The following is a 288,358-nucleotide window of genomic DNA, read 5'->3' as shown; positions in this document are numbered from 1 at the left end:
CTGTTAACTAGTAACACAAGACACACAATTCATATAATTATCACTAGAGATAAACAGCATATAAAAGATGCATATTCAGCATTGAATCACTATTTCTATTTGTCATCTTCCTTAAATTATTTTTCTAAATACTGTATCTTTGAGCGTACACAGTTTAGCATAATGCCGACTATATGATGACAGAGAGCGGTCTTGCAGTTTAGCTACAGTTTTAGTTTCAGCTTCTTAAATCAAATTTGAAAATTAATTGTTCTTGCTAGTTGACACTTTGACCTGAACAGTTGAGTCACTATCAGGCTGCTATAAGTTTGTAAATTTAGAGTTCACCAATCTCCTCATCTTCTTGCGCTCTAAATATGTCACAACCAAGACATCAGGGAGCCTTCGTCTCATCCATCTCCCACACAGGAGACAACCAAACTACAGGGAAGCTTTGTATATTTGTCAGTGTGTGAGCGACAGAAACAGAATTTTTCACTGGAAGAATACATGATGATAAATGATTGTATGAAAGATAAACCATTTTTTTGTGAAATGATCTAAAAGGTTTGTGTGGAGGGGGAAAAAAGACAGTCTGGAAAACTGTCGATCAGCGCTTCAGAGGAAATCATTTGTGCCCATGTGCTTAGTTTAACACTTGTAAGGTTCTCAAATAAAAGATCCAATACACTCAGGCTAGATGGAGTCAACTATGCAGCGGTGAAATGAGGCTTTATGTCAGCAGCCTTTAGTTTATAATACAAAGATACTGAAATGTTAATGGACACAAAAGGCAGCACAAAATTTCAGCAGACATTGTGCAGAACAAACAATGTAACAAAACATTTAAAGTGATAAAACATGTTTGACAGAAAATGACAAATTACAAACTAGATTTCCTATGAAACTGCTTAACTATTATGTTTGTTACAGGGTATATGTTCATATCAAAACTGTTGTATATGTTCGTTTGCAGGTGTTAAGGTGTGTTATGAACATTTGTGTGTCAGTATGTGTGGAAGCAGAAAAGAAAAAATATTTTGAAGTAAATTAAGTAAAGCTTATTTATATTTTATTTTATATTTTTTTTAATATATAATTTATATTATTATATTTTTTATTATTTTATTTAAATCTTGTCCAGGGAACAAATATGCAATAGGTGCCATATGTACAGAGTAAAGAAAAGAAGCATACAAGAATTATGATATGAAGAAGCAGTTAGGAAAATTAAAATTGATTGTGTTTTTTTTTTTTTTTATTATTACATATAAAAGTGTTTGGACTAAAAACATTCCATGCAGAATAGATTTTATGTCTAGTAACAGTGAATCATATGTAGGTTGGATGTTATACAGTTTAGTGACAAGCCGCCCCTATATTTCAAGCCTTATTAACCTTCACACTTAAAAGGTAACACTTGGAAACAAACTCTAAGTTTTAAAATAAGCATATCGTATAGAGTTCAGGGATTACATGAAACACATCTAAAACAACTGTTTGGAGCATATGAACACCTGCTGGCCCTGAATCACCCCCGATTTCCTGTAATTGGTCCCAAGAATGGAAATAAGCCTTCTCTGAAAATGTTTTGCTCTTGAAGCTGCGCTGAGCTTTGTAAGAATACATACGATGGGGCTCTATAAGTTGCTCAATTAAAGTTACATGGTACGTGTGTTGTGGCAGGATATGACTGCTTTTACAGCAAGAAAAGGTAGTTTTGATTGCTCCTTTTTTTTTTTTTTTTTTTTTTGGAACAAACAATAATAAAATATTGAGCATCAGGTGTCTGTTTGTGTTTTATTCATTCTGTTTCACTTTTCATTGAAATGTATTACTGAGTCTTCAACCTTTTTATCTTATTTTAATTTGTGTCTTTTATTAATATCTTCCCCTGTAATCTGAAATGTATCAAGCATTTTCTTTTCTCAATAAGAAAACCTTAGTCACAAAGAGAAAAACACAGTACAAACAGTTTAGAAACAGGATCAGACAAGCTGATCATAGAAAGCTGTTACATCCTTTACTTCATGGTGAAGGCAATCACAAATGGAAGCCCAATCCTGAAACCCCACTTTAATCCTTCGGTGCTACCGTGCTTGGATAATTCAATTCAATTTTATTTATATAGCGCCAAATCATAACATACATTATCTCAAGGCACTTTACAGAGTAAGATCGAGACCTGACAATATTATAGAGACAAGCTTAACAGTTCCCTCTATGAGCAAGCACTTGGCGACAGTGCAGAGGAAAAACTACAGGAAAAAACCTCTGACAGGCCTAGACTCAGGGTGGGCGGCCATCTGCCTCGACCAGTCGGGTAGAGAGGAGAAAAATGGGGGAGAGAGAAGAAAGAAGGGGCGGATGGTAAGAGACAAGAGAGGCACCAGGAACAGCTGTATATTCTCTTGTATTCAAGCACTATCAGGCTGGTTGTCATAATGTTAATAACCATAGTGATGCTTATAGATGTAATAGTGTTACTGATAAAAAATAACAGCAATAATAGCAGCACCAATCATTAATAACAATGATAATGAGTGTTGAGTGGTAATGGTTGGTCTGGATCTTGCAGTTCTGGAGTCAGAGAGACCTGCAGAATCAGCACAGGAAGAGAGAAACAGAGGAGAAGCACAAACTACAGGAGAGAGAAGGGACAAAGTTAGTGACAGGCAGTAGTGTAATATGAATGCATGAAGAGAGAAGAAGTGCTCAATGCATGATGGGAGTTCATGCAGTCTAGGCCTATAGCAGCATAACTAAGGGATGGTTCAGGGCTCACCTGGCCAGCCCTAACTATGAGCTTTTAAAGTAAAGTTTTATGCCTCATCTTAAATGTAGAGAGGGTGTCAGCCTCCCAAAACCAAACTGGGAGCTGGTTCCACAGGAGGGGAGTCTGATAGCTGTTCCCATTCTGTTCTTGGAAACTCTAGGAACCGCAAGTACCATTTTGAGAGTAGAGTGTTCTGTTGGGATAATGGCAATAAAGCTTGGTCATTAAGGACTTTGTATGTAAAAAGAGGGATTTTGAATTCTATTCTGGATTTTACAGGGTGCCAATGCAGAGAAGCAAATAGTGAGAGAGATATGATCTCTTTCTAGTTCTTGTCAGTACCCAAACTGTTTCTGTTTTGGAACAACTGGAAACTTTTCATATTCTTTGGAAATTCTGATAATAAGGAATGACAGTAGCCCAGGCTAGAGGTAACAAATGCATGGGATATTTTTTCAGCATCCTTTTGAGACAGGATGTTATTAATTTTCACAATATTGCACAGTTGGAAGAAGGCTGTCCTAGAGACTTGTTTTATATGTGGGGTAAAGGACATGTCCTGGTAGTTTCATCTGGCTTCACAGATAAATAGAGCAAGGTGTCATCTGCATAAAGGGAGAGAAGCGGGCATATTGCCTCAAGGAAGCACATATAGGGTGAATAGTATTGTTCCTAACACAGAACCCTGTGGAATTCATGACTAACTTTTGTGTACATAGTAGAGTCATTATTAGCATAAACATACTGGAATCTATCCGATAAATAGGCCTATGACTTAAAAAAAAGCGTGGTGCGATTCCTTTAATCTGAATGATCTGTTCCAGTCTGTAAATAAAATCTTGATGGTGTCTAATGCAGTACTAAGATGTAGCAGGACAGTTATGGAGATGAGTCCTTGTCTAAGGCCGTGAGAAGAGCCACAGCCCACATAAAGCCCCTTATGAAATGCCTTTATTTTTCTAACTTGGCAAATTTTAAACTTGGCAAATTGTGTTTGTTATTGCATATGGTGCTGAATCACTGTACACTATAAATGAACTCAACCCTTCTTTACTCTGTTTTATAATCTGCTGCCAATTGACATCTGTCCATTTTTTTGCCTAAAGCCTCCATTAGTTAACAAACACATACACACACACACACACACACACACACACACACACACACACACACACACACACACACACACACACACACTTGTACTTCTATCTTTGTGAGGACTCTCATTGACATAATGGATTCCCTAGTCCCTTACCCTAACCTTAACCATCACAACTGAGTGCCTGACCCTAACCTTAACCTAAACCTAATTCTAACCATAACTCTAAAACCAAGTCTTAACCCTCAAAATGTGATTTGAAGGTGTCTCAAAAAGTGAGGACCGGCCAAAATGTCCTCACTTTCCCAAAATGTCCTCACTCTGTTAGTAAAATACTTTTTTTGGTCCTTACTATGTAGCAAGTACAAGTGTACAAGCCTTGTACACACACACACACACACACACACACACACACACACACATATATATATATATATATATATATATATATATAAAGTCAAACAAGATTGTCTTAGACTTCTCCAAGTGGTTCAACATTTGAATCCATATTCATAAATTACCTTACCTTACTTCTTACCGTAATATTTAGCTAGGTTTAAAGGAAATATGGCAAAATCTTTCTACGGCATTGTGGCATCCAAACAACAGAAGGTGACTAGAAATGAGAATTGGTGCACTATTTGCTAGACTCTCAAAATCTTAATGGTGATTGACAGCCATAAACACCTATATACATAAAGTGGAGTTCAAAGGGGTTCATTTGCATCCACAACAAGATGGTTTTTGACAATTTCCCAGCTGCTCACTGTGGGAAACTTCCTAGAGATAATGATCCTCCCTGACAGATTTGGTGCAATCAAACCTGTTTCTGCAGGATCTTTTCATTGCGCATACTCCACCCGAACAAGGACATTTTCAAAGCAGGGAAGTGAGCAGGTGTGTAACTAGCAGAAAACTTGTGTGTCCAAGGGGTGGGACTGCCATGAGTTTGTCACTGAATAACTCCTGAAAGAGGCAGCACTCTGAAATGTCTGACTTTGTCACAAGTTACCCAGTGGAGGAACTGTATTATGGCAAAGGATTTGAAATGTGTCCCAAGTTTGAAAGACAGAGACAGACTGGCAGATGGAATGAGAGGCACCAGCAATTCATAGTATGTCAAAGAGCCTTGTGATGTTGAAGGAGGGGGTGGGGGAAGAACCTAAACCTCACCCCAAGAACAGTAGCATTGTTGTTCTCTTGATCATTATTCTAACCACATTGGTCTATATGTTGATGCACTATGGTATTAATGTTTGAAATGTGCACCTTACATCTCAATTTGTAACAACAAAGGGTGGCGGCACAAAAGCACGCTGGATAGATATGACTGTCAAGCATATAACTGTGGGGGGGAAAGCAACCATGTTGGCTGAGTGCATGTTGAGGTTATTGTGGCATTGTAATGCACTAAAGACATTCAAAAATACAACACACTGCTTAATTAATACCTGGCAAAAATAAGCACAGTAAAGAAAGAACATCAAGTTCTACAAAAACACAACCAGTTTCGGCTGTCAGCTATTGCATGACAAAAAATAGATACTGAAACAAATGCCATAATGAGGCTTGTGTTATGTTTTATTTTTGTTATTGACAGAAAAACCCAAAAAGCTAACACTGCATTTGTAGCTATGCAGACTAAAAAAAAGTCATTTAAAAAAATTGGAGGAGCTGCACTGGTGTGGGAATGTTGCTTCAATTTCTGGTAAGACAATGAAATACAATCCAGGGAATCCAATTTGAGTAACAGTTTCAAGGCTCACCAGATGCCAAAACATTACACGCTGGTTTATAATGTATGAGACTCAAAATCTTTAAGATGTCTAACAGCCATTTTATTTTCGCAACAATTATTTTATTTTTTTGTTAAATCAATCACATGAAAAAGAAAAAATGTGGCTTTCACTCTTGGTTTAAAGGACAATCAAGTGCCTTGTAAGATGATGTTGCATAGTGTTCTCACAAAAGTTGACAAAGAGGACAACCCTGTGTTTTTCTTTGTGGTTTTTTCCCCTGATTTTCTGGAGCCCTCTGCATTTAATCTCCATCATGTCAACAGAGTGGCTGTGTTTTTTCATGCAAGGCTAGTGCTGACTAGAAAACGGCCTTAGTCTGTCTCTCAGTACTTTTCAACTTTCCTACCTTGTCTGTGGCCATTCACACCTGCTGAAGATGTGAAGGCTGTAAAGGGTTGTTGAATATATATAGTTACATTTTTTGAAAAGGCAAACATTTTTCAAACCAATCCAAAGTAGGAGGAACATTCATTATCACTGACTATTATTTCAAGGCTTGGCTTAGCTTAGCACACCTGCAGAGCGCACCTTTCAACACCATGGACGAATGCGGCATTTCCATTGCCGGGTAAGTTACAAAGGACAGAGTAAGCTTCCTGGAACTATTTAGAAAAGAAAGACAGCTAACTGTTAGCTTACTGACAGGTTCTGTCATATGTTAAAGTCATAACCTATGATGCATGACACATAAGGCTTGCAACCGCCTTGACCATAACACATCAATTGATTGACACACCTAAAGACCAGTCAGTGCTGAGGTGCATCCTTTTTGTTTTTGTATTGGGTTAGGACTAGGGTTAGGTGGGTTAGCACTAAAAATAAATATAATATTATAATTATTTTAATTGTGGTAAAAACTGGGACAATTTGATAGTGAGTGTTGTGAACAGGAAGGTTTTATTGTTTTACATATATTTGTCAGGTCTTGGGACAAACAATTTGAATCCAGGACAATCCTGGACAAACTGGGACGTCTGGTCACCATAATATCATGGTCTAGTTTACATTTGCAGCAGCGGGACTGTTGATGGCACTGACTCAAAATAAACTCCAGTGTCCATATTCATTTTAACGAAGGAACATATCGTCCAGTGCAACAGTGTGGCTCACCGCTGTGTTTTTAATAGATTTTAAACATATTGAAGGTCTATAAGCGATATCAGGCTTTGGCTACACAAACACTACTCATGAGTAGAAGCATTCAATTCATAGTTTAGGTCTTTTCATGGCATTTGTTGACTACAAGAAAAAGATTATCATCTGCCTTACCCTTTAAAAAACATGAAACTACAGTACAGAAAATGCTGATAATGACCAATTATTCCACAGCCCAGTGCTGTGGAATAATTTAATCAGAGAGATAGTATTAGGTGACAAAACACTTCAGAACTTAAACCGATAACACTTCAGATTCCATACAAACTGTAATATTGCTGTGTAATTGCAGAATAAGTATCTTCTCGCTCCAATCCAACTGAGTCTTCAGATTGCAATCCTTTTCCAAGCACAGCCAGGCCAATCGACAGCACAATTGATTTCCTGATTAATGTCCTTGCCCACCTACTAGCATCGAGGCCTAGAGACATAATTTCCTTGTGAGCATGATCAATAGCTGCATCAACATAAATAAATGCTGGAAAAAAAGAAATTTTCTTTAGCTGGGGCACCGAGGCCAAAAACTTAAGTAATAGCTTTTTTACCTGTTTGCAGCCATCTACAGATAAAAATAAGATTAAAATGAGTTTTCTGTTTTAATATTTTCATGGAATTAAGTTGCCAAGTGCATAGTGGGAGAAAAAAACAAAAACAATGAGGAAGACAAAATAGATAACAGAAACAATAACTCATTCAAGGGTTGTCAGTTACGTTAAATGCTCTCCTGCATAGAGCTTTGTGTTAAATTAGCCAAGGTGAAATGATCTGAACAAGTCAATTCTGATAATTAATTGCACTAATGCAACAACACGACTACAACAACAGAAACTAAGAAAAGAAACTAATTCAATACAGGCAGTCAGGTGCAAAGTGAACAGAAGAGGTGCAAGCTTGTCCTGAGTGTAACATTTGCTGGTGACTACAGTGGGACATGGAGGTGGAGACGTTGCCTCAGTGCTGGACTGCTGACCTCTCACTAGCTCGTTTTTACATGATGAGCAGAGATAAAATATGTAGTAGGCAGTCATCTAATTTTAGCTTCTAGCTCCTCTATCATCACTTTCTAAGTTTTGTGCTAAAAAGGAAAAAAATGGTCCCTTGGACTCATCATCATCTCCTGAGAGTATTACAGGGTAACGGCTGCAGTACAAGACAGATAGTCTTTGGCCTGAAAAGGTTACATTTGAGGTCATAAAACATGGTCAAGAACTGTCAAAATAAGATTATAAATTAGGCACGTAGTTGACAAATGTTCAGAGTCCAACTGAAATCATGAAAACCTCAAAGTGCCTGTCAAATAACGACAAGGAAACAAAAACATGATGCATGGAACCAAAAATGAATAATAAGATAAATGCTTCCTTTTTGTATGCTCATTTTTTATCAAGAGAGAGAACATCTAATGACACATACAGAGCAGATATCTATGCTGTAGCAGAAACAAAAATGCAAATGCTGTTTAATTGAATTTGGACTTAAGTATGTTTATCATAATTGAAGTATCTTCAAAGGTTGTTTTCTTCCTAACGCACAGTGATCTTCTAATTCTCACTACATACCTCTAACATAAACTTCCAAGGTGGTAATCGTTTATCGTCACGCTCCCTGGTGTCGTGAACCCACCCTAAACGAAAAAAACTGATTCATTTGTAGTATGCTCGAGACCAGTATTGGTTCCAGCCACTGATGACTTTGAGAGAATAATTAAAGTGTGGGCTAAGTGTTGCTCGGGGATATTTTACATGCAGTAGAAGGGATGGGACAGCGAAGCGGCCAGAGATATTGATTACTGCTGGGATTACAGCACCATGAGCATCGCTCTCAGTCCAACAATGTAATCATCAGCCCTCTACTTGTAATGCGCAGGTCGCCTCAGCCTCACCAGGGGAGGGAAGGAGAGAGGCAGAGGGAGAGGTGCAAGTCGACAGAGAACAGATGGATAATGTTTCATCTGCCATTGTCCTTCAACTTATGATGAATTTAAGGTTGAAATTTGCACACGGGGGAGTTGTTTTTAAAGGAGCTGTGTCACACAGTAATTACTTGGATATCAGTACCTAATGCTTATTTACTGTCAGAAAACACCTTTAAGAAATAATTATTTTGTCTAACACCTGTTCTGCTAAATGAATTACATCCATTTGGGTGGAATGAGGCTGTATTCTTCCCTGGCTTTGAGCCGATTGTTTCTCCCTTGCTCAGTGACTGTCACCATGGCTGCTCTGGCACTAGACTGGATCCAGGGAATGCATTGATGTAAGTTGGCAGATACTTTAAAAAAGGCTCCTCTTCGAGAGTTTAATCATCAAGCTGCATGACAGTGCTGATCCAGCAGTTTCTTTCCCTCCACTTTTAGACAAATATTTTACACTGTTGTCTGACTCTCAAAACTATCAACTTCCTCAATGGGAGTTGCATTACATTCATCTCATATACTGTATATTTATACCCAGATATCTTTCAAACATTGATCTTAAAATGCAGTAAACTACAAAGTGTAACCTCCCGCTTCTCCCTCTTCACCTTCACACCTTCCACTGCATCAGTGGCTTTATTTTTCATTACTGTGGTGCATTTTTTTTTTTTTTTTTTTTTTGTGGAACTTGTGTAGGAAGAGTCAGTGAGATGCTTCGTCACTGCCTGCTTTTTCATCGTGCTGTTGTAAATGTGAGCCAATATGCCTGGAAAATGTGGACATTTGTGCAACATAAGTTTTTACATATTGGTCTAACTACCTCTGTAGGTCAGTTTAATGAGACTTATGTGACTAAGGCAGTGTGCAACCCTTTAAACCTTTTTACAGTTCTTCTTTCAATCATCCTGAACACCTGAGATCTGCTGGAACTGTCAGCAGATTACTATTTGCTGCAGCTGTCTTTTTAATCTTGTGCATTCACCTGTTTTTAATGTATTTTATCACTGCAGCACTTCTTTTAAAATGGTGTCTCCTCCCATTTGTGTAACCTGACTTATTCAAATCAGATATTTATTGTTTTTAAATGCTATTTTATGTCATCTCAATGTCCTATTTTTAATGTAATTTTCCATGCCTCTGTAAAGAATTGCCTTGTGTCTGAATGGTGCAATATAAATAAACTTGTCCTGTCTTTCATATTACATATAGTTATAGAAAAACACTATTAAAAAACTAACTAATTAAGCTTAGTTTTTTGTAACTTTCTTGCTGAATCTGTGATTTCTTTTTTATTTTTTTTTTAAGCATTTACCTCCTGAGATTTTAAGTCAGATTTGTCAATATACAGCCTTAAAATTCATATAGAAAGATTTGACATTACTGTAGACACTGCACAGTCAGCGAAGTAATTGTTCTTTGTTTGAATGCACCTGCACTTTGAAGAGGCAGCGCTCTCGAGACGGTCAAGGGTACTTCTCCGAGTTCTTTGAGGCGCCGTAGCCCTGGGGCGTCCCTTGAAACAATTTCCCATCTGAGGCAGAGAAGCCGGGACATCTGAAGTAAGCGGGCCAGGTGACATCATGGTGTTCCTGTCTTCTCCTTGCGAAGTGTCACACTTGCCAACTGTCTGGCAAACTTTCCTGCAACTTCTTGACATGGATTCTTATATAAATGTTACTCCTGAGGTAAAAGTGAGCTGGGGTGGAAGGCTTAGCTGTAACACTTCTTGGTATGAATTCTTACCTGTGGTTTTGCTCATATTCCTCTACTTTGTTTGTGCATTTATTCTGTATATGACCCACACAGCAATAAATCATTTCTGTGTACACCCACATGTATTATTACAAATGACAACCCTTTGTATTTTTACTGGTAAAATGCAGTAGATGAAAACAGAGCACAGAGGGCACGTCTTGTGTTAAGGTTTGTACGTGTGGCATGCTGGGGCATATTTAGTTACTGAATGGATCTGACAGCAGGTGGCACCTAACAGTTGGTTTATTATTGGCGAGGGGAGACAGCAGTCCATGCTGTCAATACTCAATCGAGTCATGCCTGGTGGTAGTGGTGGTGGTGGTGGTGGCGGGGATCTTGACTTGATCCTGGATAATGACACCATCCAGACTCATATGGGGAGAAGTGGAGCTACTTTCCCTGGGGGAAGTAGGAAGGGAGGTAGATAAGCATCCTCTGTGTGACTCCCATCTGACTGAACTGGATGACCAGGGTAAAGGAAGTTGTGGGTCTTTTGTTCTTAGATACAAATAGAGAAAATCCAATGGGATATGATCCTTTCATTGCAAGTATTCAGGCTTACCTCTTGTGTTTGTAAAATTAACATGGATATAGAGATAGGGCTTGCATAAATCATGTCTTCTCACTCAAACAGACTAATTTTGCACACAAATTCCATAGCAAATAAAGGCTCCTCAAAATCGACCAATAATACAGGCTGAAGTACAGCTGAAATGTAAGCACCAGTAGCTGCATTGGGTCACCCCTTACAGATGCCAGTCAGTGAGATTACACCATTTGTTTAAATACAGCCTGGTCAAAAGGATAAAGTCAAATCAAACGGAACTGAATTGCCACCTCACTTCCCACTTTCCCTTTGTGTGTTTGTGCTGGCAGCAGAAAACAAGGACAACTGGCACAATATTGACAATCATCAAACACAGATGTTCAAACCCATGCAAAGGTATTGCTGCTTATTTGGTTGCGGTCCAGTGTGCAGAATTAGATAAGAAAACTAAAAAATGAGAGCAATGATTGTCGCAACAAAAGTGGAATTTCCAACAGTCTTTCGCCAAATGCAGCAAGTTTCCCACTTGCAAAAGTGTTGAAGGTGTAATCATTTCTGTTCAGTCAGGTTCATTTGCAGATTTGGGATAAAATATCAGTCCCCTTAATAAAACAAAATGAATCTGTTTGTTAAACTGAGAAAAAATATTCGCCTCATGCTTGATCTGCATCGTGGCAGACGGGGGGAAAGCAGGAGAGTGAATTCCTTTGTTTAGGGAAAAGAGTGTCTGCAGGGCTTTCTCTGAGGTGGCACTTGTCATTGAAGGAGTAGAGAGAGATAACCTGGGGGCCTGCAGATAAGTGAATCTAAAGACCTCAATAAAGCCTGAGCCAGGAGAGGAGGAAGAAGCAGGCAGGTATTAGTCCATCCATCATTTCCTTCACCCGATCAGAGACTACAAAAATATACCACTCTCATCTAATCTGCCTAGTTCTCTCTATCTTTGTCATCAGTGGCCTCAGATAACCAGCAGAGGATAATCCCCAGATCATTGATGACTAGAGGTGGTGAGCAGTTTGCTACTGGAGGGTCTTATCCTCTCCAGTGATAAGGGGGGGGGGGGTAAAAAAGACTTTTGTAGTTATGGCCATATAACATAGCCATTCCTGTTATAACATTTCATATAGAAAAACTGGCATAACCAACAGGACAAATAACAGATGATCAACACAGTTTAGCTCTATTACCTACAATATATCAAGTGATGTGTAATGTGAAAGGTGTTGCTGGTAGAGATGAATCTACGGAGGATTATCACCCAAACCTGCAGCTGACCCCGGCCTCACTGATGTTTATAGCGAGTTAAAGCAACTTCACTGTTTGGGTTCACTCTCACTGCTCTTACGGCTTTGTTTTCATCCGCAGAAGGAAGCTGTTTTCAGAGGAAAAGCCACAGTACAATAACTGCTCAGCACCAAGGAACAAAGCACAGTTAGCAACCATAGCTGATGAACAATGGTTGGAGCATTCAGCAGCTAAAGAGCTAAGGGATTGTGTTCTCAGCTTGCTTGCCCCCAAGTGGTCAAAAGAAATTTGTTATTGGGGGTTTAAACCGAGATTTGGCAACATAAGAATTTTCAGCAACATCATGAAAATACAAGCTATTTTAAATTAGCTTTCAGTATGATTTCAGCTTCAGTGTAAATGTGTGCTGTTCAGAGTCTCCTGCCTACTGGGGACTGAAGTGAACAACCTGTGGGTAGGCGAGTTGCCGGCTGTTTGACATGTCTAACAGTGGCTGTTCAGAGATTATCCCTCCATCCTCTCAACACACTGATGGTGGCAGACTAATTGTGTCGAGTCCATCAGAGAATTTCCCTTTTCCTTTCAAAATCACATGACAACACATGAAGCAGAGGTGACGATGTGTAAAATGAATGAATCATTCATTTGATAATGTTGGAGCTAAAAAAAGTGCAACAAGTCTGACTTAACATCAACATGCAGAAGCTTATCATCACTACTTAGTATTCAACTGTTGTGCTTTAAACTGGTGCTGGAAATATTGTAATTACAAATGGAGCACAAACAAATTAGTGAATATGTCTGGCATGCATTGTGATGATAGTGTTTAATAGTGGGTGACTCAGACATTTCTTTGACGTCAAACTTGCAGAGATGACAGGGATGTTTAGGGACTGGCAGAGCTCAGATCCTGTGTAAATACTGAGAAGTAGATCTGACTCATTTTATCATGTTATTTTAAAATAATCATTTGCAAATATACAAAAATATTGAAGTAGGGAGTGGTTGCAGATAATGGCAAGTTGAAGTTCATGGTCATGGGCTCTGTTAACAATTGTGATGTGTCTGCTGATGGAAGAACACTGACATCCTCACCATATGATAGAGGAGAAAATGATTTAAAAATTGATTCACATAATAACTTTATTTTTAACAAATAAAAAAATAATGCATGATACATCATTGTCTCCCTTTTTCTCCACTGGCATCTCTGATATTTATGAATTTATAAACTTATTTTATATTAAAAAAAAATATAAAAGAATTGCTTTGGGGGAAAAAAACCCCACTAGTGTTATTTATTATAAAAAATTATCAAAAACAGAATTATTCTTCAGTCAGATTTATTATTTGTACAAGCATATTGTAATAGCTGAACAACACACACACACTATATTGTGATTTTGATGGGCCATTCAGGGTCCACATGTTTTTACATTCACTCCACCCATAACAGACTACATAAATATTCTATTGCTATTGCTGGGCACACTATTGAAAACTGCCTACATTGCCACCTATCAAAGCATGGAGGGAAATGCTGCTGAGACCTGCTGTGAACAGATCAATAGCAAGCTGACCTTTGTCACAACCTACACGACATTTCGCGTCTTACTTTAAGGTCAATGCATGAGATCCCGGCTGTTCCTGCCCCATTTGATCTTTTATTGTGGGCTTCGATGAGGAGTATTAAAACAGGTCATTTGCTTTATGTTCCTCTCTGCTCCATCAGCAGGCGGACGATGTTGGCTTCACTAAAACTCAAGCCAGAGGTCATCATCAGTGAATTAATTGTGGAGTGCGGGAGACAGATTCCCGGACAACATATTGATCCGGGGATGTTGAATATGCTAAACATTTGTCTGATAGAGGTGCTTTGAGAATCAGTGATACTACCTCCCCAGAATACCGGGAGCGAATCTGTAGGCAGTCACAGCGAGGGGACCGACTCAAATAAAGGATGCAGAGTTGTCGTCGTCATCAAGCATTTAATCATTTTGGTCGTTCGCCTTTGTCGCCAGCAATTACCATGTTAAATAGGTCCATGATTAAAATTCTTAATACCTCTATTATTGATGTTTGCTTTTGTACTGAGCAGATTTCAAAGTTGCGCTTCCAGCTAAGACATGTAATTTCATCATTATGAATATGTGTGTGAACACATTCTCCTGTTCCCGAATGCATGCTTGTGTGTATATACAGACTGATATATGCAAGTTGGTTGCTTTCTCCCCCAAGAACCTAGAAGTCCTTTGGCCTTTAACATGTGTAATCTTGTTTTAAGGTAGAATTAATGAGTCAAGGCTTTTTTTTAAACACAATTTCTTTTCCTTAACTAACTTTTCATCTGCAGTTCCCTTGGTTGAAAGACTTTTGCTTCTGGTGACATCTGCTGGTGCTGAGTTTGGGGGAAACCTGAGAGAGGAAAGAAGGGACTGCGTGGGTAGAGGTAAAGATTATCCTATTTTGTAAAAGTAATGTGTTCTGGTACCTTAGGCAAAAAAAAGCTTTGGCAGGTGAATATTTGTGTTCCTTTTGGTTTTGGACAACCAGCCTTGTATTTCCACTATCTACAAACCCTGCAGGACACCTTGGCTTTATTTGATATTGAACTTGATCCCGTTGATCTGAGCGTCCATCGGTCTGCAGTCTGTCATTTGTCTGAAGTCTGAGTGAAAATGTGTTTCGCGCTCTCGCAGTGTGAAGTGGAATGACTGTAAAACCTATTTAATTACCTCTACCACCATCCCAGGCCTGTCTCAGGACTTTTATTCCGCTGCAGAGTCAGCCGCCCCCACACTGTGTGGCCTTCTGTGGTTGAGAAGACATGCTTTTGATAACTAATAATAGCAATGCTGTGGGAATCAGGAAACGTTGGTTTTCAGATCTTTTGGAATTTTAATTATTAGCTCCCCACTGTTTGCTTCAATGTCAAATATGAGTTCCCGATTAGTGGTTGCACATTGTGATACCAAACTCCAATGCCTGTTTTATGTTTTTTGATTCATGAATAGTATTCCAGCAATTTAGAACCATGATTACTAAAAACTGAATAGTCTAAGTTGCTGAAGCAGAGGTACTTTTACTTTTACGTCCCTCGTTGTCTCAAGCTCCATCAACCAAGAAACTCACACTTCTGACAAATTACGCGTCCCCATGCAGTTTCTAGTGAATGGTTTCTCTCAGACATTTATGCTGGCAAAGCCTAAACCTAAAGATTCTTGGTGATGAGTTATTTGTATTAGACTGTATTGACAAAGTTTCTCCAGGGTAATAGAAGGCATTTTACAGGGGATAAATGTTTTGACAGGTTGTACCTCCTGTGAAAAGTAAATTGACATGTAAAATCAGTGAAATTCCTCTATAGACCCGTTCTCCATACTCTTCTATTAAGAAATGCCCCAAAAGTCTTAACTAGAGTAAATACCATCTCCATGTTAAACACATAATGAAATATGTGCTTAGCCTTAATTGTGTAGTTATCTCTTGGTATAAGCCAAATAAGTGTTTTTGCATCAAAATCTCTCAAATTTGAATATTTTAGTGGCTCATCTTGAACTTGAGGGATGTAGACATAAATGTAATATAATGTGATTTGACGTGGCTGTAACACTGCCCATGAAATAAACCTATACTGACTGTTAGATTATGAGTAGTAGTTGCTAGCTGTAGGGGCTAACCATCCCCACACCACCAACCCCTGCAGTTGACTGCAGTCTTTGTATTTCCACCTGGCACCAACAACAACCAGGTGAATAGACTTCACAAAAGCCAGTATCGAAATTCCCCATCACCCCAGCTGCTTGGAAGTTACAGAATTAACAGAGAACAAATATATACGATGTAAATTCTCTTGCAGAGGATAACAGAATACTGGTGAGCACAGGTCAGATCTAATGAGAGAATAAACCTAGTGACATTCAGCTCATTATGCTTTTCTTACAAACTGGGTCAGAATTTTAAGGTCCAGTGGGGCAAGAGTTCTAACCAGCCAGATCAGAGTGGCCAGAGCACTTTCACTAATAGGCCTTAGAGAAGCCTCATTAGCCACATACATTTGAGCTCAGATCTGCAACACATAGCAAACTTCAAATTTTAAAATGCCCAACTTAGAGTGCACACAAACAAGAAATGGATACGGGCGTGCAAAGGACTGCAATCATGCACATACACTAGGAAGAGATGCACACATACACACACTTATACAAATATTCTCAAGCACACTAAGATATTAATCCTTTGTTTCAAATTATGAAAAGGTAAAAATTCAGGCAATTTTATAACGGAAGAATGCTAATTAACAATGAATCTTTCATTTTCATAGAATATGTGAACAATTTTTTATATAATTTGATTTGCTATATTTAGAATGATAAAAAAAAAATCCTCATTGAATCATGACTGTTAGATTGCAGTGCTTTCATTTATCCTCTCCTCTCCTATTTCATTATGCATTGCGCATTCCAACGACTACACAATACAAACCAACCATTCCTCCAACTAACATCATTGTCATGCAGCAGCTCCAAGTTCAGTCATATTCTCCCCTCACATCTCCGAACCAAAGCCCCCTCACAAAGCCTTATAAAAATCTGTGCCGCAGGAGGGAGCAAACTGCGGAATACCAAAGCATGCCAGGTGCTGCGTTTAAAAAGGCAGGACTCTGCTTAAACAGAGATGCATTATTTAAAAGACAACTGAGAGACATAAATAGAGTGAATGCATGACAAGGCCCTACAATCTGTAGCCCCTAATAGGCCCCTGGTGATCCTGGTGTGGTCCTCTTGTGCAAGATCGGTTGACTTGGTCCCCCTCTGGCTCATGATAACGTGCTGTTTGTCTTAGTTTGACCTTGGGCAGCTATTTCCTAGTCAATCCATGCTAATATAGCCCATATGAAATCATAGGGCTTTTTTGAATGGCAAAAAACATTCATAGTAACTCTATTGTGCACTGGTGGTCTTGTCACAGAGGAACTTTGATCCTTTCCCTTCAAGACGTCAAGGTCAAAACAATTTAAGATGCAATACTGTACTGTGTGTGTGTGTGTTCCTGCATGCGTGCTCGTCTTTACGGGTGGATGTGTGAATTATTCCCTTTGATTAGACAAAGATGATTTACAGATTAGAGTAAACTTCCATCTGAAGTGTTGTGCAGCGCTCCTGGAAGGTCTCTACAGTACCTGAAATCTACCCCACTGGCTCACTCTAACAATCACATCACTGTCATGTGACACAGAAGCTACAAAGTCGCCCATGCCAAGCTGCGAGCACATGGCAGAAATGAGTCGCTGAGAGTCCGCCATGTGGCGGGCAAATGCTCAACGAGCTGCTACAGAGAGAGAGAACACAGGCTGAGTCACAGACACTGTGAGTCACAATCCACTCAGGGCCATATCCAATCTGTACGGCAACCTACAGAGAGCCAAATGACCATCAAACACATGCTAAAAAGAATTAGAGGTAATACCTGATTAGCATTCTGTGTTGCTCATTGTCAACAGAGGGAGGATCCAGTAGTCCTGCAGATCAGGAGTCTTGTCCAAATCAGCCAGGTTAGTGCATTAAATACAGTTGTTGATTAAGTCAGTGCTGCATTTCAGGCACTCTAAGGCTTCTCTGTTGCACTTTACTCAGGTCTTATGCCTCTCTAGGCTCTACTGAGCAATCCTCACAGATCGTTGGAGTGCAGGTGTGCCACAGAGACTCACATCTCATTAAAATGTGCATTACCCCCTTCCTGTCTCCCTATCTCCGCTCCTACCCAACCCTGCTCTAACCATATGGACCCCATACTGACTCTCATTATACGGTATGAAGTGAATTCATTCCCGGGAAGACAAGGAAGGCCCAGAAGTGTTTGGTTGTTCAGGGTGGTATGTTTATAATCAGATCCAAATCTGGGGGTGGAAAAAGACTGTTATGCTGACTCACTATATCATGTCTGATGAGGGGATGGTATTTCTTATAATAAATGTGGAAAGTTGTCTATTACCTGGCAGTAGAGCCACATACAGTAACTACTGTCAGGTTATCCTGGGGTTAATTCGTTTACTGAATCTATTACAATATTCACCAGGTGGAAATTCCAGCAACAATTGTGTTATTGCAGAAAACAACATCATTGTTTAAACTAATGCAGTTCGTCTTACCGTCTTCAGGACACTTGTATAATGATTCTGCAATTTAATGCAGTGTTTATGTGGTGTGTTTGCACATAAAACATTCAGCTGTGGTAGTTTAGATTGATCAAGTTTTCTTTTTTATAGTATTTATAGTATTTTATAGTATAGTAGTTTTATCAGAATTGACAGTTCTGCCAGTTTAGCTGTCATTTCAATATGATGTTCTATTCTTTAAAGACCATCACAGCTAGCTTTGAAAAAGAAAAATAGAAGTAAAAACACATCATTCAAACAAGATTTTTTCCTTTTTTAAAATCTGGAAAAAATAGGATAAGGTAATCAGTGGTCAAAGGTGGGAAAAGTACTTAGATCTTTTATTTAGTGTAATAAAGGTACCACACCACTACACCACAGTGTAAATTTACTCCATTACTATTAGCCTGAATGTGCTGCATTCAAATAAAGTTTGTAATTAACCATGCATTAAAGTGCATGACTTTAATTTAAAGATGGAGGTGGAATTACTTTACATACTGCTCGATGGCTAATCTAATATAACGCTGATTATATTGTGCATTAAACATCAGAATCCAAAGGTTAATTAAGTGAAAGGTACAATATTCCTCCCTGAACTGTAGTGAAGTAGCTAGAGGCATAAAGTAACATTAAATGAAAATGCTCAAGTAAAGTGTAAGTATGTCAACTTTACTTCAGTACAGTAATTGAGAAAATGTAAATGTCACTTTCCACCATTACTACTATTGATTTTGCAAACTGATTAAGACATTGTAGAAGGGAACTGTTGAACAAGTTTGATCAGTAATTTCAGGACATTTGGATCATACTATCCTGTCACCTGTAGATGGTTTCAGTTAAACCAGTGGTTTCCAACCTTTTCTGACTCATGGCCCGCTTGAAAAGAGACCAAATAATGCCTTCTCAGAGCAATTTTTAGGTACTGTATAAAATGTTGTCTGGGCAAAGTAGTCCGGCTGACAACAACAAAAAAAGTTCCTATTATTGGCTTATCCCAGTGATTGGTCTTTAAAAGTTATTATTATACAAAATTGTTCTGTTTTGCAAATGATTCGTTGGCCCACTTGCAATACCTCTGCAGCCCACCAGTGTCCCCCAGCCCACAGGTTGGGAACCCCTCAGTTAAAAGTTCTGTTGCTGGTTGGAACCAGTAGCTTATTTGTACAGCTCCATAGTAACACATCCACCATTTTGACCAAGTCAATATTGCTGAGCATCTTTTATCTCTGCCTAAAATGCCCTTGTTGCATTATCTGTAAGTACTGTTTTTATTAAAGCTGTTTAATGGTTGTTGATTTAGTATGATTTCTGTTTTCTGTTATTATCTTACTGCTAACCAAGCAAGCCACTACAATAGCTAGCTGTTTGCAGCCCTGTCGCTTAGAAATTACATTCATATATTACTTAACTGTTCTTCCAGTTATATTGTGATGACTAACTGCTCTGAAGGAAGGAAGATACAGAAAACATGCATATAAACAGGTTGGCTTTTTAGAGTCGCACATACATGTACCACTCACTCCATGCCTCTTCTTTTAATCCATTACACACTCTGAAGTTACATGTCCTGCGAGGCGGGGGCTGTGCAGAGGCACTCACAGCCCCCAGTCATTAACCCCCTCTCCATCTGCTGACACAACAAAGTGAACAACCGCATAATCAGATGACAAGTGATGGAAAGAAATTAAGCAGGAAGGATGGGGAGGGTGGTGGAGAAGATGTCTTAAGCTTTCCTTAAAGGAGAGCACGCTGCAGGCAGCTCATCAGGAAATTGGGGTGTCAGCTGGCTGTCAGGGTGCATTGACCTAACAGGGCTAGTTTGCTGGGCAGCTGTCGTTGGCGTGTCAATCTTGCTCTCAGCCAATCCGTCTTTGGTGGAAAGGAGAGCAGCTCTCAGAAAGAGAGGCGGAGAATACCTGTCACTTATCCCACATGTATTTTAAATATTCATTTAAAAATGATGTTTTTTTTATTTTTTTATTTTTTATTTGCACTTTTAAAGAACAAAGAATAAAAAAATGAACTTAGGCTCCAGACCATTTAAATTGCCATAATTATCAACATATCTGTATGTCAAAATTGCTTTTGCCATGCCCTTAATCTATCTAATAAAAAGTTGACTCTCTTCATATTCGCCCGGCGGACCCTCTTGTCGTCTCCGAAGGTCAAGCATGCTCAGGGAAAGTGTGTGTTGGCGCAGCGGAGTAGAACTGCTGCATGTGTTCAGGGCCGGCTCTGTTTGGGTGACCATGAAGCTGCCTATCTCTTCAGCTTCCTCCCGCTCCCCTCAGCCTGGGCATGTCAGCTTTCTGGGGCACAGCGGCCTGGCTCCCCAGGGAGAGGAGACAAAGAAGGAGGAGGGGGGATGGTGGGAGATGGGGAGGGCATAAATAAAATAACACTTGTGTTTCACCTTGGAGAGGCCGGTTGCCTGTTGTTGTTCTCACCGATGCAGATTTAAATCCAGAGAAGCTCATGAATATCCTTGGGAAATGTGACATCTTCCCTTGGGTTTACATGTCTTCAGCCCATGGTTTGGTCATTGTTTGGGAGTGATGCATTGTGATTGACAAGTTAACACTACACAACAACAATCGTCGCCTGCTAGAATTTCTGCAGGCTGCTTTGCGCACGTGACTTCAGAATGTGCGTTTTACTTTCCTTTTTGTGCTCCCTGGAAATTAGGCAACTACTGGCACCAACAGCATGTGCTTCTTCCCCGGTTGCCATTTTCAGACACATTGGTGGTCCCTACCTTTTTGCTATGTAGCCAAGATGGCGACTACTAAACCTTTGCACCGACTTTGGACCAAGCACACTATCTGGGTCCTTGTATAGCACTGCATGTTGCCATACCTGTCAGTGTGAACACAAATATCCACTTAAAATAGCAAGTATGAGTGAGAAAGTACACAATTTCAGACATAAGGGTTAACAACCATGCTAGCAGCCGTGCAGCAGCACCTTCAACTAATTCCTAACATCAGCATGCTAGCATACTTACAGTGACAATGCTAACATGCTAATATTTAGCAGATATAATGTTTCCCTTGCTGATCATGTTAGTTTAGCATGTTGACATACGAACATTTGCAAATCAGCACTGAACACAAAGTGCAAATGAGGCTGATGGGATCTCACATCGTTAGATTTGCGGGTATTTAGTCATAGACATTGAACATGAATGCCTGTGTAAAATTTCATGGAAATCCACCATATAGTTTTTGAGATATTTTAGGCTGGACTAAAGCTGTAAAGTACAGTAAAGTTGTGGGATCTGCAAAACAAGATTCTTCTTCTAATGAAAACAGTTACACATCTGATTTTCCACTTTCAATATTTTAAAAACACAGATGATTTATATTCTCTGAATTCTTATTAGCATTCTCGCGGCTCCTTTTAACTGATGGCAATTTTTTTCTTCAAATCATTAAACTTTTATTTTTCTGTGAACATATGCAGTGTATACAGAAGTGGTGGATGTGGGCTGTATACTGGCAGTTGTTGTAAAATGACATTTAATCTAGCTGACTGTTAAATATTGATGTAGAAAATATAAGAATTGATTTAAGAAACAGGCTCATCTTCTCCAAATGAAATGAAATTAAACTGCAAGACTTCATGTTTTTATAAATTAAACTGGGAATACTGTGGCAGAGCACTGGGCTGGCTGGGTCACAAAACAGATTTTGACATACTCTGTCTAAACCAAGCCATACAAGTTTAATGTTATGTGTTGCCCAGGGCTGCCATGTATAATTAAGGTGTTTCTGTGGGCTTTCCCCCCTGCAACGCCTGGTAGATAGATAGGGAATTAGGTGGGAAAAGTGTTTTTGGAACCACTCTCACAGATGAAAATATGCCCTGATGTGAAGGCAAAATGTGTTATAAAAATGTACCCCCATTGAGATATGGAATAAAATCCAATTCCAACAACTACAATTTGTATACAAGCATGGACAGGTAAGCAATTTATAACTTTCATCCCCCACACCAGTGCTACAGACACACAGACAGATAAATTGTGTATAGTATATAGTAGTATTCAAGAAGTCCGCTCCTCTTCAAGTGCCAGTCTTAGAACTACAGTCTAGTAAATGTCAGAGTCGCAGTAATGACCTTGATGATTCTGCCACTCTGCAAAATCCAGTGATGATGGGGCCATTCCAGCACATCAATTATGAGAAGCGTTTGTTGAGGTAATGTGCAGCACGCAAGGCAATGGGCAGGGGTGGACGGGACCTACTGCACTATTCATGTAACCATCTGCTCCCTTTCAGAAAGTCTTGCTCCACAGGCCCGTGGGCTCTGGAACCAGGCCGTGAGCTGCATCCCCGGTCCAATTCCTCCAGCAGTGCTTGGAGCCGCTGCACAAACATGTGATTTAGACCGGCCAGTGCTGCTGCCCTCGCTGTTGTGGTCTCAGCTATACCACCATGTGCAGTGCAAACATCTGGGTACGGCACCTGTGCAATTGAAAATCTGCTGGAATGGGAAGAGAATGTAAGGCAGCAAACACAAGCAGCAGGGGACTTCCACAGCAATAACAGGGATCGATAAAGAGAGCACAAGGGCAACGGCTGAAAGGGGTCATCACGTAAGATCCCAAAGCCAACCCATGAAATATAAATGCTGCTGAAATAGAGAGGATTTCTTTTTGGAACAAATTTTCAAAGCCCAAATGTGCATTGTGTTTCCGGTGCTTTCAACCGGTGTTAAACCCCATGTCTAAGACACTTCTATTGGCAACATGGCTCAGGAGGCTGTTGACCCACTGCCCAATTAGTCTTTGAGTTGATTAAGACCTGGCAATGGCCTAATTGAAAGCCTTAGTTTGCACTTCTGTGAGTGTATGTGTGTGTGTGTGTGTGTAAAGTAAATCCATGCTCTGATTAAATGTAATATCCATAGTGAATATCTATGAGAGGGGGCTATGTAATCTGATGGAGGCATCTTATCAGTATGCAAATTGAACAGCTCACTTTGCTCATTATATTAAATGAGCCGCGACTGAATGAGTTTGTCTCAATTATTTCAAAGTTGTGCTGGGCGCCTGCTTCACACAGTGGTATTTTAGCTTCATATTAGAGTCTGGGTATAAGATTCAGGGCTAAGTAGGGGCTTGTCACACTCTACATTTAGGATGCATCGAATAAAGCCCACACACACACACACACACACACACATACACTCACACACATACACACACACACACACACACACACACACACACACACACTAAACTAAATAACTAAATATTGGCCACCCTGTGGGGTGTCAGCTATAAAAGATGACTTAGCCAGGCAATGATATCATTAAAGACTAAGCAGAGAAATGTATGAGGACACAAAAGGCCAACCTTCACGTCGCTCTGTGTGCTGCTGTATAATCTGTTAGTGGGGGGTATGAATAAGCTCACTGCAAGGACAGCAGAAGTGTTGGAAAAGGGTAACTGTGACACAGACCAATGTACTAATGTATCAATGTTATTCATGCAATTCAAGTTATTTTCTGTTCTCTGTGTTTTGCGTGAAAATGTTTCTATTTCGAGCATTAATTTGGCTAAATGATAACTCGATACTGTTTGCGAGGAGATTGTTATTTCGATATTTTGGTATGGAGATGTGTAGGATATGTATTGTAATAGGAAGATCTGAGAAAACAGCAGTGAGGCTCAGTTCAGTTCAGTGTATCTAACTTGTGTGATACTTCAGTTTCTTTGAGAATATGTTTATTACACACAGTTTGCAGAATCATGTACAGATGTGATTGACCAAAGTGAGACACATATTTCCATACTTTTACCAAATTAAAAGATACATCCTCATTCGTGCCTTTTCACTCTCCTTTATCCAACCCAGTGAAAAACTCACTGGGATTCAGATGTCTTTTTTTAAGAGCCCTACGTTAAAGGGCAGCATAAAGATGTTACAACAATAAATCTAACTCAAACAACATAAACAAGCTAAAACAACAGACTGTCACACACTTCAAAAAGAATATAGCCCCAAATAATATTTGGTTAAGAAACGAAACGGACACGAGTTTCCAAAACTACCTAGAATAAATTTGAAACAATAAATTAAAAGCATCCTCTTTCATTTTCTTCAAAACATAATATCTCAGAGGTGCCTGTTGTAATGGTTAAGATAATTGATAATGGTCAGATTAACAATATCTTACTCATGTCCAGTGTTTTGCCATGTTTTAAAATAAATAAAATGAATCCGGTGGGGAAATAAGGTTGTTGTAGCACCAAATAGTCAAAGGAGGTCAATAAAAATGTAGCCTATAAATATATGTATATGTAACTATTCTTCGTGGATAGTAGATAAAGCAGCAGTTCCTGTAATTTATATACAGATGGAGCCCTAGAAACCACACTTTCATCCAAAATGGCTCAACTAAAGCAGACATGTGAAATCTAAACTCACGTTCTGAATTATCTTTTCAAAGTACTAATACTCAATAGATCTACTATTTGTAGATGCATGAGTTGCCATAGCATGTTGCCATGGTGAAAGTGCCACTACACACAGAGATATGAAGTGACAGCTATAAGGTGACGGAGCTGGGAGCCTGACAGGACTTGCCAGTGACCAGAAAATGGAGGAAGATTCTGTGAAGAGCTTGGGATCAATACCTCTCTGCACTGAGGTCTTCGCCAGAATGATTAGTTGGAACAATCTGAAGTTAATATCATACGTGCACACAAACAATGAGCTGCTTACATTAATGAATACTAATGCAGGGCCTGTATCGGCTGGGAACCTCTTTTGTACTGCCATTAACAATACATATAATTCATGCTCTGCTTTTTGAATTAAATATCAGGCGTGAATTCTTTTAGCATCTCGAGTAATTCTGAATTTAATTTTAAGCAAGTTATGAAATAAATTTCACAGAGAGCAAAGTGTCTCATAGATCTTTCTAATCTTGTTTTGGAAAAGCCAGTGTTTCATAGTTCTTGCTTCAATACTGCCCCCATGTGACAGGAAGCTGAATAATACTCAGGTACTGAACTACAGGAAGGAACCATCACATCTTATGGTCATGAATGCTGCAATAGCCATCAACACAAAATTGTAATTTTGAGAATCAGCACCCACAGTCATCATCATTTTGGTGTAATAAATCTTAAGGCCTTTTCCTCTATTCAAACTGTGTTCAAACCAAAAAAAGTAATCATTTAGACTTGAAAATCAATGTGACATTGTGTAATTTATCATGTTTAAACCAGCAGTGTTAAAGATCCCCATTCCTTGTCTTTATCAGAGTGCAGCTTGAGCCTCGCCTACACTGTCTTATTGACTTTCTCCGAGCAGTGTGAGAGAGAGCTGAATAGATCCAAAACTCTGTTGTTTCATCTTTAAGTTGATGACTGTCTTTCTCCTTGGGTGATGTGACAGGCAGGTCTGGTGCACCATATGAAATATGAAACAGGATGGGGACACCGTTGACAGCCGTGTCACAAAGCATCAGTGAGGATGACAGCACCAAAGACCCCGGTCTGCTACACTGACATCTCTGCAGCTAATCGGAAGGTACAGGCCCTCACAGCTGCCGGACCAAAAGATGGAGAGAGGGTCAATAATTTAGCAGTTGCAATATGTTGAGGCTAGTCCAACGTTAAGGTCTGCTTCTATCTTTCTCCTGCACTCTCTGTCATTTTGACTCTCTCTCTCTCTCACATTTTGTGAACAAAGATTCATCACCTGCCTTGTAGTATTTTAAATTAAACAGCAATTCACAACTTTAGAGGTCTGCAGCACCTATGTGAGGAGAATGCAGGTGATAGTATGGCCTAAACTATGTGTTAACATTGCTTCTGTTATAATCTGCATGATTTTATTGACACTCTAAAGCAGTTTACACGAATGTGTGTGTATCGTAACTCACATTACATTTCATGTGACCTGTCTGTGTGATTAAAACATCCTTACTGAGTAAATAAGTCATTCATTGTTATTTCTTATTCTTTCATTGAGGCATTAAAGAAATACCTAGGTTTTCTACCACTTGTGGGTCACATTGCCATGACAACTGTGATGAGCTGTTCTGGCAGCCATCACCTTTACTATCTCACCTCTGGTAGCTGGCACTCTAGTGTCACCAGTCCAAAGCTGCTGATGGGAGCTCAGTAGGTGGGCGGAGGAAGGTAGAGACAGGGAGAAAGCAGGGGCGATGGGACAGGAAGACGGGCAGAGAGAGGGATGAAAGTAAAGATGGAGATTTGGCTCATTGGCCCTCTGGGCCCCTACGATGCCCTAATGACAGATGCCATCGCTGCACTCAGGTGAAACAGAAGTGTGATGGCATGGAGTCGTCCCAGTGGAGGAGAAGAATACACAATGCAGCAACAAAGGACATTCACAGGCGGCACAGGGCTTTTTCAGGACACTCACTCACCTCTGTAGCTGTCTGAGGAAACAACTTTTGGAAAGCAATTTTAAAAACCCAGAAAAAATTTAAGAATTAAACCATACCTATGATTGTCCAATCATATCTTAGCAACCTTAAATAGGAACAGAAGTCAAACTTTGGCTTTCTCCACCTGTTTCAGTGATGGGTGTGGGTGTCTAATAAAAGCAATAGGAAGGAAGGAAGGAAGGGAATGCTTCAAATGTTAGCATGTCCAGATCAATCACTACCGACAGTACTAATCTGGTTATGTTAGAAAAATATCAGGACGGTTAAGGATTGGAACATCCATCTCATGGGATCTGAGGCACAATTTCATCAGAATTGAGAGCAACAGTTGCAGCTCCGTATTCCAGCCAAAATGCATTAGATACATTTATCAAACTCATCGTATACACTATACAAATGTATAGTGTTAAAAAATAAACAAACATTAAAATATAAATCTAACAACTGCATTGCTAATGCAAGTTGATTTTCTGTGTTATGTTCGAATGAATAACAAGTCTACCCTGCACTGCATGAACAATGCTGCTGTGGGAGCATCAGCTAGTTACTTTTAGGACCTGAAGGTTTATCCCAATGACTGTATTTGTTTAGCTTCAGGTCTTTAGCTTGACAATATATTGTAAGTGGATAAAAAGTGCATATTCGGGACTGTGGTTGGGGTTATCATTTTGAAATGAATCAGCTCAAGCACTAGTCATCAAGTCATAATTGCAGCCTGCAAAATCTGGAAATGGCAAGCTGCTTTTGTTTGCTCCTGTCAGACTGAAGTAACTCAGTGTTCTGATCAGTGTTAGAAATTAATCTGCTGTAACTCTTTTTTTACCCTTTTTGCCCATAGTGTTCAGCGTTTCTGACAGCCTGTTTGCCTTTTACATATTGTGCAACCTCCCACGACGGCAGCAGAACAGTTGTCTCTGCAAATGGTTTTAAAGGATACTGACGTTTGAGACTTTTTGAACAGATGATGGTCAAACAGTATCATCGTGTAGTTCTTCACCCTTGATTTGACCAGATTTTACTGACAGATGGACAAAATTTCTGCATACGGGTGATTCATGTATGTTGCCCTTTAAGTTGGCAGATAGAGAGGGTATCACTTTTCATGTGATACAACCCCTCTCACAGATGACACTTGTTATGAATGGGGAAACAGCTGCGTAAAGATAGTCTTTACTCTTGTGTAAAGGTTTTTGATTTTCTCTTTGTTCTTCTTCTATGTGTATGCATGGATGGCATGTTAAGTGCATACCTTCAATAGAAAACTGAGTTTACCTAAGTTAAAACATTTTTTGTGTCAGAAAAGAAATCGAATTCATCATTGAAGCTGAAAAAAAGATTTATTTAAAGTCGGAGACAGTGTGTTTACAGCTTGGATTCGGCATGAATAGCAACGAAGGGGTCCTCGTCTCTGTTGCTGATCTTGAAGTGAGCACGGCCGTCGCCGCCTACTTGGATCTGCTTCCCAGTGCACCTGTTTTCTTCCTTCTGGCCAGAAATGACATCACAGTAGGTGCCACCGGGCATGCCAGTGTTCAGGGTCACATCCAGGTCCCTGAGGGCGAAGACAAGGTGCATAATGTCACAATTAAACTGGATGCAAACAGGAAGTATAAACCTACAGGATTATTGGTTGGTTGGATGTCGGACACAGGCAGTTTTACTTGAGTGGAAAAACCAAAAGCAAGTGGTCTTTCATAAGTTTTGTGTACACTTGCAAGTTCATGTCTATAATGCAACTTGTTTTCAGTTTTCCAGGAACAAGTGGGGGAAAATGTTGGAGATGGGCATTTTGTAATGTCAGAGGAAATTCAGTTTAATGGTACAGTTTCTTTCAATGGCTGATTAGTCATGAGGGTTGCATATTAGTATATACATACATCTGCTTCGTTTAATCAGAGTCTTACTTAGTGAATTTTGTATTTTCCACAAGGTCAATAGTCCTTACCAGTCATCATTGTTAAAGACGATGAAACCACGATCACCACGTCCAAAGGCAACCTGGTTGCTCTGGTTGTCCCACCAGTTGGAGTGAGGCTGTCCATTGACCACGTTACGGAAGATGACCATGTTCCTAGTGGGGAGACAATGAAAAATATTCCTCATTGAGCTGGATTTTGTGAAGTATAATGAAACTGAATTTTAGAAAAAATACAGATACTATAAAGATCCTGCCTACGTATAAATCTCATATTTATCTTTAAAATATTCTAATGGAAAATTTTTATTTGTCAAGGAAAGATGATGAAAGGACAGTTCTAGGGAAAACTGATGTAGCAAGGTGGATTAGATAACAGCACATTTTAGCTGTTTCAGAAAAAGCCATATTAAAAGACTTTTTGAACAGAAGTGAACAAGATTCTGCTCATGAGGTCATCACTCACTTGATCTGGCGCCATCTGTGCTCACACACCCATCCATCTCCACAAGTCTGGTCAGGGTTGATGGGAACAGGCTTGGTGGAGCCATCACTGTTGCTGGGAGGGCCCATCCAGTCATTCTGATCCTACAATGATTGAGAAATGGTTTTAACAAAAAATGTTCCATACTATACAATGCTGCTACTCAAAAGAGAATGTACCTTTCCATTCACAAAGTGACGGTCCCAGCGGAAGCTAGACATCACCCTGGTTACTCCGTAAGGGTGGGCCAGCATGTAGCCAACAGCCATCTTGTGGAGCCTTGGGTCCCAGAAGGTAACAATAGATGCACCACCAGCACCATGGCCTCTCTGGTTGTCGTGGTTGTCGACGAAGACAACAGCATTACCGTCAGACATGAAACCCCAACCCTCTCCCCAGTTCCTGGAGACAAGTACAAAGTTCCACCTCTAAAACACCCAAGTTGGGAAAAATATTACTCACTTAAGGTTGTTAATTTAGAGACTCTAAAACACAACAGTTCTCACCAGTGATCCTTTAGGAAACATTTTGTACCTTGAAACCTTAGCAAGTAGGAACCTGTTTGCCCAATCAAGAAAATGGGATTGTAGCTATGACATGGTGAAATAACCTCATCTAATATCTCAGATTGACACACCAGCAGAACCACACATACTTGGTGTAACACAGCTTCTCGCCGTTCCATTTTCTGAAGACAGTTCCCAGTTTGGCTCCATATTTGAACTCAGTTACCCTTCCCAGATTGACGTACTCTCGGTATGAGATGGACTCACCTCCCAGATCAATAACCTAGAGGGAAAGCAGCACATTATTCTTATCATCCATGCAATGTGAAATAGGAGTGGTTTGTATTAACTGTGCCATATTAGTGATGTGTTAATTGTCAAAAACTGATGGAGAAAATAAGCTTTTTGGTTCTGTAATAACAAGAACCATGTTCATGCTGTTAAACCCTCATGTCTTTTTACTGACAATAGAGCACACTGTTATTTTTTAATACACAGGCTGTTTTTGCATTTTGCAAACCCTAATTTGCATTTGATATCATAGCATTGCATCATGGGCTATTCAGGTGCATGCTATCACATGTGTTATTCAGCTGCTTGTTAACTAACACAAACACACCGAGTGCTTGTGTTTGTGTTTGCCATCTTGATTTCTTTGCTTATTTTCCCATGGCTCTGCTGACTGCTGCTATGCCTTATCAGACACGAATACAGGGCATGTGGGCGTTTAGTATTTCTCCAATCACATGCTTGCATTCAGATAACAGCTGTGGTTTGGCCAATCATGCACTTGAATGAAAATACATTCTTGTGGTGGCAGATTGTGTTCAGTGACTGCATGTTTTCCTGCAAATCAGGTCATATAAGTTCATCTAGCCTGGTTGGTCAATAAGGTAACACACAACTATCAAATACAGAGCCACAAATGACATATGCACAGTATAGTCAGTACCACTTTACAATAAGCCTACCCTTATAAAGGATTTGTAAATGGTTTGTAATTAGGTTGTTAATTTGGTTGTTAACACTTTATAAGGCATAAATAAACCAAAATAAACAAGTTATAACACAGTTTTCATACATTGATGCAGGCTCACTATTTGGCAAGATCAAGTTAATACTAACTACTCATCAATCTTAGTAATGAGTAAATCTTAGTAATTAGTTGCTAGTATTTATAACTGGTAAAGGGAGCCTTACAGTAACTAATTAATGAATGATAGTACTTAACAAACATCTGATGAAGCAGACGGGTACAAATGTTGGATGATGGAGAAAACAAAGAAAGTTAAGTAACTAATGAGATATGAGGCTTAACAGTAGAGATAAATATAGGCTCACTATTTGGCTAGCAACAGGTCACTGCTGCCCTTTTTATCTAATGTGTTATAAACGATTATTTATATTACATAACTGCTGGCTGATATTTTTCCTTCTGTCTTTTTGAGATATTATATAACTATACCTGTGTAAAAAGATAAAAAATAAAACTAACATCTAAAATAACATTTTAAAAAAACTACTTCCTGGAAGATGAAGGGTCTGGAGCCACCGGGGAACCATTTAGTGTTGAGGTTGTGCAGACGACCGTAGACAGCAGATAGGTCGCCGGGCCACATGTGCTTGCAGGCATCCACTCTGAATCCAGCCACACCCATATCAATCAGCTTGTTCATGAAGTCGGCCACCTTACCCCTAACGTAGTCCTTCTCCAGGGCGAGGTCCAACAGACCAACCAGACGACAGTCACGAACCTGGAGCAGGGAATATTCATTGCATTATGCATCTTTCACTCCTACTAATATAATCTATCAATTTTACCATATCAATGTATGTTTTCACTCAGAACTGTTACTAGCGTTAAGCTAATCGGCCTTTACATATATATGACAATGGTCGGACGTGCACAACTGCTAGCTAAATCAAAATCAGACTCAGTGGGTAAATGTGGGAGCTTCTGACTAAACCATGTTTTATGGATCCTTTAATGTAATGAAAAAGTATGCTGAATTGTAAAATGTGAATCAAGGGAAAATGACATTGTCCAGTTTCTCTCAGTGACATTCATTACCTGATAAGCATCACCATAGTTTTCAATGTCACCACTTCCAGTCTTGCACTTGTTGTCATTAAAGTCCCAGTGGGAATAGGGGACGCTCGGGAAGTCCCTCTTGCCAGCGTTGAACCAGCTTCCACATGAAGAGTGGGTTCCCTCTCCACCCCCGGCTCCACACATGTGGTTGATGACAGCGTCCACATAGATGTTGACCTGTTGGGAATATAGAGTGTGGTAGGTGCAACACAAAATCAATATCTCTCCTCTATCCCTTCTCACTTTCACTCCTTTTCTTTGCACATTAAAGTTCACTGTGAGGTCATAGAAATATGTTAAAGCAGCATTGCTCACTATTGGTTTGCTTTAATGTTGGTGGTCCACACATGTGACTCACAAAGCAGCAGCTAAATGCTTTATGTGAAAATGTGAGCAATAATTCCAGGGGACAGACTCATCAATTAGTTAAATTATTGCTCTTTATTCAAAAATACCCTCTGTTTTAAAATGCCAGGTGCCTGTTGTTATAAAACAGTTTTACAATGATGCAGAAAGCAACAAGTGGTGTGAAATGTATGTGGTAAAAATTTGTTGTCTTGTGCCAAGCTGTAGATTTACAAGCTGCTGTCAAACGCAGAAGAACAATGATCCTAATGCCTGTCACCAAATCACTGTTGCAATGTGGTTTACCCCGACGTTGTTGCATCTGGTGATCATGTCTCTCAGCTCGTCCTCACTGCCAGATCTGGAGCACAGGTTGTAGCTGATTGGCTGGTATCTCTGCCACCAGGGCCGCCAGGGACTGTTCAGCACAATGTGCTCATTTGGAGGGGAAATCTGAGCAACACGGGGAGAAAACATTGCAGCAATAATCAGTTTTAATGCAGGAATTATCTGCAGACAGACGATGGTTGCTTACTAGGGTTATAGAGAGTGTGCTGTACAGTTATTAAAGTGGCACTACATTGATAGAACAAGAAGTAATACTAGGTCTGGGGAAACAGTTGTATAGTGTGGCTAAAGTTCCTGATGAGATTAAGATTTTCATTTTTTACATATATAAATTACATTAAAAAACAAAGACAAAAAACAAACAAACTACAAACTGGATGTGTAGGGTTTTAAAAGATATGGGCATTTAGGAGGCGTGCAGGGTCTAATACAAGACGGTGCATTATAGCAAATGTAGGATCAAGTCTTGCAAGCTTGATTCATCTTTAAAAAATCTGATGATCTCTATTTCTGAGGCTTCAATTTTTAGAATTCTTTATTAAAATCTGTACCCATGAGTTTAAATGAATGGAGAGAAGATCAAAGAGGGATTACTGAACCCATCAAGAGACTTTATTATTCAGATTATGAGGCAAAGTTTGTAATTTATATGCCTATTTTTTGCTTTCCATCAGCCTAAACAGACAAGCATCACTTGCTGATTTCCTTTATTTTTCAAATTAAAATAATTTTTGTTGGAAATCAACCATCCAATTCCAAGCAGCAAACAACCTCTCTATGTACAGAAAAGACGGAATCACCTGACACCTGTTAATATTAACTTCTCCATGGTGGGTAATTACTCTATTGTACACAATACATTATGTATATGTATATATTAAGCTTTAAAGACCATGCGTTTGTAGCAATCAATGTGCAAACTGTCTGGTGCATCATCAACATGCAGCTTGATTACTGTTCATTGATTTACTGTGAAAAAAGAAAAAGAAGGGATTATCCTCCAACACTAGAACTAGAATATGCTACACACATGTGTTCAGCCATATATACCTGAACTCCACCAAAGCCATTGGGACCCAGGAAGCGTTCACACTCTGCAGCGATGTCTGCCCAGCGCCACTCAAACAGGTGGACGATGGCCGTCCTTCCATGCTTGATATTAGGGTTGTGCTGGGCGAGGCCGAGCCCGAACAGAGCCACCAGAATGAACAACTTCATGCTTCCCCTGGATGAACCAGAAAAACACACTTTCCTGCTGTGTCACTGTTGATATTTATACAGATGTTTTTCTCTCACGGACCAATGAGAGGCTGGCAAGTATCAGCATGGATATTAAACAGGTGCTTCTTTATCAAAGTTTCCTACCTTGAAAACAAGTGGAAGAAAAAATAGCTCTGAGGCACAGAGAAACTTAGAAGCGTAAGGTTTGCATAATGCCTTTCCCCAAACATAAAAAATAAGAGCTTTAAAGAGACTACAAATGTGTCAAAGCTCTAAATGCTTTCCCATAAAATGTTACTGACATATCGTTGCACTGAGTCTTATTCTTTGTACAGGTCAAAACGAACAAAGTCCAAAAGAATCAGGCCTTGTCATGTGGCAGTAAGATGAACTTCAGGTATATTCAATTAACAGTAGCCCACAGAAACATTGTTTTCCGCCTTTAGATATCATCTTAATGCCATATTTAGCGATTCATAAAGTTTATCTTCCACTTCATTAAATATTAAGATCTCTCAGAGCACAACAGTTTAGATTTATCCTGCTTCAGTATTTGTTCACTCAGTTCAATAATCAGATGGTGTTGCAACAGGCAGTTTAAACTTACACTCACTTCCAAAACCTTGATTTAGAACTAAAATCTATTTTGGGTTAAGCAAATAAAAAGCTGTCACTCAGCAACTTTACTTTTCCATGTCTGAAATGTATACCTTAAAAATTTTTGAGATTATGTGGCTGTGTTGTGTCCACTAGGAAAATAGTAGGGTTGTCTTTATCTCACAGCCCTTTTTGGATTAATCCAGAATTTATTACCATAGAAATTAGTCTATTATAAGTCTACTTCGGTTTCCTTGTAAAGATATTATAATATTTAATATTATAATATATAAGATATTATTAGGTGGGATTGCTGCAAACGCAATCCCACTATATGTTCTTCTCAGGTACAAAAATGTGTTATTATTCCACCGTCTTTTGATTTTATATTTCCTTCTGGACACTTCAACATAGAATTTCCGGCAGCTAGCTTGATGACTGCACATTGGGCCGTCAAACTAGCCGCCTCCCCTTTTGTGTTTTTTACTGAAACCTCATTTTCCTGGATTGTATTGGGCTCTAAGAGCCCTGTGATGTATGAGTTTTGACGTCAAAAAGGCTTCATCTTTTAAAAATTGAAAATAAGTCTGGTAGAGTAGATGACTGTTGCCAATTCAATTACTGTTTTGCTTGTTTTTGTTACACCACTCATCCACTCCAGACACAAAGGGAATGGTGATGTTGTGTTTATTCTTTTCTGCGCCACCCACAGTGTCTGTGTTCTTCCTGGATCTCGCAGCTGATTTCACAATGGTCCACTCAGGGTGTCCACTTGTTAGCACTTGTCAGCTCGGCATTGCAGGGGTCTGATAACTCCTAGCTTGTGTTCTGGTGGGTGTAGAGAGTCAAAGATTAGGTACTGGTCTATGTGGGTGGATTTCCTGTATACGCCAATGTGGAGGCTCTTACATTCTTCAATGTGTACGGCACAGTCTAAAAAAGGCAAGCTGTAGTTTCTGACATCCTCTGGGGTGGACTTGGTGTTTCTGTCCACAGAGGGGATGTGATGTGTGAAGGCTTGAACTTCCTGGGTTTGAATTTTGACCCGTGTCATCCACATATCTGGACCAGTGGCTGGGAGCTGTTCAGGGCCCTGCTTTCTGCTTCATCCATGTAGAGGTTTACTGATCTCCCAGTAAACTGGCGAGGCCATAACACTGCCATGCTTTTGTCTGTAGAACACCCCCTTCGCACTGGAAATAGGTGGTGTTTAGGCAGAGGTCCAGTAGTTCACATATCTGGTCTGGGTTGAGGTTGGGTCTCTTGTGAAGGGTGTTGCCTTACGGTTTCCACCGCTTCCATAGTTGGCATGTATGTAAACAAGTTTTGTTTGCAGACTGTTTCCTATAAACTCCTAAGTTAAGTGAGCGAGTCGGGATGTGCAGTGCAGGCCATGCACAAGGAAACTGTTTACTTCAGCTGACTTCACAATATGAGTCACATCTAAACTTTTTCTCACTGCTCCCAGTATAATTTGCATTCTTCATCCCTTTTCCCTTTTTCTCCATCTCTTCACAATATTTCAGCTTCTTCTTCATACAAATAAACGTCAGCAACACAGTTTAGCTTCAGCTTTTGTAGAAGCAGCAATCCCACCGCAGCTTCTTCAGAAATTGCAGATTCTAGTTTTCTGTATCAGTCAGATGTGTGGAAATAATATTCTTGGTGACTTGAGGTTTTACATTCTGTTAATCAGAATAAACAGAGTATGTTATGTAGAACTAAACCAACACTGACAAAACACATTAATTTGGCCATTATGTGCTTCAAGTAATGTGGGTAAGGAGTCATGCTGCCAATGTGCCAGTTCAGGAGACATTTCTGGTAGCACTGCATACAGGACATAGTTAAGGTTATTCATCAAATGACTTTAATCAGAGGTGATGGCATAACATCTACATATGACTTTTTTTAGAGAAGGCATTCATCATGATACTTTATTTACTAGGCTGATTCATGTATGTATGCATGTGCCTGTGGTCTGCGGATCCCAGGTCTGCGGGGGCTCGCTTACCCAACCGCACCGCGGGATAATGTGTTCATTAAGCTACAGCAGGGGATTCAGATGAAACAAAACATCCTTGGCTTCACTTTTTTTCTTTACCCACTGTCGAAGAACATACAGCACAGTCAGTGATGAGCTGACAGACCACAGCGCAGAGAGCGGCGAGCTCCAGCTGTGAACACTGGTCTGAGGTCAGTTCATCAGACGACCATGCTGACATGGAACTGACAGAGAGCAGTAAGTGTTGTGCTAATGCTAATACATTTAATACTGTATACACAGTATATCATGCCTCAGACCTACTGCAGCCCCTGCAGTGTAAATGTTGATGTAACAACAGTATTAACTGGCAAACTAGGTAGACTATTTTTCCTTTCCTTTCTTCCTCAGGTAAAAGTGAACACACCTGCATTTACCAGACAGTTCATGATCAAACATCACATCATTATCTCTAAATAGCCTCTGATATCAGACACTTTCATTAAGTTTAGAGATGATTTGGCTATTTGTGTTATCCTATTGTTTGCATACAGTGGGAGAGACCTGCATGTGGTGAGCTTGCACCTGATTTGATCTGTGGGAGTCTGTGGGAAAACGGCTGATTGCACAACAGACCTTTACAATTTTATCAGGGTTTTTTTTTTCCAATTCATTTTTCCATTTAAATGCATCAATGGTAGAATCTGATTTTCTGTATTTCCCATTCAGGGAGGCAGTGCCTGCGATGATATCCACATCTAGTGATGTTAGATTTATACTCTCAAAAAGCACATTACCAAAACTTCTTAGTGCTTTTAATGTTTTCCACATACGTGATACTGCATTCAGTTCAAAGAGTAACATCAGTGCAGTGATATAGAAGTGACATGACTGTTCTATGTGGTTATAGGTGCACTTTTCTAATATGAAATGTGTCTACAGATGCATGGATTTAATTATTAAAAAATTAGATTCATCATTCAAGTTGTAAAATGAAATTTATTCAAAGTTTCAGAGAGTGTGTTTACAGCTTGGATTCGGCATGAATAGCAACGAAGGGATCCTCGTCTCTGTTGCTGATCCTGAAGTGAGCACGTCCGTCACCACCTACATGGATCTGCTTCCCAGTGCACCTGTGTCCGTCCTTCTGGCCAGAAATGACGTCACAGTAGGTGCCACCGGGCATGCCAGTGTTCAGGGTCACATCCAGGTCCCTGGGGGCGAAAACAAGGTTCATATTGTTTTGAAAAACCAATAAAAGAACCTTGCTTTCTTACTTTACTATATTTACTTAAACAGAATACAAACAAGATTTGTTGTATATTTAGCATACAATTAATAGTGCAACTTAATCACCAAATTGTTTGCAGTTGATTTTTTTTTTTAATTCAAACAAGCTGGGCACAAATGGTGAGAAAAGCTATTTTAGAGTGACTTTAAAGGACTTATTTGTAAGTTTTGCTATTGCTATTGCTATATAGCTAACATTAGCATTAACAGCTGTTTTCTTATCAGTCGGGAGGAAACATTGAAAATTCTATCAATGCTTGTCTTTTACTAAAGTTAGCATGCTAACCAGCTAGCTGTGGCCCGTTTGGCCTGTCTTGTCTCTGTCCAATGGTGAGTCTCTGTTGTGTCCAGTCTGCTCTGAAGAAGCAGTGCTGCTCAGAGGATGACTAATAACCTCTCCCCTCAATATGATGCAAGTAAACAGTTGTTAATGCTAACACTGGCTCTGTAGCAACAGCAAAACGTACAAAAGCCTACTTTAAATCCAACAGTGTATTACACAACATAGAAATCAATGAATTGTTGTTATTGATGGCTGATTGGTTGAGCTAGTTAGTCATATTTTAGTATGTGCCCAAACAGTCTGTCCTACACATCTGTTTTATCTGGCTATTACTTGATTGATATGGGTGACATTAATTTTTTGTCAGTACCAGTTAGAGCACTAAGTCCTTACCAGTCATCATTGTTAAAGACGATGAAACCACGATTACCACGTCCAAAGGCAACCTGGTTGCTCCTGTTGTCCCACCAGTTGGAGTGAGGCTGTCCATTGACCACGTTACGGAAGACAACCATGTTCCTAGTGGAGAGATTCGACAAAATAAAATCATAATGTGTAATGTAGATATAATATTTTTTACATATATATGACCAAGCAGAAGTGAACAATATTCTATGCATGTGGTCAGCAGTGCTTTCTGAGGACTCACTTGATCTGACGCCATCTGTGCTCACACACCCATCCATCTCCACAAGTCTGGTCAGGGTTGATGGGAACAGACTTGGTGGAGCCATCGCCATGACTGGGAGGGCCCATCCAGTCATTCTGATCCTACAATGATTGATAAAAGGGTTTAACCAAAAAAAAAATCAAAATACATACTATACATTGCATTTTATCACTGTTACTCAAAAGAGAATGTACCTTTCCATTCACAATGTGACGGTTCCAGCGGAAACTAGACATCACTCTGGTTACTCCGTAAGGGTGGGCCAGCATGTAGCCAACAGCCATCTTGTAGAGCCTGGAGTCCCAGAAGGTAACAATAGATGCACCACCAGCACCATGGCCTCTCTGGTTGTCGTGGTTGTCAACGAAGACAAGAGCATTGCCATTGGGCATGAAACCCCAACCCTCTCCCCAGTTCCTGGACACAAGAATATAATTTTATGTTGGACAAAATATAACCTAATTTATGTAACTCAAAAACTCTAAAATGCACCAGTTCTCATCAATGATCATTTGTGAAACATTTTGTCCCTGGATACATAAGCCAGGAAGAACCTCTTTGTCCAAATAGGATTATAGCTATCACATGGTTAAACAACATCTTCTAATATATCAGATTGATATACAATTTAGGCACACCAGCAGAAACACACATACTTTGTGAAAGACAGCTTCTCGCCGTTCCATTTTCTGAAGATAGTTCCCAGTTTTGCACCATATTTGAACTCAGTTACCCTTCCCAGATGGAAGTACTCTCTGGATGAGATGGGCTCACCTCCCAGATCAATAACCTAGAGGGAAAACAGCACATTATTCTTATCATCCATGCAATGTGAAGTAGGAATGGTTGATATTAACTGTGCCACATTAGTGACTAATGAAGTGATGAAAAAATGATACAACAAATAAGCTTTTTTGATCCAGCACTAACAGGAACCATATCTCTATAGTTAAACCCTCATGTCTTTGGTGAAATCAAAGCATTGCTATATTTCAGATCACAGGCTGTCTTTGTAGCTTACTTTTTAATTTTTTTTTGGAGTTGAGAAACTTTAGTCTTAATCTTTTGTAATATAACATCAGTATCGCCTACATATACAGGTGCTTGTGAACTAATGTGTGTGCATGTATTTGTCATCTAGTGCTGGCCAAATATGAACAATCACATTTTTTCTTTTGAAAATTTGTACTTGTGAGTTTTATGTGTATCGGTCTACACTGGTATAATGTGCCTCCAGGAAGTAATAAAGTGCTTGCATTCAAAAATCGCAAATGACAGGAGCTTTCATCTTCTCTGCTTTCATATGTTGCCAAATGAACTGCCAGCCTAACACGCAAATGGAGGCATAAGCAACCTTAAATACTGTTACAAACTTGCTTGAGCACTGTGTGATAGTAAGCAGCACAGTGGGTGACTGGCTGGATCATGTTCTCCTCTTGGGGCTCCCTTCAGCTCTGTGCGTTCGCTGTTGTGGCTTGTTAGCTTGTTAACCTGTTAGCATGTTATCTTGTGGATAACATTCCTGATTTGTAAAGCCTGTTGAATTACAGATTTGTTGCTCCAGTTTGGCAAAGTGACACAATTTAAGAAGATAATGATGCATATTCTTCTACTTCCACACAACACCTGCATTTCATGTTAGTGTGCCCTGCGTTGTTGGTACACAACACCTAATTCTCCAAAACTTGAAATAGTTGATACATTTCAGACCCTGTATGCCAAGGTAAAATAACACTCAGCACTATTGTGGCACTCTTGTCATCAAGATATTGGTGCTCATTTTCCCACAGCTCGGCTAACTGCTGATTTGCGTTGTCAGTAAAATGTTATTTCTTTACTCACGTGGTTGGTTAGTGCTCATGCAACAGCCATGCTTGCATATACATTACAGTTTATTAGTTTTAAATTGTATTTATGCAAATAAATTCTTGTTAAAGTTTCTCGCAATGATGACATATGCATCTACAGTATATACTCTTAATACTACAGCATAGGTATGTACTGAGAGTTGATGATTGTGTCCTGGTTGATAAATTTTTCCTCCTGTCTTTTTGAGATATTCTACTGTTCCTGTGTGAAAATAAATTAAACTTCTAAAACAACACATAAAAAAAGAAAAACTACCTCCTGGAAGATGAAGGGTCTGGAGCCACCGGGGAACCATTTAGTGTTGAGGTTGTGCAGACGACCGTAGACAGCAGATAGGTCGCCGGGCCACATGTGTTTGCAGGCATCCACTCTGAATCCAGCCACACCCATATCAATCAGCTTGTTCATGAAGTCGGCCACCTTACCCCTAACGTAGTCCTTCTCCAGGGCGAGGTCCAACAGACCAACCAGACGACAGTCACGAACCTGTAAATGGTCACAATTCATATCATTATTTAGGATTTATATCACCTTATACTAATATAATCTATTTAATGAACATATTTGTGTATATGTTTTATTCATAACATGATTAGTGTCATGCTAATTGGCCTTACCTCTTAAAAGCAATGATCAGACTAAAGCTGGCCAATACATCAACTGACTGATTTCATCGGCTGATCTTGCAGATAAATTGGTATTAGCGTTTATAACAGCTGGAGATAGGTGCTTGAGCTGTTTTGTAACAAGTGTCGCTATTGTGTAGTTTGTCCACCAGAGAGCACTTTCACTCCACTGCTGGCAACATGTTAGTTCACCAAACACATCACAGCTCATCTGACTGCTGCAAAGCACAAAGGAGTTTGTGGTGGGTCTTCATGGGGCTTATTTTGTAGGTGTAAGACATTTCTTGAATGATAATAAATCATGCCACCTCATTTCTCTCTTTGTATGACCTACATGTACATAAGCCTGACAGCAGTCATGTCAGCCATGCCTGGTTTTGCTGCAATAAGCCACAACAGTCCTCTGGTAATGGAGACTCTCAACAGTCAGCAGCAGTGGTTGAGGGGTGTAGGCTACAGCCTGCTGAACAGTCCGTTAGATAGTAAATGAACACCGCCTCTGTCAGTTTGTCCCTCATTGGTATTTATGGCAGTCACCATAAAGCAGATGCTTTCAGTTTCTGTTGCTAAATAGTTAGCCATGAAGCTGTCAGTGGAAGATGTATATGTATATATACCTACTCTGCCTAAATGGCATAATGGGAAATAAAGCCCCTATTTGTGTATAAGTATAATTACAGTTGCACTGGAAACATCAGATTTTCAGTGAAGATATTAAACCGTTAGCTTGTTTCAAAAGTTGAAAGGTGAGACACTGCCTTTTCAGAATTACTGCTAACCCCCTTAGCTAATGTCTGACATCATATTTCATAACAACTGGATACAACTGGTAATATTAGAGGGATTATTTGACCTGTGTAAGAAACATTATACATGTGTGCACATTGAGACAAGGGAATGGCAGTGAACAATGATTCAGGCAGTCCCCCTCAATAACTATGTGTTAAGATCCTTATCAAAGTAATTTATATAGATATATTATCAATATATAATAATATTTTTTTTTTAATCTCAAATTCTGAAGTCAGCATTGGCCTTCAAACTCCTGTATTGGTCAGGCTCTAGTTAAGATTTGTGCAACTACCATATATATCAGATATACTCTAGTAATTGTGACCTAAGCTTCAGAGTAAGTCAAACAAGTAAGGGTCATTGCATTGAGTGAAAAAGTATTGTGAGAAGAGAAATGACAATAAGGGGGAATTAACCAGTTCCATCAGTTTTTCTTGTTACCTGATTGGCATCACCATAGTTCTCAATGTTGCCACTTCCAGTCCTACATTTGTGGTCGTTGAAGTCCCACTGGGTAAAGGGGACACTAGGGAAGTCCTTCCTGCCGGCACTGAACCAGCTTCCACATGAAGAGTGGGTTCCCTCCCCACCCCCGGCTCCACACATGTGGTTGACGACAGCATCCACATAGATGTTGACCTGTGAGTGGATCCAGGATTGTACACACAAGACAACCAATCAACACCCCTCTTCTATGCCTCATCATTTTCACTCCTATTCTTCACACATTGAGGTCATTCTCAGGTCGAAGGAATATGTCAGAGTGGCACTACTCAGTGTTGGTTTGCTGCGATGTTGGTGGTCCAGTAACTCAAACATATGGCAAAGAAAAGCAACAGCTACAGTAAATGCCTTAAATAAAAGTCTAAGTGGTGGTTCCTTAAGACAGAGGAATTCATTCATATCAACTGTTGCAATGTGGTTTACCCCGACGTTGTTGCATCTGGTGATCATGTCTCTCAGCTCATTCTCGCTGCCAGATCTGGAGCACAGGTTGTAGCTGATTGGCTGGTATCTCTGCCACCAGGGCCTCCAGGGATTGTTCAGCACAATGTGTTCATTTGGAGGGGAAATCTGAGCAACACAGAGGGGAAGCATTACAATAATTACCACTCTCAAAACAGGAGCTGTCTGTATAGAGAAGACCATTAGTAAATTGTGTTAAGGTGAGTGTACTATACTTTTATTAAAGGGGCACTCCAACACATTTACACACTACGTGGTTAATGATCATGAGGAGCCCTGCTCAGGCCATGGTAATCTAACTGCATTATGGTAAATGCAGGATACAGAAATATCTATTTCTGATGCTTTGATTATTAATATTTAGTTTTTCCTCTGTATACCTTTACGTTTAAATAAAGGGGTAGAGTAGAGAGGTAAGACAGAAATGATCAAACCTTCCTAAAAACATGTGTATTATTCTGATTATAAGATTTTGTTTCCTCATTTTGTGTTTTATATCACCATGTCTCCAAAACTACATCAAATATTGGTTTTCTTTATCTATTTATATGCATTTTCTATCTACCTGAACAGACAAGCATCAAAGTAATTTTTGTTTGAAATGAATCACCTTTTAACCTGATGATAATTTACCTCTCTGCTCCTTTTAATTAAATTTAAGTCATGATGAGTGGACAGGCAATTATAGAAACCTTGTTTTAAATTAGAAAAAGATGCAAATATCCTCCTTCTTCTAAGTCCTTCATACTTAGAAGTTATCCCCTGTGTTCAGCCATACATACCTGAACTCCACCAAAGCCATTGGGACCCAGGAAGCGCTCGCACTCCGCAGCGATGTCGGCCCAGCGCCACTCAAACAGGTGGACGATGGCCGTCCTTCCATGCTTGGTGTGAGGGTTGTGCTGGGCGAGGCCGAGCCCGAACAGAGCAACCAGAATGAACAACTTCATGCTTCCCCTGGATGAATCAGAAAAACACACTCTCCTGCTGCTGCTTTACCATCAATATTTATACACATTTTCTGTCTCTGCTGGACCAATGAGAGGCTGGAAGCTATCACCATGGAGGTTAAACAGGTGCTTCTTTCTCATGACTTCCTACCTTGTTTCAAAACTAGCAGAAGGAAAAATAGCTTCAAGACATATATCTATATATCTATATATATATAGATATATAGATATATATATATATATATATATAGATATATGTGAATAATGTCTTTGCCCCATAATGAAAAATAAGTGTCTTAAGGATAATATGGTGATAAGATAATACCCAAATGCTTTTGTGTGCATTTTCTTCAATATCAGTGACATATCTGTTGTACTGAATTTTATCCTCTGTGGGGGTCAAAAGAAAATGAAACTCTGCTGAACAGAATCACATTTTCTTCACTATGTAGCTTTAAGATGAAATTCAACAATTCAGCAGCAACGCTACCCCTCAAAAACATTACCCCCTGGATTTGGACAGTACAATGAAACCACGTTAATTAGTTGATGAGATTCATCTTGATTCAAATATGAGCACATAAAAATGTATTTTAAAGCTCTTAGCACTCAGAACATGACAAATTGGATTGATCCTGCTTCAGCATGTATTCATTCAGGTCAATAACCCGATGATGCCGCCTCAGGCAGCTCAAACTTGCCCTTCACATTACCTTATGTTTAGTTAGTGATTTTTCTCATAACAAATTTGACAATTAGCTCTAAATTTTGAATAACTTAATAGATAACAGTGACTTTAGCTCTGTACAGGAGGTTAGTAGTAATATTTATCTCAGATTTCAAGTCGATTTGTTTTTTATGTGTTATGTTTATCCTGAATTTTGACTTTTTGTAGCCTACCATGCACTTCTTCCATCTATTATGTTTTATTAGCATTTTTAGAAGATGAATAACTTTGTCCACATATGAGTCACAGTGTGCACACAAAATGTGCACAAAAATAGAGGTTTCATATTTATCATATTATATTATACCCTTTTTATTATATTATATTGTTATAGCAGCGCTCTGCTTTACGTTATTGATTTTTCACAGGCAAAAAATATATATGTACAGATGCTGGAGGTACAGCAGTTACAACACATGCCTTGTATAACTTCCCAGTGTTATTATCCTGCTTTGCATCAAGGAAAACCAATACAGATAAGCTACACTCGAGTGAGAAGGGTGAGAGGTCAAATAGTTATGTAAAACAAGTTAACTAAACCAGCCCTGACAAAACAGAAGGATTTTCCCATGAGGGGCTTCAATCAGACCCTCCACTTATAGGTAGCCTGCTGTATTTGGGTAAAGGTTCATGTCAGCTCAGGAGAGATGTCTGTGGTACTGCATAAGCTTTAATCCTTAAAATGACTTTAATCACCTTCCAGAAGTTGTTCGTGAGTAAACAAACAACTTCGGCAGGAATTCATAAAACAGTCAACAGGCAATCTGCTGCTCAAATTAAGAGGAACAGATTACATAATTTCATGTTCTTACACCAAAGGTTGTTTTATATGAGTTAGATTTTAATATTTTATACATGTACTCACTATGATAATATGATAATATTTTATCAACTTATACAGTTTAACCCAACAGTATACAACTGTTACATGTAAAAGGATTATTAACAATATTAGTGTGACACCTATAACACATTTTGCATACTTACTTCTGATACATTAAGTGCATTTTGCTATTATATATATATATATATATGATCTTTTATTTAATGCAGTATTTTTGAGGGGTATTGATACTACTTGTTTAAAAGATCTCCACACATAGTCCACTACTTTTTTTGTTGTATAACAACTACAGTACTTCAGGAGGATTCACGAAACCCTGGATCTTGCACAACTGAATGCTCACTCACCCTTCATAAGTATTGAGTATTGAGTGCTGGATTATACATTGGGAGTGGGATCAATCGTCTGTGAATGCTGCTGTGTGTAGAGCTCTGATCCATTTCTAAAACTCTTAAAGTGTTGGCATTTCTACACCACAGTCCTTGAAAGACGATATCCTGCCCTGTGTGTTCATAAGTGTTGTTTACTAATCCTAAAGTCGGAAGAAAATTAAAAAATATGAATTTAGCATTTATTATTATTATTATTAGTAACAACTCTTGAATGTGTTGCACAACCCCACAGCAGTGATCCAGTGACTGTCATTCTAATGTCAGTTACAGCCCTGTGCAGCATGTTGTAAGGGTTAGGATGGGATGTGCTTTCATATAACAATAGCTCCTCCAATGGTTCTTGAGAGAAACTGCTTCACTTAAAAAATATACAGCATATATACACATCATTTTGTGTCAACCTCATGTCCTATAACGACATTTTTCCCTGAAGTAAGTATAATAAAATGCATATATGGGCAAGTAGACATAATTATTTTGTCCTTAATATAAAATGAATTAATCCACTATGAATATATCATAGAATTTGGTGTTGAAGTTTTTAAACATTATTATTGATTGTATTATATTGTATCCCACATCATTGCTCAACAAGTAGAATATCTCATCAGCAAAGCCATATGGGCTTAGTACCCAACGCTTGCAACATAAAAATGTATGTACTTGTGACACAAGGGGTGCTTTGCATAAAAAAGGGCAGTGAATGCCACACTGCCTGTAGTTTTGTGTGTGTTGAAGCCTCTGTAAACAAGGCCCGGTGTGACTCATCAAGCCTCATCCCACCTGCTTACTGTCTGACCCGGCTCCTGCCCCTCCCGTCCCCCCCTGCCGAGAATGTGTCAAACGGACAGCTGACCTGCCTCACTGGGTTTCGTTCCGGGTCACTGCTCCCAGTGAGTCTGAGGGTCAGGCACGTTTGTGGTGGAAACACTCGCTAATAACTCATCTCGGTGCAGACTGTGGGAGTTGACACGTAAGGACTAAAGGGATAAAGATCTAATTTTATGGTGCAGGTTCTGTTCTAAGGTTGCGATGCCCTGTCCACAGCAGCAGCACTGTTCTCTGGTGTTGTGTGCAGCCGCTGTAACCATCAAAACAAAAGGGGACCATGAAAGGTATTCTTAACAAATCTTCATCTGAACACTGAAGACAAGGGTTAATTATGAAGTATGATAATGTAATGGAAATGTAAGATGAGGAAATTGAGTCCCATTTTTTTAAACCCTGATGCTGGTATACAAAAGTTTGTTCAATTAAGATTGTAATGAACTTTTTACAGTATTTACTCTGATTCCTCACATGTTATATAGTAAATGCTTTTCCCATTGATTCACTTTGTCATATGCAATGACAAAAGCTATTCATGTCTCTTTTTTTGTGCATGTGTGAATGTGTTTTTTTAGCTCCTTCAAGGCCAAAATAAGAACAATACTTTAAGACTGTATCATTAAGGCTCCTTTTGAGTCACCGGCAGGAGGTTTTTACACTTATGATGCAGTGGGCTCTGTGGGAAGAGTTATCTAAAGGGGCGTAAAGGCCCTCACTTGCTCACATTTTCCCATGGGCCCCAAAAATTCCAGTCAGACCAAAGTCCTTTCCTGTATGGACAACACAGGACATACCTCCGGAGGCGATGAAGGGTTCGGGGGACAAAGCTTTCTTTCACAGCCTGAGCTCAGGGACCAGGTGAAGTGGAGAGAAGCTGGCCATTTGATTCCCGCCCCTGTTTCTGTCATGGGAAAGTGGAAGAGTCATAACGAAAAGGGGGGAGGTGGGAGGGTCACCTGAAGACAGTGAGGATGAAGGAGAGAGAGATAAAAGGGGGGAAAAAAAGGAAGGAATGGGGTCAGCAGGTTAGGAGAGAAAAGGAAGAAGAGAGAAACGAAGGAGAGGTGAGTGAGTGTGTAGTGTTAGCTGAAGACAAATGAGGAAAATAAGGGAAGCGAGCGAGCATGAGATGGTGAAGGGGGGGTGCTGCTGTAGTTCAGGGCAAATCAGGAAAAGCACAGAGGGAGAGAGAGTGGAAAAAGAGAAGGGGGGAGTAAATACCATTAAAAAAAACGAGGAGCTGGGGGAAGGATAAGAAGCTGTATGTGTCTTGTCTTCTTACACCTCAGGCGAACAGATAGCACATGGCACGCTGTATAAAGGCACTGACACAGTGTGCAGACAGGTCTCACTGGTATGAATTATATTGCAGATACAGTACAAAGCAAGAAAAGCTTATCTTCAACACAGCTCAATGGGCAAAGCTGCATCACTCAGTGGTGTTGAAAATATAACAATCTGCACTATATTGAATGAAGAGGTGTCAAATGAAAACTCCGACCACATCCACGGTCTGGTTAGAGCCTGATGTAAAGCATTTGTGGCTTCACTGAGTACTGCAAAAATTTACTGCCCTTAACTTTGCATGGCATTTTAATGATCCCAGTAATGCCATCAAGTGTACTAACAAGTGTTTCTCGCTCTGACAAGAAAGTGTGTCACCACATTTTTCCCTTTATGGTTTTAAAATCTTCAACAAATGAATCTGTCTTTGGGAACTTTTCAGGTTTCCTCAACTGAAAGCAGCCATATACCAGGGAGGAGAAAGTCCTATAAAGTGAAATCCACAGGCTCTTCCAATGGAAAGTTTTGGCTCATTATCCTCCTTTTTTTTTTTTTTTTTTTTTTTTTTTTTTTGCCATGATGATATGTTGTGCAGATGTTGGGAAAAGCTTTCCATCTCACTGCAAAGAATAACAGCAGCAGCGGAAGTCCCCCAGGAGAGGTTCACGCTCTGAAACCTACTAATACACACACACACTCACACACAGTCAGACACATGTGGACACACAAATCAGATGTGAGCGTGCACACATATGCATTTGCAGACATGAACTCAAACACCTTGATATTTTTAGACAAATCATCGAATCAGACGCTCTCTCTCTCTCTCTCTCTCTCTCTCTCTCTCTCTCTGTCTCTCTCTCTCGTTCACACATGCTCCTCATCCACTCTGAGAAGACACTTTTTACAGGTTCTTGTCGAGACAGATGCTCCTCACATTGAGACATTAAAGGAACATGTGTAGACTGTAATCCTGACCATAAACATTATTACAGTGTTTTCAAAAATGATAGTCAGTCAATCACAGTCAATCACAGTCAATCACAGTCAGTCTTTTATTAGGACAACAGTAGTCTGGTATAAAAAGGGTTACTTTATAATTTTAATTATTGGTTAATCCTTTTGTATTTTTATGACTTGTTTAGCTTCTATGAGAGAAAGTAAAGACAGTCGCCTATCTAGAGCCTGAGGTGTTGGCTTCCATTCTCTAACTTTTGTCTAAACAACCAGGAACAAGACTTGGGCAATGTTCAGACTGACTTTAGCCTTGTGTGGAAAAAAAATGCAAAACCCCCCCTCACTCCTTTGAATGAGGCCAGGCCAGCGACACAGCGGGGGTGTCGACACAGTGTCCAGAAAAATAGTTGAATCAGGCTCAACTTTTGAGCACGGCACAAGTGATGCAACAGGACACTACCATATGTTAACATGCTCACAGTGACAATGGTGAAACGATGATGTTCAGCTGTGTAATTTTGTTTAGAGCATCTTCGTTTAGCACTGAAGTGGCGAACTGACTGACCAGCCAATTAATGTTGCCCCCTGTAGAGCCATGCTGCAAGCAGGGCTAACACCAAAAGAGAGTCAGCTTATAATGAATTGAGCAAGAGAAGAGCGACACACTTTGGTGAAAGAGGCTGTAATCAACACATTTGTGTTATTTTTATTAGTTAAATTACTTAAAGAGGCGCTACACTCGCACTGTCACGATGTTGGGGAACTTCTAAGAGGCAGAATAAAGACAAGAATGATCAAAGTATGTGCAACCTTCAGTTTGTAACGCAAACTGTTAGAAATTCTGTTAGAAATTTGTAGCAGCCGAGCCAAAGCAAAGCTAACCCTGATGACATCATAATATTGCTGTTTTAAAATGGTCTTTTAAACAGCAATCCACAAGAAAATAAACAAAATCAAATAAAAATGTATTAAGGCATGCCATGCACTACATGCCTTTGCATGAATTTTAATAGGACTTAATAGAAAGAATGCCGTTGAGCTGCTTGTGACTGGAAAGTTCACCATAAAATTACAGATGGAGTCAATTTTATGATCCTCTTTCACAGTAGTCAGCGGGAAATGAGAGCTTTGCTTTCATGGTCATAAGCAACAGTCTTTCCCGAGCTCCCCTGTACTGACTGCTTCTGAAATGTTTGTAGTTTCTCCTCCTCAGACATTTGTTGCCTTTTATTCTACAATAACAGGGAATTGAAGGGTGGAGGGTTTCAGCTGCAGAGTCTCTGGGAGAGACTTGTATCCACCTTTGCCTCTTTTCCTGTGATTTCCTTCAACTAGCATTTCACAATGTTCCTTAGAAAAAAAAAAAGCAAGAAAAAGTTATAATGAAACTGCATTATTGATTTTATGAACTCTTTATATAACATTTAACAGGGGGAAAGTGCAGAATGAATTCCATATGAATGCAAGCTTAAGTTAAATCAGTTTTGCTAAAAAAAAAAAAAAAATTTAAAAATCTGTGAATTTTGAGAGAGCAGCAGTGATCCCTTTGAGTCTCTCCCACACCTGACTGGCTGTCAGCCTTTTCCATGATATCACTGCTGGCTTTGTGATATAGAGAGATTCCTTTGTTTTGCAGTGCTGTGCTCCTCGAGAGCGAGGAGGGAGGAAGATGAGAGGAGGCTTGGCGAGGGGGAAGAGCAGGCAGGCATCTTTCAAATAACACAATATCAGCCTTGCTTTTATCAAAGACGTGCTGGAGTCCTGCCTCACATTGGCCCAAACAATATGACTTCACTCCTACTCTGCTGGTTATCTTTAGGTTTTTCTTAGATTTCAACAGACACCAGAGTTCACTAAACATAAAGTGAGTGTGAGGCACCACTGCTGTTATAATTTCAAATATTTTTGGCCAGTGGAAATGCACAGCTTTTAATTGGCAACTGTGCAGCCCCTCAAAACGCTCACCAGATGATGAGCATCTCACTGAACTGCAGCAATGTGCAGGACAGATGTCTGTCTGTGGCACAGGAGGTAGTATTACAGTACTGAAATCATCTCTTAAAACACTCCTATCCTCTCCCTCAAGAAAAAATAGCACCAAGTCTTTAAAGGCAAAGACACAGCGCTGTAGGTCTCAGGCTTATACTTAAAGAGGAATAATCACAGGTTGTAAAGTTGGCACAAAGAGGGAAGAGGCTGGCTGTGAACCTCGACCTGAGCTCACACTAATGAGCTTTTGTATAAACACGCAGAGCTCCTACAGACTTTATTTGTTTTAAGTCATAAAACTGTGTAGTCCAAGGTTTGCCAGATCTGTCCAAGTTCCTGTCTTCAGCTGGCTGCTTCTCTGGAATCGCTGCCATAACAGTAGCCACGCACTACCTCTATGCAAGACACTGGCAGAGACATACACACACATATGTGGTGGGTGGGGAGCAGATAGTCCAGTGCATAAAGTTAGTCTTATAAGAGAAGGGACTTTCATGACACAGACATAGAAAAAATTCAGTCTGGAAATATGCAGAAATATATTTTTATGGGGCTTGAAGGTGAAAAAACAAACATTTAAAATTAAAGAAAAAATACTGAATATTTGTATTTGCAGTTCCAGTCAGACTTAGCTAATAAACGTCTGCAATATAATGCTGTTTGATATGTTCTAATTTTACCTCTGACCTCCATTTGTGTGGTGTGGGTCGTCCACTAATTGGAAGGTTGGTGGTTTGATGCCCAGCTGCTCCAGCTCACATTTCAAAGTGTCCTTGGGCAAGATACTGAACCTCAGACTGCCCCTGATGTACCATCGGTGTTTGTATGGTAGAAAAGAGCCACAGTATATGCGTAGGAAGCAACGCTGTGTGTGAATAGGTGAACGTGGCTTCTGTTGTAAAGCACTTTGAGCAGTCAGTAAGACTAGAAAAGCACTATTCAAGTGCAGTCCATTTACCATTTCAGCCCATGTCTCCGTCACAAAACTATTATACAGCTCATATTCTGTTTCACACAAAACACCACAGGAAGGTTTTCAAATCTAAGTACTTGTAACCTCTATGTTTCCTATGTCTTTCATACATTGCACCTCCTTTAGTCCTGTGAGCTCCAAACACATGTCGTATTAATTACGAAACAATGCCCTCTTTCTCAGAGAGACAGAGCCAGAGAGAGGAAGAGGGAGGAACAGGAGGGAGACAAGGAGGTGGAGTAATAAAGCTCCACACTGCTCCATATTCTAATCCATTTAACCCAGCTCTTCATGAGGAAAAATTAGACACTTTTGCCTGAAAGTGATACAGTGATAGTGTGAAAGGAGACATAAATATATAAAAAGCAACCATGCTTGAGAAAATGACAAAAAATGACATGAATCATGTGCTATTACCTTCGCTGTCACCAGCTCAGCTGAACACCTATGGGAGATATCAGAGCGAGTTTCAGAGAATTGTAGAATCTGTGACAAGAACGATTGCTCCAGTGGTTCATGACGGAGAAACATTAAGAAACATCATGTTGTTTTTCCTTTACTCTGATTTATGTTGGTTTTTGTCCTTTAATTTGTCACCTGTCTGTATTTCAGAGAGCGATCTTCTTTATTTTCTGTCTTTGATGTTGTTTTTGGGGAGGGGTCTCTTGAAGTTTTATAGAAGTAATTATAAGACCCGACTCAAATATGTACTTGTAATTACTAGAACTTGTTTGAATTTGCTTATGGAGCAGGTTTCAGATGCTGAGAAGTAATTAAAAAAAATACTTGACATGCCAAATGTCCTGTCACTCAGTGTGACCCCACACGTACAGTGTTCCCTCACTGTCTAATGAAAATGATGCATCTCCAGATCTGGTGAGCGTTTAATCCTTCAGGATCCTTCCTGTTCCTTCATGGACTGAGAAAATTCTCCAGTTTCTCATATTATATAACACGTTTAAAAACCCAGTGGACGATATGAAAAATCACTAAGCTGGAAATACAGTTGTTCTTCCACCTTCCGCTGCTGTTTTCCTTAAAACACCTTCTCTCCCCCTTATTTCCCTCTTTCTATATGGATTTCTGTATTTTTATAATACCTTTACACATCCACACAGCACCACCATAGAGTTATCCAGGGTACCATTTGGGTATGAGAATGGATGTTGACACAGAGGCTCTGTAGAATTTCCAGGAAGTTAATTTTGGAGGACTTCCACGAGGCATTCTGGAAAGATCCACTGCAAGCCAAATCAAATTAGAACGTCCCCAGTTGTGAGAGTTTGCAGCTGAATGAGATTCACCCCACACAACCTGTCCCCGGGTGTCTATTTTCTGTCTATTATCTGCTCATCCCAAAACACACCATCATCACAGAGGACCATCACGCATCATAAACGCCATGCCCTGGGCACTGTGAGTGCACTTGTGTGTTTGCAACACTAGGGGTCTCTCTAAGGATTTGCTGAAGGAGCCACATTACACAGGAAACAAACCAACAATTAGAAAAACCCTTGGTACCAAATTAAGTTCACCTCATTGAGCAGGGGGAGCGCAAATAAGTCATCTTGTGCCGAGTGTCTCCATCAGTGCAGCCTTGAAGTGGGCACTAAGTACAGAGATTTCTCCCTTTTTCTAACTCCCAGTTTCAATTTCAGTTGGTTTCACTGGCATGAAATCTGAACCCTGTTGCCAAAGCATATAGGACACGGAATATAATAAAGTAAAAGAAAAAAGATGGTGATTATAGTGCAACTTCTCCATCTTTCTCCATGTGTGTAATACCTGTCTGCACAACAAATCTTTTGAGTGATGCGTTTTATAACGCCACTTTTTGTCTTCCACACACACATTCCCCAGAGGTGGAAAGTGCCCGAGTACATTTTCCTCAGCTTTGGCTCTGAAGTCCAATTTTGATGTACTTTATTTGAGTATTTCTGCTGTCTTCCACTGTACACCTATAAATATGATGTATGATGTACAAAAAAGTTATTCAACTGCAGGGCTGAAGCCAAGATTTTCTTTATCTCCCAGACACCTCAACCCTACAGAAATGTTTAACTAGCCACCAAAAACATTCATTTTATTCATTCACTTATATTTTCTTTAGATGCCAAGTTAAAGCTGGTCTCACTCTGGTAGACATACAAATCCCTTTATCATATTTATATTTAATTAACATTTGTTGTTTAAAAACACATATCTAAAGATCTTTACTCCAGAATTAGCTTTCAAAACTCTCCATGTGTAGTTTGTGTGTCTGATGACCTCATGACCTCTGTTTCATCCAACTGTAATTAAAGTAATTAAAATGAGCTCCACTTTGACCTGCTGCTCTCATGTTAATGCGTCAGTAACAATGGTCAAATGATACAATCAGAGACATTAAAAGAGAGAGAGACAAACCATTTAAAGAATTCTGCATAGAAAAGTCCTTGATGCCAAAGATGGTGGTTGTATGACACATATCCAACCTCTCCCTCCAATGAGCCAGTCATCTGCTTTATAACAACCACAGTGGCAGAAATATAACCTATTAGGGAAGAAGCATTTTAAACCTTATTTTGGGGGAAAAGATTTGACTGATACATGATTTATTTATTTTTTTTATTTCCTAGTGACCACTCAAAGTGTAATCGTTGCTCTCCACATTCTTTTAGATAGGAGCAAAAGATGCAAAAGAAATAGATGACGCTGGCAGTGTTATTACCTCAACAGTAGCGGGTCAAGCCAAAACACAAAATAACTTTATAAGTCATGTCATTGCAGGGATGCCACGAACAAAACTTCACAGGTTCCCTATCACGAATGAGATTTCAGCTTATAGCTCCTGTGTTGTTCAATAGCAGTGCAATGAAAGTGGTCTGTCAGTCTCTTTCTATTTGTTCTTTATTGAGTGTGATCGAGCTTCAGCCAAACGTCTGGAGCTCAAACCTAAGTCCAGGCCATTATTAAGTGTGCGTGCAGCACATATCTGGGGCTTGTCTGACAAAACCACCCAGTACTGGGACATGTGGGTAACAGCGGCTTCTGTAACATAGCTGCAGCTATAAGGCATTGATGTGACATCATGTCTTCAATTACACTGAGATGATCGCCTGCTGATGGGGCCACTTGTCACATTTGTCAAAAGAGTGAGGGCTTTCTATAAAACCCTGGAATTTTTCTCTCCTGAAAAATAGAAAATTGTTTCTCCAGGAGGAACTATGTCATATATTAAGTATGAAATTTGAAGATTCCTTCACACATATATCACTTCTAACCCTTCTGTTGCGTGTACAAAGGACCTTTTCCTCATTCCCCCCAATCTTTTGGAAAACCTTCAATCTTAAATCTTATTTTAGGCTTTTCTCCTCACTGAACTACTGCAACTTTTCTTAGAGACTGAACAATGTGCCCACATTTCTCACCCACTTACACCTAAACAGGAACTTTGAAAGTATAGCCTTTAACTTTGTGCGTATGTGTGTGTGTGTGAATCTCCATCTGTGAGTGTAGTCTTGCATGGGTGTGCGTGTGCTTCACAGTTTATGCATGTATGTCATTTTCTATGTTATATTTGTTCCAAGGTATCAATTTGGTGAGCTGGGCTTGACTTGGTGGCCAGTAATAAACTTCTATTCCAGTGCTGCCTGTGCAGTGGTCCTCACCACAGGCAACTATGTGGCTGGCCGCCCGTGCCACCACAAGGGGAGCCATACATTTGACTGGTATGAGTCACTGGCCCTTGACTACAGTTCTTACACATGGGGCCGCAAAGAGATGATGGATCAAGCTGTCAGGCTTCAAAGTAGCTTTGAACAGAAATTATTTTTGGGCTTTTAAATTAAGTTAAAAAAAAAAAAAAAGTTACTATGATGTTAATTGCACATGACAGCCCATGACAGGATTCACTGAGGACAAGCTGGCACACACTGTATTGGTGTCCTATAAGCAGATTTAACTATTGTTGAATTTTAGGCAGTAATTTAGATAGTTATTCAAAAACTTTGAATTGTTGAACCAATCGAAACGATAAGTTTAAAAGATCATTTCTGGACGGTCTGCTCCTAAGTCTAAAAAGACGGTTTTGCAGACAAACTCACATGGCTGCTCTTTGGATTTTTCTGCTGTTTACTTTAAGATATATACAGTGTTGTGACTATATACTGATTATGATATCAGCACATTATGAATCACTATAAGTCTAGAGCAAAATGTGTTTAAAAATTTCCTCCCTCTTGATGTAAATATGAACAATTTCGCTTATTGGCTCCAGTGACTCTTACTGAAATGTTCACATCTTAAAGGTCTTAAAGAAGAAGAAGAATTTTGAGTCATCCTCACACACGCCAACCTGCTGCTTTAAATCTTCGGCTGCAGATAGTCCCAAACAAATGTTCTATTCTGTCTGCTGTTACCAGCTGTTTTCAGCAAATATTAAGTCTTTTATTTAAAAAAAAAAAAAAAGATGAAATTATATATTTGTGACCTATTTTTTAAAGATTTACATCTTCATCGGGGACCAGAGGGCTTTGGACTCAGTGTCACGGACAGGCTGGGGAGAGTCTGAGAGAAATTGACTGTCACATTTTTGGTTTGGGTGTTTTCATAGGATTTGTTGACAATAAAAATGTATTGTAACACCAGCCTCATTTTTTCAAGGATCCCTAAAGGATCTGAATTTATCTGTATCTGCCTTGGTGATTCATTGCATTGCTGCTGTTCTGTTTCCTATGTTCCCTGCTCTGTAGGCTCTTCACAGATAGTATCATCAAATATCTAACCACAGCCTACAAATCCATAACATTATTATGTTTATCTTCTTTAGTCTCCAGAAACTGGGCCATTAATCAGAATTCTCAGATCACAACAGTCATAACTTCCTCCTGGATCGCATCCTGGTATTTTTTGTAAAGACCTCTATAACTGAAAGGAAAAATGAAATATATAGGAAAAAATTCTACCTGAATCATGGTGAAAGCAAAGCTGTCTTTGGAAACAATGACACTCCTATTGGGAGGAATGATTCCACATGCGGGAATGTGTTCTCGCTCTGTTTAAATGATTCCAGACTTGCTGCTCTCCCTATCGGCTTTACGCGGGTGCATGGGCAGCAAGCATGCACGTGCATACACACTCCCACCCCCTCCCTCCACCACAATCACACACTGAGTGTTTGGATATTTTAGCAGTAAGGGCTCCACCGGTCTGCAGCACCCATGAGATTTTCTGCTGCAGCATCACTTGTCATTGACTTGTTATGGCATTCGGCATCAAAGACCAAAGAGACAGTTGTACTGCAAATATAAACCCAGCTGCTCTGCCACCTCTGTCTTTGAATCTCACTCAAAGAAGTGAAGCTTAAGTACCACCACTGGAAAAGGCAATGGATCAACGTCACTCAAAAATGTTCATAATGGTCTTTTATGTTATTGCAGTCCACCCAACAGCTTCCTTTCCGTAAAGCCAGGATTTGGCATTCTTTGACAGCCAGATGCTGGGCCTTGAAAAAAGACTCCCGGGTGGTGCCAACCTCTCTTATTAAGAGCAGAATTTAGGAGCTACAACAGCTGAGGTGGGTTGAATTACAGATATACATACATTGCTATGTCAGTGTTTTTGTATTAGCAGTGGATTACGTTACTTCTTGGATGTGAGGGGGGGGGTCATAGTGACAAACCCATGGAGAATTATCACCCAATTCTGGGGCTGAAAAGAGCATTTTCAACGTCTTTAAGCTCGCTGGTGTAGTTCACTCTCTCTCAGCACTGTTAAACCCACTGTACTGAACAGCACACAGACTGATAGCTACCAGCTGAATGAGGAGGAGCATTCCTCAGGGGGGCGCAGGTGAGTTAAAGGGCTGCATGAAGGGGGCCACGAGATGCACAAAGTGAGGTGAGGCACAGGTGGATGCAGGTGTGGTATAAAGCATGGAGGATCAGCTGGAGCGCAGCGCTGGGTGTGACGTGCAGCTCTCAGGGGAATTAAGGTACTTTTATAGCCCTAGTTTGTGATTGGCGCAATTTACGTCAAATTCCTGCTCCATCTGGGAGTAATAACTCAGTCAAATCGGAACATAAACACACGACACACATATTTTTAGATTCAGTATGACTTAAGCTTTCCGAGATCACCGTCATCTAGGAGCAAATATCCATACATGCGCTTCGAAAACAGAAAAAAAAATACGCTCATTAAAACGCCAGAACTTGCCTAAGAATAATCACGTTTTTAGGTTTTCTTCAATATCTTAGTGTTCCAGTAATATTTGTCTGGAGATCTATTGGTACATTGCAATAAGGAAGTGCTAATAGCCAATTCGGCATATGTTTAATGGTTTCAGTTTGACAAAATGTAAACAATAAGGGTAAAAAACAAACATGGCTCAACTCTTAGCCCAAGGCAAAACGCGGCTAAATTATGAGAACTGTAGAGGTGAGCTGGAAATGATTATCCCCCAAATCTGCAAATGATAATAGCAGGAGTTACAAAAATCCGTTAATGTAACCATAAATATTAAATCAGAGAAGGACCTAAGCTGGTGGATGAAGACATCAGTGAAAATAAATGCGAGTGTTGTGCCCGGGTGTATAAATAAGCAAACTGTTGAGTCATTTTAAAGCTGATGATATGTGTTGTATTTGCTGCTTGATTCAGCTGCCCCCAAGAAGCCAGGAAAGTTAGTTAAGTAAGTTATTGCCTCTTAAAGTTAAGCTGACAGGTCATTTATCACTATTGTTAAAGATATTATGAATATAAGATTACAATAGACAATATTATAATATAATATTAATAATGTGTTACTGTCTCTATCAGGAACAGACAAGCTAAATGCTCAGATGACTCAAAAAAGAAACTAAGCTTGTAAAATACTAATGTAAAGCTCATATGGTTTCCCACCACTCTTCCATCCCAGCCCTGTCTTTAAGAATGATGGCTTTTGAGTGGCTTGTTGCAGAAGCTTGCGGGGGGACGCATAGGCACCGCAGCTTACACACAACGTGGAAACAACGCTCCATCCAGCTGCTGGTTACTGTAACCCAAAACCACCATGTTGGACAGCACCCAATCCATACACTGTGGGAGGTGATGAACATGGAAAAGAGCGAGCTACTGTGCTGCTGCTACAGCTTTTACCTTTTCCACTGTGACCGTCAGTCTAAATTCTGTTAACAGCTAGGATGGATGGAGTATGTAGCTCCTGCCCACAAAGATGAAACCTTTCCATGTAGGAAATCTTCCAGAATTACTCATCGGCCAAATTTGTTGGTTCTTTATTCAAGCGTTGCATTGTTGCAGTGCCATTAATGGAAGATATAGTCAGGGCCTGACTGCGAGTGGAACAAAACGGCCCATTCATATTCTCAGTATTGTGGGTGATATGAGTGCAGTATTCTGTAATGTATTTCATCTGTTTTTCCGTATCTCTAGCCACAGTTGTCTCTTTGCACACACAGGCCTAATCAAAGAATTCAGCCAATGTGGTTTGCATTTTAGCCACTTTTTTTTTTTTTTTTTGCTTTGAGGTATGGTGACATTGTCTGTTGGCCCAAATCTCTTCCAGTGCAACACATCAGAATCTTTTGGCCTTGACTGTACCAGATTTTATCATCTCTACCAGTACATTTGATATCCTTTATCAGCCATATCCATGTCGGACACACTACATTCAAACCAATCAACTGATTACAGCAACAGTAAGATGAGGGGAACAGCTATGAGCCAGGACTGTAAAAAGTGCAAGTATTATTTCGGCAATTTGATCCCTGATCTGCAACGTTTTCCCCACACAGTTAGAGTTGGACAGCCCTTCAAGAGGTGACTAAGCAGAAAAACATGTGATCCAGGGTGTGTAATTTGGAAGCAAAGTCACGATTTGAATTCCTGATACTTGAAGGAATTACTTAGATGCCAGCTCAAAGCCTTGGCTTCTGCTGCGCCTCACATTGTTTTCTAATCTGTTTCATTCTTATTCAACATCTTTTCAATGTGTAGTTACTCTACATGAGCGGCGGCACGATTGAAAACCTTAGGAATGACTGAAGTTGCAGTTCATCCTGTGGAAAACATGAATGTCCACATCAGATTTAAAGGTAATCTGTCAACCTCATAGTGACACTAGTTAAAAAAGTGAGGGAATTACCAAAGTTAGTTTAACTCACTGTAGAAGATGTGCCAATCCATGGAGTTGTTGAGACATAACACTGGATAAATGAAAACTTTTACTTGCTGGTGATGCTAGATGAAAAGTCGGGATCACCAAGGACATGAGGAATTATCCTCTTGGCACCAGTGATATCAGTTCAGATTTAATGGCAATCCAAGCAATAACTGTCAAGAAATTTCACTTAAATTTCACTCGAGGAAAAGTCAGTGAGTCACCAAAGCCAGTAGGATTCCTCCTCTGCAGACCATGAATATCTGTATGAAATTGAATGGCAATCCATTTTGTAGTTAAATTATTTAAATCTGGACACAGTTGTGGGCCAACAGACAGACAGCATCCACAGACCCACATCGCTCGCATGCCTAAAAATCTCTGAATGAATGTGGAATGAGGTAATTAGGGTTTTCAGTGCCAGCAGGACCTGTAAATACATGATTGAACACAGAGGTTCTTCTTAATCTTTTCTCAGTTACGAGTCATGTAGTGTCAATTATAGTCTTACTTTTTACCCTGTTAAGTTTCTCCACATTTGGAGCGAAGTAAATCACGTGTTAATTTGCTCTAACAAATCCTCCAGTTTTTCGATAAATGGTCCATGTTGTGCCAATTTAGCTGATGATTTGGATGTTGATTTATTAGGGTTTGGATCATTTGCATCATACTTTCCTCCTATTTTTTCACAATAATAAAAAGCATGGCTACCCATTCATGAGAAAAAACATAACAAGCCAAGGCAGGTTTTCAGGCTGCTTTGAGAAGACACCTGGAGCTCAAATTGTGACTGGTTTCATTCCCAGCACTGAGACCAGTCATGTTTAAGTCGCCTTTAGCGAAAGTATCAGCTTCAAGAGCTGCTAAACAACACAAGCCGAAATTAGCCAAATACCAAAATGCAGCTCAGCGCGCAGCTGGATTCAATAAATATGCCAATATATATTTGGGTGGAACTGTTATCTTAAAAGGGTGATGGCTGGTTGGAAAAGGAGACTCCAGAGTGACTGCTTTTATGACTGGAAACCCCTGCTTGCCTACCCACTCATTAAGATGTCAGAAGGAATATACCTGTTGCAATAAAAAGTTAGCCAACAGACATTTGCTTAGTCACTGAACTGTGAGCAATGGCCCTTAACGCAACCTCGAACAACCTCACAGGACAGTTTCAAATGTTTTACGAGTGTATCTTAAAGCCACCGTGACTATTAGCAGTGCTAAGAGACAGTGTTTTGAAAAGCAAGATCTCATGCTCGCAAAGGCAACGGGGCGATACACTTCTGCTGTTTTCATGTCATCCCGCTGACTGGTGCTAATGCATCAACAACATAGCAACGACAGAGAGGGCAGGAGAGAAGAAGAGGGCTAGCTGCGTGGATGTAAACACAGCATGTGTCAAAAAGCAATGAAAACTGGCTCGCAAATGTTTCATGAGAAAGGAAGTGCATTAACATGTTTGTTAGACCTCAAGGATTCATACGCTGCATTTTAGTGAGGAGCAGGGAATGTAAATGTACGAGAAAACTCCACAGAGGGTTTTTTTTAATGCATTCACATGCTTAAAGAGTTAAAATTAGCTTCCTGGTATTGCTGAGCAGCAGGGGACAGACAGTAACACCGAGAGGGAGGTCTGGGCTATAAGGATTGTCACTTTAGAAAATACCCACTTGATTTGGCTGAAACTGACTCTGCTGAATCCTCATATTAACTTTGGCTGAACTGCAGATTGGATTTTTGCACAGACCGATGCTGGTTACTAGCTAGATTTTCCGGGCCCGTGCAGCAGAGAAAATTGCCTACTCAACCTGGCATGAAACACCTTCCTCATCCAAGTGGAATCATGTTTCTGGCCACAAAGAAATGTACGTCAGATATACTTTCCTTTTGGTTGGTCCGCGTCAACCCCTGAGTCTTTAACTTGCCAGGTGTTGAGCAACTTGACCTGATATTTGTGAACTGTCTCTGGCTAGTCAGCAGTGAGTGCACAGTGGGCTTATTAGAGCTGACTGGCTGAAAATGGCCGACTTCAACTGAACAGAGTTACTGAGAACTGTTAGATGGATCATAAAAACCAAAAACAATAAGATCGAAGAGATTAAAGAGCTCAACAAAACCTTATAGTTGGTCTTTATTTATATCACATGTAGTCATTTAATCGGCTGAAAGGAATATATATCGATAAATCCAATTTTATGGAGCACTGAGCTATATTCACTGAACAGATTTTGTGATTTACTGTTAACCCCCTCAAATTTAACCTAATCCCCAGATCCCATCCCTCTCTCAAGATTGATCTCTGCACACACAAGACTGTGTGTGAGAATTTTCTCGTTCGAAACAACTGCTGTTGTACAAATGTCAGGCTAAAACTGAATTCTCTCAATAAAAGTTTTTATGCAGAGCATCAAAGATGATTTATGCTTGTCCGCAACAAACAAGAGTAATGAAGAACAGTCATGGCCTGTGAAAACAGCAAATCCCAAAGTGCTCTAAATCCAATAGGGTTCATGAGTTCAAGCATCTTCAGTGCACAAGCCATGTGCCTTCATCTGCCAAGATCTGTGCTCTCTCTGTGTGCCTCTTTTGTGTTTTTTTTTTTTTTACAGTAATTTTGCATCTTCTCTCATCTGATGCAGTCTCTACAGTTGCTTTTTGACTTTGTCTCTCTTAATTGTCATTGTCTAAAGCTGAAAACCCAAAGTCAGTAGTTTCTAAGTAAACTATGTTGTTTGACATTTTTAATTTGTTTCCCCAAGTATGATAACAGGACATGACTTAGTGAGTTTTGTCTGTGCCTGGCTGGTTGTCAGCCCCCACAGTCAGTGTCAGCCAGTCCCTTTCTCCTATCAGTTTTTACTGCTGACGGCTGGAAACAGGGCTCAGGGAGACTTTGCTCATGAAATACGAGATGCTTGGGGCATGTTTAGATTATAACAGACCTCTCTACTTAACTGGCCATAACACTGTTCACTGCTGAGAGAGAAGGCATTCATCACAGACTTGACAAGAAACATGAAAATAGGATGGCCTCTCTCCATCTCCGTCACTCCTCTGGTACAGTCGGAGGTTGAGCACTGTGATATCTGATCTCTACCTACCTCTGACCTACCTCTGCCCTGCTCTCCAGAATTTGCACCTTCTATCGTGCCGTTTTGCTTTGGATTATTCTGTAAATGTATTTGTTTACATTCTCTCAACACTACACACTACTGTACCTGTGTGGCTCGAGGGGTGGCAAATGTCAGTCCACCACTTTGTTATTGACTGAAATATGTCAACAGTTACTGCATGGATAGCCCTGACATTTGGCACAGATATCCATGGTTTCAAGAGGGTGAACTCTAATAACTTTGGTGATCCTCTGAGTTTTACCCCACAGTTCCACCATGAGGTTGATGTTTGTGGTTCTGAGTGAAACATCTTCTATCTCCAAAAGTTTGGTTACCTGTAGAACTCATGTCAACCCTCTAACACAGTACACTCGTGCAACGAGGTAAATATTATACCTGCTAAAAATCAACCTGTTAACATTGTTGAATTATGTCTAATGAAACAAACAAACTATGCTCATTAATTTGTTTATTCTTCTATTGATTGACACAGTGGAGTTTACATTAGCCGTCATATGCTGTCTTTTAGCATATATCAGCAGTCAAAGTGTCTGGTGGAAAATATGCCAAACAAATAAATAAATTCATTAATAGCATATAAAATATTATGCGACCAAAAAAATATGTTACAAGACAACTTAAATATAAACTTTTATAATGCAAAAGTTTGGTTTTGCTGCTGTTAAAACAATGAGAGATTCAGTGTTTGGTCATGTGATGAGGTTTGACTCTGTTGACACGTCAAAGCAGACATCCCTCTGACAGTTTGTGAGGAGGTGCAAGGAGCTCAGTCGTTCTGACCACTTTTAATGAAACACATTTGTTACATCATAATATTTGTGTTTTATTGCTGTTTAATTGTAGGCTGTTATATGGCCATTTGAAACACATGTCTGGAATATTAACGACCATGTTGGTCGTCAAAAAAGAAAGTCTTGCATAAACTCTGAGTGGTATGTGCCAGTGCTGCTGAGTCCTCCAGTGTTGTGTCAGCTGCAGCTTTTCTCCGCTTGGCGCTCTGACACTGTGTTGTACAGCAAGGGATTACTTTGCACTGTAAAACAAGGCGACCTTACAAAATTTGAAAGTGAAAGCACACCTTCCCACATCCCAACAATCTCCCACTAGGTGAGGCTGTCTGGGCACCACATGCACCTATAATAAGCATGCCCAGACAAACATACATTCCACTCAGTGGTTATGCGGTCTGCTGTGTCTAGCATGCATCCCTCTCCACCCCCAACCAGCCACACACTGCCTTCTAGCCGGATAATTCATAGTAACGAGGAGCTCTTGAGGTTAGGTCCTACTTGTGATTTAGCAGAGGACGTTTGAGTTCAGAGGAGATGGTTGTAACTTTGTTCTTATTGCGGCTTGTGAGGCTTATTGATGAAGGGAACTGTCATTCAGCCAGAGCACCTGGCTTCAAGGGAACCCTGTCACCCAGGAAAAGTAATGCTGAGCACCCTCTGAATTTCTACCTGCCCACGGGGTTGCTGACTGCTATGTTGAAGAAGCACGTAAAAGAAAAGATGTTTCCACACTCATCAAGAGATATCATTCTGAGAGTCAGGGGGAAATGCTGCTGTACATTTAGTCAGAAGTTTCCTGGACACTATATAGTGTTTCATGCGTATCACAAATCACAATGAATTTACAGACATGCGGAAAATGGTCCCTGATAGAACTTACGGCAGTGCTTCTAATGAAGCCCTGGAACAGCTGTAATACTGAATATCTGTGTAAAAGTAAAACTCCTGAACTCAAATGCCTGTAAATTTGCAGACAAGCGTAGTAGTCTACTGTTTCTGGAAAGCAGCAAGAACAATTTTATTCTGAAACTTGAAAGCACTCAGATTAAAAGCTGCCTCCAATAGAAAAATAAAGCCACAGGGCAACGCTTTCAAGACATTTTTGTTTTTATAGCTGCACTGGGCAGGAGCCTACATAGAGTAGGGACTTATTATAGAATAATTACACAATGTCATCTTGGTAAACATTGGCAGTAAATGCATCAGTTGTAATCATATGCTTCCAACTACAAAGAGGGCAGCTCTGGAGTCAAACCTTCCTGAAAATTGTAGACTATCCCTGAAACAAGAATCTATAAGGAGCTGTTGGACGTCTATCAGTACATTTTGCCAGCTGTCCAAGTCTCTTGTTTGAAAGAAAAACTAAAGACTTAAGCCTTGGTTGTTCAAATTTTCTCTCTTTTGCCAGTGCAGGAAGGCTTGTCAAATTGAACCAAACATTTTGGGCCACAGTCCCAGGAAGCAACATGAACATGAAGAGGTTCTGACAGTTTCTGCCAAACAACTGACGAAAAAAAAAAAAAAAAAAAAGGCAACCAACTACCAGAGACACAATATGCACAGCCAGGCTGCTTTCAACAAATTATTTCTCCCGCTGAGTAAGCACAAAGCCTTCGAATCAGATCAGAGATAAATAACGCAAACAATATAGACAGTCCATTATCACAAAATTAGCCCCAGAGCTCATTCGATTCCACTTAAGAGTTTAAAGAGTGACCCTCTCTGCTCATATTTAGTTTTTAAGCATGATTTTTTTAACATTAGCAGCCAATTTTCAATCCATTATTACTGTATGTTTGTATTGATCACAGTGTTTTAGCCATGCTCTTGCACAGCATTGTCGTTTCTCCTCCTGGGTCCAGACTGGATTCTCTCAAAAATTATTCAATGGATTGAGATTAAATTTCCCCAGAGGATGAACCCCCTACTTTGGTGATTCCCTGACTTCTTGTGTCGTTCCACTAACAGGCTGAATGTGTCATTTATCTGGTGAAATATCTTAACTTCAACCAGATGGCTCTGACTTTTCCCCAGGTGCTACCATGAGGTTTATATTTGTGCTTTTGAGGGAATGTTTTCAACAACTATTGGATGGACCTCCATGTAATAAAGTTGGTGATCTCCTGAATTTCCATCTAACAACATCCTCTGGTCAAATTTTTATTTTTCCAGCTCTTTGGTTTATGACCATGTAAAAATAATGACATTCCCATCAGCCATAGCTGCATTTTAGCATTGTTGCTGAGGAATTAGCAACACTGTGCCTAATTAGCCACTAGCATAACCACTGACACTTAGCCTGGCATCTTGATCAACACTCACAGAGATCCATTAACTACCAAACTGTTAGTTATTGTCATTTCACATTGAGTCAGGTAGAAAAGTCACAGTAACCAACAGAAAACTGTGGTTTTTAAAGCTGCTACCAGATGTGAATGCATTTAAATATACAAATTCTCAGCACATGCGCCAGAGTGAATAAATGTAAAAAAAAAAAAAAAACAAAACTGCATGGCCCTAATAAATCAGACCACTGGGCCTGTTACACCCTGCAGTCTAAAACAACTAATCAAACCCACACTTGCACACACAAACAGCATTTGGCCTTAATTTGAAAGGGAGTCCAGGCATGTAGCCACTGATCTGCATTTTTTTAAAAATGCTTAATCCTTATTACAGTATACATGATCCAAACTGTTATTATTTAATCAGCCGCACCGGTACAGTGCTGAGTCTTCACTCCAGCACACTGAGCATCAGCTAAAGCTCTGCTTCTACTTTCTATGATAAAAAACTGTAAACACTGACAAATGTTCCGAAGTGTAGTTTGGGTTTATGTGACAAGAGCTGCCATCGCACTGTTAGGTCTGCCTTTCATCAGTGCGCATGAAAACCGAATCAAGAGCAGGACTCTATAGCTACCACCTGTCCTTTCAATCATTTGTTCTAGTCATCTTTAACCATTAATTATTTTCAGGCCTCAGGAGCCCTGCTGTCCAGAAGAGAAAAAAAGGACTCCTTGAGGAAACTCCCAGGTCTGGAAAACATTTCCTTTTGGCCACTGAAGCTTTTATATTAGCCATCGGCCCATGTAGAAGCTATTCAGGCTCTCTTTTCTTATTCTTAGGCTTTCAGGAAACTTCTAAAATAACAGCTCCACCCCACCAATTAATTTGCATTTAGTGTGTTGCATTTGGTTTAGCGCCTCTCCTCCTGAATCTCCTGCTTCATGCCCGAGCTTAAAAGCTCTTTCTGGAAAAGTTGAGAAAATAGTGCAGCTTCCTTTATTTATTGTGTTATTTTCCTCTAAATCTTTATTTCTAACTTGATAAAGAGCAGCGTTTCAGAGTGTTTCTAGGATTTTGTAGTATCTGTGTGGGATACTGCACTGTGCCCTGTAATTAGGTTGCCCAGGGATGGAGTGATGCTCCGCTTGATGCTGCTCAGACCTCTGCCAAAGCACAGGGGGCGGGTCCCGAGACAACTTTCCCGGCTTGTGATTTGATGAACGGAGGATTTTCCAGTGTCAGTATCTTGCAGTCGGTTCAGGTTTGTCCAGCCTCCTGACGGTGCGCAACTCCCAGGGAACGGAGTGGTTTGCGCTTTTTTTCATGAAAGCCCTTCACCATCAGTCTGAGAGCTGGGCTTAAGGGGGAGCGGAGCTGAAGGGCCCAGTCTGGCTGTGATTGGCATCTTTATACTTTCACACATGGCGCTGTAGTATAAGCACACTTTTTGTGGATTGTGGAAGGGACCGAATTTTATTAAAAGTCGCCCGTTTTCTGTTCAGCTGCGGGCGCTCACCATGGAGATGCAAAGATGGACCACCAGGTGGAAAACGAAAAGGTGGCTATGGGACTCAACGCTAGCCGCATTGGTTACATTAATTTTAATTCTACAAGCCGCCACTGTCAGAGCAGGTAAGGAGCTGCGTGCTGCGGCACACCTCGGTCACATGTGTAAAGCCTGGGGCATCCCGTCCTGTAGGCTGGAAGACAGCCCGTAGGTGTCAGTAGCCTCAAGTGGTAGCTGCAAACTTTTATCCTAATTAATGCTTGACTACCAAACTCACCTTAACTCAGTCTGTGCACTCTTTCAAATGCTAATTAGACCATATGATGCTAATTAGACCTTATCCACCCTCTCCAACATCCCCTTTCCTTTTTAAATTCGAGGCAGTTTAATGTTGATTAACACTAAATCACGTGACAACACCCGCATCCAACTTTAACTTTTAAAGGAGTCCTCTGTGTCACCACAGTTGTGCATCTACGTTTGTGATGAGAATTTGAAGTTGTTACCTTACAACTCATCTGAAACTTTTGTAATGTGTCCAAATTCAGTATTATTGATTGCGATAGAAATCTTATACCGATAAATAAATAGATTTATTTTTGGCCAGACCGAAGCAGATGCGTCTGCCTCTTAGATTCATCCGAGTGTCTAAGTAGGTGAAATCTGCCTTCCAGGTGTGGTCAGCGTTGATTTCCTCTTGCCACAGACACTCGGGTGATCTGCGTAAAAACTGTGCGTAAAAGTGATGAGTGACCAACGATGGCACTCACTGGTGGTCAAAATGCCTGTGTGGTTTCCACTTAATTCCAGAAGTTAAGATTCACCCAGAAAATCATCCTTTGTATATTTGCGTCCCACTTCATCACTTGGCAGTCCTGCTGGAAATCGTTAAGGTTTTACGCATAACCTTTACGCATGAGGACGAGTGATGTAACCAGAAGCTCACAGATAGCACATTCACTTTTTCCAAAACATCAGTGGAGTAAGAGCCTAATAATACAATCAGATTCACAAAAGGCATAAACTTGGCGCAAAATGTTTTTGATTTTGTCTGGTAAGATATGGGTTGTCTCACTGAAATCACACTCTGACATTTGTCAACAGTGTAGTAACTGAAAAAAAAACCATAGGTTGTGTGCTGAATAGACAACATTGTAGAATTCTGGGAGTGAAATTCATATTGTGGCTTGAAGGATCACCATCTTTCCACATTATCTGGGCTACTACTGAGTCCAAGAAGGGGCGTTGATGGAAAAAAGAAAAAAAAAAATCTTGAGTATTTTCTCAGCTTTAAAACCATATGTGGGTCACATTAACTACTTCTTTCATATCTCCTTTGTCTGTGAAGAGACATCCATACTGTACTGTGGCTTCAGCCAAGATAAAACTGTGTGTGTGTGTGTGTGTGTCAAAGTTGTGTGTCTATTTGGATTCCTGTTACTTTGTAATATTTGTGGTTTTGACATCAGATCAGTTATTATTCAACCCATTGAATACTTGCCTTCTTGTGTCAGAGCCATAATAGTGACAGAAATGAAAATACTTAAAAAGTTAATATTTTTTATGGCCTCACGAAGATTTTAATCAAGAGGCGGTCATTAGTGTAATGAATTACATCCTGTCTAGACATTAACTATCTGAAATCCCTCCCCATTTTGAACTATCATCATCCATTGTTTGAAGTCCTATGATGCATCAAGAAATCATTCAGCAGAGGGCAAATTGCAAAGAGCTCCCCAAATATGAAAAGATCATTAAAGCAAATACCACAGTGGCATGGCTTGCTCATTGCCCATCTTTCTTCACGCTGACTGATATTTAAAGTCACCATAATTGCATGATGTGCTAGCAAACATTTACAGGCTTTCCAGTGTATTTTAATTGCTGCCTGTGCTGCCAGCTCTCAGTAGATGGCAGTGACACGAAAAAGACTGACGAGACATCCCAAGATGCTGCCGCACGACCACAGAGCCACAGAGGCATTAAGTCAGAATGTCACAGATTTAAAAGTTAATCACAAGTCTAAACTTAAACTCTATGGCTCTGATGAGTTATGAGATGGAGGGGGTGCTGGAAATTTAGCCCCTTCAGCTGAAAATGGTATTTTAATGTGTTAGGGTCTGCTGGTGAAGTTGCTTTAATGATTTTAACAGAGGTTTTCCCGTGTCACTACATGCTTCACCGCCTCAGGGGAACTCACTCTCCTTTGTCATGCTAGTAGCTTGTTAACATGGCAGATAGTATATCACAAGTGCCCGACAGCAGTCAGGGAGATGTGTCATTAAAAATCAGAGAGACTGACGAATTACCCCCCAGACAAGACTGTGGAGAGGCTGAGACTGCGTTGGTACCTTTAACACGAGAGAACTGTCTGCTCTCTCTTGTGGTTTTCATCCTTATCATTAGAATAAGTTGTATTTCTTTTTAAGAGTGGAGGGATGGGAGTCTTTTTTCAGGATGTGTTGAGGGTATAGCACGCTGGCTCAAACTCCTGCGAGACTGAAAAGCTCTTATAAAGCTCTGCCTACTCATTTGGGGTCTTTAATGGTTTTGGGATATTGCCTGTTTTTCAGGGCTTCTGTGAAGCGATGGTTGGGGAAGAAGAGGGGCTGCAGAGTCGGGGGGTGTGGGTGGGCGGGTGTGTGTGATGGTGGCGGTGGGGTGGGGGGTGGGTGGGTGGGGGTCGGTCCAGGCCAATTCAGCACATCTGGAATATATGAGGCCTTGAGGTATGCAGTAATGCAGGAAGGCATTCTCAAACTCACAAAGAGACCTTTAGTCCAAGCTTTCTTTTTTTTTTTTTTTTTTCAAAGAACCAGTAGCTCTGTACTTGGGACAATATTCAGAAGAGCCACAGATATTTTCCTTTTTATGAGGCATTTGGTGTGAGGTTTAAAACTTGGCGTACAGTGCTTCACATTTGTATTTTATTCTGTCTTTGAGTGAGTCTGGTAGTCTTCAGGACAAAATGAACTGTGTCTGTTGAAATGCTTATCCCTCAGTGTCAGTCATAGAGCCTTTTTTTTTCTTCATCTCTCGTCAGTTGATAAAAGTTACCGTGGGACTGACTTTAACAGAAATCAAAAGAAAAGACAGTCATCTCTACTTGATCTCCCCGTCTTACAGATTTCTTGATGTTTGTACTCTCAGCAGTTTAAATTCATGAACTGTGGCATCAGATGACTTTGAAAACTGGAGACAAACCCACTGAGCATCTGCTTAAATCAAGCGAGTTTGATCCACCACTCAAGCTGTTGTTTTGCTGGTCAGAGGAGAGGTAGCTACAGGGATGGGGGCCTTCTTAGTTTAGTCTCATGTATGTTTTAGTTAGGGGGGTGTATGGGGAGTGGTGCCAGTGCCATAATGGGTTCAGCATGTGGACTTGAAGCTCCACCCCTCAGACCCCCTCCAGGTCACTAAAAGCGAACAGGAACCGCACAATCAGCACTTCGTGGCTTCACATGCCACATGACTTAGAAGAACGGAAAATCCAGTCGTATATTTTTATAATAAAATTCTTTTAGCTGTCACTTTAGATTGACGCTGAGAAATTTAGAGAAGAGCAACTACAGAAAAACATGGTGAAAGTATAGACTAACACTGTGTAGGGCCTACATTCTGCGTGAATTAAAATAACATATGGTTCTTCCATTGACGTGGTAAAAGTTTCGAAGACTCTGTTCTTTCACATCATATTCCTTTAGATACTGTTCTCACCACCAGTCTAAGCTATGTCGGTTAGTCTGTGTCTCTGGAGCAAGTTTTCCTCCTGGTTCATGCAGTTTAATGGCGTGTTATAAGGCTGATAAAGAGATTTCCTGTGATGTGGGCTTCAAGAAAAGCTTCTGTCTGATCCCTTTGAATAATTTTCCCACAATGTTTTCTTGCCGGTATCAAACACATGAATCCACATTTTTATTTCGAAGGAGATTTTCACATTAAGCCCGTTATCTGCCATTCCTGAGAGGCCTTATCGTCCCAGTGGGAGTTTAAGCTGACCACTCAGACATTGTTTATCATTGCTGGACGCTTTGAAGAGGACACGTCCTGCCTCTTGACCCACTGTAAAGTCAAATGAGTAATTTGATGTCTGGACATGGCCGAGCTGGTTGCTGTGGTTTTTGTAACAGTTAAGCAAGTAGCTTTTACTACTTTGGGTTGCACTGAGTTTGGTTTGGAGTGGAAATATTAACTGTTAGTCATTTTATTTTCTTCACTGAACCTCTGCTCCTCTGTTGGCTTTTAATCTCTTCTCTTTTTACTTGGATAGAATAGTTTCTGGCCAGTTTGTAGATCAAATTCCTCATCGGGTCAATACATACTACTGTAATGGTGTGCAGTTTTAAAGTCTTTGTTCTTACTTCAGTATATTCACACTACAGCAGTACAGTGATGTTATTGCATGTGGTGAATGCAACTAAATCACAAGTCCATATGTGCTACAACAATTATGTTCAGAAAGTGTTTTGTAATTCATTTTCTGAGTAAATGTCATCAATTTTAGCAATTTAAACACCATATTTAATTCAGAGACCCCTCACTAGCATGGCTATGAAGTAATTAATCATAGTTTAAATCATGACTTCTTATTCAAAGCAAGACTGTGTAACCTTGAAATGAGGACATAACATATGAAAACATCACAAATGAAGTTGAATTCATAAGCACTAATAATGTGAACCCTTTTTCATGTCACCACACTCAGGGGTTTTGTTGCCTTCGCCTTACTTGATCTGGTATGACCAGTATGCTATTGAGGCTAATGTTAGCCAATGTTTGAAAACTTTAACTATATATATAGCTGTCTAACTGACATAAATGAGTAATTGCATTTGAGCATTTGCCATTGTTCTGTTACAGCACTTAGTGGCTTGTGTTCAGCAAACTTACATACTTGCTTTTAAGATATGGGTTTGAAATACCTAAAAGCTGCCTGTACACACTACAGCTAGACTGATAAATCAGCCAGGCCAATATATATCTACTGATATGTGTACATGTTGGCCGATAAGTCACAAGAAATTGCAGTACAGAAATGTTATGCTAGGTTTGAGGTATTATAGAAAGAGCATCTCCCTTACATAGTTTACATAATTAAAGGGGCAATTTGTAAGAATTGACCAACCGTTAAATTCAAATAGGGGGAAGAAGGCAGTCCACCCCTTTCCTTAGTGCCATAGTTGGACAGGCCAGTGAGTGTACTGGGAGAAGTCCTGGTGGGCCGGTGTATTGGTGTACCAACAAAAAATCCCTATCATTTCTCAGTGTGTACCTGTCATTCGGGGTGCGCATGAGAGCAAGCTGCATCGATCGTGTTCTGGGACTCACTGGCCATTCACAACCAAATTTTATAATCCTCACATTGAGTCATTGTTAGCTTGACTAACAATTTGTTCAAACCTACACTTTTCTTATGAGCAATTCTCTATGTACTTTTACTATTGTATCCAGCATCCATAATGGCCTTGAATGAATGTCCCACTCTTACTGTATATTTTAAAGCAAATGCAGCCTCAGGCAGACAAGCATTAAATCAAAAATTATGTTACACAGTATGTCAGTGCACTTGTTTATACACTGGCCTTGAATCATACCCTGTCAGGCATCTTAAATTCCCCCTAATCACACTATAACTGATGATGTGCCTCGGGGGAATGGGAGAGATAGGGATTTAAAACCAAAAACAGTTACAGAAGGGGGAGTGGTGAAGGATGGTTAGAGTAAAGAGCCTAAGTCCCAGGAATGAAGGCAGATTTAGACAACTGCAGGGGAGAGATGACCTGAGAAGCAGGGTTTATGACTGTACTGCACAGTAGTTTCACCCCTGAGTTACAGGACCATTGATAGAAAAGAAGTTAGTAGTGTTAAGAAGCTTGTAAAGCTGCCCCCCTCTGTGTTCTCCTTATTCCAAAGAACCAGTGATCAGCAGCAATGAGTTTTATCATCCCATAGATGCTGTAGCTTTTGGCTGTGGGGGTAACCGTGGAGATGAGGAGGGGTCCAATTATGTCTGCTGAATGGTTCCTAACATTTTTACTGCCCCTCTGCCAAGGTAGCTCATAAACGAACAACTGGTTGAACTGACAGATTTGGCCAACAGTCCCTGAACAGGCAAGGGGTGTAATGGGTGTAAATGTTGATTTATCATCAAAATGCCAGGTCCTATTAGGTTTTCTGTTAACTGTTGAAATATGTTTACAGCGTACTGTGAAAGTACATGCAGCTTTTACAACATGTACACTCATAAAATATTGTTCTAAGAAGCATTTTCTTCTATAATCTCATACATCATCTTAACTTTGTTCCATTTATTTATATTTGAATGTTGTATGCATTCATCATTTTTATTTAGTTTAATTTCTATTACATTAGTTTAATTTATATTGTAGCAGCATGTACATGATGACATACATGGTGCATTCATCCTGTGTTTCCAGCAGACTGAGAATTCACTTGTACATTTAAGAGCTGACTGTAGACTCTGATTAGGGAAGTCATTTTTCCAAATTACACAACTGCAGTTGAACGCAACAAAATAGAACAATTTTCAAACGATTTACTGTTATAAAATACAAAAAAAAAAGAAAAAACCAAAAACAAAACTCTTTGAGTGCATCACCCAAATACAGTCTGCAATGCATTCCCCAAATAGCTTATTGCTGTGCAAATGTAATGTTATTTTGCAGTATGATTGGGTAATTTAATCAATTCTTTGTTCTGCCTCCACAGCTGAACCAGTGGATGTACTGAAAGTGCTAGACTTCAAGAGCTCTCCTGAAGGAGTACGGAAAACAACAGGCTTCTGCACAGTCCGGAGAGGATCCAAACCCGACATAGCTTACAGAGTGGGAAAACAGGCTCAGATCAGCGCTCCAACCAAACAGCTCTTCCCAGGTAACTCCTCACCTCCCACAGATTACCAGCATTTACAATAAAGCTGAACAAGGACACTCCATGCATTAAAGAGAGGATCTCACAAAAGATCAAATTTAATCATTGATTTAGGTGTAAATAAACTGCACACAGCATTTACCTAATACATAAAAAGAGGTTAGAGTTGAAATGTTGGGAAATGCAGAATTTTCTTGAGGATCACTTGCTGTGCTCTTTAGGAGATAGTCAGCATTTTTAGTTTATTGCCTCTGTCACTCCTTGGAAGTGGAGAACTTACAATAAACACTTTTATCTGACATCTGAATTCGATTTGAGCAAATATTTGGGAAATTACAGGATCTCAGAGATGGGTATGTCACCAATGTTTGTGAGCAAATGGGTATGTTTGTGTTTAAAACCTTGCTGAAGCAGCTTTTTCTCAGGAACACTGACAATAAAACACACCCTGCCTGCTTTTAAACAATACATCCATGCTAGGAGGCTGTACTGTTAGGCACAGTGATGCTGTAAGCTAAATACTAACGTTGGCATGCTAACATGCTTGCAATGACAATAACATGCACAGGTATTTTACTTGCAATTTTCACCATCATAGCACAAAACCAAACAAAGTGTGGCTGTTGCTGACAGTTGCTGGCAATCCATCCAGTAGTGGTGAACTCACCCACCAAATGAGTGACAGTGCCATCCCTAAAACCATGCCACTTGCATGGTTACAAATTTTATGCCTAATCAAACAAGTAATTGTTTGGATGAAAAGTATTACTCATACATTTGTTAGACTGTCTTGTACCACCTGATGGCAACTAAAAACATCTTAAAGATGTATCTATTTCAAAATGAAATAGGGAACAATGGTGTAATGAATAACTTTAATGAAACCCTTTGCTACGAGCACCTGTCTTTTAAAATGCAGTGCAGACGTTCAGCAGTTGTTTTCTAGAAGACACTCATGTCTCCAGTGTTGTTTCAGTAGGCTCCAAGATCCCATAGGGGATCACTCAGCAATGGTGAATGAAATGTCATGTAAACATATGACTCAAGCAAGAAGAGCAACAGCAGAGCTTTGTTACTTGATATTTTGGGGGAAACCCACAATTTATTTCAGCAAATCAATCAGAGAAATATTTTTTCTAATGTTTTGTGGAATGATCTTATCAATAAAGTTTCTTACCTCAAGTTTGATTGCTGGCAGGCTCAAATGTGGCGTCTTTGGCTGACTTTGAGAAATCCAGCAGTGTTTTCCATACTGAACTCAAAGTCTGATGCATGGCTGTGAGAAATAAAGCCACATTTATTTTATTAGGAAAGAGTCCACCGAGACAAACAAAAAAGCTAGTTGATTGTGTAACCATTTGGTTTGCTACTTTCTTACACTCTTTGCTACTCATCACCCAATCCAACATTATATAATGAACCTCTGTCTTTACTGACGGGTGAAAAAAACCAGTGAACCACAGACAGATGTAAATTCTCTCTTCTTTCCAGTTGTTTTTTTCCAGCTGAGTTATAAAATGTGCTGTATTTAAGCATAAACACAATACATAATGACATATAACAATAATATTCACATCAATTGGAGGCCTGTAAGTTCCTTATTACTGGGACTAAGTGAGGAAAGAGCCCCCAGTTTTATACTTACTCAATACTGACTTGGCAAGAAGGTGTTTAGAAATGTATTAGGAACTAAATAAATTGTCCAAGTCTGCATTATGTGTTAGTCTTTTTGAATTTGGCAGAATTTCAAAGAGCAAAAAGAAGGTTAAAAATTGCTTAAGGAATTACAAAGTAGGTCTCTGTGATTTTTGGCTTAAACTGCAAGCACACCTTACACTTTCAGTAACGGAAATTTGAAGAATCTAATTAAGCTTGAGAGGGGAGGTGTTGGAGGTGCCAAGGAAGCAAAGAGTCAGAATGTCCCCAGAATAATTGGACTTTTATTTGATCAGGATTAGTTATTTTTTCACTGAACCAAGCTATTATGGTGTTTAAAAATATGACATTTGTTTGAGTTGTTGTATTTACAGGCCTTGTAAAATTAATGTGGCTACATCACCACTGTTGAGTCCTTTCAGGGCATGCCAAGGTCTCTCTCAGCTTCCTTAATAAACACTGCTCCAGGTCCAGTTGTCTAGACGTTTGGGTTTAATGTGAGGAGAGAAAGTTAGAGAGCTAATAAACTTGCCATTATTCACTTTAGTCATTAGAATACAATTGCCCTCGTAATGACATCAGTAGAAGACTGATGTGTAAAAGACAAGGACGTAAGGTGAAAAGGAGTCTTCATGAACATAGAGCACCTTACATTAGAATTAGCTGCTACACGTTTCATACAGGTTATCCTCAAAGACCGATAATGAACTCTGTTTTCAAGACAGCGTTGCTTTATAACGTCTCTAAGTTAGCGGTAGAAAGGGGAAGAAATAACAGTGTTTAATGTTTATAGTGAGAGAGTTAGAGTTAGATGAAAAGAGCAATGCCACTCATGCCTGTATGCTAACTATGAAGCTAATACCAGTAGTCAACAAGCTTAGCTTAGCACAAAGACTGGAAAGAAGGGGGAACAGCTAGCATGGCTGTGTCCAAAGGTAACAAAATTAGTCTACCAGCATGCCTAACACTCACTGATCAACACATTACATTTATTCAACCTGTGCAAAACCTAAAGTGTAATAACAACACATTGTGGTTTAATGGGGGCGTTACGTGCTGGACTAAGCTAACCGGCAGCTGGTGGTAGCTTCATATTTACCAAGTGGTATTGATCTTCTCATCTAAGTCTCAGAAAGAATCAGCAAAATGTTAAACTGTTCCTTTAACTTAAAGGAGGAAGATAAGAAATAAACATTCTCTGCAACGTCCTTAGAAATGAAGAAAACACTCCTGACCCAACATCGCCACGTGTAATTTAGCTAAACCTAATTAGGAGTACTGTGGTTATACTTGGATGTTCCCGTGTGTAATTCTAAGAATCTGATACAGAGCAAAGATGTAAAACCTCTGACAAAAATGTGCACTCACCTAAACTTTTTTTAACTGCATAAGTCGTTACCAACATACCAATCTACGTGCCTGCTGCTTGTTCCACCTTCAGGGGGAGTTTTCCCAGAAGATTTCTCCATCCTGTTTACCATCAAGCCCAAGGCTGGCCTGCAGTCCTTCCTGCTGTCCGTGTACAACAAGCAAGGCATCCAGCAGCTCGGCGTGGAGGTGGGCCGTGCCCCCGTCTTCCTGTACGAGGACCAGCATGGCAAGCCTGCCCCAGAGGAGTACCCCTTGTTCCGCTCCATCAACCTTGCTGACGGCAAGTAAGTGACTGACTGGTTCTCAAGAGGGCTTGAACACATTGGAGGTCAGATGTGGCAGATTTGTGTGTGGATACTTGCTTTTCTGTGTAACCAGACAAAGTCAAAGATTTTCAGCGATGAAAGTTGATGTTGAAGTGGAAATGATGTAAGAGGCTTAAAAACTAAGCACTATGTTTTGTGACTCATCTTGTGCACTTTATTAAGATTTATAGGTTATATTTTAGGTAAAACAAAACAAATCTGCTTAATGCATTTTCTTAACCACTCTTCAAGCCTGGTAAACTGACACACAATCCTGATTTATTACCATCACATGTTTGTTCAGTTATTAATACCATATGGAACAAGCCAGACAGTAATGGCAAATAAATTGCTGACAGCAATTTGATGACAGCCTTTTCTTTTCCAGATTATTTACAGCAGTGGTACACTGATAACACAGTAATGGGCAGGATCTTCATAAATCGCTGTCCAATGTTGCTGAGATAAATAATAATTAAAAGCTGCCATAAATCTTTTGCACAAATGCTAACAGAAATGCCTTGAAATGATTCCATATGAGGATGTTTGTCTTTAATGAATTATATCAAGGGGAAAAACTGTGTAAATATGCTGTACATTCAATTGCAGTTTTGCAAAATGTGCAGCTTGCAGTCATGTGTAGTTTATACGTTTTGACACAGTGGAAATATACTTCAAGTTTCCAAAGTTACATTAACAGAGCTGTCTCTATACTTAGGAACAAACCCAACAAAAACCAGGGATCTGTCAAATATCATCATAGTTTTACATACATTGGATTTTCATAGGCTTTCTCTGATTCTGTCTGACATACCGTATTATCTAATCTAAGAAAATGTTCCTACATTATCTAAGGTATGGAATCTGTAGACATCAACCTTACACGCTCTCCTGCCCAGAATTATATGGAAAAATGGGTACCACCCTTATATCTGCTAAATTTAAAGCTTCAGCCAGTGGCCAGTTATCTTAGCCAATCATAAAGACTGAAACCAAGGCTAGTTTGGCTCTTTCTGCAAACACCCTTAGGATCAAAATTAACAAAATTAACATGTTATATCTTATTTGTTTTACCAGTACAAAAAAAGGAATGTAAAAATGTCAGTTGGGGTTTTGCAGGTTTTACTTTCTTGACAAACACTATGCAGAAGACACTGGAAAGTAACTGAAATCTGTTGTTTTTACATGACAGATTTTGTGTTAATTAATCAGCTTTAGAGCTATTGGTTGTCACTTCAGGACGAAGCCAGGCTAGCTGTTTAGCTGGTCTTTAACGGCTGGGCTAAACTAGCTTGCTGTAGCTTTATGCCAAGCTATTCTTTTAACCGTAGCCTGTGACATTTTTCTTGAAAGGATAGCAAGTGTAAGAGCATGGTTATATTTCTGACCTCCTACTCCCGTGCTGCACAGATGGCATCGTGTAGCCATCAGCGTGGAGAAGAAGAGCGTCACCATCATCGTGGACTGTAAGAAGAAGGTGACCAGGCCGCTCGGCAGAAGCGACCGGGCTGTCATCAACACAGAGGGCATTACTGTCTTTGGCACCAGAATCCTGGATGAGGAGGTCTTTGAGGTAAGGCAGCCACACTGAATCCCTGTACTCACCTGGGTTAAGCTAGCTGAATTGTGATGGTTAAATGTGTGACTTGGTTTAAAGGAATGGTTTGACATTTAGGCAAATGCACATATTTGCTGGGTTTTATACAGAGAGTTGGATTTTTAAAAAATGGATACTGCGTCTTGTCTATGCATCAAGTACTGACCTGAAGCAAGAAGGCTTTTAGCTTAGGCTAGCATGAAGACTGGTGTCACTGCATTGGTTTAAAACCTCATAAAACCACAATTAGTTTTTCTTATAATGTCGGCCTGTCTTCAACATTAAACAACTAAGATGCAACATGTCAAAAGAGCTTTACATATTTTGGTTGTGTTTTTGAACTTAAGAGAGAGCCAGTCACGAGCTAATCGCTCCCTGGCTCCAGCTCCGCAGTTAATGAACAGACGTTTTCAACATTTTCATCTAACTCTCAGCAAGACAGCAAATATTTTTCAAAATGTTGCACTATTGCTTTTATATTTCATCAGATTGCATCAGTTCAGAAGACTTCAATACAGTTAACATTATCATGATTATTATCTGAAGTAGTTTTTGTATATGATGTTTTTTTGAAAATGCGATGCAATTCACCCCTGACACTGAAATCTATGGTATAAGAAATAAGTCAAGATGTCTCCATAAATATAATGCAGGCATTCACCACTAGACTAGGCTAGACTAGTGATTATGTTTTGAAGGAGTTTGGACTGCTTACCTAGATGCAGGCGATTTCTCCCTTCTGCTTAAGTATGGATGTAATTGAAAGCATACTGTGTATCTTACTTTCAATGAATCTCATTTACCATTGTGGAAAAGGACAATTTTAGTGTCTAATGATTCAAGTCTATACGCTTTAAGGCCGACATTTTATTTGTCTTTCGTTAACTTGTGCATACAGTAAATGGTGAATTTTATTGGCCAGAACAACAATATTGGCTTTGTGTACTTGGCAAGAGCCATGGGCAGTGTCTGTGGAAAGACTACTTGCACAGTGTGTTGTTCAAAGTGCTTTTTTTCTCTCTCTCAGCACTGGTTGGATTTGATTGAATAATTGTCTTAGTAAAAGAAAGACTGAGTCCCAGTAGGCTTCAGTGTTCATATTGGACAGTGTGCTATTTAAGATGCATGAACTTTATTACTGTTTCTGAGACTATTTTTTCCCTATAAATACTTTAATAACTGTGACTATCAGAACTGAGAATAATAATTCACATTTCAGTGTGTAGTTACCAAGGTGGCACTTACCAGGTTTAGCACAGGTAGCTTTGAGCAGAGTGGAAAATGTGAGCTGAATGCTAGCTCAGAAGACAATAGCCTCTCTTTGATGTCTGCATGTGGAATGCTTGCTAAGTAGAACAGGCTGCAAAATGTTTGCCTCCAGGTCAGAGATGACTTTCAGCAGAGGAGACACTTGGGTGCCGCTCTTCTTCACTGACAGGTTTTTAGTAAGCAGATCACATTGCTAGATATAGAGGTTAAACATATAGATGATAAGCAGAGGTCAATATATTATTTTTATATTTTTGTACATTTGACATTTACAATAGCTAAAGCACAAGGAGAACAATCATAGTGAATTAGTTTTATGGCAGTAACTACAGTTAGGAATGTGAGAGTGAAAGCCACAGATTGAGATTGTAATTAAAAGTTGAGTGAGAGGATAAAAGTAGCCTAGCACATTTATGAAGTCTTTCCTATTTTTAATGCTGATTTGAGACCAGCCATTTGGCTTTTTGTGAGTGTGCTTTGTTTGAACATATATTACACTAAATGGTGTTGAATTACGGAGTAATTTGTTCTGTTCTTTTCTTAAAAACCTGGAGGAGAGAAAATGAGTCCTTCTTGTTCCAAGACTTGAGGCTTTTTCACATTGCAAGGTGGTTTTAATCAGTGTATCACACCATAGCAATGCTGTGGTGACCCAGCTAGAAACGCAACCATATCTTAAGCTGTAATTATTTCCACTTCAAGTTTAATTATCTTAGATTTGGTGTTTGCAAACTGGCTACTTGTTTTTAGCACTGCTGATGGGGAAAAATCTTACTGGCTACAAGGGTGTTGGTTAATTATTGAATCATTCTTATACATAAAAACGGGTTTGCAAAGCAAATGTAAGACATGTGTTTGGTTTAGGGTTTGCTTATATTTCGGCATTCATTGTAGAGCTGTTGAAGGTATACAACAATCAGTATAGCTCAGAGAGGCTATGGAAACTTTTGGGAGACTGCAGGCTGTATTATCCTGATAAATCCTGCAAATCTGAAACATCTCTGCTATCAGGTTTTTGAGACCAGTTCATCCAAAGTCCAATGCCTTGTATTTCTAAAGAATGTATTTGCGTTATAAAACTTTTAATTAATTGTAATCTTAGATTCCCGTTCAGCTTGATTGAGTGCTCTTGGTTCAGGTAGTGGACAGCAAGGCACCTCGACAACTATCTGACAGATTAAAAGAACACTCTGACATTTTGGGAAATATATTTATCTACTTCCTTCCTGAGAGTCAAATGAGAAGAACCGTACCAGTCTCCTGTTTGTGTGTTAAACGTGGCGTTGGAGTCAGGAGCTGATTTTTCTTAGCATAAAGGCTGGAAGCAAGCGGAAACAACTAGCCAGGCCCAGCTGAAACTGTTTGTTAACCAACCACAGTTTAACCACCCAGCACGTCTCTGCAGCAAGACTAGGGGAAGTCACTGCATCCATCTGCCAAGATAAAGTAAATAATCCCCACCCCCCAACAAAACCACAAATTGTTGTATTAACATTTCTGTCCAACCCCCTGATTTAACCCGTAACAGTGTCTCCTGAAATAGCAGCCCTGTGGCAGCAGGCATACCCGACCCTGGGTGTCATGGTTACCATTTAAACACGTGGACTGTTGCATCAGTGATGTACCAACCTTTGTCGCTATGGTTACTATAATATAGGTCATGACTTGGTTGGGTTTAGGAAAATATCGGGATTTGAGTTAAAATAAGTACTCCCTCAACGTTAGACAATCTTTGTTGTCATGGTTACAATATTAACAACGTGGATAACTTTGTTGAACGGTCATGGATAATGCAAACAATGTAAACGGCTACTTCAACATGGGAATCAAACACCACTCTCCTGTGTCACATTCCATCCCAAGCCCATCCTGACGTGGACTTTGCCGCTCTATAAACTACGTCACCGCACTTTTCCCTTTGCTCCTGTCATAATTACTACGGCCACTAGATGTCACCTAGCAACAAAACGTAACTATGGGTCATAATAACCTGCGGCACAAACGTTTTTTACAGGACAGTCTTTTTCTAGTAGTGAGCTCACATGGTGAGCTTTACAGGTGTTACCAGGTGTATTTGTACACTTTGAGAGACACAGGCTAGCTGTTCCCCAGCAAATTTCTTTAGGATTTTTTAGCATGCAAGTTCATAGGAACTCTAAATCATCACAACACTATCTATCTATCTATCTATCTATCTATCTATCTATCTATCTATCTATCTATCATAGTCATCAGAGGATGGATAGCTACGATCTTCACCTAACACCACCAGGTTAAATTTCCCTTCGTCTAATACCTTGGACCAGGATAATGTAGGCTATCTTGTGAGCTGTGAGCTTTCTCACTAAAACAGTTTTGAGCTACGACTACATGGCTACCTTACTGCAGCAGAGTGCATAAGCAGGTGTCAAAGCTGGAAGCACAGGGAAGAGTGAAGGCTAGGGGAAAATATGATCAGTGTGTGCTTAGTCTTGGCTCAAATTTCACAGCTGTTTAAGAGATATGCTCACTGACCGGGGCTCCACATGCATTTTTCCCTCCCCCTTTTTTCCTCCCTTTTCTTCTTTTTAATAAAAACCACAAGATATCCAAGTGAAATCATCTCCCCTTCTCATTTTTATGCAAATCCATTCTGTAGACTTAAAAGGACTGAGTGGGATTCTTTGTTTGTGCCGCATCTCAGCACGAGTGTTGTTATGAACGCGCACGCATGCATAAAAGTGTGTGTGTCTGTGTGTGTATGTGAGCCTGTGAGGAGGACAGAGAGAGAGAATGAGGCGAAGATAGTTTGTTTATGCGCCTGTCATTACTACAGAGTAGATTGTTCCAAAACGCTGTCCCTCAAGCAGGACGAGTCTTTGGCAGAGGAAGCCAGCGAGGCTCTGATGGGCTCTAGGCCTTAAAGTGAATCATTGTTTATGGTTGAGTTGGCAGGAAGAGAAATGCTCTGACTGTTTCTCATCTGCCTCAGTCACTTTTCACCCTCCAGTGGCTGTCACAGAAAGTTTTGGTTAGGGTTATGTAATGGGAATATGATAATGAATATGAATGTGATATATTCAACATGTATTTAAATGGACATATAGAAGAGTATAAAGTGTCTTTTCTCACTGTAACCTTTCCTTCACATGTCAAATTGTACATTTATCTGACCCCCTTACTCCATGTGCTTTGACCCCCACCAACTGGTCTCAGCACAGCCAGGAAGTAATGGACCCAAGGTGCTTCTTAAAAGCGTTTTTGCGATGGAAAAGAGCAGAGTGGGGGGAAAAAAGAGACAGAGAGAGAAGTAAAGAAAGAGCGTGCAGACAAGCAAGCAGATGGTTCAAACAGTTCAACAGCTTTGTGAGCTACTGGCAAGCGAAATGTTTTAATATTCGGAGGGTGCAAGACATTTGTATGCCCCCAGTGCTTGAAAAGAAACTTTATCCCTGCGCTGACCACAAAGGCTGCATTTGATAAAATGCTGGGAGAAATCTGGAGAGTATTATACATTTTTCCCTCCTCTCTGCTTCTTGGTTAATTGTTGTCCTTGTACAGTTTTGAAATTCCATCTGTCTATTTGTTCTTTCAAGATGTGCTCCCCTCCCAGAGTTTGGAAGAGAGAGCTGACACACAATAAGTGTGTCAGCTTTGTGCAGAGGTGGGGTAAGAGATCAAATAAAGAAAATACAGAAGTAAGTTATGGCTACAAAAATTTGGACGATGTACATTTGGACAATATAGATTTTTTCTACAGGAGTAACAGTGTTGATTTGAAGAGCCACAGTCTGTTTGGCCTCTAAGCTGGCCACATCTGGCTCAGTGTCACAGTCAGGACACAGTGACACCATTAAAGATTTCATTGGAACTGTTTCTATGGCAGAAAGTAGTTGCAGTGGAAGCAGTGAGGTCTGTGTATTACTCAGAGTAACCCAGACTTTGTTTCTGGAAAGGAAAGATGTACATATACACATATACACTGTCATCTTATATCTCCTTTCATCCCCTGTTCCCCTGAAAGTTCACTCTTTACACTGGTGTCATGTAAAGATACTTTCTCTAAAATAGAAACAAGTCTGTAAACTGTGAAAATAAATCACACAAACTAATAATTTTATGATTGTGGCGTGTTTTTTTTTTTTTTTTTTTCCTCCAGCCTCTGTCTGTATGCCTTTGTGTTTTACTGGGTCAGTCTGCAGATGCTTTGAGCATATTTCCAAGTGTGTGTTCTGGGTCTATTAATATCCTCCAGCTGCTCCTGCAGGCAAAGTGACCAGCTGCACCTGGCCACAGACAATAAACAACCATCAACCATCTAATTATGTACTTACACGTTGTTCTGTCAATTGTTTGTGTATAATAATAAGGCTGCAAAGTCGGATTATATTCATTATTGATTTATCTGCAAGTTGATTGTTTTGTCTAAAAAATGTCAGAAAATAACAAATAGTCCACGTATAATTTTCCAGAGCCCAATTAGCTGTTTTAAAATATTTTGTTTTGTTTGACAGACAGTTACATACTCAGTTTACAACAATGTAAAACAAAAAAAAGGAACAAATCCTGACATTTAAGAAGCTGAAATTGTTGAGTTTTTCAGCGATCACAATTGGATGGCCACATTTAAGTAGAGCAATTGTAACTGTTCAATCTGATTTTTGTAGTTTTGTAGTTTTTTCATTTCTCTTAAGATTTAAAGGTTGCTTCTTGTTCTAATTTGTGATTTCTCCTGATTCTGACATGTTCACTTCAGGCACGTGCACAGATGTGGAAATATATTCAGCGGAGTGCAGATATGCCCTGAATTTGTACCAAATGCATTTTTAAAACCTCCTAGAAAGCACTTTGTCCAAGGATTTGTACTCTTCAAAACAAGGTCTAGCAGTCAATGAAAGGTATTAGATACTTAAAGGATCACATGTTAGGAGAACAGTGCTTAAAGTAGACGTATGGATGGGGTTTTGACAAGATGAGGCGGGATTTGAGTGCAGCCTTAGAAGAAGCCTGCAAGGCATAAATCAAGACAAAAATGTCTACAGGCTCTTAAAAAACACTGGTATTCTTCCAGAAACTGACACTCTGACGTTGATAAAGTTTCTAAATCAAGCATGGCCTTAATTTTGTAGAGACAAACACAGACTACATCTTTGTTTATGCCCCTAAATTAGTCCAACAAACGCGGGATTGGGAAAAACCCTGTGCCTCCTGTCATCTCTGATCCGACGCCAACAGAAGCTATCTGCATCTAATCAAAGTTTTGTCTTGATTTCTTAAGTCAGTCCTGTGCTTGATGCCTGACGATGAGGTAACGCGTGCTCATAATCAGATGTGAGCTACTCGCCTGATTGCTAGCGCCATAATACCGTCTGAGCAACATCCAGGTGCTGGTATCTGTCATCCTGCTATTAATACAATACCAAGGCCGTATTTCATGGTGAAGACTCATAATAGCACCAACTATTAGGTGATCATCCATCTGCCAGTTATTTTCCTTAAGTGACTGGAATTCCCACATTGTGAGTGTGGGATGTGGGAGAATTAAGTGGTGTCTGACATTTGAGGAAAAAACAGTGTTGTGTTTATTTGCAGGATGCATGTGTTTACTCTGTGTTCTTTAAAAAAAGAGCCCGATGCAGCCCGTTGTGTAGTCCTGAATCGATTTGCCTATGGGTGAAATGTAGATGGAGGGTTGATCCCAGCCTCCTCTCTCTTCATTGATCAGCCAGTCTCATCCTTTTGTTTTTTTTTCAAGGCAAATGCTTGTTGTTACAGCGTGAGATGAAGGTCAACACATGTCGCGCTGCGCTGTATTTACACACACATGCACATTGTACACAGACCCCATTAAAAACAGCCCGGACAGATGATTTATCCCATCGTGTCTGTCTCAGCTCTGAGGAGAGCCAGGGCATCGCTGTAGATCATTGCAGGAATTCTGAGGAACAACCTCAGCAGATGCCAGAGAGATGTGCAGCACAATCCAGACAATAACATCAACAAAAGCACCGAGATGCAGACGAGGAAGACACAGAGGGTAAAAGAAAAGAGGGGGAACAGTGAGGGAGAAGTCAATCGGGGAGAATGGGAGTGATTGAATCACTGCCTGGCTTTATAAATGGGCTAAGTGTGTGTGGTCTCTTGACAATCCCTGTGTGATGTTTTCTCTCTCCGGCATATTTTCTTGTTTACTGAATGCATTGTTGTTTTACACACTTTATTTAATTACTGAATACACACAAAAACTAAGGTAAGAAAAACAAAAAAACAAATGAGCAATGAAGAATGACAATGAAAAGTTAGTGACCATGGACACAGGAAGACTCAGAGAGGAGGAGAGAGGAAGCAGACAGAGGTCTTGCCAAATGTAGTGTGTCTGTATTTTTTACTGTCCTCTCTGTTGGCTTGTCTGGCTTCGGCTTTGGATCCACTTGTGCTAAATTATAAAAAGAACATACAGTATGCCGAGGCTGCGGTGCAGCCATTAACTTGAGACCTTCTGTTTGTCATTGTAGTTTTTGTTCATTGTAGGAGAGGTTCACAAAGTCCAGGGTGAACTCGTGTGAGAAGGATATTTCCCCCTCTCTTCACTGAGTGTAGGCTCAGCGAGCAGAAACGCCCTGCTGCACACTCAGTTACTCACATTCACACCTGGACGCTGCCCAGTGCAACCACAGTCTGATCTTGTTGGCCCTAGCTGGGCATTAAATGCCTTGCTCAAGGGAGAGGAAAGAACTGTTTTCACTTTCCCCACCCAGATTTATTCTGCAGTCTGGGGATCATACTGGCAACTTTTTTGCATGGTACTTCTCTGCTTGCTGTTAAAATTCCCAGCTACTAACATGATACAGACAAGGATTGAAATTGAGTTTGATTATGGGTTTTACTGTTTTAAACATGTGTCATATTCCATTACCTCCTATGAAGGCAGGATTTTTCTTTTTTCAGTAATTCAACCTGAGCTGCATTTTACTCTAAGATCCTGTAAACTGAAAAAAATTTGGTGGATGCTAAAGGAACTTCACACTTATACTGTATGCATAGAAAATGTATTATGTATGTGTTTCCTTGTGAGAAGGAGATCCTGCAAGTCAGTGATAACCAAACTTAACTGACTACAGCGTTAATGCCACAACAGGCAGCAACGGCAGGTGGGATGAAACTTTGCTGACCACCTATGCATTATTCAATATATTAAATGTATTTATAATGCTATTGTTATAGTTGTTATTTGGGTTGTTTAATACCCTGTTGAGATCGAGTGGTCACGTATGATGGGAGCCTGGGGCCATGCATATCAAATGTGCTCCAGAGATCTAAGCTTGTACAGATGTTGCCTCCTGTAATTTCATGCAATCTTCATGTGTATGCTGCGTCTTTAGGGGCCACCCTGACTGCAGCCTCCCTTCACCTTCACACAGCACTTAGGGTTATTTTCCCCATTTATTTGTCCTTAGTTGCTTAGTCCAGGTGGATTTTGGGAAAGGTCAGCCGAGGTGCCCATATGGTTGGTGGGTATAGATAACATTCCCCACATCAGTGGCATAGCAGTTCCAGGTTTAGAAATTCCTTCAGAGACGATCATGGAAAAAGAGCCTTTGGCTGATGGAAGGGTTGGGAGCGGGGATCTAATTTCCTTTTCCAAAAGCTCATGAAAAACAGACGGCCTAAGATAAGTACAGACTCTGGTTATTTATCTGCTGTGTAAGGGGACTTGCCGTCTCTAATGGTTGAGTGAGGGGAACTGTACAATAGTCCTATCCCCTCCCCTAAAGCACATTTATTCTATAAAACTATATGTAATTAACAGTCAAGAGACTCCTGCCTCTGGTGCTCCCCAACATCTGCCTTATTGTTTTATTGTCACATTATATCATCACCACATTGGTGCAGAGCTGGAGCAATCAGGCGAGGAGGGGTCAGTGAATTCATCGTGGACGTTAACATTTGGTTTCTATTTGTAATCATGAAAGGAAAAAAGAAATGGACGGTGTGAGTGGTGTCTGGAGGAAGACTTTTCTGATTGGACGTTAATTAGAGTTATTTTTGGCATCAAGGTGAAGGAAGTAAAAGTCATGTCCATTTTTTTTTACATAGAACATTTTAAGTTATTGACAGCTGGATCACTGCCAAGGCTCAGAGGTGCATAAAACAGCTGCGAGTTGAACTATAAGTAAAGAAGAATAGCAACTGTGTCACAAAATATTTGTGTCTGTGATTGTGCACATGAAAATTTGAGGAGAAAAGTTAACTACACGTCCCATGGTGAATTTACTGTTTAATTACATTCACTGTCTGGTTCTGAATAGATTTTGAAAGAATTTGACAACTACATTGTGGTGTTTTGTTCCCAAATGTGATGGCAAAGTGGTCACTTTTACTCTGATTCATGCCTGTGTCTAGCTTTTCTTCCTTAGCAACGGTGGCTGAGGCTTCTGGGTGTTAGAGCCGTTTGCCAAACCAAAGTGGGAAAACTTGATTTCTCTGAAACTAAGTTGAATTAAATAAAACTGATGGCCATAACATACATGTATAGCACTGTGAATTATCCAGCAGGCTCTCTGATTTTTTGCTGAGTAAAACTGGGGATGAAAGAAAACCCTGGCATGGGAATTAGCAGTGGGGATAAATAATTCCCAGCCCATGACTCTATAGCGTGTGAAATTTGTTGACATGGCTTCTGCTGACATGCTGATTTTCTTTTCCTTCTTCTCTTCTTCCACTCAGGGCGACATCCAGCAGCTGCTGATAGTGGCAGACCCCAGGGCAGCCTTTGACTACTGTGAACACTACAGCCCCGACTGTGAAACCCCCAACCACCATGACACCCCCCAGGCTCAGGAACCTGAGGATGAGGTCAGTATCTGGGGAGGGAATAAGGCATGCTAGGCGGGGTGGATTTGGGAGTAGAGCTCAGGAGAGAGGAGTGGTTGTCCAAAGAGAGGGAGGGAGAGAGAGAGGGAGGGGGGGAGAGAGGGAGGGGGACGTAGGGAGAGTTTTAGAGATAGTTTGGTTCAGAGAGGAAAGGATGGATGACTAGTTGTAGAGAGGAAAAGAGGGAGAGAAGAAGAGAGGAAGAGGTAATGTGAGCTGGAGTGCGAGATTTAAAAATGATGATAACAGGAACTTGGAAAAAGGCCTTTGGACATGGGTGTTGTAGTAAAGTAAGACAATAAAACAGAAAACTTGGAAAGGTGAAAATGAAGTAGATCAAAATGAAAAACAGTGAGACTTTCAGTGTGAGGAAAGGTCAGATATCGTGCTACTTCTTCTTAATTTTCATTTCTCTGTCTTTGGACACGTTTTTGGAAGTGATGTTTGTTTGGACAGTAGGTGTTATATGAGATAGACCAGTGAAACTCATCAAGCTCCGCTGTTTCCTTAGCCTCACTCTGAACCGAAAACACTTCAGTACACAAATACACAATGATCCGTGACAGCTAGTCACATAGTAATAGTGGATAACTCAACCCAAATCCAGTCTCTTTCTCCAGTCTCTTGCATTGCTGGAAACATGCTGACATATCAAAATAGTGCTGAGTTTGAATTCAGTTTGAAATTGAAACTTAATTGCCACACTGTCTCCAAAACATCCCTTGTAGTCTCTTCAGCCAAATCTCTTCATTGAAAAACAGAGCTTTGTGTCAGGGCTTCTTCTTTTTTTTTTTCTTTTTTTCACCCTCATTTTTTGTTATTTTGCTGGTTCAAGCCTTTCTGTCTGTTCTGACATTTTCCTTCAGTATTTCACTAAATAACTGATGAGCTCACTCTGGAAACTTTTCCTTTTTCCCTGCCACGAAGTCTGAGCCCACTTTGGAGTGGCCCCGTGATTTATATCACTAACGAGTTCTGCAGGCTCTGCCCAGACTCCCAGGGAAATTTAAGCTTTTCCTTCCCCAGCTAGACTCCCAGTACCTGGAAAAGTAGACTTTAGATCCCTGGTTAATGAAAAAAAAAAAAATCAAGAGCCCGTACTCTATTTGAAAATATTGGCTGTACAGTTGGTACCATGTCCTGGAAAATATTGTTTCATCATCAAGTTCCTCTTAAGCGCCAAGACAAGGAGCTTGTCAGTTCTAAATAGACAGCAGGGAACAGTTTAGATTCAAGAACATTGTAAATCTGGTCAACTTCTGTACAGTTATAACAGGAATGTTTTTCTTACATTCCAACTCAGTATTTTAAAGAATTCATTTCCTCCTGCGCAACTGAAAAATATGTCTTCCAAAGGAAAAATCACCATTATAGAAAAATCTCAACAAGGTGTTTTGTTAATGAAAGAAAGCGTTTGTGCACTTTGAGGTCTGACCTTCCCTTCCTCCGTTTTTTCTTTAAACCAAACCTCCCCAATTCTTTAAAAGCCCAGAGCACGGCTTTGACCTTAGCCTCTGAAGATGCTCCTTGACCTGAAGCACGCTGGCTCTGCAGTTGTGAGCCACATGTCTGCAACTGGATTAAAAGAGGAAGAAGGAGTGACGCAAGAGAAGGAAGAGGGAGCTTTCTTTTTTATGAGCACACTTCAGTATTTATGCCTTTCATCCAAGCCTGTGGTGAAGACCTTCAGCTTAGCCACGCACTTCAGCACCATAAATCTTTATAAATCCTTCCTTCATTCTCTATCTTTCTCTATATTTCTCTCTGACCCTCTCCTTCTCGCTGTTTCTTCCCTGTCAGTCAGTCTAGTTGGTCTTGCCAGGGCTTCTCTCTTGTATGACCTCTTTCTCTCTCTCCCTCTCTCGTGGCCATTGAATGGAGGCCAGACCAGCATTGCAGTAGGCCGTGGATCTTGTATTATTTTTATGAGCTTAGCAGTTATCCTGGGACTAATATTTTTCCCTGCGCCGATAGAGCATTGCGTTTCAGGGCCTGGTCTGTTAACTTAATCTTCCTCGCCTCTTTTTTGACAGTACGCAGAGGATTAAATGAAAAATGCAATCACTGGAGTTTTTGACAAAGGGCTAAAGTGGTTAATTGGCAAAATTACATAATATTATATGAGTTGTGGGCAGCGGGCCAATAAAAGCCTGTGGGCCTCTTGCCAAGAGTTAGTTGAGAAGATTGATACTGCTCTCATGTCTTAATTGTTGGTATGAATGTGGAGCCATGAAGCAGTTAGCCTGGTTTAGCATAAAAAATGGAGGCACAGGGGAAACAGCTAGCCTCCTTAGCTTGATGTTTTCAACACTAAACAAATGAAATATAACATGTTTAGAAAGTGGTCCTTGTTTTAAGCTTCGCACAGTGCCAGGCTAGCTGTTTCTGTCTGCTTTCAATCTTTAGGCTAAGCTAAGCTAACAGCTTCCTGGCTCCAGATTCATGTTTAACAGACAGACATGAGTGCGGTATAGATTTTTCTGAGCTAAAGAATGATAATGAGCGTATTTACCAAAAGGTTGCATTATCCCCTTAAATTAGAAACTACACAAAAGCCACTTCAGTCCTTCATTGTTAAATGTTAGTTATTATGTTTCCTCTCTGGTGGCTCAGGTTGAAATAATTGCTCCAGAGTAAATAAACAGCGACACAATACACCAAACACAACATATAATAATTTAGTGGACGGCTTTAAAGATCCAAAACAAAATGTTCTTTTTAAAAAAATACCAAGAGACTGAACACATGTTGTCTTTGCAGAGACTGTTTTAATTCCCCAGGATTTTTTAACAGTGGTTTTACCCCCTGCTACTGTATTCTCTCTGCTCCCCATAATTTACCAGCATGCAATGAGTCAGGAGAGCTTGAGCCCATTAAGGAAACCCTGGGGCCATTGTTGGCATAAAGCATTAAGCAGCAGAGGCAGATAAGTTTTCACTGGCATCACAGTAACCCTCTAACATCCTGTCGTAAGCAAACAAGAATCTTAATTTGTTTCATTAGAGGCATGAATCTCTCAGTCCCTCAGAAGCTCAGGGGGGTTTGGATGGAAGGGGATCAGCGACTGCTGCTGTCATCCATATGCTGAAAAAGTTCCGTTTTCTCATATGGATGTGATGTTTTCATGGTTTGACCATGTTATTTCAAAAATAGCATGATGACACTTAATGTGTACACTGTTGTGGGAATGACAGGCTCTACATGCCATGTAAATAATGTACAACATGTCTGTGTGACATTGTGCTGCCTTATTTACATGACGGCACTAATTAACTGATTGGCCCCCGTCCCTTTTTCCTTACAGTACACTAACTATGAATATGGTGAGTTCTATGACTACAGTGAAGGAGAGTTAACCACTGATGCTCCCCCAACTGAAGGAGCCAAGACTGAGGTAACACTTGACTAACACTGTTATCATGGCTCCTGCCATGAATAACACATACACAACCACAGTTTCTTCCTACCAACCTCTTTAGTCCCTCATTATCTCTCTTTCATTGTCCCACTCTTGCCCTTTCTTTCTCTCTTGATATTTACTTTTTAGCAAAATATATGCTCAATAAATCTACTACAATATATACATAACACAAAGTCTCCACAAATGTATAAAGACAAATAACATCACTATTACCTTCTTTTACTGCAGTAAAAAAAGCTCTCAAATTCAACCATAATGGGCTGAATCTACCCACATCAAATGTGTAATGCTTCACTTTGTGCTTTTCCTGCTCTGATTTCAGACAAATGTGGGTGGAGACTACTACACGGGTGAGTATGACTACACCACAGTGGACGGAAGTCAGCCTGAAACCCCCACTGAGACTGGAGGACAAGGACAGGTAACTGGGGAAAAAAAAAAGTAAAATATTTGATTGTTGTTTATGAACCATGTAACCAGTTTAATAACTAAGCTGCAGTAAAATGTTCTTGTTCTCGCAATCAATACAGTTTCTAGTACAAGCATTTGTTTGATTATTTCAGCAACAGTCAGTAGAGGCGCAGGGACATAACAGAGGATTATCTCTTTGGAAATTTTCCACTGGACCTATTTATACAATGCAATCAGCAGATGTTTAGGATATTTGGAAAATTATATGGTAAAAGGCTATGACAAATCCTGGACCATATACCCAGTTTCTAGGATAACATGTTAACAGCTGTGAATAATTGGTAGTTGGTTGACAACCTTATTTGGTATTTTAATGATGAGTTATCTATATTCTTGATTTTTGTGAAATTATAGAGGTTTTCGACCACAATAATTGGTTGAAACTTTCCCCAGTTGGATTCTCTTTTTATTATTGTGGAAAATTCTCTGTGACTTGACTCACCAACTTGACAATTAACAAACAGATTCCTATATTTAAATTCCTGCTTTACTGCTTTAAAATTGGTTTGAAAATTTCAATAAAACTGTAGGGTATCAACAACGACGAAAAATATTTTTATGATCGCCCCTGGAGGCTGAAACCCAACAAGGCGTCACTAACATCAAACAGCTTACTCTGCTCCTTGATTTCCACGAGAAACCGCCTCCATCAAATAGAGTCTGGATAAAGCCCAAAGAAGGAAAACTTTGTCATTTAATGAACCGTAACCAACGGAAAATCAGTACACAGACGCATCCCCGATGTTTCTGCCGTATCCTGAATTTGGCAGATCCTGTCTTAATTTGTGCTAAACCATCACATAAAACACAACGTAATGGGGAACATTTGGGAGTTAAACTGAAACAATATGGCCGTCTGCTCCACCAGCAATATGTTGTTGCCAGTTGTATTGTGATGTACGTTGAGGTGGATAACGCAGCTTCACACAGCTCGAGACATTACAGTCATTTGAAGTGACAGGCAGGAGGGCTAACCTCAGAAACTAAGCCTATTCTGGACCATGTTGGAACACTTGTCTGATGACTGAGGACTGTGATGCACTGGAAAACCTTTTAGACAATGTCATGGGGTCAAATTGCCCCAAGACCAAAGTACAGTTGGTGGATGCTTTTAATAAAAGTTGTTCTAGTATTATATTGTCAGTGGGTAGTTGTTTCTATTACTGCTGTACTCTATAGCTGGGGGGATTTTGTACTGGGTGTCTCTTTTATTGCTGCTAATACAGTAGGTACTGCTTTTTTTGCTGGTAGAATATGTTGCTTAAAATATTTCGGCTATTTAGGTCTTACCTAAATTTAGCCATGGGCTGTGGTTTGTTAGATGCCCAATAAATGTACCACGGAATAAATAAGATTGGAGTAATTGGCCAGCTGGCTAAAATAAAGAGAAAGGGAAAGAGATTAAGCCCTGTGTGTAAATCGTCAAAAAGTTACTTGATTCATTACCTGTTTCGAACATGGAGGCGCTCTTAAAGAATATGCGTAACCTCTCTAATGCAGGTTGGTCCAATAAGATTGCACAGGCTGTGCAACAACTTTTAACTCACAGAAGGATGTCTATAAAAACAATAAATGGATGAGAGGTCGTTTTTTCTACAAGGCAAAGCTCATAAACCAAAGTGCAATCACATTTCCCCAGATTCTAACACAGATTCTTAGATGTATAAACTACGCTACTATTTCATTTTAGTTTGGTTTAACATTTAAACAGTACTGCTTTCTTTTTACTTCATTGGACAATGTTTGTGCATGTGTAACATTGGCATTTAATCTTCTGACTATGATTGACATGTTAAAGATTATGCTGTCTAAATGACCTCATAGTCTTACAGCATGAATATGTGCATATATATTTTACATATTCTTCCATATTTTACAGTTTCAAACATCAGTGTGTCAGTAGTTTGGGATATCTCACATTCCCATTGCTTTGCAAAGAAATTATCAGAATATACATTTTGACAATGGATGTAAATAACAATGCCTGTTGACAAAACATATGTGTATTTTCACATATGTTGAATTTTGGATGCTATCCCAAATTAGACACATGGATGTGGGCACAACTAAGTTGAACATCCCGTTATATATTATACATGTGAATCTTTAAAGTTGTTCACATGGTTTCAAGTCACTAACTAAACCTTCATCTTCCCTCCCATCTTAACAACCCCTGCCGCCTCTTTGCGATGCCTGGATTGACCCCAGAGCTACGATGGTGAAATAGTGGATGATTACATCACCGGTGTGGAACAGGTCGGGGTGGACACCACGGTAGCTGCGGAAACTGTTGCCCCAGTGGACGCCCAAGAGAAGGCGGACCCTGCCACTGACGTGTATGAGTTTAAGGAGTACGACCTCAAAGAATATGACAACAAGCAGTTTGTAGAAAAGCCATACGACTATGGTGATTATGGCGATTACAGCCCCACTGACGCCAAGCCTACATCTGCAACATACGACGATGACTTTGGTGTTGGTGTTCCAGCGGAGACAGCAATCGGAGAGAGCAGTGTAAGTGCTGGTGGGGTCAGGAGGAATGGTATGGGGAGGGGGGAGGATACAGAGGTGGTGAGTAATACGGAGGTGGTGGTCAGGAATGTGAAAAGATGCTGAAGATGCTGGTGGCATTTGTTTGCTGGGGTGTTTGCAGTAACCTTTTTGTTTGTTGTTTCTAATGGTATCGGGTTATAGCTTGGAGCATTCTGCGTACACATTCACCAAACACAAACACACCAGCAAGCACAAACGCACACCTTGTCTATCTAAGTCTCCTGGAGATAAACAGATGTCGACCCAGCTGTCAGCATAGACACGCCCTCCATAACCTCTTGATCCCAGTGACCTCTGCTGTTTGTCAAAGCCTTGCTTCTCCCTGGTTATCACACCAACGATCTGTTTGGATTACCCGATGACAAGCCAAGTCTTAGAAAATGTTTTTTCATCTCATTCAGATCAATATCCAAAAACCAGACAGAAATATCTGCTGAGCCAGCGTCTATCATGGCTTGTTTCCAGTCCCTTTCCTTGCCTCAGGATCCAGATTCTCAGAGGCAGGAAGTGACACAGTCCCCGTCTGGACATTGGCTTGAGATCTGTCTGCTTTGGGTTAATCTGAACTGCTCTATTAGTGCTCTCAACTCTACATTCTCAGGACACCACAGCCCTCAAAAAGAGTTTCATCTTCAGGCTTAACTGTACAATCGAGTGGTTTTTGGACACACTGCTGTAGGTGGTTTTAGAATTCTTCACATGTGAAGTCATTGTATGGATAGTGTCAGGTAACGACCTCTGCATTTGTGCACAGTTGGGGTCTTTTTTTTTGCGCTTCCTGGCTTTTAGGAACCTTAATAAATAGGAGTCAGACCAAAGTCTAAATTATAGCTTCTTGCAAAATTATTCTTGAGGTTTATTTTTCCAGCAGGCAGAAAAAAAACCTGCTTTTTGCCTTGAGAACAACCTAAATCCTTCTAAGCATGCAGAACACCAGTCAGCATTTTGCTGAGCTTTTCTTAGCAGTTTTGTTGTAGTTAAGTAACCTCTTTAAAGAGAAGACATCCCAGGCATCAGGCAGGGCATCTGCTGCTCATTGGTCTCACATTTTCCATTTTTGGCTTTCACACCCTGGGTGCTCCACCTTCATGCATGAATGTCTGGCCTGTTACTGTGTAAAACGCTCACCTGGTCTGTCTTATGTCCATAGGTGACTGGAGGTCAAAGTTACCTGGGAGAAAAAGGAGAGAAGGGTGAACCTGCTGTCATCGAGCCAGTAAGTGAAGTATTAGACCTCATGTGTTTTCATCCTGGAAACAAACCTCACAATTGAAGAGGAAATGTGTTGAACTTTTTCCAGTAACAAAAAACCAAAAAACATTAATGGGTCAACTTCACTACTTTACGACCAGATAATACAGTATTTAGCCTGCCAGTGGACAGCTTTAGGACAGTACTGAGTTGCTAAATAGCTAGCATGCTAACAGACTTCCCTGTTAAATTAATGCAGTTAATTTGATAGCATAAGTCTACCAGAACATTACTACTCCACTTCTACATGATCTATCTATTTATCTATCTATCTTAAATATAGCTATCTAGTTCAGCAGCTATCCCTCTATCTTCGTATCTCTTGCTTGGTTGGTGTGTTATTTTAGCTAACAAATGTTCAGATGCAGAGCATATTAAAGTCAACACTATGAAAGTGGTGGTGCCTGGCTTTCATTGTTGCACACAAAGTTTATAAGTCTATAAAAGCTTGAATCAGATTCTCTGCATATTTTCTGAAGAATATGGTTTCTTTTATCATCAGTTATCTCGAACAGATCTCTTTCATATGTGATTTGCACACACACACACACACACACACACACACACACACACACACATATATATACATATATATATATATATATATATATATATATATATATATATATATATATATATATACACGTTTATTTCACATTTCAATGCAACTCAGCTTTAGGTCTTTTTTACTTGACTGAGGCACTTACAACCAAGATAAGCTACCCTTCTGATGAGATTTAAGTCTCATCTTTGGTCTACAGACAAAACAACTGCTGTCTACACTAAATGCCACAGTACATACGTTTCTTGGAGGGCTATCCTATACAGTTTCCCACTGCAGCCTAAACAAGGACTAAAATAGCAGCTTCATTTAATGTCTCTCCTCCCATACCATCTGTACCACCACAGGCTCCCATCCAAATCTGTTACCACACACACACATTATAGAACAGACTATCAGTTAGCTGAAGCATTGTTAACGTAGCTATAAGTAAACTCTCCAACCTCAAACCCACAGCACCCACTGGCTCTCATTTCTTCCCCTATTCTCCATTGCCTGTGGATTTACAGGCTGCCCTATAATGCTACTGTATCCACTTTTTCCTTTTTCAGGGGATGCTTGTAGAAGGACCCCAAGGAGCCCCCGGCCAAGCAGTGAGTATCACGTTCTCCCACACTCCTGTCTGCCTTCCACAGATGGAGAACAGCTAAAGAGGGAAAAAATGTCTTTATGGAAAGAGCGTCAGTCCTGATCGCCAGTGAAGCTTGAATTTGGAGAGACAGTCAAAATGTGAATTTGTGCATGAATATGTGTATGTCTGTGTCTGTGTGTGTGTGAGTGCAAGGGAGAGAGAGAGAGAGAGAGAGAGAAGGGGGGTTGGGGGCTATTTCATTTTGAGGCTTATTTCTTTTTTAACCCATGTCTTTTCCTCTGTCTTTGTTGGCCTATGCATATGGAGTACTAGATAGACTGAATGTGGTGGGAATGCTGGTTAGCAGCAGTTTGGGATATAATATGCTACGTGTATGTGTGTCTGTGTGTGTGTGTGGTTTCAGGGTATTCCTGGTACCCCAGGATTGCAGGGTCCCCCAGGTACCCCAGGAGATCCTGGTGAGAGGGTGAGTGAAGGCTGGCCTCATTTCATAGCTGATTACAGATGTTTTTGAGAAACTCTGCCGCTCATTCTCTCCTTATCATGAATGTTAAAATTTAACTACAGTTACATTTTGCCTAGAGAAGAAAAAACAATCAATTAAGATCCTACGCAAACATGTTTTCAGGCTATAATTGACCCAAAACTGAAATACTAACTTTAACCTAAGCCATTTATCTTAGTGGTGGAATAATGGGAGTCAGCATGTATATATATATTTAAACGCCCCTGAATTTGTTATCCTGCTGCCTTACTATTTATTGGAAAACTGTGAAGTACTGTTTCAGTGCCAGGGAATGAATAATACCATTAGACACAGCTTGCTACTGCAGCAATTGGGGGAGATTAGTGAGGAGTGGTGCAAGGAAATGAGATGCCTATAAACTGTCAATATCCAAAGAGAAGTTCTGAGAAACAGCTGTATTGGTTTGCTGCAGGACTTGTGAGAGGTTCAAGGAGTTTGTAGAAGTAAAATATGTAGAAGTCTAAACTTTTCTAAATGTCTTGTTTCCCAGGACTGTAGGATTCCACTCATTTATATGATTGATTGGATGACACAGTATAAGTGCCTGTCCCCTCCAGAAGGCTGGATCTCAGCTTGTTTTTCCCAAATGTGGTGATTGCCCCGCACCCCTCTTTCATCAGCCCTTTAGCAGATCTAGTCTGTCTGTAAAGGTTAACCCTTTTTTTGCCAACTACAAAATACCCAGACACGCCTCTTCCAGTATGACCAGCACTCCTCACCAGTATAAAAGGCTTATTGTTCCACAGGGTCAAAGTGATCAAAAAAACATTTTGTTAGTCCAAAAGTCTGCCTCCCTCCCTTCATTTCCTCCCACGAGAAACAGACTTACTGAGGATTGACAGGGGCATTAAAAGTGACTCGTTTCTGTAGTCTTGTGGTTTTCCGTTGCGCAGTATCCGCCTGGACTCAGCGTTTGATTGGCTCATTTCTCTCATGATCACCATCTCTCTCCTTTCCACTGAAATACCACTTTCCCAGCCATGTAGGAATGTCATTAACGCTAGATGCCGCTGTGCTTACTGTAACAGCAATAGATGGAGAGTATTTACCACCTCTGGGAAAAGGCAGATGAGAACACATGGCACCAATTTGGGCCAGCAGTCTGAGATTGTGGCACATGACGAGACTGCTAAATAGTTCCTGGCTTCTCTGGAAACACTGGGTGCTATTTAGGCTTGATCTGAGTTATGATGAGTTTTTGTATTTGGGAAATCAGAATCTAGTCACATTATAATTTAACTGTCTGCTCTTGCTGTTTTTATTCACTATGAGCAACTTTTATGCATTCATTTTGTTTCTAAATAGTTTTTATCCACATGGTTCAGTGTCAGTGAAATATCACAACCACTTTTGAATAAACTGACATGAACAGACATTCATGGTCCGCAGAGGATGAATCCTAACGACTTTGGAAACCCCCTGACTTTTCATCTGGAACCAAACTGTTCAGCTCTTTGAAACCACTGACTAAAGCCTTAGCTATACTTTGAGTTTAATGCTAAAATGACGCGCTAATACCCCAAACTTCCTATGCTTGAAGTTGTTACTATGTTTATATGCTCAGGTAGGAATGTACACATGCAGTGATAAAGTTTGCATGTTAGCGTGCTAATGTTAAGCTCAAAGCACATCTGAATCTAAGCCAAGGCAGACTGAAGTCTCAAAAAGCTTCGAGCTAACGAATTACAGTTAACATTGATGGAAGTTTAGCTAGGTCTGTGTCTGACAACCTGATATTCCTTAAAATAGCCACTGTAAAAAGAAATTATCCTTTTTTTTATGTAACAATGTAATCTTCCCCCTGGTGCCATACAAAGACATTTTTTGCTCCACTTTGTGGTAAGCAGCTAAGAATGGCAAAATCCATCAAACAGTTTTGTTTTTCTGGAATCTAATGAGCATTATAACCTCACAGGGCCATGTCTGTGGATTTTTAGTCTTGTTATAAAGCGCTCCCCTGCAGTATCCCTAGGCCAGCTTAATGAAAATACATGCTTTGTCTTTGCTCGTGATTGAATTCCCACTCTTATTCTTCTCAGTAGGATTAGTCAATTATCTGTTTGGAATAAGCGACAACAGTGCAGACTTTGGCAAAGGACCTTCCCATTGAAATTATTGTGGGAGATAAAGAAGAGGTTTGCTGTGTATAGATTAGTTTTTCCAGTCTCTGCACTGTTACTGTTGCTGCTGTTGTTTGTTTGTGCTGTTATCAGTTTTTTCTTCTTTTCAATTTACAGAGCACCTCCAGGGTGTTGTAGACAAATGGCAAAATAATCATGTTATCTCATGGGAAAATATATGGCTTGCTTATTAACCCCATCTAATTAATTGCTCACATTATGTAAACACTATGTGCTGATATGCAAGTGAACAAAACGCCCACTGATTTGAATCCAATACTTTGAAGATATGGTTGTTAATCAAATACTGTAAAGTCCTTTTGAATAGCATCATTGTAGCTAATAGAGATTTTATATCCTTTGGTGTGGTTGTTGACCTCAGCTCCAGCTGCAGTACACATTCACACTGAGGCATGATATCTTTGTGATTAGAACAGAACCAACTCTTTCTCCCTCCTCTGACTCTCCAGGGTCCTCCAGGGCGTCCTGGTATTCCTGGTTCCGACGGTGTCCCTGGGCCTCCAGGTACCATTCTGATGCTTCCAGTAAGTCCCGCTGCTTGCCACATGCCCACTGGGCTCTGTTGTATTTCCCTCGCATACTGTGCACCCTCCTTCCCAGGCATTAGTCCCTGAACTCACTTCATTTAGTACGTTTACCTCATAGCATCACCAGTGGGCCAAAGGATCACAACCTTATTTTCTTTGGGTTACAAATCACTTTACTTGTAAATGTCAGACGGTGAAATGGAGTGGAACCAGTGACTGAGGCTTTGAAAGGCTTGGTGACACATATTTGTGTGTATATGTGTGAGTGTGTGTGTGTGTGAGCTGCTGCCTTTGCTTGTATGCCAGCGTATGTATGTGTGAAAGTGTGTGTGTGTGTGTGTGTGTGTGTGTGTGTTTGTGTGTGTGTCTGTTTTGCATGGTGACAGCTTTATAGGTTTAACAGAACACAGCAAAGATATGAACACACTCACCGGGGGAGGCCATTAGATGCCTCACTCTGTTAAAACAGACAAGTCTCTTTGGTTTTAACTGTGTTTCTTTTTTTGTTTTGTGGCTGACAGTTCCGTGCAGGCGGAGAGGCACACAAGGGACCTGTGGTTACAGCCCAGGAAGCTCAGGCTCAGGCCATCCTATCTCAGGCCAGGGTGAGTATCAGTGGTAAATGTGAACCCAGTGCATCCTAGTCCATTTAGAGAACACTTCATGACTTTCTGTGTCTTGGGTTATTCTAATTAGCTGCATACTCCAAATTATTTTTTAAAAAGTTTATAAAAAAAGCTTTAAATTACGCAAACAGTGCAGTGAATAATGAAAAGAGGAATCCCTGTTCAAAGCCCCCCTCATCCTATAGATTGTCTCAGTGTATAAAGCCACAGCAGATGTTCACACCCACTCAGGGGTCCTGATAACCACAGTGTTGAAAAACAGCTTGAAATATGCAGCTTTAAGCAAGGTGCGATCTATAGTAGAACACATGGAGATGATTAAGTGTTGCACAAACACTACATATTCACACATTCACAACACTCTATGGAGCTGGAGGACTGCCATAACTGGTGTTTTGTGATGTCTAGAAAGCACTTGTCACCTTTCTATATTTGTCTTTTATGCTGGAGGTTTGGCCCGAGAAAGGAGAAAGGAAAAAAAAAAGGCAGGAATGTACTGAAAGTGATAGGGACAAGTTGTAAGTTTTTTGTTTTTTTTTTGAGGTATTTGCATTCTGCTAATGTTCTGTATTAATTTGTTTGCCACATTGAACATATGCTAATGTGTGATTCGGTCTTAGTGTAACATAGGGCATGAATTGCTCCAGTAATCAGGCCGCAAATACATTCCAGAAGACTTTTTGGCAGCGCCATGCTGTGGTCAACCATGAACAGAAACAAAGACCGTAGTGGTAAACTGTGAACAAGAACAAAGTGAAGTTTGCACACTTTCAGATTCCATGCTGTACAGAGGCTGAATAGGAGGCTTTTTATTAGTCTTTTCTTTATTATTTGCAGACCCCTTTTTGGTATTCAGTCCCGTTAGATGAATGAATGTTGACTCAATTTCAGTATCACAAATTTCTGCTTTATCACAGGGATTAATTGTAGCATTTTAACAACCGTATCAAATTCATTTTTTAATATTGGAATAAGTACGTAAACAAACAAGACTAATGATGGTCTTCTCCTTGAGAATAACAAAAAATGTTTTCATCTATCAGAAGATTCAGGACATAAACAGATGCTTTCACAGTCTTACTGGATGTTAATAACCTGAGTGCAATAACAGGCACACATGGCTGCACTTCTAATGCAAAACGTACATTTTCTGATGTCGCCTGTCCAAGGAAGAAATGTTATTCTTGGATACGTCCATTTGTGTCAACACTGTTTGCTGATCAGAGGTTTATGAGTTGTTTCTGTCTGATCCACAGCTGGCTATGAGAGGGCCCCCAGGGCCAGTGGGCATGACAGGAAGATCTGGTCCTGTGGTGAGTGGCTTTTTACACACACCACTGATCTACTTACCACCCATTCATTGTACAAGTGATGAGAAACACGCTGCGTGATGAGAGCTACCTCCTGTGAGGGCGTTCAGCTTCAAGTACTTATCATTTTCTAACACACATTCCCTGCTTGCTTATGAGGTGATTTTATTTTATTCCCTAACTCCCTTTCTAATAAGAAAACTGACTGAACAAATACAAAAACAGATATTCTTACAGATAGACAGTTAGATATTATTTATGATAGGGCACAATATAATTTCACACACTCAGTCTTGTGGACTGATAATATCTGAGCTCTCTCGGGTGTGTCCTCCACACAACTACTGCCTTCATTAGCAACAAAACATATGGGTGATACACCAGTCCTATAATTCCTAGATACAGGAGGGATTTTGTGCACATGGAGAGATACTCCTGAAGGTTTCTCTGTTGCATAGTCACAACCCAAAAAAGTCACAAAATCTCACATTGTGTGTATTTGGATTTGCATTAAGTTCTAGTCCAGCCTACATTGTGTTGGTTTTGAGACCAATGTTTGGATGACAAAATATTTGGTGTCAGTGAAGATATATTCATTCATTAAAATTTATATGTCTATGTCTGATAGGGAGGTCCTGGTGCTCCTGGACTTAAAGGTGATAGTGGCGACCCTGGACCACAGGTGAGAAGGCAAAATAATACAATTGAAGTCTTTGTTTTCATGAGTAATTATAGATCTTTGTTGTAATTGTTGTTCCATTTACGTTATCTCCAGTAAGCCTCCGTTTTTCCTATACTACAGTACTTTTAAATTTATTTTCTGTAGGGACCCAGAGGTCTTCAAGGTTCAACTGGGCCTCCAGGAAAATCAGGAAAGAGGGTGAGAATACTTTTTATCCTGGCTCAAGCAGGAGGTTTTTAAACTTTATTACATCCATTGATTCATCTCCTCCAGGGCAAAACTTTGTTGCTACAGAAGAAAAAAGTATAAATTCCAAAATTTCTCGTATTTCTGTCCAAGGATCAATGCTACAATGCCCAGAAAGAAGAGCCAGTCTAGTTTCAAACATGGCCGTATTTCAATAAGTCAGCTGCACTCAATAATCATCTTTGCGTGTTGAGTCAATTCATAAAGTCGTGTTTATTTAACTATGAGCTAGTAAGAAAAATGATAGCATCTTCGCTGTGTTTATTCTCCACAACCATTCACGATAATTGAATATTTTCCTCTTTCTAATGTGATTTCCATGTGGCCTGACATGAAATTTGCATGTCCTTCAGGGTCGTAATGGAGCTGATGGTGCTCGAGGAATGCCAGGAGAGGCAGGGCCCAAGGTAAAGTACACACCAGGATATCAAAAAACATTTAGAAAAAGTGACACCTGCTATATTGATTGATAGAGCTAACCTTTTGTTGCTGTGCTTTTTCAGGGTGACCGAGGTTTCGACGGCCTCCCTGGTCTTCCTGGAGAGAAGGGACACAGAGTAAGTACGAATAGAGAGAATTTTGAGTCCTGCAAAAGAACAAGGTCAGAGGACAAACATCATCAGTGGCGTCTATCTGCCTCCAAAAATAAGATCCTGCTGTCTCTTATTTCTAGTCCCAGATGCTCATTGATCACAGTCTTTGCTGCTCTGTACCCTGTCCTTACGGCAGCGTCAGGGCTGACTGGTAGTTCAAACGCCACCTCGCATCCATCTCATTTATACTCCAGTGTTGACAGATATGAATTCTGTAGAAGTGGAACTCATTAGGGCGTATGACCCAGTTATGAGAGGTGGGACCGACTCCAGTACCACTTTGGCTGCCTTTAACCAGGCCAAGAGGCGAATGAGGAGTGCTGAGCTTGGCGTTTGTGGAATTTGGGCTTGTGTAGAGAGTCAAAAGGGAGAGGACAGAGATCATAGAGGGGTATTTCTAGACAGACTTTCATGCCTTATCCTATACTGAGTAATTACAGGGCCACCAGAGGTACACAGTGCTTATAGAGCACTAAAAATAGTGGAAACCATAGAGGTCCATGCCAATTGTGGTAGCCATGCGTACTGTAGATTAAAGGCAGTTTTGATGCCCATTTTTGTCTTTTCGGCATTGTCTCTGTACGTTTTCTGAATTTTTGACCCATATATTTTTTTCAATAACTAAAAATTAGGAGGATTTTTTTCTCTCGTAGCTGCAGGGACCAAGCTCGTGGACTCTCTTGTGACCCTGCCACTCCCACTCGTTGTTGATATTCCTTGTCCTGTGATCTTTTCTCTCCAGGGGGAACATGGTCCTACAGGTCCTCCAGGACCTCCAGGAGAGGATGGCCCAAGAGTGAGTAGTACTTCAGTCACCTTCCAACTTAACCTTGTTATCAGAAGTCTTCAAAAAATTCCTCTGCATTCCTTCATGTTTTCTTTTCTATCAAAAGGGTGAAGATGGCCAGGTTGGACAGAGAGGTGTGGCTGGAGAGAGTGTAAGTACATTTATTATCTGATATTACAGAACTGCAGCTCCTGGTAAAAGACAAGAATATGATGAAAATGTGACGATCATGTTACTCCTCTTCTTTGCTACCACAGGCCTCACCCCCTCATTCCTTCCCCTACAGTAATTTTAGCAATTATTTAAACACATAACCTCGCCCTCCTCTCTTTTTACAGTTGTAATGACATTCCTGTTTGGAAGGACCATTGCGTTTGTAATCCCGACCTTGCCAAGACGGAATAGCTCTGAATAATAGATCAAAAAATAGAATAGGGGAAATGTGTTGTTCTGTCATTACTCGTGAGAAACTGCCAAATGCTGCCTAGTTCAGTCTAAATGGTCCATAGAGGTGCATGAAAAATGGTTTGCTCCGTCATACCCACAACAACATTGTCCTTTTAAAGAAATAGTTGCACACTATTTCATCACAGAGTGCCCATAAGACACAAAAGCGCAGTCAGTGCACTGATTTGAAGTGAACGACTTAAGAATTTGAGATAAGAAACAACTTGATTGCTCATTCCCTGAATTGCAGTTACTAGTCATGGCCTCATGAGGTCAGTATTTTACATACTCGGGCCAATCACTTCAAGGATTTTCAGTGGATCTAATGTTCTGTATATAATATTTCTTACCACTGTTCTTCTAAATACAACACACAGTTTCAGTCATATTAACATGAATGGATTTGTTTATTTATTATTTTACATCATTTTTTTAAAATTTAAGTCATTTTGTTACACAGGGTCCTAGAGGTTTGCTCGGCCCCAGAGGGTCTCCAGGTCCTTCAGGACAGCGTGTAAGTACACCTCCTATATCATTTTATACTCATAATTTGTGTTCTAACGTAATGAGGTGTTAACTTTTCTTGTCAAATTATGATCTCCTCAGGGTCTTCCTGGACTCGATGGGCAAACTGGTCCCAAAGGAAACATGGTGAGCACTATTCATGTTTTGCACATGTGTAATATTTAGTTAGGGAAGGAAGAAAGTCACATTGTCAGAAAGTGACTGTTTTTTGCAAGACCACTTAAGCAATCACTATGTCATTTGGCCTGCCTGAGGCTGATTGCAGGTCAGTGACCTTTAACCGCAAGGTAACATCATAAGAATGGAGGTCAAGGAGCTCATCTGCTGATTAGAGATGGCGAATGGTAATGGTAGTGTGTCATCATACTCCTCAGACCTCTTCCATAAAACAAAGTCAGCTGACTTGTATTGACCATGATGAAGGGGCTTTAGGATTTAGCAGGGGGCAAAACAGAGAAGCCTGTCTGCTCATGGTCCCATCATGCATTCAGCTTCCCAGAGGGCGCAGTGGGATGTTTTAAATTAGGGTAACTGATCACTGGTCAAAACAGCTGGACAAGCCCACACACTGTCTGTGGTCACTGAGTCACTGAGCCAAAGAAACAAACAGCTGGAGAGAGGACACAAAACAATAGACATTTGGTGTGCTTCTCATTAATTTCTCCAGACTTGGTATTGATCGCGGCCTATTCTAAAAATCAAAGCAGAGCACTTCCCAAAGGGTTTATAATCCTCTATTCTACAAGCCTGTAACATATGAATGTTTTTAACGCATCCTTTACAAGTGAAGCACACAAATGTTTTTCACCAACGACATTTAAGCTCAGTTTTGAATTTTGCACTAAAAGTCCTGCTAACAATCACAATCTCAAGCAGCTGAAAATTCCAGCATTTGTATTTGGTGCTTGTTGTAACAGCTGGGGCTCAGTGTTTCACAAGGGTCTTGTCTGTTTTTGTATGTGTTTGGTTTGTAACACACTAAATCTCTGCAGGGATACCGAACAGCCCACCATTTCCAGTTAGTCCTATTAGTGTCAATCCATGCCCAGATGTCTCTGTAGCCTCTCAGCTTGTATTTAGAGAAAGTATTTCATCACCAAACGTCAGTTCCAGCCAGTCACCAGATTTTAGGGAAGGAACAAAACACAACTTTGGATAAAGCCAGAAAACAGACAGCTCTGCTCCATGAGCCAGTGTGTCACATTCCTTCCCTTCCACCTTTTTGTTTCACAATCTTGACAAAGATTGAATAAAGCCAATTCATCCATTCTATCCAAACAAGGTCACCCAATGTTTTCACTTAACCCAGTGCCACAGTGCCGCATCGAAACAATCCTTTAAATCCACTGGACTGGAGCAAAAGACAAGATGTGCCTAATGACTTTGCAAGGTTTACAATTCATTGTCTTTATATGTAGATTAGATTCATTTTCACTGTGTTTGTTTAATTTAATTTTTTTTTTTTTTTTTTTTTAGTAGTTGTGTGAATTTACAGTACTTGTGTAAATACCTTCAAATAAAATGTGGGGAATTGTGTGCAGCAATTAAAAGAATTAATTGCATCCTCTGCTTTTCTTTGTTATGTGCAGGGTCCACAAGGAGAGCCAGGGCCCCCTGGGCAACAGGGTATGCCTGGTCCACATGTAAGTTTAATTTCTTTCCTCCCTTTCTCTGTCTGTCAGTCTCGTCTAACCCAGTCTGATCACTCTGTCTCTCTTGCTGTGTCTGCCTCTCTCTCTTCAATCCCTTCATCTTTTCATCCCTTCCTGCCTCAGATCTGTGCTTTACATACTCCTCTTTGCCATGTCCACTGTGCTGTCAACTCAGGTGATCTCTCCCACTCCTGTTTTCTTACTCAGATGTTTGTAGACGTATTTTTGTTTTGCTCTCCTTCCTCTCTCTTGTGTCTCTCCATCCTTCATTCCTTAAATGGCCGTCATTCTGTGAGGCATTCCACTAAATTCAACCCAATTCAGAGCAAAGATTTTTCACTAACATTGTTTGTCTGTTGCCACGAAAAAGAAAAACATCCTTTCTGTCCTGCTGAGATGAGACATATTGTTCTCATTTGATAGCACTTAACCCTATTACACTGTCCAGTTGGTGGCACAGTGAAAAATATTCCATTTTATAGTCATCTGTAATACAAAACAGCACACCCAATCTTGTAGCCAGGGGTAAATGACCATTGCCAGGTGAGATTTTCAGTCCCGCTGACGCTCGCAGCCTCGATAGGATGCCGTCATTCCCCTGGAAAGTATTAGTACAGGTTGAATAAATAACTTGTTCTTTTTAGTTATACCTGGCCTGAGGCAGATTGATGCCTTCCAGTGAAGGCACTGGACCCTAGAAAAATAATACAGCTCTCTTATTTTAAGTGTTAATACCTTTTTTTTTAATTTTTCATCAGGTGAATTCTTGAAAAGTCTGTTAGATGTGTGACTATAAAATGAATCCTACAAAATAATGAACCTCATTTTGCACAGCTGAATGAGCAGATCTGAACAGGCAGCATGAAGTAGCCAACCAACAATAACAATGGTCGGTGGTGAATACATTACAAAATGAGCAAATTACAAATACAGTACAAAAACAGGCGCTCTTTTCCCCCACTTCATTTTAAATATCATGCAGCGCTGTTATGAGAAATGACTTTCTGTGCTAATAATAGATCTATTTCCGATGTCTTTCAGGGTCTTATTGGTCCTCAAGGTCCAATCGGGCCTCCTGGTGAAAAAGTAAGTAAAGAGGGAACCCAAGTCCTCCCTTAAGTCCTCCCACCACATCTCTGCTGTCCCGATAAGTGAATGTTTCAGTCAAGACCTCTTAAGTGATTCTGCAGATTCACTGCTGTCTGAGCTATAGGCCTTTTCTGGCTCCTCTGCACAGCACTGATGGCTAAAACACACACAAACATGAACACCCACAGACATACGCACACACTTTATACATTTTTGCTGTATGAGTACTCTTGCATAAATACTTATTTTGTGTAACTGAAAGTATTTTTAAGTGGTTTTGTCCCTCTATCCATCCTCTTACTTACCTGTTATTCTGTCTCTGTAGGGACCTCAAGGTAAACAAGGTTTGGCTGGCCTTTCTGGTGCTGATGGCCCTCCTGTAAGTAACACACCCAACGCTTTTTAATTTTTACATCATTAAGACAAAATACCAACTGACAGCATGTTCACCTGTTTGTCTAGGGTCACCCAGGAAAAGAAGGTCCTCCAGGCGAGAAAGGAACAGCTGTAAGTATTATTTGGTGTAGCTTTTAATTTGGATTTTATAGTTCAGTATATAATTACATTTGTTCTCGCTGGCAGTTTTACCAATAATTACATTTAGCGTTTGTTTAACCTTTATAGTGTGTCAGCAGGGCCAGGTTTAATATAACCACACAATTTAGATAACATCAGGTAAGTTGTCTCAGAAATAGAATACACTGAGTTTTTTATGGTCAGAATTTAGTCATATTACTGTAAAATATAGGTTAATGTTGTATAGTCAAATGCCCACGTTTCAGAAATGGTGATCATAATGTTATTCCAACAACATATACATGAGACAATGATTATTGTACCAGACAATCTGGCTGCATAGCATTTCCAGAGAGGAAGCAAGGGCATTGTACTACATTCTCCAGTCGGGCACAGTTAGGGCAGCCTAAAATGCTGTCGGGTCCTAGCTGGGTCCTGTATATGTTTTTTGAAATGGATGGATTCCAGTTTAATCCATGTGTTTGTTTTTTTGTTTGTTTGTTTGTTTGTTTGTTTGTTTGTTTGTTTTATCTTATTGTCCTTGTCATGTCATATCACATGATTAGCAGTGTAAAATTTGATAAGAAATCATTAAATACAAAAAATATCCAATATCAGTCTCACTGAAGTGAAATGCTATGATATTATCAAGCTTGAATGTAACTAATATTTGCTGTTATTTAGATGAGACTTGGTCAGGATTCTTTTGAATATTGTATTTTCTTTGTCCAGTATTTGATACTTCTTGGCATAAGATGCTGCTGTCCTTTTACTTATGCCCACTTAGTTTTGGTTTCTGTCTTTTAAACATGTGCAACTGTGTTGCATCTGTCTTTGAGGGTTCATTATGCGTTAAAATCCTTGGAAATCAGCAGAAAAATCTTCAATCAACATTATCTAATACAACAGAGACAAATCCCAGTAAAGGTTGATCCAAACTCAAGTAATACTCACTTTAACTGATCACATGACCTTTTTTTTCAACCCTTTAGGGTCCCCCTGGTCCTATGGGATCCATCGGCTACCCTGGACCTCGTGGTGTGAAAGTAAGCACTGTCTCAGTCGTGCAGTACCACCCTGCCCCGATACATTTCCATTTTCCCTGAATGTTATCTTGACTCTATTTGTCTCCCTCTCCAGGGTGCTGAGGGCATCAGAGGCCTTAAAGGTGGCAAAGGAGAAAAGGTAAACCCCTCTCCAGTCTCCTCTTTTTCTTCAACATGCTTGACAAATGTCATTCCTCTAACAATGGACCCATCAGAGTTGTAATTCCTTCTCAAATGAGGCTTCCTTTGAATCTAGCAAGTGGAAAATCTCGTGAAAGGCCCATCAGGCTGGCAGTTAAGTCATCATGCCACTGAGCTGTAATGGAGTGTGGAACATTAAACTAGCTGTTTGTGGGGCAGTTTCAGTGGAGATTGATCTGGTGCCATTGTTTTCTTGGATTGCTGTGGTTGAACGTAGCTTGTTGCTACCTCAGAGCCACTGTGTGGATTTTCCACTCAATGGTCAGGAAATTGGAGCTCTTCAGAGATTACCTAAAAACACTGAGTGTGCTGTTAAAAGCTACTTAAACTTTAATACTTCTGTCTTGTGTATCCTCTCCCAAGTATTTTACCAAATCCCAAGATTTCAAGTTAAACACTAATCACATTTTATTGTATTGTGGTTTATTTCACACATAAAATATGTCACAAAATAATAATAATATAATCTAATAATCAATATGTATGTGAATAATATGTAGCGCTTTCATGAAACAATGATTGTTGCACCTTGGAAAAGATTGAAAACCGTATTCTCAACTTGAACCACCAGATGTCAGTAGAATAACACACTGAGGGAGGCATAACTGTATGTGAATGCTTCATTGGAGTGACCACTAGGTGTCAGTATTAATCTGTCCTAAGGAGCCTGTATACCTGTGCCAGCATTACTGCAAAGCTGCCAGGATAAACTTTTTTTTTTTTAAGCTGTTTATTACCATCACTCTTGCTTTGTCACTTAAACAGTGAATTGTGTTTCTATGTTTTTGCTATATAAAGTATGGTAGAGTTGAACTATTTTAGTGAAGTGGCATAGTTTTGTCTGTGTTATACTGGATAAAACACTCACCTCTAAACAATAATACTTTTGTCTCTTTCATCTTCAGGGAGAAGATGGATTTCCTGGCTTCAAAGGAGACATGGGTCTAAAGGGTGACAAGGTGAATCATCATCTCTAAAGATAAAACCGATGCTTGCGGAGGAAATGAAAAAATGACAGGCAAGTAAAGGAGATCACTTTGGTTACGTCTGTTTTCTTTGCATCCAGGGTGAGGTTGGTGTAGTAGGACCCAGAGGAGAGGACGGTCCCGAGGGCCCCAAGGGCAAGTCAGGACCTAGCGGAGAAAGTGGTCCCATTGGACCAGCTGGAGAGAAGGTAAATAGTCAACACCTGCAAAGACTGAACAATAAAACTGCGGATTTTTCTTATTTCCGTAATTAATTAATGTGTTTTTGGAGTTCAAGCTCACTCTCAGGTCTAATGGCGTAGTACAATTGTGTTTTAAAGAGAAATAAAAGGTTAAAACATACACATATGGATAGTAACTCGTTTATAAGTAGATGCAGGAATACAACGGCTGGAAAAACAGACCAGAGTAAAGACTGTTCTTTTCTTACAGTAATTTGGGATGTCTTAAATGAACTGAACTGGAAAGACACAGGTCTGGGGAGAACTGTTCACCGCAGTTTTATAGCTATTTTGATCATTTGAAGTTTTGATTTACTCCACCTCCCTTCAGCTCTACAGAAGTCCCATTTTAATTGGCTTATGCTGACAGCGTTTCTCCACGGAGCTTATCTTGCCACATAGTATCTTTCTTTGTTGTGCTGCAGTATTTATGCTATAATAAATTAGTATTAAAGCTTAAAACAAGACATTTGAGGATAAAACGACATCATAAAAGCAAAGTAATGACTCCAAAACAGGAGTAATTGTGATGTCAGCAATTGTAGATATGAAATGTTGACAAATAATTAGATGTCATGTGAAAAAAAAAAAAGGAAGACTTTTTGAAATCTGCATTTGCCACATAGAGATGAGCTAATCCCACCTGGTGCAAATAGAGACTTTAATTTAACTCCCTTTTCAATGCTACTATTGCTAATATATATCAATAATATTTAAAAATTTATTTATCAATACATTTCAAATCTGCTGGCGTCCTCATCTTGAGTTGTTTAAAATTAGTGCAACAGTAAAGCAGAAGTATGAATTACCAGCACTGGAGTGAGAAGTAATGAAGTCACAGTCGGATCTGTATAAAAATATATGGCTTGACCTTTTTCTGGAAAGCACACAGGACAGTTACATCAGACTCCGTGTGATTCTTAATGACCATGTCCTGTCAAAAATGGCTTTTCACATTTGGGTGAAAAGCAGAAAAGCCTCTGCACGGATGATGTCATGTTCATAAACGTGGTATTAAAAAATTTCTCACACCAGAAGTAAAACTTTATGGTTATAAGTTTATTGCGTTTTACAATGCTTCTGTGAACTTTACTGCAGTCTCTAGTGACACAGTGAGAATTCATTGTCTTTGTGTCCTTTTCCTTTGCTCCTTTTTAGGGAAAACTCGGAGTCCCTGGTTTGCCTGGGTACCCTGGAAGACAAGGCTCCAAGGTAGATGATGAACAGTGTTGTACTGTTCAATGTGGAGAAATTCCTGTTGTGCATGCCCCTCACCCAGTGGGAGGTCAGAGAGCAGGACCAGCTGAATGTAGATTCAGCGTCTCGGTGAAGGGAATTTCAGCAGAGACGCTGTTTGCCGCCTTAGTAATGTGAACTGCTGAAGGGTTATGTGTATTTTTGCTAACTAGACTGCCTTTCAGTGTGAAATTATGCTTATGTATGTCCTTGCATGTGAGGGTGTTCTCTCCTGTGTGCCTGTGTGCGTAATACATACATGTATTGTTTACTGTTTTTCTTTATCAATCCTCTCAGTGACTTTCTAATCTTTTAAAGAGGTTCGGCTGATCAGCATTCACTCATATCTAAATTTGCTCCCACCTGCCTTTTTAAAACTTGCTGATTTGCTGACTAACCCTGATTCACACAAACGCAAACCCAAGCGGACAGCCGTTGTTCTCTCTCCACAACTCTTATAAGAAGCGTAACTTGCACGGTCACCTGCTGGAGTTGTCAGCTGTCCTCCTTCCTTAAACTCTTCCAGGCATTATCTAACAGTTTGGCATTCGCTGACCGTCGAGCCACAGCTCCACTATCAAGATGTGCTGCTGCAGCTTGTTCCTCTCTGCTGCTGTCAGCACTGACAGCTTGGCACTGATATGATGGGTCAGATACACCTACTCTCACAACATCCGGATAGACAAGTCTCCTGCTCTGTGTGGTAATGTCAGCAGGATCTGAGCTGAGCGTGGCGCATGCATTAATGAGAGACTCGGACAAATTGCACAAAGTCGGGGGGGAGGGGCACACAGAAGAATTGAGATGAGACAATTTCCATCCATTTGTCCCAGTGATTTTAAGTCTGATGTTCCACTTTGTTTAATTACTGGATATTTCACAATTGAATTATACTGTTCAGAAGTGATATCGGTGATGAATATGTAGTAAAAGCCTGCAGTAATAGCAAAGATAGTGAAAAACACAAAGGATACTCTTCTGTTTGTCTCCATAAATAATTTTTAACAAAGGCTGCCCACAAAGGTTCCCAGTGGAGCCCAGGATCACATCTTCTTTTTAGACTCTATATGCTTCAAAAAAGTGTTTTTGGAGAGAGAGGGGATAAAAGCATCTTGAGCCTTGTGCCACAAACGTCTTCTTCCTTTCTTCTGGAAAAGGGAATATCCAGCTTTTAAGCGTCTGTAAGTTAAAATAAAGTCTGCGGTAACTTATAATGAGAATGCTTTTATAGACCAAATCCTAATTTTAAAGATACTTTACTGTTTGTTCAACAGAACCTTAAGGGACATTTTTTTTTCCTAAATGGATTCATAGAAATGAAGTGCCTTTGATTCCATTGCAAAGCCCCATGATCCCATCGCACACTATCATAAGTGTTATACATTTACTTTTTTTTGGCAGACACTTTAATCCAAAGTGACTTGCAAGTGAGGGACAATGCTAAAATGTCACACTGTACTCGTGAGCAGGTTCAGGGTCAAAGTCCTGGCTCATTTGCAGCCTTTATCCCTCTCCATCAGCCTGTGCACGAATCCCTCCACTGGCTGTGTTTTTGGCTGCTGCACCCCATCACTCTCTGTTAACAGCTTTCCCACACCGTTAATTCTGGATGCCATTTGCAATGGCTTCAGTGGACTGTCTTATCTCTGTGGCACAAGTCAGGCTTGTCCAGTACCGGCTCTCCCTTCAGTTTACCGTAACTGCACCTCTGTGAAAAACAAATTAAGCAGCATAGATCCCCCATTCCTGCTGTCTCCACAGTGTTAGGCTGTTTACTTCTTGCAATTCTGCCCACGCCTCCCTGTTGAGTTGGCCTTGCTTCGATGGCACAGCATTATGCCGCGTATACATATGCATGTGAGCAGTAATGAGCACTATAGTTGTGCATTGCATCAGAGAATGTTTGAAACACAAAGCATCCAGGCAAAGAAATAGTCAACTAAATACAGCATTTATCCTACCAAATGTTGCATAAAGTGAGGCCGCTTGGTACCCCTTTTATTCACCCAATAGCGATTGCCCTCCTAGTATTTGTTTGACTGGCACCATCATGACTATCAGAGGACACAGACTGCTAAAGCCCAATAACTAAATTGCTGATGGGTATCAAAGGAGAGCCGCTGTTTCCCCTTCCCTTCTCTTTATTTGCTTCCCCTGCCTTTTTCAATGTCCCTCTTTGCCTCCTAACTGTGCTAACAAGCTAACAGCACCTCCGTCTGTCTGTCCGTGTGTCAGAAAGTCTAAATGGCAAGGAGCAGACTTTTTCCCTTTGAGTTCGTTCACAGCTTTTAAAGAGATTGCTCATTTATCTATGGGAATTCACAAACTATAAACTGTAGCACAGTGATAAGAATCTGCTGGCTGGTGTGGCAGTACTTACAGTATGTTGGGACTTTTAATTAGCTTTGGTCAGTAAAGCACAAGAGAAATTCTGCTAAGCCCTCTTCAGCTTTTGTAACATTGTTACTGCAGGGATCTCTTTATTTTATACCCTCCAGCCCTCTAATGTATTCCCCTGTCTGTCGCTCCTTTCTCGCTCACTCACTTTTTCTTTTACTTGTCTTGCAGGGCTCCAACGGCTTCCCTGGATTCCCCGGGGCCAATGGCGAGAAGGGAGCAAGGGTGAGCCACAAAATTCATTATTCTCTCCACTGTTAAAGACATGCACACTCAGCCACTGAGGGATTTCCTATTTAGCAAAGGGAAGTAAGTACAGATAGCGTAGGATACTGAAACACATCATGGTTGGTGAGTCTTGGCAGTCCAAGACATTGCTGGTTCGAGTCCGAACTAGGAACCAGAAGCAAAAATTAATAGGGTTATATAGTGTTCTTTGCACTGTTTTTATAACCCAGTTGAGTATGAACTAAAAAATATGTAAATACCCGAAGTTGTGATTGTTGAATATTCCAAACCCACTGGCAACATTATGCTGCCGTAACAGTCTCCACTCTTTTGGGAAGACTGGCTGCAGGGATTTTCTTCCATTCAGCCTCCAATAGCATTAGTAAGGTCTGGTGAGCAATACGGCCTGTCGTTCCACTTCTTCCCAAAGGCATTGGATGGAGTTGAGGTCAGAGCTCTGTGCAGGCCAGTCAAGTTCTTCTATAACAAGCTGGAAGAACTGTGTATTTATTGACCTCGCTTTGCCATTTAGAGAGAGGAAAGGGCACTGTTGTCCAAAAAGCTATCATTGTATGTTGAAGCAGAAAGAAAATCCTCCAAAAATGTGAGGAAACAGGGGTGTCCACATACTTTTGGTCTTGTGGTGTAATCAGGACATAGCACTTAAGGGAGGACTGACAACTATATTGAGCTCTGTGAATGATACCGTGGACTCTGTCCAGTTGAAAAGGGTTAAAGATGAAGTGGATGAGAGGGAGGGTTGTAGAACGGTGGGAAAGGGTTATTACTGACGAGACGAGCTCTTCTCCGCTCTCAGACAGGCATTGAGAGGCAGACACCCCTGGCCCCATAGTGCTAGAACTGACAGGTAGTTCAAGCTGTCAAGTGCCTGTGGGTAACCACTTACCGCAGCAATTTGATTATTTATTTTTGTCCAAAGATGCTCAAATGGTTCTATTTCATCTCTCACTCAACCCCCTTAGCATTTTGTCTGTCTCATGTTTAAGTGTATTTGTTATTATAGAACTGCTTCAGCCCAAACTTCTTGAAAGAGGCGAAAAAGTATTCGTACTGGCTGATGGTACAAGGAATGATTTTGTCCTAAATCAAAGCTTTTGTTTTTCTTTTTCAGGGAATTGCCGGCAAACCTGGCCCTAGAGGGCAACGTGGCCCAACGGTAGGCAATTCAGCTGTCTGCCAACGCAGACTGAGCCATCCACATAAATGATTTATTGTGTTCAAATGAAAATCTCTTCCTTTGTGTAGTTGTGTATTGGCTGTATTTTCTTTTTCTTCTGAAGGAGATGCGCACTCTGTGATGAATTGTAGAGACAGGCAGAGAGTGCACTAGACACTCATTACCTGCTCTCTATGCTTTAGTTTTTAATTCTTATTGTTCAGTTATATTTTCTAATATAGAAAAACATACAGAAAATTGTATTTGTTTCCCATTACTGTATTGTTTTATATACTGTGTGTTTAGGGTCCACGTGGTGGCCGTGGTGCAAGAGGACCAACAGGAAAGCCAGGTGCAAAGGTGAGAACAATGGTCATGTACTCAATATTTAACAGTGAGGCCGGTGATAATGAATGTGTCTAAATACTTATACAGAGTTAAAGTGAACAGAACATTAACACAGGCAGTAGAAAGAGTTTAACATTTGACATAATTAATCAGTAGTTATGATTGACTTAGTTGAAGTGTTATGACTGTTATGACTTATGACTCTGATTAAAAGTGATCTTATTCATAGGAAATATTCTGCATATTTTAATGGTAGGTAGAGTAATAATGTGTGGTGTTGACCCTCAAGGAAGCAGTTCAGGACCACTTATATTTTCAGTTTTTACTAATGTGCTGTAGCTGCTTAGGTTTTATACAAATAGAGTTTTTTATTATTATTGTTATTATTATTATTATTATTATTATTATTGTTGATGTTGTTATTATTTGCCATTAATGTTGAATTAAACCAAATGATTCCACAACGCACACATGAAAAGGTCTTAAATAAAGAACTGCAGTTCACAAAAGTCTGGGTAACAGTAGACAGTGTTGTATTCAAAACATGAGTGACAAACCATGCACTCTTTACACAACTGTGGAATAGCCAGTTACTGCACAAGTGACAAAGTTATTACAGATTATTGTTTAAATCAAAATGACATTGAACAAGCAAGAAGATTAGATTTGACATAAATGTAAAGAAAAATGAAAAAAAAATGAAAGCAGACATGGAGTAAATCTAATCCTCCTAAAATGAGTGATATAGATGGAGAGAGCCAGCCATCCTGATTTATCTGTGATCAGAGGATGTGAGTTGCTTTATTGATTACCTCAGGTCTCTAAGAGGCAATGCAATTATGTAGAACTATCCAATGTACTATACAGGGTCTCTGTTGTCTTGTCTCTGCCTGTCTTTAGTTTTGTTGAGTTGTATGTTGTGTGTGTGTGTGTCTGTGTGTGTGTGTGTGTGTGGATGCCAGATGTTTGTGTGTTGTGCTTTTCTTCCCTGTTGTTGTTACAGAAGTTAATGAGAAGCTTAATAAACAAACAGAACAAATAAGCATATACCTGCCGTGTAAATAAACAGAATCAGTGGCAGTGAACAGATGAATTTTGCTTACTGGCTGAAGTAATCATCCAAAAACTGAAAATCTCAATCAGTCTGTTGGAAACAGGCAAATACATCACTGCGCATCACATAAAACATAACATATTAATTACATAAAGCATAATTGTTGAGTGCCAAATCTTGTAGAAATATAAAAGTGTAAATACACTTCCTGTATAGTCTCAGTGTCAGTGCTTTCCATAACTCATTCATACTTCATACTCTGACAGTTTTGACAAAGCTGAGAACATGTTTTTGTGCCTCCTCTTGTTCCTCAGGGCACCTCAGGCAATGATGGACCTCCCGGCCCGCCAGGAGAGAGGGTTAGTATCGGATATTCTTTGATCAGTCCCTCATGAAATGTTGAAGTTTTTTTGCACTGACTGACAGCAAAAGTACATCAGGTACATTGCACTTGAATCTTAACTGAAAGTGAATTACAGCTATTTGTCACATCAAAATCCCTGTGCTCCAGCTGCTGACTCCATTGGCTAACTAATTTCATAGCTAATTTGTTTGGCTAAAATCCTAAACATCTATAATGAAAAGGTAATGAAAGGTATTTCTCAAGTGCAATCGCAAGAAAGCTAAATTTGCCAACTAAAATCCAATTAAATTCCAATTCCAAGTTAAAGCCATGTTGTGTTTCTCATCTCTTCTCTCTGCTCACTCCATTAATTTTCTTTTCATTAAAGGGACCTTCAGGACCACAGGGACCTGTCGGTTTCCCTGGACCCAAAGGACCCAATGTAAGTAGCTGCTGTCAAACAGTCTGCGAGTTAGCACCGCCCACAACAAGTCCATGTTGACACTTTTCGCACAAGCTTTTCAAATATTAATAACACACTTACAACCTGATGTCTTGATTTTTATGAACCATCTACTTCTTTCACCCCCTCCAGGGCCCACCAGGAAAAGATGGGCTGCCTGGTCACCCTGGACAGAGGGGAGAGACGGTGAGTGGGTAGTTTCATCTGTGAATGTATTGTGTTGAGCCGTTTGACCCCGAACATCGTGCATTGGCGCCCACTCTCTCCCGACCCAGCCTTTTGCCCTCTCGGATAGGTTACACAAAAAGTAAAGCACGGATGAAGAGAACTGAAATAGCAAACAAAATGTGTTTGTAGGGTGAGAGTGAGGCACGATTAATAGAAAATGGAATATAGGCGCTGCAGCACAGCTGAGCCGATTGGGAATATTGTCACAACAGTTGATGCTCACTGATCACAGCACCACCCATCATCAGGGCCTCACCATACATAGGTTTCTGTATCGATGCTATAACAGTAGATACAGTAATGGACATGTTTTTTTATGCAACATTGTCTTTGATTGTATTTCCAAAACTTGGAACTTCTGAGAACAAATACTTTCTGCATGTACTTTGAATGTAACTGAGTTTCCCTGAGCTCAGTTAAGTAATGCACTGCATTTTTACTGTGCTTCCTGAACAAGATATTTTGACTATTATTTATCCCTACAATGAAATATTAGCCAATAGAATAGAAGATACTATACAGGTCGAATAAACTTTATACTGATAGGTAGTTCGTACTGATTTTCTGTATGGCTCAGACCCTTTACATCATTTACAGTACAAAGTAGACAGTGCATGCTCTACAACCAGCCTCTGTACTGTCAATAATATCTCTGTTTCCCCTTCAGGGCTTCCAAGGAAAGACAGGACCTCCTGGACCTGGTGGGGTGGTTGGACCTCAGGTACATGTACAGCACACTTTACTACTGTGGTTATCAGGAGCTACTTCCTTGCTTATCCTGTGTGGTTGGACAGACACTGAAATTTAAGTATGTATCTGTAACAACTGAATCTTATAAAAACAATACCCACATGCACAGATTGGAATTTGGATGCATCAGAAGCTCTAGATAGAATTTTTGGACACTGTAGGTAATGACGTCTGGGCTGAAAATAAATTATTCCACCACATTAAGACTTTTCTTTTTACTGTGGAAAAAATAAATAAAAGTAAGTAAAGTAAGTAAATAAAACAGTATGACTTGTTTCTTAGACTCTACTATTGTATCAGTATCATATCTTCTTTAGTACACAGGGGAAGACAAATATTTATAGTACACTGACCTTAATACTTCTCTGTTGTCCTTGTCAGGGACCAACTGGAGAGACGGGACCCAGCGGAGAGCGAGGACACCCAGGCTCTCCTGGTCCACCCGGTGAGCAAGGTCTACCTGGAGCTGCTGGAAAAGAGGGTGGAAAGGTAAAAGACCATTTATTTTGTATGTTAAAAAAGCAATGAATGAATATTTACATGTGTTATGTTTTTCTTTATCATGGTTTTTCCTGCCTCGTATGTTCAAGGACCACAGTGGAAATGAGTGTAAAGCTTCTTTGCTTTTGTCCTTGGAAGTTGTTGTAATTGTTCTGGCACTTGAACTACCCATGGCACCTTAATGTATGACTTGTATGACAAGTATAATAAATAGAAGCTACTTTAAGCTGTGGCCAAAGCTGCAATATATAGATATGCTATATTTTATAGGAAAATCAAGCAGCATGGTAACAACTGTCATGTAGGGCTCTTGAGCATAGAACAATTTATTTGTGTTCATTTAAATGTAATGTTTGTCATTGTTATTTTAACAACTCACATCAGAATTAAAAGTGTTTTTAAAAAGACCTGAACAGGAGGTCTTAGTTTACCAGAATCTGGAATAATAATAATTGTGTTTTGGGAAATTGAAGTTCAGTGGTACAAGCATTAAAAAGTAGACTTGGTGTCTTTGTTTAATATCCAGTGTATTCTAATCTATATTGTTCCTTTAGTGGTTGTCTACTATTTTGCCATTACTTCTCATTCACTTGCTGAAATTATACCACATATAATAAGGTATAATCTCAGCTTTTATCAAGATTCAGCTCTTTCACCTAAAGTGTTTCTGTGTTTAATGATGACCTGACAGTATATCACATGTCAGCTAAGTGGGTGTTTTGTCATCTCCTGCTATAGGGTGATCCAGGTCCCCAGGGTCCTGGTGGCAAGGCAGGACCTTCCGGCCTGAGGGGCTTCCAGGGTGCAAGAGGTCTTCCAGGGGCCATGGTAACACAACAGACCACCCACACATTAACACACATAAGCAACCACACTCACATGTGCACATACAAGTGTTTCATCCCCCATCCTGAGCACACACCCTGTTGAATTTAGCTCCAAACTCCAATTACCAGGCTAACAACCTGCTGTTAAATCAAATGTCAGGCTTGGCAGTGGACCTGACTAGAAGGTACAGAACTGGCTGACACAGAAGTAATAGAGAGGAATACTCAGACACAATATTAACACACTTCATCATCATTTATCTCAGCAAGGTTGAAGTAGGTTATAGTGTGTTTTAAATGGGGCTTTGGCAGAGCGCTTCAGCTGGTAAATGTCTCTGCAGTCAGCTGTAATCTGTGCATTTTAGAGGCATTTCACTCAGCATTTAAAGCTGCACTAGTTTCAGATCCTTTCCTAGCAGGATTTCTTGTTTTGTTTCCGATCGAAGAATGAATCAAACCCCTCTGACTCTGATCCAAACCCACAAAATTTGTGAGCAAGCAACACGGCCTGCTGAGTAACCCAAATAAATCCTCAGAAGGAGTGGGTGTGGGTGAGAAGAAGTTCAAGGTGAGAGGGGATGGCTTTTAGAGGCTCACTCAGGATCATCTTAAGGGACTGTAGAGGCTGAAACTCATTTCAAGGCTGACCATTAAGAGAGCGCACGACAGCACTGCTCAGACTTATTACCACCGTTATGTTTGTCCCGTGTGTGCAAAGTGATGGCGTTTTCTTCATAACGGCAGCACACACACACATGCATATGCACACACTGCATGAGCAAACACTCTCCCTTAAAGTGATCCCATCCAGTGACACACACACAAACATACATGAACATGTGCACCTGTTGTATGAGCAAGAGCATAAAAGATAATCTCATTCTGTTTGTTGACAGAGTGCAGTGCAGGTACAAAGAGTTAGTTTTTCTTTTTTGGATTGGCCTAGAGCAGTATGCACACACACACACACACACACACACACACGAACACACACACACACACACACACACACACACACACACACTCTTTATCCCATCTCTCAGTCTTGAGGAAAAGCACAGTAGTGATATACAAGCCAATAAATAACTTTTTGTGTGTCCAGCAAAGAAAGATCCTTGCAGCCCTCTAATGCACCGTGGTAAAATGTGGAAGCCGGGGAGGTGGAGAGTCTGCTTGGCAGCTTCCGCACCCCCTGGCTCTGTTGGAGCCTGTAAATTAGTTATTATAATGAAAGTCTTTACTGCCTCTGGTGAACTGTGTTTTCCATATGCGGCCTCAGCCTCCTGGTGCCGTGATTCAGCAGCACAGGCATTGCCATTCAAAAGGGCGGGGACCTGGAGGAGGTGACAGGGGTCCAGAGAAAGATGGACGATACCCGAACTTGTGGCCCACTGCGGGCTCCGTCCTTTCTCTTTTTCATTTCCATTTAAGCTCATGTAAAGGCACCTTTTGTATTAATAATATAAATACAGCCTACAGATAAGGCTATATCATAACTTATTAAGAAATAGCCATTTTTTTTATCAATGGAGTTGAGCTGCAGCCTGAGGAAATGTTTTTGAAGCTTGCTATTTAATTGATTATTATTTCTGTGCAGTGGCACCAAATCATGATAATTGTTATTTTAGTATTTTATGATTTTAGACAAATACAATAGTTGAATTTCCACCCACTCGTTAACAGAATGCAACCAGGATTGCTTGACTGCTCTAAAGGTCTGGTTCACCCAGTTTTCTCCCAGTGATGATTTCCTCACTCTAGACCTGAACTGATTAGTGAAGTCATCAAGTAGTCAATTGCCAGAAAATTAATCTGTTAAGCTATTTTGATAATTAATTATTTCAGCCTTTTTTCAAGCTAAAATGTCCAAAAAGTCAAACTTTTGCCGGTTCCAACTTCACAAATTTCAATAAATTAAAAAATAGCTTTTCTTTGTTGTACATTAAACTAAACAGAATATCTTTAGGTTCTTGACTGTTCTTCGGACAAAGCAAGATTTTAAGATGTCACCTTAGGTTCTGGGAAACCGTGAAGGGCATTTTTCATTGTTTTTGGACATTTAATAGACAAAACAACTAATTGATTAATTAAAAAAATAATCAGCAGCTTAATTGATAATGAAAATTATCGTTAAGTTGCAGTCCACCTCACCCAGCTCGTGGTGTGTAACTGTGAAGATAGGTTTGGATTTATGTGCTCGGGTTTCAAGATGTCTGTCTCTTCTGGTGAATGGGATTTCATTTGTGGGGTTCACAGCGTTGAAATATTACATTTAAAGAATTCAGCAGCAGCATCTCTTTCCAGAAACAGCGTCTGCTTTTCTCTGGATAATCCATAGACCTCACTGAGAACAATTTCTCTGGTAGAAAGTAGTTCCAATGAAATCTTTGCTGCTGGATATTTTAAATGTAATTTCCCTTCGCCATGAGCTCCACAACCAAAAATCCTCTCAGCTCTATGTGATTTGGGTGATAGAAGAAATCTCCCAGATTGATATCTCAAAACCTGGACACATAAAGCCAAAGAGAAAATATGTTTTTTGTATTTTGGGTGAACTGACCTTCTATTGACCTGCTGCCTCGTTACATCCGGAGCTAATAATGTGTCGATTGTGAAAGCACATCATCATCAGAGGTACATCTTTTATGTCTAGAAGTGTATAGATTTACCTTGTAAGTAGAGTTTAGAAAACTTTACTTGAGAGTCAAAATGAGAACTGACAGATGTTTGATCAACTGTATGTTTTTATAACTAATACATAAATATAAAATTATTTCCTCCATTTTTTTAATAGTGTATAGATCACAATTTGCTCTTTACTTCCTTTATGGATCCTAGCTTTCCATATACAGTACACATGCTGATACACAGGTATACTCAGATCTACACATGCACACACACACACACATACACACACAGGCTCACACGTAGAGACATTTAAGGCCCATTTGACAGCTGTGATTACTGCTTTTTGAATGGCATTGAGCGGCGGCCTGCAGCGAGTGAGATCTAACCCTCTCCTGTCCTCTGCTTTCAGGGTCCAGCTGGCTTAAAGGGAGGAGAAGGGCCTCAGGGTCCCCCTGGCCCCATCGTAAGTAGCCCGTTGCCATGGTTACCTCATCTCTCCTGCCACAGAGATTGCAGTGAAAAGTGACTTGTGCTTTTGGAGAACAGAGTTGCACATGCTGCGCGCAGCTCCATTCTCCGGTGATTCAGCTGCACATAAACTGCAGTTTAGAGGTGGTACAGTAGAGCAGGGCGGTTAGTTACTTAGTTATTTTGGGGGGGGGAAAGCCATATAACGCCTTTATTCATATTTCTTTTCTCATAAAAGGGATAGTTCTCAGTTTGGATCTTATATCTTATGGATATTATAATGTGTGAAGCCTTGTAAGATGCACATCTGGGATCAATACAATTACACATATTTTTCGAACTGAAGATCACCTGTCAATCCAATGTTTATTGTGTTTTTGCTTCATATTGCTCTGCAGAGGACAAACACTAGTTTTAGCAGCTCAGAGGCTTATAAAACCGTGTACCACAGTTTGGTAAAAGCAATATGCTGCCTGAGTTGTGTTTTTACAGCTGCGAAGAGATATTCTTTGGAATGAAATTAAAGAGAGTGCCCAACAACATCACTTTGAAGCATGGCCTAATCACTGCTTAATTGCCTAATTGAACAACAACTAGTTTCATCCCAGTAACTTGATTGGTCTGTGATGTTTTTCCACTCACACTTAGTTGTTACTATGGCAACAGGGACAGATGGCGGAAGGTTGTGTCTTATTGTCAGGCTTTATCATTTCTGTGTGAGCACTACTTTTAAAGAAACTTTACACTCAGTTGATAATATACTTGGGATTTTTCTCTGTGGTTATAGGTACTTATGATGCATCTTCTGCATCACTGATTAACCTCAGTCACAGTAATTGCAGTCCTTTTAGATGCTATAGCTGCATTCATACATTGTACTGTGTCAAATCATCTGACTTGCTTTTAAATAGTTTAGGACCCTGAAAAGGAGCAGGAGTGGCAGGGTAATCCATAAATAAGTGGGGCACTTTTTTCCTGCCTTTGTCTCTGAACCCAGCCTCGGGAGCTCTGGCGGTGAATCTGTACAGAAGGCTGACTGACAGGCAGCTTTGAACTGTCTGACATTTTGTTCAAGCGTTAAACGCAGGCTCCCGATAATTGCCCCTGCTCACCAGCGACAGAGCAACACCAGATTAGATGACAGCGGATATGCAGAGCACGGATGAAAAGATGATGAAAGTGAAAAGAGGGGCTTTCTCTGAAAGAGTGAAACCATTTCCTCTGCGAAATGAGATAGTTTTCTTAAATTGGCTTGAAAGTGAGCCATTGGCTGAAAACATGTGATAGACTGTTTTGGTGGTGTTTGAAAAAAACTCCTTAAAAAAAAAAAAAAAAAAAAAAGGCCAGTGTGCAGTGCCCACGCACACAAGAGATCTGATATTTTCCTCCATCGATTTCCTGCCAGAGATTGAGCTGCTGTTGTGCTGTGGGAAAGTCTGTGAGCACTGGGTGTGTGCTGCAGTTTCATAGTCTTTTCAGGGGGTTGTGTGTATGTGTTCGAAAGAGACAGACCAACAAAGAAACAGAACGGAGAGGATGAATGCGACAAGTTGAGTGACAAAGTTTGGTTGTGTGTCTGCATGTTTTCGTGTTGCAGTTTTGATTTCTAGCCACAGAATCACATGTGTGGGAGGAAAAATGTGGGTAAAATGAGAGGGAGGGAAACAGAAAGAAAAAGTTGTGTGTGTGTGTGTGTGTGTGTGTGTGTGTGTGTGTGTGTGTGTGTGTGTGTGTGTGTGTCCTGGCGAGCAGGTTGGCCGGGGTTGACAGTTTGGAGCTGTGTAAGTGTGTGTGTGTGTGTGTCACCAGTAATGTCTGTCATGAAATGGGCCAGGCGTATGAGTGCCAGGTGGCAGCTCACATCAGCAGCTGAATCAGTGTGTGTGTGTGTGTGTTTGTGTGTGTTTGTGTGTGTGTTGTGTGAATTGGGGTGAATCTTTGGCCTGGTAGGAGGATGCCATAATGACGTGCTGATCAAAAATGTAGTCACAGTTTATGTGATCGGAGCCACTGAGACGGGGATGAGCTCCCACCTGGGCAGAGTGAAGAGCAGGGTAATAAGACACATTAATGTGGGGAAAAATGGCGAGACCTTCCATGAGGCCTTGGCAGAGGAAAGCAGCTGAATCCTATTAGTTAGATAAGAGTTTACTCATCAGCAGTTCCCATCTGAGTGAAGCTTTGAGGCTGTTGTTGTAACAGCTGTTGTTACCAGTTTATTTTATTTCAATTAAATCATAGTTAATATTATTGTTGTTGCAGCTCCTTGCAAATAATGAAATAAAAACACACATATTCTAGTCTACATACTCTAATATGTGATTGTTGCATTTAATCTATACTTGATAAACTGGATATTTTTCTGTGAAAATTGAAAAAAAAACAAACAAAAAAAAACAGTCAGGCTCATTCGTCCAGGTGTATTTAAGGCTGTAGTCTGTGGAAAAGGTATTTCTTTAAAATATCTTAATTAAGGCAGCCTTGCTAATGAATTCAGACTTTTCATGGTTGAGCTTAGACTAAGCACATTTCCTGTGGCTTTCATCTGCTCCACACTGTTCCCTCTGCAGGAAATTGACTTTTCTAGTTAGCTGCCGCATAATGCAGCAGTGAGTGATGGGCCTTTGTTGTTTGGTGACAGGGTTCTCCTGGCGAGAGAGGTGCTGCTGGCCCTGGAGGTCCCATTGGTCTGACAGGACGCAACGGCCCTCAAGGACCACCGGGCCCAGCCGGAGAAAAGGGAGCTCCTGTGAGTTTTTTTTTTTTTTTTTTGTCTAACTCTGAGTCAGTCAAGCGTCAACTCTTTAACTCTGCATGCACTGTGAAGTTTAGAAAGGTGACATTTGAGTGCTAGTAATGTGACACTGCCTTATGATTGTTCTCAATTTGATGTTTTAGGGGGAGAAAGGTCCCATGGGCCCTGCTGGCCGTGATGGAATTCAAGGTCCTGTTGGTCTTCCTGGTCCAGCTGGTCCTCAGGGTCCCCCTGGAGAGGATGGTGACAAGGTGGAACAAAGTTGTATTAATTAGAATACTAGGAATCCTCCATTTAAATGTCCACCTCAGACAATTATATTGGTAATGATTGATATTTTTCAAAACAAAAGCAGATACTAAGGTTGATTAAGGTTAAGAAACAGATGGACATTCCACTTCAACATCTGTAACAGTCAGCTCCTGAGATCAGAACATTGTAGATCAACTGCAAAGTTTTCTGTTAAACAAAAAAAAAACAATCTTGATAACATCAAAGGAGACACGACCTGTCTACAGCTGGCAGTGTCTGATCAGAGCTGTAAGGGTGTCGTATGCATTTCTCTTCATATCTTCTTACTTTGTTTCTTTGGGTTTTTTTATACTTCTGTCTATCATTATAACAACATATGACACAACATAGCTATTTCAGATAGGCTTGTCTTTATATACAGTTCATATATATTTCTGAAAATGCAGCATTTAACACATATACCATACATGAACAAAGCTTGCCATTACAGAAAATATCATCACTTATACAACAGATTGTTGATAAACTTACAGGGGTAAGAAAAAGTATGTGAACCCTTCAGACTGACCTGTTTCTCTGCGTTAATTGATCATGAAATGTGATCTGATCTTCATCTAAGTCACAAGTCCAGACAAACACAATGTGCTTCAGCTAAAGTCACATGGACAATTATAATCTTTTGTGTCTTTACTGAACAAAGCCGTTAAACTTTCCCAGTGCTGGTACAGAAACTAAGTGAACCCCTCGGATTTAATAACTGGCCGAACCAACTTTGGCACCAATATCTTCAAACAAGCCTTTTCAGTAGTTGTGAATCAGACCTGCACAAAGTTCAGGAAGAATTCTTACTTATCGCACTGCCTCAGCTCAGACATTCCACAGCGTCTCTGCTGGGTTGAGGTCTGGTCTGGCATCACCCAGCTTCCATGGAGCCTCAGCAGGTGGACAGCCACCCTGACATCATCTTCACAAACACATATGGATTTTCCCAGTAGCGTTGTCAAGAAAGAGTACGTCATGGTGCTCTTGGGCAAACTTAAGTTTTTAAATTTTATTTTGTAGCGCAGCAGCTTCCTCCATCATGTCCTGCTTTGAAATGCATGCAAACATGCATCATTATTTACGTATATGTTCATAAATGCAGATGCTAACCAGCTCCAATGACTCATTTAAGCCTTTAGTTGTTACTGTGGGCTTCTTTTTTACTTAACCGATCATTCTGCATTGTGCCTTTGGAGTCATCTTAGCTGGACGCCCACTTCTAGAGAAAGGAGACAGAACTAAATCATCTCTATTTATAGACGGCTTGTCTGACTGTGAACGGCTGAATGTCTAAACTCTTTGAGATGACTCTGTAACCCTTTCAGCTTCATGAGTCGTGGTTCACAGCAGCAGATGTTTCTTATGAATGGCAAACTCAAAATGTGTGTTTATCAGTCGGAGTTGCTCCACTTCACACTTCAAAGAGCTTTAGTTGATGTCACAAGCCGAGGGCTCACATACATTTTTCAACTTAAACTGTGAATGTGATGTTTTCAATATGGACGAGAACAATACAATAATTTGTGTTAGTAGTTTGATCAGACCATATATTTGGACAAATTCATACATAAATGCAGGTACAGTGATTCCAAGGGGTCCACTCACTCTTTCTTGTGCCTGTATACAGATAAACAAATACATGTAATCAGAGCCTCAGGCTAGAAAATCCCACATCCACTGCTGATACACTGAACCACAAATCTGCATCTTTGCATTTGTAACCATCACACCTCTCCGATCCCAGTCACATCTTCCAGCACACCATTTCGTCAATCACAGTGCCAATGAGGTTAGAGAGGAAGCCAATCAATTAATTGCAAACACTTGCCCAGGGTCTTTGTGGGCCAATCAAATTAGAATCTCTTGAGAAATATTTACTGCCCAGTCATGGTAAAGGTGACACTTTAAGATATTGGACTTTGACTAAACATGGGAGCCAAGAGCCTTTTAAGATGGAGAGCGGAGATGTGAGCTCTGTTGTTTGTATTGCACCACAGGGAGAAGTTGGAGGACCTGGACAGAAGGGAAGCAAAGGAGACAAGGGTGAACTTGTGAGTCTTGGTTGTCTCTCTTTATTACTTTTTACAAAACTTTTTTGATACAAGGCACCGAGGCGTGAATGATAATCCACGCTAACTGAGTCAAGAACACTAATCTTAGGTGCTGAATTCTCAAGTGAACTGAATAAATTAAAGAAACATAGGTTACTTGGCAATGACTCATCTTAGGTTACCTTGCCCTAAACCGTCTGCAGCATATAAAATATTAACTGAAGTGCTGTTATGTTTTCTTAAATGGTTGCGTAGTTTTTAATGAAATTACCAATGTGCTCTGTACTGATCTTAAATATCTGTACTTTTAACTGACTTCGGTTTTAGTTACAAATTCATTCAATATTAAAATATATTTTCTGTCCTAGAGAAATGGTATTCCCCTGAGGTAGACAGTCTGTGTGAGGATCAACAGCTTTAGTGTGCACATTTTTTCAATAACTTCCAGCATAAATGAAAAAAGCAGCTCTGTCTTGTCTCAGACTGCATATCTCATTGTTCATTGTGTTTTTAGGGTCCACCAGGTCCCAGTGGTCTTCAGGGTGTGGTGGGAGCTCCTGGCCCAGCTGTGAGTATCGCCTCCTCCGGCCATCCGATGTCAACTTCTCCCTCATGAAATATTATCATGCTCTTTTATTAAAGGATGCCTTATTCAGGAATAAAACATGAAATGAAAAGAGAGCCACTACTTGGTAACCCGTGCACACCAATATCCTCTCCAAATGTCAAAGTCAAGCCATTTTCTATCCTTTATTTGGCAGATACTGATTTTTTTTTTTTTTATCTTTTGTTTCCAACATTTCAGATGCCTTAAAAATGTAATTGCCATCAACCCCTGTGGGTTCTGAGTTCATAACAATGAAAGTTTGAAATATTTACTCAGATTCAAGGCCTCATGAAGACAGATGAGGTGATGATTCCATACAGGAAATGGACCAAAAGCCTTTGGGCAGAGATTTTTAACTAGTTGCCTCCAGACCTGCAGTGCTGTAACAAAACGACAGAATCATGTCTATTTCTGTCAGACTACCCCCTGTTATCAAGAAGTTTCCAACTATGTTCTGTTAAGAGCAATGTGTAGTGTCTGCAGGTTTTTATTCTTGCTGATGGTCTGACAATCAGCTAAATGAGCTGTTAGAGAGTTTAGATAGATTGGAAAACTGCACACTTACTGCTCTTAATGGTGCACAGTTGGAGACCCCTGTTACATTAAGGTGGCCTGATTTTAAAAAACAATGTTTTATCCCTCAGATGGTCAGGCATTTAGCGCTGTTCCAGCCAGGTCAGAGATACATTATGCAAGCAGTATTGCTTTTTTATTGTTGCCTCTGCAGTCCAGAATCCTTTGGCTGCGAGCCCTCTTCATTTAAAATCCCCTTCCTTTTATCATAGGAGTGTTACACAAATTTCATCTTAATCACAACTTTTACTTACTAGTATGAGTAAGTTAACGTATTAAAATGAGGGTAGCCTATTCATTACTTTGCAATTACAAATATAGATTTTGTGTTGCCTTGTGATTCTTCCATAGGATTATACTTGTGACCTTCCATTTACAAAACAGTCTCACAAGCCACAATGGTACCACAACTTGCCAATCATTTCCAAGTATTACCTCATATGGTGCCAGACCTAGCTGAAAATACTGCCTTGTATGGCGCAAAACATCCTCTACTCATCCATCTCATTAACACCACGGGATAAGTCCTGCCTCTACAATAGCTGATGGCCTCGGGGCAACTAGCAGCTCATTGCTGTAAATTATCAGGCCTTAACAACCATCCTAGCAAAAATTCAGCATCTGCAGGGCTCTGTGGGGGCTGGAATAGACCTGGTGAGACGGATTGCCGTGAGCAGGTAGCGCACCCAAGCTGAATAGCAAATTATTTAACAGTTGTTTGTCCTGGTGAGTCAGTCTGCTCATGTGTATTCATATCTTCATAACGGAGTCCTGACTCGTGCTGTGTAGTTTCAACATCAGCTGCCCTCGTTTTTATCACTGCATGTCATGATGTTGTTATCGCGTTTGACGATATCTACCTCACCCCTCAGTCCAGGAGAAATGTGGGTGTTTGTAGGGAAAAGGAATGATCCAATTTCCTTTTCAGCAAAGGCTTAACAAGGTTTACAACAGCTCCAGTGGTTTTGTCTTGACGATGCAACTAAGGTGAAGAGTTTGGAGTCAAGGCGTCATCAGAATGTGGTAAACATCCTGATGAAGGTTTTTATTTAGCAGCATCTAATAAAAAAAGACATAGATGTTGTACAAGAATAATTTATGAAATGTCGCTTGGCTGGAGGCAAAAACATTTTTATGATTTAAAAGCTTGTGTGTAACGAAACATGAGGCAAACAAAAATCCTAAAATAACCACTTAGATTTGTTTCAGTGACAATGGAAAGAGATATAGATGTGTGCTTCAAGTGACTCATAAATTACACCTGCCTGAGCACGTGTATGATGCCTCCAGGCCTGAGCATCTCTCATACCCACAGGTGTCATACAAGTGGCTGTGCTGAATCATACCTCATCCAATTAAATCAGCTACTGTACACTTCAGATTTCAGAAAACAAGAAGCCAGTTTTTCAGAATATAAACTTGTTTTATGACTTACAATACATGCACAACTTCACGCATTGTCAGATTAATGCAGAGCAGAAGTCATTAATTCTGAGGTGAATGATGGACAGTAACAGACAGACCTGCTCCACTGGATCACGGATCATTTTGAAAAAATACTCTGGAATTATTTAGCAAAAAGAAAACAAGTTTAACTTGGTTTAGATTTTCAATTGTAATGATGATTATAATGTACCATCCAATCTATTTTTTTAAACACATTCCCACTCATTATCTCGGGGGCTCCGCTTCTCATGATCACATAAATACTTGACATTCTCCATAATTGGACCATTTCACTAATCATGCACAAGCAAACCAAGCTTGATGTTTTGATGATAATGACAGTTCTAGGCTGTCCTCCATGTTGTTTTGGAGATCTCTTTCCAATTCCATCAAGGATGGAAACAGTCTGCCAGGCGCAGGTTGTGCACGGGGCCAGACACATTTCTGATTCCACTCTCCCTGAGGAACTGTTGGGGTAGTCAGATTTGTGGCTTTTTTTTTTTGTTTGTGTAAAGTCTCTCTAAAGTTTAATCCACTCTGTTTCTGACTCTTTAGTTCAAAGGCGTACTCATGCTACCTGTAATCACCTAACATTTCCCTCTTAACTGTTCTGCATTCAGTACCAGCACCTGAGGCTGCCTACATGTCCCAGGGCTCAGCATTTGCTCCTCAAGCTCTTTCAACTGCTGACATGCGTTTGAACTGAAAACTCCCAGTTTGTCAGCACTCCACTCGTTCCCTGTAGTCTCCCCTTTCTATCCTCGGAAGCCCTGTGCACCTCTGACTTCACAGATGAAGTCAGCATCTTTCACATGCACTGTTTTCCATAACCCTGTGGCTGTACTGTACTTCATCCTGGTTTCCCTGATGAGAAGCTTTGGTAGGATGGCTGCTGTTTCCCCAGGTAGCCCAGCAACACAGCGCACCTGTGGCTCGGACAGTTGCCTCATCCTTGTCCTTTTAAATTTCTTCCATGCATTCTGCACTCAAAATATTTACAGGTTGAATCTAAACCTCTAAATGATTTTGCATTAGCTCTGAGATATAAACTATTGACCTGTGCAGAGTTCATGGTGAGAAAAGCACCAGCCGCCTCCTGACACTGAGCAGTAATGTGTGGGTGTAGAAGCTTGATGGATGGATGATATACAATGACCTTCAGAAAAGGCACTAAGGTAACTGTCCATCCACAACCTGTGCTTGAATGTGGGCATCGACCAACACTCTTGGATATGCTCCATAACCTTGAAAAGGATTAAGAGCGCCAAGAAATCCCATAAGAGAAAAACCACACTGATATGAGTGTTTGTGGACATGCATTTGCTAAAGCTCCAGCTAATGGGGATCAGAATAAAGACGTTTGCATTGTGTGAACTTTGACCTCCCACAGGGCAGCGACGGTGAGTCTGGACCGAGAGGACAGCAGGGTATGTTTGGCCAGAAAGGAGACGAAGGACCCAGAGGATTCCCAGGTCTGCCAGGACCCATCGGGCTGCAGGTAAGTCTAAGTATACATCCTCTAGATAAACACGCAGGACAACCAGATCACATTGAACGCAGCTCAGTAGGTACACACCGTGAAAGCCAGCCAGCAGAACAGGCTCCTCCATAGCCCATAAAACGACAACATTTCATTTCTCCTTACATCATTTACATCAAAACAGAGCATAATTTATTAATGCAGCCTTGGCTCCTAATAACACTTTGTATTGCCCCTGGGCAAATAATGCTTTTTCCCCCGCAAGGACTTTCCTTAGCATAGACAGTGCGAAAAATCCATCACCATTGCTAACATTTTGCATTTGGCATTTTGCCGCAGCGTTAATGGTGGAGGGGAGACTGGCGTTGGTTTTTCCTCTCAGTCTGCATCATTATCATGCAGTAAACTGCTCCCCTGCAGTGCTCCCAGGCCCTAATAAGAGACCAGCTGCCATGGCAGCTCGTATTTGATCAGATACTTTAATCAATGTATAGAATAAATTCATTCATCTTTTGCAAATATGTCTCATATAAAACAAATTACAATATACATAGAGTATTTGTTGGCTAGAGGATTTAGAGAAAAGGGGCACCAGCTCTGAAGCAACTAGTCAGTTAGGATGTGGTTCAAATTGGATTTGGATACTAGGATAGACACATTTGCTTACCTGTGGTTTTACAGAGGTCACAGATAAAACAGATAAATGAAATTTTCATTTTATTTCCTACCTCAACACACAGCCAATCTATGGCTATTTATCTTATTCTCAATGGTAGTGGTTTACTGATTCATGGATAAGTGTTTTTCTTGGAGTCCTGCAATATTTAACCATTTTTTGGTACTGAGAGAGGAAATAACACTTTCTTCTTCCTCACACACATAAAGAGCAACAAAATGCAACCTGCCTCACTTCAACACACTCAGGAGTTTTGCAGACACAATCTAACTTAGTGAGGCGTGATGTGACGTTTATGGTGGCTAATGTTAGAAACATGTAGGTGGATATTGCTGTTTTGCTGACATTATGGAGTCGGTTCATTGATGTCTCTTGTGCTACTGCTACAGTATGTTTGAGCATCTCTGTCTCTCTCATTTGTCTCTTGAGGCCACAGTGGTTGGTGTTTAGCAAAATTTACATAGACTCCATTATATTTTCTGTTTGCTTTAACCATACATCAGATGTCCAGAAAATTGTCCCATAAGGATGTGACACTAGAACTAAGGCTAAGCTTTCCCGTACTGCTCCCCCACTACACTGCTCCATTCAACTCTGTTTTCCACAAAATTGTAACAGACTGAAAGGGGAGCAAAAGGCCAGAGCATTAAAACCAATGAGCTTGAGTTATAGAAACTTGCTTTAGTAGCAATGAAAAAAGAAACAGCATACTTGAGAATATCTCAAAGTCAATTATCCAAGGACTCAATGAGGATGAAATTAGAGCGAAACCCCACTGGTCAATAGGGCCAGATAACAGAGTTATTAAGTGCAATTGGCTTTTAATTGGGCATAATGCACTCCATCTCCACTCTTTTAATTATGTTTGGCTAAGCTGCCCTTCAGTAGATGGCAGCAGCCACTGCAAGCTCAGCTCTTCAATGCAATTATCTGAAGCATTAATGATTTTTGACTATGGGGACTGAATGGTTTCGGTTTGAAAGCCCTCCGTCATTTGGGGCTGTGTTTGCTGTGGAATATTGGAGTCCTCGCTGAGAGGATGAATGCTTCAGAGCGAGAGGTTAAGATGTGGACGTACAGATTTGATTACTCCAAGTAGTCCAAGGCTAGTGTGGGAAACGGAGGAAAACGCCAAGTCATGAGTAAGCAGTTATTGATTTGCTCTGATATGTGTAGATTTGAATGAGACCCGTGTGTGTATTTTAATGTGTGTGCATATGGTTTATTTTAATTTTACCCACAATACACTTCTCTTATTTCCAGCCTTCTGATCCATTAATTCATGTATTTTACAAACAAGCCTGACAGTTCCAGCAGTGATCAAGAGTCTGTCACATCCAAACATTATACATGAAAAAAGTTGATGCTTCATTTATTTTTCCATTGTTTCTCCTCCCGTGTTTTATTACCATGACTGAAGTTCCAGTCAGAGTCAGTTATAAATTAGCCCTCTCTGCCATCGCAGGTACAGTAAATCAACGAAATGGACTGAAACTACACGTATGTGATCCCAGTGATCGATATCCATGTCATTTAGGTTTTACAGTAACTTATCATTACGGCCGCTTTCCACCCACCTATTGATTACACATGCTCCATCATCGGAGTTAAACTAACACAGCAAACAATAACTGCAATTATGCAGACAGACAATAAGCCACAATAGCAAGCGAGAGCTCCTTCATTTTCATCGCAGATACACCTTCCCAAGTTGTATTCAAACTGTTTTAGTCAAGCATGATTGAATCCCAGAACTGGATAATATGCACTGCCTGCACTGTCCCCTTTGTTTCCACTTTCCTGTGGACATAGATGGATGGAGCTCCCACCCTGTAATTTACACAGGCTGATTATACCCAAGCCTCCCATACCCTTTAATTACAATAGGTGTCCTGTTTGACTAATTGTGTGTTTACACTCAGGGGCTCTGCTCATATTAATGCATTCTCCATCACATTGCATCCTAAAGCCCACTATTCAACACACATCATCTGAAAGTACCTCTCAATGGGCAGCAGAAATGTATTTACCCCTCATGTGTAGTTTTGTCTCAGGTTCTGCATCACATGTCCTTTTTTTTGGCTCTGACAAATATTTGTCTTCTCCTCAGGGCTTACCCGGCCCCCCTGGTGAGAAGGGAGAGAATGGAGACGTTGGACCAATGGTAAGCGCAACTCTTTCTGTTATTTTTCTATGTAACAGAAATTCACATTGTTTTCACGTACAACCCAGTGAGGTGGGAAATTGTTCTGAAGTTTTGGCTGGTGGCAAAGTCTGGCAACTCCACCAGTCACTTGGCAGATGTTTTAGAAGTCTGTGGAAGATTTTTTACACAAAAAAAAAGAAATTCAACTGGTGAAAAGTTTGCATGCTGTGTTCCAAAGCAGGATGTTTTTTCAGCTATCGTTTATTAATTTTTCAATACAGTTCGACTATAATAAAAGAACTGTCAGTGGAGCACTGAGTTGTCAGTCAGAGAATAATCAGAACAGACAAGTATTATGTACAGATATTGTATGGGGGTTTGATTTTCTGACATACCTTCACACCAGCACTCGAGCGTAACGAGCACAGACACAGAGCAGCCTGTACCTCTGTCTTTCTGCCCATCTGTGTCTGACTGTGTTCACAAAGTCAGATTTCTGGTCTTGTCTTTGCTATGCTGAGCCATAGCTGAGTATTATGTTCTTGTCTCAGGTCTCATGTGTTGATAAGAGACACACAGGTTGTCATTCACAACCCCATTTTCTATAATACAGCAGGTGGGTTTTTTTTGTGGGTACTTCAGATCACTATTGTTGCACTTCCTTGTACAGCTGCTGTAAAAGGAAGATATAATCATATATGAAAAATGACAGCGGTCTGCTCTTTCTGGAGATAGACATACATTTCCCATAGATCAACAGTATTAAAGTGCTGTCCTATCATACCCATTAACAGAGCAGACATTAAACATAGTGTAACTTCTGTTCTTGCCATCAGGGTCCACCTGGTCCTCCTGGCCCCAGAGGTCCTCAAGGTCCCAGTGGAGCCAATGTAAGTTTGATTGTTGTCTTCACTCATACTCATTATTTTCAAAGTTTTGTTGTCAAAAACAGGAAATTTCACATCAGTGATTCTTATTTTCTTTGGATAAATCTAATAAACTAATGCCACTGTTATTGATCCACAGGGTGCACAAGGTCCCCCCGGTGGTATTGGTTCTATGGGAGGTGTTGGTGAGAAGGTAAGAACCTAACATGCTTGGTGTTTTTTCCTGCACTTGGTTAGCACTTCCCAGTTACGAAATCTTTCATCTCCTCTGGTATGTTTTTCTTCAAAATAAGTGAATTCTGCAGAATGTTTCTCCATCTGCTTCCAAATGAGATTTTTACTATCATGTAATACTTCAAAAAAGTTTGTGTGTTTGAAAATGAGGGAGAAGATACAAAAACCAAAAGCAGTGAACTAGTCAGCTGATAGCACCATCTGGATCATTTACTGCAAGTGTGATAATCCACGTTGTCACTGTACGATCACAGGGAGAAACCGGGGAGGCTGGAAACCCAGGATCACCTGGAGAGCCTGGTATCGGGGTAAGTACAGTATCATGCTGAAGTACTCCTCATCTCATCTCTGAGAGTGTTTCTTATTTTCAAAAACAAGGGAACTGATGGTTTATACATGCATAAACCTTACTTAAAATGCACGGCAAGTAGCAATCCAGCACAATCCAGCAGTGTGTCCTTGTGTACAATCCTTCCCATGTGCTATTGTGAATGTTTAAAGAATGTGCCTGTGAATATATGTGAGTGCAGCTAATTACATTTATTATTTGACACTTAAAGCTATGGGGGCTGTTCCACCTCTGAGTATTTTACCTCTGATTACTGTTGGCTGATGTGGAGAAACACTCCCAACCTCAGGGCTGTTCAGCAGATAATTAGCTCAGCCACGTTTGGAAACGTCCACCATCAGTGGCGTCATTAATCTAATGTCCTCTACCAGGCAAAAGAGGCAAAAGTCAATGTGTTCGCAGTAACATTTGGTCATTCAACGTCTCCAAAAATAGTGTTAATGACACGAAGTTCACATTCTGATGTAACAGGCATAACATGCATCAATCCACATAACATGCACTAAATCTGTTTCATGATGCAGCATATTGTGTTTGCCTGCAAGATGCCGCTGCTTTTAACTTTTTCAGTGGCATAAATCAGGATGAAGTATTCACAGTAGGCATCCTGATGTCGAATATCTCTGAGCAGAGCGCCGCCATCAATCCAGGCAAAGCAGGAGAAATCTGCTGTGTTCACCAGAGAGGCTCCTCCTGAGTTATAATAATAATAATAAACTTTATTTATAAAGCACCTTTCATCACATGAAATGTTGCTCAACGTGCTTTACAAGAAGCAGTATTAAATCAAAATGATAGATACTTAAAGACAAGACATATTAAAGCACTAAAAGACAATAAAGCAATAAAATCCTGAAAAAATAAGAGGAGATAAGATCATGGTGAGATTATGGGTGCGGGCCAGTCACGGATCCGTCTGCTGCCACGCATCAGTTTACAGTGACAGATAGAGCCAGTGTTGCACGTTACATCGAGATCAATTTTAAAGGTGTCGAGCTGGCATCGACTGGAGAGGTGCTCGGCTCTAATAGACCAACTAACGATTCAGGGCTTGTAATTATGCTTCAGTTGCTGCTCTGAGTCATGGCCAACACTTAAAGACACTGTATCTGCTATTGCTAAATATTGTATGATAAGGTTTTTATAGTTTAATCATTTAGTGCATCGAACTATGATTTTAAAATGAATCTGTACAACAAATGATGTCAGAGCTTCATTTTAGTCCTTTCTCAGCTCTCGAAACCACACTTTGCAGTAGTTTGGTGGCAGAAGTGACAGATGTGATATCACATGTGTCTTGTGCTTTATTTAGCTTCATATTGTCAAAGAAGCCTGTACAGCTCTCATGTTGTCTTCATGGTGACAAGCCCATGATGCGTTTTCCCTCAGGGCCCCAGAGGAGAGACTGGTGAGAAGGGAGAAACCGGCCCACCAGGAGCTGCTGGACCCCCCGGTGCCCGCGGACCCCCTGGAGATGACGGTCCCAAGGGTAACCCTGTATGTCAACTCCTCTGACACACACACACACACACACACACACACACACACATATACACACACAGCCATGACCGATGCATTATTATAACTGATATTTGACGCAATGTCCAATATCTTAGTCAAGATCAGTCTCCTCAGTGTCTCGATCTGTCTGCAGGGTCCTGTCGGCTTCCCAGGAGACCCTGGTCCCCCTGGTGAGCCTGGTGCTGCTGTAAGTTCTACATTTATACTTACTACTGTCAATCTAATGTTGTTGCATCATATTCAGGGTATTATAGCATTCAGCGAATGAATTATGCTTGTGTATCATTAACTATGAGAAAATACTAGTAACATTAGAAATGAAGTGAAAAGCAATGAATGTCTTTCCGTAACTCTTCCTTTGTTTTATTGTGTTATTGCTTTATTGTTTTATTTTGTGTCAGAGGATTTTGTTATTGTTTGCAGAGCTTTTTATTGTTTTTGTGAGAAAAAAAAAAATTCTTTTGAGTTGAGTTGAATTCAGTTAAATAACTCCATGTTTGGCTCTTTTGTATATTTTCCTTAGGGCCTTGACGGTTTAGCAGGTGACAAAGGAGACGATGGAGAGGCCGGTCAGCCTGTAAGTCTCACATGATCTGAAATTGTAAAAACCTGCTAAGTAAACACATTGAAAATATCAGCCAGTCACATTCTGCTACTGCAAACAAATTCCCATGCACTCAGTGATTCCCTCCTTAATGTTTTCCATAACCTGATGCAGAATAGTTTGAATTAGCAGCATTGTGATAAGCTATTTGTTTCATTCTGGGTTATCTAGAAAGAAATTGCAAGAAGAGAAAATGGAGATTGAACTTCTATCAGTGCTAACACTTTGCAGCTTATTGTACATTTTAAATTCAGGGCCACTGAAATGTGTAATGCGCACAATGAAGCAAACATAGCCACAATATGTCAGTCTGCAGGAGAGCCGGAACAGAGTCTGTTCTGTGACATCTTTTTGTACAAATGAGGAGATATCTCATTATATAACAAAACTCTTCAGTTTTGGTGAAGTGTTCTATCTATTCAACTTTAGGGCCCTCCAGGTCCATCTGGTGAAGCTGGAGTACCAGGACCTCCCGGCAAAAGGGTGAGTACATTTCCAAAATGATGTATGAGATGACACTTGTGTTCAGCTCTTGGGATCTTCTCTATTTTTAGACTCACAATGCTCTTAAAGGCGCCAATCTATTAGCCACTGGAAGGTGATACACATTTCTCACCGTATGTGTAGATATGTTTAAATTAAACCACGTGTTCTTGACAGGAAATGATGTCCATTAGTTAAATGACATCATTCTCCATGAGTATAATGACATACTGTGAGTTTGACTGGCAGTAATGTGAAAGCAGTAGGACTGCTGCTGCTGCTAATGTCTGGAAATTATCTTGTCACTTCAGTTTCTGGCACTCGATGCCCTTTCTGTCACATTGGACTTGAGCTGAGATTATTTCATTTCACTAGTGTAGAATTTTTATGATGCCTTCCGTTTACAGTAATAATGTTTTACAGTTAGCAGTAAAGCATGCCATTAATGTTCTGTACGAAAGGCTGGCACATTATGGTGAGAGAGATTGATATTCAAAGTGAATTCATTCTGTTTTGTGTACTTCAGCAGAGATGTGAAGTCAGTGAAGTCTGACTTATTCTGCAGAGCATCACTATCAACCAGCTTTTCCACATATTAATGCAAACATCATATACAGTACACAGGCAATACAATATACTGTACCTCCTCTATATCACAGAAATATAATAAATGCTGCAGTGGTGGGAAGTATTTACTCAAAGTAATTGCATTTCCATTACTTTGTACTTCCAGCTGCTTCCCTATAAGAGGGAAAGACTGAATTTTTTATTCCACTACATTCCCTTATTTTTTAAGTTGTGGTCAGTACTTACTTTTCTAATTATGATTTTACTTAAATAAAAATATTATATGCTCATGTAAATATATGCTTATAAAACAAATTCATTGAGTGCTAAGGATTACACCAGCAGTTCCAAAACATTTTGGTTTGTTACCCCTAACAAAAAAGCAGTGTCTAGTTGAAGTCCCTCGTCCCCTTTCAGATGTCAAAGAGTTGTTAGCAGTTCCACTTAAGAACAACTTTTTTTTTTTTTTAAATAAATAAATAAAAATGGAAAGACGAAGGAAAATTAAAAGAAAAATGAATACAAATTTGTGTAGAAGAACTTTGTATTTTCTGTTTTTGCACATCATTGGACTGGGCACAACCCCTTGATTTGGAACCACTGAACTAAACTACTAGTATAACAAGTACCTAAACTAAGTGTATATAAAGTAGTTAAAACTAGATCCTCCTTCAATTTTGCAGCACAAATACTGTGACTTTGGATATTTTTCTTACATTTTGCTTATGATACTTCTGCATTTTTGCTTAAGTAGGATTATGAACTTTTGTAATGCAGTGGAGTATTCTTACATTGTTGTGTTGGTAGCTGAGGAACCTCTTCTACCACTGTCAATAAGGAAGAAATCAGTGAAGCCACATAATGATCTTTACAGTTTTCCTCATCATAGATAATTCAAAATATAACTGTAACATCTTATCACAAAAAGCTGTCTGATGATTTATCAGAGATCTAGATGTCTAAAAATATCCACTTGGCTTCACTGCCCAAATGTCCTCTGTCAAGCCTCTGATACTCTTGTTTGCATGGGTTGGATGAAACTCTGTGGCTTCATTTGCAATGCAGGACGGCTGATTGTACATTTTAAAAAATGCTGGCAAGCACATTTTAGCCCCAGAATTTGTATTCCAAGGGGTGGTACCCAGGTGATAGAGGCTACAGAAAATATTAGGCCCCTGTTCCATGTCCATATTAATGGACTTTGCGATATGATTTTTCATCCCTCACCATTAATGCTGGGTTAGTCTCTCTCCCAATATCTCTTCAAAATTGACTCAGGTTTGGTGTTCATTGATGCGTGTGGCCGCTTGACTACATTAGCACACATGCACGCACGGGTGTACACAAGCATACGCACACATTCAACACACATCCACTAATGCACATACAGTTGCCAGGGCTCATAACCTACATTGAAGACCGGTGGCTTTTGTTTGGTCTGTTTGATTATGGTTTCTAATGGCAAATGACAGCCCACTTACAAGGTTTTGACCAGAGGCTGTTTGGTGAAAATGCTGATGTGCTTTTAGCTCAGTATGTTTGGAATGTAGGGCAATTTGCTCGCGCTGATGTTGCGTGGCCCTGAATAACCTTCCCTTTTTAAAAAGGTTCAAGGTGAGAGATGGTTCAGCTAGACAGTTAGCGTGTACATGAAACTACTGCTTGTCGGCAAACGTTGGAGAATTTTCCTTTCAGTGAATAATTGCCTGTTTTGTGTTCTTTGGAATAGGTTGTAAAAGGCATATAGTGAATTAGTGTGTGTGTGTTAATTACAATGATATATTTGTTTATTTCACATATTCATGCACAAAATTCTAATTGCCTTTGCTTGTTGTTCTTTTTAGGGACCTGTTGGACGAGCAGGCCAAGAGGGCAGACAAGGAGAAAAGGGATCCAAGGTCAGTCACCAGTGTTCTGGCTTCAACACTCATTTTGTTTTACAAATTACAATCACCTACTGAAGTGCACATGATTCTTGATGAGATCAGGGTTGGAATATATGGAAGCAAAGAAGCAGCTGTGAGTGTTCAAGTGTTCAAAATTTAAAGAGCTATAATTAAGTTGCTCCGATTGGGAAGGTGAAACTCACAAAATGAAAAATTTACACTTGAACATCTGTGCCACCAGGGATAATCAACTGACCCTTGATAGAGGCGATCAGACTTCTGTCCAATCAGATAACGTTCTATCCATCATGTGATCCAATAAAGGAAAGTTTAGATGAGTGACTGGACACTCACATCTTCCTGTTTAATTTATTATGTTTTTCAAATCATAAAAGTAGAAATCACCATGTGGAAGTTTCAAATAACCCAAAAAATTCAGTTAGCTGGCCTTCAGAGTAAAAGGTGATGCTTTACTTTCATGACTTTTCCTGGTAAGAATGATGCAATTGAGTGCTAATTATAGGCAAAATAGAGAAAGTGCTCAATTGTTATTGCTTGCTAGCGTAACCTTGAGAGATAGAGATAGCTGGACAGGACAAAATGTGAAATTTGCCTGCAGGCAGCATACAATTTTAAACGTTTCAGTGATTAATGAATAAAATCACATGGGTTTAAATTGAGCTTTTTTTTTTTTTCAAGGACATTGTTGTTTTTCCCACTAATCAGTACTGAAATGAATTTATTTCCAAGAAATACTCTAGAAATTTTTTATAAATAAAGTATTGAACAGTTAAATCTTTCATTGCGGTACATTCATTAGTATTTACATTTTAACATTAAGCACTCAGTAGTAGTTAGACTTCACAACTGGGTATTAAGTTGTTTATAAAAATTCTAACTTTCTTTCCTTCTATGAATGGTTGCCAAATAGTCTGCGTGACGGCGTTATAGAAGACACATCAATATACGATTAAACAGAATGAAATGTCTGTGATGGCAGATGTCGAGTTGATAATCTGAAGAACGAAAGAACGCCCATTCAAACCCTTTGCTCTGCTGTCCTCAGGTGTTTATTTATTGGCAAATTAGTCCCACAGAAGCAGCACTTGGGTTTCTTGAGGCGACCAGCGGCTTTGATTGTTTTGTTAAAATCCATAACATGTTAGTGTCTTTGTAAGCCTTAAAGAAATTGTGTCTCCAAATCAGATGGGTGAAAGAAATGCACAGACGGAAAACCTGACAAATCTCTGCCATGGCCTCGCTCTTCCTTTTGTTCTTTGTCATGCTGCATCTCTTTACTTCTCCCCTGCACAAGCAGACACCGTCGGACATACACACACACATATATATGAGGTGTACTTTCTAATCACATTGAGGTAAAGGATTAGAGGTGATTTGATGGAGACAAGACAAAGCCTGCGTGGTGATCCTTGAGTGTCAACTCCAGGCCTAATTGGTTGTCAGAACAATTTAATCCCTCCCTCCTATCATCTTAGTCGATATGACATCTCTGGAACTTCAATACATGAAAACACGCTCTTCCTGCTCAGAGACAATAGACGAGTTCTGGTAACATTTGATCTGTGTAGATCTTACAAATCCTCGAATTCTTCCAATCTGAGCTTTTGAGGAAGGAAAACGTGGCAAAATACTGAAGAATGTGACTTTCAGATGTGACTTTGCTTTAATTAACAAGTTGGATGAAAGTGTGGTTGTCATTATTATCAGAAATATTTCACTTTTATATTAACATATATGGTTCACGGAGTAACAGCGAGTATAAATGTAACTGATTTTCTCTCCAAAAAACTAAAGAATACCTTGAAGTTCCCAGAAGTGTATGAGTTCTATAGCTCATGGAAAGGGAGTGATTCCTAATGTCCTTTTTTTTTAACAGGGAGAAGCTGGAGCAGAGGGACCTGTTGGGAAAACTGGACCTGTGGGACCTCAGGGTCCCCCTGGAAAGTCTGGTCCGGAGGGTCTTCGTGGAATACCTGGCCCTGTTGTGAGTAGACATTGTTGACAGTTTATTTTTATGGCACAGATTCAACTTTAGTGACAAATCTCTGGATTACAAGGGATGAATAGATTTATTTATATGGAGAAAATACATGGCTGAAAAACACTATTCGTTCAGATTTATTTATATTAACATTGTCAACAATGTCAACATTCTCACTTGAAATGTATAGTTCAGTAAAAAAATCAAATCTAGTCTTCCAATAACTCTCATGTTATTAGTCAAATGTTGTAATTATTCATTCCTTTTTCTTAGGGTGAGCAAGGACTCCCTGGTGCTTCTGGTCAAGACGGCCCCCCTGGACCTCTTGTAAGACGTTTCCTTCCACCTTACCATTAAAAATCGAATTAATCTGCAGCATGGACTCATTGCATGGATGTAGTTATTTTTAAAGTAAAAAAAAAAATGATGATGATACAGCAGGACTACCTCCCAATGTCTTATTAAAAACATCTATATGTTGCATGCATCTTAGCCATTTCATGACTGATGTATTGTTCACAGCAGTTGTTGCAGTAGCTCTGCAGGATAGACACAGAGTAGTTACCATGAATGCAGAGTTCTGTGCTGGCTGTCACTGTAAAATATTGTGAATTCATATCACTGTGATTTATGCTTGACAAACTGATTCTGTCACTCCATAGGGACCCCCTGGACTTCCTGGTATGAAAGGTGACTCTGGATCCAAGGGAGAAAAGGCAAGACATTATGATGATGCTAATCTCAAATTGCTTTACTGTGTATTTCTCGTATCTCCTTATGCGCCTTATCTGAAGCTTCCAAAGTAAGCAAACGTCTAGGCCTGTTGCCTCTATCTCGTTGTTCACTCTCTCCCAGTGAGATGATGAAGGGTTCTTGCTCTGTGAAGAGTTTTCACACCGTGATTTAATGCAGTGGATGAATATGTATAAGACCAATAATATCATCTTTGTAATGGTCATTGGTTTAATGCCAGCGTGCAGTAGTCAGAAGCAGATGGTCATAACTCTGCCCAATAGCAGGTGCCGAAACAGACCACCATTGTTAAATATGACGACCACAATAAACACAATAATTATTTATAGGCAGAAATAAGACAGCGCTGAGGTCGCCTGTCCAGGTGTTGTGCATAAAGATGCAGGTGAATTAGCATATTTTTTTCACTTTAAAAAATGGCCTTTATTTTCTGCAGGTGATAAATGAACACAAATAAAATTTTATGAAATGCAAATTACTTTTCGTTAAAGGGACAATAAGTATACATATTGTTTCGGTGCCTGAATTTTCAGTGTTATTTTGGTCTCACTTGTTGTTCTTTATTTCCCTCTCTTCCTACTCCAGGGTCATCCAGGTTTAATCGGTCTGATCGGACCCCCTGGTGAGCCCGGAGAGAAGGGAGACAGAGGTCTGCCTGGACCTCAGGGTGCTTCAGGCGGCAAGGGTGATTCTGTAAGTCAATCTCTGCATCAGGCAGACTGTGATTTGTTGATTTTATATGTAATATTGCATGAATTTACCATATTGTAATGTTCTATATATAAATGTAGAAAAAAAAACACTTATGGCTATGTCCCAACTGTAAAACATTCTGGATAAACGCATCCATCAGATACCATATCTTAAATGAGATTCACTGTATTCCCACTAATGTCATGTGTTATCTTTTTTAAGGGTACTGTTGGTCCCCAAGGTCCCCTCGGCCCTCCTGGTCCACCTGGTATTCCTGTAAGTTCACCTTCTTGTCAGACAAACCAGGATTTTTGCACTGTGTTACATCATGGCTGTTGTTCATCCATCCATATTGCTTTTTCAACAGGGACCTCAGGGACAAAAGGGATCGAAGGGATCATCTGTAAGTCATGTTTCCATCCTTTTCAGTGTTTTGATGCATTTCACCTGGCAACATGTGTTTGCCAAGAATGGGTTCCATCGTAATTATGTCAACAATATTTTGTTTTTGCCAGGGTTCAACTGGTCAGAAGGGAGACACTGGACTGATTGGACCACCTGGACCCCCTGTAAGTTGCCTGTTTATTCTCTTAAAATTTAACAGGCATCTTGGAGAGTTTTGCTTTTCAAGAAAAAACATTTTCTGGTTCCAGCATCTCAAATAAGAGAATTTGCCATTTTTTCTGCTTTATCACTGTAAATTGAAAAACTTTAGATTTTAGACTGTTGATGTTCTGATGGGCATTTTTTCACTGTTGTTGACATTTTGACTAAAGAATTAATTACTTAATTGAGAAAATAATTGGCAGATTAATTGATCATGAAAATAACTGTCAGTTGATGTTGACTTCTGGGACACTGAGGCAGTTGACAACCATAAACACTTACCTGCTTTACCTTTTACCTTTGTCCTTCAGGGTCCACCTGGTGACATCATCCAGCCGCTGCCCATCCAGCAGGCCTCCAGGAAGACCAGGCGGCAGGCTGACATGCAGGGAGATGAGGCACTGGCCGACTACGGCGTTGATGGCGTGGGTATGGAGGGAATGGAGGATGTCTTCGGATCTCTCAACAACCTGAAACAAGACATTGAGCGCATGAAGTTCCCCATGGGCACCCAGGACAATCCTGCCAGGACCTGCAACGACCTGCACCTCAGCCAGCCTGACTTCCCAGATGGTAAGATGGAGACGTCTTATAACAGTGGAGAGAGACTGCCAGCTGTCCTATTGCCAAAATCCAGAGAGAGAGGGGAGCTGATAAAAATGTTCATATACTCACCTTCATCTCTCATGAGCTCACAGTAATTATGCTTTGAAAGCAGCAGCAAGTGATTTTGCAGTACTTCTTTTGCCCAGGGTTTTGCTTCTCAGGCTAGATACAAGCTGCCCGGCCAAAATATTCAATTTAATATAATGTAAACCCGGAAAAGAAGCCAGTTCTTACATTTCAACCCCGTAACCATCATGTTTGATGATTAATTGTATTTCAATCAACGAACGGATTAAACGACTAAGCAGCTCTAAACAGCTGTAAACTAAAGGCAGAGCTTTGGTAGGAATAAATAACTTCCCTGTTGACATCCTGTGAAGCGAGAACCTGAGCAATCTTATCGGGGCCGAACATTAAACAGCAGCAGCAGTCTAAACTCTCTCGAAGGCCAAAGCTTTTCTTTATACCACTGCCTTGTCTGTGTCTCAAACTGTGTTTCCCTCTCAGGTGAATACTGGATTGATCCAAACCAGGGCTGCATAGGAGACTCCATCAAAGTGTTCTGTAATTTCACAGCAAGCGGAGAAACATGCATCCACCCAGATAAGAAATCCACAGGAGTAAGTCTTAGGCACTGTTACCATCTGATTAATACACTACCAGTCTTGAATCAAATGGTATTTTATTGTAATAGCATTTAAAAGAGTCATGAATCTGCCATTTTTTATTTGCCACTTTGATAAAATGGAAATTTATCTCAGCTCTCTGAATTCTCTGAAATGTTTAAAAAGCACTGTACAGTAATTGTCATAGATTCAGTGATTTAATTGTTTATTATAGGTGAGAATATCCAACTGGCCCAAGGAGTCTCCAGGTTCATGGTTCAGTGAATTTAAACGTGGCAAAATCGTGAGTCAACCCCCACAACTTCCTCCTTTTCCATTACCTCCCAGTGGACGTTCACATCTACTTTAGAAGCTTTTCCATTTTGCTGCTTTATCACTTTGTCTCATTTACAGTTACTCTTTCCCAGCAATCTCTCTCCTCTCTACCCCAACTTCCTGTCATACATCTCCTTGCCTCACCCGTTTCATCATTCCTTTACTTAATTTCCTCTTCCCTTCACTCTGACCTTTCTTTCAACCTTACCTCGCCGCATCGTTTTGATTACTTATCCTTTTTTTAACCTCCTGTTCCGCTTTTTCCTCTGCTTTATTTTTCTCTCCATATATCTGTCCCCAGTTGAACTATGTTGACGTGGCAGAAAACACCATCAACCCAGTGCAGATGACCTTCCTGAAGCTGCTGAGCTCTTCAGCACGGCAGAACTTCACCTATATTTGCCATCAGTCCGTGGCCTGGTACGACGCCAAGGCTGACAACTATGACAAGGCGCTGCGCTTCCTGGGCTCCAATGATGAGGAGATGTCTTACGACAATAATCCCTTCATCAAGCCACTGATGGATGGCTGCTCGGTAAACACTTATTTTCTAACTTTAAGTTAGCAATTAAACTTTTTGCTATAACTGATGAAATCCCATTAATCCTCACAAATATGTAGACTGTTGTAGGAAAATATTTATACAGGTACAGACCCAAAGAATCAAGGGATCAAAAGTAGAAACTGATTTTGGATAGGTGTTTTTGCTGTGGCAGGTCCTCTTTGATTTACAGTATTTAACGGTTTGTAATTAGTCTGGAAAGCAGAGCTGAAACGATTAGATGATTAACCGGTTGGTTGATCAACAGAAAATTAATCTGCAACTTTTCCAGCTTCTCTAATGTGAATATTTGCTGAATCGCTTAGTTTTTTATACTGTTAGATTAAATATCTTTCAGCTTTTGACTCTTGGTCTCATCTTACCAGAGGTTTTGGGAAACTGTGATTTATCACATTTATGGTTAAAATGATTAATTGATTAATCAAGAAAATAATTAAATTAAAATAGGAAACTGTGTTAGTTTCAGCCCCAGTGCGACATTAAATTGTGTATAGTTTTTGTTATTTGATATCAGGTGGGACTTTTTTCTTACACCTAAACAACAGATGGAGAAAGAAAGAGACCTTAAATTATTTAAACTGATTAATTGCTTTGTCTGTAAAATGTAGGAAAATAGTGAAAAATGTCCATCACAGTTATCCAGAGGCCAAGTGATCAACTTTCCAAAAAAAAAAATTGATAAGCTGTAAATTTTGAATTTTTGGCATTTTTGTCTGATAAATTATCTTGAAAATTATGAAACCAATAAACTAATTAACTAAATACTTTAGGGCTAATAAGTAACAACAATGTTGCTGAAGCCTAACATAAGAAATGGAGAAAGGGTTGGGCTAGGGTTCCTATCTCAAGATCTACTCATTCATCATCTCCACCTGCTTTTTCAAGGTCATGGGTGGTGCTGGACACATTTTCTACCCTTACGTAAAATATAAAATAAATCCATGCTTTTCTGAATAGTTATCATTCAAGTCCTTATGGAACATGTTCCCTAAAACACTGTACAAACATAGGTGGGCCACTTTACTAAATACCTGTGCTCTCATTTGCCCTTTGTGTTCACAGCTGAAGCAGGGCTACTCAAAGACGGTGATGGAGATCAACACTCCCCGCATCGACCAGTTGCCCATCATTGACGTCATGCTGAATGACTTTGGGGACTCCAACCAGAGGTTTGGCTTCGAGGTCGGCCCCGTCTGTTTCCTCGGCTAGACACGCCCCTACTCCCCGCTGAAGGACAGGGTCAGAGGGTACATATTAACACCCACATGCTGAGATCCGACAACCTTTACCTTCTCTCCCTGCCAAGCAAAAACCTGTGTTTTTTTTGTTGCCGTGAAGATCCACTCAAGCCCGGAGACGAAGACTGCCCCCAGGCCCTGTCATGGAAGCGCTGACCAGGGGAATCTACTCCTCGCCCTTGTAGGGCCAGAATCACATGACTTTAACGAAGTAATGGGAGTGACATCAGGAAAAGGACATTTGATGCCGTGGCGGACAGTGGCGCACTTTCAGCAACAGAGAGAGGATCCACTCACCCCAAGCCCCATCCTCCCTTGTCCTTCCCCTCCCACCACGCCTCCCTCTCTGGATGCTCCAGGTGCTGCTCTGAATACAACCACAGAGGTGCTTTTGTGCAGAATCACAAAACACTCAAGGTGCTACAAAAAGTGCTTTTTGATAAAACTGTAATTATTATTATTATTTTGTACAATATTGTTCCTTTCCGAATCCACTTGCATGTGCCCCAGCTCTTAAAATTTAAGTAAATATTCGGTTAACTATATTAGAAATAAATCCTACAGATATATTTGATGTTTGATAAGAACAAATTTGATGAGAAATCTTATGTCTTCTGAAAACAGTCATGACATAATTTGACAAAAGCTCCAATTTGTAAGTATAAAGTAATCATTTTGTAAATAATATATCTTTTAGTATTTGACTTTTACAAGAACAAAAAAAAACTGGAACACGACACGTTAACTCAAAAAGCATTTTGTCTTTTCTTCATGACATGCCAGTGGTATGCCCATTAGGGAATTAAGCCATAAGATGAGATAGTAATATAAATATTGTAAGAAAGGGCTTATTCTTCTAGACAGACTTTATTCACCCAGATGTTATACCTCAGTTTCTTTAAAAAATGTGGACATATTTGGCTCCTCAACCATGTTTATATCTTGACAACACAATCAAGTCTGAACATTATTTGTGGTGGCTAACAAAGAGGAAAGATTTTTGTGTAGTTCAATTCATCCAGTTGTTTTTTTTTTAATTCACAAAAAGAAAAAAAACTGTTGATTTTCTTCTCTGTAACAAATGAACAAAATGTTTTCATGTGCCTTGAATCAAAATTATTAAAACTGGATTCTGAAAAGTGCTGGGTTGAATGTCTGTATTGTTGGCTATGAGTGCAAAAATGATTATTGCTTTTTTTTTTGTGATTCTGCGCTGCCTTATTCATATAACCGTCCTTCGCCATGATAATTTAAGATTAGGAGGATTAGTGGTTCCAAGTGTTTGGGCTCATGTGATTGAATCTGCCGAGCCCAGGCGCAGTGATCTCCTCCAGTTTCTTTTTCTGACTCAGATTTGACTTTGATCAAGATCTGTTTGCATCTCCACCTCCTTAGCTTACAGCTATGATAGCATAGACTTCAGAGCCGCTTTCAAACCTGTGTAATTACAGTATGTTTACAACCTATGTACAACTGAAATAAATGTTTGGTGCTTTGCCAAATGCACATTGCAATGGTTTGCATTCACTTACAAATTATCCTTTATCCAAAAAGAGAGGGAATGACATCAATAGAACCAAAGTACTAAGCCAAAGGAAGGATAGTCATACAATGCATGTATTCTGAAGTCTCATCTGCCAGCACTGCATGACAGCAACATTCCTTAGGCTTCCTAATTGCACCACCAGCTTCAGTCAAACCACATGTCAGGCAAACAGACTCCACAGTGCTACCCTTTCCTCAAAAATGCCATTTTTTCAGGGCCAATTATCCAACACTGTTGATGTTCTGTTAAGGATTCTGAGTGGCTAAAGTCAAGAAGTCTCTGTGGCACCTGTGAGTGTAAGCAACCCTGTCAACATTTAGTCCCAATTCAAAGCTCAAAAACCACCAAAACTTTTACTTTTCTAAGCACCAGCACCAACCAGTTCGTCCGCGCACACAGTCGAGACGGCGTGTGTACATTTCGTGATGTTTCTTGTGGTTTCTTGATTCCCATTGTTTGAATGACGTGTAATTTACAACATAATCCACATAATAACAGCTCAGAGTGTTTTTGTCTGTGCCACTGAAGAGTCTACAGCAAATGCAAATTGACAGTGATTATCTTTTCTTCCCCATTGAGTTTGTTGTTCTAGCTAAAGGAACGGAAAACATTTATGTTAGGGAAGCATGCAAACCATCAGATTTTACAAAACAGATATGACAGGAAAGTAAATATGACTTTCCATCAAAAACAGTAACGAGAAGCTGTGGTGATGTTACGTTTCTTGTGCATGTTTTCCTGTAGCAATGGTGAAAGCATTAAGAAATGTGAAGGGCTTTATTTTTAAATGCTACATCTACAGTTTAAGGGTTACATCACAATAAAGAGGCAAATACAGAAAAGATCTCATTAAATGTCTCTATGTGGTCGGCAAATTCTCCAAATGAGCCGTAGACTACTTTTTTTTTTTCATTCCTACCAATGATTTTTCAAGCTGCAGAGGATTTTGGCTTTCAGTATTCACTTTTTGACACATCTACGACAACAATGACACAACTCTGACAGCACAAAATCACTCTGTGTCCAAACAATTTCTAAATGTTTCTGACACTCCTCTCTGTCATGCCAAGTGCATAAAACATGTAATGGCAGACTTTATACTCTATAAACTGTGAACACACCGTGCAAAGCAACAATGCACTGTTACCCACCGTTAAATATTTATATACCCTCGCCTAATGGCAAGTTGTCAGACAGTCATAAACATACATAAAGTTAAAACTGTGTTCATGACATTTTATGCAGTGCTACACCACCCTTTTATACGTCTTCAAAAACAAAGGATTCAACTTTACTTAGGTCTGCTGGTTTCGACTCACCAGGTTGGGATTTCACCTTTCAGAGATCTCGGTAGTAGGTGAGACGCACTGTCGCATTACAAAAGCTACAATTTTCACAATGAGTTTTTTGTCTAGTACTTGGAATCTCTGTGTTAAAAAAACATACAAATTTCTATTTGTTTTCAGCAGCAATTATAGTACTCACATTAACAAACCTCGATCTCAGCCTTGTCCTCTGCCAGGTCTCAGCAACACTTTAAACCTACAGAAAAAACATGACTCTTGTGAGGTCTGTTGAGTTTTGGCTTTTGAATTCCAACACTGTTTTCATTCTGCTCTATGAATCATTACATCTGTTAGTAGCAGTCTCTGTGTACTTCTTAAACCTGCATGCTGGCATGCAGTCATCCTGTTCGGTCAGGGAAAGCACATATGGTGATGAGTAATCACAACGTCTGTGTGCCTGACAATTTCTGCTTGGGCTGATGGCCACTTTAGCCAGTAATCATTTTTTCCTCATTTTTAAATTAATACAGGGCCACCTGTTTTTCATCTCTGAAGGCAGAAGAACATGTTTTGCTGTTAGGTGAAAATTGGTTGCAGAATCCAAACAAGCAAAGGAAAATAAGGCTGCAGTCGAATGAGAGGATGTTGCTGGGGTAAGGGGCTGCTTGTTTACTCTGAACGTATCCACTCCAAACCAGTCTGCATAGCTGGTCTGTTATGAGTAGCAGATCAGCTAGTCATGGCCGATCTGCTGGGACGCCCACTTTGGTCAACATGTCAAAGAAGATCTGCCAAGACTCCAGGGCTGCCGTAGGCTACAGTCACATCTGAAGAGAGCTGGTTTCCAAAGAAAAGAGAAAGAAGGGGAAGACGTTTTTCTTTTTTTCTATTCAGTGTTAAATTCTCCCTCCACTATTCGTACCCATTTTCTCTACCCATTTAATCCTTTCCAGGGTCATGAAGGGCTGGACCAAATCACAGCCTGAATTAAGCCAGAGGACAAGAAAAGACCCTGGAAAGTTTCCACTCTGTCTGAGAACTAACATGAAGAGACAGACAATCACATTTAAGGCAACGGACAATTTAAGTCTCGGATATTGGAGGAACTACAATAGATCCCCCTGCCACACAAAAACAAACAAACAAAAGTTAGACTTATTATCGTATGTGTTTATACTTGATTTCCCCTAAAATATATGAAACCCTTCCTGTTCTCCTCTTTAGCACTATAATTTTCATGACACCATTATCTTAACATTCTCACTATCAGATATTAAACCGATATTTTAAAAGAAGCTTCATTGTGGTTTTCTTTAATCAAATATGTTCCCCAAATGGCTAATGTAACCAAGCTAACACATAGCTTAAATGTTCAATTTTACTGTTAGCTTAATTAACTAACTAGCAAATGTTCTGTAGAGTTGATACTGTTCAAAGGCATGTAACCAGATTTTAATTAAATGTAGAGTGGTGACTATATTTTGTACTCTTTGTAACATCCAGAAATTGAGTAAAATAACTAACATGGCGTTTCACTGGCCTTTACCATCAGTGTGGCTAACATAGGGTGCATTTGTAATCAGTTACTGTTAGCTTGTTAATTAGCATAGCACCTAATTATGAAAGTGATCTTTATTCGGTATAACATTACCCTGGGGTTTTTCCAATGTTCTTTTCGTTGGTCCGTTAAAGTTAATTAACAGGAATTAAAATTACAGAAGAAATATGCAATTTAGTAATTTCCATTTTCAGTACTGTGCATAAACGCGCTGAATGAGCGGTGGCGGAAGTGTGAACCAAAAAAAAAACAGTAGAAGAAGAACTGTGTTTTGGTTTTACGACGGCACACAAGGGTTCACGGCACCGGGCATAAGTCAGCACACCTGAACAATTTCAGGAGTTTTATGACGGAAAAAAGCTCAACACCGGCTGAATAAACGGTCACATCAGTGATGAATTTGAAACGACACGTCTGACCAGTCTGCAGATATGTCTACAAATGAATGGTCATCACAAGAAAGCATGAAGAAAGGGTGAGACCACTTATAGCTATATTCCTCCACCTATGTCAAACTCACAGCATATGCACATAAAACACACTCATTGGTTTTTCTTGTGTTTTAAACGTAATCTCTCTCTGTGACTGTACAGAAGTAAACAGTGATTATGTAGTCTGAGAAATGGCAATGACTGCAAAATGATTTTAATAAGTAGTTAGTTAAGTAGTTCTCTTTTTGGCCTGTGAACTAGCCTCCATGGGCTTCATCTGGACAACATAGGGCAGCCTCAGTCCTAAGACCCTTAAACAGTGAAAATCTTACTGTGCGGACAGATGGGAGCAAAATCTGGACAGCTCGCTGACATCAAGCTGCTCTTAACCAAGGCATTTACCCTCCAACCGCTTCAGCAGAACTGCACAGTGATCGAGAGTGGAAAACTGGACTGGTGTACTGGAAAGAAAATGGGTGTAAAAGTTTGTGGTTGAAGCAAAAGAACAAAGAGTGTTCTCTTTCATGGTTACAGGAAGATAAAGATGACTTGTTTAAAATAGCCAATGTACTTTTCAGCTTTTTGAAGAGGAACACTAGAAACAGCTTGTATTGACCGCTTTCTCTTTTGCAGCAAGATAATTGCTTGTTATCTTGGTTTTCTGGAAGGATAGAATTCCTACCGACACAATAAATCTGCTGTGTTTACGTGATTAACATTTTTCAGTAGGCTTTTTTTTTTTCGCTTGCTTCAGTGTATACATTTTAAAAGTATATTTGAACTGCAAAAGATACCCCCAGGCTCATCATATGTCATAACCAATTTGAACTGGAATGAGGTGCAAAGCAAGCAGAAGCCACTGTTATTGCTGGAGAGAAATTCATCAGGAATGCAGGTCATGCTTTACAAAAACCCTTTGTTCAAGTGCGCCAAGAAACTTCTGTCTCCTCCTGTCAAAGACACTCCTTGAGTTCAAGTATTCCCTTTTCAAACAGTATCACTGGGAAACACTCCAATAGTACTGTGCTTCGGTGCCCAACCCATCACTTCATCCTAACCTGCTGCTGACTGCTGATCTAGAGGGGCCATGTGGACACCCCTGGTCCTCGGGTCTCCAGTTTATACTGGCTGCTCTTAACAGCATTTCCCAGAACAAGTTTAAAAGCTGATCACCCCACCCATCTGATCTCTCCGTGCTGCTTCAACACCATCTAAGCAAATGCAAAAAGAACAATCCTTTTAAAAAGTGTTGGGTGATTGGCATACCAAAGTGGATGGCTTCCCACTAGGATGAAGGTGACTCCTACAGTCAAGGACAAGCTCTGGTTCTTGGCTGCGGTCTGTGAACAGCCTCTAGGGGAAAGTCTGAATGGCAAACTGAGTACAGAAGCCATGGCTCAGGCCCAATCAAGTCACGAGCTGTTTAGATTCAGCCATATTAAAGTCAAGATAAATGTTACTATCTATCCAGAGGTTTCCAAACTGTGAGGTTCACCTTCCTGAGTTAGGAGAGGCAGAGGGGAGAGACATTGGGCAAAGATAAAGCATGAGTCAAAAGGGACAGTGTTCTAGTGTAAGTTATTGTATTTCATCTATTGATTTGTCCAGCTTATCAACACGGTCAGCAGTTTAAGCTGCTGAAGGATGTGACACACAGCTCACGGAGACAGTTAAAGATACTAAAAAAACCTTTAGCGCTTGATATCTCCAATTTGCATTGAGCTCTGTAACCTTTATCTGAATCATAACTCTGCGCAGACGTGACACACACATCGTCGGTTCGGTGGGATTTTGTCTGAGGGATTTTATCCAGGATCAATCATGTATTTTGTTAGAAAAAGAGATATCTATTTGAAAAACGCTTTACAGCACGATATCAAAACTAATGAGGAATATTGTTAAGACTCTTAATCCTTGGTTGATGCAATGTTTCTATTAACTGGGTCATCTCATTATTTTGAAATATAAACTGAGTGATGTTTTACTCCTACGTTTTTTTTCCCCAAATGGTTGTGTCACTTGTTTAAATGATGCAGAAAGACTCATGAACAACTGTGGGAGCACTGGTTAAGAGAAACTAAATAAATGACAAACTAGGGTAGCCTGAAGCGCTTTTAAAAAATAATTATATATTTCTAGTCTTAAAAGTGTCTGAAGGTTCATGTTCACACAAAAATGTGCCAGTCATCTCTGAAGCAAAAGAGCTTGAGCACAAAAGCTGAATAAACATCTGTGCGTCTTAATCCTGCACAAAAGGTGAATTCTATTTGTATGCATAACGGGTGCTCCACACAATATTTAATACTTCATCTCAATTATCTGAAGCACTGAAAATGTTTCATATATAAGTATGTGACTAATGGCTTTGCCCCGAGAGGAACATTATAAAAAGCACGGGAAGCTTTGTGTCATTTGTTTCAGTAATATGACAGATTTTTAATTCTCCTGGTCTTGGAAATCAGGAGTCAGTCAGTTCACTCAAAATACAAAATACAAAACAACTTTTTTTTCCTGCTTACAACACATCTAGCCATGCAGTAAGTTTTTGTTTTGTTTGTGAAGGTCATAAGATGTCAGTCTGAGATTTCCGCTGCTATCCAAATACAGTGGAGGTGAATGGGTTTTTGTTTGTAGCGGCCACAGCACTGAAAAATGTCATTTAAACTTTAGCAATTTCCATCTTTCCAGAAACTCTGCCCCACTTATCCACAGACCTTGCTGTGGATAGTTTTCATACAGACTATATCTTTTGTAAACAGTTCCAATCAAAACTGTCAACAGCAAAGTCTTTGAATAGCTAGATATACAAAAACTCATCTCTGCCAGGATTTGAACCAAGTTCATGAAAAAAACAGCTTAAATATTAGAAACAGCAAAATAAAAAGGCTCCTGGTAAGTAGTATGATATGCAGTATATACTACATCAGAATTTTGACTTTTGCTATAACCAATTTTTACACTAACTTATAAAAAAAATAATCATCTGAAATTGCAGCTCAACTTGGCTTTACAGAGCTTTGTAGCAATTTTCACCTCAATATTTAGCTGTCCAGTCTGTTTCCAGCAAAACAGCTCTGAAAAAACCCACTGTGCACGATACCTACTCAGCAGCAAACAGCAGACAGACACAGGTAAAGACGAGCTGGTGAACATGGTGGAGCATTTGGTCCCAAAATATGTCTCTCAGGAGTTGGTAGAGACCAAAAACAGAGCAAAAAGAGAGTGAATATTGGACCTACATTCCCCAGGTGGCTAAAACATGACTCAGAATGAATAAATGTTGCTATGTAAGCGTTATTACAAGTTTAGTTATGATAGTTATGATAAGATAGTGTGATAGTGTCACACACATATTTTTATTTACAATAAATGAATTACTTAATCTAAAATTCTATTATAATTTAATTCATCATTAAATTCATTATTCTATCTTTAAATTATGAGTTTGTAGTTTAAGTTTGAAAATTAATTTAATTTTGAAAAGGTTTAAAAAAAAAACTTTTCCCAGATATTTCTGCCAGTCATGTTCCACTGAACAGTCCCATTTGTTTAGTGCTTTAACATTTACAGTTTACATTGTTTGCTTCGACACCTTAAACACAGATTGAACCCTTGAACTAAGCGAAGGAGGCAGATGAATTCTTGACAGGAAGTGTATGTGTCTCCCCCTGTTTCACACAGATATTAATGGAAAGTGAATTTTAATGTGAATCCACCATTAAAATGAAATCAACAGATAAGAAGCTGGGGCTCTTATTGGCCAGACCAACACATGGCAAATGGCCATTTGGAGCTTTAACTGTTCTTTTTATGTTGGACTAAGTCTAAGTAAGTCTAATAAGTAGTAAACTTGACTTATTATATTCTAGTTTGATTTGGTATTTCAATTCAGATGACAGTTTTTTTTTTTCATGTGTCTAACTTTTCCTCCGTTTTTTGGCACAGATGGGCTTCCATACCTAGTTTTCTAAATTTGGGTGAATTTACCCTTTAAGCTTCACGGTTTGCATTAAACGATAAAAGCAGATCTCTGAAACTAAACGATGCTTTTCTTCTCCAAATCTTGTGCACTGAAAGAAAAACAACAACCCATAATATCCTCTCGCCCTCTCTCTCTCAGCAGCAGCAGCAGCAGCAGCTCGGGTCTGACGCCAGGACCAATCCCAATTCTTATTTTCCAGTGAATACTGCCAGCTGCAACTTTTGTCACCGGCACAGCTGCCGGTGGTTCCTCCTCACACACATTACAAGCTGGATTCATTAAAAGTCAAGAGAGGCAGCTGGATGATGTCACATCCGTGAAGAAGGCTCCCTATGACCTGAACGCAGCTCGGATTTTCGCTGCATGCATGCCCACAAACTTTTTTCCCCCTTTTGCAGTGACGAGAGGTTTCTCCCCGCTGCCCACATGGCATGCGTAACGGGGACGAGTGGATGGATGAGCCCCCCTCCTCCCCAGGAAGCCACGGTTTTTACCAGCGCGTAGGGGGGACGTGGCGGTGCGAGCCGAGGGGGAGAAACTTGCGTGAAAATTCTTGTTCCCGTCGCGGCGGAGGAGGCGGAGGAGGGAAAGCACCGCAGCAACCGGCAGGATGTGGTCGCTGTCCGTGGTTCTGAACCCGCTGCTGTTCCTGCTGCTGTTCGGGTACTGCCCTTCAGTGGTGAGTTCGCTTTAACGCTGCCTTTATGTTTCTCTCGGAAAAAAACGCGCAGACTTAACTTCAACACCGGCTGTCTGCCGTGTAACATGAGTGCTGTAAAGTTCAGGTCATCTGGGGATGTAATTAATTAGGGTGGAGCATTGCACAACGGTTGGTAAATGAACAACATCACAGAATGAGTCATTTCTGTTTCCTGCCATTATTGCTTGTTTGGCTGATTCTGTGCCATTGTCACCAGAGCCAATATGCATCCCAGTGCTAGCATTTACTGACACTTAATATATGTGAAAAAAAAAATCTGAAATTAAAAAAAAAAAAATACTGAATGTAAAGTAGTGATGGGGGGAGAGGCACCCTCACAGCACTCATGTTTATTGCCTACATCAACCACATAGCACTGGTATTGATCCTGGAGTATTGCCAAGCATATAACTCACTTTTAAGAGAGAGTTCAGTCATTGTAAAATTAAATAAATAAATGAATAAACATTGCTGCTGTGGATTATATCCAAATCCTTTTACCCAGACATAAGAAGCAGAACTAAACATATGGAATCTTGATACATGCAAATTCTCCTTCATTCAAAACTGACTTAAATTGAAATGAGTTGTTTATTTCTCTGTGTTTTTAAAATGTGATGTTTTATAAGAAATGTTTCTATCCTGCCAGTTTAAGCTTCTGAAACGGCAATGTATTTGGGAGCATTGTCGCAAATTAGGAGGAATTAGCAGATCACCAAGCCAATTGGACCAGAGCAGTGGTCGATCAGGTTCATGCCTGCCATGCAGAGTGCAATCCCTGTGCCAGTGTCTTGGTTGCAAAGCAGTGTCCTCTCCTACTATCACCTGGAAAGTGGTGTGCAGAATTAATGTTGTTGGTTTGCTCAGAGAAAAAAAGAAGAAGACATTTTTTGCAGGCGAAGTCGGTGCTCAAAACTGCATTCAGATCTGTCAGAAAGTCTCAATGAACGCCCAAAACAAAAGAGGAGCCAGCTGTCTGAATTATTTAATGAGAGAAAAACTCTTTGTGCAGAGTTCCCCACAAAAAAAGAAGCCTGGTTGGAGAGTGCATCTGGCTTGGCTGAGCTACAGATTGATTCATTTTAATATGAGGAAATGTGCAAGCTAGAAGAGGGGAGAGGATGTGCGTCACTCAAGAGACAGAGGAGAAAGACCGTTTTAACAGATTAGTGAAACTGGCTTCTTTTTAAGGAGCCTTTCAAAGCAAAGTAAGGAAAAGAGGGGCTGAGGATGTGTTTTTTTTTTCTCCCTCTTTTATCCCATTCAGCTATGATGCTGAGGGAGGCTGATTTCAGCTACAGTCATGGTGCACCAAGCCTTCGAGTCTCCCTAATAATTTCATAGACTACCACAATGTACCAGACATGACCTCCAGATATTTCAGTTCAGTATCACTTTTTTCCCTCTGCTGCTTTTCTCTGTGCTGAGCAGAGGAGTTCAGAGGAGAAACATACCAAAGATTTAAAAGATGTGAAGGTGAAATTATTATATTTTATCAGATAATCATATTAGGACCAGCTTTGCATCAGGGCATCAGTAGAATATGCTTTAATTCCTAGATTGCAAACTTTACAAGCAACCACTAGGAAGGTGGACAAAGATCGGGGCTGCAGTGCTTTGATAATACTAGAAACAATTTCCTTACAATCTGATAACGATAACATGAGAGAGATGAGCCGGGAAAAAGAATGAACGCTCAGGAGACTGATGGCATAGAAGGTATTTTATTCACTTATGGATTTACTGACGGAAAATGTGGCAGGTTGCAAGTGTTAAAAACCAACATAGTAATAAAGTAAATCAAATTCTGTTGGTATTGCAAAATACCAATGAATGGTTCAGGGAACCATTTCATTTTTAAACCGTGACTCTTTCATAGCAATATAAACTAATAGCTGGTGTTTCACCTGCAGAAAGCAGCCTCTCTGTAGGTGACAACGGCGTGTCAAAGCCTGCTCTTTCTCCGTGGCATGACGTCTTCGCCTGCTCAGAGGGGACATGATCTTTCATGGCTGATTCCAAACGCTTTTCAAACTGCTCGGGCTGACAGGAGGAAGGAATGCCTGCACTATAAACAGGGCACTTTTATAATTTTTCTGTCCACCAGCTGCAAAGGCTTCAAAAAGACGTGTCACACGTTATTCTCCCCACAGATAGAACGTAAAACAAAAATCCTAACGGCAGCTGGTTGTCTGCCAGAGAGGCTGGTAGTGCAGAGGAATTTACCATCCACAGTCAAAGGTTGCCAGTGTTTGGCTGGAGGCTTGTGTTCATTTCCCAGGCTGACATCACACAGTAGTATTGTTTAAATACTTACTCTCCTTGTGTCTGTGATAGGTATCAACTTTTCTAGCACTTCAGGACGCTTTGATCAATATTTGGAGCAACACTGGTTTTTACTGTGTGCACTCTGACAGTGTCGGATGGTGTCGCATTAAAATATGCTGCATTGGCTTATGATGCATAACTTTATGTTCTTTAGGGTTTATGCTCTCAAGCTGCGGAGCATATTGAATGTAATAAAGAGCGGGAAAAGCTCCCACAAATCAGGTTTATCTGCGTCTTCCAGCAGGACTTTCGGTTAAGACACTGGAAGGCCTCGTGGGGAGAAACAGAGGAATTTCAACACTCGGGTTATTCATCAAGGCCAGGAAACACTGTTTATTGTTGAAGAGGAAATTCACTGGAGACCATATACTCTGAGCAGAGGAATATCTTACAGCAAAATCAGTTTGTTCTTTCAAAGCCCAGACTTTTTATAAGTCAGTGGAATTGGTTGGTGTCAGAGCTTTAGGGGCATAAGGCAGAAAAATGGATGACCCATGGGTTAAAAAAAAATAAGAGGACGGCTGTGTGCTGCAATTTCATGATGGCGATATCATCGGAATTAACTTTATTTTATGTGTCTTTCTGTAGATGTGTGTTCTGAGTATTTATGGCTGTGCCTGTGTTTTCTGTATGCAGACCATCAGGCCAAAGGAAGGGTGGCAGGTGTACAGCTCAGCTCAGGATGCAGATGGGCGTTGTATCTGCACAGTGGTGGCACCTGAACAGAATCTGTGCTCCAGAGATGCCAAAGGCAGACAGCTCCGCCAGCTCCTGGAGAAGGTGTGTGCACACAGCCACACACACATTTCTGCTTATGTAATAACGCACACACACACACACACACACACACACACTCTCACTCTCCCTCACACATTTACAGTGAGCACCCAGCACACCTGCATTCATATAGACATATCACATCGATTTCTATCGTTATTCGTGCTTCTTTGTTGCCCTAATCCTCAGAGAGATTGCACCAGCCAGGTCCATAACCCTATTTTCCACTTCTGCATATATTTCATGGGTGACATCAGCTGAATGGCTGCTTGTGAAGATGAGAATAGTCTCCATCTCACCTTAACACAACTGGAGTGCCCATGTTTTTTTTGCAACAAGCCATTCAGGGCTAATGCTAAGGTTTGGAGTATAGTATTATCCGGCTTTATGCATTTGACTGGGAGTGTTATTTCTACCAGGGAGTGGAGTATCTTCAGATTTCAAGAATTTGTATTATTTTTTACCACATTTACCACCATTGATTTTTTTTTTTTTTTTTTTACTCTTTTTAATGAAAGCATGTATTTTGGATTGATCTCATAAATACTATCTCTGAACACGATAGCCAACATTGTGAACTGAAGTAGAAACATCAAATTTAATTCCAAATGTTAGTTGTGTTTTTGTTTTCCCAGCATGACAGTAGGGATTTAATGCTTTATCTACAAACAAACAAACAACACGGCGCTGGAGTCACTTTCCTAAATTAGTATGCCATATAAGGAAACATCGCTGTAGCCTACATTTTAATGTTGTATGCCAAAGGCTGTTCTCTGTCATTCATTGGGGCCTTTGACACTAATGTACTAAGCTGCCGCGGGGCTTCAGTGAGGCCATTTTAGGACCCCTCTACCAGAGCCAGAAAAGTATGCAGAACACAATGTGTGAGTGTTGTGCCACTTTGCTAGTGATGTGCTCCAGTACTGTTGGCTGGTCACAATTCTGGTCATAGAGAGAGGAGAGAAAGGGCCATATTTGTTCTTGTGCAGATGCCCCATAAACCTAGTGAGCTTTTGTCAAACCAGAGTGAGGCCCTGTAAGGTTTCTGTGTCAACAAAATGCTCTAAAATACGTTGTCAAACCCAGCAGATTCAACAGTTTATCCATCACATGAAAAGAATATATAAAAATCAGGCAGTTTGTTGTGAATTATAATTGATAAAGTGAAATATGTGTTTAAATACTGAGAGAAAACAGACCAACAGTCCTATGTCCATGTAAAATTAATTCAAAGCTCTATTCAGCTCACACGTGGACGGTTAAAAGACAATCACATTGGAGGTCAGAATGTTGATTTATTCCTTGGGACATATGGCAGGCTACTGAACGGCTGAACATGGAGGACATTTTAATCCCGCAGTGGACGGAAAAATCAATGCAGCGCTGTTTCATTCTTTTCAAAAGGTGCAGAACATGTCGCAGTCAATCGAGGTGCTGAACCTGCGGACGCAGAGGGACTTTCAGTACATCATGAGAATGGAGAGCCAGATCAAAGGCCTGCGGTCAAAGTTCCGACAGATCGAATCGGACAGGAAGACGCTCGTCAACAAGAACTTTCAGGTATATTTTTTGTTTTAAGTTTAAGCCTGAGAGAAACATCACAGGAGAGCCAGGGAAAGGATGTCTTCTAAAGATGCCTGAGAAGCATCTGAGCTGAGAAACTTTCAGTCCTGATCAGACCAGTGCAGATCTACCACTGCCCGGCCAAGGACGAGCTTTGTCTGAAGAGCCAGACAGGCTGTGGGGGCAGTGTCCAGCATAGAAAACAGTGAGAGTGACAACACACGTCCTGATTGTTGCATAAAGTCTAGCCTATTCATTACCCATCCTTTTAAAGGGGAGGGATACTTTTAACAGCAGTGACCAAGCAGAATAGTTGCATAGGTTGAAAACAGAACTGTAGTGAGAGTAGTGTTCTGTCACATGCGTTCATCTCTTATGTTGATCAACTGACTCACAAAAGTTGATGGTGATGGTTAATTCAAGAAATACTGATTTAGATCTGATACAAAAGTAATTTTCATTGTGAATGTATTTTCACAGTGGCAAGAGGGCTTTCATATTATTTGACATTGTATAATTGTCATTGCCTTTATATAACAATAATAAATAGAGCCATTACAATAATAATTATCACTAATATCATCCATCAGGGAGATGTGTTTATTCTTACCAGAACTTCTCCCTCCCCCTCTCTCTTTTGTGTGCTCTCTCTCATAATAAACTTTGGATATAGACATTTTTTTCTTTGTAAATAATATGATGAGTGTTTTGTTTAGTTTTTTGTGTTAACATGCAAGAAAACAAAATAATGCTGTTTTCCCTCAAGCAGTAGTATTTTTTATAATAATCAATTGGTGAGAAGCAGCCAAAGATTTGGTGGAACACTGTTCTTAAGTTTAATCAGGTATTGACTCACAACTATAAGAAGATGCAGGTACGGCAGTATCTATATATTTGGCATTGATCCACCCATCTCAAGAGTCTCAGAAACTTAATTTTCTTACACAAGTGAAAACAAGCCCCAGAGGTGAGGAGATTGTATGCTTCAGTTTTCCTGAATATTATATTCTGCCTGAGTAAAAGTTGTTGGCCATGTTACCATAAAACATTCCCGAAACTGCTGCATTGAAAACAAACCGACTCAATCTGCCAGATTGCAAGGTTTGTTAAAACGGGTATTTGTGCAGTGGTGTATTCTTGGTTTTTTCTAGGAGCTGAAGGGAAAGATGGAGTCCCTGCAGCCACTCATCCCTGTCCTGGAGCAGTATAAGACAGACGCCAAGCTCATCTCTCAGTTCAAAGAGGAGATCAGAAACCTGTCCGGTGTGTTGATGGGCATCCAGGAGGAGATGGGAGCCTACGACTATGAGGAGCTGCAACAGAGGGTCTTAAACCTGGAAAATCGGCTCCGCAACTGTATGAACAAACTCAGTGAGTTCATTGCAGAAAAATCACATCGGGGCACGGTGACCCCAGATTAGTCTATGGCAAAAGGATCATCCGGCGCATTTCTTGCAGCTACCAGCAGATTGGTATTTTAGATAGAGAGCAAGGGACACAGCAGAACTGCTACTGCAGGCAGAAACATTGGTAGTGATTTTAGAAAACCTGTGTTCACAGAGCCACGTAGCATTTCTCCAAGCTTAAGATAAACAGTGGTAGCATCAAGAAGCTTTGTACTGCTAAGTGAAAATGTGCCACCCAGGCTTATATGAAGTCTCGATCGATAAGATTATTTCATATGTTTGTTTTTTCCTTTTTGATTCCTTCTGGTTCCGTCTTTGCCATTTGAAACTGAAAAGCTGCAGTTTCTCTGCTCCATCCATTCAGGTCGAACACAGCTAATAAGATCAATTCTGCCTCCAGAGCAGCTTTGCCTCTGATAAAGGTTTGCATAACTAAAGCCCCAATTTGCCAACTGTCATGTTATCAACATTGATGGGGCCTGTCAAAGTGTCAACCTAAGTAGCTAATGTGTGAATGCTAATAGGATGTGGCTGGAAATCTGTCTGAGCTGGTGATGATTACTCAAGCATTCGCTGTGCTCCAGCTCTGATTGAGTAAAATAGCAGTTAAACACTTGATAGGGAACTTGCCAGCTTAAGTGCAGGTGATAGCCGACCGTCATTTGGCACAATTAAAGTGTCTGGCAAGATGAATAAAGTGCAGCTCAAACTACTTCAGATATCAAACCATGTGGGATAAATGTTCAGCTTTGACACATGATAAGCTGTTTTATAAGTTGTCGTATTGTGGCATTTTTCTCTTGTTATCCCCAATAACAGCAGAGGAAGCATGTGATGGTGCACAGATGCTGCTCACAGAAGATCCAGAACCAAAACTGTTTTGACTGAAAAATGAGCCACTACCAGATTGAAGCACTCCAGCGCTTTGAGATCTATTCCAGTTTATTCCAACCATAGCACTGGCTGTAGTTTTATCGTGTGGAGCGAGAGACGTTTGTGCTGTGTGTGACCAGATCTGTGTGATGTGTTTCGCAGCGTGTGGCAAGCTGATGAAGATCACTGGGCCGCTGACAGTCAAAACATCAGGGACCAGATTTGGAGCCTGGATGACCGACCCACAGGCATCTCCCAAAAACAACCGGGTGAGCCCAGTTAATGTGCTTTTCTTTATGTTGCAACGCTTTGAAGCAACACGGAGCAGTTTAATAATTTACGTACAGCTGCTTCCCTCCTGTTGTTCAGGGGGGGAAAAGATGTTGCTGAATTACAACATCATACTCCCTAAAAGTTTTTCATACATTTAGATGCTGAGTTCAAACATAAAACCTGACTTTTTTTTCCATGTGTGAAACAGTTGGATGGTTGGATTCTTTCAACTGAAAATAACTCAACAAATTCACTGGAAGAGTCTGCATGCACTTTGTTGTCTACTTGACACAGGGCCTGCAACATAGTGTTCTACAGAACAGGTAAAAGCCAGTAAATACACCATGTCTGGCACTTCGTCAATTAAAAAGTGGAGTTTCCAACATTTTGTTTATAGTACATTCAGGGTTACTCATCAAACTAAACTGTGTCGATCCTTGAGACCTGACAAACTTTTAAATGCATTTCCTTCCTCATAAAAGCATTTGCAAATCTGTTTTTTAATACACTTATGTACTGCAGAGGCCAAGTGGCAGTTTTCCATGCAGTAAATCCACAAACAAGTTGCTCTTGAAGTTAAAAAAAAATCCTATTCACAGAGAAGAAAAAGCCTTTATTTACTCAGGCAAGACATCATAGACATTATGCGTGCCTACATAACATTTCTACTTGCTTTGAACATTCTCTGTTTTGAAATACATTGTTTGAATGTCCTGAAACTGCCTTTGTTTACATGCGTGTGTGCTCTCCAGCAAACTCTTCTCTTTTTATATATTAATGCCATTGTTTTTAACATGTGCCTTCCATGATTCTTCCAAGACCCTGATCTCTGTATGTTTTGTGTTTGTTTTCTGTGTTTTGGTACATTCTTGTGGTGCCATCTGTTCCTTTTTGTACTTTTATTTATTTATTCTTTATTAATTTATTTATGTTTTTTTGCTGCCCATCTTGACCAGGACTCCCTGGCAGAAGAAATATTGAGATATGAGACTGTCCTCCCGTAAAAAAAACGAGCCCATAGGTCATTTGTGCAGCAGGTTATTATGACCCATAGTAACGTTTTGTTGTTAGGCGACATGTAGTGGCCAAACTATAACAGGAGCAAAGGGAAAAGTGTGGTGATGTGATATTCAGAGCGACATTTGTCTGCATTTGGAGAAGGTTGGGGCGGATGGATGGGTATATGATACAGGAGATACCCCAAACTCCATCCCATGTGAAAATAGCAATGTCTTGTTTCTATTATCCATGACCGTTCAATGAAGTTAACCATGTTGTCGTCATTGTAACCATGACAACAAAGATCTTCTTATGTTGGGGAACAGCCTATTTGAACCCAAATCACCATCTTTTCCTAACCAAGTAGTTTTAGAGCCTAAACCTAAACAAACCATGACCGTTATCATAGTAACCATGGCAACGAAGGTAGGCACACTCTCGATACAGTCAATATGTTTATTATTGTAACCATGACAACCAAGGTCCAGTACACCTGCTGCCGTAGAAGGTGCTATTTCAGGAGAGACTCCAATGAGTCGTATCAGAGGGCTGAAGGACCTGTTGTGAGATATTGTATCTCAGCAGGACCTGCTTCAGTAAAGGATAAATAGAATAGAATAGAATTGTTACCACCAACAACTGTCAATCAGTGTTGCACCATGAAGCATGAATTTGTACTGTCTCACCCGCCTGCTGGTACGCAAATATATGCAGAACCACACAGGTACAAATAAACACCGATCAGGCTTCATGTGAAGGTGGAATTAGTTCGTGGTGTCATCAGAACCATGAATGAAGTGATTTATATGACAACCAGAGATCATTTCCAAATATTAAAGTAAGGTTGAGGCTATAAATAAATAAAGGGAAATATTATATATGTCTTTAGCGGAGGAGTATTTGTATTTCTGAATATTTGATGCCCTTTAAAACAAAGTTATAGATAATGTTTCTGCTGCCAAAGCAAAGAGGAGCAGAAAAGTCTGATGAGTTCTGTCTGTCTGAGATGTTACATTTATAATCATGGGAAACATTTAACTGCATGTGAATTACTTCTCTAATAAAAGACAAGAGAGGGCAAAGTTTTTATCTCTAATTATCCTCACAGTGTCTCCTCGTGTTATTGTGAGCTGCAGTGATGGAATACGAATGTGAACACTTTCAGGACTCCTGACAGGGATGGAAGAATCTTGTAATTATAATCCTGATTTTATATTTTGTGGCAAGTTCTCCCTCTGTATAAAAGGAAAAAGCCTAGAACAGCACAATAAGAATATCTACTGCTCCTGGAAGATCTTTTGTCTATGTCAGGATAATGTAGGAATTATTATTCCATGTTTCCTGTGATCTGATTGGTCAGTTGACCTGTGCTTCAGTGCAGGTTAGCTGTGCAGCAGAGGTTACCATAGTGATCTAAGAGTGAGCCAGCCTTGTGGTACCGGCTAAGCCCAAAGATAGCAGGATAACCCACTAATCTCGCTTCATGGTAGAGGCTCCAGGCCTACTTTTCAAAACATTGCTCTGTAGCACCACTAGTGGTCAAACATCTGTTTATAAATATTAAAAACCTTCCAAATAAATGAAAAAAACTCTTTTATGAAATGAAATTAAATATAAATCCTCTCAAATACTGAAATCCTTATTCATCCCACTTGGACCCTATATTCTGAGATTATGAATCCAAAAAGCCTCTGTCTGTTTCCAAGACTAGTTAAAGTTGTTCCAGTTTGAACTATAATAAAACAGAATAAAAGTCCTTCATTCACTGTTTGGTCTCCAAGAGATGTTCAGTCACTGGGTGTTTTTCTTAGATCACATTTTTTGTTTTAGGCTGTGAATAACTAAGTGAAAATATTCCGTATATTTACAGCTACCTTGGACCAACCACATGGAGTTTCTTGTAACTGAAAATCACAGGATTGTTGTGTGTTTGTATTTATTTTTACCAGGTCTGGTACATGGACAGCTACACCAACAACAAAATAGTAAAAGAGTACAAATCCATCCCTGATTTTGTGGCGGGAGTCGAGTCCAGAACATACAACCTGCCTTTCAAATGGGCTGGAACCAACCACGTGGTGTACAACGGCTCTCTGTACTACAACAAGATGCAGAGCAACATCATAGTGAGGTACAGCTTCGAGACGGGCCGCGTGGTCATGCAGAGGGCTCTGGAGTCGGCAGGCTTCCATAATGTGTACCCCTACACCTGGGGGGGCTTTTCAGACATCGACCTGATGGCGGACGAGCTGGGCCTGTGGGCCGTGTACGCAACCAACCAGAACGCCGGGAACATCGTCATCAGCCAGCTGAACCCCGACACGCTCCAAATCCTCAACACGTGGAACACAGAATACTCAAAGAGGAATGCCGGCGAGTCTTTTATGATCTGCGGGACACTCTACATCACTAACTCCCACCTTACCGGCGCCAAGGTGTACTACGCTTACTCCACTAAAACCTCCACCTACGAGTATACAGACATTCCCTTTCATAACCAGTACTTCCACATGTCTATGCTGGACTACAACGCCAGGGACCGCACCCTCTACGGCTGGAACAACGGCCACCAGGTCCTGTTCAACGTTACACTTTTCCACATCATTAAAACTGAGGACACCTCTTAAGCGGCGAAACGTGAAGGAAATGATGAAAAATAAATTGATAAAATTGATGGTTTCACCTGAATGTTCTGATGACTTCTATTTATTTCTTAATTTATTTCATTTCCCTGATTAGTTTTGTGCATTTTTATATAAATTTATTTAATGACATCTCGCTAATTTGCACGCTGATTCATCAAGATATTCTCCACGTGGGAATGTGATGACTCTCTCCATAAAAATAAATGACAGCACAAATTAAAAACAAGTTCATTGCATTATGGAACACACACTGCAGACACACATTTTGGACCAAATAATGGCACTTTCACTTAGCAACTTTCAGAAAAACTGAACAATGAGCTGCAAGTCATTTCTGCAGTTCCCTTTTCTCTCGGAAATGAAAGCTTTTCCGAAATGAAGTCGTCATATTTATCATGATTTCCTCTTTCAGTATTGCATTTATTCATTCCCCCTCTAATTTATTCATATTTTGACTGTGTTCGCTAATTGTTCGTTTTGTTTCCATTCTTTCCTTGCCATTTATTCATCATCATCTGTTAATTTATTCCTGCCTTTCCCTAACTCCACTTAGCTTTCAATTTTGTCTTTGTACTTTTCCTTTCAAAAGTTTGACCTTGTACAAGACAATGAGAAATGTGGTGAACCATAATGAACCTGTATAGTTATTGCACTTGGCTTTTTTTTGTGTCTATGAAGATTCTCAGTCATCCAGGTCATAGGATATCTGCAAGTACTAAGTCAAAGTACTTCGGCAAACAGCAAATTTTGTTGCCTTTAACTTAGTACTCTGAGATATTAGCTTTTTTGTAACTTCAGCAACAGTTTGTATGCCTTATTCAGTGCAGTACGTTCTGTAAACCCAAGGATAACAGCTCTCGTGCATGAATGTTGGCTATCCTAATAGCATTTTTACTGTAACTGTACATCTGTGTATTTTGTATTTGCACAGCATCCATTCCCCTCCTCTCTAGCTATAGTAATAGTAAAGATCCATTTATACAGACAGCAGTAGATAACTTTAATAAGTATTTGTTTGTGTACATAAGAAGTTATACATAAGCTAAATAAAAGTATTGTTTTCATTAAAGCAACGTTGTGTGTGTTTGTGTTTGCAGGATGACAGATTGGTTAATGTCTCTCCTCCACGGCCTAAAAGAAACACTAAAAATGCATCAAAAGTGGGGTAACGTCACACTATAATTTAATGTGAGGTCACTTTAAACTCAAACATGTGAGTGCAACACTGAAAAGACCAACCACCATCTTTGTCCTCCAGAAGGTCTAAGTGAATTTTACTCTCATTTCCTGAACTACTTCACCCTTTTTTCAGAGCTCTAATCACATTAAAAGATATGAGCTGTTTTTTTTTCCTGGTTACTCTCATAAAGGAAGAGCATCCTTGTTCACTTGATGACAACAGCTCATAAAAGCTTTAAGCTTCAGTTTGTGTGTATGTATGTTGGCTTTATTGGGATCTGACTGTTGATTATAACTCTGTCAGCTGTAGTAAACTACTGTAACTTTAAAAGTCATGTGATGATCCTTGTACAGTAAAGCTATCAAGTATTTACTATGTTCTAGTTGACCGTGGACTTCAGCCTTTATTCACAGCCTTTATTTAATCAGGTTTATTGGTTTAAAACACAGGCTGGTTTCAACTTTAAAATGGTCTTCAGCCAGGCTCCAATAGAAAAAACACATTGTTTATATCTGGGACTCCATATGGATAATATGGCGTAAAAAAATCATGCGTCACATAATTAAATAACAAATATGGTGAAAACAACATGGACATAAAAAGAAATATAATCTATTTCTTCACTACATGTGACCAAGCATTTGCTGGTGCATGTTTTATACCAGCTAAAAAACACTGGCACAAGTATCAGAAAAGCAGAGAGCATTTGTGTTTGCTGTTTGGAAGTGAGTGAGACATGAATACAAATGAGAACTGTAAAATGAGCTATTACCGTCTCCGTGAAGCAGATGCTATTAACTTTAAAAGTGAGGTGATATTTCTTATCTAACTTTTATTGTACTGACTCTGTGCTATTTTACCTTCATTTAAACTTAATAAAAAAAATCTATATATTTTAGAGTTACATAATTCTGAAAGTTCTGAAAATTGCAGAGATCAATTAAGTGTTAGTGGATTGACAAAAAAATAAAAAAATCCATTATGAGATGTAAGAGGAGGCACAAATGGGCACAAACTCATATACCAGATAATAAACCCCCCCCCCCACTAATAATATGAGGACCGTTAACCACAGGCAGCCAAGCTCAAAAGTACAAGTTACACCTTTAATTGGCAGACTGTGAACAACTGACTAACCTCCTCACTCAAATGGATGAAAACTGAATGTGTGAGAGTAAAAGCCAGCAAAAAGACAGAATATAAGCGATTCCGAGTTTCACGTCTGTCAGATTCTACTTGTCCTGAATGAAACATAATGATTAGCGCAAGGAGAAGAGATTACAAAGATAAGAATCTGATGAGAATTCACTGGTAAACAATGAGATTTTCAAATTGCCTTTGGTAGATACTGTGAAATCCAAGAATAGAAGTTAATTATGAGGCAAACCCAATTGTCAAGCAACCAGATTTGACCAAAGCCATTCTTGAAAGGTTAATGAGGAAGGCAGATCTTTTTACAGGGAAAGTAAAAATGAGCAAGTTTCAAAGCAATTTAATGTCACAGCGAGTCTGAAAATAAAACTTCGCTCCCAAGATCATTATAACGTAAACTATGTCTTGTGGCAAGTGATGTTGCCTATAATAAGATACTAACTAATGTAAAAAAAAGAAGAAGAAAGAAAGTTGGATGGCTTCAAAAATAAATAATAGATAATAATAATAATAATAATAATAATAATAATAATAATAAATCAAAAATAAGCCCATATTGATGAGTTTTTTAGAGAAGAACAGAGTTTTATGACTTCAGACAGACTCTTTTGCTGTGCTGGTCTGTTGACTCATGTGATGCTGATTCATTTTCTGTTACGAGGAGGTGTGATTTCATGGTGTGTGTGTTTGTGTGTGTGTGTAGGTGTGAAGGCCTTGAGGACTTTTTTAGCCATCCGCTGCCATACTACACACACACACACACACACACTTAAAGGACACACGGATATCCAACTGACAGGCTCCACACTGAAACTCTCCTCCAGGTCAGATCGATGCAGGTCAGCCAGACAGGAAGCATCTCAAAGGTCAGAGAAGCACTCGCACCAACTTCATGCCTTTAGGAAACACACTATGGATCTCCTGAGGTATCGATCCCCGGAGAGTGCCGATGTTAAGCACTTCCACGTGTATCTACTCATGTGCTTCTTTCACCATCGTGCAGCACTGAATTCTTGAATTACTATAACTTCAAGTCTTTAGCAGGATGACAGTTAGACCTGTTAAATCTTGAGTGGAGATGAATGCAATGCTGTACATCTAACATATTAGAGTACCACCTCCTTCAAGCAAGAGCACTGTGAACCTCAACCCTGCCAACCTACTGACTCTGCCACTGGCCGAAATTTCAGTTTTTCTATTATTAGTCTGCTCGATTCATTGGAGCACACTCATGTTCACTCATGTTTCACTTCTTTATTCAAGCAGTTGCTTTTGTGCAACACAGTCTTTTTCAGTAGAGTTTTTTCTCTCAGTGAAACTGAACAGTTTTTATGCAGATCCACAAACACACATTTACAAGACAGTACTATATTCTATAGTTACTCCCATGTTTTTCATTTTTAAATCACTGATCCACCATAATTTTGCCCAGAAAATACACTGTACAGCTACATCACATTTCTTATAGCATCTTTTTGAAAATGTCTCATTAGTGCCAAGAATTGAAGCCGCACGACGGAGCCCATGCACCGTGAGGCTGTAACACTCTAATGTCATCTGGCTGCTGCTAATAGAAATGGAAACGCTCGCAAAAGATGAACCAAAGTGGATATTCTGGCTCTAATTGGATGATTTTTACAAGTTTATTTATATATTTTTAAGAGTTTTTTTCCCCCCTTGGTTCAGTCTCTACTACAAATATGTTTCCTGTTGGTTGATGAAGACAACTAAGCCCTCACACAAATAAACCTAAACCATAAGTGGGGACCTCCTGTGGTATAGTATGTACACATCCACATACAGTCTGCTTGTTACGGGATGAACTATACAGTGGAGATTGATATGATGGGTGGTTGTCATCTGACACAAAAGAGCGTGTCATGGATGTATTAGCAGAGTATATTAGTGGTGCCCACTCACATGAAATCCGTTGACTTTAAAAATTTAAGGAGGATGTTAACGACAAGTTCAAAACCAACAGAAAAAGTATAAAAAACGGTACACCCTCGTCACGAATAACTGTGACGGGGTGTTAACATTAAGGATAATCCTGTTCCTGTTCATTGGGTTTGTGTTGCTAGGTAACAGCTTGGGGTTTCATTTTTATTTCCTGTCAGCTACTGATATTAACAAACACTGTAACAGGAAATAAAACCAGACCAAATTAGCCTGCTGAGTGTGGAGCAGTCTGCAGAAATGAAACAGAGGCTGTACTTAACACACACTGCAACCTTTCTGTTGCGAGCCAACCCATCACCCAAATGTAATTACTGTGGTCCATTTGATGCTATCCACTGGGAGCCCTTGTTTATCATTATTACAGTATAAACATTAACATCTGTTGACCAAAAGTGTGGATGACTTTAACTGTCAGTTCAGCTTTGCTTACACTAAAGGATTAGAACAAAATCCGGTGTAGCGCTACAGGGAGTGTCCTTCTACTGTGCTTCAGATGAATTATAATCTACATATGATTATAAATGATAGCATGTGATTCTACAAGTCATCCTGACAGCTGATAGATGACGCTTTGAGAGTTGTGTCAATGTATCTCTTAGTGTTAAAATCATGTTCACACATTCGTTGCCGGATTTACACAAACACAAGAGACAGGCATGGCACCGGGAAACACGGAAGTGGGTAAAAGCAGGGAAATATTGCCAGTTTAAGATGGATGTGACAGTGTTTACAAAAAAAAGGGGAAAAAAGGGGGGAAAAAGACAAACGGAAAAATTGACATTCAGTTGTGTTTTTTGAGACAGAGTTTTTCAGTCCCTGTGCCAATTTCCAGCCCAGGCAAGGGAAGAAAACATCAATTCAGTTTCGATTGTGTCAGGTGTTTTCTTATGCAATCGAGACACGTTTGGGGCCAGTGGAAAACAGTTTGAGCTCAAGATAGAGCCGCAGAGTGATGTCTCTAAAACAAGTCAACTGTGGTGATTGAAGTCATTAAAGTTAACAGCTATTGGCGGAAGAGAACACTTATACTTTACATTTAAAGCAGGACTATAACAAGACAAGATTTAGTCTCCATCAAAAGCCTGAGTAAAAATGGAAATTGCTCTCTGATCGCAGTGATACTTTAACAAATAATATTGTTGTTTTAAGTGTCACAATGAACCAAATCTCTGCTTCCGTGCAATATTGTTTTTGGTGTTAAAGTCCTACTAATCCAGACATTTATCACAGCCTTGACAGTCGATAAAGGTAGAGAGTAAAGAGTCTGCCTCTACCAAGAGAAGCCAAAATACAGAGTTGAATATATGAATATTTGGAAGTGCTATAGATAGGGCAGCCAAAGTGTAGCCCTTTCTGAATATAAAGTACGTTATTATACTTTATGTACATTTATTTATCAGGGACAATACAAATGAATTAGCAGCAATATGATGTAGAAGTGTCAGATTTAGCCAAAAGACAAATTTACATCTGTAGTCTTCGTTATTTTGCTGACATTATTTTGTTTGCAAAGAAAAATCTGTCAGATTTGAGTGTTTCAGGAGATAAATTGCTCAAACATCATCTAACATCATCAAACCCAAATGACTGAATAGTAATGCACTAGATTTAGAGCCTTCAGATCACAAACAATACTTCTTGCGGTTCATTTAATGTGGCAATTTGCCACTCAACCGTGAAAATATCTGCCACTGAGGACAAGAACATGTCCCTCTGTAAACATACAGCCTTCAAATCAAAGGGGAACAAATTAGTTGTCCTCCCTCCTGTGGTTTAGTTATGGCTTTTCTAAACATACCTCAAGGAAAATAGGTACAGAGGTGCCTTGAGAGAAAATTATCAAATATCCTGCACACAAGTAAAATTTAAAGTGCAATTAAAAAAGCTGCATGAGATGTGACCTGGATGGAAAATTTAAAATCAGCTATGCTATATTTATGTTCAACTTCCTTCTGGGGGTAATAGGGAAACTGCTATTCCAGGAAAGGTACAAATGATCAAAGTGGATCTGTACAAGAGGAACCACTTAAGTGAGCACAGATTAGTGGGTTAGCTAAGACCCTGTCCATGTCCACAACCTCTGACTGCTTATAAACTGAAACCCGTTCACGGCTGCGTTGTTAAATCTCACTGCTCCAAACCTGAACAATAAAATATCATGAATAAAATAAATACATTAAATAAATACATTCATGGCAGAGTTAGTGACACAAATTATATGCATGTTCAGAAACAGTAAACAATCCCAGCTACTACCAAAGATAGTGTGTGTAAAAGATGCCTGTTTAATCATTTCTTTGGTCCAGCTTGTTTCATTTTTTAGACACAACATAAAGCCTTATTTTGTTATGTAACAATTCTCTAGCAGAAGAAATCTCAAGGTACTCGCAAGCTGCAAGTGTCTGTGAACTTTAAACCTTAAACTAGCTCTCTTAACCTTGTCTGACATTGTGATTCCATTTCAGTTATTTTCACTTGTAAGTGAGTCCATGTAAACTTTGCTACCACTGTGGCAATAACAGGATAAGGGAACACCAAATTTTCCTTAATTTCCCAGGATCCTCTGGGAGGCAGCTGCTTTAAAGGCATCAACATTAGGCACCCAAACTGAGAGCAAGTGGAACAGAAACCCGTTGTTAGGTAAGATGTGAAATGCCTATGTTATAATAACAGTAACATAACAGTAACACAGATAGAGTCATGCCTACTTGCACACTAAGTGAGTAAGTGAGGTCGTAGTGTAAAGTTTGTGCAGATTTTCATTGGTAAGATGACGATTGTTTCATTTTGTGTTTAATTCTTTCTTTTATTCTGATGATGCTCTAGAAATCCTCAACTCAGTACAGAGAGCATTACTTATGTTGGTTCTCTACAAAATATTGTTTGTCAGTGGTTCGTTCCTAACCTTAATTCAAACTGTCTTCTTGACAACAACCTCTGGAAATACTGCTTTCAAACTGTAATGCTTTGTCTGTATCTGTTTTTAAACACCACAGGCCAATCCGCTTTGAATAAACAATGATTAGATTATAAATGTCAGCACCAAAATTCCTCACAGATCTTACATTAACGTAATTATAACAGTTGGAGACAGTTACATTCTCGCAGAGCACATAGTTTCTAACTTTTAATGCATGAGTCACCACAGTTGGAACCAGCTCACTAGCCTGTCTTTAAAGTTTCAGACATATAATACGAGGAGAAACACTTCTTGGACAAATAAGAAACACAAATGAAAGGACAAACAACAGCAACAACATTTCTGTACATTCTGTACAACACCGAACCTCATTTCTCCACAGCATCGCTCTATAATTCCTCCAGCAGCAATTATTGACAAAAAAACCCCCATGTACTCATGAGCAGGGAAAATGTCACATCCCTGCAAACTGTTTCACATGATCAAAGCTACTGTAAACTCTGGTCTGTCCACCAGGCCGAACTACTGACCCCTGAGGCAAGAATTACCATCACAGACTTTTAGATACTTCATGGAGGAAGATAAAGTGGAGGAAACAGAAACTTCTGGTGCTAAATTTATTTTAGTTTTTCGTAAGACAACAACTTATTTGGAAACTTAGATGCTGTCAATAGTTAAACATAAATAGAGACAAATGGGCATAGATGCAAAGATAGAGGGAGATTTTTGCTCCCCACCAACTGTGTTCATTTTGAATGTCACTTGTTCTCGGGTATGCATTTCTGTATTTGGCTGCTCTCCCCTGCAATCATCCCTTATCTGTGTGCACAGCAGCTGAGGGTTCGTCTCTGTGAATGAATGGGCTCAATAAACCTGTCACGACCCAGACTTGTTGACTCTGTACTGACTCAGGTTACAGGGATCCATCCTTTTTATTGGCTGCAGTTTGGCTACGGATTTACAACGTGATGTTCTGCTAACACCTGACCACGCCACGAAAACATAAAGTCACTTAATATAATTCACTCCTTTGTTGTTGAAAGCAACAACAACTGAGCAGCTCTGTAACAAGCAACTGTAGCAGAACAATTATTGAAATACTTGCATATATTGTAAAATACAGTCTTTGAACATACAACCTTATATAGGTTGGTATAAAATACATTGAATGCTGTTCTCCCATCAGTAAAACTCACATCAAATAAAAAAGAATGTTCATTTGCTTGGATTTGACTTTGACCTTTTGACTTGGACCTTTAGAAATTCAGGGTTTTTTTCAGTTATTCTGTCACCTCATTGCTTTTCCTGTACATAATCATTTGGTGTAAATACAGTATTGTCACATCATTATAATTGTGAACTTTGCATTATATTATCAAGTGCTTGTAATGCAGGGAATTTATTTGTTTTTAAGCTCATTAAACTTTGGTACATGTTTAATTTGCTTAGGATGAGGGTGTCGGGTAAAATGGCTAAAATGTTGCAACAAAATCTTTTTTGATGGTGTGAAATATTAGTTTACCAGTGTTTGTAAGCACAAAAAGGATATTTTCAACATATATCAGTAACTTAAACTCTCAAATGCTATTTTCAGTGTATGATATTAAATTTAAATTTTCAAAAAATATAAAATAGCCCTTTAAAAAGATATTTCCTAATATGCCATACAAAGTTATTACCCTTGACTACTCTCACAGCACATTATCATGGCCTTGACCTTTACCCTTTTTGTACAGTATTGATTGTTTTCAACATTGATGTATATTGACTAATACTGAGTCTGAACCACACATTTACCAACACTTAACAACATACTGAATAGCTCCTGTTGCTGCTTTGTGGATTTTATCTCTCTAAAATAAAGAGAGATCACAAAAAGGAAACTAAATGTTAAAAAGTAAACAGCTCATTTGTGAGGTGGAATATCACATATATGGACAGACATTTAAGTTAATTGCTCTATAGTGCATTAAGTAGCTCAGACTAGCTCACATAAGTCAACTTCCAGTTTTTCTCAAGAATTTTTAACTGGTTCAAGAGCTGATGAAGAGATGACGGTCGTCAGGTCCTGGGAGGGATAGTCGGGACATTAGTTTCTACGGCTGTCAGGACAGGTGCACACCAAGATTTTTGACTGACAGCCGAGCATGTCGAGGCATAGACGAACAGGCCCCTCTTCCAGATTAACTTTCCACTGCTCAAGCCTCAGAGATTGATCTGTGCCAAGGACTGGCAAAGCCTTGGTGTGGGTATTGTAAAAGGAGATTGGATCTGTTCTTTCAAGGAAAGAGCTCCCAAGGTTGTGAGAGAAAGAGCACGATAAAAGAAATATGGCACTTTTATTAAATCACTTACTATCATTGCCTGGGATTTGCTCACACACACTCACACACACACATACATACAATCACACATATTCTGTCAGGGTCACTCTTCTTTCTTTTTATAGTCAGTTTCTTTCCAAATTCAAAAAGCCTGAATTAGTTGAAAAAGTTATTGTGCACAATTTGAATCAAGTGTAAATAGACACCAATGTATTTTACCAGGTACAATATACTGAGATCCACTCAAGCAATAAAATTGCTTTGTTTTTTTTCCCCCTTTTTTGCATGATAACAGCAGATTGCAAAGGCAGTGATGCATTTATGCTCAAGATATTTTTTAAATCTGTCAACTGAAAATTGAGGCCTTCATGTTCTTTTGAGTGAGTTTTCACATTGTACAGTGCTGGCATTTGCAGGTACATTTGCATTTGTGTGATTGTCTTCAGTCATTGTTCCAGTTTGCTGCTTGAGTTCTGTTGAGCAGGCCTTAAAGTGAGCTCCACATATTGCAACTTCAGGAAACACATCTTCATCAATATGACAACACATGTGCTGCAAATCACAACTCACTCACAACACAACCAAATACACAAAGGCACTCCAAATACTAACAGCATCAAGGAAATGTTTCCAGGGAACATAAAAAGTGATGCACCTGGCTGGAATACACTTGTTGTTCAACGCTTTGTTACTTCTGAAGTTAAAAGCATTGAACAAGTGTGCATGTAAGTATTGTAATACAATTATGTTAATGTATCCATGCAAGTGCATCCCATAGGGGTTCGTCACTTTTTTGTGTCCCCTGGAAACACTTCCGTTGTGTTGTCAGTATTTGCAGCACATGTGTTGTCAAATTAATGAAGATGTTTTCTGAATTTGCTTGTGTTTTGTCTATTTGCATGTGTTTTCTAAGTTGCAGTGCGTTGAGCCACTGCATTACAGGAATAGTTAGAAATTTTAGGAAATGCTTTTTCACTTCCTCTGTGCATTATGAAGCTACAGCTTAGATCAGACTGGAAGAAGGGGGCAGCAGCTAGCTTCGCTCTCTCTCTCTCTCTCAAAAGTCTCTTCAATAGTCTGCCTATTAGCACCACGGAGGCTCACTAAACACCATTTTATATCAACTCTGTTTTATCATACACAAACAGAATGTAAGCACAGTAATTTGACAGTTTTAGGTGTATTTCTGAACTTTTGACAGACCCTCTGCTTCCAGTCCTTATACTAAGCTAAGCTAATTACCTCCTGGCTCCAGCTCCACATGAGAGTGGTATCTTCTTATTTAGCCTGACTCTTACCAAGAGCGCTTATTTACCAAAATGTTACAGAGGCAAGCATACAGTTTGTTTCTTTCTTTCTACTGTTATCATTTAATGTAACCAGGGAAATAATTTTCTGTGTTACTCACGGAAAGAACAGAAGTTGACAGTGAGCTGCAATAAACTTCAATAGGTTGTGACTGCAGACAGTCCTCCTTATTGTCTGTGACATTAATGGGCTCACAGTGGGGATGGCATCACCTCCATTACACTCAGCTCCTGCAGCTGCCCCTGTTGCTGTCAGCCTGGTTTACATTAGGGCGTATAAGAAGCGGACTGTGGATGTGTACATCAGTTATTTCTATAAGCAACTATTGTGGATTTTGTTTGACTGTCTGTGTGATGTAGTGACTGTGTGTATACCTGGTGCTTTAGCGCTGTTCTGACTTTCTCCTTTTTAATGGTCTAAAATTAAATCAATTAGACATTCATGAGAGAATCATACGTATTCCCCAGGCAAATGATTCAATTATGTTCCGTAAACGAGGCATGAATGACCTTTTTAAAAGGAAACTATTCATAGTTCAGTTTTCACAATTCCCTCCATGGTTCAGCCAATCAATTTAGCATTTCTTGATGCATTAAATAGGGCTTACAATATCAGGACATTTCAGATAGTGTCAAGTGACAAGACAATCTACTGCTCCATAACCTTAAAAACAGGATTATAGTCGATGTATTGCCGATTTTGGCAGATATATTGGCACAGCTAGGTGTGTTACCTAGCTAATCTAGTCAACTAACCATCACTGTCTTGATTTGGTTGCTTGGTAACATCTAGGTGAAGTCAGTGTGGTATTTAGTTGTTAACACTGCTTTGCGAAGTTTCCATTTTCAGTGTTAACAACCCCCCTTCACATGCAGCAGCTCCCAGGTGAATCAGTCATTACAAGCTCACAATGCACAGCCGGACATTGTTCAGACCTGCCGAACTCCATTTTAAATTCTAGTGGAGATCCCAAAGTTTTCAAAAATACCAAATATGCCAGGCTGAATTTGAAAGATGTGTATAAAATGTGTATGAAATGTTTGGAGAAGATATTGTCAGACAGCGATGAGTAAAACTTTTAAACTCCAACTTTAAACTCTGTAATACTGAAATCTATTTAGTTAATCCTTTTGTGGCAGGTTTTTATTATTAACAGGAGTAAAAAAAAGTCTGTGGAAATCTCAGAATGCTCCTTTTTGCCTGGTCTTCTCGTCTCAGAGGCTTTAGGGGCGTGTCGGTGTGCAGGCTTGATTGATAGCAGCTGGAAAGCCAAACACCAGCTGGGGATTGAGAGGAAAAAGTTAACGAATTTTCACCTGTAGCTTTCAAGACACTGGCTGACGGTGTGTTGATAGAAGATTGAAGACCACATCAGCATCAAAACGGACCAAAGTGATAATTGCAGGTAAGCTGACGAGCTGTTTGATGTGCAGCAGACTGAGTCACCAGAGCACTTTCCCCTGTGGTTGGTTGTTTGTTGGTTTGTTCGACAAGTGAATGTGCAAGATGTGAGTTCGTGTTTGTGACTTAGCTAATGTGATTGTGATTGTTCAAAGTTCAAAGTCATAGCATCTGTTTATGATATAAAATTAGTTCATTGCTTTTTGCAAATACAGTTTAAATTGAAGCGATCTGATTGGCTGTGTGGAAACAAATTCTCCAAGGACGAATTAATGCAGAGACAGGAGGCACCTCTCTAAGGTTAGAGGGTCATATTTATATTAATAAGATAAACAGTTTGATTAAATAATTAATTGACAAGTGAAATAAATTAACATGTGATTAAATGTAGTGATATGAAATTAAATAAACACACATTTAATGGAAAATATAAATACATCTCCCCAAATTAAATCCGTCAGTAGACAATAAATAAGCCACAAAATATCCAGCACTGTGCAAAGGTTTTAGGCACCAAAAGTAAAGTGAGGATGTTTTCAAAAACAATGCTGTTAATAGTTTTTAATCATCAGTTAACAAAGATTCGTAATCAGTGAAAACCTAAATCAAATGAATATTTTGATTTTCTCACCTTTCGCCTTTAAAACAGCAGCAGTTGTCCTCAGTACACTTGTACACAGACAACTTACCACAGTTGTCCTGTGGATTTATTCTGTCTCTGCATGTGACTCCAGACTGACTCAGCTGATGGTGACATCAGTGCTCTTGAGACATCTAAAGTGCCAAAACCTTTCCACTGAAATAATATATATATATATATATATATAATCATTCCATGTCTATTGGAGAATCTTCTGTATGTGCCCTTTTTTTATGACACTTGTTTGTCTGTCAACAATTACAGTTGATAGATTGCATGTAGTCATCACACACTGACCTGGTCTAATCAATGAATAAATAATTCATTGATTATTTATTTAAGAGTCTATTTCTTAGTATAATAACCACCCACCTAGTCTTCAATAGGTGCCATCATGCCACCATGAGACCAAAAAAATCTATAATATGAATTTCTTCCTTTTGGACTCAGGTTATTTCTCGAAGGAGATGTGACTCACACAGCAGATGTGTATCAGGGAACAAAGCTCCTGTTCAGTTTGACTTTTCGGGGACATAAAAGTGGAGAACAGGATGTTAAGGTCATAGCTGTTGTGGCTGAAACGGTTCCTCAGAGATAAAAGATGTGAGATCATGTAACCTCTGACTCCTCCACCATCCCATCTCTCGTTTTTTTTTTTTTTTTTTTAAATCAATTTTTCCATTTGATGGTTCTTCCCCAGAGATCGGACTGAATCATCAGCACTGACCTAATGACCTGTTGAGGAATACAAGTTCTTCAGATACAGCTGTTTGGCAAACTAAGGTATGAGGTAATGTAAAGGGTCTCATCAATATTCAGTTTACTGTAGAGCTCCTTTAAAATAGCTAAGACCTGCAGTGAAGATGAATTATTCCAAGTCTGCTCATAGAGGCTTTGAGATTTCCATTAGAAAAGTCTTCACAGCTGCTCTTTCTTTATATTTGTGACCTGTAGCTGAGGCATAACACCCTCTGCCTGACATTTTTCATAATCATAATCAATAGGCCAAGAATAGCACTTGAAGGTGAGCTATGTCGATCCATCCGTCTCAATCATCTTTTCCTCTATTACCCCTGGGGTCGATACCACTGTCTTTAGAGGCAGCAACAAAGTTATTCACAATTCTCCCCAGGGGATTAACAGCATGGAGCTGAGGTGCTGTGAGGAAGCTAATGAATGTATTTGTCATATCTCTAATGGCTCACTATATCACCACAGCACCTTGGCTCGAGATTTATGGCAAATGCAAATGCGGTCTGTGTCGTAGGATTTCTTTAGTGTCTGTGTATGTGGCTGCGCTGATGAGACACCGTGGGAGAACATTAAATTGAAGGCACCGGAGTTTTTTCTGAGCCAAACTTGTGAAAATGTTGACACTGTGCCATGATAAATGATAAACACACAGAGCGGGGAAGTTGGTATTCACAACAGCAAGAGTGCAAGAATGCCAACCTAATGATGAGTCAATTCTACTATTGATCCTGCTTCTTATTACAGTCCCCAAGGCCCACACAAGCCCACATACCCAGACCAACAAAATCAGCTCACTCTCGAGTTATACTGAGATTTCTTCATAGATACCAACTCCAGAAACTTTCTCTCACTGTCCCTTTTGTGCCTCACAAATCTAACGCACCAGCAGAACTTCATCTTCTTCCATTAAGTCCCAAGTGATTTCATTTTGAGGCTGTATTTTTTTTTTTTTTTATCTATAGTATGCACTCTAAATGCAAATGACCAAGTGTCTCAGGGTATGGCAAGTACAGAGCGCAGCCGAAGAGGATGAAAAAGAGGAGTGTTCACAATCATAAGAAATATATTAACAGTGATGAAAGTAATTAGTCCATAAATTACAATTTTCCACAGCTCCTTCTGTGATCAATTTACCACAAATTACCAGAGGACGTAAGTAAATCTTCACTTGTTGATTGACTCTAGTATGTGTGTCGAAGCGTGAACAATGAAAGTTTGAGTCAGCATCATATTTTCATTTGTATGGTTTCCGAGGATTCACGAGCAACATTTTATGTAGTGTGAATAATGGTGTGTGGGTGTGAGAAGTATTTGCTCAAGATTTCTCAAGGGCGGCTCCTGCAGCCTCTATGGAAACAAGAACACACACACACACACACGTACAAGTCAGGAAGATGCAGGCTGGCTGCACGCTTCTGATGCACTTTAAAAGCACACTTGATCAGCAATTCCTTCTATGAGCCCACACATCCCTCAGACTTCAAAAGACACCTTCTGAAGGTTGGGGGCACAGAGCTGAGCAGATCACAGAGGGATACCTCAGCATAGGGCACCTTACTTTGTTGACATAAGACATTATTGGGGTGTTTTTGTTCAGTTTTTTTTCTTTTATAAATCTGCTGCCCTTATGTAGTTGGTTCCAGGTCACAAACAGGACATAAAAAATATCAAAACCACATAAAGCTTTGACGTCAGTCATTGAGTTCTCAGAAATAAAACCCAGGATGATCATCACCTGCTGAATCCTGCTGTATATTGGAAAATGAAACAATAGTCCTGCGGCTCTTCTACTGTAAACTTTGTACAACCCCAACTTTGATTCAGTCAGCACAGTAACTGATCGATTACCAACAAATGATTGATGATCCCAGCCTTCTCAGGGAAAACGCCATGATTAGGGTAATTTAGGAAACAGCTGAGCTTTTGCTCAATACTGACTTTATCGATGGGCGTGTTCCTCTCTAACCTTTCTGATTCTGTAGCGGTGAGGACCTGTGGGGTTCAGATGGCTCACTGAAAGGATTTGTCTCAATGTATTTAGTAATCAATCAAACTATTTTCTGTATTATCACTCTGGCTCTGTCAATAAATGTGGCCTCCTTCCTGGCGAGTTTTGATACACTATAGACTCTGCACCCCAGAATAATAATAAGAGTAAACAGTAGGAAGTTGAGAAAGTTTGTTTTGCAGAACTGAGTGAAAAAACTATAATTCAAAGGTCCCAAATCATACTCATAGTTATAGAATACTGTTCTTCTTTGCATACTTTTAAACTTTCTCCTGTCAGCTGTCTCATGGTGCATTAGATGATTGTGCTGCTGGACACTTACAGATAATGCTGCAGACATCTATATGGAAAGCTGCCTGAATGCCAGTGATTGAAAGCTGAATGTGGAAGTCAAAGCATGACAGTTTTGGTCCTCTGGTGCAGACATGGAGTGCAATCAAGATCTTTTCTTTTTATTGTACACGTGAATCTGTATTATTCTCTTTCTTTGCCCATCTCTGTCTCACTCTCTCACACAACACAAAGCACCACACACACCAACCTTGACACACAATTCTCCACCTTTTGGCTCAACCTGAGCTCTCTCACCAAGGAGTTTACTTTTTTATATATATATTTTTATATTTTTTTGCCCACTCTCCACTCCTATAATCTTTTCTGAGTCCATCCTTCAACCATGCCCCCAATTAAACTTATGACCCAAAATATCCACCGCTCTGGCTCACAAGCTGAAAAAGTGACTTTAAAAGCATGAAATGCTGTAACTCAAAAAAAGAAAAAGCAGTCATATTCTTCCTCCAAGAAACCCTCACATCATGCCTCATAACGGCATTAACAGCTGAACCCGGCTGTCTATGCAAACTAAAACTTGCAAACAATAAAAAAAGGATTTCTAATCTGCTCCAAGCACGAAAAAGACTAATCCACATCATTCACTATGGTCCAACATTTATTATCATTACAGCTGCCAGATAAGCCTCAAATCCTCAGAAAGACTCAAATAACTGTGGCCTTGGCCATAGTAAGAAATTTCATTGCTTTTTACTCAGAGTAACCTCGGAATAACAAAATATCACTGATATCAATAATTAAAATAAGATAATAAAATAAACACAGGTCCACCTTGCAAACATTGAATGGTTACTCCAGTGATGTAATTTTGGGGGCTTTATGGCCTTAAAAGAGACAAATTAGACTGAGATTTTTACCCCATAGTATGGGTCAAATAAAACCATTGGGTCCTACATTTCCCAAAATGCTACTTGCTACTGTAAGATAAGATAAGATCACCTTTATTAGTCCCACAGTGGGGAAATTCAGTGTTACAGCAGCAAAGTGGAAGTGCAGAGAAAAGAAAGCTGCAAAGAAACTGCAATAACAAATATTTAAGAAAGATAAATAATAAGAATATGATAATATATAAATTATATATAATGTGGCATCTTTTGTTAGACCGCTCCTGCTGGGTAAACGCCCACAGACTCCACATCAATGGTGTTTTGGTTTTATTAAAAATGTGTCATGTCCAAACTAATATTATGGAACTAAGCTGTGTAGGATGTTAATACTCCCTGTGACTAGTAAATCACCATAAAACTAGAGGAATGGCCCTTTAACATATATTGGATACCTATGAGTGCCACTCATTTATCACAGCAAATGGCTGTTTGACATCATCTATAGATGTTGTTTTTATGTGTGTGACTGGTGCCTTTAAAAACCTCCAGTAGGCGAGTTCTTTATAAGATATTTGTCTGATGTTTAACTGTAAGCAGAAATCAATACCACGTATTAAGTCTTGTCAGTTATGTTTATATCACACATTTAATACAGAGGGCCATTCAATGTGTTTTACATGGAAGTGCTACACTGTTTGAATTGGAAGCCACCAAGTACTGTGCATCAGGGCAGAGAGACAGAGACTTGTAAAGTTCAGGACAGTTTTATTGGTATTGGAATCGCTGCAGTGTAGAATGGATTTTGTAATAAACACAGTTCATCACATAATTAACTTCATATGTATTGATTGAAGGTAGGACGCCCTGGATCAATACATGGTATGTATGTGATTAGGAGAGACCAATGTACTACTGAGGCTGAGCAGTGCTCATTAAGCTGGTAGCCACTGGTCCTGTCAAGTCCCCCGGGGTCGGTTTCTTCTCTCTACACTGTAATACTAATGATGAAGTTTGTCTCTACGAAGCAGTCAGATTGTATTACACGCCATATGGCATCTGCCAAAACAAGAGATGTCTGTGCAAGAATTGTCAGTCAGAGAATGAAGGCAACATGCGGGCTCAAAGTTTTGATATTATCACAATATTAAAAGAAAAACATTTCATATTCTTCTCCTCAGAGTTGTCATATCACCGGGGGGTTTGCAGCCTGCACAGATCACCCGCTGTGCACACCACCAGGTGAGTGTGACCATGAAATCTTTCATCTAAAATCAACGTTTCAGCACATGAGCAAAAAAGGATTGTTTTCCACTGTGTATGATAATTTTTATTTCATATTTTGGCCAGAAAGTTTTATTGGGGGTAATTAAATTAATGTGAGTCAGGCAGGTTTTCCATTAAATTAAGTCTCAATAATTTAGGCTGTAGTAGTAAATTAATTATTTTTCTTATATTTGCATTTATAATTTTAAAAGGTCACATTTGCTTCACTTTCCTTTTTGTATCTGTTGTTCCGCATGTGATTTTTGACTTTCTCAACACAGAATATGCCTCATTAAACTTCATTAAATTCGAATTTCAGGCATTTCGCTGACAGACGTGACGGAGACGTGTCAAATTAAAACAATAAGAGCCGAGGAGTCTGAAGTCAGCTGTGATTTTGTAGATGCATTGTTGACTTCAGTTCCAGCAGATTGACTTTAATGGCTTTAATGAGAGTAACAGCTGTGCACTGCAGCGTGGCACGACTTGATCGTTGACCTGATCCCAAACATGTAGATGACACTCCTCATCTCCTGTCACAGGGGGAGGATATTTCCATCATTTAATGACTGTCTTTCAGTTGTGACACAGCAACAGGGAGTCGGCCAAAAAGTGTTTCTGACTTTTATACTACCTTATATTTTCCATTTCATTACATACTGTATTTTATGTTGTTGGTCCATTGGTTTCAAGTGCAGCTGAATTATAAAGTCACATAAAATGGAAATCTAATATAAAGTACCTCAGTGCTTAGTTAGTTTCCACCTGTCCACAGTGCTGTTAATAAGAATTTGTGTTAAATTGATTTTGGTTGCAATAACAGAGACAATAACAAGTTGTTTTTTTAACACCATGCTCTAAATGAGCCTTTTTCAGTATTCAGGCAGATACAGGCAGTCACATTTCACACCCTGTTACAGAATGACTTGCCTGCCCTCCCACAGCGGCGCTACTCATGCTCAGCAGCTTCATCCAGATGACCGTATGGGCAGGAGAGGAGCATGAGATCCACACCAGAGAATTCATTAGCAGCCACAGTGCCATCATCCCTCTGTTTTTCTTTGAGGTAGCCAATGAAATTCAGGCTAGTGGGCGGCCTGAGGCAATGACACCATCCACTTGCGGCAGAAGAGCAGTAATTGGACTGTGTGTCAGATAAATCCAGGTTGTGACAGGCCACTCAGCACACACACACTGTTGCCTTGGCCCCAATGCAAAATTATCTGTGAGTCACTCCGCTGACCTGCAGTGGCTTTCTTAGCTTTTCAGTGGAGGTCAGAGGACATGTTGTGGGTCAGCACAGTACAAAGCCTTTCAACTCTTAAGAACCCACAGTAGCATCCAGGGGCTTATACATTCTTCATATAACAGAAGCAAAGGCTGAAATATTTAATGACAAACACTGCACTTCACATATACCTTATGAAACTTTGGACTGTTTTATTTGGGTGTGATGATGCAGTACAAATCAGCTAGGTAGGACTGCACAGAGCATAAAGTAGAAAGCATGTTTAAGGTTTATTTGGCCAGATACAAAATAAAATTCCTCTTTATTTACATCTATATTCATCTAACAGCTCATTTTTCCTGAACTTAAATCCTGTAAGAGAAACATCTGCTATTTTGTACTGACACTGGGGAACAACATGACATGGCAATGTATGAAACAGACAAAGAAATACTTAGATTTACAACAGTAAATGAATGAGAGGAATGGAAGTGATAGTAAACATGGTTTGCATTCAGACAGTCAAGACAAACAACATGAAATGACACTTCATTTAAACAGGGTCAATAAAATTGAGGTGTGTGTGTGTGTGTTAATGTAGACGTTTTAAAAATACTGCTAAGGTGCTTAAGTATTCATTACATATGCAGTATGTACATATTTATACAAGTTAGTCAATATAAACAGAAATACCATGATGAGGAACCCACATGATTTCAAGTTATATGTCAGACGTGCTTGATTTTTGATTGACTGCTCTACCAGTGACGGCGAGGGTCATCCCTGTCCTAAAAAGCAAATTTGGCTAGTGGAATATAAGAGGTGATGGAAAGTTATTTTACTGCCCTGCAGAGTAAGACCTCTACATTCGTGTCCCTGTACATTTACAGGTGACTTTTTCATGTTTTCCTCTTCACCGGTGAAATCTTGATGTCTTTTCTTCCTCCTGCCATTCGTTTGTGTAACATTATGTCCTCGTCCTCTCCTGTCTGTTGCTTGGCAAAGTTGACAAACACCTGAACGACAGGGACTGATTTAGTAAGCTGATCTAGTTAAAGGTGCAATAAGACGTTTGTTGACACAATAGGAGCAAGCTGTACCACATCTGCTCAGGATTGATGGTTAGTATTTAGTTATTTCCAGCACAGTGTTTGGACTTCGTTTAAAATGGAAATTAAACAGTTTTCTTTAAAGAGAAGTGAAAAATATTTTCATATTGAATCTAATTTCATATAAAAGTAGTAGTTTAAAAAGTTGTCAGGAGGCGACTGACAATTGTTCCTTCACATTCCCTTACATCCATGAAACACGGGGAAGTTTCTGACGTACCTGGTCCAGTGTCGTCTGAGAAACAGAGTAGTCCTCGATGCTGAGCCTTTCTTTATTGGCCACCACCAGCTGAAATATCCTGGCTAGGGAGGAGGAGGCTATCTCGTACTGCAGTGTGTTGTAGTGCTTCTCCCGCTGAACGCAGCCGGGGAAGCAGCTCTCCATGAAGCTCTCGACAGGCTCCAGCTCTGGGGACAAACCAGCTTTAGCTGCTTTGATTTTCATGGTCACCACGTAGCCGTCACCAAATCTGAATGAGGGAAACAGCATATACAAAAGAGCCATGTTTAAGGATTAATTGTACATTTTCTCATACTTTGTATTAATGTCTACAGCTTTTAATACTTGGTATGTGTTTTTGGAAAATGGCGGGATGGGCTGGAGCTAGCAGGTTAGCGTGGCCACTTAAGTAGACGAATAAAAGACGTGAGAGTTAACATTGGTGTCGTTCTCCACTGCTGGAGGCAGCTCTTGAAGAGTAAAGGAATTAAGTTTGATGCTGAACTCACATTTTTTCTAGACTGTTAAGAATTATTTTTCATTTTAATAATTTCATTTAATCAGTTTATGTAAATTTATTTTCATATGACACTCCTTGAAAATCCCATGTGTCATATCCATCTCCTTTGTCCCCAAATCTGATTTTCTGATTTCTGTCTGCCTCCATATTTGTTTTACCAACTTCTTCTCGCACGCTGAGCGTCACCTCTGCTGACCTCACCAAAACAATCTCAACACCACCATCTAGTGGACTGAAAAAGCCACTGATTTTATTATTCTAGTATTATATAAAAGAAACAAAATCGATACAAAACTGCCACACAAAATAGAGCAATATTATATCTTTTGCCCGAACCTTTAGTAAGTTAACAACTGTTGATGCTAATGTTGGCGAAGTAGCAATAGCAAAACTTACAAATAGCTCTTAAGGCTAACGACACAAAGTCTCAGCTCTTCCTGGAACATACTGGTTATCTCAGTACATATGAATGATCTGTCCTGTGCTACTGAGTAACTAAATAGTAACTAATCAGTGTAGACGTTTGCTAAAACAACCAAAAACTCTTACTTGTATTTAAGGTGCTGGATGGTACCCAAACACTTGAAGGTCCCATTGACCATGATGGCCAGTCGAGTGCAGAGGGCCTCACACTCCTCCATACTGGAAGGAAAACAACAATAATCCGTCTTTTAACATTTCACAGACCTCATAATAAAATGAAGCAAACAGGAGTCTAGTCCTGATTTCATCAACAATTCTTGGCTGAACAGTTGTAAACAGTGTTTATTCAGCTGCTGCAGCAGCTGTGTGCAGTGGATTAATCCTGTTACTAGATATTGAACCTGTGTGATGTTAGCACCACGGCTCTGCCGTCCCGAATGACACTCATGATGGCGTTCCACAGGAAGCGCCGAGAGTGCGGGTCCATCCCCGTCGTGGGCTCGTCCTAAACACACACAGCCACAAACAAACAGCAAACTTGACTGACTGAGCACATAAGACCATGTGAGCAAAGACCAAATCCTTATCTCTATCAACATATGGCAAACATCTTAGATTTATGCCAGTTTGAACTGAACCAAGCTGTTGCCTGCCAATGTATAAAACATTCCATGCCAGGCTTGACTGAACCCATATGGCTTCCCATCTGGATCCATATACCATTTTATTGATAAATCCCTGCATAAAACCCACAAACCTAAATAATGGGCTCATGAGCGCCTCGTCATTGGCTAACTCACCAGCAGCACCAGCGCTGGGCAGCCAATCATTGCGATAGCTGTGGAAAGTTTACGTTTGTTGCCTCCACTGTAGGTCCCCGCACAGCAGCCGGCGTACTCTGTCAGACCCAGCTTCTGGATGCCCCACTCTGCCACCTACAAGGGAAAGAGGACAAGTTTTTGGAGGATACTTGTACCCCAAGAGCCTTAATGCATACATTTTAAGGATGGGGAGCCCCTGCTGTTAACAAAGCACGTCATAACAACACCACTGCAAAATTAAAAGGACAAAACAAACATTAGAAAACACTGAGCACCAGTAAAGGGAAGATTTACAAAACAGATGAGCTCTCTGTCTAGTGCTTAGCCAAATAGTAGCCTCATTTGGGTAGCAGAATGAGACAGCTGAAGATGTGAAGCAGCTGGAGTCCCACTCACTCTGGGGATCTCTGACTCAGGAACCCCTCTGAGACGAGCGTAGAGGTAGAGATGCTCCCTGCCAGTAAGGAGCTCATCGATGGCATCAAACTGAGGGCAGTAGCCCATGTTCTGGTGCACGTCCAGAATCTCTGTCACAATGCTGGAAAACAAGACACAGGGTGTGAGTCAACAGAGCACATAACATTGTATAAATAACAATTAACTCTGAGTGTGGTGCTGATAATGTCGTTATTTAAAACATGTCAATGAGGGATGAGATTATTCTGATTACTATGAGCAAAGTTTATTAAATCTGAATAAATAAAAAAGGACAAATTAATCTTATCAGCTACATTTAGACATTTAATGGACGAATTAGTTTTTGTCAAAAATTACTGCTACTTATGTTTTTGAAAGTATCCAGTATTTCACAAAAAGCAACACTCATTGACATAATAGTCAAGTGGCCCTTTACCATAACCTTAGCCATCACAAATAAATACCTAACCCTGGTCTTAACCCTCAGAAAGCAGTCTCTACCCGTTTAGAGTGGGACCTCAGTTTTTGTACCCAAGTCCCCTTGGGTTAGTGTGCATTTAGGCTAAAGTCCCCACCACAATTTAGAAAACAAGAACAAGAGGATACTTCCACCTCCTCATCCGTCAAATACAAACAAACTTTGAGGGAAAAACTAACCGCTCATGACTCACATCCACGTTGAGGCCATAGCCTTTGAGGAGAGGTCACAAGTACATAATATTGTTGTATTTAAAGGGGTTTCATTTGCCCCTTGTCATCTTGTCAGGAGCCACTGTAACACATTTGGCTTAAATAGCTAATAATAATAATAATAATAATAATAATAATAATAATGATAGCTAATCTGGACTTTCAATAATCTAAGTTTCAATGGAGTTTAAGTGTCTTAAAGGCTATTTGAGAGGTTTTCCAAACCTGACAAGAACTCTGAGTGGAAGACTGGGCACTTTGAAATAGTTGGCATGAAAAATATTTTTATCAGAGAACACTGGCACCAGAACCACTGCTCAATGACAGAGTTTGGTTTGGGGCTTCAAAAACTTAACTGTCAATCAAGCCCTTTTTTGCCTAGTAGGGAAACACATTAGTTTTAGTCACAGGCTGTGAATTATGTTTGAATGACCTTCTGGGTCTTTAAACTTTTTTCACTCACTGGACTGTTTCCAGTAGTTACCCATCTGCGACTGCGTTCAGGATAAACCAAAACCAATCAGATATTTTTTTATAAACACCATCTGATCCCAGCCTGTGTTTGTGTTGGTGCTACATCGTTCAAGGACAGATTTGACTGATCTTTATGTACCTGTAACCTGCCACAGTGGCCTCCCCAGAGCTGACATCAGTGTCACCAGTCAGCATTTTGAAGGTCGTCGTCTTTCCAGCTCCATTAACTCCCAAGAGGCCAAAGCACTAACGGGACAAAAGACAGTCAGGGTGTCAATACAAGATGACATTCAGCTGAGATACTGACAGTGAAGCACTGAAAGTAACTCACTATTAAAGAGAATGATAACTGATACCCTTATGAGTCTCTAATAATCTATTTGGCTTCATGTACATGAACATATTAATAAAAAAAAAACATGAGAAAATTAGACTAGAAATATAACAAACAAACCCAGACAGAGATAAGGCCACAGATAATTATACTTTGTTATGCTGCCTGCTGATGGTAAATGCATCTGCATCCCTAAGAGCGCGGCTCAAAGCTTAGTCAGTGTGTGGGTGGACTTGAGCAAACACAAGAAGACAAAACTTGAGAATTGGAATTTAAAAAAAAAACGGATCAGTAGCTCTGAGTGAACCCAGTGACTTTACCTCTCCTGCAGGGACTCCCACACAAATCCGGTCCACAGCTGCCCTCTTCCTGCCCACATACGTCTGTGCAGAGAAGCCAGGGAAACAATAACAACTCGCTTTATTTGTGTTGCTATATTTGTGTACACTTTATTATGAGTGGTAATCAATACAATATGCCGGTTTCATTTTTAATAATGCATTAATCTGTATGCACACATCACCTTTAGAATTTGTTTTGCATTACATACAGTGTGTTTATGTATTTCTAATTATCTGCTAGTATTTGCTGTTAATGCTGCAGTTCTTAGTCTTAAAATCATTTTTATGAATTCAATCCTACTAAATTAAATCAACTATAATTAATGATATAATATTTATTAGTGGTATAGTATGTGCTGTCAGGCTTGTTAAGGACTTGCCGAATTGTTATTTTCTCATTGTTTTGTCTGTACTGTTGTGTCCATCCTCTGCCTTATTTCTTTAGTGTATTTTTCTTTCTTTTATTTTTAACATTTGAAGTTGGTTGAAAAAGTGCTAACAAAATAATTTTAAATTAAAAGGGAGCTGTAATTCTAATGTGTGGTTGAATTTTAATTTTATAGATTTTGTTTGGTTTGTTTTATTCTTTGGATCCTGCCTCGATCTAACTAAGGTTTTGTGGATGTGCACAACTTAAATCTTCTTTCTGCTCCTTGGCCCCTTGGGAGGAATGACATTTCATTCAACTGTATAAATATCTATATAAATATGGATATAGGGACTAATGAAAATAAAGCTAAACTAAAACTAACAAATTAAACTGGATTTAAAAATGGAAAAAAGAAACGTACTTAACACTGATGATAGAATTAAGATTACGTGAAGGTATGTTTAGTCACAGACGTGTTTGAGTCAGTGGTTTCTACCTTCGAGAGGTCTCGGATCTGCAGGATGTCTGTCTTACTCCCTCCATCATAAATTCTCTGCCTCTCTGTTGCCACATCATCGTCTTCATCTTGTATTGCAGCCTGTTTGTGGTCTGATAACCTGAAGGGTACGGGGAAAAAAAAAATCATCTGTTCACAAACATTTAATAGAACAGAGCTGCACTGTATCTGTCAACAACTTGGCCGGAGGTGTGACCCTAGGTGCGTTTTTCCGAGTTAAGTTTCGATGGAAAGGTCAAGAGGTTGAGATGCTGTGAATGTAAACCTGTACGCTGATCTGTGTTAAGCCGGTCCCTTACCAGTGGTCCAAGAAGAACCGGTACTGGATGAGAAGATTGAGACTAAAGTAGACAAAGCCTTCCACAGCCATGAAAGCGACATTTTTCCCCACAAAGTCCCACCGGAAAGGGTCTGCTGTGTACTCTTCACCTGGAAACAGAGAAATGGTCTGTACTGGAAATGAACCCTTTGTTCAGTGACTGAACAGTAAACCCCACATGATTTTATTTTATATATCTCACTGGCTGAACAAACATTATTTTCCCGGATAGAGAAGATGGTGATAAGTTGTTCGTACAGCAGAGTTGTTTGTCACTCAAAAATCTGACATGACTAAGGAGTAGTTGGTCAAACTTTTTTCCCATTGGAAACTGCAAAATGAGCTTTTCCCATCAAATGTGTATGTAACCGATTAACAAACAAACAATAATCCAAAAAGCATTTTTTTCTGATGACTTCTGATGAAGTCTAACGAGGCTCCCAACCAAACCTTTTATGTTAAACATGTTTAGTGATGGAAATTATGCTTTATATCATGAAATAATGATGGAAAACTCAATTAGAAAAAACAACCCATAAGTACACAGGACTTACCAAACCTGGCGTAAACATCAGTAACAGCCTGGTTCATGGCCATGTCTATCAGCCCTCGCCCCAGGCAGAAGTGAGGGAAGACCAGCAGGCATTTCTTCAGCCACTCATTGAACATCAGCAAAGACTGGAAACAGAACAACACACATACACATTCAATTCACAGCAGAGATGATACAAATTTTAACAGCAACGTCAGACTAAATGTGGTCAGTCGATGTTGTGAGAGAAACATTTTGGTCTAAATTAAACATCTTATTTCTGAAGTTGTCCACTAAATATCACTGCACTTTCATCATCTCTGCAATTAGTTCTCATCAAACATTTGCATCATATCTAACACAAAGTTTCGAGTTGCCCAATATCTAAGCATGAAGAGCTCATGCAAACATGACCAACGAATGCTCTGAAGCAACTTCTGTATAAAACTTTTTTACTCCCCATTAAACTTAAGAAATCCAGCTGAAATGTCACTCAAAGCAGAAAACTAATTTCCCGGTTCATCAGAGCTGTAGTCGAGTGTACACGACCCCCAGCCAATCATGTTTTTAGTCATGTGACCTGCATCTGCTCTTCTTCAGCGTTACGTAAAACTGGGGTTTATTGCTTTTCACATTTTGACGACACATTTGACACGAGATCTGTTGTCATTTCCTAAATGTTGGATACAACATGTATACAACACAATACAGTGTATAGTTTTCATCAAACAGCCCTTTTTCATTTTGTCACTACATTTGAAAATGAATTGTGTCTTTTCTTGCAATATTTTACCATCTATATGTTCTTACCCGATTGTTTTCGAAAAGCTCCAGGATGAAGGTGATGGCGCTGCTGTTGATGCCTATGAACAGGTTGATGCACGACAGAGAGACGTACGCAGTACTCGGGATGTTGAATATGTAGGACATGGGATACATCATGGGTGTCACTGACCATCTATGAGGCAAAGGAGGCAGAGAAAAGATAAAATATCTCTGAATAAATTCCAGCCTTAGAGTCTTTATTCATTTTATGCCTGTTTTAGTGTTTTTCACCTCCCTTTCATGTAATTTATGGACCTTCTCTATGGATTTCTTGCTTGTTATCCAGTTCCTCTTGTTTCATTCAGTCACAAATTTGTTTTTCCTTTAGAGGTGAGACATCCTAATAAAGCCCTTTGGGTGCTCTTACAGTATATCACCACCTCAACCTGCACAATTTGTGCTTCCTTTTCACACATGCAAAAAAAAAAGAAGAAATAAAGCAAATCCTTACCCATATAGTAGAAGCAGTGCAATTAGTGCTGGCAGGTTGGACGATGACGTGTAACACTTTTTGTCAAAAGCCATGAAAATGCCAACCACCATCACAGTGCTGAGAGAGTAGTTAATCTAGGAGAGAAAACATCAGTCATATGAGGTTTAAATACAGAAATCAATTAGTGTTGATCTATTGATACATCTATCTATATGAAATGTGAATAAAGATTTGAAAACTGAAATCAGAATCATTAGATGTAGATTTTAATATTGTTTCTGGCCCTTGATTTCATACTTTATACCGATTATATATTGATTGACTCACCATGTCCCATAAGAAGTTGGCCACCCAGTAAACAAAAGGGCTGACCCCACTGACGAACTGCAGGTGCTTCGCCTTGGTGACACGCTCCTGGATGAGATAGAGGACGAAGCTGGCGGGGATGAAGGACATGGCGAAAATAACACAGATCGCGACCACGGCGTCTACTGAGGTGGTCAACCTGAGGGAAGAAGCCGACAGTCAGTGCTGTGCGCTCTGGTCTGAAAATTTGACATCAAATACTAGAAATGTTTTTTTCAAAAAAGGTTGACACACAAACTCACAAATAAAGAATCCAATAGTCATTTAATGAAAAATGAAATGAATTGAATTGTGTAATTTATGAAATGCGAGATTACAATTACAGATACCAATAAATAAACAAATAGATAAACAAGCAAATCCATAAAAAGGCTTTAAAACTAAAGGCAAATAAAACTGAATGCATATCTACGCTCAGGTGGAACTTAAAATTAATAGAAATAATACTATATTTCTATTGGTAAATGGTATTCTAATAACTAATAATAAAATATAGAAATATAATTTTATATATATATTGAGAAACTCATATCTATAATTTATGAGATCTTAAGATAAGGTCATGTAAACTCGTTTCCAATAATGATCAGATTTATTTATTTATATTCCTTTTTCTAAATTAATGGGAAATGTCAGAAGAAGAGCAGAAGGTGTTGTAGCTGCTCAATGTTGCAAAAAAATCAATAAAACTAAATTAAATTAAATGTCAGCATATTGTATGAAAAAAACAAACAAAAAAATACTAAACTCTTTTATTTTATTTTATTATATATTATTATATTATTATTTTTTTCACTTCTTTCGTTTCCTTTTTCTTTACTTTGTAGTGCGCTTTCTATCCAGTCATTATTTTTTATTATTGTAATACTGTTTATTTTTCTATTTAGAGTTGGTCATCCAATAACCAGAAGATCTCTGGTTCGATCCCTGGCTCCTGCAGTCTTCATACTGAAATGTCCTTGGGCAAGATACTGAACCCCAAATTGCCAAATTAGTGTGTGATAGAAAAGCGCTGTATGAATGTATGAGTGAATCGGTGTATTATGAAACACTTTGAGCGGTCGATAACACTAGAAAAGCATCTAAGCGCACACCTTTTACTTTCCTTGAGTTTTTAGGAGAGGTCTTAGTAAAAGCTTTTTCTCTCCTGCACAAGCCTTTGTTTAATTCCATGTACAGTACATCTAGATCTATGTCGGTAAAAGTACAGTTCATATGAAAAGGTTTTTGCTTATCCTTTATATTATGTCTATTTTAATGTACAAACCAAAACAATGAAATAAATAACATAAATTTAAAAGTAACACTCACACAGTGACTTCAGAAAGCTGCTCTTTGGTGAGGTTCAGAGGGTGGTTGATGGCGGTGAAGCCAAACTCGTCAGGTTTGGCAGTCGGAGGCAGGAAGGCCCGCAGGATGGCGTTATTGGCCACATTCATAAAGGCCACCATGGCGTGCCAGCCTTTATTATTATACCACACCTGACAGCAGAGAGCAGAGGTAAATGAATACATCTCGCAGCCTTCTGACTCAGTAATTACAGCACTGATCTACGCTACACGGACTTGCCAGCCGACCTTCCTAACATAAAACCTTCATTACTTTAAGTGGGAAGCAAAGCTATTAAAACCAGCACTTACAGCCATCAGTCAGCATCCTTGTGATATGAAAGACTTTATAAATTGAAAAGTTTGTCACATGAAAGCAAAGAAGCCTAGTAACTATTTCTATCCAACCCACACCTACCTTTACATTGAATTCACTTTCCATGTATCGCAAGAAAGGACCAATGTCCCTCAGTGCAAGTCTGGAACTGTAACCCTGTGAAAGATAATATTCGCTGTAAGCTGCCGTCATGGACACGACTCATGTCTGTAATGAAAAGCAAAGTAATTACCCCTGTGATGTTGAGCATTTGCCCCAGCTGGTGGAAAACACTCTGGATGTCTTTGGGGTCCACATTCAGGATGGGAAGTTGTCCCCCTACTGACAGACCTCCGTATCTGATCAGAGAGACAGAAGATTCCCACTCATCACTCCACAACGTCTCTTTGAAGATGAATAATATACACAAGAGGGAGACTAAGACTGACGGGTATGGAGAGAGGCTTTTACCTTTGCTCATTCACCCAGTATTTGCTCTTCAAACTGTGGAAGGAAAATGAGGATTTGATTAAGCAGAGAGGTATTTCAATAAGTGGTCAAACAATATGATTTTCAGAGCAGTCACAGCTTGTGTAAAGCATTTTTAGAAACTCTGGAGATGATCTTCCTGTGTGTGTCTTTTGAGACATGTTTATATTTCTTATGTAATATTTCCAGGTTTTACCATCTCAATGCACCCGTAAACTGTACCTGGTTCTGATGAGGCTTGGGTAGGTTTTCACCAGGTAGTCAGAGATGTTCCTCTCCGTCAGATCCAGCATCGTGTCTCCCGTGGCCTCGACTCGCTGGCGAGGAGGGAGGCCTCCCGCGCCGATGGGACAGATGGGCATCATGGTCAACTTCTTACTGCTGCTGCACTGGCAGGAGGGAGATGGGTTTCTCTGGTTCCACTCAGGACTCTGTAAGATGTTTCTGACCACAGGGGAGACATCGGGATACTCCCACTCTGATGAGCTGTTACTGCAGGACAGTCTGGAGGGAAATGAGCGGTGAAAGTGCAAAAACTTAAATCAACGAGCATTTAGAGGTAATATTTATATAGCTGCTTAGGTGTTCTGTACAGCATAATTCTTGGTTTGTATTATAACTCTCTGCACTGGTAACTTCTATAAAGTCAGTATGTTTTCCAGGCACAGAGGACAAGGTCTTTTCCTCATTATCTTTTAATGGTCCAGGACGCCTGCACCACTTATTGTGAATAATAGGAGCAATATGCGCTTGTGTAACGATCTCATCCTTTCCTACCCTGTGCTGTCCTGTCATATCCTATCTATAGTCCTGATACTCACCCCAGTGGTTCTCCCTCCATGCAGCGGGTCCCCAGGCCCGGTGGGTTTAACAAACGCTCCGTGAAGCGTTTCATTTTGGGGTCAAATGGCTGCTCATTACTAAACAGAGAAGAGAAAGTGGAGGGAAGGAAAATCAGCTGGTGTCCTGCACATTAAACCTATTTACAGATAGTTTATAAAGGTGGAATCCATTAGCAGGGAGTTTGCGAAACTGCTATTTCACCGTGTTTGTCACCGGGTCTAACCTGAAGAAGGTGAACTGCTGTCCGTACATCCAGGGTGTTAAAGTCAGACTGGGGTACTCTCCAAACGGAGGGACGATCATGGTGAAGATCAGAGCTATAAGGACGAAACTGGCAGGAAGCACGATCTGAAATCACACAGGAATAAATTAGTCACAACACTCTGGAAGTCTGTTAAAAATCTACCTCATTGTGTTGTTTCTCTGGTAACAATATCCACACAGTGAATAAAAACTATTCACAGCACAAACCTGTGCCAGGAAGTCTTTCTGGCTTCTTGTGGCATGGTGAAACCTCTTCACCAGCAGCGCATGGAACTGCTTCAGGATCAGACTGGCACCTTTCACCTGCCGGGAGCCCCTTCCTGCACTGCTGTCTGATGCACCATGGGTAGTGCCATTCACGCCATTGTGTTCTGTGGTCAGAAAGTGTTGTCATTTAAATATGAATAGAGGACGAAACATTTGCAGCAAGCTGGAGAGGGCAGGCTCAGGATCAGCAGCTGAGATCTGACTGAGCAGGTCAGTAGATGTATGAATGTGAAGCAGTGCTGCGCAGGAAAAGAAGCAGCATAACTTTTCTGAAAGCTTCCTGCATTCTTGTTTACTGTATCTTCCCAGACCTGGATCACTCAAACTGCCTGGAGAGGAAAATAATCAAGACTTAATTTAAATATTACCGTAAGATTTAGGTGGACACAGAAGGTTTTTATTGGTCAGAATATTATAGATTCCTTACATAATGAGATCTAAACTGTCCTGATGTGATAAACCCCACATAAAAAGATAAAATTTTATAGATAAAATTCCTTCTGATTGACCCAGGTCCAGTAGATTCAACAAAAAAGAAAAAGAAAAAAGCTTTTATATTGCCCAAGCTCTGTCGAGTGGCTCTCAAGTTTCTGACCTTCATCTCCCTCTACACCAACACTGCTGTCATTTTTTCTCCGCTGCAACATCCACTGCTCTAGAGGTGGGAGTGCGACACAAAAGTGAGACACACACACACATACACACACACACACACAAACACACACAAAACTAGAGGGTTAAAACTGACAAATGATTCACTGGACCATATGTAGAGTTTATAGAAGTACTGTGGTCACTGGTCAAGTGACAGTTTGGGGATATGCAACAATAACAGCATAATAAAAACAGGTGAGGAGCAAACGGCTTAACAGCACATTAGAGAGACAGGCCAACGGGTCAGAAATTCAATTCCAGGAAAAGGCCATGCAGAAGATCAGTGGTGGTATTTACCAGGAGTGGTGGCATTATTCGCTGCTTCTCCATCTGCAGTGACCTTTATGAATATCTGGAAATAAAAAAACAATTTTAAACTTTAAACTTTGAAAACTTTTCATGGGTTAAATATAACTTCCTCCTTTGAACTCAGAACTTATAAGATACTGAATCCTTTAATAAACTTGATTCTGAAAAAAACAGAAATGTATTCAGGTGTAGATAGAAAAAAAAGGCTGCCATCACATTCAGTATGCACTCAGACGGCTGAAACATCCATCTTACTTATAAATCTTGGTCGTCTGTTGAGTTTAAAAAGGTGTCATTTAAACAAGCGAATAAATCAGCCAGTTTGGTTCGATAATTTCATCCTGTTTTCTAAGGCAACCAGCCTTATTTTGTATTGTTTCAATATAATGACACTAATTTCTACAAACATCCTGAAGCAAATTTATCTGTGTTGGCAAAAGGTTGAAATATTGTCTTGTACTGGGAGATTCTTTCACTTGTTCTTTAAAAAAACAAAAAAACAGACAAAAAATACTTGATATTTTTAACAGCAAGATTAAAGACTCTAGTGTCAACGACTGAAGCAAGTCAATTATGAGAGTTTCAAGTAAATCATTCTAAATGTAACTGCAGGCCTTTTTCTTGTGGCAGAATTTGCAAAAACTGTGGTGTATACCACTTGAAAGTTGATGGGATATTCATGGTAGAAGCAGCCACCTGACATCATTTTCATACAGTGTAAATGCTGAATTGAAAAACCACACTGATTAACAATTTGACAGCAGTGGACGAAGTACTCAAACAAAGTAAAAGTACCAATACAACAATATCAAAATACTCCAATAAAACGTAGAGTTTGCTGACTTTAAATATACTTAATGTCAGCAAATTACAGGTAGTTGTTCTGCAGTATAATGAACTGTGATAATATATCATATTACATTATTAGATTGTTAATACTGATAGATACACCAAGCAGAGACCTAATGTTTTGTAATGCATTGAATTTTTAAAGCGTATCATATGTTTTTCATGTGAAAAGTAACTAGTCACTACAGTTGTTAGGTAAATATAGTGGAGTAAAAAAATACTCACAATATTTCTCTCTATAATGAGGCATAAAATGAGTAAATGTACTGTCACTGTTCATCAGCACAGGAGAGATGTCCCTACCTCCTCTAGTGACGTGTCAGAGATGCCAAAGCTGCTGAGGCCCATGTCAGCAAGAGTCTCCTCCAGCTCCCTGAACAGACTGGCATACGCCCGATGCTTGAACCCTTTATTGGGGAGCAGATACGTCAGCTCCTGTCCTATCGTCTCAATCAGTTTGGCTTCTGGGACGTGGTGGTGGATGAGGCTGGTGATGCTGTCTATATCCCCTGGGAGGAAGACAGAAAAGCACATTTGAAGGAGGTACTGAAGAATAAAGTGGAACCAAGAAGGGAAACAGCTTATTATGCCCCAAAACAAAAACAAACACTATTATTCCAGTGCTGTGGATGAGTAATTGGTGCTTGGACAACTTCATGGCGTTGCATCTCAAGCTCTGTGTCCTCAGGCAGAATTAAGCGGAAACGGCTCTTAGGTCAATATCACCACTAAATTATAAAAAGGGGAAAATATTGTTTTGTTTCTGTAGATGTTTTACAGCTTCGGACACGTGGGCCAATCATGTGAACTCCAGCTAGCACACACAAAGACATACACATCCCTTCAGGTGACACACACACATGTGTACTGTTTCACTTGTCAGGACCCTAATTGACTTGGGGCCCTGAAAATAATTCTTAATTATTCAATAAACTTCTAGACTGGATAAGTTTCTGTGTTAAACTCTTACAAAATAATAACTAAAGATGTTTATTTTTTAATTTTGTTGTTTATTTAGTCATGAATAATTAATGATCCTCAAAAAAAACTGTATAACCAACTACGTGCCTTTATCCTAAGCTTAACCTAAACCTGAATTCAACATTAACACAAATACCAAGTTTAACTCCATGACAGCCCTTTGAAGAAGTGGGGACTATCCAAAATGTCCTCCCCTCTTTTTAAAAACCTTCACCAACAAAATCTATATCTCACACTTCTCCTCAATAATAAAGAGGTGTGAGAGATGCAAGAAAACTGAGGGGGAGCAGCTCATGAGTATGCAGGTACAGTAAAGGAGATGTACAGTGTACACTTACCATCTAGAGCTCTGTCTAGATGCTGTGACTGGGTCTGAGACTGATCTTTGTATCTGGTACATATGGAGCAGGAACAGGAGCAGTCGGAGGCACAGTCGCAGTCATTCTGACAGAAACAGCAACAACAAGAGCAGCTTTAACACGGAGAAAAATAAATCCTGCCAGGAGAGTGAACCTTTCCACAGTGGAAGAAAAGTGTTCTCCTTTTGTGTGTTAGAAACAGATACAATATGCAGCATGAACAGATGGGGGAGGGAGGAAACACTGCAGGTGGTTGATTTTGTGCCAGAGGTAAACCTCACCTCCTTCTTCTTCAGGTCCTTCATGCGGCGCACCAGCGTCAGATAGAAACCCACTCCGAAACAGTTCTTGAGGAAGAGGGGTGACCCGCAACAGTGCAGCTGTCCTTTGGAGATGATGGCGATGCGGTCGCTCAGCAGGTCGGCCTCGTCCATGTGATGGGTGGACAGGATCACCGTGCGGCCTGCGCACAGGGGGGGAAACTTTCACTTAGACTCTTTTGCTGAATCAAAGGGAAATTTCAGTCCGCTCTAATCGTCAAAAAATATGGTTAAGCCATAGCTTTCAAGTGCTTTTGTCAACAGATTCTGAGCCATGTTGATTTTATGATGACATTTTTTTGCTTCTGTTGTAATTGTGTAGCTGAATTTTTCCGTTTGATCATTTCACTGCTTAATTCAAGTGCCTCAGGAGATGTGAGAAGATGCAAAAGATTCAGTTTCACTCTTCAGTGTCTTAAGTATAACAGTAAAAACCTGGACCGTGGGGTGAGATGTGGACCTGCAGGTGTAAAGTCAGATGGAACGTGGAGCTAAAGGGGTAAAATGTTGTGTTTTGTTTTGTTTTTACCAGTTTTGTATTTCAGGAGGAGGTCCCAAATAGACCTCCTGGAATAGGGGTCCACTCCCGAGGTGGGCTCATCCAGGATGACGACCTTTGACCCTCCAACGAATGCCATGGCAACAGACAGTTTCCTCTGCATGCCGCCTGCACAATAATGAATAAATTAATGTCTATTAATATATATATAAATATAAATGCAAATATCTCTCTTGTACACACGCAGAGAAACAAGAGGTTGACCTGAGAGGTTCTGAGCCTCATCGTCTCTCTTGTGAGGCAGCCCCAGGTCCACCAGCATGTCCTCCACCTCCTTCTCTGCCTCCGCCTGAGTCTGACCCTTCAGCAGTGAGTAGAACAGGATGTGCTCTTCCACTGTGAGACTGGAACAAAAACAGGGCGGCGGTAATGAAGACGTTTACAGGGGAAGAGTGTGAAATTGTTGGTTTTGACAGTTTTTTACTGTGTGAATTCTTTAAAAAGCTGCAAAAGTTTGGATATGGAAGTAAATCAGTAACTCTGGGTTTCAACTTTTAGCTGCTGTCAAAGCCACAGTTGAAGAATATGCACTGATTTCAACAAGGTGTGTTTATCACAGCTGAATACAATCTAGACGTTCAAAATACTGCTGTTAACTTTTAACAAACAAAATATAATCAACATGAATTTTATCTCCTCACAATAGTTTCTCTTTCTTCTTTCAGTCTTTTTTGCTCTGTTGCAAAAGTTCGGAAATACACTGTTGGTTTTTTTTGTTTTTTTACTGAGTCACTGAACTGATTTGAGCATCTGCAATGTTACTTACTGTTTGAAGAGGATGTTGTATTGAGGACACATCCCCATAGAGGAACGGATGATGTCCATGTCAGTCCTAATGTCTCTTCCATTAATGTAGGCTGTGCCAGATGTAGGAGGGAACAGGCCGGTCAGGATGGACCTGGAAAAAACGTATCAGATCCTATTTAAAAAGTGGAGAATAAGATCTCTTTGTCATGTTCAAATGGAAAAGTCTCTCCTACAACTCTGCTGTGAAAGCCATGCAAGTATAAAAACATCTTTTCAGATGGTTTTGTTGAGATTTCTCAACAATTCTGTGTCCCGTCCCTGCACTTAGAAATATATCAGATTCATAATTTCTAAAATCTGATTTCAGCTTACATAGTTGTGGTTTTTCCCGCCCCGTTGTGTCCTAGGAAGGAAGTGATCTGGCCTTCGTAGAAATTGATGTTGAGACAGTTGACCGCTGGACGAGAGCATCCATCGTACACCTTCACCAGGTCCTGGATCTGCACTCCCATCGTCAGGCCCACTGGGTCGGGCTCAAAGAACAACTGACCTGCATTGGACAGATGCAAAGAGAGTAATTAAAACTTACTCTTAAATCTTAATTTGAATTAAGAAATGAGTGGTTTTGTGAGATGCCAATCTGTGTGAAGGAAAGCTTCAAAAACTAAATAAAAATATCTTAAATTCTACAGTTTGAGGATATTTCACATAACTGGAAAATCATGTTGTTAATCAAATCAATAATCAAAGCAATACTTGTCAGTCACACTTGTTATTTATCATAGATATGGATGCAGGCTCTTTGTTTTTCCTTCAACTGTTCTCTGGTGTCTCATCTCTCGATCTGTCTTGCAGATCCAGATGTGGTGTGTTACTCTGCCTGCCCACCAGATGTTCTCCGAGTGTCTCCCACAAGCAGCTCGGCGTCAACCTCCTCCTCTCAGTCAATGCTGCAGGTAACACTTGGCTATGGTGCTGAATTTGTGTCCTCACCTTCCTTCCCTGAGTCTTGACACTCCTCCTGATTTGGAGTTTCCTGCTGTCGTCTCAGCAGCTCCTTCTCTCTCTCCAGCCGCTCCCTCTTATATTGGTGCTTGCAGTTTTTCCTGCTGGCTGAGCCATTGCAGGTGTATGTCTCTGGTGTCCCCCTTCTCTCAGCATCCTTCTCCATGTTCTCTGGTTCAGGTTTCTCAGGATCTGGAGGAGACAGACAGTAGAGTTAAACTGCAGTGACTGTGTGGGGTACATGTATTAACTCTTAACTGCTTTATCGTCTTGACAGAGGAGCGGGCCAAATATCTTAAAGATGACATTATCAAGAAAGGTAGGAATTGATTTCAGACCCTGTGCTGGCGAGAAGCCCCCGACAAAATCGCCTTTTACCAAGACACTGTTCTTGTTCCTGATCTGAGCACTAAGGAAGCGTGTCTTCCTTACGGGGCCTTGACTCAGAACCAGTATAACTAGACTTCAAGTGGGGATTAGACGCCTTTTCTAGCAGAACTTTAATTTTGAAACAGAGGATAAAAGCACAATCACTTCTCTATCTCAGGTATTAGTTGCCAATCTGAGTGAAGCGACAACCTTCCAGTCACAGGGAGATTCAGAGGCAGCGCTACTAACCTGGATCAGCCATTTCCGAACAAGAGGGTGCAGGTGTTTGCCAGTATGAGGGCTGGAATGGGAAGTAGAATGGCTGACCAATGCCGTACTGTCCTGTGGAGGAGAAATTTTATAAAATCAGAAGAAACTCTAAGACCCTGTGAAGCACAAGTACATAAATACACTGCAAATACAGTATATTAAGAGCCCAACCTGGGAAGACATTATCCAGGTACCAGGCCAGGACACCATAGAGGACAGCATCAAACATCATCATGAGGATGGAGGTGAGGAAGGAGTAGGTGTCCTTCTCTAACGGGCTGGTCTGGATGTTGTTCCACTGCAGACCCAAACCCTGCTCTTCGTACCGTGACAGGTATTCTGTCCCGAAGCCAAAAGCCACTGGAGACAATAAGCTCTAAAGTACCAGGAGGGGTTGCAGACAGAATATTAATTTACTTACAAATGGTGGAGAATATCTACATACAGTGGGTCTCAATTCTGTGGCAAAACGCAGCTTGGAAATGTACATGTATATTCCTTTATCAGGAGTAATCCTATTTATTTTCTTATCACGTGTGGTCTCCCATTAAAAAAATGCAACTGTATTTAAATACTCACTACGCTTGTAACACTTGTATTCAAACAGTATCTGTGGGAGCAAAAAAAAAAAGAAAGGGACATACAGCAGCCATCTTCATGTTCTTTGTGATGCGGTCCTGCCAGGCGAAGCAGAGGACGTGGGGCAGGTACAGGGTGAAGTAGATGATGCCGCTGCAGGCAGCTGCCAGGTTGGCCTTGTTGAAGAACACACTCATCAGGAAACACTGCATGATGGTGGTGATGGTGAAAGTCAGCAGGAAGAAGAAGACAAGGATGGGGTCGCTGTAATTCAGCACCTTCCCGCCCTGAGAGGAAACAAAAAACTGATGGTGAGGGATGAGAGGGTTTTCACCTACACATCAAGAGACAAACAGAGCCAGTGGAACCATCTGTGGGTTTTTTAATAATCCACTAGAGGGCGCCATTACACACTACAAAAACAAACTACTTCAAACCTGCAAATACAACCTGACCCTCATTTGAACTGTCAGCGTGGCCTCCTTCCTTCACCCTCTCTATCCTACTGCTCCTGTTCTCTCACCATGATGATAGTGGTGAGCAGCACCGTGCTCGCAGTCATCACCACGAAGCTGTCGATGAACCACGTGGACCAGATGGCGCTGTTGTTGACCCCCATGGTTTTGAGGGTCTCCTTGAGGCGCAGCTCTTTCTCCAGCACAATGCTCTTCACGGTCATGGACACAGAGTAGATCCAGGCCAGCACCATGAACATCGGGAAGCAGCGGTTCAGAGTGATCATGAAGCTGGAGGAGGACAGAGAGCGGTGACCAGACTGAGACGACTCATTAACCCCTTAAGAAAATCTCCAACTCCATGCTGCTGTTGCCTTATAATATACATTAGTAAACAGTTTAAAGTGACTTCCAAATGATTATCATTTCAGCTGTGGGTGAAGAAACTCTCAAGAAACTTATGTAAAATATCAGATTTAGGACCCTTCAGTGTTAATGCCAAAAAATAACATTGATCATCTGCCCACCCACCTGCCCCACAGGTCTGACCACATAGGCTGAACCAATTTTCACTGGATTTGCTAATGTTAAAACAAATATGTCTCTTTTTTTTTTTTTGGCCTGGTAACTTAATTTCTACGAGGATGCACTGATGTGTGTCACGACTGGGCTGGCACTTTGAGAGAATGACATGGAAATGTAATTACTCACACAAGCGGCCAGTCAATTAGTCAGGCAGTTGGTCATTAAGTCAGTATCTATAAAGAAATTATAGCTTCACATTAACAGATCATTTCTCATAAAAGTGCACAAATGTGCCCCGGATATGCACCCAACTCAATATTCATACAAATAAATTAGCATATACGGTGTCGGTTCAGTCTAAATGCAGGGGTCCTTCAGTATTACATCAAACTGATGCAAAATGGGGGGAAAAGGTACTGGACTATTCAAGTGGAGAGTGGAAGCAATGCTGATTTGAAATTATAATCACACTGCGGCTTGAATGTAAGTGGAAAAACCCTGCTCATAGTCTGTTTATTTATTTCACTGGATTAATGAAGACTGTTTACACCTAAATGTTATATTAGATTCCCTCTAAAAAAAACCATCACACTGTGACACCATTACAACGGGATGTGCTCAATTTAGGTCAACTGACCCTAAAACATGCACACAGTCACACAAGCACTGACACATTTTTGGTTAAGCACGATCAGCAGTGACCTGAAGTGACCGGTTTACTCACAGGTCGTCTACATAACATGGGTAGGGCATCTGCTGGACGTAGACCCCGAGTGGCCAGTCGTTGCCCGTGTGAAGCTTGATGATGCCATGTTCAATCATGTCCTGAAGGTAGGCAAAGCCCCCCCAGATGTACCTCTGGTCCTCCACAGGGTCTGCTCTGGGGCCAGGGTCCCAGTACCTGAGGGAGGACACAGGGAGTGAACGAGAGAGGCGTCAGGGAGGTTTTAATGTCATCACATAAGCATTTATTCAATTTAATTTTTAGAGCATTTTTGTTATTACCTATTCAAAACATTGTAATAATAAAACATCCTGAGGCCAAAGGCTCTAAAGCTGCACACACTCCACATGTACACTGCTTTTACTTAAGCGGATAAGTCTGAGGCAAAGCCAGCTTACAATCTGATTATTCAATTGTGCAGAGGCAGGGCTCCCACTGGGTCCATTACGCCTGTTGGTGCGCTGCAAACAGCTAAAAGTGCTTGTTCACCCGGAGGGCTATTGACAAACTGTGTGTTTATGAATGGGAGATCAAAGGGAAAGGAAAATGCATGTAAAAGCTTCACATGGGTGGATGAAAGGGCAGGTATCGAGTTAATATAGAACTACCAAGAATTTCTGGAAAACACAACAGGGCCAACTGGAGAGGTCTTTCTTTTCCTCCTTAGAGGAATGTGACAAATCCATAAACACTGCCTTTTTAATACGACACTAACAACATGGAAAAAAACGTTGGAACGGCAGGTTGTCAGGGTTGTTTCGTAGTTAGAAGTTGCTGGTTGGTACCAGTCAGCTGCATAAAATGTATTGGAAAGTACCCGTGATTAAACACTTGTACCCTAATTTCTACACTACAGCCCTGAAGGATTGCAAGATCCGTCTGAGGGGTTATGGCTGATGGAACTTAACTTAAATGAGAGGAGAAAGGACTTTGGCAGAAATTCACAAATCACAGCCACAAGTTGACATTTAACTTAATTTAAAGGGTCACAGGCTACAAAGCTTTGGCAGTCAAACCGTCAAAACATTAGCTCTCACTGACCTGTCCTTGATCTTGTTGGTGCGCTCCACTGCGTCAATGTCCATGCGGATCTTATACTTGACGTGCGGCGGCACACTCGTGGTCCAGGGGTACATGTCCATGAAGACCACGCCAGCCCAAAACTTATTCTCCTCTAGCAGGTACAAGGCCTGGTGGATCATCTCGGACTCATCTGTGTGGGCCACAAACTTATCCAGACTGATGCACTGTAATCAGAGAGGAGGAGAAAGAAGTGATGTGGGTTTGATGGTTTAGTTAAGGAACTAGGAAACTGAGAAGATATGGTTTAGCATTTAGATTGCAAGTAGACAGTTAATATTTGTTTGTGTTTTTAATGTATGCTTGGTTATGTACACTTTTAAACTGTCTGCGTACATCTGCGTGTGTGTCTAAATAAGTAAGTGTTGAGGTGCAATTTAATTGTGCACTGGATTAAGTGACTGTGGCATTTGCTCTTTTTAGAAACAACTGACAAGTGGAGCTGTGTATTTAACCTTGTACTTTGTACTGAAATATAGCCCTGAATACAAGGTCAGATTCTTAGTCTTCTTGTTTACTTATTCTACAGTTGGGTATTCCCTGACTTAAATCATATATTTTAGTTCACATCTATTTACTTTTTATTTAGCCAAAGCTCTTGCATGGCTGCTTTTGTTTTGTGATCATGATTTATCACAGTAAACAGTTAAAGGGGCTATTTAAACGTTTTCTCTGCTGCAGAATGTGGTTTCTGGTTGGGAGCGAGTGGTGGTGATTGGAGGGCAGATTGGAGGCAACAGTGAGTCGTTATCTGAAAGTGATAAGACAAGCTGGGGCTAGCTGGTTAGCGTGCTAACCTCAGTAGAAGAAAAGATGTGATAGAGACAAGAGTTAACGACGGCGTTGCCTTCCACGGCTGGAGACAGCTCTTGCAGAGTAAAGGAATGAAGTTTGAACTCACATTTCTTCTAGTCTGGTGAATAAACAGCTGTTAATGCTAATGGTGGCTATCAAGCAATAGCAAAACTTATTAATTGCTCCTTTAAGTATTACCAAAAATACACGTACATATCACAGTAAATGAATCTTTACATTTTACACCCCCTGTGTTAATGTCTGCATACTAGAGCAAGGTGGGCTGTATTGTACAGGCACAGTAATTAGCGCCACAATTGTGGACACAGATACAAACTAAATACCAAAAATGTGTTTTTATTCCTCAAACTCAAGTCAAGTAAAATGTCAAAAATCATTTCGGGTCTGTTATATAGCTCATATTATTATTGTAGTGGCATCAGTACTGAAAAAATAACATCCAACCCTAACAATCAGCAGAGTGAATTAGCATTCATTATGTCTTTCACTGAAGTGATCTGGTGACATGGGAAAATCTCAGCTAGTATATTTGTTCTACACACACACACACACACACACACACACACATACACACACACACACATGCCAGAAAGCAAAAATGTGCACACACGTATTTAAACACACACAACACTCTCTCTCTTGCTCTCACTCTCTCTGTGAAACGTGTGTAATTGCCATGTGAAACTCCCATCCTACACACACACACACACACACACACACACACACACACACACACACACACACACACATACATACACTGAAGCACACACACAAACACACTGCTCTCTAACCGCCCCCCTCCCCACACCTCTATGCACACCGTGTCTAATGTCTCCATTCACATTACTGTAGAATACCCTGAGAGTGCTCAAAGAAAGACGAGAGACCACTTCCCATTCATCTTTAGGGGACCATGCATTCCCACCACAATAATGTTCACTCAGAGATGGGCAGAGAAGACAGATCCTCACTGATACACATGTTCCAGTGGGACTTCAGTGTGAGAAACATGCCCCTGACAGAGTGAGAGGACCCGATGCTAACTACCTATGACCCAATGCTAACAGACAGCTATATCTAATTGGCTAAATCGACTGGGTTTGTTTGTGGGGCTCTGAGGGGTCTGGGCGCTTTAACGTGGAAACAAAGGGCAGACTGAGATTCCTGCACTGATAGGGCTATCTGCAAAACTGCATCCCCTGCCCCCCCTTTAAATCAGATGCGTGAGGGAAGGCGTGAAGGATGGACAGAGTGATTTGCCCTGTTTTTATTCCACAGGCGCGGGGGTCTGTTTCAATGCGGAGCCATACACTAAAACAGCATTGAGCTCATGGGGTGGTTGACTCACTCCCACCTACTCTCTACTTTATCACTGGCTCCACAATGGAGGCAAAGGTGGGGGGTGACAGCAGGCTTGTTCTCCCCACCTTTCAGCCTCCTGGACGGGAGAGCGGCTCTAAAGCCGTACTAAGTGGCCTGCTATGTTTTCAAAGAGGCCTGGCTGCAATCTCCTGGGGGCAGACTTGGAAGACTGATGCTCCTGTCTGGAGAACTGAGAGTGGGTCTGAAACCACAGTCCTGGGAATATGTGAGATTTGGCAAATAGTGACTGGGGAGAAGCTGCAAAGCAGAGTGAGGCATAGAGGTGGAGACAGGTTTCTTACCTCTCCGTACTGGTTGAACATGCGTATGACCTGGTCAGTGATGTTAAAAATGTTCCTCCAGTCAAAGTTTGGCATTCCTGGCTCCCTCTGCTCATCAGGACCATTGTACAGGAAGTTGAGAATATCTTCGGTGGTGAAGTCAGTGTCCTCCAGACTGTCATCCATGAAGTGCGTCACTGTGGGGTTTCTCAGGGTGTCCTGCAGTGATGGAGACAGAAGCAGAGTTACTCTATGTAATAAAAATGCTAAAAGATATGCTGTTTAAGTTGTTTTATTATTGTTATTATTATTATCTTACCTATTTGGAAATAACATAATCTTTTAAGCTGATATGGAGGACTTACTTGGAGTCGTGTTTTTGGCCGCCTGGTTTATTTAAGTCCAATTCACACTTTTAGATCCGTTTTTGGGCTCTATCCTCTCCTGAGGGACATGTCTGGCTCCTTATCAGCTAAATTTAGCAGCTAAATTGTCTACTGTCTGGCCGAAGTGACGCGGTGAGAGTGACCCAAAGCAGAGAGGTTGCAGGCAGAACAGCTAAACAATGAGTTGAAACTCAACAGAAAGCTTGTTCATTGTTGTATTCAAATTCAAATTTAAGAACGCTGAATTTTTTTTGAAGCAAGGAAGCAATTTCTGTTATTGTCATATCACATCAAAATCTATGTACGTGACGTCATTGTTGTCTCTTAGAATAAAATTTGTGGGACTGTGGTCTCAGGTCTGGAACTGAAGTCACTTTAGCTGTAATTATTTTAATTACTAAACTTCCCCAGAAGGCATGAAGCTGGCCACTGACGTTATTAGATGTTGGTATTTGGTTGAATATAGGTTGTGACGTCAGGTGACCAAAATTCAATGTCAGGACGTCTTTGTTAATTTGATGTGGGATCCTGGCGACAGCTGACGTTGATATTTTCTTAGTTTCAAGTTGTGTTGTTAAGTCACCAAAATCCGACGTCTTCAAAATGTCTCATGTCCAGGTAATCTTGACACAAAAATATCAACATTCTAGTCAGGAGCAAAACCCAACCTCTACTAAACATGAGCTTAACATCACAATGTCAGATAGTGAATGTTGGATTTTGACGTCCACCAGATTTTAATTTCCAACCGAAATTAAACGTCAGTCCGACGAGTAATTAGAGTCAAATGTCTTTCTGACTTTATATTGACATCAGGTATCAGGAGGGTCCAGGTCATGTGAAAATCCTTTATGATTTTGTAAAGTTGCATCAAAGTCATAAAACTTCAAGACGAACTCTCATGTCCAGACCTCTACTTGGTTGCTTGGGATAATGTTCATTTTGAAAACATAGCTCATTGCCCTCATTAGATATCTGGATTATATTACACTTTCAAATATTCATACTGGCAATTGTTTTGTATATAAAGTGATGATAAAATCCTCTTTTGCTTTTCTTTTTAAACTGAAATAGGTTCACATGAGATGAGAATATGCAGTAACTACGTTTGCATATCTCTAGATCATGATGCTCTGTACCCTGATCATATTCATCTGGACGCTGTCGTTGAAAAAAGCCCAGAGCTGAGGTCCCACCTCCTCCCAGGCTTTGGCCATGTGCTGGAGCCTCTCGAGCTCCTCGAATGTTGTGTTGGCCTGGATACACACAAATAAACACACACATTAACACAGTTTGAAGTCAAAGCACACAAAAAAAGTTCACAAATATGGAGTCGTACACCAGCATTGAAGGAGCAACTTATAGCACTGTTGGTCTGTGTTAGTAATATATTCATATGTCTATAATGAGGCAGACGGCCGCCCACCCTGAGCCCGGTTCTGTTGGAGGTTTCTTCCTGTTAAAAGGAGTTTTTCCTCCTCTCTGTCGGCAAGTGCTTCTTCTTTGCAGGAACTGTTGGGTTTTTCTCTATAATAAAGTAAGGTCTCGTAAGCTAAAGGTAAGGTCTTACCCTTGAGAGAAGTGCCTTGAGATAAGCTATATTATGATTTGGCGCTATACAAATAAAATTGAATCGAATTAATGAAGATCTTTGTAACTGATGAGAACGGACAACATAGATGAGATCTGTGAAACCCGGCTGAGATTTGCTCTGTGTGAGGAGCAGTGAACGAGACGTGACAGAATGCAAAGGATTCTGTTTTTCCTTCCACTGCTGCAGCCTCACTCGCAATTTATTGTTTAATCCTCCCCTCCTCTTCTCTTTCCTCACACTGCAGCAGACCCCCCCACCCCACCCCTTTGCTTTGGTAGTCAGCTCATTCCTAAGAGGGGTGGGGGTTTGGACGCATATAAACAGATTCTGAGGGTGTTGAAAGAAATGGGGGGGGGGTGAGTCGAGAGACAGAGAGAGAGAGAGAGGGGTGAGGGGTCGAGCTGGAGGTGGTCTCTCTTACACTCTTTAATATCTTGTGGACGGCAGGGGAGTCGGGGGTGTACAGGATCTTTCCCATCAGCAGGGGCTTGACTGAATTCCACACAATTTTTGTGACAGGGTTGGACTCCAGGGTCTGCATGAGGGCGTTGCAGAAGGGAGCTGTGGGTGGAAAAGTTGCAAATATAGTCAATAACAAAGGATGACGAGACAAAAAGATAGATAAGTAAATAAATTATCAATAAGTACAGTGAAGTATCTGTGACAGTAAAGCATGAAAATCAGCTGTGTTTCATACTGCAAACTAATCCCGACTGGGTTTTGAATACGTGGTGTAGACATGTGACAAAAAAGTGAACGCAGAGACTCACACATACTAAGTATGATTAGTTTTGATTGTACTGTTGTTGGATAGTATTGTGCCATAACACAGTCATAGTGAAAATGGAAGAAACCCATTTGCATTTCACCGGTGTGTATCATTTCCTTTCTGAAGAAAGAGAGAGGATGTTGCCAATAACTTGAGTTTTATGTTTGCGCACAGCTGGAAAAACAGCTCAAGGATCTGCCCAGAAGTTTAAAAAAAATCACAGTTTAATTAATTTCTGCCTCGTCATCATTTCTTATCCATGACAACTGGGCCCCCTCTGCCAATGAAAATCATGTGACGCGATCAAAAGCTCCAAAATCTCCAAAATCTCAGCTGCTGTTTACAAGATCAAGAATGAACTTTGAACCTCAGCTTTTAAGCAACTATGGATTAGAAGTCTTTAAACTGCTAAGAAAAGCAGCAGCAAATCAATCTTGTGGTGAAAGTGTTGTCTCAAATTCTGTCTTATGTGATTTACATTTTATTAAATGCATTAATTATTGCATACCAGCAGCAAAACAGTATATGATTCATTGTTTTTATTATGTGTACTTATTACTATAATTAGTATAATAGTATATACTATTAAATATACTACGTTAAAAGAACATTTAGATCTCTCCACTTACTGGCAGTGTCATCATAGACATAGTTGTGGTTCTTGCTGCCATTGACCCCCAGAAACACCTTGTAGTTGTTGTCCTCGTACCAGTTGAAGGACAGGACCCTGGAGCCGCCTCCCTCCGGGTATCCGCAGAAGAGGCTCGACACACTGGACATCAGCTTGGTGAAGGTGGGGGGACCCCCGGCTTGGAACAGGGAGGAAACTGCCTTCAGGAGCTCCCGAGAGCTGTCCCGCTCCATCAGCTGTGCAAGAGGCACAGAGGGACAGTTGAGAGAGATTTTCAGCACATCAGCTGAGTTCGGTTGAAATTTGTACTGAACATCTCAGAAACCCTGAGGATAATTTGAAATATGTATTCATGTAAATAGCTGTTGCTAAATATTTGACAGTAATCAAATAATTTTCCAAAATGTATATCTCCATCCAATCAATTTTGATTCTATGTGCTATTAAAATAATTGGAGAAGTTAAAACTGAGTGGCACAGATCTTTCCAAATATATCTTTGGAGCTGAAAAACCCACTTTAAGATATTGTGACTAATTTACTTGAAACTTATTTATGAGGAAGTGCTAATATTCTTTGCTGATACTTAAAAAAAACTTTTAATACATTGTATTACATCATTTATATTTTGAAACTAGCTATTTTTGTTCTATTCATTGGCAGTAATTTTACATTTAGGGAACTTATTTCAGATATTTGTACTATGTTGACTTCGAGGTTTTGTTTATCTGTGTGTGACTGAGCCTGTTTTTCTGTTTCTGTTGTGTTGCACACTGGATGGTGTCATCTTGTTTAGGTCCTTAGCTCAGTACTCATGTTATTTTGCGATGAAGTAATTTCTGACATCATCACATAAAGCAGGTCTGGGCAAATCTGCTTTCTGAATTCTGGGTGAGTTAATCTGGTTCCTGGTGTTTACAGATACACAGAACTATACTGTAGCAATAGTGACAGTAAAATATCATGTTATTTAAATGGAATCTTGCGATAGAAAAAGTCCCTGTTTTTATTATTCATTTTATTTATTTTATTTTACTGTCATGATTTGGAAGCACCAAAACACATGCCTACCACACTCATTTCCAACAAAGATTTGACCCAAGTCTGATATGTAGTACACACACACACACACACACACACACACACACAGCCTACTACATTACATGCAAAACCCTCAGAGGTATCCAGACTCGTGGTCACCTTAACTTTCATACAGATTTCATGCTGCCTCCGACAGGATGAGTGATTGTTGAGTATTGCTGGGAAATGTAAATAATTAGCTCTGAGCAATTTGACCTTTCGATTACATAATTATATACAAGGTAGGGGTATTTATATATATTCATATTCATTCATACTGTGTGAATTTCATAGCATAAACCATGGCTAGAAAACAATAGTTTGAAAGATAAGCAAACATGTCGGACAGACGCCTCTCCTCACATGACAAGGACAGTCGGAGGGCGGACTAAATATCCTCCAATTGATGGAACTAAAATAGCTTCATGCAAGTGCATTTCTCACCAGTGTGTATCATTTCCTCTCTAAAGAAATAGTGAGGAGGTTGCCAATAATTAGAGCTTTATGTTTGAGATGGTGTTGTTAGTGGGGATAGTAACACAGTGCTCCAAAGATGTAACCAGATAATAATGTTATCAACATAGAATGCGATCAAATCAGAAAAGTTTCTGTTTCAAATCTGATGATATCACAGATTTTAGGTGGAGTTCAGTTCTTCCAGGAATATTTGTTCATAATCCTTCACATTTGTCAGCCTGGCTCTGTAACCCCCTGCAGTTTCAAATGTAGGCTGTATAACATCAGCCTTGTTTCAGAGGTCAGTGATGAAAATGACTCATAGCTTCTCTATGTCCCCCACTCAAAGCTCACACACACATGCTGAAACACACCCCTAGATTTATGTTGCTCTCACTCCCTTTTCCTCCCCTTTCTTATTTATTATTTCACACAAACTCAACACTGAACTGAAAGGAAGGGGTAAGTGGGTAACGAGAGCGTTTGGCTCGCCTTTCTGTCACCACGGTGATACAACGGTCCCACCTACAGGATGTGTCACCTCACAGGAATGTCTCTCTGTCTCTCTCTCTCTCTTTACACACTACCTCTCTCTTACTCTCGCTCACCCACGGCTAAGGTGACGATGGGATACACTCCCCCTCGGGACACAGTGTGAACGTGCAGAAACACTCATTCTAACTCCTTTTGTCTGTCTTTGTCTTTGTGTGTGTGTGTGTGTGTGTGTGTGTGTGTGAATTACTTTATAATTGTATTACCTATATTATGTTTAAAATATTTCATTCTATTCAATTATGTGTATATCACATTCTATTCTACTCTATTTATTCTGTCCTTGACGTGATGTGTTATTTTCCTCTTCAACTTTGATTCAGTTTCTATTTTTTTCTATTTATTCTTTTCTATATGACAGTGTTTGTTTTATATATTCCTGTTTTATTTTCTATATGTTCCTCTATATGCTATTACATTGTATTATATTTCTCTTCAATTTCTACTCTGTTCTAGTCTATTGTGTATTTTATATTCATTAAACATATGAGACCAAAACTCTTCTGCTGACAAAGATCATGGGATGTAATTGGTTAGATCATTTTGTCAGCATTTTTTTTTCTATTCTAGTGATTTCTATTCATTTTTAAATAGGACTAAAAGTTCCCCTCTGTGTGATGATGAGCATGATCTCCATGTACTCTAAACACAAGGTACATATAATGTGTGTTTTTTTCACTTGGGCCAAGTGAGGGGCACATGTTTCACCTGTTTTCACAAATAAAAAAGACACAAAAACAAAAACAAACAAAACAGACAAATGAGAAAAACACTGAAAAATTTGCCTGGAAAAAAATCACTTTGTTTCAACAGATGAAAATAATAATAATAATAGTCCTTTCAGGACTTCCATATCAGCCTTTATGATTGCGATAACGGCTAAACTGACCTTGAGATTGTTTGTGTTCTGTTATGTTCTATTACAGCATATTTCTATTCTGTTCTGATTCCGCTCTATTACATCCTTTTATATCTGTTCTTTTATATTCTCTTCTTTCTCCACAACATCTACTGTATTCCCTTCAGTTGTGTTCCACTGTTTCTATTTGTAGTCCATATGCATTCAATGAATAAAAATGCATTCAATAAATAAAGTGATGAAGACACACACACATCCCTACCTGCACATGTCGACTGAGCCACAATCTGTATGCACATTCTCACATATACAGACACAAACACACATGCACACACTCTCACACACATATCACGTGAGCTTACAGAAACATATGAGAGTAAACATGTAGACTGTTAACACGCACATGTACACCCCGCATTGTTGAGCCCATCACTCAGCCTCCTCTATGAGCAATTCTTAAACAAGGAGCAGCGGAAGAGGTGAGTTTCCTGCAGGGCTAAAAATACCAGGGCCTCTGATCCTGCAGGACTAGAGAGAAGAAGAGAGGAGCCGGAGCAGGAGCAGCAGTGGAAGGAATTGATGAGACTTTAGAGCACTTACAAGTTGGATCTTCTCCGACGCCTCCTTCAGAACCCGACCCCAGAAGTGCAGGTCAATCCCCTGGGAGCTGCTGTCCATAACCTGAGGCATCTGGGGAGACAAAGTCAATATTCATTCAGTGTCTTAAAAATGATGAATACAGATAGAATGAGATGTTGCAAAAAAATATATTTGGATTAGAACCATTGCTCATTTTTTAAAGTCATGTCCTGTGATAACCTTGGACAGATTCATTTCCAGCAGGAAGCCAGTTAAACAACAAGCTTAAATGACTAGAAATTTCCAATAAATGTTTGTTATTAGGAAGAGGAAACTATTTTTTCCGTCATACTTTCTCCATGCAGACTTTAAACTAATTAAAACCAGCAGCCTGCAAGGGGAAATCCTTATCACACTATCTATCTTGCCTTCCTTTTTTTGTCACACAACCTGCATGTATTTATTAAGGAACTGAGTTGCCATTATTTCATACGGAAACACACTAACATTATTCCTGTAAACCACCTAAAGTGACTTTATCTTCTTAAGAAACCATTAGCAGTAGGTGTTAGAAAACAACTGGTCAGAGTGCTGAGGGCTACGGAAACCCCGAATGCCAAGAAAAACATGTGAGATATCCTTCCTCTCACATTCCTCCTGCCTGCATTTCAATGAACGAAGGAAGGAGGGAGGCGGTACGGTGCTGGGGGAAAGAGAGAAACCGAGGGTATAGGAAGGGAGGGTGTTGAGAGGTTGATGGGAGAAGGGAGTTAGGAGCGAAATGAGGGGAGGAAAGTTGTTACAAGGCAGAGGTCACTGTGGTAATGGGCTTTAAACTTAATAGAGCTAATGGGTTAAATGCATAGATCACCACTAAGATGCTACTGCACTACTACGACAAAGTAAGGAGTACATGTGTACATGTGCTTGATATATGAGTCATATTTCTCCAATATTCACTGAAAATGTGAAGAATATGAATAATAATTCAACCCAAGCCTCAAAAACATCTCATACATAAATGTTTCTATGCATCCAAGATGGTGAGTACAGTATTTATTTCACTTTAAAGGTCCTAAAGAACACATTTTCTTTATCTGCCTCTTAGTATGGGTGATGGGATCCGATACAAACATACAACCTTTTATATAAATACACAATAGTTGAAGTCTTTTCACATTCATGTAAAGAAAAAAAAAGAAAAAAAAAAAAAATATATATATATATATATATATATATTACATTTCAGCCTCCTGCAACCCAGCAAAGGAAAAGCAGCTATAGATGAGGGATGGATGGATGGATGGATGGATGGGTAGGTATTTATATAGGAAAGTGAAAACGTGCAGAACAAGTAATCTCTAACAAAAAGGGGTTTTCTTTTAAAGATAATGTAATAAATATGCTTAAAAAACAAGAGAAGAAGAAAAAGTAGTAGTCATTCGTCCATCAATATAATATCCATTATATTTATCAAGGCTGTGCCTCCTTCATGTGACTCCAACTGTTTCATTCCATTTACACCTTCAGTGCCATTTAATCATGGGTGTCATGTCCAAACATCTACTCCAGCTTGTCAAATATTCACAATCTAAACCTATATATCTTAAAGAAAGAGGCATTTGGAGGCACTGTAACCGTGTCTTCATTTCAGTCCCACAGACTAGCAAACAGACAGCCAGGTGTGTTGGCAGCTCTGCAGCTATGTTGGACACATGGCACATGTTGGTAATGTATTTATACGCGACGCGGCATCATGTCTTACAGAATACCTCGCAGGCTGGGGGCGGGGCTGCGCTAAGCCCATTAGAGAAACAGGCCAAGAGGGATAATGCCAGGCCTGCTCCCTGAGCCCATCACCTGACTCACTCAGGCTGAACCTGAACAAACACATGTAGTAAAGAAAATGGAGGGAGCCGAAGGAAAAAGTTTAAATGTAGTACCGTTTGTTGATGTCACGATTACTTATTGTTGTCATTCTTATGTTAAGTTTCCTAAGACCTATTTCTTCTGAAAGGTGACATCTTTTACAAATACATTCAAATAAATAAATAAAATGACTCCATTAAAAGGTGACTTGTGGTGCCACTCAGAGAAAAACAAAGCTCTCTTGTCCTGCCTGCCTCCGTGTTTCTTGCTGTAGGTAATTTGCATGTGTAAACAGTTTGAAACAGAGATCATTGTTTATTCTAAGCTCCAAATAAAGCTGCTGACTGAGTGAACAGGTTTGGCAGAGTCACCTGCAAACTAGACTGAGCCACTTGGCCTCACATGCACTGCTGGAATAACTACCAGGGCTCTATATCCAACCAACTGTCGCGCCACAATTCACATAAAAAAGGTGCTTTACTCAACACAAATAGCACTGTTACATGTACAGCATCCTATATAAGTCAGGTCTATAGGGTAGGTTAGGCATGTCTCTCCCTCCGTTAGCTACTTCTAGTTAAGTACTCTTCTCAATTTGCAGCTGTTCAAGGTTCAGTGCCAACAGTATTAACAACATTAAGTTAACAAGTTTTAGTAAAAGGATCCATACTGTAAGCGACTGCCCACCTACCTTCTCCTCACAAATAAATGTACCTGATATTTGAAAAAAGCAGGAAAGAAACTTTGCTTTTAAAAGATGCATCTGGTGATATCTTTCATATTTTAATTTTTCACCAATATTGAATTTATCAACTCTACAACTTTTGTCTCTGCATTCTAAGCCAGATTTTTTGTGCCACAGAGCTTCCTTCCATTTCTGTTTTGACTCTTAACCTTTTCAAAAATAAAACAATATATTTGTGTGGTGATTTCTTTTTTATGAGATTTTTGACAATAAGAAATATAGAACAACCATCTTTATTTGAGATGGTTGAATAGGTTGAACAGCCTCCTAACATCAATAAAATACCAGCCACATAATTGTCAATTCTGTAAAATTAGTAACTTTTCTATAAACAAATGTGACAATGAGCAGGGAGACTGGAAGCTTCCATGGCCTTCACTGTCAGGACAGGAAGAGGGACATGGTTTTTCCAGCAAGTGCAGCCTTCCAGAGAATTTCAGAGTGAAAATAATGACTAGCATGTCATCAAAAAAAAATAAAAAATTTGCAAAATGTTTCTCATTTCCAAGCAAAAGTTCTTCACCAAAAACCCAGTGGATTGGCACAAGGAAGGAGGAAAGGATGTAAGGAACAACATGCTCTTCAAAACATACCACTGTGTCATTATAGAAAATATACTTAAAGTGCTTTCAAACAAGCCACTAACCAGTCGGAAGATCTTGAAGAAGTCCAGATTAGCATAGAGGACGTCTTCTATCTTCTGCAGCCTTTGCTGGCTGAGAGCACACATGGCGTTGCGGACCCCGTGGAGTCCCATTCGACTGGGGAAGATGATGAAGCGCTCCAGCAGGGCCTGACTGCACGCGATGTCTTTCAGCTGCAGGTCTGGGATGCCAAAGGCAAACTAGAGACAGTGGAAGAGAAAGGAAAAGGTGTAGATGTAGACGATGTAGTTAGGTACGGACTAAATGTCAATAAAATATCAATTAAGGCATCAAATGTACCTGTTCTAGTCTTATTCGTGCATTGACAAGCTGGTAGACTATTGAGTCTGGGAGGCCGGCATCTCGCAGGAGGAAGGCTGTGAGAACCTCATCGTCCTTAAGGATGTCATCTACCTTGAGCCCACGGCCTAGAAGGAAAATCAGTAGCGGAGATAGTGAAAGGTCAGACCCACTACAGACATTATTGAACCAACCTGCTCCGGACTGCTTTAGAGGAAATGATTCACAGCAAGACAGATTGGCAGCGATTCAGTAAGGGCGTAAACACTCAGCCGAAGTAACATTAAGAATAACCTTTTTATGTCCACCCTCAGGCCCAGTCATGAACAACTGAAAACGTCTTATTCAGTTGACGTCTGACAGTGAAAATGTGGCAATAACATCTCTAATGAATGTTTTATTGAATGTGAACAAATTAATTTACAAAAATGACACTCAAGGAGAGAGGCGGACAGAAAAAAAAACAAAAAGAGAAAATGAGGATGCTTTGACAGAAACAAGACAGAGGCCATGAAACAACTGAAAGAGGATGCGAAGACAACAGGATACCCACATAAAGATTATTCAGTAGGCAGTTTCACAAGTAAGTTTTCAAATTATTTCCAGCTCTGATTTTACAGCTTGGCCAGAAAACAACAATCAATCCACGCTTTTATTTCTATTTTTACTCTTGCTGTTTGCAATCTCATGGATGATTTTATATGCAGCTGTCTTTTATGTTGTTGTTACTTTTTTAATGCTATCTCCTGCAATGGAAAGTGCTTTTTCCTCCTTCCTTGAAAAATGCTATTAAAATACAATAATAATTACTTTTTTATCATATCTGACTTGCTTTTGTCTCAGCTGTATTCTGGTTAATGTTAGAGTTAAAAAAATTGCTTTACTCCCAAGGGAAGTGCCACTGTCTGAATCATTTCTCATATTTCCCTTTACCTGACACCACAGTCGGGTTGTTGCGTAACGTCTCCATAAAGTTTGAGAAGGATGACATTTCATGCCAAATCCGGCCGAACTGCTGGACCTCTGTCTCATTGAGCAGAAGCTCCTGGACATCAACATAGAACCGTGCCAATCTGGAAAAAGACAAAAAAAACCCCAAAACAATGCATTAGTCTACTTTATTAACTATTCTAGATTATACAGACTGAGAGCCAGAAAGTGAAACTGCTTTTTTTTGTTGTTGTTGTTTTGTTTTAAAGCTTTAAAGGTCCCACATTTAGCAACATTCCAGTGTTTTATTTGAAGTTTTGATAATCACAACAAGATATATTTGTGGTTTTAAGAACCAAAAACCATCTCAGTATAGTTTTACATCTCGTTTCTCAGGCTTCTCTCTGGCATAACAAGTCGACAAGCCAATCAGAAGAGAGGCTCAGAGATCAAATAAAAACATAGCAGATTTCATTTTAACACTTAGAGAAACCACATCCTACAAGGCTGGATGGTGGGTCCAGGTGTGCGGGGCTTGGGGCATCACTGAGAGTGGTGACTGCTTTGTTGTGACATCACAAAGTTACTAAAGTCCTGTGGCTCATTTTAAGGCTCAGTTTCTGAACACTTAGACCTGCTTTATATTTAAAAAAAGACATGGAAAGCTCACTTCATACAATATGGGACTTTTAAAGTCTAATTATTCTAACCTTAAGTAAATGACAATAGTTCATTCATTATTCAAGCAAGTGCAGTTTTATGATGTCTCTGCTAGGGTGGATGTTTGCGAGGTCTGACAGTGCTATGATGAGACTTACACTGAGTTGTTATAGTTGGAGACAACTCCTGGAGACTCTCCTCTGGTTGGATATCTGAAGCAGGGGTTGTTAGCGTTGCAGAAGATGCCCTGGATCCAGGGCAGAATCCCTGCTGAGGGCATGGCCTTGTTGGGGAAATGACCTGATGGAACAGACACATTGGAGAGTGTGTGAGGGCTTATGTCATTTTAAAAGAGTTGCCAAAGCGTTACCAGGTACTGTACCAAGTCATAATTATCAATTATTGCTTGTTAGTCAGGAATTTATTCTCACATTCATGTTGTTGGTAGAGTGGGTTGGCTTTCCTCAGCCACACCAGACCAATGAATAACAACACAGGCCAGAAGATCTCCACCAGGAAGCGGATCTGGACAGATTCAGATGAAGTGTAAGTCAGTGAAATACCAGAAAAATAGGGACACCTGCACAGTCCAACGCAACAGGCCTAGAATTACTCCTACAAGTTAAAACTCACTCCATTCTGAGAGTTTATCAGGGAGGTGCTGGCAGTTGTAGTTTGTGGTGTTATTGTACTCGACTGCTAAATAATTTCTAAGGTTCACACAAATGATTGTACCTTCTGTCTTTTGCGGAGAGTCCAGTTTTTCCACAGTAACAGGCGGATTTGAGAGCCTGTATTCATTGCTCCGCAGCTTAACCCCTGGAAGGGGTCATCAGACTGTGACAGACCTACAAGTACACAACTCCATTAGTGATGACAAGCAGTTGTTATTTAGACATTGGACCAATTGTTTCATGTTACTGAGCCCGGTGGTCAGAAAGACTAAGGACCATAGTACTTGGGTCTAGTTTTAAGACCGTTTGTTTAGGAGTTTTGTCCCAATTTCAAATGAAACTTTAACTTCTTAAAGATTTAATCTCCAAATTGTCTTATGCCTGTGTTTTGTGTAATAATACTGAAAAATCTACTTCCTTATGCAAAATCTTCTGTAGAAGGATGAACAACAGAAGTCAGACAATAAAGAGAATTATAGTCATCTGTTGAAAACGTGTTGTTTTTTTGTCTGGCTTTAGACTTGGATTTGTAGTTAGGCTCGTAATTTGTTGAGATGGACTTTGGACTGACCACTTTTTGAAAATCATACACCTTGTTGAAGAGCTAACCAGTGTAACACTACCAGCTCTAAGAGTTATTGTGCAGTCATGCTGGCAAAAGGAAGGAGGTTCGCTGCAGGAAAATACAATTTGGTATAACATTTTTTAAAACTACTTATTATAAACAACATACAAACACATGAAACTTTAAACCGGTAAATGCAGTTTGGACCTAAGCTATCATGCAGACCTATTCCAAAGGACGAAATTCATTTTGGAGATACCGGGAAAAAAAAACCTCAAATGCCAATCACATCTGCAGGTTATGTGCAGATGGCCTCAGAAAATGTCAGACATGAAGAGTAATTTGTTCAGAGTGACATGTCCAATAGATTACTGCAGACCGCCAGACTGAGGATGCAAGGACATAAACACTTGTCTAGAAAAACAAGAGCGAGACAAAAAACGGGAGCGCAAAGGCTATCATTAAGGTGTCTGACTTCTCTGAAATCACCTTATTACTCAAACAGTAAGAAGGTGATTACACGTGACAGGACTTCCTTGCGCAAGACTGATAGAAATGTGTAGAAATGTTGTGATTGAAATGTTTAAGCAACAGGGAGTGAAAGACACATGAAAAATATTTTTAAAAAAAACAACCCTGTCATAACATTATATTAGAATCTATAATTTACTGAAAGAGTAATTAGCCATACCATGAGCCTGTCAGCTCTTCTAGCACATCTAATTTTGTCAACAACAGGAATAAAACAGTAAATTCCGGTCCTTACCTCTTAGGGAATGATATAGAAGTTGTGCGACATCTAGAAAAAAAAAAGAGGTTCACAAACAAGCTGAAGTAACGGAAAACATTAAGCAAAGTAGAAGAGCTCCGTATGCCTCGGTGCTGCCCACTCTCTCTCTCTCTCCTCTGCCTGCAGGTCAGCAGCAGTCCTAATCTGATTGCTCTAATCTCCCAGCTCAACATGGGCAGGCAGAAAAAGACAAGTCATCCATTTTGAGGTAGAATTAGGGGGATATTTGCCTGAGAGGATGGGTGGACTGTCCTGTAGTGGGGTGGAGGTGGGGGTACAGGTTTGTATCGACACAGCAGCCAATGCGTTTGTCAAAGTGTCCATTTGTGAGATTTACCTGCAGAGTCATTGTGAGTCTTCAGCCAAACACCCACAAAATAAATCACTTTTGACTTTGTAACATGGCAGGAGCTGACCCACACTCGGAGACGATGGGGTGTGTTGCAGGTTTTTTGTCTCGCACGTCTGAAGTGAGTCACCGCTCTGAGCAGCACGACAAGGTGGAACAGGTGACACGGGTCATTAGGTAGGGAGAATGTGAGGCCTTGACAGAGGCGCTGTAAAAGCACTTGAACCTGCTGTGCACTATGCATACAACAGACACAGCTTACTCTGAAAGCGAGGTGAGTTCAGGGCTTAACTCTGGCGGCTCAGGAAGCTGCCTCGGTCTCTTAGTTGACAAACACAGCAAAACACAGCCACAGATCCGATTGGTTGGCAGTGTAACACATGGCACAAATAATACACAAAGTAAACTTACAGTGTGTCTATAAGGCTACGGAAGGATCTGTCAAAAAGGTTTCAGATATAACTGTTTTTATCTGAGGCAGTGAACAAAAAGTGGACTGAGCTGAGTCTATTAATCAATTAGTTAATGGGCTAATTAGATAATGGATTCATCGTTTGAGTATATTTTTCAAGCAAAAACTCATAATCATTCTCTGTTTCCAGATTCTAAAATATGACATATTTCAGTTTTTCTCTGTGTGGTAACTCATGATCTTACTGGTCTGATACTTCTGATTTATTTCAAGACGAGTCCTTGAAAGAACTACGAAGTCTACATGAAAAAAATCTAAAAATTCAAAACAGTATTCAACAAGTAAGCAAAATGAAATTCCAATAATAAATACATTATAAATTAATTATTTTAGGGGTTTTCCATACTTTTGGAACCAAATAACACTATTGAATCCAGGAATCTTCCCTGAAAATCACTAGGAACATTTTTGAAAAAGTCTGGACCAGTAAAATAAAGTTTACCCTTTGTTTTACATCATTACAAATTAAATATCTTTGAGTTTTGGGCTGTTAAATGGACAAAGCATGAAATCTGAAGACGTGACTTTGGACTTGCTTAGATTTTGAATTTTTTTTTCCACTATGTTCTGACATTTTATAGAGTAAAACGATTAATTGAGAAAATTATTAGTAGATAAATCCGCACTGAAAATCCTCCTAAATTGCAGCCTCAAACTTTTCCACTGCATCAATCTCCAATTTTTCCAATTCATCAAAATAAATAAATCTAATTGGATACAGGGGTGAAACACAGATTAGGCTGCAGTTTAACAAGGATACAGGGAATTGTTGGCAAGTATAAATAACACAAACAATGTAAACATGTGTTCACAAGGCTTCAAAAAAACACAACAAAAGATTAAAATATAACTCATATATATATTGTATATATAATTTGTTCTCTGAAGCACCAAACAGGGAGATGTTAAAAAACACTCAACTGGAACTGAAATAACAGTTTAAACTATATATTTTTAATTTGCAGCAATTTGCAACTGTTGCATGTCATTTTTCTTCTGTATGGACACAATGAGATGATGACGATGACAAAATTACCGTGACAAACATGCAGTATGTATGAATGAATATAAAAAACGTAAACAGATACATAAGGCTTACATACTGAGAAAAAAATGTACCAATCACAGGCTACGATGGAAAATTCAAAAAGGTAAAAAAGTTGAATTCTTTATAATTAAGAACCTCATGTTAAAAATACTTCAATCCATTCCTTGTGGAACAAAATACAAAATTGAGCAAATTTTAACAATAAAGGCAACATTAGAATTTGAACCTGTATTAAGTGCATTGTGTGATTACATTAAAATATAATTTTGGAACAAATCAAACAATCAAACCAATAAAAACATAAAATGATAGGCTTACAATTCTTTACAGACAGAAATCCATTTTGTGGTTGGTAAATTCTTTGACATAAAAACAGACTATTCACATATTTGTTATTTAAGAACAAGAGACTTAACATTCATCTTGATGCCACTTCTCTCGTTTTGAATGCTTAGACCAACCACTGTTGACACTACGACTTCCATGTTTAAAATAGAATATATTAGTACATATAACACTTTCATGGTTTATTTTCACAGGCCTTTCATTTCTCCCGCTCTCAGCTGGTTGATAAAAATGTTTCCCCAGTATACACTATGGCACAGATACATTAATATTTACAGATATAATAGTTGTTTTTTGGTTTTTTTGGCATCAGACAAAATGAGCCTCTCTGTGTTCGAGCTCCTGCAGCCGCCGAGGTCGCAGTCTTTGGTAGACAGGTTTAGTCTCACTGGGGCTGAGGTCGTCAGGGCTGCTCGGGGGTGGGGACTGGGGGGGTGAAAGGGTAGTGGAGGTCGAGCCCCCGGGGTCAATGGCGCTGTCAGTGGAGTCCTGCGTCTGGAGCTGCATCTGTGGGGGGCTTGGAAGGGCAGTGGATGGGGTGACTACTTGGCCTGGACTGATGGGGGCGAGTGAAGGGGTGGTGGTGGTGGTGGTGGTGGTGGTGATGGTGGTAACAGTAGTAGTCCAGTTTGGAAGCGTCCTAGCTCTGCTGTTAATGGAAACGGGGGGCTTGTAGAAAGTTCCAGGAGGGGGCTGCAGAGTCCTCGGTGCCCTGAGCGTTAGTGGAAGGTTTGGAGAGCTGCTAGATTCACTGACTGAATTATCTGTGTCATTTTCCCTTTTAGAAGTCCAAGCAGGCTTGACTGACGCTGTGTAGGGGCTGGTGGAGAATATGGTGCTCAACGTAGATGTGGTTGAGACCACAGAGGCAGTGGTTAGAGCTGGGTTAAGAGTGACAGGCACCGTTGCCTTTATAGGTTGCACTCCAGAGCTGGCAGACGGCAGGTTGGCCACAATCATAGCAGTCCTGGGTGTAACATCATAGTGCTTGTACTTCCTGTCCCACGTTCTCCTCTGCATTGTCTGTGTGTCAATGAAGGGTGTGATGTAGTAGGTGCTTACTCTGGATGAGCCACACTGGCGTGCCCTTTCTGGCTCCGGTATCTCCTGTATAGTCTCAGCCACGATGTCCCGCTCAGAAGAGGCGGCGTTAACATTAGCAGCAGTGTTCCGATTATTCCTCTCACTGATCTGAGCCGGGGTGGGCAGACGTTCCAGTGGCATGCTGATTGGTCGAGACGCCTGTCTGGTGCGCTGGGTGCGTAGCTGGACCTTTGGTGCCACATTGGCAGCAGAAGGGATGGTGGTGCTGGGACGGCCAAACACTAAAGTCGACCTCTGAACTTCTCCTCCGGTAGATGTCTGGATCCCATTGAGTCCGTCCACGACCGAGACCTCTGTTCTGTCCGTTCCTGGCTGGACCTCCTGCACCTCATCCAGGATGTGTGAGGATGGGATGACTGATGAGTATCTTTTGTACGCTTTGGCACTCTGGAGGGACATAATACACAGTTTTCTGAGCAATCAATAGTTAGGGAAGTAAATTTTTGTGTTTTATGTTAATGCACATAATGATAAACAATTACCTATGACAACTATTTATTTCTCATTCCCTTCTCCATTTTATAAATGTATTGCTAATCAAACACATTACTTCCACATACAGTAGAACACAGAGCAGTCAGAACAGGAGGATGTCCTGTTTACCCACACCCTCAATCCCTCCTCACCTCTTTGATGTCCATCAGGGAGGTGGAGTGTCTGCTGAGCCGCTGCACCTTCTCTTGAGGAGTGAGTCTGGGGGACCCCTGGACAGCGCTGGCGATGTCGGAGCCAGGCAGAGGCAGGACGTCAAAGACCGTCTGGAAGTGTCGCACCAGCAGCTCCACCATCAGGGCCTGGTAGGGGTAGTCCACCAGGGAGGACAGGGACACGTCGGCATCTGTCTGCCGTGGCTTCACCAGCGTGGGGCCAAAGATAATGCCCAGGTTACTGGCAGTCATCTTGTTCTCTTCCGCCTGCTCCATCACTCTGTGGTAGTAAAGAGGGATTGTTGGTTTAATTTATAACACTTATATTTCAGAAATTATTCATGTATTTATCTGAGTTGGGTCTGACTGACTTGCAAGAGTCTTCAAAAAATAAAACCTGCCTCAAAAAGCTGTTAACAGACACTAACACTTTTCTTTCATTTTTCATAAAAAAAAAAATGAAGAACATCAAATAGCAAATAATGAGTAATTTTGAGATGAGGAAAGAATATTTGTTTTAAAAATATCTGTGCTTGTGTCAGATTTGACACACACCCCTTAAGACTATAAATAAAGCATGAGCTTTGTGTTCTCTGTACCAGTTCCTCTGTGCTATAGGGAAGTGTCCATTTACCTTTTGGGGAAGTTTGCATGTCAGGGTATTTACGAAAGAGTAAAAGACAGAGATCCTTACAATGGACTAGCTGTAAGTCTTTGTTCAGAGCCCTTACCTGTTCAGGTGTGCTATAAGGTAGCGCAGAGTCCTGTAGTTGGACGTGGGCAGCTGGCGGAGCAGATCCCGGATCTTGAAAATGACTCTGTTGAGCGGTATGCTTGGACTGTCTTTCTCTTCTGTTTGCGTGGTCTGACGTTTATCAGACTCCTCCACTATCACTCTCTGACACTCTTTGGACAAGCCAATGATGTCGTTGTAGTATCGATACAGGATCAATGGCTCTGGTAACTGTTTAAGGCAAACAGTGATGTGGTTTGTGCTTGTATCAGTGGAAATTGTGTTAAAAACCAGCACATTTATAATGAATTAAATGTGTGTTTAAAATAGATAAAAATACTCAAGAGTTAAACCCAAAATATGACCGACTAGGTCCCAAGTTTAAGTTTTAATTATGGAATCAGAGTAAAAGCTTCTCTTACTTCCTGCTTTGCTGAAATGTCCCACTTTACAATGACAAATTTAACTTGTGCAATACCAAAATATCTAACCATTTATACTTTAACATAAGTTATGCACTAATTTTAACAACAGTTTAGTCAGCTTTTGTGACTTACCTGTCTCAGGTAGAGTTTGAGGACATTGCTGATGTCATGAGGTGAGAGTTCAGACAGTTCAACTAAGTCCTTCCCATTTTCAAACGCCTGACAGAGCTTCTCAACACGTGATTTGGCACCATTTACACGATAAATCCCCTGTGGGAAAAGAAAAACAGGTACATGGATCAGTACATTTTTACAGTTATTAAATCAAAATTACAGAAAAGATTCTACAACCATAACAAATCCAAGACATAACCCAAAATATGGCCTTTAAGGTAACATAATAACTTGTCTGGCTTGAAAAAGCACTGTAAACCAAGATGTCAAGTGATAGATATAAATAACTTCACTAGGAATCATAAAAAATGACTCTACCTTGATGTTGAGGGCTCGACTCTCAATCTCAGACGTGCACTTCTTGATGATAAAGGGGATACCATCTGAGCTGTTTTTTGCTGCTTGAGCAAAGTCAATACCAAAGAGGTGTAGTCTGCCTTGTAGCTTTTTATGACCACACTGGATAGCAAGAGTCTCTAAACACTTCTTATGGCAGGCCAGGGAGCACTGGTAAGAGAAACGAAACAGAAACAGTCAGACACACCCAAATATTAAATGGTTGATTGATAAATACTGAACAATTAGCACATTGTAATTTCTACGACCACTTAAAAAGTACATGAACTGTACCTCCTCACACTCAGCTCCATGAAAAACGACCAGACTGTCACACTCCCTGCACTTAGAAGGCGCTCGCAGTTTTCGCAGCTTGTGGGTTTGAGCAGCTTTCGACATTTGAGCATTTCGGAAAGGACCGGGAGAGCTGGCCGTCTCTGTCACCATCTCCGCCAGACCTGAAAATCAGACCAGCTGATGAGGGAACTAAACAGACAGGTGACCTACTGCTGGATTCTTGTCAGTAGGGCGACTAATGTCAGTTCAGAAAAAAAAAATGAACCACTATAATGCGAATTAGAGAAGTGATGAGGCTTTGTTAATGTCAAGTCATTACACAATGAGTGGCTTGAAGTAGTTTTCCTTTTCAAGCTTCTAGTTCAAACAGGTTGGTCACAACCTAATTCAGAAAATTTAGCCACATCAGATAAGATGAAATGAAGAAATGATAATAAGGATAAACCCCACTGCAATGGTGTAAGGGCCACTTGACAATCCCAGAAGGCACATTAAGTTAGTAAAATGACCATATTCTGTTGCTACTGAAAAACAATGAGCTATTAATTCAGTATGTAACACACAATCACATTTAAATTTTCATGTAAATTTGACAAAGGAGGTCAAATACAAGAGCTTGTCTGCTGCTTCTATTACCAATGTGAGAAAAAAACACATGCACTGACTGGAAGAGTTCAGCATAGATACAGGAAGTGTAAGCTGAGGCTATAAGCCAAAACTAACATGACCTCCTTCTGTACAGCTCTGTCACATGAAAAAAAATGTGATGAAAGCAAAATTCACCACACAGTTAGACCCATGCAGTAGTGCTATACATTTGCGAGATGTGCAGTGATCTCTCACTAAGCCCCCCCCCCCCCCCCCCCCCCTCACCTCTCATAAACTAACACACTGACTGGCTGTGTTGCTGCAGACAGAGGCCAACAACTGGTACACACATTAGCATGCATCTTCCTGAGGAGATGATCATGAAGACAAAACACACACATAAACATGTCTAACCATTGTCTGAGGGTGATGGTGGCTCTCTCTCATCCAAGTCATCAGCAGAGGACATTGTTCCAGTAGAGGGAGTCCTGGGTAGCCGTCGCTTGAAGTCACCTGCACAAATTAAGGAAAATTGTTAATTTTTGCATAACAACAGAGAACTGTAAAGTGCACTAATGCACAGCTTTAAAACAGGATTGCACAAGGACATTGCAATGCACTACCAAGCACATATAAGCATATAAGGAATATAGCTACGTGTGTACATTTAGTGTTGAATATTTCATAGCTTTGCACAGTGTGGCAAGCAGTTTCAGTTGTAGAGGGGAGGACAGTGCGAGATGAGTAGTTTGCGAGTCCCGTGTACAATGAGGAAGTTGCACAAAAGATCATAACATAAACGATACCATAAGCACCTTTAGCCTCCTTTAGCTTTGTTGTGATTTAGATATCAAAATCAGAAGTGATATGATTTGGGAGTTTTTCCAACATAAATTATTCTTCTTTCAGAGTTTCAATATTTCCATGAACAAACACCTTCAGGAACCTTTTTTTAAACTACTGTAAGAAGAAATTGTTGTAAAGTCCTCATACCTGGACTGGCAGTGGGAGAGTCCATGGACCTCGACTCGCTGCTGCCTCCAGCACTCTCCGAGTCACTGCACATCCCGCCCTGGCTTCCCTGACTGCTGGAGGCCCAGGCTCTCAGCGGGGCCTGGCTCCTCAGCGCTGCAGCAAACAAATACAGACCACCAGTCAAACACAAACACAGGAACAACAGAGGAGTATAGCTATATGACAGCCACCCACTCAGTGATATTCTTAGTGATTGCTTCAGTTATTTTCAGAGACAAGTGCTCTCACAGATATTCCAGACTTATGATGAGTAAGCAACACACAACTCAAATTGTTTTGACTTTAGTCCTGGGAAAATTTGCACAGCTCAGATCAAAGGGTAAGTCCCTGAGAGAATCATATAAAGAGACAGACAGGTTTGCAGGCTGATCTGACCAACAGTGACCTCCAGCAGCAGGACCTAAATAGTACATATCCATGTTGAAAAGAGAATTACTTCATTTGCTTAAATGCTTATGCATATATGCTATTACTCATTTTGTAAAAGTAGGTATAAAACAGCAGCTTCTCTAAAGTCTGCTGATATTCAGAGAACTTGCAAACACAAAGGGTCTCCTTGTTTGGCTTGTGATCATGCCACATGATGTCTGAATGTCTGAATATGCACCTTGTATGTCTGTGCTGCTGTTGGACCTCCGCTCGCTGATCTTTGCTGGCCGGTGTAAGGGACTGTCCACTTCGTCTCCGCTCAGCACATCACAGGAGGTGACAGATGCCTGCGACAGGTTGCCATGGGAGGAATGAGTGCTGCCCACAGACCTTTTGAACACAAACCTGGGGGGAAAAAATTCAGCATCCAAGGTTATATGTAATGAATGAATTCATGAATTCAGTATTATTGTATTACACAGTGAATCTGCAGCAACTTGACAAAATTGTTAATTAACACCAGTGACTTGGCCATTACGTCACTAAGCACTGAGATTATTGGCTTTCATTTTCTAGCATGTAATGTGTTTTGCCAACACCTAATACCAAGCAAGTTGCTTACAGATCATTGTTCCACTGCTGAAATGTTAAAATGTGACCTCTCTGTTTTTAACTAGGCTCTGTCAAGGTTTTTTAAATTCCTCTGAATAGATGTTGATCTTAAAAACCAAAATCTTTATTGTCATTTATTATGAGTAAGTACCAATGCTAATAGAGCTTCAACATCATTCATCTTGCCATTAACTTAGTACAAAGAAAGTGAAGTTATAAAGCACTGCTTATTTTCTTTTTGGTAGTGAGTGTTTCTGTGTGTGTGTGTGTGTGTGTGTGTGTGTGTGTGCGGGAAGCTGAATCTGATACTGCTTTGACAATCTGAGTCTTAGGGACAGCTCTAAACCAGAGCCAAACTCTCACGCTCACAATCTCCCCTGCTGCATTCAGCCTGCGCCACAGATATTTCCTGAGGAAGGGCAACAAATTCAACACGCACTCTGTCTCTCCTTGGTTCCCTCTCTCTCGCTTCCTCTCACTCTGACTCACTGTTACCTTTGCTGAAAGAAGAACTAAGTAACTTCTAAATGGACGGGAGCGACTTCAAGCTATTTAGAAACACTGCTCTCTAAAACTGAATTTTAATCTGAAATGACCTAAAACTACATAACACCTGAACAGATACAAATATGTGACCTCGGACAACACAGAATGTCTCATATTGTCTGCAACAATCTGCCCTGTGAACAAAGTGTTTAAACTGCTGTAAACAGTCACACCGGAGTGTAGCAAGCAGGTTTCATAATACTTGCACAAAGCTGAGGAGCTTAGGTCTGACTTTGGAAATGTTAATTTCATGCTCTGCATAGCAGTTTCAAAGCCACAGTCTTTAGTACCTGGTATTGTCAGAGGAGATGGAGTCAGAGTGCAGGCGCTCTTTGGGCAGATTTTTCGGCAGGTTCCGGACAAACTCAGCATAGCATTCACCCGGTTCGTACAACTTGGCCCCGTCACTCAGGGCCTGGTAGTGGGCAGGGAGTGACACAGTCTGCGTCTGCTGCATCTGAAACCAGTTCACCGTCACCTGAAGGATGACAGATTAAAGGTTGACTGCATGAGCGAGTGAATGACTCACTGACTTAATGAAAAAAAAAAAAAAAACAGGCAAATGAGTTTTGAAATTAACAGAAATACAGGCAGACAGCATTACTGCATGTACCATACTTTGCATTGCTTATTACTATTTAAATAAGTTCAAATCAATTCTGTGGACCCAATTCAATTACCCACTCCTATCTTAAAGATACTTCCTGAATTTGAACAATGAATAGCTTGTTATGCAATTATATAAAATTGGTATGCTTCTGTCAGCTTATTACTGCCTTCAAATTAGATTTGAAGGCAGTAATAGCAAGTTTGAAATATGACCCTCTATAAAAACACAACACTTGGTACAAGCACATTCGACGACTGGCCCAACACCACCATTTTTTTGATTATATACTTTTATTATGGATCCGTACAAATATCAGCTATTTGTCTTTCTTAAGTCATCATAAATATAGGGCTGCTTAATATAATGTTAAGAAACCATTAAAATCATATTAAAACATTAAAAACATAGATATAATGCTAGTGCATGTAATAAAAACAAGTTTTAGTCTTGTGTTTCTATTTCTGGTTGTAGGCCGAATTTTGCTTGCAACTGTATCATGCACTGTACCTTCAAGATATTTATGTAAAATACTAAATGTTAATGGGAAATCCAATTTCCTGTCTAACTTAATGGGCTGTTAGCTGCCTTATAATATTATGTACTGTCTACTAACAGCTTTGAGTGTGAGGTCACATTGGAAGACCATCTCTCGGATCTGTGTGAGGATGGTGCTCTTAGCGTTGGCCAGATCCATCTTCCTGACGCCTGCGTCAGCCATACAGCTCTGGTACTGGTCCTGGGCCTCCTCCGCCTGGCCAAAACAATGGATACAGAGAATAGTATGAGGATGTTAGAAGCACTAAATTGCCAAGACAGTAAATGTGCAGGAATTCAACTGCAATGCACTGCTGTACAGACAGATAGTGATACTGATAATTTTCCCACTGGTCGTCCCTGCCTACCTTCTGCAGAGCCTCTTCCTCTAGCCTCCTCTTCTTCTCCAGCTGTTTGTTGCCGGTATAATTAGACTGCTCCTCCTGGGAGCGGTTGGTAGATGAGTGGGCTTTCTGGTACTCCTCTCTCCTCTGGACCTTCAGTGCTCGTGCCTTACGCAAGGTTGCATCTGCCTCTTGCTGCCAAAACCACAAGGATCAGCCACATAAGCCCACGTGATTAAATTGTGACATGAGCTTGCAACAGTTATCTAAAATATAATCAGACACACCTCGGGGGCTGATCAACTGTGCATGTGAAGTGATACAGGAAAGTTTGTAAAGAGCCAGCCCACTGAGAAACTATTATTAGAAATTATTGATCATCAAACAAATACTGCTCAGAGAAAAGAGAAAAAAGCCAAAAATGTGAAAATCTGACAATCTCCTGGCTGGCTGACAACATCGCAACATTTATTGAGAAATGCTGATTAGTCTATTACACAACAAAGAAGACTGTTAGGTTGATGTGACAGCAGTATCTAATTGTATGTAACTATACAGGGACCCTTGACTTACCATTTTCTTTTGTTCCCTCTGCCACTGCTCCTTGATGTCTTTCCTCAGTTTGTCCAATTCATTCTTGCGAGCCAGAAGAGGCTGAGAACAGATCGACAGAACTATATTATTATTAACTATATCAGAGATGCATCTGCCTGATCAGTTGGTATTCATACAGAGTATTTCTGTCAACTCAGTGCTTTCAAGGAAAACCTGGAGACTCTGACTGACTCCAAACTTTATCAATCCAAACTTTCTTTTTCCCTACATAGTTCTAAGCTATAGATGTTTTGAGGGTTAGTTAGGAGCAAGGTAAGGTAACAGACGTAAGTGTCCTTTGTGACCCACAGTCTACTTCTTATCACTCTTACCTGTATGAATTTATTGGTTTGAAGAGCCATTGCGGTTTGAATAAGCAGCTGGTTGTACTCAATGTCCTTCTTGAATGTGGAAACGTAGATATCACTGAATGGCATGTAGTCCTTGGATCAATGAAATAAGGAAATTGATGTATACATTATAATCTATATATTTCTTTTAATAAAGGTTACAATTATATAAGAATTGCATATTACCAATTAAGTCAATATTCTTTGAAAAAATTGCTCTTTGGTTACCTGTTGACCGGCCAGTGTCTTTGCAGACTCAGCCATTTTGGCATAACTTTTAGCATACTCAATATCTGAAAAAGAAAAGGTACAAAAGGATAAGGAATTATTTATGTTTCTAATCACAGCCAACATTATTTTTAGATACAAGTATGTGTAATATTTTATTTATACATTTTATTTCACTGCACAATGATGGCCGCAAACAAACACAGATTTCACATTCACGAGCCTCAGGTGACATAGGAACTCATTATGGTCATTACATTACAGTTCATATTACACTGAACAAAATGAAGAAGCAAGGTAAACAGGTAAATGGCTTTTAGCACAGACTGTAAAATAACAACGGATTAATAAATGCATATGAGCAGGGCGTGTGATCCTAGTTAAGTTGCAGCCCTTTACAGGCATGTTAATCTATGTGGTCTCCTTGTAAATATAATCAGCTGAAGCCAAGGCTTATAATGACTCAAGGGTCTGTTTAAAAAATGTTGCTTCAGCCCTGGGTCAAATAAATTTACAGATAACTCTGTCGTGTTTTAACCTCAATGAAACAGGAGATGAGGTGAACTTTTAACCACACTGCACTGTCAATAGTCTCAATGTCTCACCCATGGCCATTCTTTTCTCCATCCAGGCCAAAAGGTCTTTGATGTACTTGGACCAGGCCTTGGCGTAGAGAAGAGCAGACTCCACCCCGCTGTCATTCTTCAGCAGGGTCAAGTCAACTTCCTCCTCTCGTGACAACGGCACCTCTGGGCCTGTGGAGTCAGCAGAGGAGACGCACATTTCAAAACAAGGTGAATCGAAACACATGGTATCGACAAAATTGCTAAGAACTGGAATGATGTGTCCAAGTTCTACTATCCCAGCAGATGTGTGTGGGTGGTAAACGAAAAAAACACTGAGGTAATTGAAGTTGACAGTGTAGGAGGATGTAAAAGTGCTGGGTATCTTTAAAAATAGTCCAACAGCATCATTTTGTTTTTATTGGTTAAACCGTGATACACCTCTCCCAGCAGCCCGCCATCTGATTCAACACAAACCCCATGTGTTTCCCATCCCACACGGAACTACAGCTTAACAGGCAAGGAATGTCAGATATGTGGACGGAGAGGGAGAAAACGAGCAGCTAGTATGAAAAAAGCAGCAGAAATAACAGGGGTGGAAGCAGAGGTTTAGGGCGGGTCTACCTCAGGCATTCAAGAGTCCAAAGCCTAAATCACTCAGCTAACTCACTAAGCGACACTCTGGGTTTCCCTGGGTTACAAAGCAACCATTAAATGTTTTGTATAAAAAATTAAAAAAAATTAAAGTAATTAATAGCTATTTCCTTCTAGAATTAATTTATTGTACAACCACTTTGCTCAGAGGTAATTGAAAAAATGTGAATAACACTTACCCACAAGGTCACTTTTCTCTGAAACATATCCCTCAGGATCCACAGATAGGTTGTCATAAGACTGTGAAAAAGACATTTTAGATTAAAAGGAGGGAATGGCAGACATACAATCAAAGTCACAGATCAGAAGCAGCTGGGCTCAACACCCCAATTAAGTACAGAAAGCAAGTCTTTGAGGTTTTTTTTTTTTTTTTTTTTTTTTTTAAATGGAGGCATGGTAAAATTGCTTTAAGTGCAGCCTTTTGAAAACTGTCATGTTTCAAAACAAAGCTTTGAAAAAAGAAAAAGGCTGGCCTGAAGGCTGGGAAAAGAAAGATGGTGTCTCACCCTGCTTCTCCTGGTCTGGGGGATCCCCAACCCTGAGCCGCTGTCCACATCTCCCATAAGGAAGTCAGAAACTCTGTGGGGCAGATGTGTAGATGCAGATGTATGTCAAAAGTACAGTCTGATATGGTCAAAGTTGTAACCTATTCAGTAAAGAGGGGCTTTCAGATATGTAACACTTAAGTATTGTGTTACTCGAACTGGTTATTCAGACAAAGGAAATGATTCAAAACGTAGATATAGGCCCCAAAAAATTATTAAGTTTGACAAGACCAGCAAGCTTACATCTGTTGGCTAAAATTGCCAACGCTTTTTTTTGCCAGTTACACAAAACAGTAATAAAAATCCAGTAGTGTTGAAAAGGCAAACAAACACTGTACTCACACATTGCCGAATGTGAAAGCCAAAGTGTCAATGGATGTGTGTATCTCGCCAAATATAGCTGTTTTGTTTTCAGGGTTCACTTCCTTGAAGTTAACGCCTGTGGAGAGTGATAAAGTACACAAGACCGTCAGCCAAAATAAAACAGTATTACAAAACAGTTTATGTATTCTCAATCCTTCAACAAAAAATATTTACACAACTAGGCCTGTATGTTGGTGGGTGATGACGTTTTAAAAACAGATGTCATAAACACAGGGTCAACGGAGCAAAAAAATGTCATACAAGGGAAACAAAAAGCCAAATTTAATTTTCAAGCCTACAACAATGCATTAAATGCAGACTGAATGCGCGTGATTTGCCATATAGCATAGTCTGTATCTATTCTTGCTGCTATCATTATCAATTGTGACAATACTTAACCATTTGGCTTCTGTGGTGAGTGGTTTATCGCCTACAAGGGCTACAAGTTGTTTCAAGCAAGTGTTAACATGCTCCTCGATGACAGACCTCCTGGGCAGTCACACAGTGTCAAGGGTTTTAAAGAAAAGGCTATGAAAACAGCTTAAAACCACATCCGTTAGGTAAGTAGTTTAAGTCAGTGACACATACAGACTGTATGTCTTCTGACAAAAACAAAAGTATCTTCTGGAAAAGCGCCAGGGATCTTCAAGGATGGATTTTCAAGGAATATTCAGAAACAATCCCAAATTTTCCCTTCGTCATTCCAATGTGAAATAATTCCATAGGTCATCTTTCATGTCGACCGTACGCTAAAAAGATGATCAATCATACACATTCTTTGCTTTGAGGTCTAATGACGGCAAGACGTCCAGCGATTTTAGAACCATAAGGCCCTCGAATTTCGACAAATCTCCGTAAATGTGTGCATAGCGGTTTCCTACTCACAAAACGGTTTACTCAGCAAGAGGATATTTGCAGAAAGTAGTCAGAGGAACCGAAGACGCAGGCAGTGAAATCCGACTACTTCCTGTCTTCCCCACAACAGGAAACACTCACACAGCTTGAGTTCTGTGACATGTAACATTATAGACAGCTGTGACAAGACTTACCTTTTCTCTCCGTCACCTGGCATCACGTAATGTAACCAGGACCAGAAAACATCAACAATGTGAATCAGCTGCTGGAGAGAAAAAAACTCTAACCAGTTCCAGTTTCGAGACTGCTTTCTAGCTTTTGTGCTTCCATTTTCTCTTCATTTGAGCAAAATCAGTCCGTATCAGTGGTGGCTGGGTAATTGTTAATTCCCAACCTATGAAGAAATCCAGAAAGGTCATGGCATCCTGGGTTGGGGAGGCAACCCCACGTTCCAGGGAGACACCAAAAGAGAGAGGAGATGCAGTGGCGCGAGCCTCCCTGCCATGCACCTCCCTGGCCCTGAATGCTCGCGTACAACTCTGCACTGACTTCTTCCTCAGGACATCCTGTGGGTCTCATAACAATGATTCCAGAGCTCTGCCCCCCTTGTCACAAGTGAAATATGGAAACTGCATCATTCAAGTACAGGGGCCATTGTTTTCTCACGGTTGAGCCGTAACTGGGACAATTAACCCCTGAAAAATACCTCGAGTGAGGTAAAGCATGACTGATAATTTACTGACAATTCAGAAAGTGGTGACATTACATTTTTCTTTGGGGTAATGGGCTATAACAAAAGTCTACTTAAATATAACAGGTTAATTAGCGATGGAAACTAAAAAAACAATCATATTAAATGTAGAGAAGACTCCATTATTACGGAACAGCATGCTTTTCTTAGATCAATTAAATAAATGTACAATACATTTATCTGCGACAGAAAGAAAAACTCTTTTTTATGCACTTACAAGATTGACTGTAGTAAACAAATAACTTTGTCAGCTGCCAGAATCTTCTCAAGACAGAGAGCAGGGAAAGAATTTCAATAAGTTGAGGAGGTTGACACTTTTATTGCAGTGCCCTGTAGTTTTCTAGAATGAAGAGGGGAAAGTGAACATTTTCTTAAAATGTGACCAGAAAAGAAACCTTGTCTGGGTCTGGTTTGGGCCAATGAGGGCCTTTGCAAAGATCATATCTTTGATGACACACAAACAGAGAAGGAGGATGGGCAATACAACAATAGTTGTCTCTGTCTAGACTGAAACCCTGTGCGTTATACAGCTGAGTGGAGTTCTTGGTATTTTCAGGTTTATTAAAATGTGTCAAAGGTGTCAAACTAAAAAACAATAAAAGGAAAAGAGCTTGAGTGGATAACACCTACACGTACAGTAAATGGCATTTGAAACTGGTTAGGCAACCATGTGTTTGGAGAGGGGGAGGGGAAAAGGAGGATTTTTTTTTCCAGTAAAGTCTGGCAGCTGTCCAGATGCCCCAAGTGTCATGACCAAGCATCAAAGAGCAACATGAATGAACAGACTACACACTCTGAAGACAGAGAGGCGCACAAGACCTGTTATCATCCAAACCTTTGAGTCTACATCTCTGACGTCTCACTGATTCATTCCTCTTTCTGTCTCCTTTTCAGTCTTCCTCTGGCTCTCTGGCTGTACCAGTATTGTGTGATATACTGGACATTAGGGACAGTCCAGCCAGGGAGTGAGGAGACGTAAAGCACCCCCTTGTGGACAGGCAAATTCCCAAGTTTCCACTTGTCAACTGGACACAGTACACAACTACTGTATTTACTGCAGGAGTAAAGTACAGAGCTTTCCTTAAGGAACAATGTTACACTGCTGTTGCATACTCTACAGTAGCACCATCATCTGTGTTTGGGTGTTTATGCATATTTTCAGGAAATTTTAGGATGCAATACTTAATATCTTGATAATTCTCTTTTATGAAAGTAATAATATCTTCATATCCACAATATTGAGGAAAACGTTGACTGAGTGATGTGATTTTTGTATTTAGGTAAGTACCAATCAATCTTTTTCTATCAAATACTGATTTCAATCCCTCAATTACACCTCAGCTGATACTGAGCACTGACTGGATAAAAGTGTTTTCTTTTTCCCCAAATTTAAATCCTCACTGCGCAGAAATCATTTGAATCCTTTTTATGTGCATTAACATGACGCCTGGAATCACAACCAGCTGTAACTGCATGATAGCAGTTGAACTGAATTTTATAACCAAATTGACAAAGAAACCGTTCAGTATGCATCAGGATAAAAAAAATAATGGTTTCATATTTTAGAATAATCAGGAGTTTTATGAAACCCATTTATAGGAATTTATAGCAACCGCATAGGAAGCTACAGTCTTCAACATCTTTAGTCTTCGTTTGATGATTGAAATTTTTCAATCCTGTCACTGACACTACAGTCTGTGCTATTTTGTGCTAAGTTTGTCTCAACCATGCCAACAATTCCTTTGGCTGATCTAAACCTGGATATCTTTTGTTTCCTTTTTGCATTCTAAGCATTGTCAAAGCACCACTCAATGAGCTAAAGATTGGCAACACAAACTCTGAAACATTCTTAAGGAGTAGGTCACAACTCAGGTATTGAGATAGGGCCAGGTGAGCCATCAGACAGCCTTCACCTCACAACATGGGGGAAAAGAATGAAGAAACGTGGATGTGCTTGGCCGACAAGCAGCCTGCCGAGGGGCCTCCGCAGCCGCTGAAATATGGAATGCAAATTACAGGCATGTAGTCTCTGCTGTAGGGATTCTTGTGTGCAAGTCAAGTGAAGAATTACCCTTGCAGTGGATCACATTTCTAGCACATCAACTCATGAGTTGAGATTCCTTTTGTTTGTATTCATTCAGGGGATAGGAAATGGATCTGCTGTTGAGGGAATAATAACCTCTCACACAGTGACCTTTCAAACACATGTTCAAGCCAACCCTAACTGAGCACAAATCAATACAATATCCCTGCAAGGTATTTCCCACACTGGTTTGAAAGACTGACGTAGACCCTTAGCCTGAACCTGTAAAGTGAGATTTCATGCCAAGACATCATCTGGGCGCCCGTGTGTTTACCTTTATGTCTCTGTGCACTCATGCATGTTAGTGACTAAGCACTGACCTTTGACCTTGGCAATGACCGTGCCAGCCGCTCCCAGGATGTCCGCAGAGTTGAGGGTCTGGTGCTTGCCGATAACAGCCTTGAGGACGCGGAGTAACTCTGCCAAACGTTCCTGCACCACCTGCTGAAGACCTTCCACATTTTCTGGACAATAAAAAGAGAGAAAGCACATGAACGTTACTCGAGTTATGTCATAGAAGTATCAAGACATGACAAATGCCTTAGTAATCAGAAACCCAACTACCATGGACAGTCTGCACTCATGCATTTTCTTCTATTAGTCAAAGTCACCACCGTCACGCTGCACTTTGAGTCACAGCTTAGGCAGCGTCAAATGAATCCTTGGCATTCCTTTTGTCATTGCCACACACACATTACTTGGCAAATACTGTCATTTTTAAATGATGAAACTATGCTGTCGCCTTTTGTCTAATCTAGATAATTCCCTACAGGGCAAATAAAAAAAAAACATGTTCTGGTATGTTTATCAGCATGTGTGGTTATGCTGCCAAATGAGATGTGGAAGACAAAGACGGATGCAGCTGAGAGACAAACTCAGTTGCATGAAACTACTGTGATGCAACTTCTTCTCTGCTTCCTCCAGGCAGAGTGACACCACGTACAACGGAAGAGGCTTGTTACACTGTCTCAGTCATGGTTATAACATTCCCATACAGGTGAAGATGATGAGTGCAGAAACGATGACGTGCTTCTTGTGCTTTTGTGGTCGCAAGTGAGGCGTCCCACTTCACATGAAAGACTTTATCTACACAACAGCCGGTGTTCCCGTCCCTGGTCCCCTGTAGCGTTAATAGACAGTTAAATGCCATATTTATTTGACTACTTACAGCTTAAGCACTGTGTATATATGCAACTGCGGCACAGAGTCTGTGTATGCATACAGTTTGTAAACTGCATACCAACAGAAAGGCAGTCATGCTAAAGATAAAGAAATTACATTTTACAGGCGACTAATGTGGCACATGTGGTAACTATTACACAAGCTTAATTTTCCTGCAGCAATCAGCGGCAGGCAGAGTGAGTGGCAAGAAAAGTTGAGGAGGATCTTGGATTTTTCTCTGTTATGAGTGAGGTTTCAGAAGATGACACTCGAAGAGGAAAAGAATGTACAAAATGCATTCAGATTACTCTCCCGTTAGTTTGTTGACCATATCATATTCTATCAGTAATTCTGCTATGAAAGGCATGCAATTCCTGTGGGATCAGGCAAAAGAGTGAAGAAGAGTACCACATTTACCTGTGTTTTTTGTATTTAACCAAAGGTTTTCCTAACTCTGTGTACTCTTCTTCACAACTTTAAAAGCTCCTTTACATTCATTTTTTTCTGGAGAATCCCTGCAGCATTTTCAAGAGTTCAGGTGTTGCAGTGTGTTTTACTGAGAATTAAGCTCTGTGGGCAAAATAAAAGCCGACAAAATAAAAAAAGAAAATACAAATAGAGACATGATGGATTTTCTCCAGTCAACAGGAAGACAGGCTGTGTCAGGGTCTGATTCAGGTTAATCAGTAGAGGCACTGGAAGTTGGCAACAGACAATAGGTGAGTTCATGTCTAACTCACTGTTTTGGAAGAAGCTAGGGCACCGGCTGGAAACAGAAAAGCCATCTGTTTTTCATCAGGCCCATTCCACCAGCCAGTAGGGTGAGATGAGAGACTGAATTTATTGGAAGCGTTAAAAGGAATTACAGAGGGAGTGAAAATGAGAGCCTGGGTGTGTGTGCTACCCTTTCTTTCTTCTTTCTAATAGGAGAGACTTAATCCACAATTGACATAAACCAAGGCCAGATGACACACTATTTCACGAAGGACAAGAGAAATAGGCATAGGGTGTTTCTTGAGGACACTCCAAACATTTAAGCTTATAAAACTTAAATAACACAAATATAACATTGTCCATCTTGCTGGTCAAAAGCCAACCAATCCTTGTCCCCACCTTCGACCCATCAGGATTAGAGAAAAGACATCCTGTAGAGCAGAGGGCTCACCTGCTCCCTTGCCCCAGGGTGAGAGGTCCCTGACCCCACAACACACACTTTGAAGTCACCCTCCCTGCCAACACTGACAATGGGCCTTCATTAAGGACCTTCCCCTTCCTTTTGACCCTCCTTCTCAGTTGTGGTCACTGGGGGTATTTTTGGTTAGCTCACTGGCGTTTGAAGATTTTCTTATCAAAGATAAGTATATGGTTTGCCCATTAGCATATGTGACCCAGTGCTAATGAGGTGCACACCTGAGAATCTTCACTCTGCATGACACAAGTGGAGCACATCTCAGCAGCTTTGTAGGTTAGAATCACCCATTTCCCTTTCCTCAGAAAAGAAAAGAATTTAATTAGACTAATCTGTTCTGCAGAGACGCAAATGGGATACAGATTGTGAGGAAATAACAAAGGCTGTGATGTTGTGGCAACAAAGACAGAAGGATGTCCTGAGCCTATCTGCTGGACCACAGCTGAAGCCAGAAAGGCAATTTTTTCATGGATTGGTGCTGGCTGTATCCTTTGTTTACTGTCACCCACTGCCAGCTGCCGCACAAATGTGCAGAGTTCAAACACTGTAATGGAGAGGCACAAACAAATAAACAGCAACTAGCAATTTTTAATTAATAACATCCACACTGACAATGACCTTCAAAGAACAAAGACCATGTCCACCCTAATAACAGCAGGACTTTTTGCATCTGCTCTACCAACATTTTACACCACACATCAAAAGTGCCAGGGAAAAGAAGCTGTCTAAATCCTGTATTTAAGTCCTGCACCAACATACACTTCATTAGAGGCTGCATTTTTTCATGCAAAGCTCTGAAACCTATTTAAAAAAGCCTCCTTTGGGCTATTCATGTACTTTGCTTCTATAATGAATCAGGACATAAATCGGCAGATGCTGAATTTTCAAGGCCTCAGATTTGGATCCAGGGCAAAAAATTCTTACCAAAAAATCTGAGACAATGCTGTAACAATTACCTAATAACAAGTAAACTTAAATCATTCATTCTTTATTCAAAGACATTTAAAACAGACTTCTTCGTGGTTAAAAAGTGGATTCAAGTTTTTGCAAAAACAAATGTGCACATGACTTAACCCTTCAGATTGTGCATGTGCATTCCAATTAGGCTACTCAGATAATTGCTAATTCTTCACCTTAAACCCCCGATTAAAAAAATTCTAACAAAAGAATCCAATTTAACAATCAGAAATGGGAATAAAGTTATCAAAACAAGGTCAAATTTTGTGTGACAGCTCATACTGATCACCACAAGCGTTGCCCTTTGAATTATGTGAGAGGATCTGTGCTCAGTGCAGCGTGAGACAGCCGAGAAAAAGCTGGGAAAAATCAGTGGTGAGTGGTTTTGTCACAACAATGGCATCAAAAAGCGCACTGGAAATTTGTGGCTGATTGTGGAGACCATGCCATTGTTTTGGTAGAGATAACAGCACTGAAGCATAGAGCTGGGCCATATTGTTTAAAGGATGACCCCCTGCCAACGCCAACGCACAAGGCCGCCTTGTCTTTCTTTACAGTGGTGGGATGAGCCGGTGTCCCAGCCATGCTTCACGCTCGGTCTGCTTCATTTATTTTCTACAAGATCAAGACCTCCCTCCCTTTAAGGCAAAGACATTTACCATGACAAATAGTGCTAGTATTTAACTTCCACCTAACAATATACAGTATTGTGTTTTACCAAATTTGCTAAATTTAATGGTTAATGGTTTAATGGAATGCATTTTTCTCTTCACCCTGAAACTACACTGAAAATTACCCAAAAGTCCAAAACCCAAAGATCTTCTGTTAACTATAATGCGAGACAAGGAAAAGCTTTTTGCTTAATCAATTAACAAAAGTTTCTGGTTAAGTTTCTGTGGATTAACTATTGAGCTCATCAGAGTTTCTTGTGGGACGCTGCAGCAGATCCATGTGCTTGACAGTCATGTTAGTCATGCTTCTAGTCCCGTTTTTGATTCACAACTCCTGACAGCTGTGTGTTAAAAATACAATTACAGTAAGATGATTTAGCTCTTACTGTACAGATAACTTTGTTAATTTAATTTAGAATTCACCAGAAGTCACCAGTCTAGCAGTCTACGCCTTCCTGAATTTACATGCTGTCAGTAGAGGTTTCCATTGGTGTTTCATGACGTACTGTAACTACAACAAGCACATTAGCAAGGTTGAAAGGCTCATGAGTGTAAAACACTGTGTCTAAGATGCTTCTCCACACAGTATGTGCCGCCTGTTTCATTTTCATTCAATTACCATTTGAACTTCAATCCATCTGCTGCTCAGTTGACAGATTAAAAAGCCCTGAAGTATCAAAATTGTCATATGGATTCTCTTAACTGTTTATGGATGAGCCCCTTTATTCTCTAAATAATATCCCTGATTTTTAAATGATTTAGGGAGAAGTTTTTCATTAAAATAATCTTAAATAAGGTCAATACAGCCTTACACCACCCAAAAATATATCAACATTCAGACCCTGTAACTGCAAAATGTTTTAGCTTGAAGACATGTCAGTCACAACAAATTCCACTAGTGGCAGTTTTCCCAAGAAAATGTTAGATATAAATCTCATCAGAAACTTTTCAGAGCACTCATCCAGAATAAGCCACTTCTCTGCTGTCAATCTTTATACAGAGTATGTTGCAAATACCAATGTCTTTGCCAAAAAACTTGCAGGTGACTCAAGTGGTGACTCAACTTTAGCACAATACAGTAACGCAAACATTTGCCTTTTAAATTAATGTCACCCCTTAAATTGTGTGTGTGGAGAGGTCCCATTGTGTCTAACAAAGCTCATTGTGTGTCCAGTGCAGAGAAGGACCAATCTAATCCAAATCTTCAGGTGGCCTGACAGAGGTTACAGCCTCTGCTCCCCCCACTGATAACAACAGGCAATCAACTGGCCTGTCTGGACACGCGATCTGCTCGACATGAAACAAGCCTCGGCAGCTCTGGTGACACAGTGCTGCTTGGGAAACAGCCGCAGGGCTTTACTGAGAGGCCAAGGAGGCTACATTTCTCCAGCAGCATCCCTCCCCCGCGTCTCTCTGCTAGTAACAGGGAGGGTGACAGATTTACACCCAGAGAGGCAGAGGATTTTCAGATTTTCTTTTAGATGTGTATCAGTCTACCTCATTCCAGGATGGTGACGCGTCGTTCTCAGTGCAGACTCAGTCATGACCCCAAATTCACCAAACGGAAACTGACACGTTTTTCCCTTTGCAACAGAGAAACGCGGACTAAATAAACTAAACTCGGATTAGCCACAAGGCTCTTCAATCACAAACCACGAGGCTAGAAAACATTAAACACTCACTGTAACAGACTCTGCTTGCATTGCAGAGCTGACTGCAACCTGATCTGCGACAGGTGGAATTGTTTGGTCAGAATTCCATCTCCAAACACTAATTTCCCCCTCTGTCCAAACACACGCTGCATTGCTGGGTGCCTCTCTGTCTTTCCCATGCCTTGTTTGGAGACAGAGCAGGCCCCAGACATCACACAGACAGTAAACAGCAGGCACTCCATAAACAGCTACCTGCTCTCGGCCTATTAGTGAACTACACTCTGTGGGGTCTGGGCTTCACAGTCAGGCTAATTCTTTAAACACTTCATTACATGTTTGGGGGACTTTAGAGCAGGTGCAAAACAAGACGGCATTCTTGAATCAACACAGTCTATCAGTGACACTAGGAGGTGAGGAAAACCAGAAAAGGAAAACAGGAAATAGAGGCCACTATATTTTAACCCCTACTCAGAGGTTCCTATCCAAGCCATAGGGTGTGAAACTACTTTGCATTCTTGTTTTAATTTTACAAAACTGGATAACATTCTGTGCTGCAATTATTTTCACCATTACTTAATTTGTTTATAAAACATCAGGGAAAAAAAATTCCAGAGCCCAATATGACAGTAAAATTGTTTGTTTTGTCCCAAAGTGTTGAATTTAATAGCATATAAGAGAAAGAAAAACACTAAAACCTTACATTTGACAAGCTAGAAAATAACAATGTGTGGCATTGCTGCCTGAGAAAATGACTCAAACATGACTTATAATGCTACCAGGAACAAAGAAAGGCTGGTTTGTTCGCCAGTTTTATTCCACTAGTAGCCAGACATGCACATTTGAGGATGACTTCACCTCCAGAGGTTGGCAGTAAAAGGTTTAGCAAATGAATCTCCACCTATCCAGATTAATGATGTATTCTAATACAGCATGGGAATGTGTGTTTGAGACGACAATATTGGGCAACATGAGTGAATCAAGTATCGGAGGATGTGTTGGGACAGGTACAATTGTGTTTTTGTTGTGTCTCTTAATTCAAAGCTGAGCAGACATAACGTTCTCCTTTTTGGTTTTTCACAAAAAACGAAACAAAAAAAAACAACAGCCTGACTCACAGGAACAGCATCACAAGCCTCGGCCCCCATCCTGCACAGGTCTGATGTACAGTTGTAAATTTCAGCAGGTCTTCCCAGTCGCCAGCGGGTGACGTCCCCCTCCTAGCAGGAGCTCCACTGGCCAATCCACCCCTCGCCATGACCAATCTCCTACACAAAAATCTAGAGCCCATAACCATAAATCCCACCCCAGGAAACACACCCCAACCACAAGCTTGCACAAAAACATCCTTCAGCATCACAGGGGAAAGTTACTGCCCAACAAATCTCTCCTTTCTTTCTCCTAAGAGCAGCAGGTCATTAAACTATTATGTGCTAGAATTCGGCTTTTCTCTTGATTGAAGGCACCACCCGCAAGTGGCCACTTCAGTTGGCACTGGGGCACTTCAGTGAGAAGGGGAGATATTTGTGGTAGCTATTGCTGGATATATTTTGTACAGGGTAGTGGTGGCTTTTATGGCCACTAAACTGGGACTTTAAATGGGTTCAAACCTGAAAATTGGCCTCATCCTACAAAATGAGGATAGAAGTAAGTTAATTCTGACATTAACTCTAATAAGCCAATTAAAGGGCTTAAATTCAGTCTCTCTGAAATGACTTAATGCAACTTAAATTTTCAATTACCATCCGACTGCAATGCAAAGTCTCTTGAGCAGAGAGGGAAAACAAGTCCATGAATAAACAATGAAATGAGTCCCTGTTAAAACTACAACCAAACAGTTTCTGAACATTTTATCTTATACTAAACTAAAATAGGAGTCAGCCCTTCTGACAACAACATAGTTAGAGACTGATACTATGAAACACTGAACAATGCATTTGAACTGGAGTACAGCCAGATCTTATCAGAGTGTCATGATGATAGTTGAAGAAAGCCACAGTTTTCATAGTGAAACAAGGACCAGTGAGTCAGCTAAACATGTTCCTCCTCAGACATTTAATGACTCTTCTCACTGCACTACAGTGTATGATGGAAATTTTCAGTAGAATAATGGGAGGTAACATGTTCCCGAGTTTATCTGTGGTCAAACAAACTGTACAGTGTACACCATACGTTGAGTAAATAAGCTTTCAACCTCATGCTCTGCAACTATGCTGCGAGATGTTTGTTCTACCCTGAAGTGGAACTGTAAAAGGGCCGGTGAGAAACACTTTTGTTTTTCTTTTCCACCTTGTGGCTAAAAGGCTAAAACGAACTAACCTGGACCTTCTTGAGCAAAGAAATGTTCAAGGAAATAAAATTTCAGACAGTGTCCTGATGGCTATCTCAATTTAAAGTTAAAACCTCACCCTGCTCAGCCCTAATGGCCTGTACAGTATCCATAACTTCAACCACACATTTCTCAACGCACATTCCTGAATTTTTTTTTTGCTTGATAATGAGGGCAAAGTACTGAGCTACTTGCAACTATGTGGAAATTTTTAACACATTTTGGAAAAAGAAAATGACAGTTTGAGGGGGAATTTGCAGTTGTTTCGGTCCTGTCTGGTCACCAAAATAAAAGCAAAACAAAGATCTGAAAGTAACAGGACTTGTGATTAGTATATGAGCTTGTGCAACAGTGGCATTTTGTAAAAAGACTATTCATTGTTGACAAAGCGAAAGAACAAATTAATAAAAGTATGAGTTTTGTCCTGTACTCAACAGATGACTACCACACACAGGTTGTAATTCCCTCAGGGACCATTCTGTCAGTGTATTTACACATAAAAATATTCTTGCATGTCTAATCTGTTTCAACTACTGCAGCTGTTCCCCTGAGATATTTTCCCTGAATTCCACAGAAACAGGAATATTTCTTCCTCTTTTCTAGCCTGACATTTCTAAATGAAATACAGCTTTGACCAGATAATCATTGAAGAGGTTTTTTTTTTTTTTAAACATATGACCACAAATCTAAACTGAATTTATATTAGGAGAGTTTTCATAGTCAATCTGCCTCACACCTACCATTAGTCTATTGAAGGCACTATAGCTACAAGTGAACATTTGTTCTAAAGGAATGCCGAGTATGCAGGAGAGTGGGGGGATGGGAGGGGGACAGCAGCTTGGCTGTGTGTAGAGAACTCCTTTTTCATCCTGATTAAAACCATCAACCAAGTTGTCTTCTGCTACAGACTCAAATGAAAACTTCAGGATGAGGAAAACATACTGACATTTTTATTACATTTGTTCTATCTTTTTTATTACACTCGCCCTCAAGTGCTGTATAATTACGAGATTAAATGCTTGACTATTGACATCAAGGGAAATTAAGCCACAGTGAGTGTGCTTGAGTTGGAGAAATTCCAACTTAAGAAAATGTTAGATTTTTCTGTTAACAACAATTACTTACTGATCCCACAAGAGCGGTTTGATGCACCATCATATGGTGTGTTTTCTTTCATTTCAGTATGATGCACAGAGGTGACAGTGTAAGGTTCACTGATGTGTGATGATGCCACGTGTAAGTGGACAAAGATCGTCTCGGGACAACAGGGAGATTGGGACAGGGGTCACCTGCTCAGTCAAAACTCATACAGCCTCACATTCTTCTCTTGGGTTACATTCTTTGACAGCTTGACTATTGTTGGGCAACAATTCTTGCGAGCACTGTGACTGTTAGAGAGAAAGTGTAAATCTACACCACAATGTGACCCTGGGGAATCTTTAGGTGTGAAGCTGTGGGTGTGAACGCAGTGGGTCAACTTAGCTCAGGCTTACGGACACTGATGTTGTTCCCCTGTGGGCTTCCGTCAGCCAGACGTGCTGCACGCATGTGCTGCCTCCAGCTAAAAACTGGCAGGTGCCCCCGAGAGGAACAATAAGCATCCTCCAAGCTAAAGCCTCCACAAAGTCTTCTCTGTATGAGGAGCTATGTGACACAAACAGAGTCAAACCTGCCTCTCTGCAAGCCTGCCAGATCTCAACAGGGAGCACGCCTATCAGCAAAAAAAAAAGGCTTTATGTTGATTTCTCACAGTACTCCAGTGACAGAGCTTTCTAAGTATGAAAAAAACAACACGAGAGCTGGCATGTGCTTCGCTAACCGCCTCCCTACTTCCCTCACTGCCTTGTTGCTGCAGCTTTCCTCGACGACTAACTCAAGCAAGAGGTTAAAACATGCCGTTTTAAAAAAAAATATTATTATCTTATTATTAGTCCATTTCATTTTATATTTTTATGTTAATTTTATGTCTTTTCATGTGAAGCCCTTGGTGCATGTTATTGCATGTAAAAGGTTATTATTATTATCATTATTATTATTACCATTCTGATAATCACACAAACATAAAACTATAGGCAGAGACAGGCAGTGGGTGTCTTTTGTGATGACATGACAAATGATGATGTGAAAAATCTTTATGCACCCATTGTGATAACCATCCATTAAAAAAAATCAAATTAAATATTACTTTGCAAAGAAAAAGCCTTGTTAAGCTGAATATTTTTGAATACTTACACTTTAAAACTGTATATAATGTGCTGATACCACATGTAAAATAGAGAGGAGGCCTTACTTTAAATCAGTAGAAAACAGACCTTTGGCTGTTGCTTTTTCCAGGCTGTGTAACCTTCCTGACCTCTCAGACCAATCCAATTATGCATGTGAACACACACACACACACACACACTAATATCTAGAATGTCATTAGGGGGTGTAATTTTTATTCTTACTTTAAATTTGGCTTAAGGACAAAAACTGTAAGACTATAAATACCCACGTCTTTGGACATGAAGATCACATGAACCTCTCCATAAAACTCTCCCTGCTAAAGAAAAACATTTTAAGGTGATAATCAGTGTCAGAGACACCCATCAGGAATGTTCCAGTGCCAGCAGACAGGAGCCAGTCTCCTGTCTGCTGGCACTGGTCTGAACAGGACTCAGGATGAAAAGTATATGGGAAACTGGAAACTCCTTAAAGTTAAGAGCAAATGGTCAAAAGCTCCAAACTTCTCAGAAATGATATAACTGTGTTGGCTTCCTGCTTTCTTGTTAGGTGTTACTGGCAGGTTAGAATCACAGTATATATTTAAAGCTGGGAGGGCTATTGACTAAACACATTTTCTGACACTGTGGCCATCTTCCACCACTCTGTGTTACCTGTTAGTAATGAAAATGACTCAGTGTTTACTTTTGACTGGACTGCAAACCACATTATAGTCGCAGCTTCTTGCACGAGTTATTCCACTAAGTCATTTGTGTCAGTGTCTCAGAGAAAAGAACAAAAATAAACCACTAATCTAACTGACAAATACTTAAATGACATTATAGGGTCATATGGTATGATTTCATCCCCACCTGCTGAATAAGAGCCGTTGTAAACGGGGAGGCAAATATCCCAAATGTTTTTGTGATGCCTCAGAACAACACTCAGCATGACGCAAGCCAAAGCTCACTTACAGAGGCCTCACTCCTCCAGCCAGAGGAATTGCTAAACAACTTACTCCCACTGCCAGAGCTTCAGTTGGACCCCAGAGTGTGTTTGTGTGAAGGTATGCGTCTTTTAGCAGTACAGTAGGAGTAGTAGTAGCTGCAACCGTGGCAGTCTTCCTGTATTAATCCCAGAGAAGTAAATTACTTTACTCAATTAGTACAACAGACACCATAATGCAAATTCACAGGTCTGCTCACAAGGTAGAATGTAGTGCTATTATACATGACATCAACATATAACATTAGTGCTTAAACAGTTAGTTGGTTAATCAGTCACTAAATTGAGCACCTTTGGGTTTTGAGGTGTTGGTCAGACAAAACTTGCAATTTCACAATGTTACTTTGGGCTCTGGGAAGTTGAGAACCTTGTTTTTTTCACAAATTTTATAATCAATCAAAACAAATCATACACAGATTGACTGGTAGTGAAAAAACAGCAGCTGCACCCACACAATAACATACACTGGTGATAACTACCAGTGTTTATGCTGCTATAAAGCCTTGTTTAACACTGCGTACATCTGTGTGGGCAGCATGTTTGCGCACGTCAGCACACAAGCGCCAAGCCATCAAAACCAAGTGAGAAAAACAGAACAGAGCTCTTCTCGTGTCCTTATGTATAGCAGTGTGTGGTTGAGTGTGGTTGTTAAGGCAGTCACAACACTGCAAACACTCCAGTATGTTACCAGCGAGGCTGTTATCACACTATACACTAACACTCCACAGGTGGGTCTTGCTGTCTGTCACAATGGCAAACTTATCTGTAACATAACAAAAACACTAGGAGCCTTCCTGGACATTTTATCCAAAAGCACTTAGCAGTGCAATGAGTGCATCTGTGTCTTCTGTTTTGTTTTTGGCACAGAAGTGATCAAAGCAGCACGTGTGATTTACTACCTATGAGTCAAGAAAATGTTCACACTGTTTGTAACACTGTTTAAAAAGCTCAAGGTGTGTTTACACATTATTAGTCATTATTCCTGTAGGCCACTGGTCAAACAACATGACTTCTTGTCAATACATTCCCAGTATATCTATGATAAATGTGCTGGTAGAGAATTTCAACTATCTATAGCATCACTGTAAACATCGGGTGTCAGTCCCTCAGTACAAAGAGCAATGGTTCCTTTCTAAAGAGATCGTCACCAAACTGGGGAAATGCAAACGATAAGCTCTCCCACAGACAGTCGCCTCTTTGGAGCAGAAGGTAACGCAGCTTAGATATGTCTTACGGTATTAAAAGCACTTATTCAACTAGAAAAGGTCTAACTTTCATGCTCTTATCACGGTATGAATAATACTCTCTCAACAATTCAGAATGCAACACTCTGCTATCTGAGGATTGTCTGCTATCTGAGGATTGTCTAAAGTCTTTCTAGGATATCTAAAAAATTCTCAAGAGATGTAAGTGACATACACAAAAATGTAATCAGAGCACTTCATTAGAATAAAATCCATAGATTGCACTGAACATGCCACACTGATTATGAGTATGAGATTTTTACTTTTATAACTTTTATGTACGCCATTTTATTGTTTTCCAGTTCCTTGACCCCCAGAGCCCGTCCACTTACTCCCCCATATTCCAGCTCCTCCTGAACTCACCTTTACACTGGAAAGCACCTTTGAGGTTGAGGAGCACATCAGCAAACCATCGCACATCATTCACCAGCTGCATTACATACTCCGGGTCCACTCCTGGTGCTCCCACCAGCCGAGATGATAACCCCATGCTGCTCAGGGGGTTGGGGTTCTTGGAGCTGCGGCCCATATCCAACGTCTTGGTGGATCCAGCTGACAGAGATCCTGTGTGGGGTTTGGAGGGGTGTCGTGGCAGACCCTGGGTGTTGGTCCCACTGCCACCACTGCTGCTGCTCTTCCGTAGCATCCCAGCAGCCAGTGCAGCTGCCACCCTTTACAGGGGGTACAGCCCTGGTCCCTGGAAGGCTGCAAGGCAGAGGAGGAAGGGTCCAGATGATGAGTGTGATTGTGATTCTGTGTATGTGTGTGTGTGTGGGAGGGATCCCCTCTTCAAACTCATTAATCTTTAGTAAACCAGTATCTAATTTCATATCTATGCTTTTACAGAAATTATGCGTGACATAAAGTATTGAGTTTACATTAAGGATTACTGTAAACTCAACACTTTATACTTTATACAGTAAGGATAACTGTAAACTTCCACATAAGTTCTTAACGTCTTCAGGATTTATCTAGATTTTTCCTTACTTAAAACTGTTGTTACGTTTAGCAACGCTTTGCTGTTAGCTAACTTAGCTTAACGCTGTATTTGTAAAATAACAGTATCTGTCAATACATCAAAACAATGTCATACATCTTCATAAAAAACAAAGTACCGAGGAAAATAAACACATTAACGAGACCTAAACGAAGTAAAATCACGGGAGGTATTTTCAAAACTCTAAAAGCAACGAAAACTACACAACGGTGACATTTCTTTTTCCGGACGGTTTACAATGAAAAGTGATGCTCCTGCCCCGGTAAAAACTGCTCTGCTGGCACGGCCAAAAAACGCTATTTAAACTCACCTGCTCGGCAGTTTACTGACATAATGGACAAGATATCCAACCAACACTTTGCTTAGTAGCGCCTGTAAAAACCTGTGAAGAAAACTAATCTCCAACAAAGGGAAAAAGTTGTCCGCTGTGAGTCACTGTACATAGAGAAGTGACCGACTCTCGGCAACTCTCAAGTCAATTGTAATTTACGAGTCGGTTTACCACATGACCTGCCAGACGCGTTTTGATTGGCCAGACGGGAATGGAGCTGTGATGCCTTCAGGTGCCGTTGGGAAAGTTGGAATTATAACCGAATCTTAAAATAAATATCAAAAAACAGCTCAAGTAGAACTGGAGTGGGTTTGAATCAACTTGTCGAGATACTGTAATTCATATTTATGGAACACATGTTATATTTACTCCTTTTTTTTTTACAGAACAGTTAACATGTGTGGAAAATGGGCCACACCTTATGTGTGTATTGTAATGTACACTTTAAATTCTGACATTTTTTCTACATTATTTCCTGTTCAGTGCTGAAATACACCCCTTACTTCATAAGTTTGCTGTTAAATCGCTTTACAAAGGCACCAGAGGCCATGATATATGATTGAAATGTTTATTGCATTTGGCCCTTTTATTTACATGTTTGTAATTTTTTTCTTTTCTGACTTTTATTATTGGATTTTTTTTAAACGTCCATGTTATTAGATGTAGGATTCGAATCGGTAGTAGTAGTAGTAGTAGTAGTAGTAGTAGTAGTAGTAGTAGTAGTGGCCCAATAGCACTATGCCTTTGACAATGTCCTTTTATAATGCTTCTTGCACAATTTTTCTTTTTATTCAGAAAAGGAAACATTTATTGTAATGTAATCTAATCTATATACTTTAAAGATTGGAGAGGTTGCTTAGTTTCCAGTTTACATTCAGTTCATCCATTGAAAACTAAAATATGCCATGAATCCCCACAATGTTGCAGTTGATGTGTAGAGGTTTGAACTGGTCATGGAGGCATGTCTGAGAAAATGAGAGTCAAAAACCCTTGTGCTTAAAAAAAAAAAAAATCACAATTGACCAGCAGATTTCACTTTTGACAAAAGAAGTGATGATCTACAGTGTAAAATAAGCTGCTTTGTCATCCCCAGAGATGAACTTGGAGGCAATGGTACTGTCTGGAAACATAAGATGAAAAGGGTCGACTTTCCCAGTACACCTGTTGAAATTTTGACATTAAGATTAATTAATAGTTTACATTATCTTATGACAAATCGTATAATCTACAATGTAAATTCAGTGAGTATTATGGTGTCTAACTGTTAATGAATATTGGATGTGAAGCTAATACATGATCAAGTTTTTTATATTTGCACTCCATCAAATGAGCCAAGTTGGTTCTTCTAATTCAGAGTCACAGCTGCAGTTACAGTACTGAGACAGATGGAATGAATTCCCTCTTATTTCACTCTGACCATAAGATGTAATGCAAATCTGCCCAGTAGTTATAACGCACTAATGTCAAAGGGTGGCGATATAGCACTACTGATGAAGTACCTTTTGTCCAGCTGCAGTATTTAGCTAGTATGCTCGCTGGCCACTGCAGAAACGGTTGATTTGACCACAGCTACAACCGTTGCAGCTGCAAATAGTCCACATTTCCACTAGCTATGGCTGTAAACAACGCTGAAAATAACACTGTGCTATGTAGCCAACTCGCTGACACTTGCTAATAGACCCATGCATTCAAATCAAATGTATGGCACCGTAAAAAAAGAAAAAGAATAAATAAATAAACAGGAAGACATGCTTTTAAATGCTATTTAATCAAACACCCACTCAGTGATTAATAAAAGGTAACTGTTTGAAACACAGCGTATAAATAATGTGTAACAGTAATGTGTGACAGTGTATATTTGACAGTGCCAACGTCCCCCATGCAAATGCTAAAGCTTCATTAGCTAGCATTAGTGGTGGTGGGTCAGCTAGTGCGACCCCAGAGGGCTAATGCTAATGCTATTACTAGCTAATGAGGCTTTAGCATTAGCACAGAAACTGCTTGCTGCCTGCTTCATGGAACCACAGCATCGCCACATACATACAGATGGTTGGACAACCCACTGACTGAAGCTAAGCTAGCAGCATAAGTTAGCACAGCTTTAGCATTAGCATTAGCATGGGGGCAGGGGTCTGCAGCAGAGATGAAGGTAACATAACCACCTGCCCTCTGATTGGTCTCTGCACTGTGATTGGACTAACCCTGACCCACTCAGATTCAGATGTAAAAATAAAGTCAAAATTCTACTGTGTGGGAATTTTAAGCACCAAGTTTTACAGTGTTCTGCTCTGTATCTGTTCACTTGTCTTTGTGTCACCTCACCATTATTGTCATTTGTTCAGTTTTTTATCCGTCTTTTTTTTTAACAAATACAAATCTCTTCTACACGTGCACAATGTCTTTGCATGCACAAACTTGAATTTCTCATGCACATTTATTTTACAGGTTTACAAAGGTTGATTTGCAACTACATTTGGAATCATTCGTGAACATCACTTTACAAGTTCAAAATCCTTTTGACCCTTATTTGGTGTGGTACTGGCCTGAGGTGGGTTCTGGCATCCCTAAGATAAGAAATACTTTATTTATCCCTGAAGGGAAATTATCTGTGAAAACAAAAGATTTAAAAAGTTTATCTTTAAGTGAAATGATGAATTTAAAATGAATATAACAAAAAAGATTGATCAATCATCCATTTAAAAACTAATTCAATATTGTAAGTACAAAACTATGAATACAGACTAATATAAAGTTACTAGTCAGAGAACAGCCAGCAAACGTGACATTTAACAGTAGCTACAGCTAAAAACTATTTGAGTCTGTTTTGAACGTTTGTAGCTAAAATAACATAAATATGTTCAGGCCACATTTCTCAGCATAAAACAGACTATGTTAAACCTTACATTTATTGGTTGTAGTTTAAGTGGTGTTTACTGGAGCCAATAAAAATGAGAGCCTGTTTCAGCATATGCCTAATTCTAGCTGGCACCGTTTCGTGGCAAATACAACCACATTACAAAAGTTAGTTTAGTAGTGTCCAGCTCCACAATTCAGCTGCTGTGGTCTTAACCAGCTCCAAAATCCAACACGTCCTACTTTCTACTACCAGGGGCAGCAGCCACTGAACTTGCTTATTGAAGTACTCATGCATAAATAAATAAAATAAATAAATATCAGCACTGTGCAAACGAATACTCCACATGAACTAAGCAATACACATGAACTAAGCATAAAGTGTGATTGGTCTGACACAGTTTGTAAACAGAAGACAGCAGTGTGGTCAAAGGGTAGCCACAATTTGACAAACATCCGGAAGAAGTGTCAAGTAGGCAGAAAGATAGGCATCACGATTTCCTGTCAGGACTTTCACAATAAAACCAGAGCAGAAACAGGAAGCAGATCGTGATCCTGATCGTGGACCGGGACTCTAGCATGGATGTAAATTTGTGCAGGTGCAAACAGGACGTAAGGCAAAGAGTCAAAATAAGTTACCTCGCAAACCCCATAATCTACAGTAGCAGTCATGCGCCCTAACAGGTTTCACCCAGATTTTTTATTGGATATAAAGTTTAAAATTATATTTTAATAAGCAGGTAGGTGTTCCTAACAGCTGAGTCAGAGAGTGAAGTCCGGACGGGTTAGCTCTTTAATGTTTCACAGGAATCAAACGTATGATTTTTACATATTATAGTACAAAAACTGTATTCAAAATGAGGAACGATTGCGTGTCTGTTGCCGATTGTTCCAGCTTCCGACCAATGGCTGTCCTCGGCGATGTCCCGCCTCTCCCAATCACCATACAGCATTTGTTCCATGTGTTCCAAGTGCCGGGCACAAGACAGCCAATCAGATGGCTCTATTTGCTCCAGTTTCGAGAATCAAACTTTTGACATCCAATAGGAGAGCCGGATTTGTTACAATTTGCCATCGGCGACGCCCACGGTCAAGGCCAAGGTTCTTCATTTCAGTGGCGACAGCAGAGAAGACGTAAGTAGAGTTTTCATCCATTTTAATCATAAGTTTGTGAAAATATGGAAGAAACTCGTGTTTGTGACTGAAATATTACTCAAATGTTGTTAGCCACAGTGTTTTTACGGTACTTTGTGAAAAGCTGAGTGATCTTTTTTACGACAGAACGCCTTACACCGGCTTTTCGTAGTTCTCAAAATGCCAGTTTTTAATATTGTTTGATGGAATTCATTATATACAGTAGTTGTGGTTGGTGTATGTTAGCCAGCTCACATTGAGAACCATATACCGTATATAAAAAGGTTCCAACCTCATTTTAGGCTAAAGACATGTTGCTAACGCACTGCTGTGAGTTGGTGTGTATGTGTGTTATAATGCTATTGCTATATGCTGCTTTTACAGTCAGATTTCATGTTTAGGCAGGAAATATAGGCTCTTGTCATTCATATATGTGTGCTTCAACAGTCCAGTAGCACTGCAGTCAGCTGCTGACATATATTAGAGTTGGCACCTTATCAGTGATCACGGTGATCAAGCAGCTGACATTTATTATAGACATAAAACATGGAGACATGGTGCAGAGAACTGAGCTCTAACACCTCCATCTCATTTCCTCCTCTGCTCCCTTACAGATTTGCTTCAGAAAGTGAAAATGTAAGTTTTCTTGGACTAGTAGTATGAACATAATGTGAAGTACATGCCATTTATTCATAGCCATGACCCTCTCTTATTCCCCTTTTCTGCACTTACTGTAGTACTAGTGTAGTAAGTGGAGTTTACTCTGCTTATTTACGATGACGACATCATCATGAATACACAAGAGAAATGTTTGTGTGTATCATTTTCACAAGAGTGGGGGCAGCTAGTGGTCCGGCTCAACATCTGGCACACGATGCGACGCTTCGCAGCAGGTGTCACCACCGAGAGCCACGAGCTATACCCCACCTTCATGAGGACCCGGAGATGCTCGCCGTCTCGCTGAGGCTAAGCGGTCCGAGCTGGAGGGGAAGCACGGGATGGTTAGCCTGACTGACGCCGAGGTGATCCAGAGGAGTGGAGGCTCCACTGTTGGAGGAGGAAGTGTGGAGCAGAGGAGACGGCCCTCCTCATCCAGGACCTCCTCAACACCTTTGGCGGCGCAGCAGGACGTGACAACCTGGACATCCCGTTGCTGGAGAGCGTCCAGCAACGGGATGGGAGCGTCCAGCAACAGGGGGGGCACACCTGCACACTAACTCATTCGTTCTTGGGCACTGACTTGGAGTGGTTTTGTGTTTGTGGTGGTGTGTGGAGGGATTTCACTTGTAGTGAGCCAATAGCTGTTTGGGTGTAACATCAGGTGCTGATTGAATGCAGGTGTGTCTGAGTGTGCCTCCCCCTGTCTACTTCACCACATGCAGCAAACACCACCAATGAGGAGGCACTGGAGGAGAAAGAGGGTGGAGGAGGACAGGAGGGTGCTGGGGAGAGCCAGTCTGCTAGTTTTGGTCTTGAACCTGGACAGTCATGCCAAATCTGTGGCCTTGCCCGGACACTGTGAGCTGCCAAATGGCCCACTCTGGTGCTGGCCTGGCTTCCTCACTCCACCTTTGTGCCCCAGCTTCTTACTGGGAAACAGGGACAGCCACACAACACTCCAGCATGTAAGTTACCTTATCCTCTTGTGTCTGTCTCTTATCATGAAAGGTCAACACAAGACCGTTCAGCTGCAGAAATGCAGAAGTGGAAATCTGCATAAAGTGAGGTAGAAATGCCAGGTCTGTTTAACTTTAGGGTACAGAAAATGACCTTGATTTCCTCTTCACTAATATAAAACAGCTGCGTTCAATCAGACTGATGTGTGTGACATGTTTTAGGTTTGTTGTTTTTCAATATTTCACAGGAGCAGAGGTGGAAGCAGCAGCAATGGCCCAGCTGAGGGCTCCTCCTAAACCCAACTCACGTACAGCTGGCTGTTTATCTTATTTAAATGTTTCTTGTGCTATGTTTTGTAATGACCCCAGTGACGGTGACAAGGTGAAACACAGTCTAATAAAGTTCTTCTGTTTACTGCAAGTGTTGCTGGAGTTTTGACCTCTTTGTAATGGGGGGGGGGTTGTTGATGCTGTTGGCAGCTGAAGCAGCAGAGGTGGTGGCTGACTGCTGCTCCCTGTCCCTCCTCACCATGGATAGCTTCAGCCTTCAGACCGAACTCCGTTTAACAAGCGCAGATTTCTAGACAGATGAGTAGGATAAAGTTATCACTAACAAACACTACAAGTTGGCACAATTATTTCACAACTTGCGGCTTTGGTGTACATAACGGTGCAGTAAATGAGTTACAATTACGTTTTTAAAATACTTTTGGGAGATTGTAAATGTATGAATGGAAAGGAGCGGTCCAATTTGAGGCACCAAATATTAACCGAATTAACTTCAAAGCTTAGCTACAGAAGGACTGAAAATCAAAGTACAACATAACTAATAACTCTTACCCCTACAGTAAATGTTGTGTTTTTGGGGTTTGGGACATTTTATGAAAAGGACAGCGATAACGTTACGTTATTACAGCGAGGGTACCATTGGCACTACAGCTAAAATGGCCTGTGAAACTTGGCTTTTCCAACGAGGAAAAAATACAATAACTGCATTTATTTTACATTCAATTATGTGAATGTGTATTTTGTTAGAAAATGACATAACTCTGAGCTTACCGCCTCTCCACTTGACGAGAATTAGATGACGTCGAAATCTTGAAAGTCAGCAAGGAGACTAAGGGGGGCAAGATGGCGGCCAAGGAAGACGCTAGGTTTCGTGGCTGAGTCGGGCCTTTCAATTTTCATCCCTCATGAACATTTTTATAAGCGACATGAAAATCGCATCTTCCTTATTTACTTCGTTGCATCTCCCTGCCTGTCTACACGAAGGAGAGTGATAAATATATAATTTCCCTCCGGAAGTCAAGCGAGTTTAATGCTAAAGCTAACCAGCTCCAATTCTGCTAAATTGTCTACTCAAAGTAGTGCGCTGCAAGTCTAAACTTTTTTTTTCTGGCTTTTTATGCTTTTATGAATAGGTACAGTGAGAAAGAAACAGGAAAGTTTACCAGAGATTACCATTACACTGTTCCAATCTCTATTATACTTAACTTGGGGGGTGGATGTTGCCTACCCCATTTACAGCAATTCATAGTGTCTTTATCAGTTAGTTCTCTCAATGCCAGGGGGTTTAAGAGAATATATTAAGTGTAAAGCTTTATCTTTGTTTGCAAAACAACAGAAACCAGGAGTCACATTCAGTAACAAATGATACCTCTGTTGGGAAAGCGCAGTGGGGTAATGATATATGGTTCTCAAGGTTCAGAGAGATCTGCAGGGGTTACTATTCTAAAAAACAACTTTAATGGTATTTTGCACAAAGAAAATGACCCCAGAGGCCGATATCTGTTATAACTTTGACCAATTCAATTCAGAAACTCACTAAAAATGGAATAATTACTGATGATCATGCAGAGATAGCTCATTACTGCTCCTCCTTTTATAGGAATTTGTATGACTCAGACTCAGACAGTATAATGAGGTAGCGGCCAACAATTTTATAAAATATCTTACTGAAACAAAATCAATCCAGACTGATCAAAAAGAACTGTGTGATAGCCCGATGACTTCAAAAGAAGTCTCGTCTGACATCCATCGCTTAAAACTCAATAAATCTCCAGGCGTGGATGGACTGACTGCTGAGTTTTATATTACCTTTGCAGATCAACTAGCCCCTTTTCTACATGGTTTATTTACAGAAGCCATTGAAAATCAAACTCTTCCTCCTTCTTTATCTAAAGCACCTAAAAAAGATCCTTTTTACCTTGATAATTGGGGACCTATCTGCCTTCTTAATAATGATTACAAAATTCTGGCCCAAATTTTCACTAAACAGATAAAAGCTGTTTTTAGACGACATTATTGATGACACCCAAGCTGGCTTTATGAATAACAGACATATATCCAACAACATCAGGCTGGTCTTAGACCTTACTGACTATGCTGATCTCTGCAACGACGATAGTTTTATCCTATTTGTAGATTTCTGCAAAGCATTTGACACAATCGAACACAAATGTATATTTCTAGCTTTAGAAATTTGCCATTGGCCCCTAATTTTTCACAGCTATTAAAACAATGTATAAAAATGCCAACTGTTCTATTTAAATACACACAGGCACCTCTCCTAGATTTAACATAAACCGTGGAGTCAGACAGGTCTGTCCAATCTCACCATACTGGTTCCTAATTTGTGCTCAGATACTCTGCGACTACCTTAAACTTGTTCCTTTGAAAGACCTCACAGTAGCCAAGAATGAGATCTTAATCAGCCAACTCGCTGAAGATACTACTTTATTTTTAAAAGATGCTTCCCAAGTTCACATTTTCTGATGCCTCTGGGCTCTGTTTGAACATCAATAAATGTGAGCTGCTTGCCCTCACAAAAAAAAAAAAAAAAAAACTACACTATATTAGAAAGTCAGTCTTAATGACCTCATATGATCATGGCGGCCTGAACTTCCCTGACTTTACCACCCTTAACAGCACTGTCAAAATCAATTGGATTAAACAATTTATTAAAAATCCGACATCAATTTGTGATGTTATTCCTAACTAACTTTTTTCAAAACTTTGAGGCCATAAATTAATTTTATTATGCAACTACGATTTCAATAAAATCCCCCTGAAATTATCAAACTTTCACAAACAAATGCTCCTTTCTTGGTCCTTAATTTACTAGCACATTTTTCCCTTCACAGATATTATATCTGGAACAATAGGAAGGAAGTGATGTCCTCACTGATGACCTGCGTCAATGAGAGGACTGAGTGCATTTTCATTTTGACCCCTAAAGAGCGCAGTGACATGTAAATGTAAATGCAGTGGCCTGAGGGCTGTTTGTTCATTATGTTTAAATACTGTCGCTGCAGAGCAGGTTCAGTCTTTGAAAATCATCATTTTAATATGTTCGTAGATGAGTACACACATGAGTCTGCGAAAATGAAAATGCAAAATGGAGTACTGCATTTTCTTTTTAAATGATACTTAAATACAGCGTTCTGTGGGAAGTGGGGTCACATGACTGCTGGGCTGAGGAGCACAGGTGGAGAACTGGGCAGCTCACACAGGTGTCTTGAGTTTTCTTTGTTCTGTGTCCTGAGCTCATTCTCCGTTTGTCCTTCAGCTGAGCTGCTCTCACCTTTGTTCCTGAGTGTGTCGACTGAGTAGTTTATTTCTTTATATTTCCTCAAGTCATGTGTATTTTGTTGTTCAGTGGTACATTTAATCTTCTTGGTTTGTTCTCCCACTATTATATATTTAAAGTGATAATGTATGTACTGATTTTGATTTAGAATTGTTTGTTGATTTATTCAGGATAAAGTGATAGAATCTGACCTGTATGTTTGCTTTCTTTCATTTGTAGACATGTGACCACTCACACCCGACTGACTGCAAGCAAAAGATTAAAAACCTTCAACTGGAACCTGCTTGTCCTGCTTTGCTCACATTCATTCAGTCCAGTGTTTTATCCTAGAACACATACATGTGTCAGAAATCTCAATCTTATCATGGATTTTTTTTCAGTTTCAAGTTTATATGATAATTATATTGAATTCTTCTATAGGCTTTTGTAATGACCTTAATGTTTATAATTTAGTTACTTTTCTGCACCAGATGCTTTGAGGACAGACCACTATAATCATGGATTGGACTCTACAATCATAATCCGGATTGTGCATTTAAAGGAGAACCAACCCTCTGACAGAACTCACTGTTCTTATTCCTGAGCCTCAGAACAGTTTGGTCAATATTTGTGAATATGCAGCTCTTAACTGAAGTTAGAAACCAAAGAGAGAACATTAATGTTCAATGTCAACCCGGTTTGCTCTTTAACAGTGAACGGGGCTCTGATGCTGTGAGGCCATAAAATGTTTATATCATTTCTTGGCCCAAAATGAGATTCAAATTTCAAATTTTGTGCCCAATTTAAAGCCAAATGAGACGTGTTAGGAGGAACACAACACAGCTACTTTAGATTATAGGGTTAGCAAGGTAACTTATTTCCCCCCAGCGGCTCAAATTAATTTCAGCTGTAGATGCTGAGAACAAACCTTTGACTTTTTTTAGTCGATCGTTCCAGAGTCTGTTTTTCTGCTGTATTTGTTCATTTGCTCTCAATGTGAGTGATTTAATTAAAGACTGATGCATTTCCTGCATTCCACATTTTCATTTCTCACTGACGGATTTTAATCAGTGTTTTGATGGAAGACACAGCTGCTAACATTTCAGAGTCAGTGCCGTTGTGTTGTCTCTGGAGGATTCTCTGATTTCCAGCTTTAGGACAGAGTGATGTGTTTTCAGACACAGACTTCACTGTTCCTGGGGCCCAGGAATCACTTGTGACATTTAAGCCTTTTATTGGCTGTCTCTGATTGGTTGTTAAGGAACTTATTTGATGATATAATGATGAATTAATGAGGAACTACTCAGTAACAACTGTGCTTGATTTATCACTTTACTGACCAAGACTCTACAAGGTGTAAAATACCACTTTATCTACAGCTTTGCCCTGCAATGGAAAGTCATTTTATTTAATACAGTACCATTGTATGTTTTCATAGGGATGAAGGAATCCAACTCGGGCCAATACCACACCTTGTCGTCCTCCACAACCAACAAAAATGGTAAGTCATATTCATGACTCCACCCCATACCGATATAGGCTCAAATTAGGGTCCAAATGATTTTGAACTTGTGAAGTGATGTTCACAAATAATCCCAACGTTTGTAGTTGTAAATCAACCTTTGTAAACCTGTGAAATGAATCTGTATGAGAAAGTCAAGTCTGTGCATGGGAAATTTATTTTTCCTTTTGACAAAGACATTTGTATTTGTTACCAAAAAAAAGACTTTGTGACTCAAAACTATGAACAAATGATCAGTGTTGAGGTTAAACAAAAACACTAAATAAATAAATGGTTTTGTCAACAGCTGTGCGGATACAGAGCAGGAAACTGTGAAACTCTGCTGTGTGTGACCCGCTGAGTTTTACAGTTTTCAGCTTTTTATCTGTACACAGACATTTACAAAAGCATTTCTTTTATGTGTTAAACCCTCACCACTGACCATTTGTGTAGTTTTATTCAGAGAGTCTGTCTTTGTAGCAAATACAAATGTCTTTGTCAAAGGGTAAATTTCTTTTTCACATACACAAACTTCTATTTCTCCTGCGGATTTATTTTACAGGTTTACAAAGTTTGATTTACAACTACAAACGTTGGGATTATTTGTAAACATTACTTCCCAAATTCAAAATCATTTGTACCCTAATTTAAGCCTATAGTAAGTCGGGGGGAGTAAGTCGGGGGGAGTAAAGCCTCGCGCCCATGCTATGCTAATGCTATGCTAATGCTGCTAGCTAACCCCTTTTGTGTCCTTTTCTCACAGGTGGCAGGTGACAGCCAGCACCTCAGGTGATGTGGTTCCATGAAGCCAGAGAAGCAGCTACAGCAGCAGCCAAGGTCTCATCTCGCTGCACTGTACTTCACTCGACCACAGTCACACAGCTTTTACAACAAGTCAAATGTTGAACAGTCAACAACAGTGTCCACACACTCTCTGAGCTTTGACTCCACTGAAGTGTGAATGACTCTACAGCAGCAGGCAGTGTGTGGTGGTGCTAAATGACAGGAGGTACATCAGTGTCTCAGCCTTTGACATTTTGACCCCAGAAGAGCACAGTGACATGTGATGTCATGTGTTTTTACTTCATAATGTCTCCTGTGGGCAGTGGGGTCACATGACTGCTGACCTGAACAGCACAGGTGTCTCTGACGGGGCAGCTCACACAGGTGTCTTCAGTTTCCTTTGTTCTGTGTCCTGAGCTCATTCTCTGTTTGTCCTTCAGCTGAGCTGCTTCCCTCCATCATCTCACCTTTGTTCCTGCCTGTGTCGAGTGAGTATCTCATTTCATTATATTTCATCATCTCATTTATTTTGCTGTTAAGAAGTACGTGTAATCTCCCTGGTTTGTTCTCACATGATTATATATCTAAAGTAAGAATGAATTGATGCATTGATCTAGAATTGATTTATTCAAGATAATAGGATTGACTGCAAGCAAAACATTAAATACTTTCAAATGAAACCTGTTGGCTGCTTCTCCTGCTTTGCTCATATTCATTAAGTCAGGTCCAGTGTAATTCTAGAAAAAATTACATCTTCAAGTTTACGTGATCATTTTAATAAAGTCCCGTGTTTCTACCATGACTTTAGCATTTTCTGTATAGTTTTAGTTATTTTTCTGCAGCAGATGCTTTGAAGATGAAACACTATATTATAATCATGGGTTGTGTATTTAAAAGAACACAACTCTTTAAGAATCCACATTTTTCATTCCTGTGCTGCAGAAACCAAAGATTAAAAATGTGATGTGAACCCAGTTTGCTCTGAAACAATGAGTGGGACGCTGTGAGGACATAAAATGTTTGTGTAATCTCTTACACCAAGATCAGTGTTTCAGACCTTAAACTTTATGTCCAATGTAAAACCTGGATGAGACCTGTTCGGGCCACACGACACAGCTGCTGTAGATTATGGCTCAGAGTAATTTGTTATATAACTTCAGTGGCCTGACTTAAGAACGCCAGCATTCAACTATTTGAGGATGACTTTAGCATCAGGTCTTTACTGCCAGAGTGTTTTTTTGCTGTAATAGTTCACTTGTGCTCAGTAGCTCCTAATGTAGGGGGGTGGGGCTCAATTAAAAAGAATAAAGCAATTTCTGCATTCCACATTTTCATTTGTCTCTTATGCCATTTAATCGATATGTTAGTGAAATACACACCTGCTGATTCTTCACAAAGCTTGTGTCTTGATTTGTCTGTGGATATTTGTCCATTTGAGGGTCTGTGTGATTTACAGCTTCAGGACAGATACTACAGACTTAACTGTCCTTGGGCACAGGAAAAACATGACATTTAAGACTTTTATTAAAATGCTTTCAGATGAATAAACTATGATCATATGTGTTGTCTGTGTCACTGACTTCAGCTTCGTGCACAGTTGGACTTTTACTTGCAGTTGAGCTTCAGTTACTGCTTTAGTTTGTGGACTGTTCCTGCAGTTTATGGCCTGTGAGCGCTCCTTCACTCTCAGCTGCAGCTCATGGAGTCTGAGTCACTTCAGTGTTTTCTTCCTGGACGCCATGTTTGCTGCTTCCCTCTCTCCTGTGTGTTCATGGCTCAGCAGCGGCTCTCTGGGCCTCGGCCTCGGCTCTGCCACAGTCACATGACAAACTGCACCAGAAAAGTCACCTGGGGAGCAAACACGCAGAAACACGCGAGACGATGAGGGAAGGCAGGTGAGCAGGAGGAGACGAAGAAGAAGAAGCAGAGCAGAGCTGCTCTGTTTATACTCTGCCCTCTGGCGGGAACTGGGCAGAGCTCGCGCCTCCCCAGCTTTAAATCCGGGTCACAAACAACATGGCGGCAGTGAGCCTCCCGGGCTCTGAGCGCAGTCCGCGGGCAGTGAGGGAAACACCGGCAGCGCCTCGTCTCCATCCCGCCGGGCTCCGACATTGACTCTCCTCCTCCTCCTCTTACATCCTGTCTGCTCAGATGTCAACTACCTGGTTCACAGGTGAGTCCGCCAGGTGTTCAGTTTACGGTGTCAGAGATCCTGTCTGATGGAGGAGGACTCACTATGAGGCGACAACAGGGGCTTTAAATCTTGAAACGAAACAATGGCATTGAAAACTACAATCTTAAAATCTTTAATGTTGATATTTTTGTGTTGTTCTGTGTCGAGCCTGTTTTTTTCCTTCGTCTTATTTTGATTTATTTACTTTTTTAAAACGCTGTCAGCATTTTTCAGTTTAACTTCCTGTCGCCGTGTTGGCGGGAGCGGTGTGTAGGATTAATTACTTCCGGTTGGACAGGTGCGTACTAAAGCAATGGCCTCCACACATTCACCTGGAGCTCCCAAACCGCAGGTAACTGTTGTTGACGCCCTGTCGCTGTTATTTGACGTAGGCCCTCGCTGAGGTGAAGTTGGCTTTTAACGGACGTGACGTTGTTTTAACAAAGGTTTGCTGGATCCAGCGCTGACGTCAGCTGACACACCTGGTTAAACCTGGTGATCTCCTGCTGCTCTGTCTGGTTTGGGGTTGGAGCCGATTCTGCAGCTCCTGTGACGGCACCGAGCTCTGCTGTGCTGGGGTTTGATGCTGAGTTTCTTTTTCGTCAGCACCTTGATGAGACCTTGTGCAGCAGCAGCAACTCTGGCCTCAAACTCTTATTCATCAAAAGACTTCACGGTGCGGGAGACTGAGCGGCATCACCGTCAGCTGGATGACTTGTGTTGGCCAACGTTACCGCCTGTTCCAGCGGACCTCTGTGAAAACAACATCATGTCTGTTAAGAGTTAACTTCTCCCTCACTTTTCCTCTCACATTGAAAGACAAAAACTTACCTTGAACCTTGGTTCGGGAGCTCCGGGTGAACCAGGTCGGCCTCCTGTCAGGCTTCTGATGTAAATTCCCCCAAACACCAAAAAGGTGACAAAGTTCAATCTCAAAACCAGTGACACAGAAACATGATGTAAAACATAAACTGTCCCCACAGACATGAAGAAAAAAAACTAACATCGTAATGATGAAAATATTAGAATTACAAGTTTTTCACGCCATTGTTTCCTTTTTCAGTTCAGATTTTGTTTTCAATTTCAAAGGTTTAAGTCACTGTTTTATTCCTATAACTCACTTGCATGGTAAAGGAAATGAATGAACTAGAAATGAAGCACTGATCCTTATTGTTCTGTTTGGGGAGAGGGTTACTCAGAAACACTGAATACATTGAAATGATTTTTTGTTTTTTTGCTGAATCCCTGACAAGTGATATTTTTATTGAATGATATCAGTGGTGAGGTAAAACAACTACACCGTGACAGAAGAAGTGCTGTTGTGCACCGATAGAGCAGAAACCTGTATTAAACTCAGGGCTCAAAGTTCCCACAGAGAGTGACGGTGAAGTTACAAGTGCAAGTTTGGCCCCGTTTTTCAACCTGAATCTGATTGGACAGCGACAGTCCAATCAGAAACCACAGTCCAGATCCTGAGAGGTGTGGTCGATTTTCAAGCCCACGCTGTCGTCCATCTTGAAAAGCTACACCACCTTTCATGATCTGCCGTGGACATGAGAACCACCTGCCCTCTGATTGGCCCCTGCTTTGTGACTGGGCTGTCACTGTCCAATCAGATTCAGGAGTAAAAATATTGTCAAAATGCTTCATGTAGCTTCTGCGTCACCCTGAGAGAACTGTGAGCTTTATACAGTTTTCTTCTGTCTGTTCACAGACAATAACAAAAGCTCTTCTTCTGTCACAGTGTCTGTGTTTTACCTCCCCACTGACATCATCAGGGATTCTCAGTTCAGTTTATTCAGTGTTACACATTTGTGCAGAGTAACCCTCTTCCCAAACTAAAGAAGAAGGATCAGTGTTTGGTGTTGTGAACATGTGTATGTTGGCTCAGCAGTAAATGTTTTTAAAAACAGACTGACTATTGTCAGCTGTAGCTGCTATTCAACGTCACCTTTGCCAGCTGTTCTCAAACTACTAGATTTATATTAGTCAGTTTTCATACTTGTGTACTTACAGTATTAAATGAGTTTAAATGGATGATTGATGAATCTTTTTATGCTTTATTTCATAGACAGAGTTTCCTGACTTAAAGGCCTCAGACTGCTCTAAAACACATTTTAAAGTCATCCTTTGACTTAAAGGGAGACTTTTAAAAATCTTTCCAGGATTCCTGTTAACAGTATCTGTAGTTGAAGCTGTGTGCAGCCACCTCCTCTGAAACCAGTGGGAGCTTCCTGCATAACTCACACCTGACTATGTTGATAATGGAAAGTGAAATGTGTATGATCTTGTTAAATGGTGTCTCATGGTATTTTAGGGTCTCCTCTTTGCTCTCTCATCAACAGAGTATAATTCGATGTAACGGTGTCTAAGTACCATTTGTTTTGGATCTAACACAGGATTATATGTGGTTTCTGATGACAGCATAATTTAGCTGTGGTTTATGGTGTCTACTTAGAGTATAACTATGTTTGTTTACTTTCTAATAAAGAGCACATTATTTCTAGTTTTGTGTAGCTTGATACAAAGTGCAGCTTGTTACGTCTTATTAGTGCACAATAAAATAAAGTGCAAATGAGATTTGTAACAAGAAAAACAAGAGTTTGTGACTAAAACTGAACAAGCGTTATCAGTGGGGAGGAAACTCAAAGACGGTGCATTTTTCAGCATCTGTGAACAGATACAAAGCAGGAAATTGTGTCAGACTTGGTGCTCAGAGTTCCCACACAGTGATGTTACAAGTACACATTTTGACCCTGTTTTAACCCCTGAATCTGATTGGACAGTGACAATCCAATCACAAAGCAGAGTCCAGATTCTGAAAGGTGTGGTAGATTTTCAAGATGGACAAAAGCGCAAACTTAAAAAATCTACTCCACCTTTCAGGTTCAGCTGCAGAGATGAAGACAACAGAACCACCTGCCCTCTGAATTCTGCTTTGTGGTTGGACTTTCATTGCATAATCATTTTCAGGTGTGAAAATGGGGTCAAAGTTGTACTTGTAACTTCAGTATCACACGCTGTGTGGAAACTTTGTGTGCAAAGATTTATGCAGTTTTCAGCTTTGTAACTGTTGTCAGATTCTGACAAACACAGTGTCTTTGTGTTACCTCACCACTGGCATCATTTGTTCAGTTTTCTTCAAAGTCTTGTTTTTCTCATTACAAATACAGATCTCATTCACTCTTTATATTATTGTACTGTAATAAGACATAACAAGCTGCACTTTATGTCAAATTAGACAAAACTAGAATTAATATCCTCTTTATTAGACAGTAAACAAACATAGTTATACCCTAATTAGACACCGCTGGCTACAGTTAAATTATACTGTCATTAGAAACCACATATAATCCTGTGTTAGATCCAAAACAAAAGGTACTTAGACACCGTTACATCGAATTATACTCTGTTGATGAGAGAGCAAAGAGGAGACCCTAAAATACCATGAGACACCATTTAACAAGATCATACACATTTCACTTTCCATTATCAACATAGTCAGGTGTGAGTTATGCAGGAAGCTCCCACTGGTTTCAGAGGAGGTGGCCGCACACAGCTTCAACTACAGATACTGTTAACAGGAATCCTGGAAAGATTTTTAAAAGTCTCCCTTTAAGTGAAAATATACTTCAAAAACATTTCACGGTGAAATGAAGAGCTGCTTGAAATGTCCCTGTGCGTCCTCTAATGGAAAGTAATTTGATGTGTTTTCACAGTGATGCCAGAACCCACCTCAAGCCTGTACCACACCTTAAGGTCCCCACAACCAGCAAGAAATGGTAAGTCAATAGCGTTACTCCACCCCACATCAATATGGGCTCAAATTAGTGTCCAAATGATTTTGAGCTTGTGAAGTGATGTTCACAGATAATTTCAATGTTTGTAGTTGTAAATCAACCCTTGTGAACCTGTAAAATAAATTAGCACGAGAAATTCAAGTTTGTACATGGAAAAAAAAAAGTGCTGTTGTCAAAGAGATTTGTATTTGTTAAAAAAGAGACAATGAATCAAAACTAACAACACATGGTCAGTGTTGAGGTTAAACAAAGACCTTGTAAGAGAAGAAATGGTTTTGTCAAAACCTGTTCACTGATACACAGCAGGAAACTGTAAAACTCTGCGCTCAAATGTTCCCACACAGTGTGTGACAGTGAAGTTACAAGGATCACAATTTGTAGTGATCACCATCAGTCTGAGTGCTGAGTTTTACACAATTTTCTGCTCTGTATCTGTTCACAGACATCCACTTTCTTCTTTGACTGTTTTAACCTTTCAACTGATCATTGGTTCAGATTTGATTCACATAGTGTCTTAATTAACAAATACAAATCTCTTAACGACAAGCAAGTTTTTTTTCCACGTTCATACTAGACTTTCTCAAGCAGATTTATTTAACATGTTTACAAAGGTTGATTTAAAACTACAAACTTTGAAATGATTTGTGAACATGACTTTACAAGCTCAAAATCATTTGTACCCTAATTTGAGCCTATATGGTGTCGGGGGAGTAAGTCGGGGGAGTAAGTCGGGGGAGTAAGTCGGGGGAGTAAGTCGGGGGAGTAAGTCGGGGGAGTAAGTCGGGGGAGTAAGTCGGGGGAGTAAGTCGGGGGAGTAAGTCGGGGGAGTAAGTCGGGGGAGTAAGTCGGGGGAGTAAGTCGGGGGAGTAAGTCGGGGGAGTAAGTCGGGGGAGTAAGTCGGGGGAGTAAGTCGGGGGAGTAAGTCGGGGGAGTAAGTCGGGGGAGTAAGTCGGGGGAGTAAGTCGGGGGAGTAAGTCGGGGGAGTAAGTCGGGGGAGTAAGTCGGGGGAGTAAGTCGGGGGAGTAAGTCGGGGGAGTAAGTCGGGGGAGTAAGTCGGGGGAGTAAGTCGGGGGAGTAAGTCGGGGGAGTAAGTCGGGGGAGTAAGTCGGGGGAGTAAGTCGGGGGAGTAGCCTCGCGCGAGGCTGAACGAGCCCGATGGCTGGGCGCAGGGCCGCCTGGGGGTCGGGCTGTCCAGCCTCGCGCGAGGCTGAACGAGCCCGATGGCTGGGCGCAGGGCCGCCTGGGGGTCGGGCTGTCCAGCCTCGCGCGAGGCTGAACGAGCCCGATGGCTGGGCGCAGGGCCGCCTGGGGGTCGGGCTGTCCAGCCTCGCGCGAGGCTGAACGAGCCCGATGGCTGGGCGCAGGGCCGCCTGGGGGTCGGGCTGTCCAGCCTCGCGCGAGGCTGAACGAGCCCGATGGCTGGGCGCAGGGCCGCCTGGGGGTCGGGCTGTCCAGCCTCGCGCGAGGCTGAACGAGCCCGATGGCTGGGCGCAGGGCCGCCTGGGGGTCGGGCTGTCCAGCCTCGCGCGAGGCTGAACGAGCCCGATGGCTGGGCGCAGGGCCGCCTGGGGGTCGGGCTGTCCAGCCTCGCGCGAGGCTGAACGAGCCCGATGGCTGGGCGCAGGGCCGCCTGGGGGTCGGGCTGTCCAGCCTCGCGCGAGGCTGAACGAGCCCGATGGCTGGGCGCAGGGCCGCCTGGGGGTCGGGCTGTCCAGCCTCGCGCGAGGCTGAACGAGCCCGATGGCTGGGCGCAGGGCCGCCTGGGGGTCGGGCTGTCCAGCCTCGCGCGAGGCTGAACGAGCCCGATGGCTGGGCGCAGGGCCGCCTGGGGGTCGGGCTGTCCAGCCTCGCGCGAGGCTGAACGAGCCCGATGGCTGGGCGCAGGGCCGCCTGGGGGTCGGGCTGTCCAGCCTCGCGCGAGGCTGAACGAGCCCGATGGCTGGGCGCAGGGCCGCCTGGGGGTCGGGCTGTCCAGCCTCGCGCGAGGCTGAACGAGCCCGATGGCTGGGCGCAGGGCCGCCTGGGGGTCGGGCTGTCCAGCCTCGCGCGAGGCTGAACGAGCCCGATGGCTGGGCGCAGGGCCGCCTGGGGGTCGGGCTGTCCAGCCTCGCGCGAGGCTGAACGAGCCCGATGGCTGGGCGCAGGGCCGCCTGGGGGTCGGGCTGTCCAGCCTCGCGCGAGGCTGAACGAGCCCGATGGCTGGGCGCAGGGCCGCCTGGGGGTCGGGCTGTCCAGCCTCGCGCGAGGCTGAACGAGCCCGATGGCTGGGCGCAGGGCCGCCTGGGGGTCGGGCTGTCCAGCCTCGCGCGAGGCTGAACGAGCCCGATGGCTGGGCGCAGGGCCGCCTGGGGGTCGGGCTGTCCAGCCTCGCGCGAGGCTGAACGAGCCCGATGGCTGGGCGCAGGGCCGCCTGGGGGTCGGGCTGTCCAGCCTCGCCCCCCCCCCCCCCCCAAAACGAGGTTTTGAATGCACTGTATTGTTACAAAAAATCTGAATACTTCCCCGACTACTGCTGAAGGTCATCACCTTCTGGGAGCCCCTGAAGCCCTTCACAGAAATCGTTCACAAGCTGTCGTTGTCCTGGTCGCCGCCCTCCTGATCTTTGAAAATAAAATCTGCATAGCAGGTCATCAGACAGCATGCAGATGCTCTTGTTTATGTCAGCATGTAGTGTGTTGTACAGTATGTTGTGTTTTAACTTGAAGTTGACATTTATAATCTGATGATGAATGGTTTACCAACATTCAGTGCATTATCACTGAATAGAAACACAGCCATGTCATTGCCAACACATCTTATTTAAACAGAGTACACTGATCAAAGGACTCAAGCATTAATTACAGCTTCTAAACCCTTTATGAATGGTGCCTTTTTAGGAAGAGGCAGTTAATATGTCTTAAACTTTGATGCACATGTTTGTGTTTTTTTGCATGATGTAAATTTTGATGCCTTCATCAGGATGCAGGGAGAAAATAATGGATCAGAGGGAGGTTCTTCAATGAGACAGCGCAAAGTCTAAAGACTGTAAAGGCCGCAATCCAGCAGATTCAAGCTTCTTTAAAACTTTTTGATTTATTTGCACCAAACAAAATGCAATATCCACCACTTTATAATCCTACTCCTTCGATTTGTTCAGTTTCCTTTTTTTTCTCTGCTTCACCAGAAGAAATGATTTTTACTTTTAATCGACAGTACGGTCACGATGGGTGAGAGAACAAATTGTTTACCTACTCCTTTTTTACTCCTTTTAATTCCTTTTCACAGTTGTTCCTGCATTTTTGTTTGTGAGCAGTGCCTTACACTATACACTACTTTTTGGAGTTTGTCCTTATAGTAATGTGTATCTAACACTGTCTACATACTGTGAATTACCTTAATAATCAATACCATCATATTTCTCATGACCCCTCAGACCCTTTGGAGGGGCCCAATCCCTAGTTTGGGAAACACTGGATTAAATTTATCACAGTTTAAGGATTTCAGGACCTAAAAGCAGACGCACACAAAGGCAGGAAGGTGTTTTGAAGGTAGTTTAATAAGTGAAAACATCCTGAAAAGAAAACCTAAAAAAAATTAAATAAATAAGCAAAAACAGGCTGGTAAAAAAACACAAGTTCAAACAGGAAGCCAAACGCTCATAAAATCCAGACTCTGGTGAACCAAACTCAACAAAACCAAATTCCAGCTACAAAAACCAGAGGCTCCAGGTTTCTTCAGGGAACAGGACAGATACACATAAGGGGAGAAATTTCAAAATAAAAGGGAAATAATACAATCCAGGCAGGTAAATTACCCAGAGGGGCAGATCACGACAACACTATCTACCTGTTTCTAAGGTACTTGAACCAGCTCCCCCTGAAACACTGGTGCATCAGTATTAACAATCCAGTTAAAATAAAAAAAGATAAAATATCCTTTAACTGCAGAGTGACATTTACAGCTCACACTGTCAGTACATTTTGTTGATTATATTTCTAAGGTTTTTTTGAATGAAAGACTTTACTTGGAATATTTTTAGTTTTTTGTCTAATCTTTGTATGTATCATAATGTATATGTTTTCAGTAGATACTGGTCATCTTACTCTTTGAAGTAAGCCCTTACTATGGAAGTATATAAAAGCAGGAAATGGAAATACTCAAGTGAAGTACCTCAAATTTGTACCTAAGTATAGTACATGAGTAAATATACTTTCTGTAACTGAAAAAGACAGATACTATAACCTCCATCATAGAAGAAGAAAATATATTTAAGAAATGGGGGGAAACAAAAGGCAGGAAGAAACTGTCCAGCGTGGTCACTGTTGAAATGTTTCCCTCCCTCCTACACACAAACACACACTGTAAAGAGGAATCCTCCTGATCCTGCTCCCTTTTCACTGTGTGAACATCAGGGTGAGAAAAATAACCTTATTATCAGATTCATAACAATAATCCAACCAACATTTAACTGCTGGATCATTTTACCTGTGTATTTTTATTTTGTAGGACCTAAATTTGCCCACTGTCTCTCTAACTGACCACTCAGCATCAGCCACTGTGTTTTTCAACATATCTTCTCCTATGTTTAAGGTTTATTTCCCTGGGTTTTCTTACATGTTTCAATGTTTAGCATAAGTTCATTTTATAAAAGTGAAGTTGATGGCGTTATCCTCAGCAGGTTTCAGAGTGCAGCAGTTTGTGTTTTGCAAATTGAAACTGATATTTTATTTTGGTCTTGTGAAAAAAACACTTTCTGCAACTTTGAAGTCATCGACACACAGTGAAGTGTCCATGTTGAATGAGGCTTTGACCCTGTGATTGTAAAATACTGTAAAAACCTGGACAGATGTGGTCGATGAAGTGGACAAACTCCTGTCTGCCTAAAAATCAGTCAACTTCAACCAAAAGCTTGTTGAACTTATCACAGCAAAAGTTTAGTGATTCAGAAACAAATGATTCGCTCTTAGTATTTCCTCTAATTTAAAATTAAACTACACCCCTTTTTCTCTCCATCCACTAATCTTCCCGCTTCTTTTTATCATTTGAAATCAAAGATGTCAGTTTCCTGTTGGTTTGAATCGTCCAGTCAAGTTAATCTAAACCTCTCTCCTCTCTTCTGCACAGGAGCCAACCACTGACCTGTAGACCTCCACCTACACCTCCGTCACTTCTTTGTTCCCTCCCCCTCACAGATCTATAAGTATGAGGATGGGTGTATACAACATGTTGTGAACTGCAGGAGATGATGAGTCTCACTCACTGCAGCAGGAGAACGAGAGCAGAGATCTGGAGTAAAATGCTGATAATGCTAACTTATGCCTCTAGTTAACCCCTTTTGTTTCCTCTTTTTAGTGGCTCTTTGCCGACAACAGCTGGAGCCTCAGTCAGTGGGTTGTCCAACCATACATATGCACATACGTATCTCAGTCACCTCCTGACTCGCTCCACCTGGCGATGGTGTGGTTCCATGAAGCCGGTCATTTCCGTGAGAGGGAAGAGCAGTGGGATCAGGACTCGACCGTGTTCCACCTGGAGAGAGCAGCCCTGTGTGATACCTCTCAGGTGTCCAGCCGGGGTCAAGCTCGCTGTCTTCCGAGGTGTCCAGGTCCATGGAGGGTCAAAGGTCAACATTACAGTGATGTCACAAAATGCGATTTTGGCCTTGTGAATGCAATATGTCATTCATTACCTGTAATTTGACTTTTCTCGCTCAGTGTCTGTTCACCCTTTGCCTGGTAGGAGTCTGGACTCACAGAGGACTGTTGTGGAGAGATGCATGCTCTGTAAGATGCAGCCATCTTGGACAATACCAACCACCTTCTCCACAACATCCTTGCAAGCCAGAAAAGCAGCTACAGCAGCAGCCAGTTTCTCATCGCGCTGCACTGTACTTCAACTCACTTCAAGGTTCTGATCACAGTGAAAGGAGAAACTGTTCTCTGTAAACCACAAGAGGGCACCACTGATTCAAATATGAGGCCTTTTCAGACAGGAGGAGAATCATACTTAGGTATTAGTTATTCAGATTTCACAGTGAGTGTGTTCGGCTTATGAAAGCTGTGCTGCAGGGTTCACAGACAACTCTCCCCAACATCTCCTCAACAATAACACTGTAACAATAACACTACCTTTGGATTTCAGATGGACTGTATGAACTTTCTGCTCAGTGATAAGCCAATGACTGTTTTATTTGTATTTTATGTTTTGCTTTTATATGCATGATATGGTGGATTTTATTAAGTGTCTATGGTGAGTGAGTCACTGGACTTTCTACCTTTCTTTGTTGTAAATGACAGATAACACACCCTGTCTCTCACAAACAGCTCCTCTTTGTGGAGCGGACAACAGACTGAACAACACTTCCCTCTTTTCTCCTCTTTTTCTGTAAGTATGAGGATGGGTGTAAACAACATGTTGTGAACTGCAGGAGATGACGAGTCTCACTCACTGCAGCAGGTGAACGAGAGCAGAGATCTGTTTTCCTCCAGAGCACAGAGACTGTTTCTGTTCAGAGAAAGTGAAACTGTGTGACAGAGACTCTCAGGAGGTGAAATGGCGCAGCAAGGAAATCAGCTGGACCGAGAAAGATTCTGTTGTTCCATCTGTCTGGATCTACTGAAGGATCCAGTGGCTCTTCACTGTGGACACAGCTACTGCATGAACTGTATTAAAAGCTTCTGGGATGAACAGGATGAGAAGAAAATCCACAGCTGCCCTCAGTGTAGGCAGACCTTCATACCGAGGCCTGTCCTGGTGAAAAACACCATGTTAGCAGATTTAGTGGAGGAGCTGAAGAAGACTGGACTCCAAGCTGCTCCTGCTGATCACTGCTATGCTGCACCTGAAGATGTGGCCTGTGATGTCTGCACTGGGAGAAAACTGAAAGCTGTCAAATCCTGTTTGGTTTGTTTGGCTTCTTACTGTGAGAAACACCTTCAGCCTCATTATGAAGCAGCTCCATTAAAGAAACACAAGCTGGTGGAGCCCTCCAAGAAGCTCCAGGAGAACATCTGCTCTCGTCATGATGAGGTGATGAAGATGTTCTGCCGCACTGATCAGCAGTGTATCTGTTATCTCTGCTCTGTGGATGAACATAAAGGCCACGACACAGTCTCAGCTGCAGCAGAAAGGACTGAGAGGCAGAGAGAGCTCCAGCTGAGTCGACAAAACATCCAGCAGAGAATCCAGGACAGAGAGAAAGATGTGAAGCTGCTGCAACAGGAGGTGGAGGCTATCAATGGCTCTGCTGATAAAGCAGTGGAGCACAGTGAGAAGATTTTCACTCAGCTGATCCGTCTCATGGAGAAAAGAAGCTCTGATGTGAAGCAGCAGATCAGATCCCAGCAGGAAACTGAAGTGAGTCGAGTCAAAGAGCTTCAGGAGAAGCTGGAGCAGGAGATCACTCAGCTGAAGAGGAAAGACGCTGAGCTGAAGCAGCTCTCACACACAGAGGATCACACCCAGTTTCTACGCAACTACCCCTCACTGTTACCACTCAGTCAATCTACAGACTCATCCAGCATCAATATCCATCCTCTGAGGTACTTTGAGGATGTGACAGCAGCTGTGTCAGAGCTCAGAGATAAACTACAGGACATTCTGAGAGAGACATGGACAAACATCTCACTGACAGTGACTCAAGTGGATGTTTTACTGCCACAACCAGAGCCCAAGACCAGAGCTGGATTCTTAAAATATTCACAGGAAATCACACTGGATCCAAACACAGTAAACACATGGCTGTTATTATCTGAGGGAAACAGAAAAGTAACACTAGGTCAACCACAGTCTTATTCTAGTCATCCAGACAGATTCACATCATATTATCAGGTCCTGAGTAGAGAGAGTCTGACTGGACGTTGTTACTGGGAGGTGGAGTGGAGAGGAAGAGGAGTTTCTGTAGCAGTCGCATACAAGAATATCAGCAGAGCAGGGAGCTCAGATGAATGTGTATTTGGATACAATGACAAATCTTGGGCGTTACATTGTTCCCAAAACAGTTATGAATTTTGGTTCAACAAAATCAACACTCCAGTCTCAGGTCCTCAGTCCTCCAGAGTAGGAGTGTACCTGGATCACAGAGCAGGTATTCTGTCCTTCTACAGTGTCTCTGTAACCATGACTCTCCTCCACAGAGTCCAGACCACATTCACTCAGCCTCTCTATGTTGGACTTTGGCTTTATGGATTTGATGGACACACAGCTGAGTTGTGTAAAGTCAAATAGACAAAGGTCATTTAAGGAGCAGTTGGTTCAAATCTGTATTTCAGTGCATCACTTTATTTTGTCTCCATGTTTGTTGCTAAAAGCTCATTGCTGTTGTGTTTCTGCACTGCACACAGATCACCTGTCAATCAAACATTATGGGTGGTACTTTGACCTCTTCTCATTTCTGGTTGTGTTGATGTTTGAGTTTGTTCAGGTGGAGCTGGAGCCATGGAGGATATCACTGCTCATCATCATGTTTGTTTGACCTAAACTCACATTTGTCCACATGAAAACACAAACTTGTCTGTGCTCTAAATGTTTGTTGGATATTTGTGTTGATGTATTTGTGTGTTGTTGTTTCTCTTCCACTGCATGGGCCTTAACAGAGAAATCAGCAGACCTTCCTTTATCACTGATGTTTTATTCTCACTGTGTAAAGACACAAATCTATAATTACATTTACATTGATGTGTTTGTCAGAACAAATGTTATTGTTGTTTAAATCAACTAATAAATAAGGTCTATGAGGTTTTATCAAAATGTCTTTATCATGATAATAATCAATGAGGAGGCGATTGATTCTTTTCTTTTCCGTCTCTGAGATTCAGATGAAACAAACTGATTGTGTGGATGAAGTCAATCTGTTCATGAAATCACTGAACAAGAGTCATTGAACAGACTTTACTGATTCAATGTGGGAACAAACTGAAGCTTCACATCATCAATAAAGTTGATTTTCCTCAATAATCAATCAAATGTTTTCTTGTGTCTTCATTCCAGGATCTGATTCAAAGCTGATGGAGAAAATGTGAAACTAATATGAGACAAAGCAGCAAAAACTACAGTGTTACAGTGTTGATGTTCAGGGCAGAGGAACATTTGTCAGTCTCTGTCCTTTCAGCTTCCTTCACTAAAACACATTTGTCACAGAGAAATGAGCAGAGTTTTCTTTCACTTGTTGCTTCAAAACCTGGAAAAATGTTGAGAGTTACTTTACTTAGTTTCACACTAAGTTTTAGTGTGAAGAAGTTGAGTGGAGTCCTGACGCACATAAGACAAGAGAGGTTGTGTTGTTGTGGACTTGAGGTCATTTTATTTGTTGTGATGTTGATTCACATGAAGATGAAACTTCACAATGAGGCTGTCATGTTCAGTGAAAGTCATCAAGACACAATAACTGATGTTTGCTGGAGATTTATGTTGTTTCTGACAAGTTTTCACAGCCGTCACTCGACCACAGTCACACAGCTTTTACAACAAGTCAAATGTTGAACAGTCAACAACAGATGGAAACTGTGCAGCCTGCATCAGCTCCAGTCTCGTCACCATAACATGAATATATTTCTTTAGCTTTGATTTCAACTGTTTCAGTGTCGCTCAATCAGAAGTGAAGAAGTCACGTTCCCTCCTGAAGACTGATGTGAATAATATTTGTAGACTGGAAACTCTTGTCTTCCATCTTTCCCATGTGACCTGAATGCAGCATCAGTGTTACAGGGTGTGACTCCTCTTCCTGCAGTGAACATCACAGCAGGTGAACAACTGAAATCTGAAAACTGATGCACAACACAAGAGGGCGCCTTCATCCTGCTGAGCAGGGATGTAGTGGAGGTTAAAGCTCCTCAGCTCAGTTTGTCCACATGTTTCAGACCATGTTCTTAATCTGATCAGAAACTTTAGTATTTATTGGTATATAGAGCTTCAGATATGAGCCAGACTGGTGTAACTGTGTGAAGCGGACTTTGTAAAGGGGTTGGACTCCAGGGGAACCATCTTTTAATGAATGGCTTGTGAAGCAGCAGATCAGATCCCAGCTGGAAAGTGAACAGCTTCACACACAGAGGATGACTCCCAGTTTCTGTGCGGTTCCCCCTCTCTGCCACATCTCAGTGAAGCTACAGTGTTACCCCGCACCAAAGTCCAACCTGATCATCAAGGACGTGTCAGCAGCTGTGTCAGAGCCTTCAGTCCTTCTCACACTTTAACTTCAGTCAGGTAAAGTGTGAGACTTGGATTTTAAATTCACTGTTGTACAAAGAAAACAGCAAAGTTGATC

General features: G+C 40.4%; 7 protein-coding genes and 5 long non-coding RNA genes across 20 annotated transcripts; 7 read left to right on the top strand and 5 right to left on the bottom strand.

The window, feature by feature from the left end:
• Positions 1 to 28,178: 28,178 nt before the first annotated feature.
• LOC139629176 (alpha-amylase) lies at positions 28,179 to 33,800 on the bottom strand. The gene is made up of 9 exons (XM_071491626.1): positions 33,601 to 33,800; positions 32,509 to 32,655; positions 31,837 to 32,034; positions 31,289 to 31,519; positions 29,915 to 30,048; positions 29,439 to 29,661; positions 29,242 to 29,363; positions 28,806 to 28,931; positions 28,179 to 28,412 (listed from the first exon to the last, which is right to left on the bottom strand). The coding sequence occupies exons 1-9, from the start codon at positions 33,766 to 33,768 to the stop codon at positions 28,223 to 28,225; spliced, it is 1,539 nt and encodes a 512-aa protein (XP_071347727.1). The 5' UTR covers positions 33,769 to 33,800; the 3' UTR covers positions 28,179 to 28,222.
• A 3,531-nt stretch (positions 33,801 to 37,331) lies between these two features.
• LOC139629175 (alpha-amylase-like) lies at positions 37,332 to 43,832 on the bottom strand. The gene is made up of 9 exons (XM_071491625.1): positions 43,631 to 43,832; positions 42,810 to 42,956; positions 42,324 to 42,521; positions 40,720 to 40,950; positions 39,252 to 39,385; positions 38,790 to 39,012; positions 38,575 to 38,696; positions 38,319 to 38,444; positions 37,332 to 37,566 (listed from the first exon to the last, which is right to left on the bottom strand). Exons 1-9 carry the CDS (start codon positions 43,796 to 43,798, stop codon positions 37,377 to 37,379), a joined length of 1,539 nt encoding a protein of 512 aa, XP_071347726.1. The 5' UTR covers positions 43,799 to 43,832; the 3' UTR covers positions 37,332 to 37,376.
• Positions 43,833 to 59,830: 15,998 nt separating this feature from the next.
• Positions 59,831 to 152,315, top strand: col11a1b (collagen, type XI, alpha 1b). Of its 5 annotated transcripts, none has more exons than XM_071490675.1 (68): positions 59,835 to 59,870; positions 66,835 to 66,892; positions 74,382 to 74,546; positions 77,641 to 77,854; positions 79,286 to 79,448; positions 89,448 to 89,576; positions 92,899 to 92,988; positions 93,338 to 93,436; positions 95,695 to 96,000; positions 97,190 to 97,255; positions 98,404 to 98,445; positions 98,848 to 98,910; positions 101,561 to 101,635; positions 102,160 to 102,243; positions 103,521 to 103,577; positions 104,203 to 104,256; positions 104,401 to 104,454; positions 104,856 to 104,909; positions 105,006 to 105,059; positions 105,838 to 105,891; positions 105,989 to 106,033; positions 106,790 to 106,843; positions 106,936 to 106,980; positions 108,444 to 108,497; positions 109,548 to 109,592; positions 109,921 to 109,974; positions 110,058 to 110,102; positions 111,104 to 111,157; positions 111,252 to 111,296; positions 112,264 to 112,317; positions 112,425 to 112,532; positions 113,724 to 113,777; positions 116,370 to 116,423; positions 117,559 to 117,603; positions 117,910 to 117,963; positions 119,320 to 119,364; positions 119,737 to 119,790; positions 119,944 to 119,997; positions 120,707 to 120,760; positions 121,171 to 121,278; positions 122,029 to 122,118; positions 125,155 to 125,208; positions 127,855 to 127,962; positions 128,112 to 128,219; positions 130,260 to 130,313; positions 130,828 to 130,881; positions 134,330 to 134,437; positions 137,206 to 137,259; positions 138,078 to 138,131; positions 138,268 to 138,321; positions 138,617 to 138,670; positions 140,101 to 140,208; positions 140,366 to 140,419; positions 140,756 to 140,809; positions 141,266 to 141,319; positions 143,731 to 143,784; positions 145,670 to 145,777; positions 146,048 to 146,101; positions 146,437 to 146,490; positions 147,113 to 147,220; positions 147,443 to 147,496; positions 147,588 to 147,623; positions 147,736 to 147,789; positions 148,138 to 148,399; positions 148,940 to 149,052; positions 149,273 to 149,341; positions 149,675 to 149,908; positions 150,998 to 152,315. In XM_071490675.1, exons 1-68 carry the CDS (start codon positions 59,850 to 59,852, stop codon positions 151,142 to 151,144), a joined length of 5,436 nt encoding a protein of 1,811 aa, XP_071346776.1. In that variant the 5' UTR covers positions 59,835 to 59,849; the 3' UTR covers positions 151,145 to 152,315. The 5 variants fall into 5 exon arrangements, with proteins under 5 accessions (XP_071346777.1, XP_071346776.1, XP_071346778.1 ...); XM_071490674.1 differs by lacking the exons at positions 59,835 to 59,870; positions 66,835 to 66,892 and adding an exon at positions 67,240 to 67,777 and having other exon boundaries at positions 150,998 to 151,182; positions 151,274 to 152,315; XM_071490676.1 differs by lacking the exon at positions 66,835 to 66,892 and having other exon boundaries at positions 59,831 to 59,870.
• On the bottom strand, positions 144,648 to 155,795 carry LOC139628700 (uncharacterized). The gene is made up of 4 exons (XR_011692843.1): positions 155,657 to 155,795; positions 154,205 to 154,842; positions 148,109 to 148,296; positions 144,648 to 145,772 (listed from the first exon to the last, which is right to left on the bottom strand). It is a non-coding gene; the product is annotated as an uncharacterized lncRNA (long non-coding RNA).
• Positions 155,796 to 155,863: 68 nt separating this feature from the next.
• Positions 155,864 to 172,609, top strand: olfm3b (olfactomedin 3b). Of its 2 annotated transcripts, XM_071490679.1 has the most exons (7): positions 155,902 to 156,038; positions 160,115 to 160,655; positions 163,641 to 163,784; positions 165,186 to 165,341; positions 166,496 to 166,715; positions 167,786 to 167,892; positions 170,845 to 172,609. In XM_071490679.1, exons 2-7 carry the CDS (start codon positions 160,587 to 160,589, stop codon positions 171,520 to 171,522), a joined length of 1,374 nt encoding a protein of 457 aa, XP_071346780.1. In that variant the 5' UTR covers positions 155,902 to 156,038; positions 160,115 to 160,586; the 3' UTR covers positions 171,523 to 172,609. The 2 variants fall into 2 exon arrangements, with proteins under 2 accessions (XP_071346781.1, XP_071346780.1); XM_071490680.1 differs by lacking the exon at positions 160,115 to 160,655 and having other exon boundaries at positions 155,864 to 156,038.
• A 10,951-nt stretch (positions 172,610 to 183,560) lies between these two features.
• Positions 183,561 to 190,898, top strand: LOC139629376 (uncharacterized). The gene is made up of 4 exons (XR_011692956.1): positions 183,561 to 183,788; positions 185,125 to 185,207; positions 189,542 to 189,602; positions 190,547 to 190,898. It is a non-coding gene; the product is annotated as an uncharacterized lncRNA (long non-coding RNA).
• A 227-nt stretch (positions 190,899 to 191,125) lies between these two features.
• abca4b (ATP-binding cassette, sub-family A (ABC1), member 4b) lies at positions 191,126 to 229,559 on the bottom strand. The gene is made up of 50 exons (XM_071491956.1): positions 229,375 to 229,559; positions 228,105 to 228,217; positions 227,801 to 227,894; positions 227,528 to 227,669; positions 226,713 to 226,852; positions 225,780 to 225,907; positions 225,482 to 225,679; positions 222,243 to 222,332; positions 218,695 to 218,932; positions 217,718 to 217,857; positions 216,842 to 216,958; positions 215,338 to 215,535; positions 212,819 to 213,024; positions 211,778 to 211,954; positions 210,597 to 210,819; positions 210,139 to 210,360; positions 209,666 to 209,870; positions 209,474 to 209,566; positions 208,844 to 209,047; positions 208,223 to 208,400; positions 207,870 to 208,001; positions 207,308 to 207,447; positions 207,074 to 207,211; positions 206,506 to 206,687; positions 206,204 to 206,309; positions 205,188 to 205,393; positions 204,024 to 204,078; positions 203,668 to 203,727; positions 203,013 to 203,176; positions 202,765 to 202,889; positions 202,520 to 202,618; positions 201,921 to 202,202; positions 201,681 to 201,713; positions 201,463 to 201,568; positions 201,312 to 201,386; positions 200,877 to 201,046; positions 199,527 to 199,704; positions 199,218 to 199,333; positions 198,752 to 198,899; positions 197,964 to 198,087; positions 197,390 to 197,519; positions 197,070 to 197,190; positions 196,183 to 196,245; positions 195,668 to 195,774; positions 194,344 to 194,485; positions 193,927 to 194,061; positions 193,528 to 193,631; positions 193,253 to 193,345; positions 192,184 to 192,433; positions 191,126 to 191,870 (listed from the first exon to the last, which is right to left on the bottom strand). The coding sequence occupies exons 2-50, from the start codon at positions 228,168 to 228,170 to the stop codon at positions 191,754 to 191,756; spliced, it is 6,960 nt and encodes a 2,319-aa protein (XP_071348057.1). The 5' UTR covers positions 228,171 to 228,217; positions 229,375 to 229,559; the 3' UTR covers positions 191,126 to 191,753.
• Positions 229,560 to 231,151: 1,592 nt separating this feature from the next.
• On the bottom strand, positions 231,152 to 260,818 carry LOC139629007 (rho GTPase-activating protein 29-like). Of its 3 annotated transcripts, XM_071491330.1 has the most exons (22): positions 260,667 to 260,818; positions 259,723 to 260,064; positions 247,273 to 247,416; positions 243,243 to 243,339; positions 242,862 to 242,934; positions 242,535 to 242,595; positions 241,744 to 241,893; positions 241,139 to 241,203; positions 240,893 to 241,003; positions 240,540 to 240,620; positions 239,991 to 240,161; positions 239,702 to 239,839; positions 238,769 to 238,956; positions 237,559 to 237,725; positions 236,910 to 237,044; positions 236,331 to 236,429; positions 235,326 to 235,489; positions 235,014 to 235,202; positions 234,654 to 234,791; positions 234,095 to 234,327; positions 233,343 to 233,643; positions 231,152 to 233,103 (listed from the first exon to the last, which is right to left on the bottom strand). In XM_071491330.1, exons 2-22 carry the CDS (start codon positions 260,003 to 260,005, stop codon positions 231,922 to 231,924), a joined length of 4,170 nt encoding a protein of 1,389 aa, XP_071347431.1. In that variant the 5' UTR covers positions 260,006 to 260,064; positions 260,667 to 260,818; the 3' UTR covers positions 231,152 to 231,921. The 3 variants fall into 3 exon arrangements, with proteins under 3 accessions (XP_071347431.1, XP_071347432.1, XP_071347433.1); XM_071491331.1 differs by lacking the exons at positions 247,273 to 247,416; positions 259,723 to 260,064; positions 260,667 to 260,818 and adding an exon at positions 244,313 to 244,652; XM_071491332.1 differs by lacking the exons at positions 247,273 to 247,416; positions 259,723 to 260,064; positions 260,667 to 260,818 and adding an exon at positions 243,663 to 243,794.
• A 3,720-nt stretch (positions 260,819 to 264,538) lies between these two features.
• LOC139629009 (uncharacterized) lies at positions 264,539 to 265,644 on the top strand. Its single transcript, XR_011692893.1, has 3 exons — positions 264,539 to 264,674; positions 265,289 to 265,310; positions 265,508 to 265,644. It is a non-coding gene; the product is annotated as an uncharacterized lncRNA (long non-coding RNA).
• Positions 265,645 to 265,882: 238 nt separating this feature from the next.
• LOC139629446 (uncharacterized) lies at positions 265,883 to 266,711 on the top strand. The gene is made up of 2 exons (XR_011692975.1): positions 265,883 to 266,299; positions 266,539 to 266,711. It is a non-coding gene; the product is annotated as an uncharacterized lncRNA (long non-coding RNA).
• A 7,422-nt stretch (positions 266,712 to 274,133) lies between these two features.
• Positions 274,134 to 283,290, top strand: LOC139629329 (uncharacterized). The gene is made up of 3 exons (XR_011692944.1): positions 274,134 to 274,315; positions 278,035 to 278,097; positions 283,219 to 283,290. It is a non-coding gene; the product is annotated as an uncharacterized lncRNA (long non-coding RNA).
• Positions 283,291 to 283,302: 12 nt separating this feature from the next.
• Positions 283,303 to 287,544, top strand: LOC139629328 (tripartite motif-containing protein 16-like). Of its 2 annotated transcripts, none has more exons than XM_071491880.1 (2): positions 283,303 to 283,717; positions 283,834 to 287,544. In XM_071491880.1, the coding sequence occupies exon 2, from the start codon at positions 284,647 to 284,649 to the stop codon at positions 286,318 to 286,320; it is 1,674 nt and encodes a 557-aa protein (XP_071347981.1). In that variant the 5' UTR covers positions 283,303 to 283,717; positions 283,834 to 284,646; the 3' UTR covers positions 286,321 to 287,544. The 2 variants fall into 2 exon arrangements, with proteins under 2 accessions (XP_071347981.1, XP_071347980.1); XM_071491879.1 differs by having other exon boundaries at positions 283,809 to 287,544.
• The last annotated feature ends 814 nt before the right edge of the window (positions 287,545 to 288,358 follow it).

This window comes from Trachinotus anak, unplaced genomic scaffold, assembly GCF_046630095.1.
Source record: "Trachinotus anak isolate AG129_WGS33_773 ecotype Australia unplaced genomic scaffold, CSIRO_AGI_Tana_v1 ptg000012l, whole genome shotgun sequence".
Lineage (NCBI taxonomy): Eukaryota > Metazoa > Chordata > Actinopteri > Carangiformes > Carangidae > Trachinotus > Trachinotus anak.
Note: the sequence above shows the minus strand (reverse complement) of the source record. Positions and strands in the feature narration are given on the sequence as shown.

Coding starts and splice junctions, on each gene's coding strand:
- LOC139629007 (XM_071491330.1), bottom strand. CDS start 260,005: ATGCTACGGAAGAGCAGCAGCAGTGGTGGCAGTGGGACCAACACCCAG. Junction 242,596..242,861: donor CCCAGACCAGGAGAAGCAGG/GTGAGACACCAT, acceptor TCTTTTTCACAG/TCTTATGACAACCTATCTGT. Junction 236,430..236,909: donor CTCTCCCACTGCCAGTCCAG/GTATGAGGACTT, acceptor TAATTTGTGCAG/GTGACTTCAAGCGACGGCTA.
- abca4b (XM_071491956.1), bottom strand. CDS start 228,170: ATGAATACAGGCTCTCAAATCCGCCTGTTACTGTGGAAAAACTGGACT. Junction 215,536..216,841: donor TCCAGATGAATATGATCAGG/GTACAGAGCATC, acceptor CCATCACTGCAG/GACACCCTGAGAAACCCCAC. Junction 206,688..207,073: donor CCTCCTGAAATACAAAACTG/GTAAAAACAAAA, acceptor CCCTGTGCGCAG/GCCGCACGGTGATCCTGTCC.
- col11a1b (XM_071490674.1), top strand. CDS start 67,663: ATGGAGATGCAAAGATGGACCACCAGGTGGAAAACGAAAAGGTGGCTA. Junction 103,578..104,202: donor CAGGAAGATCTGGTCCTGTG/GTGAGTGGCTTT, acceptor TATGTCTGATAG/GGAGGTCCTGGTGCTCCTGG. Junction 138,132..138,267: donor AAGGTCCCAGTGGAGCCAAT/GTAAGTTTGATT, acceptor ATTGATCCACAG/GGTGCACAAGGTCCCCCCGG.
- olfm3b (XM_071490679.1), top strand. CDS start 160,587: ATGTGGTCGCTGTCCGTGGTTCTGAACCCGCTGCTGTTCCTGCTGCTG. Junction 160,656..163,640: donor TCGGGTACTGCCCTTCAGTG/GTGAGTTCGCTT, acceptor TTCTGTATGCAG/ACCATCAGGCCAAAGGAAGG. Junction 166,716..167,785: donor CAACTGTATGAACAAACTCA/GTGAGTTCATTG, acceptor TGTGTTTCGCAG/CGTGTGGCAAGCTGATGAAG.
- LOC139629176 (XM_071491626.1), bottom strand. CDS start 33,768: ATGAAGTTGTTCATTCTGGTGGCTCTGTTCGGGCTCGGCCTCGCCCAG. Junction 29,662..29,914: donor GAGAAGCTGTGTTACACCAA/GTATGTGTGGTT, acceptor ACTTGTCTCCAG/GAACTGGGGAGAGGGTTGGG. Junction 28,932..29,241: donor CACAGATGGCGCCAGATCAA/GTGAGTGATGAC, acceptor TCTCCCCACTAG/GAACATGGTCATCTTCCGTA.
- LOC139629328 (XM_071491880.1), top strand. CDS start 284,647: ATGGCGCAGCAAGGAAATCAGCTGGACCGAGAAAGATTCTGTTGTTCC.
- LOC139629175 (XM_071491625.1), bottom strand. CDS start 43,798: ATGAAGTTGTTCATTCTGGTTGCTCTGTTCGGGCTCGGCCTCGCCCAG. Junction 39,013..39,251: donor GAGAAGCTGTCTTTCACAAA/GTATGTGTGTTT, acceptor TCTTGTGTCCAG/GAACTGGGGAGAGGGTTGGG. Junction 38,697..38,789: donor GTCACATTGTGAATGGAAAG/GTACATTCTCTT, acceptor CAATCATTGTAG/GATCAGAATGACTGGATGGG.